General features: G+C 36.3%; 19 protein-coding genes across 21 annotated transcripts; 10 read left to right on the forward strand and 9 right to left on the reverse strand.

Moving 5' to 3' along the window:
* The first annotated feature begins 14417 nt into the window (after positions 1-14417).
* LOC144427304 (uncharacterized) lies at positions 14418-18066 on the forward strand. The gene has a single exon (XM_078116292.1). It carries the CDS (start codon positions 16404-16406, stop codon positions 17265-17267), a length of 864 nt encoding a protein of 287 aa, XP_077972418.1. The 5' UTR covers positions 14418-16403; the 3' UTR covers positions 17268-18066.
* Positions 18067-38942: 20876 nt separating this feature from the next.
* On the reverse strand, positions 38943-44379 carry LOC120339301 (unconventional myosin-VIIa-like). The gene is made up of 4 exons (XM_078116063.1): positions 44376-44379; positions 41573-41691; positions 39921-40066; positions 38943-39121 (listed from the first exon to the last, which is right to left on the reverse strand). Exons 1-3 carry the CDS (start codon positions 44377-44379, stop codon positions 39944-39946), a joined length of 246 nt encoding a protein of 81 aa, XP_077972189.1. The 3' UTR covers positions 38943-39121; positions 39921-39943.
* Positions 44380-62708: 18329 nt separating this feature from the next.
* Positions 62709-78271, forward strand: LOC120339266 (E3 ubiquitin-protein transferase MAEA-like). The gene is made up of 10 exons (XM_078116291.1): positions 62709-62844; positions 63836-64021; positions 68135-68203; positions 68621-68755; positions 70159-70358; positions 70996-71053; positions 72459-72643; positions 73822-73946; positions 75012-75076; positions 76294-78271. The coding sequence occupies exons 1-10, from the start codon at positions 62791-62793 to the stop codon at positions 76387-76389; spliced, it is 1173 nt and encodes a 390-aa protein (XP_077972417.1). The 5' UTR covers positions 62709-62790; the 3' UTR covers positions 76390-78271.
* A 3182-nt stretch (positions 78272-81453) lies between these two features.
* LOC144427213 (uncharacterized) lies at positions 81454-90191 on the reverse strand. Its single transcript, XM_078116064.1, has 6 exons — positions 90038-90191; positions 87535-87608; positions 87218-87233; positions 85805-86143; positions 84843-85054; positions 81454-81663 (listed from the first exon to the last, which is right to left on the reverse strand). Exons 1-6 carry the CDS (start codon positions 90084-90086, stop codon positions 81454-81456), a joined length of 900 nt encoding a protein of 299 aa, XP_077972190.1. The 5' UTR covers positions 90087-90191.
* Positions 90192-91922: 1731 nt separating this feature from the next.
* Positions 91923-105664, reverse strand: LOC120340141 (uncharacterized). 2 transcript variants are annotated; one of them, XM_078116289.1, is made up of 15 exons: positions 105348-105664; positions 104833-104920; positions 104113-104215; positions 103296-103393; positions 102746-102803; positions 101802-101871; positions 99683-99753; positions 98740-98857; positions 97880-97964; positions 97403-97510; positions 95451-95589; positions 94397-94541; positions 93855-93948; positions 93291-93355; positions 91923-92716 (listed from the first exon to the last, which is right to left on the reverse strand). In XM_078116289.1, exons 1-15 carry the CDS (start codon positions 105380-105382, stop codon positions 92701-92703), a joined length of 1293 nt encoding a protein of 430 aa, XP_077972415.1. In that variant the 5' UTR covers positions 105383-105664; the 3' UTR covers positions 91923-92700. The 2 variants fall into 2 exon arrangements, with proteins under 2 accessions (XP_077972415.1, XP_077972416.1); XM_078116290.1 differs by lacking the exons at positions 99683-99753; positions 101802-101871.
* Positions 105665-106027: 363 nt separating this feature from the next.
* On the reverse strand, positions 106028-114971 carry LOC120339471 (uncharacterized). 2 transcript variants are annotated; one of them, XM_039407604.2, is made up of 6 exons: positions 114821-114971; positions 111733-111878; positions 110892-110922; positions 110021-110167; positions 109173-109263; positions 106028-107544 (listed from the first exon to the last, which is right to left on the reverse strand). In XM_039407604.2, the coding sequence occupies exons 1-6, from the start codon at positions 114894-114896 to the stop codon at positions 107472-107474; spliced, it is 564 nt and encodes a 187-aa protein (XP_039263538.2). In that variant the 5' UTR covers positions 114897-114971; the 3' UTR covers positions 106028-107471. The 2 variants fall into 2 exon arrangements, with proteins under 2 accessions (XP_039263538.2, XP_039263539.2); XM_039407605.2 differs by having other exon boundaries at positions 106028-107662.
* A 9306-nt stretch (positions 114972-124277) lies between these two features.
* LOC120338706 (uncharacterized) lies at positions 124278-127974 on the forward strand. The gene has a single exon (XM_039406617.2). The coding sequence runs from the start codon at positions 124648-124650 to the stop codon at positions 126928-126930; it is 2283 nt and encodes a 760-aa protein (XP_039262551.2). The 5' UTR covers positions 124278-124647; the 3' UTR covers positions 126931-127974.
* Positions 127975-128007: 33 nt separating this feature from the next.
* LOC120338707 (kelch domain-containing protein 1-like) lies at positions 128008-131112 on the forward strand. The gene has a single exon (XM_039406618.2). It carries the CDS (start codon positions 128076-128078, stop codon positions 129318-129320), a length of 1245 nt encoding a protein of 414 aa, XP_039262552.2. The 5' UTR covers positions 128008-128075; the 3' UTR covers positions 129321-131112.
* A 7030-nt stretch (positions 131113-138142) lies between these two features.
* Positions 138143-143729, forward strand: LOC120338900 (uncharacterized). Its single transcript, XM_039406888.2, has one exon. It carries the CDS (start codon positions 139711-139713, stop codon positions 141796-141798), a length of 2088 nt encoding a protein of 695 aa, XP_039262822.2. The 5' UTR covers positions 138143-139710; the 3' UTR covers positions 141799-143729.
* A 135-nt stretch (positions 143730-143864) lies between these two features.
* Positions 143865-148496, forward strand: LOC120338902 (uncharacterized). Its single transcript, XM_039406889.2, has one exon. The coding sequence runs from the start codon at positions 144048-144050 to the stop codon at positions 146085-146087; it is 2040 nt and encodes a 679-aa protein (XP_039262823.2). The 5' UTR covers positions 143865-144047; the 3' UTR covers positions 146088-148496.
* On the forward strand, positions 148496-151376 carry LOC120338899 (uncharacterized). The gene has a single exon (XM_039406887.2). The coding sequence runs from the start codon at positions 148498-148500 to the stop codon at positions 150535-150537; it is 2040 nt and encodes a 679-aa protein (XP_039262821.2). The 5' UTR covers positions 148496-148497; the 3' UTR covers positions 150538-151376.
* A 144-nt stretch (positions 151377-151520) lies between these two features.
* Positions 151521-155437, forward strand: LOC120339491 (uncharacterized). Its single transcript, XM_039407628.2, has one exon. The coding sequence runs from the start codon at positions 152946-152948 to the stop codon at positions 154983-154985; it is 2040 nt and encodes a 679-aa protein (XP_039263562.2). The 5' UTR covers positions 151521-152945; the 3' UTR covers positions 154986-155437.
* A 2527-nt stretch (positions 155438-157964) lies between these two features.
* LOC120339045 (centriolar satellite-associated tubulin polyglutamylase complex regulator 1-like) lies at positions 157965-161222 on the reverse strand. Its single transcript, XM_039407090.2, has 2 exons — positions 161195-161222; positions 157965-159097 (listed from the first exon to the last, which is right to left on the reverse strand). The coding sequence occupies exon 2, from the start codon at positions 159073-159075 to the stop codon at positions 158290-158292; it is 786 nt and encodes a 261-aa protein (XP_039263024.2). The 5' UTR covers positions 159076-159097; positions 161195-161222; the 3' UTR covers positions 157965-158289.
* A 1916-nt stretch (positions 161223-163138) lies between these two features.
* LOC120339547 (uncharacterized) lies at positions 163139-198905 on the reverse strand. Its single transcript, XM_039407695.2, has 20 exons — positions 198847-198905; positions 198177-198215; positions 196335-196376; positions 195329-195373; positions 192763-192796; positions 191832-192006; positions 190490-190692; positions 181228-181291; positions 180567-180710; positions 180345-180453; positions 179912-179997; positions 179271-179466; positions 177691-177797; positions 177098-177142; positions 176007-176165; positions 173076-173129; positions 172151-172264; positions 171125-171213; positions 169995-170102; positions 163139-169122 (listed from the first exon to the last, which is right to left on the reverse strand). The coding sequence occupies exons 2-20, from the start codon at positions 198209-198211 to the stop codon at positions 168985-168987; spliced, it is 1947 nt and encodes a 648-aa protein (XP_039263629.2). The 5' UTR covers positions 198212-198215; positions 198847-198905; the 3' UTR covers positions 163139-168984.
* Positions 198906-208858: 9953 nt separating this feature from the next.
* On the forward strand, positions 208859-210396 carry LOC120338784 (ropporin-1-like protein). Its single transcript, XM_039406733.2, has one exon. The coding sequence runs from the start codon at positions 208955-208957 to the stop codon at positions 209597-209599; it is 645 nt and encodes a 214-aa protein (XP_039262667.1). The 5' UTR covers positions 208859-208954; the 3' UTR covers positions 209600-210396.
* LOC120338783 (uncharacterized) lies at positions 210391-232071 on the forward strand. Its single transcript, XM_039406732.2, has 7 exons — positions 210391-210574; positions 210990-211090; positions 213112-213337; positions 223299-223378; positions 228536-228629; positions 229709-229904; positions 230510-232071. The coding sequence occupies exons 1-7, from the start codon at positions 210433-210435 to the stop codon at positions 230715-230717; spliced, it is 1047 nt and encodes a 348-aa protein (XP_039262666.2). The 5' UTR covers positions 210391-210432; the 3' UTR covers positions 230718-232071.
* Positions 232072-240700: 8629 nt separating this feature from the next.
* LOC120339450 (uncharacterized) lies at positions 240701-245309 on the reverse strand. The gene is made up of 6 exons (XM_078116480.1): positions 245107-245309; positions 243834-243907; positions 243743-243758; positions 242449-242790; positions 241864-242072; positions 240701-241547 (listed from the first exon to the last, which is right to left on the reverse strand). The coding sequence occupies exons 1-6, from the start codon at positions 245153-245155 to the stop codon at positions 241344-241346; spliced, it is 894 nt and encodes a 297-aa protein (XP_077972606.1). The 5' UTR covers positions 245156-245309; the 3' UTR covers positions 240701-241343.
* Positions 245310-250988: 5679 nt separating this feature from the next.
* LOC120339449 (RNA-splicing ligase RtcB homolog) lies at positions 250989-259810 on the reverse strand. The gene is made up of 11 exons (XM_039407577.2): positions 259319-259810; positions 258679-258822; positions 257918-258026; positions 257050-257197; positions 256297-256453; positions 255289-255448; positions 254304-254479; positions 252907-253095; positions 252182-252292; positions 251781-251900; positions 250989-251096 (listed from the first exon to the last, which is right to left on the reverse strand). The coding sequence occupies exons 1-11, from the start codon at positions 259409-259411 to the stop codon at positions 250989-250991; spliced, it is 1515 nt and encodes a 504-aa protein (XP_039263511.2). The 5' UTR covers positions 259412-259810.
* Positions 259811-266693: 6883 nt separating this feature from the next.
* LOC120339447 (bromodomain and WD repeat-containing protein 3-like) lies at positions 266694-274357 on the reverse strand. The gene has a single exon (XM_039407576.2). The coding sequence runs from the start codon at positions 274289-274291 to the stop codon at positions 268574-268576; it is 5718 nt and encodes a 1905-aa protein (XP_039263510.2). The 5' UTR covers positions 274292-274357; the 3' UTR covers positions 266694-268573.
* Between the last annotated feature and the right edge of the window lie 1105 nt (positions 274358-275462).

Below are 275462 nucleotides of genomic sequence, written 5' to 3' on the forward strand. Positions count from 1 at the left end.
GCAAATCAATTACTTTCTTTCACCTCAACAACAAACTGAAATGGTGAAATGAATATCTTTTGGACTGGCGTGATCTGTAAGAAAAATCCCATTATAACCAAGTATGCTAAAAATTAATCTTCAATAAACATATCATATTTTCTCAGTATGAATATTCACAAAGAGAATGGATTCATACTATCAAAAGTTCAAAATATAAGACGGTTTATATTGCGGATTTGTAATAACAGCAGAATGCGAACTGACGATATCCCATTCTAGATGACGGAGATTTAAACATGAAGATACCCAGTACCGGTAGTGGAATTCAGCCGGTTCGTACCGGTTCCATAGAACAGTCTGACGGAATTTTATGAGATCAGCGAACCGGTTAGCATTACTGAAAAAACATGACTTTTTGTAACAGAACCGGCTGAAAAATATGATTTTTGAATCCCACCACTGAAGATGGAGCAAAACGACCAAACCCCGCTTTACCATATTCTGTGAAGTTTACAACTACCGGTACTTCGGTACCGTATGGCATTAACCTTAATAGACTCACTTATACAATTTGCTATAGTGTTTTGCTCGCAGCGTACCGGTACCATACGGTGTTATAACAACGTGGATGTGATTTCAACTGACACTGCACAGAACAATACCGGTACCGGTACTCATTAACGTTGAAGTGGGTAGCCAAGTACTCTATGAATTTTGAATCTAACTTCTACTGTGAACTGTTTATGACTCTCGTATGTTTGTTTATGACTATGTTTATTTTCTGTATTTTTATATATTTTCTGTATTTTTTATGTACTGATATCACAGATTTAAGTTTGTGCTTGCGTAAGTCTAATTGGCCATCAATTTGATCTGTAATTATGCTATATATTTCTCTTTAATATTTCCCCATATAGTACCATATGTCTAGTAACGCTTGATCCAACCCCTACTCCAACCCCTCTTTCACTCAAACCAAACAAGCTTCCCACCGAAGCCTTTTCATCGCAGTTTAATCACCACTGTGAATCCAGCGGAATTTCAGCGGAAAATTATTCTGCAGTTTTCAACCAGTTCCCATGCGGAAAATAATCTCTTATTACAATATTTATAAGGGATAAATATATCCTATTTGAAATAATATGTTCCGAAGGGAACAACTCAGACTAAAATATAAGTTTAAGCACATTTAGCTGGTAGTGGTAATTACAACATACATAACTGTATATCACATAAAACAGAAAAACTAAAACGTATTAGAATATAATTGCAGAATGAAAAAAAATACAAAATAAAAATAGGCTACATTTGATGGGAACACAAAAATATCGGAAAATATTTTTTTCAATTTTACATGCAAACTCTACGGTTCGAGACCAAATGCAAATATGATCCGCAAAGTGCCGACAATTTTTAACAGTAATTTTGAATAGTACCAATAATGATAAGTATTATATATAAAAGTTGAATGGAACAAAGCGGGACTTTATGATTATTGGGGCTTCAAATACAGGCCAAAAACAAGATTTTTTGAAATTTGATCCGTACTCGACATATCGATGCCGAATTCGAATATGATCCGCAAAGTGCCGACAATTTTTAACAGTAATTTTGAATAGTACTAATAGTGATAAGTAATATATATAAAAGTTGAAGGGAACAAAGCGGGACTTTATGATTTATGGGGCTCCAAATACGGGCCAAAAACAAGAATTTCCGAAATTTGAGGCGTACTCGATATATCGAGGCCGAATTCAAATATGTTGCTTTATTTGCCGTCAACTTTTGACAACGATTTCAATGACATGTACAAGACAAGTGTCTAACACCAAAGTATGATCAACAGCGGAACAAAACTTAACAAAATATGGCCCTTCAAAAATTGACGAAAAATTAGATTTTGCTGATTTTCATGCGATCTCAATGATTCGATGCCGAATTCGAATATGATCCGCAAAGTGCCGACAACTTTTAACAGTTATTTTGAATAGTAATAATAGTGAAGAGTATTATATATAAAAGTTGAAGGGAACAAAGCGGGACTTTATGATTTATGGGGCTCCAAATACAGGCCAAAAACGAGATTTTCCGAAATTTAAGGCGTACTCGATATATCGAGGCCGAATTCGAATAGGTTGCTCAATATGCCGACAACTTTTGACAACAATTTCGATCACATGTATAAATTAAGTGTCTAACACCAAAGTATGATCAACAGCGGAACAAAACCTAACAAAATATCGCCCTTCAAAAATAGACTAAAAATTAGATTTTGCTGATTTTCGTGCGAACTCAATGATTCGATGCCGAATTCGAATATGATCCGCAAAATGCCGACAACTTTTTACAGTAATTTTGAATAGTACCAATAGTGAAAAGTATTATATATAAAAGTTAAAGGGAACAAAGCGGGACTTTATGATTTATGGGGCTCCAAATACAGGCCCAAAACGGGTTTTCTGAAATTTTATGCCTACTCGATATATCGAGGCCGAATTCGAATATGTTGCTTTATATGCCGACAACTTTTGACAACGATTTCGATCACATCTATAAGTTAAGAGTCTAACACCAAAGTATGATCAACAGCGGAACCAAACTTAACAAAATATGGCCCTTCAAATATTGACGGAAAATCAAATTTTGCTGTATTTCGTGCGAACTCAATGATTCGATGCCGAATTCGAATATGATCCGCAAAGTGCCGACAACTTTTAACAGTAATTTTGAATAGTAATGATAGTGAAAAGTATTACATACAAAAGTTGAAGGGAACAAAGCGGGACTTTATGATTTATGGGGCTCCAAATACAGGCCAAAAACGAGATTTTCCGAAATTTAAGGCGTACTCGATACATCGAGGTCGAATTCGAATAGGTTGCTCAATATGCCGACAACTTTTGGCAACAATTTCGTTCACATGTATAAATCAAGTGTCTAACACCAAAGTATGATCAACAGCGGAACAAAACTTAACAAAATATCGCCCTTCAAAAATAGACGAAATATTAGATTTTGCTGATTTTCGTGCGAACTCAATGATTCGATGCCGAATTCGAATATGATCCGCAAAGTGCCGACAACTTTTTACAGTAATTTTGAATAGTACCAATGGTGAAAAGTAATATATATAAAAGTTAAAGGGAACAAAGCGGGACTTTATGATTTATGGAGCTCCAAATACAGGCCAAAAACGAGAATTTCTGAAATTTTATGCGTACTCGATATATCGAGGCCGAATTCGAATATGTTGCTTTAAATGCCGATAATTTTTGACAACGATTTCGATCACATCTATAAGTCAAGTTTCTAACACCAAAGTATGATCAACAGCGGAACAAAACTTAACAAAATATGGCCCTTCAAAAATTGACGAAAAATCAAATTTTGCTTCATTTCGTGCGAACTCAATGATTCGATGCTGAATTCGAATATGATCCGCAAAGTGCCGACAACTTTTAACAGTAATTTTGAATAGTAATAATAGTGAAGAATATTACATACAAAAGTTGAAGGGAACAAAGCGGGACTTTAGGATTTATGGGGCTCCAAATACAGGCCAAAAACGAGATTTTCCGAAATTTGAGGCGTACTCGATATATCGAGGCCGAATTCGAATATGTTACTTAATATGCCGACAAGTTTTGACAACGATTTCGATCACACGTATAAGTCAAGTGTCTAACGCCAAAGTATGATCAACAGCGGAACAAAACTTAACAAAATATGGCCCTTCAAAAATTGAAAAAAAATAAGATTTTGCTGTATTTCGTGCGAACTCAACGATTCGATGCCGAATTCGAATATGATCCGCAAAGTGCCGACAACTTTTAACAGTAATTTTGAATAGTACCAATAGTGAAAAGTATTATATATAAAAGTTGAAGGGAACAAAGCGGGTCTTTAGGATTTATTGGGCTTCAAATACAGGCCAAAAACGTGATTTTCCGAAATTTGAGGCGTACTCGATATATCGAGGCCGAATTCGAATATGTTGCTTAATATGCCGACAACTTTTGACAACGATTTCGATCACACGTATAAGTCAAGTGTCTAACGCCAAAGTATGATCAACAGCGGAACAAAACTTAACAAAATATGGCCCTTCAAAAATTGAAAAAAAAAAAAAGATTTTGCTGTATTTCGTGCGAACTCAACGATTCGATGCCGAATTCGAATATGATCCGCAAAGTGCCGACAACTTTTAACAGTAATTTTGAATAGTACCAATAGTGAAAAGTATTATATATAGAAGTTGAAGGGAACAAAGCGGGTCTTTAGGATTTATGGGGCTTCAAATACAGGCCCAAAACAAGATTTTCTGAAATTTGATGCGTACTCGATATATCGATGCCGAATTCGAATATGTTGCTTTATATGCCGACAACTTTTGACAACGATTTCGATCACACGTATAAGTCAAGTGTCTAACGCCAAAGTATGATCAACAGCAGAACAAAACTTTAACAAAATATGGCCCTTCAAAAATTGAAAAAAAAAAGATTTTGCTGTATTTCGTGCGAACTCAACGATTCGATGCCGAATTCGAATATAATCCGCAAAGTGCCGACAACTTTTAACAGTAATTTTGAATAGTACCAATAGTGAAAAGTATTATATATAAAAGTTGAAGGGAACAAAGCGGGTCTTTAGGATTTATGGGGCTTCAAATACAGGCCAAAAACGTGATTTTCCGAAATTTGAGGCGTACTCGATATATCGAGGCCGAATTCGAATATGTTGCTCAATATGCCGACAACTTTTGACAACGATTACGATCACATGCATAAGTCAAGTGTCTAACACCAAAGTATGATCAACAGCGGAACAAAACTTAACAAATTATGGCCCTTCAAAAATTGACGAAAAATCCGATTTTCCTGTATTTTGTGCGAACTCAATGATTCGATTCATACAGCGACTTTGAATTTTTATGTTGTTTTACTTGTCATGAACCTTCTAATACAAATGCGGAACAGAATTAGCAGAACAAATAGCGACATAGTATGCTTTTAAAATCCGCTTGAAAACTACAAATGTTCTTTCTTTCTACCTAATATACTAATATAATATAAAAATATATATTTCTAAGAAGTTACTCATTCATATTTAAATAATTCAGATTCTGCTTCCGTGTAATTATCAATTATAAATCAATCCCAGGCGAACATCACCGAGCCCACAGTTGGCTGATATTTTGAAATAACGGCTTAATCCGTTAACACTCTAGAATTATATATGCATGCTATACGTTTATCAAGTCAATTTAAAAAATTTTCCGCTGGTGATCACACTCTGGTGCGACCACTTGAGCCATACATGTAAACGAAATCATTATCAAGAGTTTTCGGAAACTAGAATAACATATTCGAATTTAGCGTCGAAGAATCGATATCGCACCAAATTTGACAAAATTTGATTTTCAAACAACTTTTGAAGGCCCATATTTTTTTGGATTTTCATTCCGCTGGTGTTCATACTTTGTTGGTGGACACTTTAGTTATACATGTTTACGAAATCGTTGTCAAAAGTTGTCGGAAAATAGAATAACATATTCGAATTTGGTGTCGAATAATTGATATAGCACAAAATATGGCGAAACCTGATTTTTACCCATTTTTGAAGTCCCGTATTTTTTTAATTTGCATTCCGCTGGTGATCATAATTTGTTTGTGAACACTTTAGTTATACATGTCTACGAAATCGTTGTCAAAAGTTGTCGGAACAAAGAATGACATATTCGAATTCGGGGTCGAATAATCGTTATCGCACTGAATATGACAAAATCAGATTTTTATCAATTTTTGAAGGCCCATAATTATTCAATTTTAATTCCGCTGGTCATCATACTTTGTTGTTGGAGACTTGAGGTATACATATAAACGAAATCATAGTCAAAAATTGTCGGAAAATAAAATAACATATTCGAATTCGGGGTCGAATAGTTGATATCGAAATAAATATGACAAAATCTGATTTTTATCAATTTTGAAAGGCATTATTTTTTCAATTTTCATTCCGCTGGTGATCATACTTTGTTGTTGGATACTTAGGTTATACGTGTAAACGAAATCTTGTCAAAAGTTGTCGGGAAATAAGATAACATATTCGAATTCGGCATCTAATCATTGAGTTCGCACAAAATACAGCAAAATCTGATTTTTCGTTAAATTTTGGAAGCCCATATTTTGTTAAGTTTAGTTCTGCTGATGATCATACTTTGGTGTTAGACACTTGACTTGTACATGTCATTGAAATCGTTGTCAAAAGTTGTCGGCATATAAAGCAACATATTCGAATTCGGCCTCGATATATCGAGTACGCATCAAATTTCAGAAAATCTTGTTTTTGGCTTGTATTTGAAGCCCCATAAACCATAAAGTACCGCTTTGTTCCCTTTAACTTTTATATATAATACTTTTCACTATTGGTACTATTCAAAATTACTATTAAAATTTGTCGGCACTTTGCGGATCATATTCGAATTCGGCATCGAATCATTGAGTTTGCTCGAAATACAGCAAAATCTGATTTTTCGTCAATTTTTGAAGGGCCATATTTTGTTAAGTTTTGTTCCGCTGTTGATCATACTTTGGTGTTAGACACTTGACTTGTACATGTGATCGAAATCTTTGTCAAAAGTTGTCGGCAAATAAAGCAACATGTTCGAATTTGGCCTCGATGTATCGAGTTCGCATCAATTTCAGAAAATCTTGTTTTTGGCCGGTATTTGAAGCCCCATGAATCATAAATTCCCGCTTTGTTCCCTTCAACTTTTATATATAATACTTTTCACTATGGATACTATTCAAAATTACTGTTGAAAGTTGTCGGCATATTGCGGATCATATTCGAATTTGGCATCGAATTATTAGGTTCGCACGAAATACAGCAAATTCTGATTTTTTTGTTAATTTTTGAAGGTACATATTTTTTTAAGTTTTGTTCCGCTGTTGATCATACTTTGGTGTTAGACACTTGACTTAAACATGTGATCGAAATCGTTGTCAAAAGTTGTCGGCATATAAAGCAACATATTCGAATTCGGCCTCGATATATCGAGTACGCATCAAATTTCGGAAAATCACGTTTTTGGCCTGTATTTGGAGCCCCATAAATCATAAAGTCCCGCTTTGTTCCCTTCAACTTTTATATATAATACTTTTCACTATTGGTACTATTCAAAATTACTGTTAAAAATTGTCGGCACTTTGCGGATCATATTCGAATTCGGCATCGAATCATTGAGTTCGCACGAAAATCAGCAAAATCTAATTTTTCGTCTATTTTTGAAGGGCGATATTTTGTTAAGTTTTGTTCCGCTGTTGATCATACTTTGGTGTTAGACACTTGATTTATACATGTGATCGAAATTGTTGTCAAAAGTTGTCGACATATTGAGCAACCTATTCGAATTCGGCCTCGATATATCGAGTACGCCCTAAATTTCTGAAAATCTCGTTTTTGGCCTGTATTTGGAGCCCCATAAATCATAAAGTCCCGCTTTGTTCCCTTCAACTTTTATATATAATACTTTTCACTATTATTACTATTCAAAATTACTGTTAAAAGTTGTCGGCACTTTGCGGATCATATTCGAATTCGGCATCGAATCATTGAGTTCGCACGAAATACAGCAAAATTTGATTTTTCGTCAATTTTTGAAGGGCCATATTTTGTTAATTTTTGTTCCGCTGTTGATCATACTTTGGTGTTAGACACTTGACTTATACATGTGATCGAAATCGTTGTCAAAAGTTGTCGGCATATAAAGCAACATCTTCGAATTCGGCCTCGATATATCGAGTACGCATCAAATTTCGGAAAATCACGTTTTTGGCCTGTATTTGGAGCCCTATAAATCATAAAGTCCCGCTTTGTTCCCTTCAACTTTTATATATAATACTTTTCACTATTGGTACTATTCAAAATTACTGTTAAAAATTGTCGGCACTTTGCGGATCATATTCGAATTCGGCATCGAATCATTGAGTTCGCACGAAAATCAGCAAAATCTAATTTTTCGTCTATTTTTGAAGGGCGATATTTTGTTAAGTTTTGTTCCGCTGTTGATCATACTTTGGTGTTAGACACTTGATTTATACATGTGATCGAAATTGTTGTCAAAAGTTGTCGACATATTGAGCAACCTATCCGAATTCGGCCTCGATATATCGAGTACGCCCTAAATTTCTGAAAATCTCGTTTTTGGCCTGTATTTGGAGCCCCATAAATCATAAAGTCCCGCTTTGTTCCCTTCAACTTTTATATATAATACTTTTCACTATTATTACTATTCAAAATTACTGTTAAAAGTTGTCGGCACTTTGCGGATCATATTCGAATTCGGCATCGAATCATTGAGTTCGCACGAAATACAGCAAAATTTGATTTTTCGTCAATTTTTGAAGGGCCATATTTTGTTAAGTTTTGTTCCGCTGTTGATCATACTTTGGTGTTAGACACTTGACTTATACATGTGATCGAAATCGTTGTCAAAAGTTGTCGGCATATAAAGCAACATATTCGAATTCGGCCTCGATATATCGAGTACGCATAAAATTTCTGAAAATCTCGTTTTTGGCCTGTATTTAGAGCCCCATAAATCATAAAGTCCCGCTTTGTTCCCTTCAAATTTTATATATAATACTTTTCACTATTATTACTATTCAAAATAACTGTTAAAAGTTGTCGGCACTTTGCGGATCATATTCGAATTCGGCATCGAATCATTGAGTTCGCACGAAATACAGCAAAATTTGATTTTTCGTCAATTTTTGAAGGGCCATATTTTGTTAAGTTTTGTTCCGCTGTTGATCATACTTTGGTGTTAGACACTTGACTTATACATGTGATTGAAATCGTTGTCAAAAGTTGTCGGCATATTAAGCAACCTATTCGAATTCGGCCTCGATATATCGAGTACGCCTTAAATTTCGGAAAATCTCGTTTTTGGCCTGTATTTGGAGCCCCATAAATCATAAAGTCCCGCTTTGTTCCCTTCAACTTTTATATATAATACTTATCACTATTAGTACTATTCAAAATTACTGTTAAAAATTGTCGGCACTTTGCGGATCATATTCGACTTCGGCATTGATATGTCGAGTACACATCAAATTTCAGAAAATCTTGTTTTTGGCCTGTATTTGAAGCCCCAATAATCATAAAGTCCCGCTTTGTTCCCTTCAACTTTTATATATAATACTTATCACTATTGGTACTATTCAAAATTACTGTTAAAAATTGTCGGCACTTTGCGGATCATATTCGCATTTGGTCTCGAACCCTAAAGTTTGCATGTAAAATTGAAAAAAATATTGTCCGATATTTTTGTGTTCCCATCGAATGTAGCCTATTTTTATTTTGTATTTTTTTTCATTCTGCAATTATATTCTAATACGTTTTAGTTTTTCTGTTTTATGTGATATACAGTTATGTATGTTGTTATTACCACTACCAGCTAAATGTGCTTAAACTTATATTTTAGTCTGAATTGTTCCCTTCGGAACATATTATTTCAAATAGGATCCATTTATCCCTGATAAATATTGTAATAAGAGATTATTTTCCGCATGGGAACTGGTTGAAAACTGCAGAATATTTTTCCGCTGAAATTCCGCTGGATTCACAGTGGTGTTTAATCAATTCGGGCAGCTCAGTCGGGGAATACCCTGTAGGCTTCAAAGCAGGCCTAGTGTTGATTTAATGTGATTTTGCTGTGCGGTTTGTCCCGCTCGACAATAAGGTTGGATTATCCGGATAACCGAGAGTTCTTTTGCTATCTGATATCCGGATATTATTGTGACGGTTAACCGAATAATATAGCAGTATAAATAATGCATATGCGCATTAGTTATTTTTATGTTAAATAGTGACTGACATCTCACAGAGCAAATAATAACAACTTTTGTTCACACGTAAAATGCTGGACGAACTTCACTGTTGCATCGCAAAACACGCATGACAAATGTGATTATTGCGTAATTGCGTTATTCGCTTTATAAAGTAAAATTGGTACTGTGCCACAACTGGAGGTGCAGTATAAGCAGAACTTGAGTAACCTAACGAATTCAATTGAAAAGCATTGAATGTGTGAGTGTGGGTTTGTTGCTTTTTGGTCGGGTTTGGCTTTTAGTTGTTGCGTGTATTGAAGGAACGCATTTCATGGTGGAATAAACCATTTTGAATTTCACAATACTTTGGATTCCTTGTAATCTTGACAGAACGCATGTTTTTAAATTTTTCTATTGCGCAAAATATCCAAATTTGTGGCAGATTCGAGAAATTTAAAAGATCTTTCTATAATAACTATAGGGATATTCTTGTTATTTTAGTTTTAGATTTACTGTTGTTTTTAAAATTAATAATGTTAAAAGAAGTAAAACTAGTTCATTAAGACTTGTCAGAATTATAAAACTTGTTTTCACTGGACGCATCGGAGTACACCGAGGCAAGATTTGCCTGATATTTGGGAGGTAAACTTTCCAGAGGAGAAGGGTTACATACCTAAGAGCTATGAAATGAAAAACTTCGTAGAATAATCGTAATAAATTGCAAAAAAAATGAAACTATATGGAGGGGAAAACCAGCTATGCGGTAAAGGCAACTTCACCCATTATTAAATACCAATCATGTCTTAACAAGAAAGTTACAATTGATTACAAAGTTTTAAGAAAGAATGGGCCAGCTAGTGTTTGGGACATGCCCTCTTGCATATGGAATTTGCTTACTGGATGATCGGGGTTGCACCTAGATAGTATTTGGATGCATTTTCAGCATGGTAGACCAGGGGTGTCGAACTCGCGGCCCTCGAACGCTTAAGAATAACTGCAATATTTTGTAATATATGAATGTAATACATTTTTCAAGTGAAAAGTGTCATATTCATACAGAGAGCGACAATTTACAGAAAGTTGATTTGTATAGATTGCAATATTAGTGAAATACAAGAAATTAATATGTAAATGCCATTTGAAATTGAGAAAATTACAGAACTTTAGGTGGCTGTTTAATTACATCACAATATATGTCACAAACTACACCTATTTTCATCATAGCTCGGATCAGAAGCCTATTGAAATTGGATGGATTATGTCGTATAATTAGCGAGTTCTTAATTAATTAGTGATGGGACACACGGCGTAAGACCACTGTTTTAATCCCCTAACCTTCAACGATTTTCAACCGAATTCTAGTTATAATTGTTAGGACTCAGGAGTGCATGTCACACATCTGTGTCTTAGGCCAGTAAGGTCTTGAACATGTGTCCCGTATCTGTTTTACTGTTTAATTATTATGCAGATATTGTTACATTTTTGAGGCAAATAAACATACGTACATTCAAATGCTCCCATATATGATAACTAGACGTGGATCCTAGAATGCATCTGAAAAATCCTATTGAATAAATCATTATTCATTATAACCTTCATGGCTACCTAGCTCTGACCAAAGAAAAAGTGACTTTGCTGCATATTGAGAGCAATTCATGTATGCAAATCCCTTTTTCTCGAACTTGATTCTATATGATTGCTTCCTTTGTGTACAAATCATTCATATTATATTTATTCCGGTGTAAACGACGGAAAACTAAAATGATTTCCAGAACTTTCCTGAGTTTTTGTTTTATTTTAATCGCGTCGTATTGTACTGATAAAAAATTACCAGATCTGGAAAGTAGGGTCCGACCGATACTGCCTTTTTGGACCGATAGTTTTTTAAAACTAGGCCGATACCGATGTTTCCTCACATAAAAAGATGGTTTACATTACAAGGAGGCATTAAAACACTTAAATCAGCATAAAATAGAGAACAGAGGAAAATACGTCCGACACCTAAACCAGCCGAAGGAAAAGAGCGTGAAATTCTTTTCTCACAACTCGAGAGTGATTGGAGTCTCATAGCAACCGGATGAAGTATATCCAAATTAAGGGTCCTCGAAAAAGCATATAGGTAAATATAAAAATACAAACTAAACTAAAACACACGGATAATAAAATCCGTGACAGAATTCCCCCCCCCCCCCCCTATTTAAGATGAAATTCCACAAGTTTCATTCTCAAAATTAAATTAAAAAAAAACAAAACAACCAATTTTTTTAAAGATGTATGTACCCTTCCCCTCTTCAAAATATCTCTTTCATAGCCAAATGGTTTAAACAGGATGACACAATAAATAAATAAAAAATAGTCATGAACGAAATCGATCTTCAAATCCTATTCAATATAGATTCCGTTTAACAGGCTGTGCAGATCTAGTTACTATTCGATGTTTCACTATTGATGTCCTTCCCATGGGTTTGCCAGGCTTGGCAAAGACGTCTTGGTAATTGATTACCAATGACCTAAACTGGTTTTTCTCATCTTCATTCAAATGTTTCACTTCTGACGACAACGGCTCGAGGTGCTCAAGCAAATTTTCCCCCACTTCAGGATCAGAGTTAGACATTTCAGCAATTTGATAAACTTCCCCCTTGGGCAAACTATTCCCACTAAAGTACCCGCCTCGACATGCACCGGTTTCTGGCTCACGTTGACCACAAAGATTGGGATTACAACGGCCCAGGAATCCATCACTGCAGGCAACACACCAATCCCGAAGTCCAAAACCGGTAAAAAAAATCACAGCCAGCTCCAACCACCGCACACATGCCGGGACCTCCATCGTTACACCAAGGCTCACTCAGCCCACCAAAAATGTATATTTTGCCTGAGACACCGTTCCCGAAGTTGCCGAGTTAATAATGTTGGGTCTAGTATACTTTACTACCACAAGTACTTCCAGTGGGCGTAGCATAACGATTTTTGCAATGTTATTCCTAACCCTCACCTGACTATGCCATCCAAAAATTACGTCACTACGACGTCACCAACACGTCATAGGGATTGCCGAAGTATAATTACAATCGCCCGAAATGGCATCTGCGCTGCCGATAAGAACTTGCTAAAGCCGGCGATCTCTCTCCTATCGTGATCGTTGCGACGAGCAAACGAGAGAAATAGCTTGATCGATTTCGGGTTATCGTCTGCGCGTTTTGGACGACCATCCGCATACTTCGGTGGGCCTTATTACGCCACTGTGACGTCGGAATGACGTAATTTTTCGGTGATGTAGTCAGATGGGGGTTAGGATTGACATATGCAAAAATTGTTGAGGCAGGCCAACTAGAAGTGAATGTGGTACTAAACTATACCAGACCCATAATGTTTCCGGTAAACTTTTCGTCCATGCTGGAATTTGTTTCATTTTCCTGATCGTCCGAACCTTCGAAGCTGCCGTCAGTTATTCCGCCAAATCCGCCGCAGTGCTCGCCATTGTCACGGTTAAAAGAGATGTTCATATCCTGCAAATCCTGGCGTGCTCGCCATTGTCACGGTCGAAAGATGTTGCTACCGTGTGTATCGGCTTTCCTCTCCCCCGGAATAAATATGTAAATCCTATTGAATCAGAAGACTCAGATTCCGGATTTGTGGTTTATTATGAGGCAACTTCACAGTTTAAACACTTAAATCAGCATATATATGCATGTAGATTTCTATGCTATATAGGAATCTCAGACCCGAAATATACAGAATTCGAGATCAGCTTTATTTATATATATTTACTGCAAGGCTAATCATGGCGATTTCTCAGCTACCATAATCGTATACGAACATTTGAAACATCTATCAGAGACGGAGGAGGTCGTTGGGATTCTATTACATTTAATTTTATCTACCTGAATTTTGCTGTCTTATTTCAAGCGCAACACTTATTTTACTCCAAGTAAATTATCCACTGATTCAAGCAATTATTTGGCTTTTATCATTTTAAATTGAGTTATAAGCACTGCCCGATTTTGAATCGTGTCCATATTTTTTGTATAATCGTATTATTTTTATTTTATTTTTTGGTGGGTGGGCACGTACTTGTACGTTTCTTAACTTTATTTTAAGTTATGCTCGCCTTCCAGGTATCTCTGTATTTGTTGTCTGTTTACTTTTTTGTATTGTTTACTTTTTTGTATTGTTCCGTTTTAGTCAGAGAGCCGAAATAAAATGATTGATTGATTGAACAGAGAACAGAGGAAAATACGTCCGACATCTAAACCAGCCGACGAGCGTGAAACTCTTTTTCTCACAACTCGAGGGTGATTGGAGTCTCACAGTAACCGGACCCGGATGAAGTATATTCAAATTAAGGGTCCTCGAAAAAGCATATATGCAAATATAAAGAGACCAACTAAACTAAAACACACGGATAATAAAATCCGTGACAAAAGCAACACTCTGTGCTTTTCATGCAAAAGAAATGAAATCTATAACAAAATGTTAAACTTATGCAATGATGACAAAAAATTGCTTAAAAAGTACAATTTTCTTTACTTGTGCTTGTGCATCACTGAGCTTAGCAATTTTTAATGCATTAAATTAGAAATTAACAGTGTAAAGCCACAGTGCCACAGAAAATTGTGTGCATGGCAAGAAAGAACACTCATTGTAATCTTTCGTATATTATTTGACGCAAATAAGTCGTTCACGTGTTTTTCTCGCTTCAATTTGCAAGCCACCACGCTCGAAAACTCGCTTGCAAAATGTAAAGTCCCGGTTGCCACATGTCCGCCTTCGATAAGAGAGAAATAGTCTAAAGCCGCTCTTTGATGAGAGAGAAGTAGAAATAGCAAAAAAAGAGTATTGGGCACAACCGTTTTTGATGGACGCGCGATAAAACTGCTTTCCTGGAGCAACTTTGGCAGGTACGTGATTGGCCGATATATATCGGTATAATTAGCCAATACCGATAGTTCAAAACTTGTGGAAAACAAGCGGATATATCGGCCGGGCCCTACTTGAAAGGCTCAAGAACTATGAATGGACATTACTTTGCAGCTATTACTTATCACTTCCTTCATCACCTTTTGTTCATAGGTTACCGGTATCGCAAGCTGACATAGGTTGACTCTCCCGATTATGCGATGTCGATTGTTGAATATAAGGAAAAGGACATGGCGTGTTGACACTCTCTTTATCGCGATATCGCCTATCGGTCAACAAATATTAGGAAAATAGACATGGACTACAAGCAATTTGTGGTCAATCAAAACATTTTCCTAACCGCTAAATTGACAAATGCACTGCCTAGCTTCAGGGGCGTTCCAAACTGGTCTGCTGCCCCTTTATGTAACTTCTAAAATAATTTGGGTTATAAACAGATTATAGATGTCGTTATACACGGAATAAATCAAATAAAGGCCAAGTAAGAAAGAAACGTTTGTTTTATTAAATTAAGCATAAAAAATGTTGGGATTGTAAGATATGGGAAATTTTTTCTGGGGTCAAGGGTCGGGGAAACAACTCTTGTCGAATAATGACTGCATTCATACAGGTAGTGAAAAACCAACCAGTATCGCTTCAAGGTTGACAAGAATAGACTGCTAGCTACCGCAGCTAATTTGCGGACAACTGGCCTATCTTTAATGAGTGGCTGCACATCGAATTTGCCGCCATGGTTTTGCGTTTATTTGTATATTAAACCACTTATCACCTTTTCCGCAATGCCCAATCAGTGTAGTTTTTATGGCTTGGTTTTTCATGGCTTCCAAGTATTATTTCAAGTATTACTATCGTCGCAAATATATTACATTCCGTTCCCCACATCACACCATCTTTGCAGGAGATTGTAGGTATTGGTCATTATCAACATAATTGTTAAAAGTACAACAGCCCGAAAGTTTAATACTATCGTGTATTTTGTTTGTTAAGTTTGGCCCGAGCCTCATTTAATTGGGCTTGTGTTTTTGTGTGCGTTTTGGTGGGCAGGCACATGAGATACTTTTCATGTTTTAAACTTTTTTATAGGTTTTGCTTGCCCTCCAGAATTCTCCCATTTGTAATTTATGTTTGTTATCGAGTTTTCGAAATAAACTATCTATCTATGTTGCTATCTCATGGTAAATATCTTCTATTACATCTATTCTAACTCTACCCCGAACTGTCTAAAAATCAAAATATTGGACTACAAACACATTTATTTCATTAATCATAACAAAATAACTGTGTTTGGTCAAAATACCTGTACGTGCTTATCTTTGCATTGTGCAGTGGGATATTTTTGTAGATCCAATGTACTTCACATCATCCATTCTAACTCTTAATTCTGTGTGAGAAAAACTTTTTTCATGTATTATTGTATGGTGTGGATACAGATTTTATTCACCTAGTTCTAATGTCCATATATTTTTGATGTATGAAATAAGAATAATATATATTCCCACTTTATGATTCTTCGCTAAGGAATTCATCCATTCATAATTAGGACATGCGACATGCAGGATATTCCTTTTCTGTTTGTTGTTTATTCTATATATAAATATTCAAATGATTTGAATTGTCCGTTGAAATTCTCTTCTTTTCAAAATTGAATATCAAAAACACATACTTATGGAAAGGTACGATACTGGAGAAGTTTGCACAAAAACCAACAAATGGACAGAGCGTACGCCAGTTCATGACCTAGAAAAGAAGTATTCATGTAAAATATGCGGAAAACGCTTTACAACTTCAAAGTATTTGGATGCACATATGAAACTTCATACTGATGAAAAACCACATTCTTGTGAAGTATGTGGCAAACGTTTTAAGCTCACCAGTTATTTGAAAAAGCATGTTATGATTCATACTGAAGAAAAGCCGTATTCTTGTGAATCATGTGGCAAATCTTTTGCCCGTTCTTGTATATTGAAGGAGCATATCAGAATCCACACAGGAGAGAAGCCTTATTCTTGCAAAATTTGTGGAAAGTGCTTTACAGCGGCAGGTAATTTGAAACACCATTATCAAATACACACTGGGGAAAAGAAATATTCCTGCCAAATATGTGAAAAACGTTTTGTTCGATCTGTATATCAGAAAAAACATATGCGAATACATACAGGAGAAAAGCCATATTCATGCAAAATATGTGGAAAATGCTTTGCAGAAACAGGTAATTTGAGAGAGCATACTCGAATTCATAATGGGGAAAAGCCATATTCTTGCAAAATTTGTGGAAAGTGCTTTGCAGCAGCAAATAATCTGAAAAAACATACGCAAACTCATACTGGAAAGAAGCCATATTCTTGCAAAATATGTGGTAAATGCTTTACAATTCAGAACACTTTGAATGTGCATCAGCGAATCCATACAGGGGAGAAGCCATACTTTTGTACGACATGTGGCAAATGTTTTTCACATTCTTCTTCGTTGAAGGTCCATATAAGAATTCATACTGGACACAATATTACAAAACATGCAGAGAAAGCTTAGAAGAACAGCAATTAAAAAGTTCATGTGTGACTAATACCCACTGGCAAATAAGCATCGTAGAGGAAATTAGGGATCTGTATTGCAGGCTCTAGTACCTGGTTGTAAAAGCTTACATTGGAGGCGAACAAATCATATTCTTGTATGACTAAAAAGGCATTTGTAACAAATGACTGACATAATAAATATCAGAAATTTTAAAACCAGAATCTCATTTTTGTATTTAGCTTGTTTTTCTGGATGATTCGAAATATGAAAGCTTATATTGCTCATATAACCCTTGTCAGAGAAATGTTTTTCCCACTCTGCATGCCCGTATTGAAGAGCTTTAAGAGCAAGTTTTCTGAGTTACTCACTCATATGTAAATAAGTCAATATTCTGCCAAATAGGTGGGAAATGCCTCAAGTTATTTAAATACACATAATCAGATTGGTGCAGAAAACTGCCAACATTTTGTGAAATGCGCGGAATAGGTCTCGCAGTCCTCAATTGAGGAAAATGACAATCATTTCCTTGCACTTTCATTCGATCATATGAAAACTAACTCTATTGAGTTAGTGAGATAATTATGTGCATGTATCACTGTATTTTTTTTATTTTTTATTCCGCATTTTCAACATTATTCTGGCTTTTATATATATCGTAGTGCTTACCATTAATCAGTCTACTCTATTGAGACATTGCACAAGTACCGTAATATAATGAATCTTCTTTTGAAATCCAATACTTTAACTGCAAGAATGAAATTCACATTGCATCTTTGTGTGACTGAAAATAAAAATACATATTACAGTTGCAAAATTTTAATGTCATTCGTGGGTGAAGACTGAAGATCACGGAAATTTCCGGTAAAATCGCTGTAAATCACTCGTGAGTTTCACACAGTGCTACTAGTAATCTTTACGTTATTTTTCGCATTTATCAAGTGAACTTATATTCAAAGCCCGGTAAAATTCACCGTTAATATCCGCGCACATGACCTGTAATAGGAAACTGAGTTTAGTGGCTATACCGATCGTTTTGGTATTTTTGTTGTTCTTGTTGGGCACGTAGTGGACTTAGCGGTCGTTTCAATATTATGTTGTTGTTCTTATTGATCTTGTTGTTTGACACTTTTGAACACCTAGTGCAGGGTGGTCCAAGATTGTCGGTTCCGCGGGCCACAGAATTATTTTTGCATTGTTTGCGGGCCACAGAAATGCCAAGAATGGGTAAACAGTGCAATACAAAACAAACAGTTTTACTGTGCAAACACATAGTTATCAAACATAGCCACCCCAGGCTAATAGGATCTGCATTCGATTTTTAGTTTTCTATTATGCCTATATTGTTAGCATATATTCCCGACCAAAAAGACAGAAAGCCAGATAAAATTCAGACTAATGCTAAGCACATCATTCAACTTCGATAGTTGACTCAGCTAGCCATAACACTAGTCAATTCAGTGACATTAGTGATGTAACAATATGTCAAAAGATTTTTCTGAATAATTTTATTACGGGACAACACGAAATCGTTTTTTTTATTACACTCCGAATGTGACGCGGGCCACAGATAATGAAGCGGCGGGCCACAAGTGACCCGCGGGCCTGGGTTTGGACCACCCTGACCTAGTGGAAAATCTAAAAAGTCGCTTTTCTCTTTCATTTGTGGACCAATTGCTTTGAAATTTTTACTGGTTGAAGATAAAATTTTTCTCCAGAAGGCCATTACTTTTATTTATTTCAAATATTTCTGTTTGCTCTGAGATTTGTTTTTGTTTGCTATGACGTCACCGAACGTTCTGCGGACATCGGACGCCATTTTTTTCCGACTGTATGCTTCGCGGACGCCATTTTGTGTTCTACATGTCCATATATTTGAGCGTAGCTCTCTTGTTCTTATTTGAATTCTTCTTGGTATCGTTATCAAAAAAATCGCTTTTCTCGTTGATTACTTGACCAATTGTGAAGATTATATTTTTCTCCAGAAGGCTATCACTTTCATTTTTTCTTAAATTTTATATGAGATATGATATTTCATACAAAATTTCGCGATATTCATTTTTACTCATGGGAACACTGTCTTAGACTTATTTTAAGCGGTTTCGCGATCGATTGTCTTGGTCAGTACTGGTTAGTTTCCCCTACCGCAGTGAAATTGACTTATTCCTTCCGCGGTATTACTAATGCTGCATTGCAAGTTTTGTAGCCTATCGTATGCGGAACGGAATGCCAGGCCTACAGGTTCGGTATTTGTAACTCAGTAAGTAAGTACGATATTGGTACTGGTAAGTTGCGGTTTACCGCAATGAAATTAACTTATTCTTTGACGGCCTTACCAGTCAGCCAGTGCAGTAATGCAAGTGATTTAGACTATCGTATTTGTTTATTTTGATGAGAGTAAACGTATTGAGTTTTTAATATGCTAAGGAAGAACCGTTCTTTGATCGAATACCTTTATCCGGCATACTGGTATGATGCTGGCAGACTGCTAACTAAGTAAGTTAAGTAGGTATCATACCAGTACCGCAGTGAATTCATCTCTCATCTCTTTGCTTTTTGTTACAGTTTTACTAAAAACGACATAGAAATTGCAAATGAAGAACTGTTCTGTGATCGATTATCTGGCCTGCAGTGTACAGGTAAGATGCTGGACGACTGTCTGACTATGGAGTCAGTAACTTAAGTAGGTACCCCACCGTACCCGTATGGTCCCGTACCTCAGTGAATTTCGCACTCATCTTTTTGTTACAGTTCTACTGAAAACAACATAATAATGCCAAGAGGATGCATCACAACCTTTCCAACAATGTTCGACATGTTCTGAATACTAACGCAAAAAATATTTGCTGGGTTAACAGCGTGTTGCAATTATTGTTGCGTCTTCCACTTCATGTACAACATGATTATCGTCCGTGTTCAATAACACAGATCTGTAATTTTGGTCTTACTACTAACACACCATTTGAGCTTTGAGTAATTCGATTTAAAGGCAACGATATTGAAATGTTTGGAAAACATCGCTTGCTTCCGATCTTTCATCGAATTCGTTGCTGAGCTAGGCATCGGAGTCGTTTAAATACAGGGACCGATGTCTAAACGTTAGTGTCCATATATTTGAGCTCTGCTCTCTTGTTTACAAATGAAATGAAGATGGGATACTTGAAATCTGTAAGATTGAAATGGTATAAGAGTGCTAAACCCTAAAGAATGAAATTTTATAACAGTGATATACCCTAAAGAATGAAACGGTATAACAGTGAGAAACCCTAAAGAATGAAATTGTATAATAGTGATAAACCCTAAAAATAGGAAAAGTCTCATTTTTATTTGCAATATAATACAACAGTGAGGAATAGAAAGAGTAAAAAACCTCAAATTTAATCTGCAATATAATAAAAACAGCCAGAAACCTTAAAATGAAAAAATTCCAAAATTTATCTGTAATATGATTGAAATAGGTTAAATCAAATATTGAAACATCAAATAAATGCCGGTTTTTCTTGTTACCTCAAATAAGTTTTTTTTAAATTAAACTGACAAAAAAAAAGAAAGTGGATTTGTACAATCCGTAACAAAAAAGTATATAATTGTGATTGATACCTGTAAATTTCGATCCATTATTTTCCATGCTATGCGCAAGATATGATCGGAATCGCCCCATTCCCTGTAGCCTCGCATAATGCTTTTATATATAAAGTTTTTTTAACAAGCATGGTCACTCCAACTGTGAGTCAGTTATCACCATAAAACAATTGATCGAGCTTAAAATTAACCAATCTTGGTTTTTTACCATATCATCAGTGGATGTTGTCGACATTTTCGGGTCTTCCTCCGCTTACGTGGTGTTTCGTACCCCAACCTTCTTCTACTCACTCCTAAAATACTCGAAGCGATTTATAGCCAGATTCGAGAACTTTCCCACCGAATTTATCTTGAAGTGCATCCGAATACGCCCAACTAATATTATATTTCGAAGCAGGGGTTACAGGTTTCAAGAAGTTCTGGAGGGAACATTCCCATGGTATTTTAAACTGGAACAATGATTTTGGTGTTGGAAGAATTTATGCCCATGCTAGTCGAAGGTTGGGGTGTGTAACACATCATCGAGCAACCCCCTCAGAATTTTCCGATTCTGCAAACACAAAAATATTTGTCAGGTATGATTAGAATGAAAACCTTTGTTACTTATCGATCTTAACATCGGTATGTATGTTGATAGGTATTTGTCTGTCTGTCTGTTAGATGAACGAGATATCTCACGAACGCGAGGTTGAATCTGCTCCAAATATTGATGCTCGGCCCAGAATCCTATTGATTTTTTTTTTTGTTTTTTTTATAATTAGCAAGTTATTAATTAATTTTTTTTTTGCGGTCGATCGATAAGTCTTCAGCCTAATTTGTCTTAAAATACTGATGTCTTATCCACAACATTAAAATTTAATACAATCAACAAATCATAGTGCAAATGTATCATCAAAATAAAAACTATTATTTTACTCATTGGAATAATGCAGAAAAAGATCGGTCTATTATCGCAATAAAGTAATAAAAAAAAGGTGAACAATGGCCGAATACAAAAATAAGCTCGCCAAGTTTTCAAGCATTTAGCAACAGACAAATTTTCGCAGGCTTCGAAACTCCTTTAGGGTCATCCTCGGTCACCACACATAGCTCACGCACTTGCTCAACTCCAACATCGTCACTCAATACTTTTGCCGCAGGCTCCACTGTCTAATTGATAATGAAGATAAAACCTTCAAATTTTATTTCCGAGCGTATCTATTTAATTGTACGTTTGTCAGATTCAGATTTTATTTTCGTCATGCAAAACCAATGTACGATATATACGAAAAATAAAAAAAGTCATATAACAAATTACGAAGACGGATATCGGCTTGTTGCAATAGACGATGGATCGCGAAAGAGTCATCCAGTCAGCGACACCTTGTAGCTGCATTGAAGCAGCAAATATAGCAACCGAACAACTCAATATTAAATAGTCACTAAATTCGACACAATCATATATACAAAAGGGACAAAAAAAAGAATGCCACAATGACCACGAAAATTTATCTAAACATTCACTTAATTAGACTCAATCACAAAAAGGAACAACAAAGTTTGAAAAATAAAATACAGGATGTCATAATAACTATGGAGTATTAGATATTTACCTAATTAAATTCAATCATACAGAGTAAGAACAAAATAAAATCGAAACTAGAGCTGCGTGCAGCTTTAACAGGCTTCCCGCGTAAAAAAAACTGAAGACGCGTTTTGCTCACTGGAGTGTTCACTGGACTTATTATCTGCATGTGATGTAAATTTCAAGTCTCTAAGTAGTGTCGTTCTCGAGAAGAAGATGAAAATCCTATATTGCTCACTGGAGCGTATCGCCGAGTTCACTCATGCGTATCCTTGACATATCGTATCCGAAACATGTCCATTAATCATTGTTATGAATTTCAACCCAATAGCATGTATCAATTTTGAGAAATCGCAGAAAAACTGAAAACGCGTTTTGCTCACTGGAGCGTGAAAGCGTGGTCAGTCATGCATAAAATTTGCAATTTATGATGGGGGACCTATTATCTGCATGTGATGTAAATTTCAAGTCTCTGAGTAGTGTCGTTCTCGAGAAGAAGATGAAAATGTAAAATCCTATATTGCTCACTGGAGCGTATCGCCGAGGTCACTCATGCGTATCCTTGACATATCGTATCCGGAACATGTCCATTGATCATTGTTATGAATTTCAATCCAATAGCATGTATCAATTTTGAGAAATCGCAAAAAAAACTGAAGACGCGTTTTGCTCACTGGAGCGTGAAAGCGTGGTCAGTCATGCATAAAATTTGCATTTTATTGCTAGCTGAGAACTTCTGCACATTTGAGGTGAATTTCAAGTTTGTAGGACCAATTTGAAAAAATAATAATAAAAATAAACAAGAGAGCTATGCTCAAATATATGGACACGTAGAGTCACATAATTTTGATGACGTCATAGCGAAAAAAAAAAGTAATAGCCCTCTGGAAAAAATTTCTATCTTTAACCACTGAAAATTTCAAAGCAATTGGTCCAGTATTCGAAGAGAAAATGGACCTTTTAAAAACGTGTCAAAGAACAACAACATAATATTGAAACGATCGTTATGTCCACTACGTGTCCAACAAAGAGATGAGAGCTGAATTCACGGCGGTACCGGTACCTAACGTAGGTGCGGTACTGAGTTAGCAGTCAGCCAGCATCTTACCTGTACACTGTAGGCCATATACGGTAATTGATCACAGAACAGTTGTTCCCTTGCAATTTTAAAGTTGTTTACACTTTAGGACAGATAATTGATCACAGAACAATTCTTCCCTTTCAAAGTTTATGTTGTTTCCAGTAGACTCTCATCAAAATAAACAAATATAGTAGGCTACAAGTGCTACAACGCTTGCATTACTGCACTGGTAGGACCGTGAAAGAATAAGTTACGGTAATTTCATTGTGGTAAGACACCGGTACCGGCACCAGTACCAGTATCGTACTTACGTACGTACCGGTTAGCAGTCAGCCAGCATCTTACCTGTACAATGTAGGCCATATACGGTAATTGATCACAGAACAGTTGTTTCCTTGCAAATTTTATGTTGTTTACACTTTAGGACAGATAATTGATCACAGAACAATTCTTCTCTTTCAAATTTTATGTTGTTTCCAGTAGACTCTCATCAAAATAAACAAATATAGTAGGCTACAACTTACAAGTGCTACAACGCTTGCATTACTGCACTGGTAGGACCGTGAAAGAATAAGTTACGGTAATTTCATTGTGGTAAGACACCGGTACCGGCACGGCGGCACCAGTACCAGTATCGTACTTACGTACTGAGCTACCAGTACCGGTACCGAACCTGTAGGTCTGATATTCCGTTCCGCATACGATAGGCTATAAAACTTGCATTGCAGCATTAGTAATACCGCGGAAGGAATAAGTCAATTTCACTGCGTTACGGTACCGGTATGGCAACTTACCAGTACCGACCTACAGTAGCTGTAGTACTGAGCAAGACAATCGATCGCGAAACCGCTTGAAATAAGTGTAAAACAGTGTTCCCATGAGTAAAAATAAATACCGCGAAATTTTGTATGAAATATCATATCTCATAGGATTCATATAAAATTTAAGAATAAATAAAAGTAATAGCCTTCTGGGGAAAAATATAATTTTTACTCACTGAAAATTTCAAAGCAATTGGTCCAGTAATCAACGAGAAAAGCGATTTTTTCATAACGATACCAAGAAGAAGACAAATAAGAACAAGAGAGCTATGCTCAAATATATGGACACGTAGAGTCACATAATTCTAATGACGTCATAGCAAAAAAAAAAGTAATAGCCTTCTGGAGAAAATTTTTATCTTTAACCACTGAAAATTTCAAAGCAATAGGTCCAGCATTCGAAGAGAAAAGCGACTTTTTAAAAACGTGTCAAAGAACAAGAACAACAACAACAACATAATATTGAAACGATCGTTATGTCCACTACGTGTCCAATAACATGCGTCAACTTAACACCAGCCGAATCGGGGTACAATTTTTTGTACAGTGACTGTCATAGCCGTTTAGGGCTGATGGACAATTCGACTACACGGACAACTCACCAGGCCTAGGGTGGTGTAGCCAGTCTGCGGACAATTTCATTCAAACCGCTATAAAACAAAAACCAATATATCTAACCCGTTAATTTTTTCACCGTGGGTGCATTGGCGGCATTTATTCTACACGCTAAACCTCGTATTAACTTTCTACGACAAAGGGTTGAAGCTATACAAATCCCCAAAGTACGGCACTCGAAAGACGTATTTGCGACCGAACGACCAGTGTGCGATTTCAAGCCTTGATCATCGTTTATGCTGCGTCGAGACTATCGCATACGCAGCCATACAGCAATCAAACAGACAAAACACGGTGGTCGCAAATTGGTTGACAATTGTTGGTCTTGTGACAGCGTGAAAACATTGGGCTTCTAATTGCATTTCTGACCGTCATATATTTCAAGAACACGGTTATTTCGAACAAAACTCGTTAAATTATAAACAAAGCACCACATCACAGCAATCAAACAGACGAAAACACGGTGGCCGCAAATTGGTTGACAAAGATATTATCGACGTATCGGAAATGCACACCCCCTATTCTCCCTCCTTCAAATGTAGAAACGCGAAACTTTCAAATATAGTTAAAAGAAACACAACTCTACCCACCTGCCAAGTTTCATCTTTTTATTTCTCATATTTGTATGGATTTTCAAGCTTTTGACAGCTACGAGTTAGTTCAGTGTCACCGCGCTGTGTTACGGTACCAGAACTTCTCTATCTTTAGAAGGTCCTGTCTTGTGACAGCGTGAATTGAAATTGCAAGATGGTCCGTTGGACACAAAATGGCGTCCGATATCCGCAGAACGTTTAGTGACGTCATAGCAAACAAAAACAAATTTTACAGAGCTAACAGAAATATTTGAAATAAATAAAAGTAATAGCCTTCTGGAGAAAAATTTCATCTTCAACCACTGAAAATTTCAAAGCAATTAGTCCAGTAATCAAAGAGAAAAGCGACTTTTTAAAAACGTGTCAAAGAACAACAACAACATAATATTGAAACGATCGTTATGTCCACTTCGTGTCCAATAAATAATAATAATAAAACACAGGAATACAATAGGTTCCCGCTGCATGCCCAATAAACACCGAGATACTACAATGACTACATCGTATTATATGACTCAACAGCGACATCTGTAAGAAGGATATGCCTCAATGACAACAAAGAATTGCGAAATAATGCTGAATAAGCATACACAGTAAATCAATATGGCGTGCCCAGCAACGGGCTTTTGGCTGCGAGAATCGATACCGTATTTAACGGATTTTTATGTTGAAAGCGATTGTTAGTGGCTATTAGAGTAGTGCAGAATAATTATGGGTTCTGCAGTATTCGTGGCATATAGGTTGGGCGGAAAATATTAAAACAAGAACAGTACACAGCGAGCACACAACTTGACGAACATGGATGGGAAAAGCAGCACCACAAGGATAGGTACGGTACATACCGGTATACAAATATAATATTTCCAGACTAATTGCAACTAGGCTTATAAGCATCTAGGTATAGGCTCTTCAGTGCATGTTTATACAAGTTATAAGTACTGGTCCTAATGCTAGTGGGGAGATTATTCCACAATTTAACACCAACAAACTTGATTGAGTTTTGGGTGAGTTTGGTGCTAAAACGATTTACATAATAAGAACTGCTAATAGAGGACCGTGTTCCATATGAGTGAACATTGCTTTGTTTTGAAAAATAGTTTGTGAACGCAGGAGGGAGTTTTTTGCAGTGGTGTTGGTGCATCAATTTCAAAACTTCTATGTTGTAAATGTCTGCCAATTTAATAATTTGAAGGTTATAATAAATAGGACTGAGTCGTGAAAAATAACTAGCGGCAGATATTGCACGGATTGCTCGGTTCTGCATAATCTCAATGTGATGTAATAATGTTTTAACAGCTGAACCCCAAGCAATTATGCCGTATTGGATATGGCTCTGGAATAAGGAGTAGTACACCATCCTTAGTGTTGTTGGTGATGTAAATCGTCTAAGCTTGTAAAGTATTCCAACCGATTTAGATAATTTAACGGATAATTTGGATAAGTGAACATCCCAATTCATTTTACTATCTAAATATATGCCAAGATATTTATAAGAATGGACATTTTCAAGTTTTTTGTCATCAATTTGTATTACTGTTTCATTTTTAGATTTGCACTGGTGTGGAGATATTAACATAGTTTTTGATTTGTCAATGTTCAGTGTTAGTTTATTAGACCGCATCCAATTTGATACTTTCGCAATTTCAGAATTTACTCTCAACTGAAGAACTGCACAAGATTTGTCGCTGTCGAGAAGATTGGTATCATCAGCAAACAATTTGGTAAAGAGAGAGGAACAACAAGTTATGTCATTTACATAGACTAGAAATAGAAGAGGACCCAAGCAACTACCTTGAGGAACTCCGTGAGTCACTGGTAAGGGAGAGGAACGACACGACCCAACTTGAACATATTGTGATCTATTACTTAAATAACTAGAAATGAGTTTGTTTGCTGTACCCCTGATACCGAAATGTCTCAACTTGTAAATCAGGATGTTATGATTTACGGTATCGAAGGCCTTCCTTAGATCTAGGAATGTTGCACTGACAAACTCCTTCCTCTCTAATTTATCGTAGATATATGATATTGTGTCTAAGATAGCATGTGATGTAGATAGATTATTTTGGAAGCCAAACTGTGATTTATTTATTACATCATGTTTCGTAAAAAAAGCATTGAGTCGCTTATAAAGCATAATATTCTATCTATGTGGAAAAAGATTGGCACCATTGAACAACCTGAATCGACATCTAGGCAAAGCATAAAAATCCGCTAAACATACTCCTAATTAGGGAACATATTGAGCACTCATAACCTCAACTACTAAACTAACTTCATTCTCTACATAGACAGTGGCCTTGATTTGTCCGAGTGAGAAAGAATCGTTAATTTTGATTCCAATTATTTGTAGTGCTTCAGTTACTCTATCAGAAAATTGCATTTTACTGTGGCAAACTTTTGCATGTATGGAATTGAAAAATAATCCTCTTCCATAGCACAGGCCTGCATTACCTGATGATAAGACCAACTTCTCTGAATAGTACAATAGCGGCAAAAATATTGAGAAGTACCAAAAATTATAACAAAACCCCAAATTATATCCAGCATAACAAAATTCGGACCTCCTGAGCAATGCGCAACAAGATGGTGCACAACCTGAAACTAGTGTGTGTGTTTTGTACCGGTTAGGATTTAGGCTGTGCGACATCTTGGTGCGCATACTTCTGGAGCACTCAAATTCAAGACCAACATCATCAGTTTTGAGAATTTTCAAATCATCAATCGAGGGCTTGAAATATCTTCAACACTTTCAAGATATTTTTCTTTCATCAGCAATAGCCGAATAGAGTTTATTCTGGATCTACAATAGTGGTGAATAACAAGCCAAGTCGAAATCATATTGATATAGTATTATTTTAAGTCGAGGTAGAAAAAATGTATTATTCATATATAGCATCTCCATCTTTGACATCTACTTGATGTCTATCATTACAAAGTGAATTTAGAAACTGTTGTCCAACAAATTTGAACAAAGCTTTTATAGACTGTAATATTGGGACAAATTCATAGGATGCCGACTCCATATAACCCCAACTAGTAGAACGCCCTATATTGAAGATATTGGTTCAACAAATGGGAATTCTCGTTTGTAAAATTGTTCACGAGAATATTTCGTTCGGAGAGTGCCATCACTTATTGGATTTGACATTAGTACATTAAAGCAGAACTCTGCCGCTCTTCAATTAGGGCCCATTCACATCTGTTCACACCACTTTGTTATTCTTTAATTGTTTAAGTAAACGCGCGTTGTTGCGTTAACGCATAATTTTGACGCACTGCGTCAACGCAACGAATTCTCGTGGAAACATTCTTTGCGTTGCACGCTGCGTTATCTGAGATTTGAGTTGGGTTCAGGTGTTTTGTTCCGTGGTTTGGCGATGACTTTAAGCAACCCCGTGTAACTCAGGAAATTCCTCCCGATGTTGAATTCGCCGACACGCTTGACTTGGTGCTAACAGATAATTATTGCTTCAAAAATCATCGTGCGACTTCCTGCGTTTTTCTGTGTTCTGACGGTGCTGTCATGCGTCAAGATTAAGCGAGTGACTTATAAATAAGTAAGAGATAAATAAGTAAGAGAATTACAGGATATCAAGTTGACTTTAGAAGGCAAATGTATATTAGTAAAATTAAAGGTGTTGCCGCAGTTTCTATGTTTATCAAAAGTATTTCCGATGCCGAATACACTAAGAAAAAGGGTGAATGACATGATGGAAAAATTTGATAAAAAAAAACAAAATAGTTGGGGGGTTATGATATTATTAACATACCCATTTTTACAATGTACATCATTCAGTAATTAGTGTCTTGGATTATTATAAAGCTAGAGGATGTGATTATAATGAGGACTACAATCATATTTGTATGTCCTTCGTTGAAAACAATATCGGACAACAACTTGTACATTTTGGGGGATTAGCACTAAAAATACATGTTTACATAGATTTTGTCCTCAAAGTGAGTATAGATTAATATTTTAATATTTTGAGAAAACATAACATAAGTAGTACAGATCTAAAAGAAGGTATGCATAAAACTATTTAAAAAAAAATTGTTATTTTTATTACTGGGGGTAGATCAATTTTTCTACGCAATTGTAATTTAAATATTGCATGTGAGAATATTCATAATAATATTATGGCAAACTATATGAAAACCTTTAATTTCAAGTTAATGTGGGATATTTTACCAGTAAAAACAAAACCTGGAATAGGAAATATTGCAGGGAATGATATGTGTGTGTTATGTGGAAAAGAACCAGAATTTGTTAGCCATCTATTCATGAGTTGTGAATATTTTGATTATGTTTTTGATTTTATGGAAAATACTGTAAGGAGATTAAATAATGCCAGACTTTTGGGAGATTATGAATCTTGTGTTTTATTGAATTTAAGCTATTTGTTACAATTCTAACATTACAAGACGAGATTTGGATATTATTGTTTATTTAATTTCAATCACTTGATATAAAATATGGATACATAGAAATTCTGTTATATTTGAAGGTAGTCCCCCTAATCAGCAGTTAGTTATCAAACAAATAAAAACTGCAATCACTTACAGACTCAACATTGAAAAAAATAGAAAATCACCAAATTTTGTCAGAGAATTTGAAATACTAAGAAATTGTATTTGAACTATAAATCAAGTGTGTATAAATTTATTATGTATAAAATGAACATGTCTAATATATTTAATTTTTTACTTTTATTGTACATAATATAATTCAATATACTAAAAATTGATGAATTGTATGTCGATGCGATCAACACCTCGTCCTCAAACACTGATGGAATGGACATATGAAAAATGAATATTGGATTATTTATCTTATGATTGCTCGAATGGTTATAAACTTTTGGTTATATTTTATTATATTATCCCATTAAAAAAAATATATATATATTCAAGTTAGTTGTGCACATGGATTATTACACGATATACTTGACTATAGAACTGATAGAATGCAGATTACAAAACAAAATGAAGGAACAATCAATTGAGTGGGAAGGCCCTAGGACCGTTTCAGCACTCGAACGCACATTGACAGTCAGATTTTAAATTCACTTTAAAGCTCCCATGAGTAGATGTAGTCTAGTAGAGAGCCGCTTTGTGCTACGATTGTTCAGCATAAAAAAGAGTAATTTGTAAATATTCTCATAGGTACCCAATACAGTAATGATTTGTCAAGGAATGTAAATTTTGATAAGAGATATGTGTATTTTCTGATCATAAAAAAGTTGCAGTGTGAGGATTTATGCTGTGTGATCAAAGCAGTAAGCAAGAATATAAATTGACTGATGGGTGATTGAAATTGTGATGTCTGTATGAAAAAAATAAATTAAACACACATATTTTAACTTCAATAAATTAGTGTTTTATGATGGAGTTCTACTGATCTTGATAATTTTTTCCCAAACTCATTCTGTCATTGTATGCGAAGTAACCAGCTGCATATTACAACATAAGAGGTGTTTTGCGTTTGCCATGATAATCCATTTTGCTTAAATTCAGGCTGATACTAAAAACTTTTTCACATAAATTGGATACCTATTATTGCCATTATCTAAACATGGCTTCAACATATATATATATTTATAATTTTAGATGTGACAAAAAGTTTTGAATTATTTTGTCGAGTGTTTTTAAATTATTGATTTGTGTTGTGATCAATAGCAATAACTTTTTTGCTACTGCAAAATCCACCACATTTATTGAATGCAATAATATTTCTCCTGGAACCGTTACATTTTATTAATTCCAATTTGTTTTGTGGGGTATTTACATTTTTGTTTCAAATAATAGTTTGTCGAAGTGGCTGTTATACTTATATATAAACACATACATGCTTAGATGGTAGACAAGGTTCAATCGTTGTGGCTGTGGGCAATTTATTTCAAAATATCGTAACTAAAATATAGATTTTTGCAGACGTCTCGAAACTCACTTTTGAAGAATGATTTGCTGTCCAGATGGGGTTTTGGCATGGAAACACATCTAGAGGGAATTTATGAAGATATGTCTAAAAAAACATTTGAAACAGCCATGTAAACTAACAGACCAACATGTTTAACTCAATAGCTTGATAAAAATGTCTGTATATTAAGCACAGGTATAGCACAAAGAATAGTTTTGGGTATTAATCCATTTGTATTTTCCTATTTGATCTATCTTCTATTGAGCATTTAAATACTTGGATCATGATTATTATTTCTAAAATTACCAGCAGTATTACGCATCACATACCTCTTAATCTTCGTTCTAACTGCTGTGTTTCTTCAATTGGTTTCGTATTCCATGAGTCCTATTGTCCATCTTGTTGTTATTATTTTGGCTGCAGTACTTTGCGTATACATTTGCTCAAATTTTTTGAATACTTTCTCAAGTAGTGTTGTTACATCTTGACATTCAGTTACATTGTTTAATAGGTATTCGCTCATGAATGATTTGAAAATATTTTTCTTTTATATCAAGTGTCGGATGTTCAATGATGTGAAGATGGAAATAAATTTCAGCTGCTAGCATGTGTTGAGATAGCCTTCGTATAATCATTGACTCTTAAAAAAGTAATTTATAGATTGGTTTGATTAATTTCTTGAGCAGAGCATTGTGTTTCTGGGTTGCATTATTAACAGAAATTGCTGTTCTGCCTATGCATTCCAGATTGTTGTCACATTCACAAAAGCTGCAGTGCGCAAATCACTGGCCCTTCGTTTCGTTCGACGCCGTTGAATTCTTTCTCATAATCATCACAGCAAATTTTTTACGTTTACTCATTTTATCTCCTATGAAGTTCCAGATCTAAACTAAATTCCCAGTTTAATTTAATGGTATATTCATTTATAAGGTTAAAAATAGGGACACACGTCAAAATAAAGATGTTTCTCATCTAAAAATAAGGACGTTGTGGCAGTCCAAGGGGAGAAAAAACTTCTGTGAAAGCTACAATACTTGAGATGGAGTGATACCAAACTGCTGTGCTACTAAGCGTTTTTTTTTTTTATATAAAGTGCAAAGTAATCATTTTCGTCACCACTTACCTACATCTGACTGACATTTTTTGCAATGCATCGCATTTTTGATGCCTTGCTTTCTTTCGACATTTCGAAGTTGTCACATCATCCTGGTCACTTGCAAGGCAGACTGTGTCTTCATTTTCACAATTATTTGTTCATTTTTATCGAATTTCTTCGTCCTTCAGGCGCTTCAGCAAATATTTCGATCAGTCATCAATGAACAGGGCTAGTTTTCGAACTGTGATGCAGGAGTGTCGCCGTCGTTAAGCATCTAGTCTGAACAAAACCAACCGTGAAGCCCGCCACTTGGAGGTGCAACATCGCCTTTGTTTGTTTATTATACGGCGAGCGGAGTTGGACATCTAGTAGTAGTATATATTTACGGTCTGATGAGGTTCTCGATATTAGGCACCGTCTTTGATATAGCCAGACAAATGTCACTGTCAACCTTGATACGGTTTTGATACTGACAAGGTCAGAAAAATCAGATTCGCACAAATAGGTTGTGACAAATTGAAACCGATGTTAACGTCTTTCATTTGCGTATGATTTTTGTCACTTCACTTTTGGAGTTTTGTTGGACGTAATGATTCACTGCTCATTACATACAAGTAATGCAGGCTTTGAACACATTCTCTGTCATCTCGAATTACTTTGATAAAGCCAGCGTAATTGTCGTTCCATTTTTGGGATTTTGCTTCTATAATGCGATAGCGAAGGTTATCATGCAGTGTAGTGAAACCGTCTGCAGGTTAAAGTTAGACGACCTACCAGCGAAGTTCGCTGAGCGAACTATTTTGATTGGTGGATTTCAAATTTTATTATGATCAAACAATTCACGCACAATACACTCAATGATCGCAAATAACCTAGTTAGATAATGAAACTGAGGTGAGCGCCGAACGGGAAATTTTGTTTTAGAATTTTATTCTTATTTTTTCGTGACATTATTGATATCAAAACATCGAAATCGCCTTTCCATCAGTGAACGGGGCGATTTGAAATTGTGTTTGAAGAAAATGCCACCAAAAAAAATCGCTGAGAACCACCAAGCTTATCCATCTCATTAAAACACTTCGAACTATGATTTATTACTTATCGATCTTAAGATCGGTAAGTATGTTGATTGGTATTTGTCTGTTAGATGAACGCGACATCTCACGAAGGCGAGTTTGAATCTACTCCAAATTTTGCATGTGCCTTCATCATATCTCAGACCAGAAGCCTATTGACTTCGGATGAATTATGTCCTATAATTAGAGTGCGAGAGTTTGGATCGTTGTTACACCTATAAATGAATACGGCCATTTACAAACTTGAACTGGTGTGTTTTCGGAGAGGATTTTGCGGAAGCACTCGGATTTGCGGTCGCATGAATCGCTCAGAAGTGGTAGCAATCATCACAAGGATCAGAACTTCAATATGTCATCCTTACATTGGAGCTTTCAATGCCCTTGACAGTTAGGCAGTCAAGTTTTTTTCCAACATGTATTAAAAAATCGATCGAACACAAATCATTAGAAAATGATAATTATACAGTTTTGCTCGAGAAGAGAAAACTGCGGCAAACCAACGCTGGTTATCAATTAGGAAATCCAAGGTTATGCCACATTTTAAGTAAAAAAATTAGTAATTATCCAGTTTGGAATAAAGTTAGGTATGATTTAAAAATTTTAATATCCAGCGCAATCTGAATTCCTAAACCTAATCCTAACCCCAACTGGATATTAATTTTAATTAATTTAATTAATTAATTTATTTCAAAATATCGTAACTAAAATATAGATTTTTGCAGACGTCTCGAAACTCACTTTTGAAGAATGATTTGCTGTCCAGATGGGGTTTTGGCATGGAAACACATCTAGAGGGAATTTATGAAGATATGTCTAAAAAAACATTTGAAACAGCCATGTAAACTAACAGACCAACATGTTTAACTCAATAGCTTGATAAAAATGTCTGTATATTAAGCACAGGTATAGCACAAAGAATTGTTTTGGGTATTAATCCATTTGTATTTTCCTATTTGATCTATCTTCTATTGAGCATTTAAATACTTGGATCATGATTATTATTTCTAAAATTACCAGCAGTATTACGCATCACATACCTCTTAATCTTCGTTCTAACTGCTGTGTTTCTTCAATTGGTTTCGTATTCCATGAGTCCTATTGTCCATCTTGTTGTTATTATTTTGGCTGCAGTACTTTGCGTATACATTTGCTCAAATTTTTTGAATACTTTCTCAAGTAGTGTTGTTACATCTTGACATTCAGTTACATTGTTTAATAGGTATTCGCTCATGAATGATTTGAAAATATTTTTCTTTTATATCAAGTGTCGGATGTTCAATGATGTGAAGATGGAAATAAATTTCAGCTGCTAGCATGTGTTGAGATAGCCTTCGTATAATCATTGACTCTTAAAAAAGTAATTTATAGATTGGTTTGATTAATTTCTTGAGCAGAGCATTGTGTTTCTGGGTTGCATTATTAACAGAAATTGCTGTTCTGCCTATGCATTCCAGATTGTTGTCACATTCACAAAAGCTGCAGTGCGCAAATCACTGGCCCTTCGTTTCGTTCGACGCCGTTGAATTCTTTCTCATAATCATCACAGCAAATTTTTTACGTTTACTCATTTTATCTCCTATGAAGTTCCAGATCTAAACTAAATTCCCAGTTTAATTTAATGGTATATTCATTTATAAGGTTAAAAATAGGGACACACGGCAAAATAAAGATGTTTCTCATCTAAAAATAAGGACGTTGTGGCAGTCCAAGGGGAGAAAAAACTTCTGTGAAAGCTACAATACTTGAGATGGAGTGATACCAAACTGCTGTGCTACTAAGCGTTTTTTTTTTATATAAAGTGCAAAGTAATCATTTTCGTCACCACTTACCTACATCTGACTGACATTTTTTGCAATGCATCGCATTTTTGATGCCTTGCTTTCTTTCGACATTTCGAAGTTGTCACATCATCCTGGTCACTTGCAAGGCAGACTGTGTCTTCATTTTCACAATTATTTGTTCATTTTTATCGAATTTCTTCGTCCTTCAGGCGCTTCAGCAAATATTTCGATCAGTCATCAATGAACAGGGCTAGTTTTCGAACTGTGATGCAGGAGTGTCGCCGTCGTTAAGCATCTAGTCTGAACAAAACCAACCGTGAAGCCCGCCACTTGGAGGTGCAACATCGCCTTTGTTTGTTTATTATACGGCGAGCGGAGTTGGACATCTAGTAGTAGTATATATTTACGGTCTGATGAGGTTCTCGATATTAGGCACCGTCTTTGATATAGCCAGACAAATGTCACTGTCAACCTTGATACGGTTTTGATACTGACAAGGTCAGAAAAATCAGATTCGCACAAATAGGTTGTGACAAATTGAAACCGATGTTAACGTCTTTCATTTGCGTATGATTTTTGTCACTTCACTTTTGGAGTTTAGTTGGACGTAATGATTCACTGCTCATTACATACAAGTAATGCAGGCTTTGAACACATTCTCTGTCATCTCGAATTACTTTGATAAAGCCAGCGTAATTGTCGTTCCATTTTTGGGATTTTGCGTCTATAATGCGATAGCGAAGGTTATCATGCAGTGTAGTGAAACCGTCTGCAGGTTAAAGTTAGACGACCTACCAGCGAAGTTCGCTGAGCGAACTATTTTGATTGGTGGATTTCAAATTTTATTATGATCAAACAATTCACGCACAATACACTCAATGATCGCAAATAACCTAGTTAGATAATGAAACTGAGGTGAGCGCCGAACGGGAAATTTTGTTTTAGAATTTTATTTTTATTTTTTCGTGACATTATTGATATCAAAACATCGAAATCGCCTTTCCATCAGTGAACGGGGCGATTTGAAATTGTGTTTGAAGAAAATGCCACCAAAAAAAATCGCTGAGAACCACCAAGCTTATCCATCTCATTAAAACACTTCGAACTATGATTTATTACTTATCGATCTTAAGATCGGTAAGTATGTTGATTGGTATTTGTCTGTTAGATGAACGCGACATCTCACGAAGGCGAGTTTGAATCTACTCCAAATTTTGCATGTGCCTTCATCATATCTCAGACCAGAAGCCTATTAACTTCGGATGAATTATGTCCTATAATTAGAGTGCGAGAGTTTGGATCGTTGTTACACCTATAAATGAATACGGCCATTTACAAACTTGAACTGGTGTGTTTTCGGAGAGGATTTTGCGGAAGCACTCGGATTTGCGGTCGCATGAATCGCTCAGAAGTGGTAGCAATCATCACAAGGATCAGAACTTCAATATGTCATCCTTACATTGGAGCTTTCAATGCTCTTGACAGTTAGGCAGTCAAGTTTTTTTCCAACATGTATTAAAAAATCGATCGAACACAAAGTTTTGCTCGAGAAGAGAAAACTGCGGCAAACCAACGCTGGTTATCAATTAGGAAATCCAAGGTTATGCCACATTTTAAATAAAAAAATTAGTAATTATCCAGTTTGGAATAAAGTTAGGTATGATTTAAAAATTTTATTATCCAGCGCAATCTGAATTCCTAAACCTAATCCTAACCCCAACTGGATATTAATTTTTTTTATATTAAGATGTGGCGGAGGTGTTTTTTTGTTGTTGGGAACTTCGTATAAAGATCTGACCCTCGCAATATGCACAAACACATCCACAAGTGCAAAACCATAGAAAGAGGAAAGGCTGATACCATATCATTAGCAAATTTGTTAAAATTGACCCTGATTATAATAAATTATGTTTGACCCCTAATTGTATTTATAGAGAATGATGATTTATATCACAAAGTCCTTAAGTGTTGGGTAAACAAGCTGAGTTCTTCGAATACTTAGAATAAAAGTAGCTAAGCAAAGTCTGTGTCAGGTATCTCTATTAAAAGGGTATGATAAGATGCATACCAATGATGAGGGGAGAGTTACATTTGTTAATCATTTACAAATTACTAAGAAATGTTTGGGCGTATTAAATAATACGTGGGTGTCTCACTGATAAGGTAATTTGAACAGATGTTATGTTATTTTCACTTTTTGTTGAGGGCTCATTACCCTATTTCAATAAACTTATATAAAATACCTGTAATCTATTTTTATACAGCGCCCATTTACGCCTTTCCCTCCAAACCAGTAGCCACTGATATCTAATAATATGTAAAAGCTGTTGAAAGGACTGGGATTTTTCTAATTATACCTTTGGTGAAATGTGCAGGCATGGGATTTAAAGTCAAGGTAAGCTTCAATCAATAGACCAAGGGTTTTTAAACCTTTTCGTGGAGCAAAACCTCAATAAAACATCTGAGATGCTTGAATAAAAGCCTGCACAATAGCCTAATTGTATTAATTGTATAGACTATAAATATATCTAAATGCAGACCTAATTCCGCTTAAAGCAAATAATCTTCAAAATGTAGCAAGTTTATTAATAGTGGCATGTATTTCGTAATTTTTAAAGAATTTACTTATATCAATATAGACTCTTGGATTTGAATGGAAACTTGCTGAACCATTTATTTCTATGTATTGCAATCGACCCAACACTTTGATTTGAGCAAACATGTTAAAATAACATATACAGTAATTATTAGTATGCCAGTGAGTTTGTCAACAACGCCAAAAATGGTCAATTATTGCCCCACAATAATTCACAGCACACAAAAGTGTTATTTTTCATTCACAGAAGAATGATAAACCTTCTGTCTTAAATGTACGATTTCGAAATACAAAATTGTGATGCTATGAAACCCAGAAACGCTGGTGAACCTAACTTTTAGTATGCCCATGCTCGCCATATCACCCAGAGTGTATTGAATTTGTAGGCAATTCTGAAGACGAAAGACTGCAATTAGTCACAGTTCTTCATATGTCAGTGTCTACTTGTACAGGCCTTGTTCGGAAATAAGGTATTGTGAATGCCGCATAAAGAAAATTGAAACTAAATTCGCAAATTTGGCGTTCATGTTTTGATATTAAAATTCAAGTCCAAAGAATAGAATTTGGAGAAAAGAATTTTGAACTGCCGTTTCGAATTGTATTTATTCATTTGGATATTCAACTCACAACCATGAAATTGTCTCTTTGAAAAAGCCCTCGTATAAGCTTTCCTCTCTCATTATATAATTATGAAAATTCTATCCTATTATAAGCCATGTGCTCAGTCCTCATTGCCGAAATTCCTGTTGCATGAGAGACTGCTTGCTCAGAGCCTTGTTTTTGAAGAACAAAAACTAGATGGAAATGAGTCTTGTTCTGGCTCTGATTATAACCAAAAATAACTTAATTAAGGGTGTGATATACCAGACATATAGAGTTCTGCCCTTCCAAAAATAGTAGCCTGACATATAAGGGACTGCTGGTTCAGAGCTTCGTTACAAGTATAAACAAAAAAACCTTACCTTACAATCACACATTGGTCTTTCTGGGTCTTCTGCATGTTGAAGTAAGCATTGTCTGCAATTGCAAATATATGTGGTGGCAATTCTCCGATTTGTTTGTTTGTGTACATCCGGATCTGGTCTGCCTCATACAAGGGAAGGATTTGATAAGGATTGACAGCCACAAGGATTGAACCAGTGTAAGTCTGAAACACAGAAATTTTGTGAACTTATATTGCTAATTAGAAGATTTTTCACACTATTTGAACCAGAGTTCTGAACTGGGGAACTTAATCAGCTTCAAAAGTGTCATTTTCAACTGTTTGTATCAGGGCGGTGGAGTAAAGCCTGCCGTAACAAATTGGTTAAGTGCCTGACAGCTAGCGACTGGCATTATATTTAGAATTTCGATAAGTATGTAAGATTTATGTGGCTCGTGTCATGTTAGAGTAACTTACATACTCTTGCATAAATCAGTGAATATGATGTTTAAGTTGTTCATATCATATAATCTTATGTCACATTCGACAACGTTTGCGAGTAAGAGAATCTGTTGTTGGCAAGTTTGAAACAAAAAGAAGCCTGATTTTCAAGACTTGTTGTAAATAAAAGTGTTATCACATTACCCATTAAAACACAAGGGAGAACCAATAACCGAAGGAAATACCATTTTTTAGACATGGTCAATCGAATATATTACCCTTAATTAAACCGCAGAAATATAAATTGTGAGGCTGACTTTGTACAAACAGCGACTGCTATGTAAACAGCTATTTTATATTGAATGGACTAGAATCTTATGGTTTGCAACTGCATAACCAATCATTACACCTGGGTCTCTAGTAGAATCGACTATGTTGTCATCACTGGTTAAAGATAACGGGTTGAAATTTCATGTTCAACTCACAAAACTTGGTTCAGAGTCAAAGATAAGATAAAATATTCTATATAAAATAAAATTCTATCTGCCTTATTATTTTCTTTGGTATAACTTACAACACTTACATAAATTTCGTTTTCATTATATCTCATAGGTAAATTCCTGAGAATTCCCCTTCATTCATATCGCCAAGTCTGATCATGTCCTCAACTCCATCTACAGATGTTGAATGCATCAGTTTGATTGATGAATCCACATCTAACCATCTTTCCTAAATTTGTATCAAACATATTTTGCTTCAATATACAAAAAAATGCAATCAACAGGATCCTGAGACTATTTCTAGAATATATTTTAAAATATAAATTCATAGAAGCGCAATTGATTTTTGGTAAAATTTCAAGCACGTTTTCTGGTTATGCATACATAGCTATGCCCGACTGAACCATCGGGAACAAACCAAAGTCTATGGGAGTTTGAAGAAAAAGGGATCCATTAGAGGGCTAAGGGATCCAAAGGGTGGCATGATGAGCATAAAGTACCAAAATGAAAGGATCCTCCATTGTAGCATAGCTTGCAAAAATGTCAAGTTAAGGGCAACTCTATATGCTATGAAACTGAGTAACAAAAATCAGATTTGTATGAACGAATTTTCTTGGAGAATTCTGCCTTTTGAGATTGTTTGTCTCTGAGTAACAGGTAAATCATGGCCACCACCTCCCCAAAACCAGGTATACCATGCTTCCACCACCTCAGAACCAGATGAAACATGCCCCCACCACCTCCCCAAAACCAGGTATACCATGCTTCCACCACCTCAGAACCAGATGAAACATGCCCCCACCACCTCTTGACTTCACAGTCATGTAAACCATGCCCGTCACAACCTCCAAAACCAGGTGAACCATGCCCACCATCACCCAAAACCAAGTATACCATACTCCCATCACCCCAGAACCTGATAAAACATGCCCCCACCACCTCCTGACTTTGAAACCAGGTAAACCATGCCCACCACCTCCCCAAAACCAGATGTAACATGCCCACACCACATCCTGACATCAGAAACAAGTAAACCATACCCACCCCCTCCACAAAATCAAATATAACATGCCCACCATCTCCAAAAGACCAGATAATCCATGCCCACCACCGCTCCAAAATGAGGTGAATCATGCCCACCACCTCCCCAAAACCAGATAAACCATGCCAACCACCTCCCCAAAATCAGGTGAATCATGCCCACCACCTCCCCAAAACCAGGTAAACCATAGCCACCACCGCTTCAAAACCAGTTTAACCATGCCCACCACCTTCCCTCAAACCAGATAAACCATGCCAACCACCTCCCCAAAATCAGATAAACCATGCCAACCATCTCCCAAAAATCAGGTAAACCATGCCAACCACTTCCCCCAAACCAGCTAAATCATACCCACCACCGCTTCAAAACCAGTTTAACCATGCCCACCACCTCCCCAACCCAGATGAACCATGCCCAACACCTCCCCAAAACCAGGTAAACCATGCCCATCGTTTCTCCAAAACTGGATAAACCATGCCCAACAACTCCCCAAAATCAGGTAAACCATGCCCATCGTCTCTCCAAAACTTGATAAACCATGCCCAACACCTCCTCAAAACCAAATAAACCATGTCCACCACCTCCCCAAAACCAAATAATCCATGTCCACCACCTCCTCAAAACCAGGTGAATCATGACAATCAAATAGAGATAATTAGTAGAGGCTATATTGAAGAGTCAAGACACACAAACCTCTTTCTCGTTGTCTACTAATACTTGGATTTTATCACCTTCTCTTTCTTTGACCACTGCACCCAACGGTACCGAACAGTTAGACTGAGGGTTTTTATCCGGTAACCAACATGGACGTCCTAAAAGTGTAAAGTAAGCAAAGTAATAGACGCCCTAAAGTGCGAGTGAGTCCAGGAGTGTTTACATTCAATTCAAAGAGTCATTGTCAGCGTTCCTCAAACTTTTTACACCCGGAACGCCTTTGCTTTTTATCTCACGCCGCGGAAAATCAAGAAATTAGTAAGAAAAATTGATAATAAAAAAATTTGGTTATAGCCATGGCGACCAATTTAGTCGCAATTTTGAGCATTGTTTTGTAGAACACTCCGGAAGAGCTCGCGGAACAGCAGTGTTCTGCGTAACACAATTTGAGAAACGCTGATCTATATTATTACTTATCCATTTTAATCGGTAAGTATGTTGATAGGTATTTGTCTGTCTGTCTGTTTGTTGCTTATCGATCTTAAGATCGGTAAGTATATTGATAGGTATTTGTCTGTATGTCTGTGTGTCTGTTAGATGGACGCGATATCTCGCGAATGCGAGGTTGAATCTGCTCCAAATTTTGCATGTGCATTCATCTTATCTCGGACCAGAAACCTATTGATTTTGGGCGAATTATGTCGTATAATTAGCGAGTTATCAATCAATTATTGATATAGTGATCTAGATTTTTGTAAAGCGAGAGAATTTTGAGACCCGCCGAGTGTGTGTGTGCGATGCGCAGTGCGCAAGTTACAAGAGCGGATGAATCGAAACTGCAGTTTATGTTTTGGGGGATCCCCTAACTATCGATCGATAAGTCTTCGGTTTCCAACCGATATTCTCGTTTGTCTGTTAGATGCACGCGATATCTCACGAAAGCGAAATTGAATCTGCTCCAGATTTTGCATGTGCATTCATCATATGTCGTATCAGAAGCCTATTGATTTTGGATGAATTATGTAGTATAATTAGCGAGTTATTAATTAATTAGTGATGGGACACAAGGTGTCACTATGGAGTAAGAGCGCTGTTTTGGGGATCCCCTAACTTTCGGTCGATAAGTCTCCGGTCTCTGACTGATATTCTCGTATTTGTATATTGTAAATATCATCAAATACTACAAATTAGATTTGCCATTATACGTAGGCTTACCATACGTCCCGGTTTAGCCGGGACAGTCCCGGTTTTAGCAAGTTTTTTCGCCGTCCCGGCCGCAGACCTAAATGTCCCGGTTTTTCAGTATGGCAGTCATAAATAATTTTTCTATTTGTTTTTTTTTTCACTGATTTGCCTCTCACTTCACTAGTTCAGATGGAGAAAACAATTGGTATGTCATAGTTATGAACCATGCGTTAATTCAACAAACAATTGTACTGTCGTGGACTCATCAAAATACCGAAAGAAAGTGTTCTAATGCAGTGGTTCCCAACCGCCGGTCCGCGGACCGGTGCCGGTCCGCGAAGCTTTTTTGCCGGTCCGCGAGAAATTTCGTTGTTTTTATGCTGTATAAATCTCTTTACCGAAGACGAGGTTGCGTTGGTTTATTACGCAATTTCTCTTCCGCCGTCATATTGCGACGTATTTCGCGACATCTTGGCGCCGAGTAATCACACTTTTCGCTTTTTTGGCTCCGATTCATCGCGAATGCACTCCATGAAATCTGGCAAAATTCAGAAATCTAAAAATCGACACGCGTGCTTTTTCTGTTCTGCGTCATATTCCTGATTATTATGACCATCTATATAAAACGTTATGCATATTTCCTTTGTTTAAACCAGAAAACAGTCAAGAGCAGTATAATAATATAAGAGTAGCAGGCGCGGCGGTGTGGCTCAACGGGCTAAGCGTTAGGAATACGCTCGCCACCGCACCTCTAACTACTCTGCGTGGGTTCGCAGGTTCGAATCCCATGCAGGGATGGTTATGTGCGAGAGGATTGCTGGACTCCTCGCCGTCGTTGGGTGGTTCACGTAACCGCTGGTCGGTTACGGTTTCCTCCACCACCAAGTCCATGATTCCGAAAACAAACAATACAGTAAATCTAATCCCATACCCGACTTGGAATGGTAACCGGACGAGAGGCCGCGGTTCGCCATATAGATAAGCCGTCTTATTGGCTTTCCTCTCTCCCGGGATAAATATGTAAATCCTATCCTATCCTAATATTCCAGTAAAATATGAACTTGTTCCAATATTTCGAGCAGACATAGTAGGATTTTGATCCTGGTGCTAACTTGCCAAGTCACCGACGACTTTGTCATTGCAATGTACATTCATTTCGTTTGAGGCGTCGATCAACTGCAGAGGGTCTAATATAAATGAACCCGATGAAAAAGAAAAATCTTGAATAAAATTGTAAATCTACTTTACAGTCTAGATTTAAGAAAGAATCACTGTCACAATTTTGGATATCTCTCGATGGCGAATACCCATCGCTAAGGAATCAAGCAATCAAACTGTTGTCCGCATTTTCAATCAGTTACTGCGTTATGCGAATAAACATTTCCATCACTAGCTTCAATTAAAACGAAGCAAAGAAATCGGCTGCACGCCTCTGCAGAGCTACGTGTTGCAGAAACTTCATTGAGGCCTCGTTTGCAATCCAATATTGGAAACGAAACAGCAGCAAAATTCTCACTAGAGTTAATTGTGTTTATACATTATTCGGCATGTACATGTTTTTCTATGTGAGATGTTTTATGCGTGCTTTTCTTACGCATAATGGGTACCCAGTACTGCATTTTATTACGAAAATAGATGGTAGTACATTATGTTTTACCCATTTTAATTTTTGGCTGGCACATTATTTGATAGTTTTTCTTCGTGTGAAATGTTTTTAAGTGTGGCTTTTTTGTCTAGAAGCGTATTGAGTGCCCGACATTGCATTATATTATCTGTTCCGGTCATTTCAATTTTTTGCCGGTCCGCGAGTACATTTAATTTAATTTTACCGGTCCGCCAGGATAGAAAGGTTGGGAACCACTGTTCTAATGAGTTGAACGATTTCCATTATTTGAAGCAAAGACCAATAGAGGATATTTTTTAATAGGATAAGCCTCTGTCGAAATCGAGATTGGCTTGTCCAATCCACACTGTCCCGGTTTTTTGTATCAAAAATATGGTAAGCCTAATTATACGTATATTTCAACCTTTTAAAGATCATTTAGTTTTGCCAGTATTGGGCCTGTTGCACGGTGGTTTTCCGATCTTCCGAAATGTTTCGTTGGTTTGGGTTCTGTCCCACCAGAAAAGGTTCAGAGCCACTAATGTAGATTATAGACAACGTAGGACGCAATAGCCTGGTTGTTAGAGCCCTGAATTAGCTGATTTCAAGTTTGAAATCATGGGTTCGAACCGTATGCTCATCGGAAGTCAAAATGGATATAAAGCAGTGGTGGCATTGTTTTTGGACCGCAGGCCAAAAATTTCGCCTACCCAAACTGGCGGGCCATGCGAATGTGACGCAAAAAGTTACATTTTATGAACAATACTTACAGTGTTAGGAAATTGAAAAAGCAAAAATCTGTAAGCATCATGCCAAAACTAAATTTAATCACAATCTCAACAAATTACTGGAGTTATCTAAGGATTCTAAGACATCAAAATTTGATTTTAGTTTAGTTGGGACAGCAACGGGCAGGCCAGATTGAATTACCCAACGGACCCGCGCGCCGTAATTTTCCCACCACTGATATCTCATAGATCTAGCCGAAGTATAATAACTTTCTAAATGACGCACAACCTGTACCGGGTGATCTTTTGTGGTATTTATATCACCATTTACCAAAAATTTTCTTTTAAATTACGATGGCCTAGCGGTTAAAGTGTTAGATCTTAGATCAGGAACCCACGGCTCGCGAGCCATATATGGCTTTTTTAGTGACGGCATACGGCTCCCAAAAAAATCTGATATTCCGAGGCTAAACATACTATTGTTACCAGATTTCAAACAATATAGTTATAGCCAAATTTGGCAGAACATTTGCCAATACATTTGAGAACATGAACTTAGCGCCTGAGTGCTCCGCACACTGTAACCTCTGTAATTGTGACATTAACCTGGAGGCCATAGGAAAGCCAGCTATTTCTGCTCACAATGCAGCAACTTTTCCAGTCGTCCTTATTTTGGGTTCCAGATCGATGGGATCCCTGGCTATAATACTTATGAACTTCTTTAGAACTGTACAAGTTGTTGAGCGGGGTGCGCATTAGGCGAGGATTCATTAAAATTATACAAATAAAGTAGTTTTATGCATAGGAAGGAAAGAATGGAAGTTCCAAAATAGGCAAAGGCAGGAACCAAAAAAGGTTGGGATTCACTGTGTTAGATTAAGCTGTGTCAGCATCGCAGATTGCACATGTGGGGCTTAAATCTCATGCTCACCGCCTCACCCAGGGGTCGGCAACCTACGGCCCGCGGAAAAAAAAAATCTAGTCCACGACGCGTTGTAGTAACAAAACAGCTTGACGATTATATTCTTTACGTAACAGAATTTATTGTGAGACACGTGTATATTGAATTATATTATAACCTAACGAGTATATAATTCACAATTACTCGATCAATGAGCCTATAATTTAAATATAATTAGACAAATGGCAACAAAACGCAGAAAAGTTGAAGCCAAGTGCCAAGGGTTCAATGGTGCCAAAAATATTCAAATGAAACTTTTGAGATACAATGCAATGAGGGAATATATTTATATTTTATTCGAGAGATATATCACTGCTTGATTTTTATTACAAAAAGTATCATCCGTTCGGTTTTAATTTTCTAAAAATATATGCGGCTCGTCAATGGCTTGCAAGTAAGAAAAACTTACCTTTTGTAGCAGTGCCATCGTGGCCTCTAGTTATCCGTAGCCAGGGCGGTCCTAGCTATTGTAGGTCTTTATGAGCAATAAAATACGCGGCGCCCAGTCTGGGTAGAGATGAAAATAATACCTGGATTGTTATTGATTTAATGACATATGTTTTATGCCTTTTAACTGAAAAAAAGATCAAAGTAACTTAACAAGTAAACACGTATGCATGCTTACAACTGTTAATTTTATTATTTTACACGTAGAATTAGCGTGAGACCTATGCGAGTGCAGTGCACACTGCGCCACATCGGCTAAAGGCGGCCTTGTTGTTTTAGTTTCTCAAAAAATTATGTATAGCTCCGACTGTAAGAAAATCTAAAATCGTTTAGTAACGACTTTCGCGACGCTAAAATTGCCCGAGTTCTTATTAGAAATTAACTTATAGCTAAGACGTTTCTTCTCTCAAATTGGTCCGAATCTCATGTATAGGCCGATTTTGAGTGGCGACCTTTACTCTTAGAAAAAGGTATGAAAATTTTTACAACCACATACGATATTTAGACTCATTTTTATACTTTATTCAAACTTTCTACACTATGAATGGTTTAAATCAGGTCTGCGTAGTAATTTGATAGGCCCGCCTAACTCAATGAGATGGTTTACTCTTTAGTTGGTACTCCCGAAGTATGTGAACCAAGATGACGGACACTGGAAGGTAGTATGTGTACCAGGTCATGGTTAACCATAATTTTATACCAATTTTCCTTATTTTATTCCTATTATTAGTTCGGAGACTAGCCCAGTGACTCCCGTAGTATTTGTACCTGAAATTATTGTCCAGCCCTAATCTGGTACACATACTACGTTCCGGTGTCTACCATCTTGGTTCACAAACTACGGGAGTACCCGTTAGTTTACCGATACTACCTATTGTTATGTCATTATCACAGTTTGAGCACTTGTATATTCGTTAATATATTATACCGGCATCCTAATTATATGTGACGTCGTAATGACGTAATTTTTAGATGACGCAGTCAGGTGAGGGTTAGGATCAACATAGGCATAAATTGTTATGCTACGCCCACTGGAAGTACTTTAGGTTCGAAACTACACTGGACCCGTAATTTAGTCATTTCCCGCCACGCGAATATCCTCCCGCTTCTAATTTCGGCCCCCGGTCAACTTTGGGAATCACGGGTTTAAATAATACAGTAGGCCTACACATGTTTTTATCTCCGTTTCAACAATGTCATCCGCTATTAAATTGGACAAAGTGATATATCGACATGAAAAAAGTAAGTACTTTTTTGATTCGACCCTTCCCAAATTGTCCACTCTTGGACCGAAATAAACACGTAATTGGTTAACTTTATAGAAATATATCATACGTGATTCAAACTAACAGGCTCTCCTGTACCGAACTCACTAACAACAGGCTCATAAAATGTATTTATGACTCTACGTTAGCTACCTTAACATAATTTACATAAATCCAATACGTAACTTTGAAATGCCAAATACAGCGCCAGTAGTATTTGAACACATATACAGGGTGTCCATAAAGTCCTTTACAATTTCAACTTTGTTATGAAGTAAGTTCTCAATATATCTTTACCAGATTTGTTGTTTTTCAATCAATACTTGTTTAAGTATTTTTACTACATTTAATGCATATGTGAGGGTCAAAACCATATATGGTATCGATACATTCCCTTTGCAATTTTACAAAATGTTAAGACTTTTTTATGGACACCCTGTATATCACTGCATATTCTTAACATTAATGCAATTTCAAAATTTGGAATCACACTTAGTTTATTTTATAACGGGGCCATGTAATGCAATAGAATATTCGCTATTTGTATTGTTGCGCAAATCTTAAGAGTGCTTATGATTAAATAATAGCTGTTCTTGCTCCTGACAGTGTGATGTCAACAAAGTAAAGTTCATTGTACGATACAAACAACTTTCGTCACGACCGCGGAACGTGCGATGCGCGAGATTGACGCCTACAAGGTTCCCTGAGTAATATTAAATGCCAAAACTAAAACAAAGAAACCCACTATAAATAAATATTGCGGTTAATTACGCATTAGCAAAAAAGCTATTTATGTCAGACCTGAAGCCGTTCGATAGGCCTACTATCTGTGTTTATTTGTATAGTTAATATTTATAGTTAATTTCATGTCTGTTGTCCTTGTATAACTCAGCAGTCCTAAACTACTGTTATACTTGTTAGGGGTACATGTCGCACGCACATCTATGTCTTAGGCCAGTAAGGTCTTGAATGTATCCCGTCTCTGTTTTACTGTTTTATTAGTATGCAGATACTGTTACATTTTTGAGGCAAATGAACATACATACATAAATTTCAAATATATGCAGTATATAAAAAACATGGTTTTATAGAAATTCACTTCAGGCACTTTCGGGCACGATTCACGTGAGATAGGTCCCGCGAATTTCCTAGGAAATTAAATGAATTTTTCACCTCGCCTTCGTTTCGGAAGTGAGCGAAAATTGATCTACGTTAGGTTTACATAACCTATGACAGGGGTGGGCAACCCCTGGCACGCGAGTTTATTTATTCAGCACACGAGAGAGGCCTCAGAAACGAGATAATTCTTCTTCAGATAAAAAGTTTCATGACTGAAATATCTGATGAATTATTTATTGTTTGTTAACAATCCGTTATTTATTTAATCTCTTTTTGTCCTTCCAAGACATTTGGCTACAAAATAATATATTATGACTTATCAAATGAGTGAGCTCTCGAGAAATTTTGTCCAGAAGAGCGCAGTATAAGTAATATAGTTCGTCCGTGCCACCCTTTTTCTCCAGTTCTGCTTGATTTATGAAGTTGTACAGCTCATGTTGGTTAGATTTACTTGCTAACTTACTGTTATACATCGACTTCGAAATAAATATAAGCGATTTAGGAAGGGAATACAAGAGCGAAGTGCAGAAAACGAACTATTGCGTGATTGGGATGCCATTCCCGAAACATTTTTGTGTCTTAAAAACTTTTCAACTGCATTACTCTCCTTGTTTTCCTCTACATATGCTTGTGAATCTTTGTTCTCAGTTATGAACCTTATTAAGTCTTGTAACAGGTGTAGCCTAAAAGATAAAACCAGTAGTTCGTGTACTTCTTTGAAAGTTACAAAATATAAACCCAATGTAAAACCTCTATCAACGGTAGTACAGCAGCGGAAGTCTCACTGATATAGAATAAGAAAGTAATCAAATCTATTTGCAGGGCAGATATTTTTACGGATAGTGAATCTGTCTGTACATGTTTAAAAGGTTCATTATTGTATATTTTTGCTTTGAAAGTATCAGAGCCATGTTTTCTAATTTTTGTCGGCACGCGGATGAATTTAGTCGTTAAATTTAGCCGATTTTGGCACGCGAGCCGAAAAAGGTTGCCCAACCCTGACCTATGACATAGCGTTAAATCTTGGTATTTTCACGGAATTTAAAAATCCGAATTTTAGGAATTACCTAAATCTCGTAGGACATCTTGCGACCACTCTTATATATTTTATACATTTTTAACGCCCTCTTCAGAATGATGGTATTTTGACGAGGATCGCGTCAGTAGGAGCGACGCTCTGTGGCGTTGATAGGAAAAACCATTACCGTATGCAACATTAAAAAGTTGAGAATAGATAACGGCACTTTTAAGCCAAAATATGGCTGTTTAAATTTTTTGTCCGAAGTTAGGTAATTTGACGGTACCGTACCTCAGTTTTCTACGTCAATTGATACCGGTACCGGTACCAAAACAGCAAGAGGTGGTGGTCGCTTTTTCCAAGGCTGCATACTCGTTGCAAATTACATACCGTACGCCACGGTATAGCTGCATAGAGGCTCGAAAATAAAATATAAAAAAAATTGATAGGATGGGATTTACATAATTACGGTACCCCGTCAGCACGTAGGAGAGATGCGGTAAGACAGCTTAATCATATGGCGGACCACGGCCTCTCGTCCGGTTACCAGTCCATGTCGGGTACGGTATGGGATTAGTTAGACCAAGGTTGTCCAACCTTTTGGGCCGAAGGGCCACATTTAGTTTACGAATGATTGCACGGGCCACTTGACATGGTTGTTATGTTCTCGTTTTGATTACACCGACTATAGATTAATGAAAAAACAAATAAAACCCTCACACCAAAATTATAAGAACAATGAAAATACGAAGATACAGTAAAGTCAAAAGTTCTTATCGTACAGCCGTACGTAAATATTTCAATATCAAGCATGACATCGCTTTTATCCAATAAGTTTTTCAATATTCGATGCGATGGACGATGTAGCAATGCAGATTACAGAGCGAATTTTTCATAAGACTGTTAGAAATTAGTGATCTCACGGGGGATTTGACATGGTTCATCTGTGAAAAAACTTGCTTGTACAAGTAAGTGCTGTCAAATATTCAGGTCATGAAAACTGCCTCTTCTAGCTTCACAGAAAAGATACAGGAAAGCAGATTGAAATACATGGCAGACGATGAAAATAAATTCAAACATCTCTCTCGAGCAATAACGTTCACAAAAGGACATAAAAAAGCTTTCGAAAGTTGGATGGTGCTTCTCGCGCGTTTGAACGACGAGGATAATTTTTTCATTAGAGGTTACAATCATGGCTGGCAAGTTGGAGCCATGGAGCTGTGACATTTTGATGGAGTCGGAGTTGAAGCTGAGCTGGCCATGATAGATGGAGCTGGAGCCGGAGCCACCAGAAACTTCCGTGGCTCCAGCTCCTGACAATGAAATTACTTTTTTATACTTTTTTGATCTTTTAATAATTCTTAGGGTTGAGGAATAATTATGCTCACTAGTTACGACGCCGATTTTAATTCTATAATTTTTGGCATCTCCAAACACTTAACAGAACTAAATAGTTGGCTGACATCCAGGAATGGCCAATACCAAATCATTCACCATTTATAATACATTCTAAATTTAATTGGTTTTCCTACTGCACACATTATGCCGTGTTGGAAAATTTGAAAATATATTTAATAGTCATGGAATTTGAACAGTCAATTGTGCTGGCTTATTTATTCCCATATTATCGTTGGGTCGCCCCAGCCATTTTCCCGGATCATTGTGGATATAAGCTAACCAATGATAAGCATATTCAATCAAGTTATTAGTGTTTTGAAATATATAGTATTGAATTATATCACGGATCTTGGTATTTTAAAACGGCGATAACGATTTCGAAAAATACGAATCAAAATTAAATATAATCATAACTACAAGCAGTCACGAGTATTTACTGGCGAGTGTTAAAAATTCTTTTGTAGATAAAAACCAGACGTCTCAAATGTTTTGACTATCTGGGAATCCCTAAATATTATGTTATGTAATATTTCCTAATTTAGATCTGAAGTGAGTCTCTCCATGTCGTACATGAGCGGACCAGGGACCCCATTCGCCAAACTTCGTAAAAATCCGCGTTTACGAGCACAGAAAACAGAAACAGAAAAAGTTGAATGTCGGTCTTATTCCATCTGTAAAGTTACCAAAAACTCCACAAAGAATGAACAATGTGTATTATCGATGGAATGAAAAGTGACATATAAAAAATACAGAAGCTGTAGAAAATATTTTGCATTACAGAAAAATTAGTTCACATATTAAATATTTTACATTACAAAAAAATGGTGCTCCAGAAGTATGTGTACCAATACGAAGGTAACTAATTTTGTTCGCCTACTTTATATCAAGTTGTGTAAATGGACTAAATTCTATCGGTTCACTTCTATTCACTTGTGTAACACAGACAATTCCCGAACTTTTAATAGAACAAAAATAAGGAGAATCGTAACCTAACCTGGTACACATACTACGAGTACCGAAAAAACAGCCCACATAGTAAAAGCAGTTATGGAAATACTTTACATTACAGAAAAATTAATTCACATAGTAAATAGCAGACGAAGGAAATATTTTGCATTGCAGAAAAAATAGCTCACATAGTTAATAGCAGTCATGAAATATTTCTCACTATTGATTACAAAAGTATAATTGCATCCAAATCAACAGTATCTATATGACTATATAAAGGATCGTTGAAATTAAATAATATGCAAGAATCATATTGATAACAAAATGTATTCTGATCAATTTTATTATATCTAAAACAAAATCTTCATAAATATTTTTTGTAATTTTACAATACACGAAACTATGTGAAACAAACTCAGGTTCTCCATTACATAATACACACATTTCATTCCCTGCTTTTGTTCCAATTTCTGGCTTTTGTTTTCAATGGCAAGATATCCCAGAGTAATTTATAGTTAAAATCAGTATTTTTAATAAGTAAACGAATAGCTCGCAGAGCCATGTGATTCATATGGAGCACAGAGCTATGATTGAGAGAGGCCGTGGTTCGCCATATATTTAGGCCTTCTTTTCGGCTTTCTTCTCCCCTTGGATAAATATGTATATCCCATGTTATATCAATTAATAAATACATAAATAACCGCACTCCTCTCGGCGACTGGTTCATATTCTGTTCTGTAGATACGTTTTCTGTCTAATAGATATGCATTCCCGATAAGCATATATATGCTCATAGTTGTATGCTTTCAGCGTACCATACTTCGAAACCCAAAACCAAATATGTATTGAAGAAGTAAAGACCTCAATACGGCCAATTTCGCACCCGACTCGACTGAAGCAAGGGATTTTGGCAGCGAGCAATGCTTTTCTTAATATGCAACAAACCATTTAGCTGGACGACGTAAAAAATACAGGGAACAATGCCACAATGAGCAAATCTTTGCAAGTTTCCACTCATTGTATATATGCTCATTGAGTGAATACAGGAATAGAGTTGGCTACTCTACAGGTACTAGACTACAGTCACTTTTACCAAGTCAAGTTACCATTTAGGGATTTTTGATACTGTGCCGATTTTTCATAAAGTGTGCAAACACCACAGCATGACTATTTTAACTTGGATCCATGCTAAGAACATGCCGAACTACTGCTAACGAGGATAATTCAGCCCTCGTTATGAATAAACACTTCTCAAGTATCGGTCGCAAGCTTGCATTTAAAATTGGGCCATCTCCAAACAAATTTGACGCATTTCTAGGTCCTTCATTGGAAAACTCATTCTTTCTTCAGGAAACTACACCTTGCGAAGTTGAAAGTCTAATTAATAAATTAGATACCAACAAGGTAGTAGGGCCGAATAGCATACCGATCAGGCTTATCAAGATGGCAAAATCAATTTTAGCTTCAACACTCACAAAAATTATCAACCAAAGTTTTAGGAAAGGTATTTATCCTTAAATATTAAAATTAGCAAAAGTAGTACCGATTCATAAAAAGGCACAAAATCTGACCCTAATAATTACCGATAATCTCTCTTCTTTCTCAGTTTGCCAAAATTTATGAAAACATTTTGTGTAATCGCCTTGCAGTCTACTTTGACAAAACAAAAGTGCTGAATGAATCCCAATTTGGTTTCCGAAATGACTACTCGACCGAACTCGCAGTGACAAAATTGAAAAAAAAAATATTTGAAAACTTGTCAAAAGGCAGAGTTACCTGTACTGTATTTTTAGACTTGGTTAAAGCCTTAGACACTGTGAATCATGAAATTTTGCTTTGTAAAATGTCTCATTATGAAATCCGAAGTTTACCCCTCAAATTATTACACTCATATCTAATTGAGAGACAACAGTACATTGAATGTATCGATGGCATCTCTTCGCATGAACATATAGCCACCACATACTGTGGTGTCCCACAGGGGAGTACTCTTGGACCGCTTCTATTTCTAATATATATCAATGATTTACCAGCAACAACTAGCTTACCCTCGACTCTTTTTGCGGACGATACCGCGCTCATTGATTCTGCTGCATGCTGTGAAGAACTGCAGATTTCGATCAATAAAAAAATCGAGATGGACAACTTATGGCTAAAAAGTAATAAAATATCATTAAACCTCTCAAAAACTAAATTCATGGTTTTTGGTTCCAGGCAAACTACTTGGAAGTTCCATCTCCGAATTGACAATAAAAAGATAGAAAGATCAAAATGTATTAAGTATTTGGGTATAATCCTAGATGAAAACTTGTCATGGAAACCTCATATTAATCACTTATGTAAAAATGTTTCACAATCACTCGGAATATTGTATAGGTTACGTAGAATCCTCGGTATCGATGCAATAAAAATTGTATACTATAGTCTTATATACTCTCATCTGAAATATGGCATTATAAGTTGGGGAGGAACTAATAAAACTACGCTAAAACCACTAGTAATTCGGCATAACTATCTGCAGAATCACAGCACGTTCATAACTCACTCTTATACAAGCAGTGTGGAGTATTGCAACTGAAAGATATCTATCTTTCTGGAATTGCCAAATCTATGTATCACTTCGAAAATCATATGCTACCCCCTATATTTTATAACTTTTTTACAAAAATTTCAACCATCCATAGCCATGCCACAAGGAGTGTTACAAAAAGGACTTATTTCATGCCTCGATGTTCATTTTCATTAACAAAAAAAGTTAATCAGTCATGGCTAGGTCACCTAAAATATAAGCTATATTGAAGCGTAGAACAGGAAAAAGTGCAATAATAGATCGAGCCACTAGGTGGGGTAGCACATACTTAATGATTCAGCGTCTCTTAGAAATAAAAAAACAGTTTAATTGGCATGGCCAATCTAGACATAACCTTGACTGATTTGCAATGACGACAGACACATCAATTAGAAGAATTACTTCGGAAGCCCTATTTAGTCGCCAAAAGGTTACAAGTACAAGATTTTACACCAGGGTCTTTTTATAAAAGGGAAAAACCTCATTTATAAACTTTCACAATCTAGTAGCATCATTGCAGATGATATAAAAGCATCTATGCTGCACAGAGAAAAATGTCTCCTCGATAATTATTAGCAGCTATTTATGTTGATCCTATGTACAGGGTTACCCTAAGTGAAGAACAGCTCAATAGAGGAAAGGCAGCGCTATGTGATATAGCTGTTCGAATGCAACGTGGATCAAGAGCTACACAATTTGAAAACCAATCGCCCTGTGCTAGCGGGCATCCATGAAACTCCTCTGATTCTGGTTCCGAATGCGAAACAGATTTTGAAAAACATCTTGACATTGAAGCCAAACGTCGTCGAACAGAGAAGGGAAGTGGGAACTCAAACTCAGATCTATCACCGCTTTCCAAATTTAAAAGAGACTTCTTTTATGCTTTGAATGATGTAGAAAAAATAGATTGCTCATATAAGTTGGATATTCTAAAAGCCATCTCAGAATATCTGGAAATAGTTCAAAATGTGGCATACATGATGACAGCATTGCCTCCAACCCAAGTTGGTGTGGAAAGATTGTTTTCGGCCCTGCGCATACCAAATGAAAGAAGATTTAGTAGAAGCGATACTGTTCCTAAGAACAAATTCAATTTAAATGCTCGTATTAATCATGTGATGGCCATTCATTGTTCAATTACCGGTAGTTTTTATTTAGTTCAATTTCAATAACATTTAGTAATATACTGTTTTTCCCGGCAAATAAGACGATGTTTATTTTTATAGCTATCCAAGAAGACGGACAGAAAAATCGCTTTTCTGTTGGTCAGTTATGCTCTAATATGCGGTAATAATTTTATATGGTTAGAACCAGATCATGTTTGTTTGGTAGAATCATACTTACGAAATTAACTATTCTAACAATAAAGCGGTAATTTTAAGTTAAAAGGGTAGCGGAAATAATTTTGAATGTTTGTAAGGAATATGACAATTAACAGCTGGCAATACAAAGTCAATTAAACCATATGAAAAGAAGACCCTCTGGTGTCATCGAATACATAATTAAAACTACTTTTAATAGGCAAGTGGTTATTTTTGAGTGTTCTAAAATTCCATGAACAATGATTATTGCATTTCACGTTTTCTGTCAGGCATCAACTGTAATTTATAGAATAGTGCTCCGAGTGCACTTCCACTGTTCAAAAGCCATTTACTATGTGAAATTTGTGTTACATACTTATTCACAAATGTGATTGAATTTATGTATGGCCGTGGTTCGCCTTATGTTTAAGCTGTCTTATCAGTTCCTCTTCACAAAATTAAATTGTAAATCTTATCCGCACATAATAAAATATATCAACCCAAATGTAAAGTTAACACAAATCATGTTTGAGAAGACATCTGCGAAAAATACGCTGATCAGTTGGCCACAGCAAAATAAAGAAAGCATAGCCGCCAAATAAGACGCCTCGGGCCGAAAAAATGGGGTCTAGAACAGCAACTTATTAGCTCGGAAATACAGAAATATAAGAAATCCATTGAAACTCATGATATTTAGTGTTAACTTGATTTTGTATCTTTCCCTTACCAAGTTTGTGAAAAATCATGTAACAAACAAGAGAGCTATGCTCAAATATATGGACACGTAGCGCCACCCAATGGTAATAATTTTGATGACGTCATAGCGATAAAAAAAGTAATAGCCTTCTGGAGAAAAATTTTATCTTTAACCACTGAAAATTTCAAAGCAATTGGTTCAGTATTCAAAGAGAAAAGCGATTTTTCAAAAATGATGGAGACAAATAACAATAACAACATAATATTAAAACACTCGTTATGTCCACTAAACGTGTCCAATAACAGTGAGGACCCGACTTTTTGTGGATAAGCTTAGCGGTACTATCAAATACATTATAGTGTGCGGAGCTGAAGCCAGCTCCGAGCTGAAAAAAAATGAAGCTCTGGACTCTGGAGCAATAGCTTGAATATACTGTGGCTCTGGAGTTGGAGCTCGAGCCATACTAATTTTACGCTCCCCAGCCCTGGTTTCAATAATAGCTCAGATTTGTGAAAGACGTTGGGATTCGAATAATACCGCGCAGATCACTCGAAAACCTTCGACGGGCCACAGTTTACTTCATTTTGTTTTATAAATTTTTTTATGGTCTATTATGTTGATTTATGGAGTTGAAATAAAGAACAACATGAAAAAGATGACTCAATGACTGTTTTTTAGTTTGAATTTTTGCAGAAATTTTGTTTTTTTCATGTTTTAATCTATGTAAGAGTCACTAAGATATGATAAATATCTGGCCATGATAAACATGCTGGAAATTGGATGGGGTCAATGGGAAAGTGGTATTTAACTTGGCAGCCATGAATCTGGCGATGATTACTAGAGCTGGGCATTTCGAATCGAATAGTAAATTATTCGAATCGATGCCATTTTTTTTTCTCGCCAATGGTCGAGATGAATTTCTCAATTTTTTTTTCATTGAAGCCATATTTTTTCAACGCAGATCTGACATAGGACTCTTTTCTGTAGTGAGTTATTGATGAAAACGTGTTTTATATTGTGTGTGAACGCTCAGCAATCTGCCTGAGTGATGTTTTCTATGTTTCATTTATGCCATGCGTATGGAGGACATGTTACATACAATTCACAATTTTATATCTCCCAAGTATTCGAGATTCGATTCGAGAAAAATATTTGATTTGATTCTGAAATCATCGGGTATTGGAAAATCCCCAGCCCTAATGACTACACATGTGTGATATGTAATAGGTGGAAATTAGATGGGGTCAAGGAGAATATAGTATTTAAACATGGCAGCTATGAAACTGGTGATGATTACACATGTAATAGGAGTTTAAGTCACCTTATGGCAATCCACATGAAGGTTAATAATACAATTACTGGACATCTATCCTTGTTCTTGTTGTTAATTCAAAAGTTATGCACAGCTGTGAGATTCCCAGTTACAGAAAAAATATTGTTGAAGAAGACTAATTAATTTTGTCTGCATGTGTAAATTAAATTCATTGGGTAAAAATTCTGTCACTGTTATAACATCAGAATTGAATCAGATTCTGAATATTTGGGAGTTGAATGCAAGTTTTTTCAGGCTCTATACCAGAGGTGGGTAAGGTTTTTGAACTAGGGGCCAAATATTTTGCCCGCCTATACTGGCGGGCCATGCAAGTGTGACGTAAAAACATTGTATGAAAACTATTTAGTGTTACAATAGCAAAACTGGAAAACAATAAGCCTCGTGCCAAAACTAAATTTAATCGCAATTTTGATAAATTCCTTGAGCTATTTTTTTAGCTAAAACATCAAATTTTAGTTTGGTTGAGGAAGCATCAAGCGGGCCAGATTGAATTACCCAACTGGCCGTAGTTTGCCCATGTCAGCTCTATACTATAGCTATGGTTATAAAGCGCGATGGCCAACAGGTTGAGGCGTTGGACTTACCGTAATCAACTTTGTATCGTAGGTTGCATTTCTCAGCTTCAACGAATGCCTTGCTTGGACATCGCGTAAGGCAGCAGTTCCCAAACTATTTATTCGTACTGTGCCATATTATCTGGGGGAAAAGCTTACGGCACACTTATACGAAAAAAATGCTGCTTTTAAATAAAACTTGATCGTGTTATGTGTACTTTTACGTTGGTCTCTCAAATCCGGAAAAAGAGAGAAGAGTCGTTTATGTTGGCACGCACCGGAGCTGCTAACTCGCAACAACGAAACAGCTGATTAACACCCTTCTATCGGCGCCGCAAATTGCTCTTATGTTATTATGTTGACTAAGGTCTATCTTTGTCGAGGTACCGGCACCGGTGTATCACTCAGCATCAGTACCGGTACCGGTACCGGTACGATCGTTATGACATTATAGCATTATGAGTAAAAAAACAAATTTGTCTATTAACCGCCGATCAGAAATTTACGTTTGTATTGATACATATACGGTAGGATAGGATTTAGGATAGGATTTACATATTTATCCCGGGGGAGAGGAAAGCCGATAAGACGGCTTATTCATATGGCGAACCACGGCCTCTCGTCCGGTTACCATTCCAAGTCGGGTATGGGATTAGATTTACTGTATTGTTTGTTTTCGGAAGCATGGACTTGGTGGTGGAGGAAGCCGTAACCGACCAGCGGTTACCGTACGTGAACCACCCAACGACGGCGAGGAGTCCAGCAATCCTCTCGCACATAACCATCCCTGCATGGGATTCGAACCTGCGAACCCACGCAGAGTAGTTAGAGGTGCGGTGGCGAGCGTATTCCTAACGCTTAGCCCGTTGAGCCACACCGCCGCGCCGTAGTGTTTTAGTTGGAAAGAGAGGTTCCGGGAGTGGAGAGAAGAATTTGAGACTGGGATTCAAATCGGGATCGAAGCTACGTCTTAGGGCCGTTACGGTACCGGTATCTAGTCTACTTATCTGGGAATGTGATATCTTCCAGTCTTTAGAAGAAGCTCGTGATAATCATTAAGAAACAAAAGTTGTCTGATGGTCAGACATGATTTTCACAGCTGGATTTTCAAGCGTTCGACAAAAAGAAACGGAATGTTAGTTTAGGATATCAGTCGACATGTCTGCATACTAAAAATTTTGGCTTTGTAAAACTGGTTGAAAAAAGTTGATTTTATGGCCTACCATCATCGGCAAATGCTCAAGAATATAAATTAATAAATGAAAACTTTCTGAATTCTAACCATTTCTGCATTTCCTTAAACAAAAAGCAACGCCCTAAACTAGTTATCGAGTTTCTACATTTGTTTGTTTACTTTTTTGCTTTGTTTATTTACTAAGAATATGAAAAACAGCAGCTAATCCTAATCACTTAGATTTCATTATTAGGATTCGCAACTCGGCACATGCATCGTCACAGGCGGTAACTCTCATTCTACAGTTCTACTTATTTCGCAATACCACTTTTACCCATTAAATTTATATACAACTGTAAAATTAAGCTTAGCCCGTGAATATCACTTTCTCGTGTTCATGAATTTTTTTAAGTTAGATTGTCGTGATGTGTTTTTCCACTTGCAGACTTGTGTGAGTGAATAGGCACAGACGCTGGTTACAACGTTTGCTATAATCCTTCTAGTTTTTGCCCATTTTCCCGGTCTTTCTGTCGCCATTCTCTGTGTATTGTTTTTTTGTGTGCGTTCTGTATTGTAGACGAAAGATCGAAATAAAATTGTATTGTATTGAGTTCCTGTACCGGTACAGCGGTACGGTACCATACAGCCATACTGCTGTACTGGCAGCAGTTTGTCAGTTTATTTTAATATGATCAGGAAAACGGCTTCGAGGTACCCGGTATTGATTCCATTCGTTACATATTGAAATTTAACGAAGCATAATCCAATGTCTTTAAAATTACCGGTAACAAAGTGCAGTCACATGCTGACATGGCTCAGTGCTGCAGTGGTGTGGTGCATTGTGCTGAGCTTTAAGAATACCTGAATACCCTCAGCACCACACCTCTGATTACCCTGTGTGGGTTTGAATCTTTTGTGGGATAAATTATGTGCAAGAGGATTGCTGGACTCCTCGCCGCAGCAGGATGGTTATTAGGATATTTACCTTAATTAGTCATCAATATTTCTAATAGCAAAAAAACTTTCGGTAGTCGAATACCAATTTAGAACGAATTATGTTTGACTGCGGAGGAATCTCTATATATATAAATCAGGGGTACCCAAGCTTTTTTCAGGACGACCCCAAAGACAACTTTCAAGTGTCCAGTGCGACCCCAGGTCAATATATATATTTTTCATGGAACTTTAGAGCTTTTTTCACTGGACTTTTGAGATGTGATGTGATGGTAATAAGTAAAAGAAGCTAAAACCAAACAGTGATGTCACAATAATCACCTACATTTTCTATAGCATAAGCATAGAGCAATGCCTATGGACCTGTTTTACAGTAAGCCATGGTAAAAACTGCTAAATTTAACATGGTTTGTTGTATCTTAGATGTTATGTACATCCATCCTCTACCATAACTCAGCGACCCCACACACCCCATGACCTGTTTGCGACTCTACCTACTTATCACTCCGACCCAATTTGGAGTTGCGACCCCTGGTTTGGGAATCCCTGATATAGATCCACAAATATTCAAGAAAATTTATTCATCACGGCCGGGCAGTATCGATATATATACAAGTATAGATCATAATCATAATTTTAGTCTGATTTTCCTTATTTTAGTTCTATATTGAGTTCGGGGAATTTCTGTGTTAGTCAAATGAATAACCCCACTAGGTTCCAGATGCTTTACACAACTTGATGTGAAGTAGGCGATCAAAATTAGATATCTTCATATTGGTACGTACACTTCTGGAGCACCTAAATGTCTTGTATGTATTTGTATGTTATTTTTTTTAAACAACTCAAGTCAAATGTAAGCGAAATCATAACTCAAAACTTTTTGTGTGGGTTTAAAAGTTTGTATACCATTGAAAAACGCAATGTATTCCCACTTCCCAGACAACACTTCGCCAAGTGATCCAAGGAATAAGAAAAATAAATGACTCACTTTGTAAGTGATTGAATAGTCTTGTTGCACACTGACACAAATTATTTCTGTGATGTTTCGTCTGACCAAGGTCTTGCACATTTAACAATTGTTTTAAAAAAAATATGGTGGTTACATAACGTGAAGTTTTGTCATATTTTATCGCAAACTTATTACTTATATTAGTCAGTAAAATCAATAACAATGTAATAAGTATTGAACTGAATATTCAGAAGCTATATATTGTTTCAGTTTCGAGTTTTGAAAATTATTTGACAGTTTCTAATTGGTCACACATTGTGATAAAAAATTCAATTTGTCATGCTTCCGTTTTTTAAAGTCTCCTTACTTTGTTATGATTTGGTCGCATACTAACTTAGAAATAAAACACACCGTCTCTTTTGTGCTATTGTGTTAGGATTCCCTTTTACTCAACAGAAATGCTTCAATTATTATTTGGCTTGGCGGTAGAGTGCATTGTGCTAATCGTCACGCTTGCTGTCGCATTTTCATTTCAATAACAGTTTCAAATACATTAAAAAAGGAATCCTCATAGATATACAAAATAAAAACTGAAGATGTGACAGAATTCAGAATACTTAACTATTCAGCAGACATCCATTTTGGTTGGGGTAATGCTACAAACTTATATATTCGAAGAAAGATTTCATTTGTTTTTCATGTTTATTCTAAAAAAGATATGAAAGCTCAATCCAGTCACTGTGAATAGCTAGCTAGGTAATAATTTCAGATGTACTGACTTGGATGGTGGAGGAAGTCTTTCAATGTTTTTTTAAAGGCCGTCATTATTTCAGATTATCATAGGCTACTGGCTACCATTTCGTTTTATGAGGCTTGCAAATTGCCTGAGTCACCAGCTATGACCTATTTAATATTGATTAGTCATGGTTGTAACTGGTAAGAGGTGGTCCCATAATCCATTATTAATTCTTAAAAATGATTCATTACAGGCTTACAGCTAGTTTATCTACTATCACTAATTTAACCTATATTATTGCAAATTTATGAAAAAGGAATGACCTCATCCATCGGAATGGACGTTAAAGTACAGGAATATGTCACACTGAAGGTGGGATTGTGTTTTTGTTGCAGTGCTTCCTTCTATGACTCTCTTCTGTTTGTTTATACAGGTTGTTCAGGAAGTCTTGAAAAAAAATTTAAATTTTGAAAGGAATTTATTGAATTTATGTGTAGTTTTTTGGCCCCTATGAGTGTATTAAATTGAGTGAAAGAATTGAATGAACACTGATCAAAATATATAAAAAAAAAACTTGTTAAGATATATTGTAAACCGACCAAATAACAAAATTGTAATTATCTGAATGAGCACCTGGAATGTTTGGATACTAAGTCACTAAGTGCACATATGTGAATCGCTTTGCTAGATTCTTGTCGCTTTGATCCTAATTGAGGAATTCAATTTCAAATTTACAGTACTTGAAGCGGCTCCATACTTTATCTTTTTTTTAATTCTTTTTTTGCTACTTTTGTATGGAACTCTATATTTTATCCTAAATTTTTCGATTTTATTTTAATTAATGTGGAATAGTATTTTTATTCTGTCTGGCTTGGCCACCATCACATCTTATCGTGTTGGTACAGTTGTGGATTAATTAAAGCAAAAAATCTAACATAAACACTGATTAAAATAAACAAACCAGCATGAGACATGTTGTGAACCAACTTCATAACATCTTAAAAGATTAGGTCTGCCTTAGTAATCTTCTCTGAGATGGCTGGCCGCAAGAATCTAATCCTAACGGGCAAGTCTTCCTAATAGCGCATTCATATTAGAATTGATGACCTAGCTTCATATCATAGATTACCCAATTTACCACAATCTTCTTGTTCAAATTTAATGAGCATATAGTTTGATTCCAGGATCAATTATTTGCATCCAGGGATGCGAGTCTGGGATAGTTTACTATCAAACATGAGGCTTGGACCCGGCCCTGCGATAGAAATTTCGACTACTACGGTACTTTGCAATGCCAAAGTTGTCTGACAATTTGCCTTTGGCCCACTTGCTTGATAATTCTAATAAAACTTATATTTTTAAGGTTCCTTATGAAATTCTTAACAAGCGTTTCCGCTCTGCTCAGAAGACGATAGATAGAGAATTCCATGGCGTAGCGGGGGCTCTTACAGATTTAGAAAGATGCATTGAAACAGGGAATGCGACTGCTGGCAATGTTGTTTCGTTACTTGACGGCGTAGTTGAAAAGATTAACAGCATGAAAAGAAAGGTGGGTTGTCATTACAACTACTTTTCAAATATATGAGATTTAATTCAATTTAAAAATATTGACGATTCGATTCTGAAATCATCACATATTTTGAAATGCCCAGCTGTGCCCACAAATGCAAACAATAAGCTCACCTCACTGTAAGAATCCTTTGGTTTTAATGGCACGCCTTACGCTCGAACGTGCCACGCGAACGGTTTTGTAAAAAAAAATATTTATGATATACATTAAAATATCACGTTTATATCAAAATCAGCAGTTTTTTTTAGGACAATATTAAATTGTTTCGATAAATAGATATTCGTTATTATGTATTGTTATTGCATTTTCTTTGTTTTACTGGAGTTAATTTACAATACCGCAATTGTGCGTGGCACGCGACAAGATTATTTTGAAAAATTTGGCACATATCCTCATTTGAGATGTGCACCCCTGGACTATACCATCTGCAGTAGTACAACTATCATTTGATTCAAGAGTCTTGCTACAGAATAACATTTATTTCTTCAGACAAGCATTTCTTAACTATCATGCTTGTCTGAATAAATCTGACTCCAGTCAGACGAAAGGTTACAGAAATACATCTGTGTTAGTGTGCAGCAAGACTTGAATAAAATAATATTAATAATATAATCGCTTTCCACTAAATAGCAAGTATATTTATGAGTTTTCATTAGATCATAGTGTAACTTCTTCAGACAAAACAAGATATACCGAATTACCGAAATTTGTAAAGATAAGAATTGTTGAGCCAAGTTACTATAATGGGAATAATTCGAAAAATGTAGGGTTGGAAGGATTTGTCTCTCTCATCTTGGTTTTATTCCAAAATGGTACTAAATTGACGGAAGTACTTTTTTATTTTCTGTGCTTCAAAACAGGGTTAACAAAACGTGCAGTTTAGACAAGTTTTAAAACATGCTTTTTATATTATTAAAAATTTGAAGCGTGTTATGTGAAGAATATGCTGTTTATATAGAAATAAAGACATCCAAGATAGTGAGCTGTTTTCTCAAAAATTGAAATTTGTGCAATTTGAAAAAGTTTTTTTTTTTTAATCATGAATTAGTGTTTGTGTGTAACTTTGTCATTTTTGTATTTTCTGAATCTTGATTTATAATGGCACATCAGTTTATTAATTTTGTTAATTTGCTGTCAAAAACATTTTAATTGAAATGTGTGCCAACTGGCAATTCACATCTGTGCCCTATCAAATATCATGTCTGTTTGAACAGCTGTTCCTGACTGATGTTTATCATTAGGAATGTGTTCTTCCTGTTGTATGTCAAACAGTTTATGTAAATAAAATGTAAAAGTTTTCGTGATCTCAAAAAAATAATAAATGTATGATTCAAATTAGCATTTCGTGATATTTTAAAATGCAGTTTGTGTTATGGCCATGGGTGTTCAAAAGGAATCTTAGTACTGAAACGCATTCAAAATTACCGTAGTCAAAAAGGTGTCCGAAATATTTCGCCCGATTTCATAGTAATAACAATTGTAATTTTTTTATAAATTTTATGGTATGATCAATGAAAACTACAAGCACAATAAAAACTATTAATAAACAGAGACAAAGAAATTTTTAATTGTCATTATAAAATTGGGTGAAATATTTGGGCACTCCCTTTAATAATATTCTATATCTCTATTTCTCCGAATCAGCAAGCAAATTTCACACAGAGTACATACATCATTAATTATCTATAAATCTCTATTAAAGTAATTTAAGTATTAAATTTTAATCCATTTCTAGACGCATAGCTGTATTTTTTATCATGAGTATTGATTTCTTTGAATGAGGGTGAAATATTTGAACTATTGGTTTTGTGCCCACTTTAACGCTTTTGTCGTGTACAAGGCACCTTGCTTAGTAGCCACCTATCAAACATAAAGCTCACTTATAATAAAAGGACCAGATTTCGTTTCCCATGGTCATACATTGGTGTGGTAAGCTTGGAACGAACATTTTCCAAGTTGAAGTTTCAATTCAACAATGTGATGCATCACTAGCAATTATTTGTAATTCTGCTTGCTAATTTCAAACTTATTTATAGTTTTGTTACTTATCGCTCTCGATCAGTACCACAGTTTCTGTTTTGGGGATCCCCTAACTTTCGTCGCTGTGAACGATTGTGTGCGTAACATTGACCTTCTGCGATGTGGAGCGTTTAGAATGTGGCCAACCAATAAAACACAATTTGCGAGAATAACTTATGTGAAATCATACTCCGTCAAAATTGTCGAATAAAATATTGAACATGCGGAAGATCGATAAGTCGGTTGGTCACTGATCGCTATCTAGTTTGTTCTCTCAGAGATCGGAAGTTCAGTGATTTTAAGCATAGCCTTTAGCGCAGGGGTCGGGAACCTTTTTGGTCAAGAGAGCCATAAAAGGCACATATTTTTAATTGCATTTCCGCGCGAGCCATATATAATTTCTTCACCTAATCAGGCCTGAAATTTTTACTCAAAACTCAACACATACAATGTCAATATACAGTACATTTATTGTGACTTCTGGTGTTGCATGTTGTGGCTGAGGGCCTTGAACATGCAACACAAGTTGAAATCTACGATACTCATCAGTGTCATCACCCTTCTTATGTATAGACATCTCCACAGTATTTTAAAAACTAGCTCCGCTAGTCCGATATAAATATGACAAATAAAGCTTCGCAAAGCTTCTCTCTATTGCTCCGCGACTCTATCGCTTTTTGATGTCACAATATGTTCCAGAATCCCCTAGGTTTGTCACAATGCCTGTCTGGCAATTCTCTCCACGTAACATAGACATGCGCTGGGCGCGCGTTCTCAAACTTCTTGGCAAATTTGGCTATGAAAGAGTTTGAAATCTCGTAACAATAGTAAGCTTAGCCTTATAATATTAGATTTTTCTGGGAGCCATATGTCGTCACCAAAGGAGCCATATATGGCTCGCGAGCCACGGGTTCCCGACCCCTGCTTTAGCGGATGCTTTAGAACAAAATTGACAGTGATAATCTCGTCTGAGAAGGATCCGGTTATTTTAGTTTACTTACTTAATTTATCTGAGTTAATGCTCGTATAACTTGATGAAGTGGAAAAACAACCCTAGGAAATAAATAGGAAAAACATAATCTCTTTCCATGAAATAACAAAGTATATTTGTTAGTTTGTCATTAGATCGTCGTCTAAATTCTTCAGACAAAACAAATACATTTGCTATTTTTCGGAAATGCATAATTATGGATATTCCTATTTATCAATTTAATACCATCTCACTCGAGCATACTTGTGGCAACAACTACATATGTATTTAAAGTAGACAAGGAGAAAGGACTTGCAGCTTGATACACAATATCCACTTATAGAATAGATATTGTTTTATTCAAAAACATGTTGAAAATACATTGATGGAATTGCAATCTCTAAACAATTAAGAAATGTAAATATCCAAAATAAGGCGGGCAATAACAAATATTTTTATGTTTAATTAGCTTCGCACTCCTTCAAAGATTGTTTCCTCCCCTTATGGGGGCACCCCACTGTTCTAAAGGATTAGTATAGGCAAACAGTGGGTTCTCAAAATCTATAACCTTGTGATGCTCATCATTAGTCTGTTTTGCAGCAAAAGACTTTCTTGAAAATGTCAAATACCTTGTTCATAATATATTCAGCCTAATATAAGAACAGTTCCAAAAAAATCAATATGTCTCGCATTTTATTGAAAATGGAAGTATCGAGGAATAAATATAGAATAAACCACCAAATTGCATATTAAAATGGAAAGATCATAAAACTTGATTACTATTAACAAAGATAGGATTTACATATTTATTCAGGGGAGGGGAAAACCAATAAGACGGCTTAATCATATGGCGAACCACGGCCTCTCGTTTGGTTACCAGTTTGTATCAGGAATGTAATTAGTTAGCCAGTTATTTGTTTCTCTAACGCTTAGCACGATGCGCTACTCAGCCGAGCCAAGTTGTACAGGTGCAAACGAAGCCTCCTTGAACATCACTAATAGGTGTTTCCATAATCAGTAAAAACAAAGAAATTTTCAAACTTTATGTGTCTCCGATTACAAATATTTTGACCAAGTTATCAACAGGATATTTCAACTTTCAGGCTGCTGATGCAATTGAACTTGAGGAAGCAAGCGCTAAATTATGTAAAAGAAGAGTCGAACATCTAAAAGTAAGTTTGTTCAAATTTTGTTTGAAAAGCATTTGATAATTTACAAGTTTTGTCCGCCAGAATCCAACACAATTGCAGGTTCTCACTCCAATGACTTGCTCTTAGCCGCCATTATTAATAGTCGTTGCAATTCAACGCATTTTTTTTATAATGCTTACTCTCATATTTTGCATATAAGCTGACCCTACAGATTATAACACACAGCAAATGGTCGCAGAAGAAAATTAATGAAATTGATAACCATAATTATATTATTCATATTATGTGCGTATAAGCCGACCCCTTAGTTCGGCAACTTTTTTTATTTCTAAACTTGGCTTATATGCGAAGATATACGGTATTCTAATTTAACTTACAACTGAACCAACGCTTTTATGCCTCCACTTCTTTTGATTAAAGTTTCGAATAATTTTTTAGGAACATGCCAGTTCTTCTCCCCATGTAGTTGCCCAATGGAAGAAGACAAGATTTGATCGAATGGTTGTTGACCATCTACTACGATCCGGATTTTACAACAGTGCTTTAAAGCTTGCGAGGGATTCTAACATTGAGGTGGGTTATTGTTTAAATTTGGGCGCTCCAGAAGTGTTTGTACCAATATGGATGTATCTAATTTTGTATGCCTACTTTAATAAAGTTGTGTAAAGGAACTGAAACTTTTGGGTAGGGGGTATATTCACTTGGCTAACACAGACATTCCTAGAACACGTAATAGAACTGAAGAAAAATCGAAATAAAATTATGGCCTAACCCTAACCTGGTACACATACTACGGGGGTACCTTGATTTGTGGGTGGGGCTGAGCATTTTGGAATCAAATCGAATATTGTTTTCGAATCAAATCTCGAATAGTTGGGCAATATATAGTTGTATCGACTGTTTTATTGTAATGGGTTCTTTTGCTGCATAATTGAGTAAAAACAAGGTAAACTTTCACTCAGAGTCAGAGAGTGTATCTCAGTTTCTCTGGTGCAATCCGCATGCCACCACCTCTCCCGGGATATAAAATTTGTTAGGCGATGCCGAACTGGAAAATTTCTGGTCCATCCAAAAAATAATAGCTTTTTAGATATTAGTGGACTTTGTGCAGAGCAAATGCAGGAATAAACGTTGCATAAAAAACAAATTATTGTGTCCATTGATTTTGTAGAAAAGAAATTTTCAATCTAATTCTAATTTTTCAGCCTCTATTAACCCTTTTCGTGCGGTGGGCACGTATACGTACCCACGACAAAACTCGCTAGATTGCGGCAGGTACGTTGATGTACTCCACTGTTTTATTTAGCAATCGGTCGCAAACTGTTGGTCTAGTTTTTCCGGGTTTTAGTTTATTGATAAGAAGTCTTCTTCGAGATTAACATAAGCGACGGTAAATCTCGCTTTCGTTTACCATGGGAATTTTATTTGCGGCGGAACGAGGGTGTGTTTTTGAAATTTATGCAAATTTCGGTGTTTTTTGGGTGGTAATAGAAGACATATTATCCCTTCCATCAACCAAAGTATTTTGAGTTAGATAACGAAATTGCTACAGCAATATTATGCTATTGTTTGCCAACCAAGAAGCGGTAACAGTAAAGGATTTAGCGAATATTTCTATTTTTTATCACGGTTTGAGGTTTCAACACCCAAGAAAAAAAATTGCCTTTTTTCTATCCGGTTTGTGACTCAGCCCTTTTAAAAAAATTTTTTTTTAATCGCCAATTGCAAACTCTTTAAATAAGCTTTAATAAGCCAACGAGCCGTCAGTGGGCAGCAGAGGATCATTACTTTTTCGTTAGTCGATTGATTAGTTGTGGGGGTACAAATGCATAAAGTCAGCGTAGCAAATACGATTATTCAATAAAAAATAAAAACCGCATGGAAAGGGTTAAACCAACTTCTTTGTCCAGTGTTACCTTTGAACTGTGTTGAAATTTCCAAACTCTATTTATAACTGTATTTACCTATGTTTTTAGGACCTCGTCAACATTGATGTATTTGTAACAGCATGGGAAGTTGAAAAAGCATTAGAAAAATACGATAGTTCACGTTGTTTAGCCTGGTGCCACGACAACCGATCCAGGCTTCGAAAATTGAAAAGTAATCTTGAATTTAGCCTTCGGATTCAAGAATTTGTTGAACTGGTTCGAATGAACGAAAGAGTGGAAGCTATTAAGTGAGTTTTTTTATTTACGACTTTTGTTAATGGCTTCGAATCAGGCCTTGTACAAGCAGCCATGCTATCTAACGATATGTAAGGGGTTAATATCATATTTTAGATGGACAGGAATCCATTCAGCTTTGTCCCAGGAAAAATTCATTCTATACTTCACTATTGCAATATCTTTTACACCTATTTTGAGAGCGATTTTGATAACCTAATTTATAACACCCTGCGTGAGGTAGGGGCATAGAATTAGAACCCGAGATTTGAAATTTGTGATTCCAACACAGTTGAGTAAAACGCTTGAACAGCTAGGTCACCGTTTCGCCCAGTTTTAAAGCAATTTTCTTAGAGAAAGGTCATGAACACTCACAAAGAAGTGGAGGAGACTAATCTATGAGTAAATTTACGTCATAAAGGCGTACGCACATAAACAACTCATGTGACTTTATTTTAGTTTTAAACTCTGCTTATATGCGAGGATATATGGTAATAATTTTTAATATTTTATCTTTGTACCTCTAAACAAAAGTTATATTGATAATTATTTGATAAGATAGAAAAGCCAATGGAGAGATATTTTTTTAAACCTACTAATAGTCTCATTTAAACCAAATTCCAGCTTCAAATATTTTAATTGTTTTTCCAGGCATGCAAGAAAGTTTTTTGGAGCTGCTGAAGGTTCTCAATTAGAAGAAGTAAAACAGGTATATGTGGGCAACAAGCAAGCCCAGTTAATTTTCACTGGAAATAGTATAGCTACGCTTTTTCTTGTCTCAAATGCTAATTTCATTTACAATCAAACTCAGTTTATTAAAAACAACAGCAGAACAACTTGTAAATACAACGTTAACAGAGGCTATAAAACATCTGCAAGTTAACACGGCCATGTTACAACTGCTATGCTACATGATTGACGAATTATGCAGCAACAAATGAGAGTTACTCATTGTATGAATAATTACATTATGTCGCATATTCTTATTTATATGAAATTACATTTAATGTCCGACCCAATAGATATACCGTATATCATGGTACATCATATCTTCTCATTGGAGAGATTGTTTATATCTAAATACTTTGCTATTGTAGAACCCTTCTTTTTGATTAATTTTGTTGCCAAAATGGAATATTTTCTCAAACTTTATCCATCATATTTGATATAAACCATAATGGCCACAAAAATGCCAAACATCCAGAGGAAACAGGTGAATAATTTTGTTGCCAGATTTTGGCATTTAAATCTAAACGAAACATTCCCTCAAATTTCGGCTTCCTTCATCAAGTCCATGCTTCCGAAAAAAATAACTTGCTGATCCCATTTCCGACATGGACTGGTGGTCGAGGGGACGTGACTTGCCATATGATTAAGCTGTCTTTATCTCTTCCGAGATAAGTATGTAAATGCTATCCTACTTGGTGAATAATTTGTTATATTTTGCCATATTTTGGCATCCTAATCAAAACAGAATATTTTCTCAAATAATATCCATCATATTTGGTATAAACCATAATCACCACAAAAATGTCAAACATTCCAAAAAAACAGTTCATTTGTGTTTTCTAGATTTATAAAACCTAATTCCTCAAATAGCAACAAGATTGAATCTTATTTAATCTAAACTCCTTGTACATTCCAACTAACTAAAATATAAATAAACTAAATTCTTCGTGCATTCCAACTAGAATATAAATAAACTGAAATCTTTGGGCATTTCAACTAAATTCCTGTTTCGAAGTTCAAGATGTGTATATCACTTAAATATTTGATATCTTCAGTCAAGGCTGTTCCTATCTTGAATTCAGTTATCTCAAGTTGTCATATTTCTAAAATTGTGCAAAATATAAATTTCATTTGAAAACCTTTCAGGTGTAGGGCATTGATCATAAGCAGGAAAAAACATTGCCCATATTTGCAAAAGAATGGACTTTTCTTTCTAGTTATAGTGAAAAATATTTATATTGTTAACAATGAAACACAGAACCAGTGATATGAGTGATTGATGTAAACTAAGCAACAAAGTTTACAGTATCCTATGGAATTCTCTGCTATGTTTTTTTGGTATTTTATTTTGTTCATTATGTCAAAATGATTTTTTTTTAAAATAGGTAATGGGCCTTCTTGCATTCCCTGTCGACACTCACGTATCCCCGTACAAAGATCTACTCTCACACACTCGATGGCAGCAGCTGAAAGAACAATTTCGATACGAGAATTATCGGCTCCATCAACTAAGCGATGTATCAGTATTCAAAGTAACCCTACAATCTGGATTATCTGGACTTAAAACGCAGTATCCTTTGAGAAATGCCCATTTATTGTTGTCAAGGGTTTTCAGTGTTTTAATCTATGACGTTTTGTCTGATCTGAGCCATACTTTTTCAAATTTTTCAGACAACAGTGATGAGAAAAAAAATATATTCATGGTTTTAATTCGGATCACTAACATAGTTCAAGAGTTGGTTTGATGTTTTGATATGGTTAAAATTTTCCTTGTAATCCGTACATTACATGCACCTTTTACTATCTCGTTGTAAATTGCTTGTCTGATATGGCCTGACTATAAAGAGTACAAGCCAAAAATTTTCACTGAAGTAAAATCCCTTTCCAATTTTTTGTTTGAATCCAGAGTTTAGAACCAGATTTATGGTTCAGGACCGACTATTTTCAAACTTCATGATCCCGGTTTTGTAATGGATTAAAGTGTTTTTATGGTTTTTCATTTTGGCTTCTGCTTTTACGCAATCCCAACCTTCTGTTCTTTTTACATCATAGGTTGTATACCAATTTATTCTTCTTTTTTTACATTTTGACCTATGATCTATGTTCCTACATCAGGGTTGGGTAAATTACGGCCTGCTGGCCAGATCCGTCCCATCGAGGTGTGACATCCTGCCCACTTGTGCTTGCTGAAATTACAACTACATACTTTTTATGGATATAAATTTACTTTGATAATATTGAATAGCGGCATAACGAGAATATCGGTCAGAGACCGAAGACTTATCAAAAGAGCGCTCTTACTCCATAGTGACACCTTGTGTCCCATCACTAATTAATTAATAACTCGCTAATTATACGACATAATTCATCCAAAATCAATAGGCTTCTGGTACGACATATGATGAATGCACATGCAAAATCTGGAGCAGATTCAATCTCGCTTTCGTGAGATATCGCGTGCATCTAACAGACAAACAGACATACATACAGACAAATACCTATCAACATACTTACCGATTAAAATCGATAGGTAATGACCCCAATTGTTACATTGTGTCTATTATTATGACATCAGATGTTAGCCAAGCCTTTGTATACGAACTGCTCTATTCATAGTTTTTCATATCACGTTTTGAGCCTCTGGCCCAGTAACCAAGTCTATAATCTGTAACTGGCCCACACAGAAAAGTAATTGTCCACCCCTGTCCTACATGCTTGTTGTGTTTTTCCTTAACTTTTTAACTTCAGTCAATGTTATCGAGAAGAAACAAAAAATCCAGATTGTCCAGTTTGCAATCCAACGTTTAATAAACTTGCAGAATCACTTCCATATGCTCACTGTGCTCAGTCAAGACTTATTTGCGGAATAACAGGTTTGTTTGCGTTATTCACAGTTAAAAATATATAGTGCATATTTTTCATATAGGGCGGCCCCCAAAAAAACAGAATCCGGGGCATTTGCAACATATTCTAAAGCAATGGTTCCCAAACGTTTTAAGCCTGTTCATAAATTGTGAAGTCTCGCCGCCACGTCAAAAATAACCAGCTGACCATAACCTACAAGTAACAGATAGTAAAGCGAAAGTATGTTTGTATTCCAAAACACGTTGAAAATACATGGATAGACTGTAAATAATTAAGTACGTAAACGTTTTGAAATGTAAATATCCAAAATAAGGCAGGCAAGATCAAAACTTACCCTTGTGGGGCGGGCCACACCGTTTGAGAACGACTGTTCTAGAGGGAACATAACTTTTGTGCAAAGCGTCTCGAATTACTGAAACCTTTGGGTGAAATCATACACAAAAAGAAGTTCAAGTGTTGAATAAATTTTCTTGATTTCTGTAAAGTAATTATGAAATTTAAGGGTTCTTGGTTTTTTGCGTGGTACTTTTTTAGATGCCTTAGTTTAAAACAAGGCAATGTACAGGGAACCTTTGGAATAACTGAAATCTTCCCTACTTGACATTGCTTACCTTGTTTTATTGGTGTGGTGGGTAATTCAAAATACCACTAGGTATTTCACAATCAAGACTTATTTGTGGTATAACAGGCTCGTTTGCGTTATTCACCGTTGAAATAAAAATGATTTTATACACATCTTTACAAGTATCCACTGAAATGTAAAGCACAACTTTATTTTGGAATGATAGGAATCTTTTTAGCTGAAATCTCCCCTGTTCGGCATTGCCTACCTATTTTGAATCTTTTTGAATCCTATCTCGAATGATAGGAATCTTTTTGGTTCCGCATTGACCACAGTATTTGTTATGTCCCGAGGCATGAAATTGGGACCAATGCAAACACAGCCAATGCCTTACCCACCACTCTAGGAATAAGGTGTATTTATTTTCTTCATACTAGCCTGGCTCTAAACTCCAGACACAGTCTTCTAATGTGGCTTCTGCAGTTTTTATCAAACTTTTTTTGATTTTTAGGTCAAGTAATGAACGAGAACAATCCACCCATGATGCTTTCAAATGGTCATATATATGGAGACACGGTAAGTGTGTAGGAGCAAATTTTCCATCAATTTAGTTCAGCTAAACTGAGGGCACGAAACTTTGTTTTGGTCAAATTTGTGTCAGAAAGATACAATTTCATATGGAAGAGCCATAGTGGTTCAGATATCAAATTCATCAGTTAATATAGGGCAGGGGTCGGGAACCCATGGCTCGCGATCCATACATGGCTCTTTTGGTGACGGCATATGGCTCCCAGAAGAATCTAATATTCTAAGACTAAGCTTACTATTGTTACGAGATCCCAAACTCTTTTATAGCCGAATTTGGCAGGAAATTCACAATACGTTTCAAAACACGCGTCCAGCACATGTCTATGTTATGTAAGATAATTACTAGACAGGCATTGTGACAAACAAGGGGATTCTGGAACATATATTGGGACATCACAAAGCGATATAGTTTTTAAAACACTACGGAGATGTCTAAACGAAAAAGGGTGATGAGTATCGTAGATTTCAACTTGGGCTGCATGTGAGCAACCGTTCAAGGCCCGCAGCGCCTACATGCAGCATCAGAAATCACATTAAATGTATATTGACATTGTATGTGTTGACTTTCGAGTAAACATTTCAGGTCTGATTAATTGAAGAAATGTTATGTGGCTCGCACGGAAATGCAATTGAAAATATGTATATTTTATGGCTCTCTTGACCAAAAAGGTTCCCGACCCCTGATATAGGGTGTCCATAAAGTCTTTGAATTTGTTTAAAATTGCAAGGGGAAATTATCGATACCATACCGGTATATTGTTTCGGTCCTCACATGTTGTAATAAATGAAATAAAAATACTTGGAAAATTACTGATTAAAAAAACAACAAACCTGGTTAAGATATATTGAGAACTGACTTCATAACAAAATTGAAATTGTAAAGGGACTTTTTGGACACTGTGTATATTTCAATGTAATTGATTAAGCCTTTTAACCAGATGGAAGCAGATTTATCCACTTTGTTGTTTATACTTTTTTACCGGGTCATTTTTCAAAGCCTCTATAAGTGATTAGTTTGTCGGTTATCAGCTATTGAGTGCACAATAGCTCAGTGTTTTTAATTTGGTATCAAGATTCTCAGTTTTGCCACCAGTCCTGTACAAGGGATGTCAAAAACAAAATGAATTTTTTAATATTTAATTAGTTTTTTATAGTTTTTAGCCATTCCTTTCCCAGCACAATAATTTAAACTCATTCCTCCACAGGGTCTCTCGCTTTTGGCAAAAGATGGAAAAGTTCGTTGCCCTCGTACAAAAGAAGAACATTCGCATATATCTGCTGAAAAAGTGTTTGTCATGTGATTACTAGAATCCTAAGTCGGTCAAGAGGACTTTGCACGAATAATATACATGGGTAACACTGCTAAATATACAAGGGGAACACTGAGATACGGTGCTAAAGATGGGACGTGTGGAAAATCATATTGAAACTGAAAATTATTTTTATTCATGAAATCGTGCTTTCAAGTATCCTTCCTGTTAAATTTAATGTTTTAACTTCTATGCCAGTGGTTCTCGAACTTTTGGTGTTATGGAAACTGTAAAGTGATTGACTTGTAACCTCTAGTCCGGTTACTGGTTCATGTCGGGTATGTGAATAGCCAGGTATTTGCTTTGTTCGAATGGACATGTAGGTGGAGGAAGCTGTTACATGAACGAGTTTACGGCGGCAAGGAGTCCCGCAATCCTCTCGCACATAATCATCCCCGAGTGATTTGAATCTTCAAACCCACACATGGTAACCAGAGGTGTAGTGGCGGGCGTTGCTTGATGCGCCACACCATCGAAGTTGTTTCAAATTAATCAATCCCAAATTTAGCAAGTGTTCTGCTCTGGCAATTACTATTTTATCTAAATTAGATTGGTGGTTATAAAATGTCTTCTCGATATTTTTTCGGGCATTATGACGATAAGTGTTTGTTTCTCTCTATATTGAGTTTTTGTGTCTCCCTTATTTCTCATTTTGGAAACAGGTATTATAATGAATAAATCAAATTAATATATACAAGTTATTCAATCAATCTTAACTATGATATTTTTTCTGATATAGTAACAAAAGTAATTGTCTTGTATTCTGACACTCATTAATTGCTCATCTTGGAATCCATTTTCACTAGAGGTCAGCATGGTGCCAATTAACTGCTTTGCCACTGTTTTCTGTGAATCTTTATGTATTCTAGCGATGACGAAATAGGCCAGGCATTTCAATTCTTGTTTGAATATATTAAACAGCTGTTCTTAACCTCCATTGTGGCCCATTTGCGATGATACAAGAATCTTAGTCCCACAAAACCTTTAAAAAAAATTTGAGTTTATAAAAATGTTTCTGTGTCTATGACCAAATTAACCCATGTGTCTATTTATCAGCTTGTTAAGTTGAACTTCCAAACCTTGTTTCAATTTCAGCTATACATTTTTATCGGGACTTACTGTAGGCCCAATGAAAACTCCACGCTCATTTCAAAAAATTTTGAGAAACACTGATTTAAAATAATATTGTGAATTTACTCCTGGAACAAGAATTTTTACTTGACTTGACTGGAGTCTGTAGACTGAATTCACTCAAATCCTTAGTCATTGAGAATGGTTCATCACACTCTGGAGTGAACGAAAGTCTTTGTAAACTTACAGTGTGAGGTATCAGGCTGCAGCAGGGGTGTGCGAACTATGCGAGCGGCATGACAGAGACAGAGAGTCCTTTGTCTTGAAGAAAGTTGTGAAAATTTCTTACAACTAAAAAAGAAGTTTAGATTTATTTTTAAACTTTGACGAGGTCATCTGATATCATTTTTTGAAAAATCCTTTAATTCAGAATGTTATTATATTATATAGGATATTAAATTTATGTAACTATATTGTATGGTCTTTTAAAAACGTAATTACTTTCCTCAATTGGCATTCGCAAAAAAAACTTTATCCACTCCGGTGATGTGGACATTTCACTAAGCTGTGCTATTATCTTTCAGTGGCTTCAGGTTATGTCGTCAGCCTTAGAGTTCATAAATTATGCTCATAACAGTTATTGGTTTGTGATATTTTGATGTTTTTAAGCAGTCCTTGTAACTCTTGCTTCCATGTATGCCTTTTCAAAACTTTATCCCAAAGATGTGCTTTTGATTATTTCTTGTGCTCCTGTAAGAACTTCAAAATATTATTCAAAATATAACAACGTAAAAATTGTAAAGTGGAGGTGTTTGAATTCGAATCTAGTTGGAATGCGGGAGTCAGCATGTTAGGGTACGCTTTTAAACTGACTCTATGAACACCTCGAGCTTGGCGTTGATTTCTTTGCGTTTTGATTTTTTTAGATACCAGTAGATAGATTTATTATCCCTTGGAAGAATAAAGCCGTTAAGACGGCTTAATCATATGGCGAACCACGGCCTCTCGTCCGGTTACCAGTCCATGTCGGGTATGGTAATGGTTAGCCAGTTATTTGTTGTCGTAAACATGGACTTCGTGCTCCAATTAGGACAGATTCCAGACATTAAAATGTGATGCACATTTCAGCCGTAAAAATAACTAGAAAAATTGGCGGCACGCGAAAAGTCCAATTCATCACCTGTTTCTTCCTGCTCATTATGAGTCATCTTTATATTGCTAAAACTCAAACAATAGAGAAACCCAGATAACCTAATAAAATTTTTATTTTCATACGTGTCTATTCAAGGCGTTTACATGAAGATCAAACTGACCAATATCATTACATGCGGTACCGTATGTCGTGTCGCAAGTTGAATATTTTCTGTTCAAATGTAAGTGTCAGTCGTACGCGGATGACTGCGATTTCTGATTAGTGATTGTCAATGCAGTAGAAGTCAAATATAACCAGTGATTGACACAATTTTGGGCGCTCCGGAAGTATTCGTACCAAGATGACGCACAACCTAAACAACCCTAGCCTGGTACGCACACTATATTCAGGTTTGCGCCATCTTGGTACGAATACTTCGGGAGCACCCAATTTTGCAATACCTTCCCCATTACCACAGTTGAAATCGGTAAACTGAGTGTATTTAGGACGAGGCTATAATGTTAGAGAAATCGTAGGAAGTTTTGTACTAAGCCCACGCCAGAAAACCTCCCCGACAACACTCAAAATAATAAAATTGGTAATCATCTAGTTAGGTTTAGGAATGCAGCTCGAGCTGGACATTCAAATCATTCCTAATCCCAACTGGGTAATTACTAATGTAATTTGTTATTTTAAAACGTAATTTGTTATCTCAAATTTCACACTATTGCATCAGTGGCGCGATCTTTGTACAAATGATCCAAAATTAACACTCCACGCTAATTATGTTCAATATCGCGCAACATCAAAAGTAACCAGCTAACAATAAGCTACAAATAACAGATAACAAGGCGAAAGTATGTTTTATTCAAAAAACATAGATGCGGATGGAACGTAAATATCAAAGATAAAGAAATGTAAATATCCAAAATAAAGAAAAGTGAATATCCAAAAATAAGGCGGGCAACGGAAAATCTAACAAATATTTTCATTTTTAATTAGCTTCACGCCCGCCTGAAAAATTGACTACGCCTCTCTTGTGGGGCGCGCTCCCCTGTTTAAGAACCACTGATATACATAGAATATGTATACCTATAGTTCCGCGGATCAAGGCTGAAAACCACTGGTTTAAAAAAAATATATCAGTATTAGTAATTTCTAAGTATTGAAAATTTTCATGTTTTAAAATTATCTTAAAATAAAAAGCCTTCAGATATTTGTCACTGAACCATACTATAGGGATAATTTAGTTATTTTGGTAAGATCTTACTGAAACTTAGCACAATATAGTTGTGTTTTTCAAATTAATAATAAATATTCAAGTCAAACCAGTTTTAATTTAATCTCCCACAGATAAACCGCCATAACTTGTTTTGTTCACTTAATATTATTGAGTGAATTAGGCAGTTTTGATATAATTTATCTCAGTTTCACGCCTGACTAGAAAATTTTCATGCGTTGGTTATTTAGTACATGGCCTGTTCATTATTCACCTAATTATCGATTTGTACCGTGATGGTATGTTGGAGTTGATAATAAAACATTGTCTCGTTAAAGTGTTTCATTTATATTGTCTCGTTTAACAAAGACTTGGGGGTTCGGGCAGTCGAAGCGCTACTGGAAATCTTGTCCCCTACGAAACGGTACTCCCGAAGTATGCGTACACCGAAACGTAGTATGTGTACCAGGTCAGGGTTAGGCCATAATTTTAGGTACAAATACTGCGGAAGTCACTTGGCTAGTACCCGAACACATAATAGAACTAAAATGAGGAAAATTGGAATAAAATTGTGGCTTCACCCTAGCCTGGTACACATACTACGTTTCAGTGTCCGTCATCTTGGTACGCATACTCCAGGAGATGGCTACCCACAAAACAACATATCAAATATACGTTCTTTACCTATCAAATTGGGACCCGACAGTCGGATTGCGCCTTCTGGAGAATCAGATTTGCAATAGGTGAACACAAAGCAACCAGGTATAAGCAGCCACTGATATCTTAAAGAAGCGTTTTCCACAGACTTACCCTGCTGTCGAAGTTATACAAGCGCAACATTTTATATTTCTCGACTGGTTCGTTTGGAGCAGGAATTAATTAATTAATTAAAGTTTTTTTTAGCTATTTACCACTTAAAAAGTAATTTATTCCGACAACGAATTTACATAAACACATACATCAAATAAAATACCAGAGCAAATATAAAGAAGAAATCATATATCCCACACAAGAAAAATGAAATGCAAAAGGAATGAAATTTTCTTGTCACGTATTGGCAGCCCGGAGCTAATACAGAGCTATGAATCAATTCAAATATTTGAAATTGTGTTAACTTCGGCGCTCCAGAAGTGTGTGTACCAATATGGAGGTGACTAATTTTGTTCGCCTACTTTACATCAAGTTATGTAAAGGGACAGAAGCCTATGGGCAGAGGGAATATTCACTTGGCTAACACAGACAGTCCCCGAACTCGTAATAGAACTAAAACAAAGAGAATCGGAATAAAATTATGGCCTAACCCTAACTTGGTACACATATAAACTACTGGAGTATTTAAACTTCTTGAAAAACTCTAATTCCCAATTTTTTTCTCCAGGAACAAAACTTTCATTCAAATCGAGAAATATGTCAAAAATACAAAAATCAGATACATTTCAGGAGGATTAATTGTGAGTAGAAATCTGTACTGCATATACTGGTTCAGCTGTGGACTGTAGCTTGATAAACAAAATAGTGTAAAATTACTTGAATTTGGACCGTAAACTCGAATTTACACTGTAAATTAAGCAACATACGTGATTTAAATTCGAGTTATTTTACATCTTTTTTGTTTATCATTCAATGGACGGAGTTATCTTTCATTTTCACAGATGGCTCCATCAGATAAAGAGGAAGGTGAAACATTAAGAATCACCCTTTGATCTGCGTCTTCCGGGTTTTTGTGGACAAGAACAGTAACAGTTGTCCCGGTTGGATCACCAGACGGATACTGAGGAAGCCAGTACCAAACTTCATTCAGCCAAGACAAAATATGATCATTCGTGGAATAAACATGACCGATCTGTTGAAATAAAATAAAGTATATATTTTTAATGTAACAATAATGAATGTGCAATTTGAAAATATATTTTTTAATTTATATGAAAGAGACTAGTAACCATGAGGATCTGACAGAGCAAAATAATGTTACTTGGTTTTCAATATGAAACTCAATGTAGCGTGACAATATCGTGTGATAAGTATGCTGAATGAAGTCATTGTACACGAAAATGAAGTTGGAGTAAGGAGTTTGATATGTTTTCTGGTATCGGAGGTGGGGCCGAAATAAATTTGTTCAATTCCGGAGCGAAGTCGAATAACGGCCTGACGCCAAGGTCGTATTCAGTGTTCAGGGTGTGCAATCTTTGATAAAAGGAGGGAAGCCAGATAAGGGTTGGATTGTCCGGATAGCGGAGAGGGATTTTGCTATCTGATAACCGGATATTATTGTGACGGTTAACCGGATAATAGAGCAGTATAAATAATGTATATGCGCATTAGTGATTTTTATATTTTTTTTTGAGTGGCGACTGACATCTCCCAGAGCATATAATACCAACTTATATCCACACTACTCTGCCTATATTTTAGCCATCCATGGAATGCTGAAGTAAACTTCACTATTACATTACAAAACACGCTGAACAAATATGATTATTGCGTATTTATTGCGTAAAAATAAAAGCACTTCTACTCTAGATATGAAAATACGTGGTAAGCTGCACGAATAAATCCAGTTTCGTATTTTTGCGATCTTGCGAATTTATCAAATTTAAGCTATTATTGCAATTCCAATGAGTATAATTTATTTAGTACAATGAATGCAAATATTAATTAGCTTATATATCAACATATTCGGGAGAAAAGTCTGGTGCGGTCTCGTCGGTATATAACGCCGATAATTATTTTATTTCGCCCGGAACTGAAATCGCCGTTATCTATCGTCTATCGTCGTATTTATCTATTGTTAAGAGAGTAGAACTGAAACACACATTTTTGACTGAAAATAAGCAAGTAACTGCTAACGAAAATACCACGACTCTTGATTTATGAGCCAGTGATAGATAAAACAAAACGCTATCCTAGGCGCTGTTGAATCGTCAAAATTTCGTAATAATCGCATTTACTGAATTTGCAACAAGCTTAACTTTTCGCGGAATGTAACTTCTAATTAAATTAAAACTGGCATAATGCCGATGTTAATTCCCCAAATAATCACGCGACGCGGAAGAAAACGATCGGCGATGATAACAAAATTAGCCTGTAAAATTCGACCGGCTTTATTAGTGACGTTTTCGAACATTTTAATAAGAGGGGGAAGGGCTGTTATTACATTTATGGTTTTCATGGAACTTCACCAAAATAACTTGCAAGCTGGTCTATAATTTTTCAGCAAAGTTTAATTTGACAGTCTTTGTATGGTGTCATGTTTTTCATTTGCTCACCTAGGGTGATAGTTGTTCAAAAAATGGTGCAGCATTGTTTTGGCTCTGCTAATTTAGTTTAAAAGGTATTCGAATGGAAATAGATTTGAAGTTGTGGCCTAATTAGTACAAACGTGAGAATATTTACAGTGGAATTTTAAATAAGTGAAGTTTTCAAATTAGAAGAAATTTCTGACTAGTTCGGTTTTTTCAAAATCATCAATTTTCTTTGTTATTAAAAATTTTGTTCAAATTACTAATATTTCCTATACACTTTCACGGACTTTGTCCCTCCTGTATTCTATTTTTTTGGATACTTTTCTCACCGAAATAAAATGTTCGAAATGCATGATTTTTTGTGTTCATAATTTCATTTATATGTATGCTCTTACGGTATATGTGTACAAAGTTTATTTCGTCGTGCAATAAATCACAAAATAATATAGAACACAAAATACTATACATGACAATAATAAATTTCATTGCAATTGATAGGAAGTTGCGAAGGATCAGAAATGGTCATCGTGAGTCTGCGATACTAAAATTTAGTACGAGTCAAAATTTAAAGAAAAGAGGCTCTAGACACAAAAAGAAACTTCCAAAAAATTTAACAATGAAGTAAGAAATAATATAAATCTTTACATATGATTTGAATAGGAGAAAATAACTTAGCAGTCGGGAAAAGACAATTAGGACACAGTATTTCTTTTAAAAGGTTTCATTTTATTATTCCGCTGAACATCGGTACGATTACAGGGCTTAAATTTTTATTTATAGAAACATGCAACATCAAAATGCGCAATCATTATTATACGAGACTAAGCGGTGGTTTTTGATCAATTCACCGCAAAAATCTTGTGAAATCGGTTCTCTAAAATTAGCAGTAACTATCCGGGTGACCGGATATTTAAAACACGGAATACCCGGATATATCCGTTATCCGGATAGTAAAAATTATAGGTATTCGAACTAATCCTAAGCCAGATACAAACAACTGGCAATAATCGCGGGCCGCACCTTTATTTAACATAGGCGTTCTAGTGGTTGTAGGCACAATAATTTTGGTTTTTGATCTTATGACATGCGTTGTTCGGTTTGCAGAAGCTAGCTGTTAGGACATTGCAACGTCATAGATGATGATTTTGACTCGGTATACGCTATGGGATTGAAATTACTCGCACGTACCAGATTGAACTAAATTCAAAACTCGTTTCGCGGGCCGCACAATTTTTCCCCAATGGCCGCGTTCGGCCCGCGGGCCGCAGGTTGCACACCCTTGTTATAAAGTATGCTCAATTTCAGGGGTTCCCAAGCTTTTTTTATAACGACCCCAATAACAACGTTCAAGTGTCCAGTGCGACCCCAAGTCAATATATATATTTTTCATGACACTTTGGAGCTTCTTTCACTGGACTTTTGAGTTTGGTCATGTGGTGATATTAAGTGAAATAAGCTAAAACCAAACTGTGATGTCGCAATAAGCACCTACATTTTCTATAGCATAAGCATAGAGCGACGCCTATGGGCCTGTTTTACAGTAAGCCATGGTATAAGCTGCTAAATTTAACATGATTTATCAAATCTTAGATGTTTTATACATTCATCCTCCACCATACCCCACCGACCCCATGACCTGTTTGCAACCCCACCTACTTATCACTCCGACCCAATTTGGGGTCGCGACCCCTGGTTTAGGAACCTCTGCTCAATTTGAATGTAATTTTTACATATGAGTACACGTGATGCAACATAATCAAAGCCATTCAGGCCAATTCACCTCGTTAATCATTCCCGTATGAACTTCGATCACTGGCCATTCATTAGGTATCATTGTTCGTAAATAATCTTGCAACAAGTTGAAGTGTTTGACGTCATAGATATTGGCCAGCTTGTTTTCGCAAAGAGATTTAGCAACGCTTAATGTGACGTTTTTCGTGTCATAAACGATTGCCCAGAAGCACTTCGACTTGTAAATGAGACCGCAGTTTTCTGAAAACAAAAATTACATTCTGCAGGATTCGAAGAAATACATTCAGAACACAAATACTTAGGTTTACAAGACTGTGTACGAGCTCCCACTGCTCGGTAAGGAGCCAGTATTTTAGAGAGTGGTAAATATTTTGCTATTAGCGATAAAACTATTTGTTTAAAATTTTAGGGGAGTGTAAGGAGCTACTATATTTGCAAGGATCGAAATCTTCCCGCTTCGGTATTACATCCGAATATATGACACAGTGGGTGAGGTGATGGACATAGGAGTTGAACTTGAAATGTGTAAACAGCACAAATACCAATTCATTAAAACATATTGACTGAGTATCTCATGCTTGACATGTAATAGGGACGTCATTATCTCGGCCAAACAATCTACAAATCTTCCCTCTTATTCGGAATAATTACAAAAATCTTAGTCCTACCCAGACATGGGCAAAGTACGGCCCGCGGGCCAAATCCGGCTGGTTGGGTAAGTCAAGCTGGCCCGCCTGATGCTGCCACAACCGAACTAAAACTGAATTTCGACGTTTTAGCTGAAAAATAGTTCAAAGAATGTGTTAAGATTGGAATTAAATTTAGTTTTGGCAGGAAACTTTTTGTTTTCCACTTTTGCTTTTGTAACACTGTAAATATTGTTCATAAAATGTTACTTTTTACTTCACACCTACATGGCCCGCCAATATCGGTGGGCAAAAAAAAACAATTTGGGCCGCTTTTCCGAAAACCTTGCCCACCCCTGCTAACCTGTAGTCGCAGTCGACTCTTGGAACGATCTAGTGGAGGCAATGGAAGTGATTGACCGAGTTGTGAACACGTTTTCAAGCACAATTGTTGTTGTGACGTCATGATCTTCTTTGGTGCTTCTTGTTGTAGAGGACGTAACGGCTTTACTGTTGTCGTTACCTTTAGTGGTGGTAACGAAAGTTGTGTCATCCAGCACATATGGAGTTCTTGCGTCGAACTTGGTGACTTGGGTTGAATAAACTTTGTTGCCATGGTAAACTTCGGTTGTTATGACGACTTCATCAATCTGTTTATCCAGCAACGCGTTTTCCAGGGTTTTAGTCAATTTTTCTCTCAATTCTGCACAAAACAAAAATTATAAGCGGTATTCTCAATTTCTACTTTTCTGTTTGGTATGTCAGGCTCGACACACAACCACTCATTCATAACAATTCATTAATTAACTACAACTTCATAATTAAAATTTGAGTTTTCAAACACGAAAATCTCAACCCTCCACCTCTTAGATTGAGGGTGACAAGGAAACATTATGCGGCCCGTGGAGAAGTGCCAATTTTGAATGGTGTGCGGACCACGAAACGAGTTTTTAATTTAGTTCAATCTGGTATGTGCGAGTAATTCCAATCCCTTCGGGTTGTAAAGCCTGAGTCAAATTTATCATCTATGCCTATGACGTTACTTATAATGCCCCAACAGCTAGCTTGTGCGAAGCAAACAACGCATGTCATAAGGTCAATAACCAACATATTTGTACCTCCAACTAGACTAGAAAGCCTATGTTAAATAAAGGTGCGACCGGTGGTTTCACCCAGGTATTTGTATCTGGCCCTCCTGTATTAAAGGTTGCATATCCCTGTCTTAGACGATAAAAATCAGAAGACAGAAGTTTTCCGCTCACATGACGTCATGTTGCGTTTTATTTGAAAAATTCGACTCTAGTATAAAAAGGGTTTCGAACTCCACATCCCATATATGTGTCACAATGTTGCCCTTATCTCTAAAGGGCCTCAGAGTGATTGTATTCTGAATATCTGACTTCAAACTCTGTAGACCAGTGTTTCTCGAACGGGGAGACGCGCCCCACAAGGCGCGCGTAGACAATTTTTTAAGGAGGCGTGAAGCTCATTAAAATAAAAATATATATAATTTTAGATTTGATCTTGCCCGCTTTATTTTGGATATTTACCTTCCATCCACGTATTTTCAAGCATGTTTTTTGAATAAAACTACTATCTGTTATTTGTAACTTATTGTTAGCTGGTTCTTTTTGAGGTGGGGCGCAAGACTTGGCAAATTCCAAAAAGGGGCGCGGCTTGAAAAGTTTGAGAACCATTGCTGTAGACTGTACTTTGTTTTCTGAAAATTACGGTGTCATGTCACGAGAATAACGTAATAATTCAACCCATAACTCACCTTCCTCATTCTCTGCCTAAAAATGAAACAATAAAATTGAGTCAGCTTCAAAAGGGTTAATAGTAGGACTGGGGATGGTTAACCGGTTAATCGTAAGAATATTTTTGAATAATTTTGAGCGATACCGGGATAACATCATGCGAAATTGCTCTGTAACTATTGTGACGTAACAATCTAAAACTATAAATTATTACGTCAAACGTCACGCTGCGGTTAACCGATTAATTTTACCCGGTTGACGATTAAAGTGTTTTCTCTGAAATTCTCAGCCCTAGTTAATAGATATCAAAATAAGCATTGTATGCACAATTACTCACCGTGATCGTTTTCTCCTTCCGGTATGACGTCATCACTGCACTGCCTTTGAATTGAACTCTCACAGAAATGTTGACTGGGAAGTAGAAGGAATTATGGTTAGCAATTTGCTGATCAAGGATAACAAACTAAAATTTTTACATTGTATATTAGGCGGTATTGCGTCATACATGATGCACAACTTTTACCACCGAAAAGAAATTGTTGCGAAACTTTTATTAACCGTATTGTTGGATTGAAAAAAAAAATCGACTTTGGTCTCTGAATCTAGAATAAATCACTCCGACTCTAGGAATTGGAAAATAGGAATATATGGACCTTTCCCCGAGCATCGACTTCCTTGTTTACATCGTGACATTGGCCAATCAGCAAGATGCAAAAAGTGACGTAATAAAGTTCCCTTTTCGCATCCGCTCAGACACTGTTTTCACTCAGACAAATTTTCAAGCGTGTTCGTAAACATTACCTCGTTTTCGCGTTTTGGAATTCTATTCGTTAGTTTTCAGTTGTGTTTCGGAAACTTAAATATAAATCAGATAATTCAATGATCTTTCTGTCTTCTTAGGAGTTTTAATTTAATTGCAGTAACAAAAAAATAGTGAAGAAATAGCTGTGATAGACTAGGCTAAAATTCTTCACCGGTACTTTTAAAAAACAGATTGTTGTATGCGATGAATCATAATGATGGTTTGAAACACATACCCCATTTCACAGGCGCTAACTCGCAAAAGCACTCGTAAAATAGCCCCGAAAATTTTGCAATGGTAAAGTATAGGAAGAATTTTTCGGGGGTCAAAGGTCGGGGAAAGGTCCATAGAATAAGACCTCACCTACTGGGACTTTGAAGATAAGAATCCGATACCGTGATTTATAAAACAATTTACAAATATATAGACACGAAAGCCAAAACGATGTTGTACGGGCAAAAGCGCACCCAGATGTGTTCCAATCGCACCTCTTAGAATTTTTTATATAATCGTAAAAGTCGCTAATAACGCATGCGGTTGCATATGCTAATCTTGTTCCGCGGGGAGGACGATAATTATTATTTTTTTTTTGGTTCTCGCACGGAATTGTTATTTGTTGTGAAAAACGAGGTATTTTATCGTTTATCGGAAAATACGAATCGAAAAAAGATATAATCGGACACATTGCCACACATTTTCATGGCCGCGGCATTCTATAGTAGTAATGCTTTTATAATTTTAGTCGAAACAACAGCAGGTTACATTGAACCCAATTAAATTAACAAAGCAAGACATTTTAAATATGCCCGTATCGGTCATGAATTGAATACTTTGCATAATTGCGAATTGTACTCTTCGGAATTTTAACTCAGATCTTGGGATTTTTCCAACGGCGATATCTTAAAAATAAGCTTAAGCGGCAGTCAGTGCTAAAAGAATCGCTCAAAATTGACAAATCCCAAGGTCTCAAAATTTATTAAAGTATTTATAATCGGGTAGTTTTCGCGTATTTCATGTTCGCAGATTGCCGTAGTATTATAGAGCAGTAATGTTTTATTCTACGGTAAGTCAACGCAACGGCGAGTTTCGACGGACCAAATTTCATTAATATGGTAAGACATTTTAAAGACTCGAATTGGCTATGGATTGAATATTTTACGCCACAAAAAATTCGTTATCCACTGCAGAAGTCGGCTGCACGAAACGGGCGACAACAACCACATAATACCAAAGCGATATATAGGCCTTGTTCGTGTCCAATAACGCTCCTACTAAGTACCTTAGAATGAGGCTAAAATTCTACAAAATACCAGCTAAACGCAACCGGCAAATGATGATTAGGGCTGGGCATTTCAACTCGAAAATAAGTTGTTCGATTCAGTTCACACGGAAATTTCAAATCGCCGCCATCTTGTTTATTTTGTCCGCCAAAGGTCGAATTGACTGTCAAATGTAAATTGACTGTTTTGTATAGTAGCCATGTAATTTTGCGGCCATAAAATGACTACCATTCAGTATGCGAGTATATCATTGCGTCGCGAGATTTTACAAAATTCATTTTGTAATAAATTTGACTCGCTTGAAGAGAAGCTTGGGAGCCACTGTACTGGAGGACCTATTACCATAAAAATTTCATATACAATTACATATCTTCCAAGTATTCAAGATTTGATTCGAAAAATATTCGGTTCGATCTTGAAATCATCGGTTATTCGAAAAAAGTTTCACCTACTTTACATCAAGTTATGTAAAGGGACGGAAGCCTATTGGCAGGGGGTATATTTACTTGGCTAATACAGACAGTCCCCGACTTGTAATAAAATAAAATAGATAGAATCGGAATAAAATTATGCCCTAGCCAGGTACTCACACTACGGGAATACCCAATATTGTATACAATTACATATCATATTAGGTATTCGATTCGAAAAAATATTCGGTTCGATTCTGAAACCATCGGGTATTCGAAAATGCCCATCTCTGATGGTCATATCCCTGGGGCATTGTGGCAAGCAAAAAAAACATTAAAATAAATTACCTGTCGTGGCGAATCCAATGAACATGAACAACAGCTTGAATGCTTCCATTGCTGCACGTCTTCAGTGGATGTGAGTATCTGTTCTACCAATAATTTTCCACTCTTAGTTGAGAGCTTTATTTGAACAAACTCGTTTAAAGAATTTAAATCCAAACTATATTCACGATATTGTGGCCTGAATGGAATTTTGAGCGAAAATTAAAAAAAAAATATGACGACGCTTCCTAATTTCACACTGTTAAAAAATTTATGAAAATTAATGTCATTTCCATGTAATTCTTTGACAAAGACTGTTACCAACATTCTCTTTTCTCGGCGATCCCGAAGTGTGTGTACCAATATGGAGGTAACTAATTTTGTTCGCCAACTTTAGATCAAGTTGTGTAAAGGGACAGAAGTATATGGGCAAGGGGTATATTCACTTGGCTAACACAGACAGTCCCCGAACTCATATTAGGACAAAAATAAGGAAAATCGGAATAAAATTATGGCCTAACCCTAACCTGGTACAAATACTACGATAGTGCCCTTTTATCAATGGTTTATATATGGCCAAAAATAATTTGGAATAATTATATCGAGTCATCGAACGTGATGTGTGTGACAGTATGACATCACAGACAATTAAAAACGCTTCCGCATGTGAATTGCAACTTTCGAAAACACAATGATGCGTATACAAACGATAGGATACATTTTTATTGTATAATGACGTCCGCGACAGACTGTTGCTGTTGGAGTCATCAAGGAAACAACCAAAAAGTGCGGGAATGTGAACGAAACCAAGGCAGCAGCGAATGCCAAGAAAAAACCGGCGGAAAGGGGTGACTGGAAGAATCTAGCGCCCATCAACAGCCTAAACCTTGAAAATTTCTTGCCTTTTGCGCCGAACAAGGCTAGATAAAGTAGCCACTGATATTCAACAATATATTGAAGATACACTCTCCCCAAACACCCCCTTTCCCTAAATGGGCTATGCCTATACATGCAACATCTAGTATACGTACATCTGTACAGCCAATAGGAAACGTGGTAGGCGTGATTGACATGTTATTAGAACCTTCGTATTTTGGCGTGACTACACCCATAGGCCCCATATTTACAACATTTTTTTTTTCAAATGCAATTTTGCGGCTTTTGTAGTAAGACATAAATTCTAACGCCTTTTCCAACACCATTCTTAACGATTTACTGAAAACCGACTATTCCAGGCTTGTTATGTTATCAATAATCCTTACACCAAATGAACTAACCGAGATAGATGAAAATGCGCGTTCGTATACTTTGGATAATTTCGACCGCGGAGAAAGTTTGTTATGAAAATCTATTAGATACCAGGTCATTGTTAGATACCAGGCCGCTTTTATCTAGACTTGTTCAGAGCAAAAGCCACGAGTAAGCGTCGTATTACGTCATTGTATAACAACAAAAACTTGTCTCCACCAAAATTGGGCTGGCTAAGCTCTTGAATACACCCGATTGCTTGCTTCAGTTGTTTGGTTAATAAACAATCTTGAACAGGTGCTCCCGAAGTATTCGTACCAAGCAGGCGCACAGCCTGAACATAATACGTGTACCAGGTTAGGGTTGTTCAGGTTGTGCGTCATCTTGGTACAAATACTTCCGAAGCGCCCTTTGAACATAATATAATCTATAATAAAAAATGTTAAGAACCCCAAACCTAAATATTTAATCCACTCAAATCGACAATACAAGCAGTCTTTGGTACATATATGACTTGCAATGTTGTTTTTTGTTGTTTGGTACATATATGACTTGCAATGTTGTTTTAAATCGGAATTGAGGAGCCGGAATTACCACCGTATGAAGCCGACAGACATCCTAGCCGCTCTGGCATGACCAAAACACATGCAAATTTGCAAAAACCTGAATATATTTTATTTGAACGAACAAAAAACATTTGATCGAAAATAACAGACAGTATATTCACAAATGAGCTATTTGAAAAGCATAGTCTCAATTATGTATTGTATGTAATTCAAGGGTTTAATTGCAGACTAGCACAATATGCAAGGTGCCCACAAAGTCCCTTCACATTTCAATTTTGTAATGGAGTCAGTTCTCAATATATCTCAACCAGGTTTGATGTTTTTCATTCGGTAATTGTTCCAGTATTTTCACTTCATTTAATACATCTGTGAGGGCCAAACAATATATGGTATCGATAAATCTCCTTTGCAATTTCAAAAAATTTCAAGATTTTATGCACACCCTGTATTTCTATAACATTTTGTCAAAACAATGAGTGTGCACTCATGAATCACACAGAATAGCAATCTTCACTATTGCTACAGTAATATTCACATAAAGTGAAAAAAGCTATTTGTTATATTTGTCGTCCATTCTTGTGAAACTCTGATTACACATTATACTAATTTAAGACTTTAAAATTAATTTCCGAATTGGTACAGAAATATATCTGTATTATTAGTGTGACTCTTGAATTACTTGGAATAGTAATCTTCACTCTTGCTACAGCATCCTTGCATTATACACATACTGATCCATTAACACAAGATAATAGAAGATAAGAAAATAGTCCAGCAGAAACCCAATTGCTAGCATATGTATTATATTCCGCACTTTCCTAATTTTTGAGAGTGTTTTAACTTTCCACTTCTCCACCACACTTGTCCAACGGATCAACTACAGTCAAACCTGTTGAAAGATTAGAATTAATACATTATTGAAAATATGAAGTCCAAATAAATTTATACTCGTAACACTTTTATCGGTAACTTCACAAAGTTACACTGAACATAGCTTCGCTTAATCTACGGGGGGTTTTTGAGGGTCGGAACCCCCCTTTTGAAATGTAAAAAAGCATTATTCTATATCCTATATAGCAATTTTTCGTGGCTTGAAACACGTTTTTAGACCCCCGAGACCAGGGGGGGGCACGGTTTTCAGATCAGGAGCCAAAATTTTTGCACACCTAGACTGGCGGGCCGTGTAAGTGACAACAATGTTTACAGTGTTACAAAAGCAACAGTGGAAAACAATAAGCCTCGTGCCAAAACTAAATTTAACCGCAATTTCAACAGATTTCTTGAGCTATTTTTAACTAAAACATCAAAATTTGGTTTCAGTTTGGTTGTGGGAGCATCAGGCGGGACAGATTGAATAACCTAGCAGGCCGTACTTTGCCCTGCTCGAGAATCTTAAAAACTTCAAATCGGAAAATGCAAGGGCCCTTCTGAGCATCATGAAAAGATAAAATTTGAACTCTGACCTTTTTCCTGTGAGGAAAAGCCTCGGACTGAATCCAAGAAGATGTTCTGGAGATGACAATTCATTCTGTGAGAAAAAAGATAGGAAATAAGTTATGCTTTTAAAAAGCAGAAAATTCGCTCGATAGCCTAGGGGTAGAGCTAACATCTGAAGCCCGAGCCCAACCTGAAATTAGGGCCGGGTCGGGCCTGAAATGTCAATCATTACGTTCGAGTCGAGTCGGGCTTCTCTAGCGCTGACTTTTTTTAAATAAATATACTGTACTGTACTAAACTCAGCGACAATTCAAAGAAATATGAAATTTCGGGTTTGCTTCGGCCTCAGGCCCAGTTTATAAACCCCTGATCAAGTATGGTATTTATCATTACCATATATTGTTTTGGCCCTCACAGATGTATTAAATGAGGTAAAAATACTTGAATAATTACTGAATGAAATACAACAAACCTGGTTCGGATATATTGAGAACTGACTCCATAACGAAATTGTAAAGAAATTTTATGGTCACCCTGTATATATATATATATAAAAACATACCCCTTTCATTCAATCACCACAAACTTACCGACACATTTTGAGCTCTGCATTGCCGCGTCAGGTTTGGAGAAGTCACGGTTGATGCTTTAGTGGAGCTGATTGTAGTAGATGAAGTGGGATAGCTAAAGAAAAATCATAGAAGCTAATTTATTACTAAAAATTTCACCTTTAAAAAAATGGACCTCCTGAAGTATGCACACCAAGATGGCGCACAACCTGAACTCAGGTTGCGTACCAGGTTAGGGTTCAGGTTATGCGACATCTTGGTGCGCATACTTCTGGAGTACCAAAAAACGGTGCTCCCGACGTATGCGAACCAAGATGGCGGACATCGGAACGTAACATGGGTAACAGGTTAGGGTTAGGCGATAATTTTTTTCCAATTTTCCTTATTTTAGTCCTATTATCAGTTCGAAGACTAGCCAAGAGCCTCCCGTAGTATTTATACCTAAAATTATGGCCTAACCCTAACCTAGTACACATATTACATTCCGATGTCCGCCATCTTGGTTCGCATACTTCGTGAGCCCCAAAAAAACTTTGTTAGGAATATCTTCACAAGAAACAAACCTGGGTTGGCACAATAGAGCATCCCTCACTCCGGGTCTCTGTCTCTGGATCAAATCCTTGATTTGAAAATTGTCGAGAGGTAGACTCTCATCATCTGTTGAGTCCAAGAAACTTTCTAACGCAAAAGAACTGGATAGGAAATGATCTGAAATCAAAGAAAAAAGTTTTTTAATGGAAATAAATTAAAGTTAGTGGATGTTAATCACCATTAGGTAATTAAGATATATTGAGAACTGACTTCATAACAAAATTGAAGTTGTAAAGGGACTTTGTGGACACTCTGTAAATTGGAATAGTAGTTTGTTCGTTTTGGTCATGATTGTAATTGTAATTATATTTGATCTACAGACAGCTTATTAACCAGGTTTGTTGTTTTTCAATCAGTAATTGTATTTTCACTTCATTTGATACATTTGTGAGGACCAAAACAATGTATGCAATTTTGAAAAATTTCAAGACTTTATGGACTTTATTTTAAAATATGGAATACCCCCAAAATGAATCATGAGGTGAATGAGGCTCATTTTATAATGCAGTCATGCAGAATAGGGTTCAGCAAATTGCGGCCGACAGCCGAATGTGGCTCGCTATTTTTTCGCATACCTCGAACAACTAGACTCTCAAATTAATTCTAAATTATTATTGTCTCCACACGGGTTTATGTGGTAACAAGTACTGCTGTATAGCGCTTATTTTGTAGTAAGTAGTGTCAGTTTTATGTCGTTGACGTCTAATAGTTAGTTGTAATTATAGGTTAATTTTGTTCTGATTTTTTACATTTGAAAATGTCTGTTAACGTTAAAAACACAGCAATAGGAGGTGCAAGTGCGCCATAATTTGGTTCAAGAAATGTGCGTATATTTGACTCGCAAGTACATAGTTTTACAATTTTGTCGACCAATGATGTAACTGAATGGAAATGTAACTGGAAATTTGCCAAGTACCTTCCGGGAGAGGAGGTTTACAAAGTGCTTAAGCTATCTAATAAGCTTTGCACTCCTCTAGATTAACTGAGAGAATCTGAAAAAACCCTATCCCTTTTAAACTTTCATACCGTCAAGCTCATCTTCAGTGGCTCCAGGTCCATTCTGCTTTTCATACTGTGTTACAATCTCTTCTGCTAAATCTTCTATGCTCTCATAAACAGTGTCTGGTTTTGGCATCCATGGACTACTGCTTCTTCTAACACTGACCTAGTTATTTGTTTCGAAAAATACAGTTGAATAAAAATAAATAGATGTATCCACAGAACAATATGATAAAAAATAGTCGGGAAAATGCTGGCCCTTGGACTCCTATTACCCTACACAAATCTGTTTGTATGTATCCAAAAGAGGAATTTCGAATTCGATTCGTCAGAAGATTGCTTAATCGCTAGTCAGAAATGTGGACTTATATAAAAATGGGTTACGAATGAGTTAGCCTCGGAATTGCTGAATACCATGTGTGGATTCGTAGTTTTGAATATTATGAAGCTCTATTATGTGCAACAGGATTGCGATGCTGCTGACTGCCACATAGTGATTCGCCTACCCGCTGTTCGGATGCAGCTTCTTTCCTCCACCCAAGTCCATATTTAGCTCATTAATTATTTGTATACCGAACCTGATCTAAAAGAACAAGCGGATGAGAGGCTGTGGTTCACAATATGATCAAATCATCTTATCTTCTCTGAGAAATGAGAAAAATAGAAACTCTCACTCAAATGTAATGGCATAAACATAATTCGTATCATTACTTATCGAATTTTAATCGGTAAGTATGTTGATAGGTATTTGTCTGTTTATCTGTTAGATGCACGGGATATCTCACGAAAGTGAGATTGGATCTGCTGCAGATTTTGCATGTGCATTCATCATATTTCGGACCAGTAGCCTATTGATTTTGGGCGAATTATGTCGTATAATTAGCGAGTTATTAATTAATTAGTGATGGGACACAAGGTGTCACTATGGAGTAAGAGCGCTGTTTTGGGGGATCCCCTAACTTTCTATCGATAAGTCTTCGGTCTCTGACCGATATTCTCATTATTTTTTTCTTCAAAAAAAACTACTGGCTTCTTCGCACTGTCCTTCCTAATTTGTAACCCAGCATCATGGTTCACCACAAGATTAGGTTAGCTCAGGGGTTCTCACTCTGGGGTTCACGAACCCCCAGGGGTTACGAGAAGATTTTCAGAAGTACTTGGATGACAGTCAAGTTTTTGTATGTTGCTGTTTTTTAATATCCTTTATTATTATCATGGGAAAATGCGTGCCCATTGAAACTAGATGCCAATTGAAACGCAGATTTTACATGATCTTGCGTTGTTGTGATTATGACGCCAACAATGTGAAATTCAAGGTTTTGTGTACAAACTGTGAAATCTCCAAAGACAGCAAGCTGCGAGCATTGGAGTGATTACGCTTATTGAAACTTGGCAGAGATTTTAAGAATTTATTAGTTAGGCAGACGACAAGGGCAATGCTATCAACAAGACGATTTAATTTAGTTACATATGGTCAATAAATTGGTGTTGCAACAAATTGTTAGTCAATGTATCAGTATATCACAACTTTGTTCGGTGTCTATTATCGGGGGTTCGCGTTGATTGTTTCGTGACTTGGGGGGTACTTGACAGAAAAAAGGTTGACAAACCCCTGGGTTAGCTCATCGACTTTCCTCTCCCAGCGATACGTGCAGGAAACCACATCCTCAATTGAACAAAACATAGCTAGAACCCCCTAATTCTATAGTGAGCAACTTGCAAGTTGAGGGCCTTGGATGGGTCGTGGCAAATTTTTGCACAGCCCGCGAAATCCCCAATAAAAAAAAAAGTTACAACTGCAATGACTTTCGATAGTTTCCTATCAATTAGAAATAAAATAAGAGATATTACTTACAAGAATAATTTGTGATACCTTTAACAAATTTAAAAGGCAAAATGCACTAAAGTGAGGAACTCAGCCAAAACAATTGCCTAACCCTGTTACTGGATATGCAAATACAATATATGATTTCACTTACATCTGCCCAGTTATGTGACACAGACTGTGGTGAATCCTCAATGATCGTCCTCTTGTAACTACTGGGGGGTGTGATAATATCACATACTGCCCCTGGTGGTGATGTAATCTGAAAAACACAGAAAATTGTTATTAGAGGACAATTAGGAAAATGTGGAAAGTTGAGTGTCTTGTCTCACTCTAAAACTCTCTAGAATTGCCAATTTTTATCCCTTGACTTTTATGTCTTACACTATAAATTCCAACTGTAGAACACTCCAGAGAATTAGGGACCCACATTCAGTTACATCTTGAAGCACAAGCTGAAATAGATATAATTAGGAAGTGTTGGATGCAAAATATCTCAGAAAATAATCTCCTGTCTCAGTATTTGTATGCTCCTCTAGGACCTGAATAGCAACTTTTTTCCTCGCAAAGACTTAATCTTTTAACACAATTGGCCATTAAATTAAATCCCAATTATACTAAATTCTGAAACCTTTTTTGTGCTCTCTGTATTCTTTCCTAACTTTTTCTTTTTCTCTGATTCTCGAGGTGTCTTCCAAGATCTGACTATCTTTGCACTAAAAATATAATTCAAGAACTGGCATTATCTCAGATCAGCTTAGCATATTAAATACTAGAGCAATGGTTCTCAACCTTTTTTTAGTAAAAGCCTCCCTTTGCCTATTTTGTAACTCTTTATTCCTCCCTAACTATGCATAAAATGGTGTTACTTTGTTCATTCAATCTTTAATAGATCCTTAGCTAATCTTGTAACTAATCTTAAAGTAACAAGCCTGGATTTTGCATAGTTTAAATAATTTAAGATGTATACAAAAATGTTTTTCAATATTGCTAAAGAACTAAACAATAGGATAGGATTTACATATTTATTCCGGGGTAGAGGAAGGTTAGGGGATCCCCCAAAACAGTGGTCTTACTCCATAGTGACACCGTGTGTCCCATCACTAATTAATTAATACCTCGCCAATTATACGACATAATCCATCCAAAATCAATAGGCTTCTGATCCGAGCTAAGATGAATGAACATGCAAAATTTGGAGCAGATTGAACCTCACTTTCGTGAGATATCGCGTGCATCTAACACACAGACAAACAGACATACAAATACCTATCAACATACTTACCGATCAAGATCGATAAGTAATAACTGAACAATATCAGTAATACTGAACCGAATTCGAAATAACATTCCTGTAATTCCTCTCCTCTTGCTCATTTACAGGCAACACATAAAGGCCAGCGTGGTTCACAAACGATAAACACACATATTTTCATACTGGAGACACAATTGTTACACATTGAACTATATCAAATCCATAAAAAATCTTACCTTGAATTATTCTTAGGAGTTGATAGTTGTTCATCATCACTTGACTTGTCCAAATTATTTTCAATGTTCCGCTTCAATCGCTTCAGAGGTCGAATTGGACTGAATTTCCAAGGACAATCTGAGTTTACAAATAAAAAGTATAAAATCAACTGAGCAATAAATGTTTTTTCTCCACCATCAAGCCCATTCTTCTGAAAACAAATAACTGGTTAACTAGTCCCATACCCGACATGGACTGGCAACGAGCTAGATGTCGTGATTCGCCATATTATGATTAAGCTGTTTCATCAGCTCTCCACCGGGATGACTATGTACCGTAAATTCGATCTGAGTGATGTCGGCAGGGAGCCTTGTACAGAAATTAGACAAAAAATGGAGGATTCAAATTGGTTGAATATTTGATACATCCCTCTTTGCTTTGAACAAGGCCCTGATCCAAGCATTTCTCTATTAGTGGGTGAAAGCGAGAAGTAATGATTTATTTCCAAATCTCATCAAGGTACACATTGCAGTAAAAAGGAAAAACAATCATAAATATAATGGGAACAGGGTTGGCAAGACTGCAAGGTCAACCGACCCCTAAGAAATGGTAGTCCCGTAGTATGTGTACCAGGTTAGGTTTAGGCCATAATTTTATTCCAATTTTCCTTTCTTTAGTTCAATAACGAGTTCAGGGACTGTCTGTGCTAGCCAAGTGAATATACCCCATGTCCATAGGTTTCAGTCCCTTTACACAACTTGATATAAAATAGGCGAACAAAATTAGTTACATCCATATTGGTACACACACTTCTGAAGCCTCAAAAGAAACTACCTTTCCATTGTCAGAATCTCTTTAATTCAGCATGCCTACCCAATTTGTTACAGTTACTTATCAAACTGAAGGCTGAGAACTGAGAAAACCTGATGTCATTAAACCTTCACGACAGCTTAACCATCGTACCTGAAGATTCTGTTTCCAGAATGTAGGAAGAAACATTTGATTCACTTCTAGTCTTAGGCATTTGTGATTTCCTGTAAAATAACGAAGAGTCATGCTGACTAGGGACCATGCTGTGAAGTAAGAGTTTCGACTTTTTATGATTCATTTAAAAAAATACCCAATGAAAATGCCTAAAAAGCAAATCCAAGTATTTTTATAGAAGAAAAAAAAAGGAGGGGTCAAGTAATTAGGGCAGGGCACAACAAACGACCCGCTAGATCAGGGGTGGCCAACCTTTCACATACCATGCGCCCCGTTTTAAACATAATGTTTCAGATGCGCCGTAAATCTCTTGTATTCCCACGCCTAATGTCCGCTTCTTGTTGAAATTATATAAATTTATAATACACACACATATATACACACGTATTTTACGCTTCGCTTTTGTTGACAACGGTCATTTGAAGTTTGGATGAAAAAGGTGGTATTTAGGGGTCATTTTCAGCATGTTGTGGGTTGATTTATAATAAATTAGGCTAATAAATTTTAGGCTTGAGCAATTCAACTGGTTGTTCAATGGTTTTTGGGAGATATTTGGGAAGTCTGGGCAATGGAAAATCCATGTTTCAAGCTGATAAATGACGATTTTCTATTTTTCCAGAAGTTCTGAACTTTTTACTTCAGTAGGGAAAAATAGTAAATTTTACTAATTTTTGCTAAAAGTCTAGAATGAATGTCACAAAGTCCGTCCAAAAGCTAACGTCGATAATCGCCTGTTGTTTCTAATTCCAACAAGCCGTAAGTGGGCGACGTGGAGTAAGGAGAATAGATTTTAGGTACAATCAAAAGTCACCATGTAAATCGCAAAAAAACGGCTTGGCGTTGAGAAGCCAGGTGCAATTAACAATTTTGGCATGAAAAGGGTTAAAGATGCAATGCGCCACTTCTAATCATGCAATGCGCCACGTTTGGCGCATGCGCCATAGGTTGGCCACCCCTGCGCTAGATACTTCTGTACGGCCCGCGGGTGATTTGGAACCACACCACTTCTCGGGTCTAACAATCAAAGGCGGCATTGTTACGCAAGCGCACCGCTACTTTGATCATAATCGAAATCGTGAGATTTATGTTTTGCACTAGTTTCAATAAATATCGAACTTTGTGTGAAATTGGTGTGCCCTTTGCGACCCCTAAAATTCGTCGCTCAACCCCTCGCCCCCCCAATTTGGAAAACCCTGATTTAAGATATCTCAGTATTCGGACTGAATCACGCTTGAAACAATATCGGTATACAATCTCACACCCATTAGTGTATATTAGCAAACTTGTGAACTCATCTTGTGAAATATGTATGTAGCAAAGTTTGCGGCCCGCCGGGCTTTCAGATTTATGCTTGCGGCCCTCGTTGTAATTTGAGTTGTGCAGGCCTGAGTTAGGGTTTCCGAAAAGGAGGCCGCATATCATTGGAAGTAGTGAACCACTACACTATTGCATTGCACCTAAAATCTTTACAGGCATAGTTGTTTTCTTACTTGCTGGTTTATGCTGAGTATTTAGGTAGAATATAGGTCTTACCGACTGGGACTTACTGTTACATTCAAGATCTCCAACTCACGAGGGCTACATGGTCAAGCTTATATGCTAACTAACCACTAAGCCAGGGTGGTCCAAACTCTGGCCCGCATGTGGCCCGCTGCTTCATTATCTGTGGCCCGCGTCACATTCGGAGAGTAATCAAAAAAATGCATTTCGTGTTGTTTTGTAATAAAACTATTCAGAAAAATCTTTTTACATATTGTTACATCACTAATGTCACTGAATTGACTAGTGTTATGGCTAGTTGAGGCAACTAGCGAAGTTGAATGATGTGCTCGGCCGTCTAAATTATTATCTGGCTTTTCTACCTTTTTGGTCGGGAATATATGCTAACAATAGAAAACTAAAAATCTAATGCGAATTCTATTAGCCTTGGATGGCTATGTCTGATAACTATGTGTTTGCACAATAAAAGTGTTTGTTTTGTATTGCACTGGTTTCTTATTCTTGGCACTATTGTGGCCCGCGAGCTATGCAAAAATAACTTTGTTGGCTGCGGAGCTGACAACCTTGGACCACCCTGCACTAAGCTATCATTTCTCACCTCTTTTTGAATAATTTACTTGGAGTTGAACTTCTGTTCTGTAACTGTTGTCCACTTGTCCCTGGAGCAACTGAAAGACAATTGTTAGCATGAAGATGAAATAGACTCAGCGTTGGAGCCAGAGCTGTGAAAATTTACAATTGACTATTCACGGTTTTTTGCTTGAAAATTTTTTGACTCAGATACCAGGTTGTGGAGAGTTTGGGCAAGGTCTCCAGTTCCGAACTCTAAGATAATCAAATTTACGGTTGTATGGTTCTCCTCTTATAGAGGAAAGCTGATACGACGGTCTAATTGGATCGCCGCTCCCAGATAGTAGTTAAGATGGGATTTTCGTTTTATCCCAGAGGAGTGGAAGTCGATAGGAAGACCTAATCATGTGGCGAACCAAAGTTGTCCGGTTACCAGTCCAATATTTGTACCGTGTTACTAAAATTTATATACAAACAGAAACTTCAAAGATGGAGGGATCTTGTACTTAGTTATGCACCCGTTATCCTTGCGACCTATATGAAGTTTCCTGTACTTTATGGTATATCCAAGCGTTCTTTACTAGACTGTTGAAAACAGCTCTTCTTTCCCAGTATATAAACATAAGAGAGCCCCTTCCTGAACTGAATATCCTGGTTTTCAAGCCTATTAGCTCCCAATGCATCAGTGACTACTAGCCTTTTTGGTACTCCGGAAGTGTGTGTACCAATATGGAGGTAACTAATTTGGTTTGCCCACTTTACATCAATTTGTGTGAAGGGACTGAAACCTATGGGCAGGGGGTATATTCAATGGGCTAACACAGACAGGCCTGAACTCGTAATAGAACTAAAATAAGGAAAATCAGAATAAAATAATGGTCTAACCCAAAGCTGGTACACTCTCTACCAAAGTACCGACAAAGCACCTGATAAAAAAATAACATAAAACAACATTCAAAATCTACAACTCACTTCTTCGAAGACCTCCAGATCTTCGAACAGTGGCATCTTGCTCTGGTGGAACGTCAGACTGCAAAAAATATGATTTTATAATGAAGCAGAGCATTTATACTTGCAGTGTATACAGTTTATCTCGACATAAGAGTTTATTACATAAATTAGTTGAGCAAATCATGATCGCTATGATGGTTCCAGCAAAATATCTTGGACACAAACCCTATCCAATGTCATAAAAATGCAATAATTCTGGTAAGCAAACCTGAACTATAGAAATATTCTAATCTTTTGAAAAGCCTTCATATTGACAGCAAATGCTTATACAGAGCTTTGTTCAGAGTGAAAATATGGAAACGCATATATAGAAAAAAAAATGGTGCTCTCGAAGTATGTGCACCAAGATGGCGGATAATCTGGTACACATACTATGTTCAGATTGTGTGCCAACTTGGTGCACATACTTCCGGAGTGCCGAAAAAACATATATGGGCAAGTAGCTTTGCTAAAAAAAGTAACAGGAAATGTAAACCAAAAAAACAACAGATAACTTTTTAAAGATACATACTCGATTTTCCATGCATGTTGGCACAGTCTGCTGTGATCCAAGACCAAGAGAATCCAAACATTTGCAAGGTTTTTCACATGGTGAATCCCAGTGGAGGACTGATAGCAAACCATAGAAAATATTCTGTTACTTAATAAATAATAGTTGGATATTTGATAGACTATAATATCCGCGATGACTTGTCGCAGAGCCAGGGGCCGAAAATTTTGTCCACCTAGACTGGCGGTCCATGTAAGGGAGAGGTAAAAAGCTTTTTTATTCATTTTGAGAACAGAATTTTATTTCCAAGCAAAATTGGAAAAACATAAGTCTCGTGCCAGAACTAAATTTAACTAATTTTAACGCAATCTCAACAAATTCCTTGAGATTTTTCAGCTAAAACATCAAAAAAAAAACATTATAAAAATAATCTAATTTGGGCCATCACTGTATCGGCAACACCCAAGGTTTTAAGCTAAACCAAGGGTGTGTGCCCTGCAGCCCACAAGGAAAAATTGTTCGGCGCGCGGAGAAGTGCCAATTTGAATGGTTTGCAGCTCTCAAAATGAGTTTTTAATTTGATTCAATCTGGTACATAAGCCTGCAAAGCCTATAAGTGAACAACTCATATTATCAATTTTTGTGCCTGCAACTACTAGAAAGTCCAAATAAAGGTGTGGCCTGAGGTTTCACTCAGTTATTTGCATCTGGCCCCTTCCCGTATTTAAGGTTGCACACCCCTGAACTGAAACATTGATTTTGAATTATATTCAAGCTAAATTATTGAATTTCACTAAGCCTGAACTTGAGACACTGCTAATAAATTTTTTGACCTTACCTTCCAGTATCTTACTGTCACAATATCCAGTTTCTTTACCGAGTTGATGAATACAAAGTTGGAGGTAGTGTATGTATTGATTTGCTTCTGAAAGAAGAGTTTGCTGGAAAATAATTTGCAATAGATTAAACAGAAGTTAAAGCAATAAAGACAAAGATAATTCTTAAATGGGGAATATCCCAAAGATAATTTCGTATAAGATATTGGACTTTTTCCAGTACCCTCTAAACTCCCACTTACGGATAAAAGTATTTTGTTTATGAGGCTTTTTCATCTTTATCAATGCATTCACCAGGGGGGGAGGGAGGGAATAACTGGGAATGGTCAAAAAAAATTCACTGACCAAAACGTTTGTGTGTTACTGTAGTGTTACTGTAGCGTGAAATCTACTCATTATAGTGTGAGAACCTCAAGCAAGAACTATAGCCAGAGGTCGCTGCATCACTTTTGAATTTCCTTTGGGCTAACTCTTTTATTTTGTCAAACTACTGAACTACTTGTTTGTTAATGTGAATGGCATGTACTGGAAAACATATTGTAAATCATACACAAAATTTGAAGGATCAAAGTCAAAGACCTGGAGACAATTCGGTCTTGTATATCCTACATTCGGCCCTACAGAATGAGGTCTGCAACTTGTTTGACAAAGTGAATGGCAAATTATTCATGAAAATTTTCGCCAACTCATCATTGACTTGTGTTATATGATTCAAAAAATACCTTCGTTCTTGGTTTATCCTTGTCAGTAGCTGATGGCAAAATTTTCATTAAATCTTCAAGACTAAGAAGCATCAATTTATATTGTTTCCTGCAATAACATATAGAAAGAGGTAAACAAAGGGCATACAATTTTCATATTTTTCCCGCAACAGCACAAACAAAATGCTTCTACTGAAAACTACAAAGCAAGCTATACAACGCCATAGAGGTAAGTGACTTTCCAATGACCAGTAAAACTAGCCAAAGTTACAGTACCAAACTGGTCAAATCAGAAGACATCTATATCAATTTCCTGTTTTTTCAATTAGGATATATAACTTAGGGTACTTGGACCTATATCAATTAAGTTAGCCAAGATGCGACAGACCAAATCATTCAATCTCCACCTCCATATTTTGAATTATTTATAATATTTAACTAAAACTAAGATCTGGAATTATTATGATCTTTACCTTTACACGTTATAGGTCTATCTCGGAGTGTACAAGTGGTTAGATAAAAGTAGAACGGCTTACCTTTGTTTGCACCTGTGCATTTCCTCTGTCGACATTTCTAAATCCTAGCGACACCAGGATACGGTACGGTAACGAGTTCCTAATTTATCTCCACTTGACGGTATTGTACAGGTAGTACGGTACTGGATCGATGCTCGGCGGCGCCAAACAGCTGTTAAACACAACTTGCCTGGTAATACTAATTTGATGTTTCAGTTTTCTATAACATCTCAGTTAGATTGAATTACATTATATAAATATTAACTTCAGTAATCATGGGTTACTGATATGAAACAGAAATCCCAGCAGGTGCTCGATCCCGACTACGAAAGGCTGAAATGCGCAGACAACGTCGCGCCAAAATAAACGTCGATATTGCTGTAAGTGTGGATGTGGTTCCGTGAATCTCGCATTTATCACTAGGTGTCAGAAGAGAGAAAGGAATAGACAGTGTTGGAGACCAGATACATAAAAATATAGTTCTTATTTTCAAACCTCACGATTCAGAGATTTTGGTATTATATTGCCCTATTATACTATCTTGCAAATTTTTACTTAATGCTTTCTTGAACGCTGTCATAAATACACTAGTGTCTTCATTGCTATGCGGTTCACGAGTAGACTGGGTGCCTTTTTACTTATCTACATACTGTACTGGTGTATGTTCTTCAGAACGTGTTAAACCCATATTGAGTGTAATAATTGGATTATAATATTTTATTACCATTATGCAAACATAAAAAAGAAATTATGACAAAATATTTACTAATTTCTCTGCAAGAAGAACTTGACAAAAAGTAATGAAGGAAATTATACAGAAACGAAGAAAAATCATCAAATAAAACATCTCCAATATCAATGGACCTTTCCCCGACCTTTGACCCCCGGAAAATTCTTCCTATACTTTACCATTGCAGAATTTTCAGGGCAATTTTAGGAGTGCTTTTGCGAGTTGGCGCCTGTAAAATGGGGTATGTGTTTCAAACCATCATTAGGATTCATCGCACACAACAATCTGTTTTTTAAAAGTACCGGTAAAGAATTTCAGGCTAGTCTATCACAGCTATTTCTACACTAATTTTTATTACTGCAATTAAATTAAAACTCCTAAGAAGACAGAGTGATCATTGAATTATCTGATTTTTATTCAAGTTTCCGAAACACAACTGAAAACTAACGAATAGAGTTCAAAAATGCGAAAACGAGGTCATGTTTACAACCACGCTTGAAAATCTGTCTGAGTGAGAAAAGTGTCTGAGCGGATGCGAAAAGGGGGCATTGTTACGTCACTTTTTGCATCTTGCTGATTGACCAACGTCACGGAATAAACAAGGAAGTCGACGCTCGGGGAAAGGTCCATAACTTTTATAAATCTCCACATGAAAACATAATAAAAATTGGGAACACTTTATATGTCCGACAAAATATTTCGATGTATTCATCAATGTTCAAACAAATCAAAACCTTAAATTACACCTAATTTAATAAATAGCATTCAAAATTCACAGCTGATTTACGAGAATATTAGCAAATAGTAGCGAAATGATTGATGAACGTAAAATTATAGGTGATTATTACAAAGATACCTTGATTTATCACTAACGTCACATAACGGAAGAATATAACTTGCTCGCACAAAAGTGATGAAATTATCGTCCTTTAAACAGGACTGGGCATTCTGGCATACATTCGAATACCTGATGATCTCAGAATGGAATCGAATTTAATTTTTTCAAATCAAATCGAATATTTTTTAAATCGAATCTTGAATACTGGGAAGATATGTAATTGTATGTGGTATTTTTATTGTAAAGAGTCTCCCAGATAAAATAATAACTCGCAAAAAAACATCACTTACACAGTTCGCTGAGGGTTCGCACACAGTAAGAAATAGGTTGCATAATAGACTAATAGTGTAGAAGAAAAGGGACATATATCAGAATTGCATTTTAAAAACATGGCTCCAATAAAAAAAACATCGAGAGATTCACCTCGACATTCAGCGAACAAAAACAATGCGTTTTTAAACTAAAATTTTGTTTGAACGGATTTGAATATTTCACTATTCGATTAGAAAAGCCAAGCCCTATTTTAAACTGAATCAAGAGAAGTAATTTTGTTACATATTGCAGCGAACAGCACTAGCTAAGTAGTATTATTCATGCTTGAAATTGTGGTGCTGAATGGTTCGGCGGTGGTGCTTCCCATTGGGTCAGAGCTGTAGAAACATTTTGTATCGTTCAAGAAAAGATTACGCTTCTAATGGTCAGAGGTCAATTATTAGACCGGATGAAATATAGATGAATAGGTCACATTTCTTCAAGAATCATGTTTAACTGAAAATATTTAAGTATATTTATAACTATATTTTCAAATGGAATTTGGTGTTTAGTTTTGCGTCTCATGAATTCTATTTTATATGAACACCTTTTGGGTAACACGAACATTTTTTTTATTATAAGAAATACGGAGCACTTTGCAAAATAGCATTTCGTGCTGAACTCCAAAAATATGTCACTCGTATGTGATGGAAAAAAAAACGTCAAACTAGTCTATATCATGCCATTCAAGAGTCCTGCTGCTGCAGTTGAATTGCATACACTAAACCAGGGCTACTCAACTATTTTTACCGAAGATCCGCATACACAACTTTAAAATTATTTGGGTCCGGTCTTTCCGGAAAATATATTTCGGCATCCTCAAACACGCACCACCTCGGCCGGCTAATGAATATTAACCAATCAAGATTGTTTATTGTGGCGTTATTGGACACGTTTAGTGGACATAACGATCGTTTCAATATTATGTTGTTATTGTTATTTGTCTCCATCATTTTTAAAAAATCGCTTTTCTCTTCGAATACTGGACCAATTGCTTTGAAATTTTCAGTGGTTAAAGATAAAATTTTTCTCCAGAAGGCTATTATTATTTTTTGGCTATGACGTCATTAAAATTATTGCCATTGGGTGGCGCTACGTGTCCATATATTTGAGCATAGCTCTCTTGTAGTTCTTTTCATATACATTTAAAACTATAAAAGTGATTTTACAAAAGAGCATTCCAAAAGTGGGACTAATGATCCAAAATAAAGAATTAGGCGCGGTCCGAATCAAATAATCGAAATGCCCGAACGGTCCGCCAGTTGAGAAGCCCTGCACTAAACTACGTTATTTTGCCAATTCTGGATCACAGACGATAGGACAATTTCTAGGATATGAATGCGGATGGATAACAGTATATATTTAGTAAATCTTGAAAGGAACAAGACACCAATACATTGAACCAGTGGTTAAAAGTCATATAAAAGTGGTCCCATACATTTTTAAACAATGCTCACTTAATTTAAAAAATAGCAAATTTCAAGACACCAAACATTTGAAATCGATTAGTTCGTTATATTTCACTGAACAACAACAATTAAGCAAAATGGTTCGCGAAGAGGCGCACCAGTGAACCAATATGGAGGTAAATCATTTTTTTTCGCCTATTTTACATCAAGTTGTGTAAAGGGGGTGAAACCTATGGGCCAGGGGTATATCCAACTCGTAGTAGAACTAAATAGGGAAATCGCAAGTAAATTATGGCCCATCCCTAACCTGGTACACATACTACGGGAGTACCCAAGTAAACATTTCGTGTCCGATATCAGTGCGCTGTTGCCAGAGCGAAAAGCCGAAAATTCACCTGCTATCAAGTCAAGTAAAGTTTATTTTTTTCAACCGGTAAAAAAAAATCATACAAGCACAAATTACGATAAAATGATAAGTTTTACTGGGGAAGGAAGTCGCGGAAAACCAAAACTGGTTATCGAGCAGCAACACCCAAGGTTTGTATTATAAACATTACCCGGTAGAATTGCATGTTTTTGTATTGTTTCGGATCTCCACCAGATTAGCGTTAATTGCATTCATCTTTTCATCAAGCAATGCAGTCATTTCTATAATAAATAAATAAGAAATTGATTTTATTCCCTTGACAGGTTTGAGGTTATGGTGGATGGCAATGTTCTGTGCGTTGCAGAATGCGGGAGTCGGTCAGTCAGTAGTTTATTCTATCACCAACTAAAAGTACCCATTGGAAAAACTTAAGAAAGATAAAAAAAATGCATTTCAGTGTGAAAGGAGACGCGATAAACCAGTGATAGTTATGAAGCAGCGTCGCCTATGAGGGAGTGGGCCTAACATTAAATCATACTGAGAAAGAAGTCAAACATAAAATAACTAGACACGACAGGCCCGGGTAACCAAGGCAACCGCAGATCATTGAGTAACCAACGAAGAGCTATTTCATGACTTTAGGACATGTAGGCGTAGTCAGAGAGGGACTGTAAGGATAAAACAAAATTCAACGTATGTATTTTTGAAAAGCGATTTTGCGGCATTTGCAGTGAGGCACGAACTTGTACGTGTTTTTCAACACTATATTGCAACAATTCACTGATATCACGACGTTTTTTCTCTTTATCAATCCGTTCTTGGAACGAAACAACCGAGATAGGAGAGGAGAGATTATTTAAAGATATCATCAAATACCAGTGGCTATCTTTATCTGACCTTATTAGGAAAGGAAGGTGCGATTAAGCGTCGTTCTACGCCATTCTAAAAAATCCATTCCCGAAAAATTGTTGGGCCCTGGTCCCAAAATCTTCGACAAAAATACTTCGGACAACAGTCAAACAAAAAATAATAGTTCACCTGAGATGAGAGAGACGACGGTGCCATTCAGTTGAGTAAACTGAGTTTGTAGTTCGGTAATGTTTGCAGTAGCCGTGAAGTTCAAGACTGGGTAGGTTATATTGACCTCGGAGTTCCTGGCGACGTATGCACGAGTGGTATTCAATTCTGAAGAAATGAACTTTTTTTAATTTGACGCTTATCCGGAGTTTTCGCTCTAAACATGGCCTTATACAAGCAGTCACCGATATGTAAGAAGCCACTATTATTTGGAAGGACCGCGATATTTCTGATTTGGCAATTTATTGCACCATTGTTGAAGCAATGCCAACTCTTGATAATTTGAAGTGGTGGTAAATTTCGAGAGCAAATACATGATTAAATGTGATCGCATAAAAAATTTCAAGGTTCGCATTGCAATTTAGAAACCTCGGGTCCAAAGCCTATGGTCACCACCACGCCCAGGGTGTATAAAATTGGTTAGGTAATGCCAAACCGGAAAAAATCCAGACTTTCCAGTTTAGAGTAGCTCCTAATCTAGCAGTGACAGTAGATTCGGAAAGTTCATATCTATAATATTGGTCGAATGGATTTATAAATTTCCCGGAATTAGGGTCAAAAGTTCAAAGTTCCCACTCTCAACATCTGGGACCAGCGTAGACAATTTTAACCGAAACCATAAAAGGCATACAAAAAAGTTTGTAAAATTTTGCAAAATAAGTATATGCATGGGTCGAATCTAGATGTCATTGTTCTGTGACTCGACAGTCGAAGTACATACAGTAGCTGCTTCTAGGCCAAGAAAGCAAATAAAAATAGTCAGACCAAATGTAACTGCTTCGATGCTAAAAACAAAAGAAAAAAGAATAGCATGCTGTCTTGTTTTACTCACCCACTGCTAGTTCGTCGAGATTGTTTTGCATCTGGATAAAGAAAAAAAGTACCCTCAATTAAATTACAATTAAAAGCAATGGCCATCTGAACAAAGACAAGCTATTATTTACATGGGCGTAACCAGGTTACAAAAGGCGGAAGGGATTCTGAAATTTGTGATTGCCAAGATGGGCTGGATAGCAGGAAAGGAATTCTTACACAGGGAGGAATTTTGTTGTTATGGTTAGAAATACTGAACTATTATTTTGTATTTGACGCGGTTTCATTTCGAGTTGCGCGTGTCAGTATAGCTACTGACCTTTTAAAAATGATCAAATAACGGAAACAGAGTCTCAATCAGTCAGTAGTTTATTTATCACCAAAATGAAAATACGCTAGGGTGGGGGGGTTGGTCATGGAAATCGCATTTCATGGTGAAGGGTGACGCGAAAAAAACAGTGATGGTTATAGAGCAGCGTCAGCAATAAGTCTTAATCATTGCTTTTCCTACACCCCCCTATAAGAGGTGAACTCCCCCCCCCCCCCCCCCTTAGGTGTAACACCATACTTTAATGCTTGACCTAAATAAAATGGACCTCCTGAAGTATGCGCACCAAGATGGCGCACAACCTGAACTCGGGTCGTGTACCAGGTTATGGTTCAGGTTGTGCGACATCTTGGTGCGCATACTTCAGGAGTACCAATAAAGTTGTATATGAATATGCAGAAAGTGGTTTATATGCCACCTGGGGAACATACGGGTCTTAATAATAGTAAAGGAGGAATAAAGAGTCGGAACCCATGCGTTTCATTACTTTCAATCCTCTATTCCCCACACAAATTTGAAAATCTTGTCTTACCTGAAACATCATGTATACGCTATAACCGACTGCAGATGTACAAGCTACAATGAGGAGAATTATGGAGACGAGCAGGCAATACGAAAGTTTGTCGGTTTTAGCTTTCACTTCAACGTCTGAGATGAAACTGTCCATTCGCGCCGGGGCTGAAAAACATAGTTTTTTGGGTGAAAAATAGTAGCAAGTATGAGGATTTTGATATCGACCGTGTTTCCCTGAAAATAAGAAATAAGGGTATTATTTAAATTTTCTTTTGAAAAATCTCGTAAATCTCGCACTAGGGCTTATTTTCGAGGGATGTCTTTATTTTCATTTATCAAGAACAAAATTAAAATGTAGAGAAATACGAGATTTTCAAATATACACAATATGAAAACTATTCATTTATGAACAATACGTTTTTATTTAAAACAATTTTTTTTAAAACTGCTAAACATTGACCATTCAAAAATTCAAGCTAGGTCTTATTTTCGGGGAAACACGGAAAAGGGGAGCCGATATGAACGCCTAATCATACTGCGTACCACGGCCACTCTGATTCAAACAATGAAACAAAGACCAGCATTTCTATAGCGAGAGCGGGAAGTACGTCATCAGTTTCTTCGCATAAAACATTGCATTAAAATATCATAAAAGAATTCGGCAACGACCTTGTTTCAGGAATAACATGCGCTATTGTCAATAAGTGGCTAAATGTATTGAAATCCACAGTAACTATCGTTATGTACTCGCTATGGTTTTTCGCAAGCAAAATATAAAAATCGAATATTGTGAGGCATATTTAACTTACTGAAAATAACTTGAGACCAAAAAGGGGGAAAAATTACAGCCCTCTTCGGCCCACCAAAGTGTTTTATCCGGCCCATTTGTGCCTGCTGTAATAAGGACCATAAATTCTATGGATATGAATTTCTGTTAAAAATATCAATGAAACTAAAGAATCGCCGGCTAAAAAATATACCGTAATTCTCCACGTTTTAAATATTATGTGCAAAACGAGCCACATATACTTCATACTCACTCATCGGAATAAATATTCCGGAGTATTAATCATTGTGCCACTTGACTACAGTACAGTACACCAGCTGTTTGTTGTACATTATCTGTTAGGCTAGTTATTTGTTAATAAACTGTTGTTTTCTGTTCATTGTTTCATATTATTCTTCGGCCCAGTAACCAAGTATATCTGTGGCAGGCCCACTCGGAAAAGTAATTGCCCACCGCTGTGCTATATCTTTACCGGGATTATTGGACACTACAGCTAAACCCATAAAACGTTTTGCTACATTCTTTCTGTTGTTCTTTGAAAAATCGTTCCTCATCAAATAACCGATCAATTATATATTTGCAGTAAAAAGGTCGCTTGATGGGTATTACTTTTATTTATTTTCATGGTTTTATTTTTCAAATTTCCCCTAGTCTTTGAGACCCAATACTTTGGTTCAACGCTTTGTTTTAATTTCATTTTCCTTTTTTTATTTATATTTGTTCGCCATGTTGCTCGACCGCTTACGTAGCGCTTTCCGCCAATCTTTGAGAAATAGTTAATATTATGATTACGTAACAATTATGAAACAATGCAACAATTAAAATTATTCGTCGTTAGCTGACTTGATCTGATGATATCCAATATGCAAGATCAAGTTTTGCATTAATGGTAAATTTCACGGGGATGCATTGTTTCTTTTCTCAATCTCATTGTTGGTCGCACAGAAAAAATTGCAATAAAAAGTGTGTCGCAAACTGAAAAAGGTTGAGAGGCAATGCACACCTGTTTCCAACCAAATTCGGTGCGCTCGAGACTCACCGTACCGGCGTTCCTCAACCTTCGCGACCATATATTTGAGCATCGCTCGTTTGTTATTTTATAATAGTTTAAAATAATATATATATATATAAATTGCATATTATAATAATGTTTTGATAAACGTCATGCCACGAAATTTTTCACAAATAGATCACTGTATCAATATTCGCGAAATTTGAGATTCAGATTATTCCAAAAATGACGCTCCATAAGTTTATGTACCAGTATGGAGATAACTAATTTTGTTCGCCTATTTTACATCAAGTTGTGTAAAGGAAGTGAAAGCTATGGGAAGGGGGTATATTCAGTCCTCGAACTCGTAATAGAACTAAAACAAGGACAATCGGAATAAAATTATGGCCTAACCCTAACCCGGTACACACACTACGGGAGTACCCAAAAAATAGCAGCCAGCTCACGGTTGTTTTGAATTTTTTGTTCTAGACTCGCATCTCAAAGTCCCCGAGTGCTTTGTCTCGATGGAACTAGATGACTCACAGCTAGTAGATATTACCGACCTCAAGCACGCAACGCGCACTAGTATCAGTGGTCCCCTGTACAAGACCATCTTCGGAGAGAAAGACATAAGTAAACGTCGTAACTTTATGATTATTTTCAAGTTTTTTGTTTCAGACTGAGCACTAGGGTTAATTTTTCTCATAATCCTTAGTACTTTGAAACGCGCACACGCATTGAAAATATATAGTATTGATATCAGTAGATATTTATGTTAATAAATAGGTTGACACAGAGAAGTTGGAGGAAGGCCATGTGGTTTCCACATGTTTATTACTCGTGTTCCCTCCCGATGGATATATGTGAATTTATAGCCTTAGAAGATAAGTTTAAATTATGGTATTAGAACTTGTGTTTGTTTTTATTTCGTCGTTATAAGCCAGTGGCCTTTTAACATGTTTTCTTTCGTGGTCAACTTTCGCTGCACAAAGAATTCCGTACGACTTTCACTTGGCAAGAAAACCCCTCATTATTCCTAGTTTCATTGCTTGGTAAGGTTTTCACTTTGCTGAGTATGAATTGTTTGTACATGATAGGATTCGTGATCTACCACTCAAAATAACATTATAAATATCATTGGGATGATAAACAGGGAGCTCATGAGTGCTAAAGCCATCGGGAGGGAACACGAGTAATAAACATGTGGAAACCACTGCCCTAAAGCTTCATTTCCTAATCAGATAAATCTTGTTGAGTCAGTTTTGTGGGGTTGGCCGACTTCAAACATGCTACGGACACTCAATAAATACATTAAAATATTCTCACCTCTCCTATGGGATTCCTCGGTGGCAACCCTCTGTTCCATTTCAATAGTTGGAGGGAGATCATATAGGCTGTCCATCTTGGTTGTTCACTTCAACGATGCGGAATACTTTTCTAATTACCAAGTATAGTAGACTTATTAGATATAAATTTTTACTCTGGGTTTTGAATATAAAAGTAAGAAAAAAAGATCGTTAGAAAATTGTGCCCGCGATAGTTGAACTTCCACGCTCTGTGGCCCTTTCAAAGACTCTCATCAATCCGGGGATTTTTGATCTTCAATAAATAAAAAATATAGTTTTGTTTTTAACCGGTTTCCGTCAGTTTCTTCATTCGTCATCTTTAATAATAAAACAACAGCATAGGATGGGATAAATGCATTACGGACAAGGAAATAAAAAATTGCAGTTATTTCAATTTATCTTTATCGAAGGGTATGTAGGCCAAGGCTATGTACCAGGTTAGGGTTAGGACATCATTGAATTCAAATTTCCCTTATTTTAGTTCTATTACAAGTTCGAGGACTAGCCGAATGATTCTCATGGTATTTGTATCTGAAATCATGGCCTAACCCTAACCTGGTACACATACTACGTTCCGGTGTCCGCCATCTTGGTTTACATACTACATGAGTATACCGCCCGACGACAAGTAATGTTGCGCACCCCTGCACTAACGCTTGCAATAATCTGCACTAAAGACAGACCTAACGATTCCACTGTCTCAATTCAAAGATACATACGCGTCAATAAAATGCGTACGTGTTCCAATATGTCATCTTTGCAGGGTCAGTGCCGGAAGAGCAGGGTTTCGTTCCCATTGATCTTCCAACAATTTTTGTTCTATTGTATTTATTCATTTTTATTACTATAGAACGTGAATAAACTTCGCACGAAAAAAGCCTGACGCAAATGCGATCTCGTAATGTGCTGTCTGCATTAGTACCTATATTCTGATCTATCTAGACGTCAATGAAAGTTCCCGGACTTCAGTATTTTACATACACAATGAATGATACATATTACCTTGTTCTAAAAATAAAGGTTCAAAGTTTCCATATAGTTACGTACAGGCCGATCGCGTCATAATATGACGTTAGTATTGGTCCTCAAAGTCATAGTCAAGTTTATTTTGAGCGATCCAGAAGTGTGTGTATTAATATGGAGGTAACGGACTTTTGTTGAAGTTGTGTAAAGGGGCTGAAACCTATGGGCAGGGGATATATTCACTTGGCGGTGCTCCCGAAGTATGCGAACCAAGATGGCGGACATCGGAACGTAACATGGGTAACAGGTTAGGGTTAGGCGATAATTTTTTTCAAATTTTCCTTATTTTAGTCATATTATCAGTTCGAAGACTAGCCAAGAGCCTCCCGTAGTATTTATACCTAACATTATGGCCTAACCCTAACCTAGTACACATATTACATTCCGATGTCCGCCATCTTGGTTCGCATACTTCGGGAGCCCCCACTTGGCTAACACAAACAGTCCCCGAATAGAACTAAAATAAGGAAATTTGGAATGAAATTATGGCCTAACTCGGTCACACAATACGGGAGTACTTTATTTTTTATATAATTGAGATGAATAAAAATTGAACTCGCGATTTCACCGGGGAAAGGGAAACCGCGTAAAACCAAAGCTGGCTATCGAACTTCGACACCCAAGGTTCTAATATCCAATTAAAATTTATGAAGTAAGTATTTTTTGTTTTCGAGTACTGTTATTGTTAGGGAGTATAGATTTTTCATTCGCGTAAATTATCAAGTTACTGTTGGAAGGTAACAGCTAATGCAAATTGAGAATGGTCTGAACCTGACATGGGAAAAGTACGGCCCGCGGGATTAACACGTTGGATTATTCAATTTGCCCCGCCTGATGCTGCCATAACCGAACTAAAACCATATTTTGGTGTTTCAGCTAAAGATAGCTCAAATAATTTGTTAAGATTGCAGGTTGAGAATAAGGATTATTGTTTTCCATCTTTGTTTTTGTAATACTTTAACCATTTCATACAATGTAACATTTTACTTCGCACTCACATGGCCCGCCAGTCTATGTGGGCAAAATCTTTGACCCCTGGTAAAAAAAAAACCTTCAACTATTAACCTCGAATGATATACGTCATTATTTTCTCGGATGGGTTTTGATAGGATTCCTACATTGAATTAGATCTGTGAGTCATTTATTTTGCACAGCCATATTGTATCCATTGTGTTTGTCTATTACAATTGATTAGTGCATGTTAACCTTCCCGCGACTCAACGCAAGGATGGCGAATTTCGCTATGCACATGGCGCTGCACAACAGCGAATGCTAAGGAGCCTAACAAACATATTACATCAGGGGTCGGCAACCTTTTGTCTCTCGCGGGCCAAATTTAGGGGTTGTAAGTCATTGGCGGGCTGCACATGTTTTTAGAAAGTTGAAAAACCGAACGGATGATACTTTTTATAATAAAAATCAAGTAGTGATACATCTCTCGAAGAGAATATAGATTTATTTTCTCATTGCATTGCATCCTAAAATATTCCATTTCAATATTCGGGGCCATTGAACCCTTTGCAGTTAGCATCAACTTTTCCGCGTTTTGTAGCCATTCGTCTAATTATATTTAAAAATTATATTCTCATTAAGCGAGTAATTGTGAATTTTATACTTGTTAGATTATAATATATTTTAGCCTACACGTGACTCGCGCAATAAATTCTGTTACGTTAAGAATATAATCGTCAAAACAGCTGTTTTGTTACTATAATTCAGTAAAGCGTCGCGGGCCGGATCCGGCCCGCGGGCCGTAGGTTGCCGACCCCTGTATTACACCATAGGCGGGTCATAGCCGGAAATTTTCAAAGAGGGAAGGGGGTGCGAAAGTTTTTATAGCCGACCGGAAAGCGTGGAGAGTCTTGAGGGTCTAAAAAGCGTTCCAAGCTACGAGTACGACCCATATTGTCTATTTCAATTGTGACCACGCGGTGGTGGTTGTCCATTAAGTTTCCCATATAAGGCTAAAACTACAAGAAAAACAAAAATTACTTCCTGCAAAAACAGAAAATTTCACTTTAATAATAAGAATGGAAATTGCTACCCTTTAGCAAAAAAAATAACTCAACCTAGCTTACCAAACATATTACATCCTGGGTGAGGCGGTAGGATTGAATTTATATCTGAGATTTTGAACTGCGTGTCCATTTTCGCTGATTCGTTCATTTCTATTGAGAGAACACGGTAGTTCCTAAACTGGTGTCCGTGGACCCCTGGGCCTGGCGGTTCGTGTTGACTGCACAGGGGGCCCGCAACATTATGAGTCTAAAACATTTACAAAAATATCATAATCTTATCGAAGTGCCGTTAGCCAGTATTTACCGTTAGTATGTTTCGATTCAGACTTTTGTGAGTTATATTTTGTCAAAGGAAACATTATACTTCTTCGTTGGTTAGGCACAGAAATTGATACGACATAGGATGGGGGTTCGTCAAAAATATAATTCACAAACAGGGGTTCGCGGCTCAAAAAGTTTAGAAAACCCGGTGCCAGAGAATGTCATCGGATATGTATATCCTACTTTCTACTACATAATGCCAGAATCACACACGCAGAATACTAAGTCTGATGATCCATCAACGTAATATCTACATAGGATAAATCTTAGCTATTTGACTTGTACAGTGAATAAAATCCCAAGTTTCGGTTTCCATTTATATATGACGTAATTGTACGCCTAAACAACGTAGCCATTACTAACCAGGGAACTATTATTTTTAAAAGGCGTCCGGCATAGTCTACAGAATTTATTACGCCCAATGAGGCGGAGGGCATAGAATTTGTATCCGAGATTTTAACTTGCATTTTTATTGTATTTGTCTGTTTCTCTTGAGGAAACGCGGAAGTGAATGTCATCGGAAATATAGGGTGTCCATGAAGTCTTGGAAATTTTTAAATTTACGAAGAGAATTTATCGAAACTACAAATCGTTTTGTCCTGCAGATATATTAGATGAAATAAAAATATTTAGATATATTGAGAACTGACTTCATAACAAAATTGAAATTGTGGACGGACTTCATGGACACCCTATATAACCTTTCTACGACTCAGTGCTTGAACGACGCATAAAAGTCTGATGTTCTATCGATGCACTATTTCCATTAGATTAATGTTAGGTTTTGACTGGCGTAGCCAAGAATAATTCTAAGTTTCGACACAGTAACATAACGGTGATCTCGTTGGCGGGGAGTCATAATGAGACGTAATCAATGGATTGGATTTTTTACGTTCATTCTCGCGCCTACTAAGGTTTTCCGATTTTGTGTTATGGCACCATATTGTTTTATTTACACTACAATGCCTGCTTTCTAAGATCTTAATTCAGTGGTTTTCATAATGTAACACGGAAACAATTGCATTTATTCTGGGTAAAACATAGTATTAGAATTAGACATACAGGGTGCTTCTCTCCCCTGGGATAAATATGTAAATTCTATCCTATCCATATAGTCCTTTTACAATTTCGTCATGAAGTCAGTTATCAATATATATTAACCGGATTTGTTATTTTTAATCAGTAATTGTTTACGTGATTTCTACTTCATTTAATACATCTTTAAGGCCCAAGACAATATATGGTATCGATAAATTTCATTTGCAATTTTGACAAATCTTACGACCTTATGGACACCCTATATTCTGAATTTTCGATAATTGTTTTTTCTTCTTCTATATTAAGTTTTATTCTAGGAATTTTGAATTTGTGATTAAATGATCTGTTACAATAATATCAAAATGATAATGGCATTTGTATATAAACGGTTCTTCGAATATGGAACTTGTGGTCCGTCATAATCTAAAAAAAAAAATGAAAGAGGAATATTCGCCATAATTGCCGACAAAATGCGTGTATGGTTGTCAACGGTGGGACCTCGTTTCAATTTTATTCACTTTCAATCGTAATAACTTTGTTTTGAATTGATTGGCCCTGCGATTTCTTAGTTTGTAACGAGATGAGAAAGTTTGAGAACCAATGCCATGTGAGAACCTTGGGTGTCGCTGCTAATAATCAGCTTTGGTTCCCCGTGGTGTCCATTCCACAGTAAAACTGTGCGCTTACTTTATTCCTCCAAATTTGTGCACGATTGATTTTTTGAGTCTAGCGAAGTAAACGCCGTAACTCGTTGAATAACGCTAAACAAAAGTGTAATCTGTCTGGCGTGAAATGAAATTCGCAAATTCGCGCTCGACAGGCTGTCTATTTCAAGTCAAACCCACCCAATCTATGATTAAGCCGGTTTGTCCCATGTCATATAGGGTATAGCGTGATTTGAAGAAATAAAATTCGGGCGATATTTTTGAATCACATTTTTCTATGGCGTTGTTAGCAGTTACAGCATTTACATTAACATAACATTTTTGTCTGGCGTTATTTGAGCACTTACGGCGTGTGGGTTTCAGACACGATTTTTCAGGGGTAGGAAAAATAAACTTGTCCTAACTACACAATTGCCTGTCTCAAAATACTGATAGACTTTTTCTTATAAACATATTCTCGCTATGTCTATTCTATGTCTTGCGAAACCTCAACTGATAGTTACACGAATTATTGTCTCAGTAAAGCTCGACTCTACTGTTCTGAATGATGAAACCTTTAATTTATGTTAATTGTCCAAATAAACGTCCATCAACCACGCTATTCTACACAAAAACATGTAATACCAATATGGGAAATATGTCGTCATTGCGTGGGACAGTCAGGAAATATGAAGGAGTGGAAAAATCCGTATAAATGACTTAGGAGGCATCAAAACAATGAGAATGTCCGAGGTCATGTATGATTACAGATATGTTTATCTACGGCTAAGCTAAATATTAAACACGACTTAGGTAATACTATAATTATGCATGAGCATTCAGGGTAGGCCTTACCTAGGCTGTGTGCTCGCCAGCTTTTACATTTACGCGGAGAGAGGTGTTTCCTAACTCAGGGGTTGGTACAATTTTGGGTACTCATGTAGTATGTGTACCAGGTTAGGTCATAATTTTCCTTATTTGAGTTTCATTACGAGTTCGGGGACTGTCTGTGTTAGCTAAGTGAATATATCCCCTGCCCATAGATTCCAGTCCCGTTACACAACTTGACGTAAAGTGACGATTAGTGACTTGAGAAATTGTGTTTTGTATTTGGCTTACCATCTGTACTGGAAGGAATATACGCCACTTCCTGAATATTCAAATACAAATGTATTTATATCCTCGAACTGTATTTACATATTGTTTGCATTAATTGTCTAGTCGATAGCGAAAAATCTCGCCTACACGTTTTAAATGATTAATAATCTATGTTTTGCAATTATCTTGAATAAAAACGTGTTATTTATAAGTAAATGGATATCGGTTCTCATATTTTGTATTTCAAAATCTCGCCATTCTCTTTTTTGTAAGTTTGTTTTCGGTAAATGAAAATAGAAGACATCCTCCGAAAATAAGCCCTAGTGTTATTTTTCGGATAAAAATTGAAATAAGACCCAGTCTTATTTTCGGGGAAACACGATATTTATACGAAGATAATTATGTTTAGGATAAATCTGAATGTGTGTTTGCTATGAATAACCGACACATTTTTTTTACACACGTATTGCTGTATTGGGCCATCGAGTAAATGAGTGCGGGTTGGCTTAATTGAACTTGCTGGTGTAATTCACGTAAACGCTGGTCGACTACGGATTCTAAAAACAAATACCTGGTCAACTATTCCATACCCGACATAGACTTGTAAACGTGGCCGTGGTTCATCATATGATTAAGCCGTCGGCTTTCATCTTCTCAACAGCCTTTTCTCCATTTTTAGTTCTATTGCGAGTTCGTGGACTGTCTGCGTTAGCCAAGTGAATATACCCCGTGCCCATAGGCTTCCGTCCCTTTACACAACTTGATGTTTATTAAGGCGAAAAAAAATAGTTACCTCCATATTGGTACACATACGTCTGGAGCGCCCAAAAATAATGTATGAAACACGTCATAACAGAATTTTTCACTCTCGAATTTGAGCCTCTCATATTTACCGAAAACATAAGTGATGTTTTCTTGACCTTCCAGAAATTTTTTTTTATAACAATTGCAAATTTTTCACTTGCTGTCAATCATCAGTTTCTATTTATTTTCCTTGTTTAATTAAACTCTTTCATCAACATAGAACGCGGGGGCTAAAGGTCACCTTTTTATTTACTAATGTGATGACGACAATGCCAAGAAGTCATGAATTGGTGACACTATTGTGTTTCTGAAATTTCCCGTGTTTGGAGTCGGACGAAGTCTGGTATCTGCTGAAGAGAATATATATCAATGTCCAAATTAAAAAATCAATGTTCAATACATTCATTTTGCGTTTCTCAAGTTCCTCTATGAAGATATATATCTCAGCAAGAAAAATATCTAAATCGGCGCCGTCGGATGGTCCTTCATTTCACGCTCTCGCTCTCTACGGCTTTCTTTCCATCATTCCCTATTGGTGTTGTTCGCTACGTCTCTTTGTTCATTTGCTGAACTTTGCCTCTATGCCGTCATCAAGCCTGAATTCAAATTCTGATGATTCAACTACCAAGCCTCGCTTATCAATGATAACAGTTCTCCAACAATTAAGTTGCTAAAACTTGGCTAATGTTTATTTAGATATTTGAACCTTGGGTGTCGCTGCTTGATAACCAGCTTTGGTTCCCCGCGGCTTTCCTTTCCCAGTGAAATGTGTATTCGATATTATTTATTTGTCTTAATTTTGCATGTATACTTTTTTTACTGAATGGAAAAAATAATCTTGACTATGACTATGACTTATCTGGTTTGCGACACATTGTAGCAGAATTACAGCCGAAAATAAAGCAAAGGAAACATTTACTTATTCGAATGAAAGCCGTTCACGGGCTAATCGTGTGTATTGCTTAATATTTGTTTACTTTAATATTACTCACCATCATGATTCAAGAATTCAAGATTCAATTTATTGTCTCAATGTTACAGCCGACAGGATAGATGCGGCGTGGATAAGACGTGTCAATGTGCATCTGTGAACCACGATTTTAACAAGAAATTGTTTCCCGTACAAAATCGCGTTAGCGCTACAATCTGAAAACAATTCGCTAAGTGGGCAGGCACACGTGCTGAGCAAAGCGCGGTGTCTTCACGCTCAATTCCAGGCTTCGGCATTATTGTACGAGCTTTTCCTTTGCCAGTACACCAGAAATAGTTTCATAAATATGATATATAGTGCTCGTTTACCTGGTAGATATTTTCGTAGATATTTTCGTGTTCAGAGATTAGTATGGAATAGGATTTTTTTTATTCATCCAAAGGACAGAGGGAAGAGGAAAGTCGATAAGTCAGCATAATCATACCGGTACTGTTTACCACGACTTATGGTCCAGTTGCACTACCGGTACCGTACGGTACCGGTATCAGACTATTCGCCAACAGCCGAGATTACTCGATTAGGCTGTCTTCTCTGACTTTTAGGGTATCCTAAATCTATAATGATCCTCTAAATACAGAAATATCTGAATTCGCTTGGCATTGGTGTACCGTACCGGTACTGATAATTAGAGATAAAAGCTCAGCGGTGTGGCGCATTGTCTAGCCAGTAGTCAGATCGTGGTAAGCGTAAAGATAATGCTTGCCACGGCACCTCGACTGTTGATTACCTGAGATGGGATTCCCTCTAGATTGGGAAACGCTGGATTACCATTCTTTGAAATAACTTTTCAGATAGAGAGACATAGTCCCGTTTCAGAGAATCCCATTTTGACGAAGAAAAAACACCCCTCCTTTGGGGGAGATCTTGACATTGTTGTCCCTCAATATCAATAAAATGAAGTTGCACAAAAAACTACAAAGAAGCGCAAGAATAGACCGATTTACTGGAGGAAATAATTTTCTAACATGGCATTCGAGAGTGTTTAGCAAAAAACGGCAATATTGATCATGTGGCAGCCGCAATTAATTTAGATTATTATCGAGGCAAGCATGGCGCGATATGACGCATCTGCCGTCGTGTCAGACGCCCCTCGTGAGACACATGCAGTGTTTGTTTGTTTCATTGAACCAAATGAAGAGATATTCTTGGAATTTGCATAGTGCGTCGTACTGTAGGTGGGGTTTTTTGTATATTTCATTCGCGGAAAAAAGCAATATTATGGCCTTTCAGGTCTAATTTAAAACTAACTAACTGAATGGTTTTACTAAATTTCAGCATTATCCCACGCAGATAATCAGAGGTCCGATGACAAACACATTCTTAACGTTTAGAAAACGGAATGAGAAATCAAAGATTTACATTTTTTCTGTATTTTTGAAACAGTGCTTGTAGTTCCGCCATTTTGGATTAATGACCTTATATATTATGAATAGTGAATTATGAATAGTGCTTTGAGAAATTGCTTTAAACATTTTATTTTTCTATTTCAATTTTCTTATTATGAATTAAATATCATTAGTTATATTGTCATATTCTCGAATGTAACATAAATTGTTACTTGATGTATTAATATTCATGGGAAATCATCCTTCATCAAAATTTTCTCCTGAATTTGAAGAATTGCGAAAAAAGTCTTTTAGAAAAGCAAAACCACGGTTAATAACAGGAACGTCCGTCGGTGATATACTCTTCCTTGTTGTCTTCACGTCAGCGTTTGCTTACACAATTTATACCGAAGGAGCAAGGCGACAAGCGGATCCGAACTCTTCAATTTATACTGTTGATAATCCTCCCCCTACTTTATTTGAAAGAGGTCAAAAAATCTATAAAGAAAAAGGATTTGAGGGATTATTGGGAATAGATAAAAACGATGGGAAGACTAAATAAAGATGAGATAAACCAGAGAGTTAGGGGGCCTGGTAAAAAAGCAAGACGGCAACAAGATTTCGAAATGCCAAAGGTATGGAAAGATGAACAAAAAGAAGGAAAAGGAATGACTAGTAGAGCGAAAAAACGAATGAAAACTCGCGAACAAAAACAGAAAAAAACGAAGACAACGCAACTTGACGAAGTCGGACAAGAAGAGAATGGGATAACGGACAACGATGTTTATATGGAGAACGATAAACTTGGTGTGGATTATTCGAATAACAACGGCGATGGATTAAAACTTTTTTCTGGTGACGATGATTCAGAATTGGAAATGGATGATGATTACGGCGAGCAAATGGACAGCGAGGACGAGGCTAAAGCTGCAATAAAACAAAAAGTTTTAGAAGAAATGCTGAGCGATGAGGAAGGGACAGAAACCGAGGATGAAAATGATACAGGAACACTTCTTGATGTAGAAAAAAAGACGAAAGCTCTACAGAAAAAAAGAATGGAAATTAACATCGCAGTCAAGGACGATCAAATTCAAACGAATATCCAAGAATCTGAAGCGTTTGTTCTACCAAGTGGGCAAGAGATAGAAAAGGATAGCATTCCTGCTGCTGGTTTGGAAGTTATTCAGCAAAGAATAAAAGATATTCTTTCTATATTATCAGATTTTGCCAACAAGAGAGATCCAAATCGAAAAAGGAAAGAGTATTGCACTGTGTTGTGTAAAGATTTATGTACATATTACAGCTATAATGAATTCCTTATGTCCAGGCTCATGGAATTGTTTTCCTTATCTGAACTAGTTGAATTCTTGGAAGCAAACGAAGTACAACGTCCGATCACCATTCGTACAAATACTCTGAAGACAAGAAGAAGAGACCTGGCACAGGCTTTGATTGGCCGCGGAGTGAACTTGGATCCGCTCGGTAACTGGACTAAGGTTGGGTTGGTTGTCTATGATTCTTCTGTTCCTATCGGAGCAACGCCGGAGTACTTAGCTGGTCATTATATACTTCAGGGAGCATCAAGTTTTCTTCCTGTTATTGCATTAGCTCCTCAACCAGGAGAAAGAATTCTTGACATGTGTGCTGCCCCTGGCGGCAAAACGTCTTACGTTGCTCAATTAATGAAAAATACTGGCCTGGTGTTTGCGAATGATGTCAATGCTGCTAGAATACGTGCTGTAGTTGGAAATCTGCACAGACTCGGGGTTAGTAATTCTGTCGTTTCGAATTATGATGGGAGATCGTTTCCTACCATTATGGGTAATTTTTCTCGGGTTTTACTGGATGCTCCATGCAGTGGAACCGGTGTGATATCTAAAGATCCTTCAATAAAAACAAATAAGGACGAAGACGATATAAAACGATGTTCCCATTTACAAAAAGAATTAATTTTGTCGGCTATTGATTCTTGCAATGCTAAATCAGATACAGGTGGATATATTGTTTATTGTACTTGTTCTATTCTGGTTGAGGAAAATGAGGATGTGGTGAATTACGCTTTGAAAAGGAGAAACGTAAAACTTGTTGAAACTGGCCTCGATTTCGGCACAGCTGGATTCGTAAATTACCGTAATTTCCGATTCCATCCTTCGCTGAAATTAACAAAACGAGTGTACCCACATACTCAAAATATGGACGGTTTTTACATTGCAAAATTGAAGAAATTTTCGAACACAATTCCTGTCGTGAAAGACGAAGAAATTGAAGGAGGGGAAGATGTTGAGATTGAAAATGCTGAAAAGACAGAAAAAACAGAATCAGAAACAGAAAAACCACAGGGAAAAAAGAAAATTCAAGATTCAAAAGGAACAAAACGGAAAGTAGATGCAATGAAACAGCTTAAAAAGTATCAAAAGAATAAACATAAACCCGGTGCTTTAATTCGTCCAATCATTGGAGTGAAAGAGAAAAAACGTAGTATTACTAAATACATAGAGGCCAAACAAGGTAAAATAGCACCAAAGAACATAAAGAAAGAAAAGAACGTGCCCCAAGCCAACCCAAAAAAGCAAAAGTCAAAGAAACCTGATCAGAAGTTGAACAAAATAAACAAAAATACAAAACCGAAAATTAACGAAACGAAAAAAGTGGACATTCTACCCGCCGTGAAAAAGGACTCTGAAAAGTCGCCCAAAATTGAAAAACCTGCGACTGAAAAACCTAAAATAGAATCAGGTATTCAGCAAAAAAGTCCCAAAGCTAAAAGTAAGCGTCGTATGAGCATGAAGGAGATTATACGAATGCGACAGAACCTTCTAGACGAGTGAATTTGGCATTACGGCCCTTCTCCCCATGAAACGTCCTCCCCCCACCCTCTTCTCAAAAAAAAAATCAAATAAGTATAATTTTTCCTTTGATGTCATTAAATAAGTCATGGAACATTGTAAAAATATTTGCTGGGAAATTCTGACTGACATCAATAATATTAAATCATAAATCAGAATTCTAAAATATCTAATTTTTCGATAAAAACAGTTCTAGTTTAGCTGCATGCTAATTTCTGTTTAACATTTTGGACATTAATTTTGAATGCTGTTTTCCGCCAGTGATTGTAGAGATATCATATTATTCTGTATTTTTTTGTTTAAACTTATTTCCAATGTTCGCATTGTATTTGCCTTATACTTTGCCTCATTTGAACTTTACAACTTCTGGTGTGGTGCCCTAAATGGTCTCAATTATTTTGATCTTACAGCTCAATGACTCCCACTTTACCCGATGTATTGAATTGGGTAAGCCATAACAACTTCCCCTAAAAAATAGTATTTAAAAAACCTATTGTAAAATGTGTATTTCTTGAATAGAAAAATTTGAAATTTAGTGAATGAAATGGCATAATTATTATGTCCCAAAATGTTTGGCACACTGATGGTCTTGCAGCTTGAAGACTTCACAATGAATACCCACCACTTTGGCCAGGATAAGCCATGCTAAACACACTATTTGTGAAAAATTAATTGCGTTTCCGAACTGAGTATCGAATGGAAAAACTTTGATTTAGTGAAGGCATTTGTAAACTTATTTCCCAAAATATTTGGCACATGTTACATTATTTTCAGGGTACTCCTGTAGTGTGTGTACCAGGTTAGGGTTAGGCCATATTTCATTCCTATCTTCCTTGTTTTAGTTCTATTTCGATTTTGGGGACTGTCTGTGTTAGCCAAGTGAATATACCCCCTGCCCATAGAGTTCCGTCCCTTTACAAAATTTGATGTAAAGTGGGCGAACAAAATTAGTTCCCTCCATATTGGTACACACACTTCTGGACCGCCCTCTTTAGTACCCATGATGACTTTAAATTATTCGCCCTGTTTCAATTTGTTAATCACAATACATTAATGCGACTTTTGTTGTTTAATTGTAGATTATTAGTTAATGTTAACGTTAATATACTTGGTAGCAGTCTACAAAAATGGGAAATGAAGCTTCGCAACCGACTTCAAGTAAAAAGATTGAAAACGACATAAAAATAAATTGGAAGCAGCTCAGTAAATGCCCTTTTCAACCAAGAGAAGGGCAGTGCTGTGCAAGCATCAGAAATAAATTATATATTTTTGGTGGAGTTATTTGCGGCGCTGAACAGCAAACTGCGAATAATAAAGAGTCAAATCAACTTATTAGTTTCGACGTAGAATCGAATAAATGGGAAGAAGTTGAAGTATCGAATGAAATACCAGAACCACGATCAGGAGCGACGCTATCTGCTGTGGGAGATAAGTTATATTTGTTTGGAGGTTTGAGTGAGAACCATGGTTGGCTAAATGACATGTATGTCTTTGAAATAACAAGCGGAAAATGGTCGAAAGTTTCTAAATTTGAGGGTGAACCTCCATGTCCAAGGGATAAATTAACATCTGGTGTGTTTGGGACCGATGTATATTATTTCGGTGGGTTTGGACCGGGTGCTTCTCCCACTGATTTGGAAGATATTCCAGAAGATGACGGCGATGAGAATTATGAAGATGAAGAAGTACAAGAGTTTGAACAAGAACAGCAAGCCGCCATGTTCACCTGGTTTAACGATGTTTACAGATTTGATACTTTAACACAGCGTTGGGATTGGTTGCATAGTGGAACTAATAGACTATCTCCAAGCCCAAGAGCTGCACACACAATGTGTACCATGGACCAATCGTTGATCGTTTTCGGTGGAAGAGACTCTGTCGGACGTAAAAATGATGTTTGGTCGTTTTCAGTTGCTACAAATGAGTGGACCGAGTTGACAACACTAGGTTATGCTCCTGAGCCACGTTCGTTTCATGCTGCCGCCGCTATTAGTGGAAGAATTGTCATTCTTGGTGGTCGTGGAATTGACAATACGCATTTCAAAGACTTTCATGTATATGATCTAGACACAAATCAGTGGTTTCAACCAAATTTTTCTGATGACGCTGCCACGCCTCCAGCTATGGGGTTACATTCACTCTCTGCCGTCAAAAATCATTTATTGCTTTGTTTCGGAACGTCAGATCTTGACCCGGTATTGAACTCTTGCACTACATTTTATACAGATTGTTATGCAGTGCCTGTTGAGAATATTTTGACTGGTGGGGCTTTAAAGAAAGAAGAAACCGAGCAACAACAAGTGAATGAACAACAATCTTCTTTACCTGCATTCCTGAACTTGCAACCAACATCCAATAGTAGTAATAACTAGGAAAATTTGTAGAAATTAGTTTATTATTATTATGTTCATGCCGTAGATGAAATCATGGTTAACGTCGATGATCTCCATAAGCTTCAGTCCATATTTTTGGCATGGCTGTAAGATTAAGATTCTATTCAATTCAAAACTATTTGAAAAACTGGCTCCCACTCCCACCACCAAAATACAGACTTCATTATCCTGACATACAGCCAGGGGAAACCCCCCTTTTTGAAATGTAAAAAAAGGCATTTTTACATACATAGCAACTTTTTGTTGCTTAAAACGCTTTTTAGACCGCCAAGACTTATGAAAACCTATTTCTTTCATCCTCTGGCCAGACCCATGGATCGTATGAACTAACTTGGCAATTAGAAAATTATGGGCTACGCTTAGTGTATCAATTCAACTATATCTTACTAATATGTGCAGGTATCCCATGTCAAATTGAGCATAAACAATGTACCTGAATTTTTAATATGCCTTATTTCCCTTTTTATAAAATTCATCCGCCCACTGCCCTTCATTTATACCTTAAATTGTAAAAATTAAAATTTTTGTAGATTTTTTTAGCCTTTCTTATCATACTGATATATATTTAATGTGTATCTTTTTAACTATATCTCACTAATATGTGATGTTATTGTTATCCAATGTCAAAGTAAGCATGAATTTTGTACTTCAATTTATAATGCAGTTGTTAGATTCAATTTGAAATAAAATTTGTTCTGTTTTTTATTAGAAAGCGAGCTATCTAAGTCTATTTCAGTTTGTTGTTTAAATAATTTATTCCAAATTTGTGACACCAGGTTACGAATTGCTGTGATGATGCCGTAAAGTGGATAAAGCGTTAGAATGGCATTATAAGTTGAACATCTCAGGTTCAAACACCTCTCCCAGAGTGCAAGAAATTGGGTAGGCAGTACTGAGCCGGAAAGATTCTGTTTCCTACTTACATATTCCCATTAGTAGAGGTTACGCGAGACAAACTCTCAATCCTTTTTTAATGTCTTAGTCAGTAGTGGGATTCAGCCGGTTCGCACCGAGTCTATAGAACTGTCTCACAGTATTTTATGAGATCAGGGAACCGGTTGGCATTATTGAAAAAAACTTGACTTTATGTAACAGAATCGGCTGAAAAATATGGCATTTGTTGATGGAACCGGCTGACAAAATATTTGAACCTCACCACTGGTCTTAGTGCTAGTGGATTTGTATAATGCAAGAATAAAAATACGATTTTCTACAATTCAAGACACACCAAAACCAATATATTTCCCTAACATTTCGTTTAAAGTTCGTCAGACAAGCAGTTTACAGGACTCTTGAATTGCATAGTATGGTATTTTTATTGTGGTGACCGTACATTTGAACCCATGTGTATATCCGCGGGTTCAATCTATATGCAGGTGCTAAAACCCATGGGTTAGGGTTAGTATGGGTTCAAATGTCCGCAAAACAAAAAAATTTCTATAGGTGCAATAGTATGCAGGGGTTCCATTACATTTGAACCCATGACAATTGCACCTGTATGCTATTGCATCTATGGAATTTTTTTTGTTTTTCGGATAGTTGAACCCATACTAACCCTAACCCATGGGTTTTAACACCCGCATATAGATTGAACCCGTGGATATGCACATGGGTTCAAATGTACGTGGGTTCAAATGTACGGTCACCGTATGCAGGTGCTATTGTCGTGGGTTGAAATGTACGGGAACCTTTTATTGTTATTACATATTGTTAGATACCAGTGGCTGTTTGTACAGGGCCTTGTTCTGAGCAAAAGGCATGAACTAGTGTTGTTAAAGGAAATTAACATGATTTTCACTTGCCCTGGTATACTTGAATACTTGCTGATGCCAAAGCACGGGCCCAATGGCATGTTCACCCCAGAGTTGTGGAGTCAAAAAATATTCACAAATAACCTCTGACTTTGTAATAAAAAATAATTTTACTGTGACGTCTATGATGTAATCCAGCTTCGTATAATAGACTGTTTTTAGGAACACTTAGTAAAGTTAAAGCTTTTTAGGTTTCTGAAGATAATTTTAATACTCAGCATAAAATTTAGACTCTCTACTTCGGAGAAGAGACTCTTTATAGAGTTTTATTCCAGTGATAAATGCATTTCTCAAATTCTTTATAGTCCTCCCAGTTTACCTCCATCATGAAAATTATTACTTATCGATCTTAAGATCGGTAAGTATATTGATAGGTATTTGTCTGTATGTATGTCTGTCTGTGTGTCTGTTAGATGAACGCGATATCTCGCGAATGCGAGGTTGAATCTGCTCCAAATTTTGCATGTGCATTCATCTTATCTCGGACCAGAAACCTATTGATTTTGGGCGAATTATGTCGTATAATTAGCGAGTTATCAATCAATTATTGATATAGTGAGCTAGATTTTTGTAAAGCGAGAGAATTTTGAGACGAGTGTGTGTGTGCGATGCGCAGTGCGCAAGTTACAAGAGCGGATGAATCGAAACTGCAGTTTCTGTTTTGGGGATCCCCTATCGATCGATAAGTCTTCGGTTTCCAACCGATATTCTCGTTTATATCTTGAAAGCGAGCGGATTACTTGACTACTGTGTGTCACAGGTTGATTCATATAACTATATATAACTGTTTGTGAATTTTATTTTTGACGGATCCTTATTCTATGCCGTATCAATTTCAATGCCTAACCAATGATAAAGGATAATGTTTTCTTTGACGAATTAAAACTCATGGAAGTCTGATTCAATACATACCGTACTATTTGAACACATTGACCTAATTTAATTGTGTATATAACTACAGTGTCACACAGTCTACTAAATTTTGTTCCATGGCCCTTCTTTGCAACAACGGTAACAGGCTCAAATGACCTTAGCAAAGTCGTACAAGTTATCAACTGGTGATAACTCAGTAACCCATACGATCAATTATTACCGACGATGTAGCTCTGTGACGAAGGTCTACCTCACAGACGCTAAAAACAAGAATCCTTCTACAACATCTTTTTCACCCCCATTGTTGAAGTTTCGTAACACTTGCGATTGCGTGAACTTAAGATTTTATCTCGTTCAAGAATGTCTATGTGGCGACATATTTAACTAAATTCCGTTTCATGCCCCTTCCTTGCAGCAACGGTAACAGGCTCAAATGACCTTAGCAAAGTCGTACAAGTTATCGACTGTTGATAACTCAGTAACCCATACGATCAATTATACCGACGATGTAGCCCTTTGACTCTGACGCTAAAAGCAAGAATCGTTCTACAACATCTTTATCACTCCCATTGTTAAAGTTTCGTAACAATACCGATTTGCGATTGCTTGAATTTTTGACTTTATCTCGTTTGAGAATGTCTATTTGACAGTGTTTGTATACGGTAAAATGTATATGTTTCAAACTCTTTTTATATCGTTGCGGACCCCCTGTGCAGTCATTACAGACCCCAGTTTGGCAAACCCTGTTGTAACTGACCGATTACAGTTTCTTCCAATTCCACATATTTGGTTTATCTTCCTCATGAAAATTATCTATGTTGACGTATTGTAGATCTGGGTAACTTTGGATGGTTTCACTATTTCACTATATTTTCAATAATATGTTTTCCATTTGTTGTCCACTTTACGTCAAATTTGGGATATATTACATTATTGTTATTTTTCTTGCCTTATTTTCTGTTATCTGTCACCACGCCACTAAATGTCTAACTTCGGATGGAGAATCCCCGCTCTTTGTCACCGCAACTTAGAGCGGAGAAGGAATTTAGTTGGGATATAAACAATTGGAAAAATAATCCGAAGTTACAGGTTTTACTGTATCTTGGCGTCACAGTGTGGTTTATGTAACTTTTCATGGTTTATTTAAACTTCACATCCCTGGTTTATCTTTTTAAATATTCACATTCTTATATTGAAGTATGTCATGCCAAGTTGTCTGAGTTATTCTAGTTCAGTGGTTCTCACCCTGTGGCCCATAGAGAGGGCCACAATGCTAGACGCAAACTGATTTTTCGTTCCCCTTCACAAGAGCATTCCCCGTTCTTCCTAGTTTCATTGCTTGATAAAGTTATTTCACAGGGTGTTTTCACTTTGTTCAGCATGAATTGTTTGAACATAATGAAATTTGGAATTTACCACCGAAAGGATAAAAGGGGGCCATGAGTGCTAAAAGCCTCTAGAAAAGGGGCCATGAGCCTTAAAAGGTTGAGAAGTACTGTTCTATCCGATCCTATTTCTTACTTTGTATATTCGCCGGCGTTTCAGACTGATTGAACAAAGAATGCCAACTTATTATCATTGTTTTCTTTTTATACTTTTAGAATATGGAAACTGTGCCTAAAGATTTCACTTATGTTGAAATCTGTATAGATGAAGACATAATATATGAAGCAAGTCATTTATCTGGGGGTTTTTCTTTATCGACCAATGACTGTAGAACATCTGATAGAGACAAAATTACAAATATTTCTGGCAACACTACAATCAAAGATAATGGCAATGCTGATATCAATGATAAATATATGCTATGTGAAGACACGGGAGAATTTACGAGCCATAACCAAGATACTGTTAGAGCTAATATAAACAGTACTGTTGTCTATGAAAAAGACAATCATGAATTTGATTCTGTCATGGCGGTACAGGAGCAGAATGAATCTAATGCTGATCTTCTAACTGGTTCCAATTTAGGGTTCTTATCAAATGGTGAGTTATCTGACTATCTTCAAGAGGATTTGCCTAACTGTACAGATAACGCCTATCAAATTGAAAAGGGCCTAATTACTGATGAAGGGCTAACTAATACCACTTGTCTAGGTGATAAGAATGAACCGAAATTGCTCACCAGTATTGATAAGGCTTATCTAACTGATAACAGGCAGAAATCGTCTGATTGTAATGAAGGCACCCATCTGAGTGATAAGGAGTTAACTACTGATAACACTTCTTTAAATGCTACTTCTTTAAGTGATGAATATCTCATTATTAATAAGGATTTCATTACTGATGAAAATTGTTTTGAGATAGCTCGCAGTCTTTTGAATGATATTATTGATTATATCATCAAAAAAGATATTTCTAATAAAACTGAAATTTGTAACATATGTGAGAGGATGTTCGACTCGTCAGATAAATTGGAAAGGCATTTAAAGTTCCACAAAAAAGGTCGAAAAGTACTATATTGCCATGTGTGTGGCAAGGATTTTGATCAAAAATCGCATCTGGAGTATCATATTATGGTGTTTCACACCGGTGTAAAGCCTTATACATGTGAAATATGCGGGAAGACTTTCACTCATAAATCGTCATTAAACATGCACATAAAATCTCACACATCTCAACCAAATGTTCCTTGTGAAATATGCGGAAAAAAGTTTTGGACAAAACACATCTTAAATACGCATAAGAAGAAACGACATATGGGGAAGCCTTTTGTTTGTACCATTTGTGGAAGCTCTTTTAGTCAAAAAAAAAGTTTGGTAAGACATGTGAACCAGCATCCGCCACATATATGTGAAATATGTGGCAAGAAGTTCGACAATTATAAAAGTCTTCGCTGGCATTTTCCTTCTCATAAACCGAGCTGCCCTGAGCATGTCTTTGGGGACGATGCGAACACTTTTTTATGCAAAGTTTGTAAAAGAACATTTCGTCGACGACAAGACCTGACTTTCCATTCGCAAGCTCATGCTCCAAGAGTTCATAAATGTCAAGTTTGCGGGGCTGGTTATGTTCGCGATAGCTTTTTAAAGAAGCATATGATTGCACACTCGAACAGACCATATAAATGTAAATTATGTGGGAAAAGTTTTCATTATGAATGGTCGTTAGAAAATCATCAAAAATATCATACAGGATTTAAGCGCTTGGGTTGCCACATTTGCGGAAGAAGATATTATTTTAAACACCGCTTGGCTATACATCTAAACCATCATAAAAATGTGATAACTGAAAATGCTGTACCTAGTAATGATTCTGAATTCACTCAGCAAACTTCTTCTACATTACAATGTGGAAGAAAGAAGATAGATGAAGCATCTGGAATTGGTAGCACAGCACCAAGTAATGGAGGTAATTGTATTTCCGTAGGACAAAAAGGGAACTCACAAACATCAACATTCACAATAGGGGAAGCTGAGGAATTCAATCTTGGCTCTGTGAAATTAATCGGGCATAAAATAGTATTCTCTCCTGAAGTGAATTCATTGTCTCTCCCTTCTGAACAAACTCAAGCAATTGCAATTTTAGATGCTAAATCGATACTCACATTTGCGATGCATAATTTCTCGAAAAAAACTAACGAATCAGTTAAGGTGCCAAAGATGACTAACATAATGACAATCAGAGAGGGGGAATCTGATCCATATAAGATCAGGACTATAGGTGATGAGCACTCATAATAAGGGGGAGTTGATCGCCGCACCATGCTAAGCTTTAGGAATACTCTTGACAAGGTACCTCTGATTACTCTATGCTGGTTAGAGTCTCATGGGGCGTAACTATTTCCATACCCCACATGGACAGGTATGGTGGCCCATCGTTGTCACTCGTAAAATTGAAAAATAAAAATAAATTAAAAAAATAGTTGTGAAAAAACATTAAAATAAAATGAGAAAAAAATAAAATGCAAAAAAAAAAGTTAAAAATAAAGCGAAAATAAAATAAAAACGAAATAAAAAAAAGCAAATAAATAAACGTGAATAAAAAGGTTGACAACGATTTCATTTTGAGAAAATTTGCTACTGCTTGGGACCAACGTTGTCATGCATAATCCTACGCGCACAAACTGGGTTTCTAACTCACTGATTTTCTTGAGCAATATCCAATAAATTCAAAACGAAAATGTTCTCTAAATTCTCCATGCTACAAGTTTGACTAGAAGTAATATATTTATTATGTTGATAAGAGAATATAGAATTGAGTACGAAAATTCGGGAAATTTGTTTTTACGTGTAGAAGGTAATTAAAGTGCTGCTCAACTGCTCAGTTGTCTAGCTAGACACTCTTGCGATACCGGTACCATCTGACCGCAATTGTACCTATGCAAGACCTCTTTTCAGCCATTGTAATAAGTACCTGTATAGTAATCGTAATTTGTAATAACTGCAAAACTAAAATGTGAATAATTCACAAAGCACAGACTTGAATTATTAGAAAAAAGACTGTGTGCATAAAGTAGCCTAGTTAGACTCGTCCGTCGGCTCTAGCCACTACTGTTCGATCGTACAACCACGAGGCGATTAGGGTTAGACCTGATTTCAATGGAACGTGCATTTCGGCATGTGCATACGGTATGGCATACCGTACAGCCGTAACGTACCGATCCAGACGAATGATAAATCACGCGGGCTCAACCATTTATTTCAATCCTACCGCGATTCACCATATTATTCTACTAGACTATCCGTATTTCCCACTCGTGTCATGCGTGACTATATGCTGGGTACCGGTACGATCAGACAGTATCGGTATCGCACGAGTGTCCGGACAACTGAGCATTTAAGCAGCATTCTCCAATTCAATTACCTTCCACACGTAAAAACAAATTTCTCGAATTTTCGTATTCAATTCTATATTCTCTTATCGATATTTTAATTATATATATTACTTCTAGTTGAACTTGTATCATGGAGAATTTATAGAACATTTGCATATTAAATTTATTGAATATTGCTCAAGAAAATTAGTAATGAGTTAGAAACCCAGGGAACACCGTTTGTGCGCGTAGGATTATGCATGACAACGTTGGTCCCAAGCCGAAGCAAATTTTCTCAAAATAAAAACACGTGACAACGATGGGCCACGAGGCGGCCCATCGTTGTCAACCGTTTATATTTTCTTTTTATTCACTTTTTTTTTTTTTTTTCACCTTTTTTTATTCCGTTTTTATTTTATTTTTGTTTTTATTTTTAATTTTTTTTTTTACATTTTATTTATGTTTTTTCAGAACTATTTTTTTTATTTTAATTTTCAATTTTACGCGTGACAACGATGGGCCACCATAGACGGGTAACCGAACAAGCTAGGCTTTAGTTATTCCCATATCGGGTATGGGCTGGTAACCAGTTGAGGTTTACCATATGATTAAGCCGTCTTACCGACTTTCCTATTCTCTCCCTATTTTTGATGACGTCCAGAGATTAATAAAGTTGCATGCATTCAGGCAACCACAGAAATGCAGAGAGCTATTGAATCTGCTAATTTGAATATGGATGGGAGACTTCAGCATTTCAAGTCATTACTATAAAACGAACATCCAAAAGGTAGAATTTCTACATAACTGGCATTCTTTGAATAAACTATTGGAATTAAAATTTCTTTGTTTAATGAAGGGCATGCTCACAGTAAACGAATGAGAGTTTGTGTCTGAAAACTTTTCTTAATACCATTTTTTTTAAATATGAATTTCATATATTATACGGTAATCAAATTCCTTTTTGTAGAATTTGCTGTTTTTTCTTTCGAAGTATGATCATTATCAATCTGGCTGTGTCTCCAATATTATTCACTTGCTGATAAAACATTTTGTTTGACTATTTGTATTGAAATTGGTCACAAGAAGGGTTTCGTATAAAGGAGGACTGAGATTACTGGTAGCCAATAACACAACGCAAATTTATTTTCATTGGATATCTGAGGTCAGTCAGTCAATACACATATTACATATAAAAGTAATGATTTTTGTGCGAAATTCGCCACATTTTAGAAAGTTACACACTCTCCCATTCCCACCACCTAACGCCATTGATTGTCTACAAAGTTGTCATGTTCAAACTCAACTCTCGTGAATTTTCTTTTGTGTGTTGTCATAATTTTTCTATCTTATGGTTATTAGTTTTTTTTTTTTAAATCACCCTATTAGGCTGATTTTTTAGTTCAGAAATAAATTTATTGTCCAAGAGAGTGTGCCGGTTTTATGTGAATCACACTACAACGGCGAGGAGTCCAGAAATCTTCTTGCACATGACTATTTCTACATGGGAATCGAACCTGCGAACCAACGCAGGGTATAGCATCATGTGCGGTATCGCCGAGCATTAACATGATTTTCACTTGCCTTGGTATACTTTATTATTTGCTGATGCTGAAGAAGGGAGCAATGGAATGTTCACCTCAGGTTTGTGGATTTAAAAAAAATTCACAAATACCTCCAGACTTTGTAATAAGAAAAATATGACTGCGACCTCTTGGTTTTTGGAAAATGTTTTTTTTTTCTATAGGGTGTCCATAAACATAGTCTTAATTTTTTTCAGATTGCGAAGGGAATTTATCGATACAATGTTTTGTTTTGGCCCTTAAATGAAGTAAAAATACTTAACTATTACTGATTAAAAAAACAACAAACTTGGTCAAGATTTATTAGAACTGACTTCATAGTGAAATTGTAAATAGACTTTATGGACACCCTGTATATCTGGATACCATGAGGCAATAGAATTACCAGACTTCTCTGCGCCACACAGTGGTTCATGTAACTGACCGATTACGACTTCTTTCAATTCCATATCTGACACGGCGGTGTGGCTTATCGTGCTAAGCGTTAGGCATATGCTGCCACCGCACCTCTGATTACCCTGCGTGGGTTTGAATCTCATGCAGGGATGGTTACGTGCGAGAGGATTGCTGGACTCCTCACCGCCGATTGCGCGGTTAATGTAAACGCTGGCCGGTTACGGCTTCTTCCACCATCAAGTCCATGCTTCCAAAAACAAATACCTAACTAATCCCATACCTGAGTTGGAATGGAAACTGGACGAGAGGCCATGGTTCGCCATATGGTTAAGCCGTCTTATCGGCTTTCCTCTTCCCCAGGACACATATGTAAATCCTATTCGTGGTTTACCTCCCTCATGAAAATTATCAATGTTGAATCTGAATACCCTGTAGGAGAGGATTGCTGGGATCCTTAGTGTCACATTGTGGTTTATGTAACGTCTTATGGCTTCTTCAAAATTCATATTCACATTTGCTGCTTAATCTCAGTTGCAAAGTGTCTCAGACTAGATGACTCTGTGAGTCTTTTCGCGTCAACTGCAACAAGCCGATATCTGTTTGTCATTTATTTACAATATATTATTTATTCATTCTTCATATCGCGCATTCTTTTTGCATGGCGAAAATATATATCTGAAGTATATCATGCCAGATTTTCTGAGTTATTCTAGCTCAGTGGTTCTCAACCAGGGAATTGTAGTCCATCAAGAGGCCCACAAGGCCCATTCTCTCTACAAGATAACTCTCCTTCCTACTGAGTTTCATTGCTTAATATGGTTATTTCGTGGGGCGTTTTCACTGTTTGAGCATAATGAAATTGATAAACAGGGGGGCCATGAGGCCAAAAGCCATAAAATGTTGAGAACCCACTGCCAACTTATTATCCTTGTTTTTTTTTATAACTTCAGAATATGGGATCTGTACCTAGAGATTTAACTTATGTTGAAATCTGTCTTGATGAAGACATAATATATGAAGCAAGCCTTTTATCTGAGGAGATAAATAGAGAGGAAATTACAAGTATTTCTGGCAACACTACAGTCGAAGATATTTGCAATGTTGATAATAGTGATGAATATACGCCATGTGAAGACACAGGAGAATTTACGAGCCATAAGCAAGAGACTGCTAGAACTGATATAAACAGCACTGTTATCTTTGAAGAAGATAATCATGAATTTGATTCTGAAGAATCCTCCGTCATAACAATGCAGGAGCAGAATGAACCCACTGCTGTTTTTGTAACTGATTCCAACTCGGGGTTCTTATCAAAAGATGAATTATCTGACTATCTTCAACAGGAATTGCCCAGCGGTATTGATAATGCATATCTAAGTGATAATGGCTTAATGACTGATGATGGGCACAATAATAACACCCGTCCACGACTAGGTGATAAGAATGGATCGAAATTGCCCACCAGTATTGATAACGCTCATCCATTCGATAACAGGCGGAAATCGTCTAATTGTAATGTAGGCACCTATCTGAGTGATAAGGAATTAACTACTGATAAAGAAGGAATGTTACCCAACTCCAAAGATAGCACTTCTCTAAGTGATAAAGATCTCATTGTTGATAAGGATTCCCATACTAATGAGAATTATTTTGAGATAGCTCGCAGTTTCTTGAATGACGTTATTGATTATATTATCGAAAAAGAAGTTTCTGATAAAACTGAAAGTTGTAATATATGTGAGAGGAGATTCGGCACATTAGCCAAATTGGAAAGACATTTGAAGTTTCACTATAAAGGCCGAAAAATACTTTATTGCTCTGTGTGTGGCAAAGATTTTGGTCAAAAATCGCATCTGGAGTATCATATGGTGCTGCACACCGGTGTAAAGGCGTATTCATGTGAAATATGCGGAAAGACTTTCACTCAAAAATCGTCGTTAAACATGCATATAAAATCTCACACATCTCAACCAAATGTTCCTTGCGAGATATGCGGAAAAAAGTTTTGGACAAAATACATCTTAAATTTACATACGAGGAAACGACATATGGGGTTGCCCTTTGTTTGTAACATTTGCGGAAGTTCTTTTAGTGGAAAACAAGGTTTGCTACACCATGTGAGCCTACATCCTCCACATATATGTGAAACATGTGGCAAGGAGTTTGACAATTATAAAAGTCTTCGCTTGCATAAAGATTCTCATAAACCAAGTTGGCCTGAGCATGTCTTTGCGGACGGTGTAAAAGGTTTTCGCTGCGAAGTTTGTAGAAGAACATTTCGACGAAGACAAGACTTTACTTTCCATTCTCAAGCTCATGCTCCAAAAGTTCATAAGTGTCAAGTTTGTGGTGCTGGATTTGTTCGTGATAGCTATTTAAAGAAGCATATGATTGCACACTTAGAAAGACCGTATAAATGTGAATCATGCTGGAAAAGTTTCCATCATAAAAAGTCGTTAGAAAATCATCAAATATATCATACAGGAATAAAGCGCTTTGATTGCAACATTTGCGGAAAAGGATATTATTGGAAACATCGCTTGGCTATACATCTAAAACTTCATAAAAATGTAAAAACTGAAAATGCTGTACATAGTAATGATTCTGAATTTGCTCAGCAAACTTCTTCTACATTACAATGTAGAAAAAAGGAGATGGATGGAGCATCTGGAATTGGTAGCACAGCACCAAGTAATGAAGGTGTAATGTTGGGAAATTGTATTTCCGTAGGACAAAAAGGGAATTCACAAACATCTACATTCACAATAGGGGAAGCTGAGGAATTCAATCTCGGCTCTATGAAATTTATCGGGCATAAAATAGTATTCTCTCCTGAAGTGAATCCATTGTCTCTCCCTTCTGAACAAACTCGAACAATCGCAATTTTGGATGCTGAATCGATAGTGAAATTCGCTATGCATAACATGTCGAAAAAAACTAAAGAACCAGTTAAGGTTCCAAAGATGGCGAACATAATGACAATAAAAGAGGGGGATTCTGATCCCTATAATATCAGGACTATGGGTGATGAGCACTCATAAAAAATGGACAGTTGACCGTCGTGTCGTGCTGAGCGTCAGGAATACGTTGCCATCGAACCTATGAACATCCTACGCTTAAAATCTCATGGGCATTATTATCACCATGCCCGACATGAACTGGTAACCAAACGAGCTAAGCATTAGTTATTCCTATACCGGGGCTGTGGTTTGCCATATGATTAAGCCATCTTATCGACTTCCCTTTTCCCTCCGAACAGCCATAAGTTAGTGAGTCTACATAACTGGCATTTTTTGAATAAACTATTGGAATAAAAATTTCTTTGTTTGATAAAGGGCATGCTCAACAGTAAACGAATGAGAGTTTGTGTCTGAAAACTTTTCTTAAAAATATTTTTTAAAATATGAATTTTATATAATTTGCCGTTTTTCCCCTCAAAGTATGATCCTTATCAATCTGGTTGTGTCTCTGCTGTTATTCACTTGCTGATAAAACATTTTGTTGGACTATTTGTATTAAAATTGGGTCACAAGAAGGGTTTCGTATAAAGGAGGACTGACAATACTGATAGCCAATAAGTACACCGCAAATTTGTTATTTATTGAATATCTGAGGTCAGACAGTCTATATACATATTACATAAAAAATTAATGATTTTTGTGAAAACTTCGCCACATTTTAGAAAGTTTCACATCTCCCATTCCCACCACCTGACGCCATTGATTGTCCATAAAGTTTTCCCTTTTGTGTGTTGTCATTTTTTATAGCCTCTTGCACATGACTATTCTCACATGGGAATTGAGCCTGCGAACCAACGCAGGGTATAGCATGATGTGCGACATCGCCGAGTGTTAACATGATTTTCACTTGTCCTGGTATACTTTTATATTTGGTGATGCTGAGGCATGGGCACAATGGCCTGTGCACCCCATGGTTGTGAATTTGAAAAAAAAAACGCAAACAAATTTTCTACATTTCTCAAATTCTTTATAGCCACAGTTTACCTCTGTCAATAAAATAGTTTTTGTTCTATAGGGTGTCCACAAACATGAAGTCTTCAAATTGCGAAGGGAATTTATCGATACCATATATTGTTTTGGCCCTTAAATGAAGTAAAAATATTTGAACTATTACTGATTAAAAAAACAACAAACCTGGTCAAGGTTTATTGAGAACTGACTTCATAGCTAAATAGTATCGTCACCCTGTATATCTGGATACCATGAGGCAATAGAATTACCAGACTCCTCTGCGCCACAGAGTTGTTCATGTAACTGACTGATTACGGCTTCTCGCTCAATTCCATATCTGACGCGGCGGTGTGGCTCATCGTTCTAAGCTTTAAGAATACGCTTCCACCCCACCTCTGATTACCCTGCGTGGGTTTGAATCTCATGCAGGGATGGTTACGTGTGAGAGGATTGCTGGACTCCTCACCGCCGATTGCGTGGTTAATTTAACCAATGGTCGGTTACGGCTTCCTCCACCATCAAGTCCATGCTTCCAAAAACAAATAACTATCTAATCCCATACCCGACTTGGAACGGTAACCAGACGAGAGGCCATGGTTCACCATATGGTTAAGCCGTCTTATCGGCTTTCCTCTCCCCCAGGACTCATGTAAATCCTATCCGTGTTTTACCTCCCTCATGAAAATTATCACGGTTGAATCCGAATACCCTGTATGAGAGAATTGCTGGAATACTTGGTGTCACATTGTGGTTTATGTAACATCTTATGGCTTCTTCAAACTCCATATCCACATTTGTTACTTCAACTCAGCTGCAAGCTGTCGCTGACTAGATGACTCTGTGAGTCTTTTCGCGTCAACTGCAACAAGCCGATATCTGTTTGTCATTTTGTTACATTATATTATTTATTCATTTTTCATATCGCGCATTGTTTTTGCATGATGAAAAAAATAAATATCTGAAGCTATCCCTGGTTACCTTATTAAATACTCATTTGCTTATATTGAACTATGTTGTGCCAGATTGTCTGAGTTATTTTAGCTCAGTGGTTCTCAACCAGTGATCTGTGGTCCATCAAGAGGCCCCTGATTTTTCTATTGTCTCTACAAGACAACTCCCCCTTCTTCTTAGTTTCATTGCTTGATAAGGTTATTTCGTGGGGTGTTTTCACTGTTTGAGCATAATGAAATTTGGAATTGACACAGAAATGATAAACGGGGGCCATGAGTGCCAAAAGCCTTCAGAAGAGGGCCACAAGCCATAAAAAGGTTAAGAACCACTGTCAACTTATTATCTTTGTTTTTTTATAACTTTAGAATATGGAAACTGTGCTTAAAGATTTAACTTATGTTGAAATTTGTCTTGATGAAGACATAATATATGAAGCAAGCCTTTTATCTGAGGAGATAAATAGAGAGAAAATTACAAGTATTTCTGGAAACACTGCAGTCGAAGATATTTGCAATGCTGATAATAGTGATAAATATGTGCCATGTGAAGACACAGGGGAATTTACGAGCCATAACCAAGATACTGCTAGAACTGATATAAACAGCACTGTTATCTTTGAAGAAGACAATAATGAATTTGATTCTGAAGAATCCTCCGTCATAGCAATGCAGGAGCAGAATGAACCCACTGCTGTTTTTGTAACTGATCTCAACTCAGGGTTCTTATCAAAAGATGAATTATCTGTTTATCTTCAACAGGGATCTATTGATAACGCCCATCAAAGTGATAATCGCTTAATTACTGATGAAGAGCAAAATAATAAGTTAATCGGAGGTAATGGACAGAAATTGTCCAACTTTATTGATAACGCTCATGTAACTGATAACAGGCAGAAATCATCTGATTGTAATGAAGACAATCTTCTGAGTGATAAGGTATTAACTACTGATAAAGGAGGAATATTGCAAAGTAATCATGATCTCATTATTGATAAGGATTCCCATACTAATGAGAAACATTTTAAGATAGCTCGCAGTCTCTTGAATGATATTATTGATTATATTATCGAAAAAGAAATTTCTGATAAAACTGAAATTTGTAACATATGTGGGAGAGGATTTGACTCATCAGCTAAGTTGGAAAGGCATTTGGAGTTCCACATAAGAGGTCGAAAAATACATTATTGCTCTGTGTGTGGCAAGGATTACGATCGAAAATCAAATCTGGAGTATCATATGGTACGACACACCGGTGTAAAGCCTCATACATGTGAAATATGCGGGCAGAGTTTCACCCAAAAACCATGGTATAACATACACATAAAATCACATACATCAAAACCAAATGTTCCTTGTGAAATATGCAGAAGAAAGTTTTGGGCAAAACACATCTTGAATAAACATAAGAGGAAACATCATAGTGGGTTGCCTTTTGTCTGTAATATTTGCGGAAGCTCTTTCAGTGGAAAACAAGGTTTGGTACAGCATGTGAACGTACATCCGCCACATATATGCGAAACATGTGGCAAAGAGTTTAATAATTATAAAAGTCTACGCTTGCATTTTCCCTCTCATAAACCAAGTTGGCCTGAGCATGTCTTTGCAGACGGTGTAAAAGGTTTTCGTTGCGAAGTTTGTAAAAGAACATTTCATCGAAGACAAGATCTGACTTTCCATTCGCAATCTCATGCTTCTAAAGTTTATAAATGTCAAGTTTGTGGTCTTGGATTCGTGAGGGATAGCTTTTTAAAGAAGCATATGATTGCACACTCAGAAAGACCGTATAAATGTAAATTATGCGTGAAAAGTTTCCATCATGAAAAGTCTTTAGAAAATCATCAAATATATCATACAGGAATAAAACACTTCGGTTGCCATATTTGTGGTAGAAGGTTCTATTGGAAACATCGCTTGGCTATACATCTAAAACGCCATAAAAATGTAAAGACTGAAAATGCTGTACCTGGTAACGATCCTGAATTCGCTCAGCAGACTTCTACATTACAATGCGAAAAAATGGATATGGATGAAGCATCTGGGATTGGTACTGTAGAACCCAATAATGGAAGTGTAATGTCGGGAAATTGTATTTCCATAGGACAAAAAGGGAACTCACAAACATCAACATTCGCGATAGGCGAAGCTGAGGAATTCAATCTTGGTTCTGTGAAATTTACCGGGCATAAAATAGTATTCTCTCCTGAAGTGAATTCATTGTCTCTCCCTTCTGAACAAACTCGAGCAATAGCAATTTTGGATGCTGAATCGATAGTGAAATTCGCTATGCATAACATGTCGAAAAAAACTAAAGAATCAGTTAAGGTACCAAAGATGGCGAACATAATGACGATAAAAGAGGGGGATTCTGATCCATATAAGATCAGGACTATGGGTGATGAGCACTCATAAAAAATGGACAGTTGACCGCCCTGTCGTGCTCAGCGTCAGGAATACGTTGCAATCGAACCTCTGAATATCCTACGCTTAGAATCTCATGGGCATTATTATCACCATGCCAGACATGAACTGGTAACCGGACGAGCTAAGCCTTAGTTATTCCTATACCGGGGCTGTGGTTTGCCATATGATTAAGCCATCTTATCGACTTTCCTTTTTCCTCCGAACAGCCATAAGTTAGTGAGTCTACACAACTGGCATTTTTTGAATAAACTATTGGAATAAAAATTTCTTTGTTTGATAAAGGGCATGCTCACAGTAAACAAATGAGAGTTTGTGTCTGAAAACTTTTATTAAAAATATTTTTTAAAATATGAATTTCATATAATTTGCCGTTTTTCCCCTCAGAGTATGATCCTTATCAATCTGGTTGTGTCTCTGCTGTTATTCACTTGCTGATAAAACATTTTGTATGACTATTTGTATTGAAATTGGTCACAAGAAGGGTTTCGTATAAAGGAGGACTGACAATACTGATAGCCAATAAGTACACCGCAAATTTGTTATATATTGAATATCTGAGGTCAGACAGACAGTCTATATACATATTTCATGAAAAATCGATGATTTTTGTGAAAACTTCGCTACATTTTAGAAAGTTACACATCTCCCATCCCCACCACCTGACGCCATTTATCGTCTATAAAGTTTTCCCTTTTGTGTGTTGTCATTTTTTATAGCCCAGTTCAAAATAAATTTTCTATCTCATAGTTATTGCGCTTTTAGTTTTTTTCGAAATCACCCTATTTGGCTGATTTACTAGTTCGGAAATAAAATTAATGTTGAAGAGAGTGTGCCGGTTTTATGTGAACCACCCTACGACGGCAAGGAGTCCAGCAATCCTCTTTCACATGACTATTCTCACATGGGAATTGAGCCTGCGAACCAACGCAGGGTATAGCATGATGTGCGACATCGCCGAGTGTTAACATGATTTTCACTTGTCCTGGTATACTTTTATATTTGGTGATGCTGAGGCATGGGCACAATGGCCTGTGCACCCCATGGTTGTGAATTTGAAAAAAAAAACGCAAACAAATTTTCTACTAGAAAACTACATTTCTCAAATTCTTTATAGCCACAGTTTACCTCTGTCAATAAAATAGTTTTTGTTCTATAGGGTGTCCACAAACATGAAGTCTTCAAATTGCGAAGGGAATTTATCGATACCATATATTGTTTTGGCCCTTAAATGAAGTAAAAATACTTGAACTATTACTGATTAAAAAAACAACAAACCTGGTCAAGATTTATTAGAACTGACATTTATAGCTAAATTGTAAATAGACTTCATGGACACCCTGTATATCCTGGATACCATGAGGCAATAGAATTACCAGACTCCTCTGCGCCACAGAATGGTTCATGTAACTGACCCATTACGACTTCTTTCAATTCCATATCTGACGCGGCGGTGTGGCTCATCGTGCTAAGCTTTAGGAATACGCTTCCACCCACCTCTGATTACTCTGCGTGAGTTTGAATCCCATGCAGGGATGGTTACGTGCGAGAGGATTGCTGGACTCCTCACCGCCGATTGTTACGGCTTCCCCCACCATCAAGTCCATGCTTCCAAAAACAAACAAACAACTAATCCCATACCCCACTTGGAACGGTAACCGGACGAGAGGCCATGGTTCACCATACGGTTAAGCCGTCCTATCGGCTTTCCTCTCCCCCAGGACACATATGTAAATCCTATTCCTGGTTTACCTCCCTCATGAAAATTATCACTGTTGAATCCGAATACCCTGTATGAGAGAATTGCTGGGATCCTTAGTGTCACATTGTGGTTTATGTAACATCTTATGGCTTCTTCAAACTCCATATCCACATTTGTTACTTCAACTCAGCTGCAAGCTGTCGCTGACTAGATGACTCTGTGAGTCTTTTCGCGTCAACTGCAACAAGCCGATATCTGTTTGTCATTTTGTTACATTATATTATTTATTCATTTTTCATATCGCGCATTGTTTTTGCATGATGAAAAAAATAAATATCTGAATCTATCCCTGGTTACCTTATTAAATACTCATTTGCTTATATTGAACTATGTTGTGCCAGATTGTCTGAGTTATTTTAGCTCAGTGGTTCTCAACCAGTGATCTGTGGTCCATCAAGAGGCCCCTGATTTTTCTATTGTCTCTACAAGACAACTCCCCCTTCTTCTTAGTTTCATTGCTTGATAAGGTTATTTCGTGGGGTGTTTTCACTGTTTGAGCATAATGAAATTTGGAATTGACCACAGAAATGATAAACGGGGGCCATGAGTGCCAAAAGCCTTCAGAAGAGGGCCACAAGCCATAAAAAGGTTGAGAACCACTGTCAACTTATTATCTTTGTTTTTTTATAACTTTAGAATATGGAAACTGTGCTTAAAGATTTAACTTATGTTGAAATTTGTCTTGATGAAGACATAATATATGAAGCAAGCCTTTTATCTGAGGAGATAAATAGAGAGAAAATTACAAATATTTCTGGAAACACTGCAGTCGAAGATATTTGCAATGCTGATAATAGTGATAAATATGTGCCATGTGAAGACACAGGGGAATTTACGAGCCATAACCAAGATACTGCTAGAACTGATATAAACAGCACTGTTATCTTTGGGGAAGACAATCATGAATTTGATTCTGAAGAATCCTCCGTCATAGCAATGCAGGAGCAGAATGAACCCACTGCTGTCTTTGTAACTGATCTCAACTCAGGGTTCTTATCAAAAGATGAATTATCTGTTTATCTTCAACAGGGATCTATTGATAACGCCCATCAAAGTGATAATCGCTTAATTACTGATGAAGAGCAAAATAATAAGTTAATCGGAGGTAATGGACAGAATTTGTCCAACTTTATTGATAACGCTCATGTAACTGATAACAGGCAGAAATCATCTGATTGTAATGAAGACAATCTTCTGAGTGATAAGGTATTAACTACTGATAAAGGAGGAATATTGCAAAGTAATCATGATCTCATTATTGATAAGGATTCCTATACTAATGAGAATTATTTTAAGATAGCTCGCAGTCTCTTGAATGATATTATTGATTATATTATCGAAAAAGAAATTTCTGATAAAACTGAAATTTGTAACATATGTGGGAGAGGATTTGACTCGTCAGCTAAGTTAGAAAGGCATTTGGAGTTCCACATAAGAGGTCGAAAAATACATTATTGCTCTGTGTGTGGCAAGGATTACGATCGAAAATCAAATCTGGAGTATCATATGGTACGACACACCGGTGTAAAGCCTCATACATGTGAAATATGCGGGCAGAGTTTCACCCAAAAACCATGGTATAACATACACATAAAATCACATACATCAAAACCAAATGTTCCTTGTGAAATATGCGGAAGAAAGTTTTGGGCAAAACACATCTTGAATAAACATAAGAGGAAACATCATAGTGGGTTGCCTTTTGTCTGTAATATTTGCGGAAGCTCTTTCAGTGGAAAACAAGGTTTGGTACAGCATGTGAACGTACATCCGCCACATATATGCGAAACATGTGGCAAAGAGTTTAATAATTATAAAAGTCTACGCTTGCATTTTCCCTCTCATAAACCAAGCTGGCCTGAGCATGTCTTTGCAGACGGTGTAAAAGGTTTTCGTTGCGGAGTTTGTAAAAGAACATTTCATCGAAGACAAGATCTGACTTTCCATTCGCAAGCTCATGCTTCTAAAGTTCATAAATGTCAAGTTTGTGGTGCTGGATTCGTGCGGGATAGCTTTTTAAAGAAGCATATGATTGCACACTCAGAAAGACCGTATAAATGTGAATTATGCGTAAAAAGTTTTCATCATAAAAAGTCTTTAGAAAATCATCAAATATATCATACAGGAATAAAACACTTCGGTTGTCATATTTGTGGTAGAAGGTTCTATTGGAAACATCGCTTGGCTATACATCTAAAACGCCATAAAAATGTAAAGACTGAAAATGCTGTACCTGGTAACGATTCTGAATTCGCTCAGCAGACTTCTACATTACAATGCGAAAAAATGGATATGGATGAAGCATCTGGAATTGGTACTGTAGAACCCAATAATGGAAGTGTAATGTCGGGAAATTGTATTTCCATAGGACAAAAAGGGAACTCACAAACATCAACATTCGCGATAGGCGAAGCTGAGGAATTCAATCTTGGTTCTGTGAAATTAACCGGGCATAAAATAGTATTCTCTCCTGAAGTGAATTCATTGTCTCTCCCTTCTGAACAAACTCGAGCAATAGCAATTTTGGATGCTGAATCGATAGTGAAATTCGCTATGCATAACATGTCGAAAAAAACTAAAGAATCAGTTAAGGTACCAAAGATGGCGAACATAATGACGATAAAAGAGGGAGATTCTGATCCCTATAATATCAGGACTATGGGTGATGAGCACTCATAAAAAATGGACAGTTGACCGCCATGTCGTGCTCAGCGTCAGGAATACGTTGCCATCGAACCTCTGAACATCCTACGCTTAGAATCTCATGGGCATTATTATCACCATGCCCAACATGAACTGGTAACCGGACGAGCTAAGCGTTAGTTATTCCTATACCGGGGCCGTGGTTTGCCATATGATTAAGCCATCTTATCAACTTTCCTTTTCTCTCCGAACAGCCATAAGTTAGTGAGTCTACATAACTGGCATTTTTTGAATAAACTATTGGAATAAAAATTTCTTTGTTTAATAAAGGGCATGCTCACAGTAAACGAATGAGAGTTTGTGTCTGAAAACTTTTCTTAAAAATATTTTTTAAAATATGAATTTCATATAATTTGCCGTTTTTCCCCTCAAAGTATGATCCTTATCAATCTGGTTGTGTCTCTGCTGTTATTCACTTGCTGATAAAACATTTTGTTGGACTATTTGTATTAAAATTGGGTCACAAGAAGGGTTTCGTATAAAGGAGGACTGACAATACTGATAGCCAATAAGTACACCGCAAATTTGTTATATATTGAATATCTGAGGTCAGACAGACAGTCTATATACATATTTCATGAAAAATCGATGATTTTTGTGAAAACTTCGCTACATTTTAGAAAGTTACACATCTCCCATCCCCACCACCTGACGCCATTGATCGTCCATGAAGTTTTCCCTTTTGTGTGTTGTCATTTTTCATAGCCTAGTTCAAAATAAATTTTCTATCTTATAGTTATTGCGTTTTTAGTTTTTTTTCGAAATCACCCTATTTGGCTGATTTTCTAGTTCGGAAATAAATTTAATGTTGAAGAGAGTGTGCTGGTTTTATGTGAACCACCCTACGACAGCGAGGAGTCCAGCAATCCTCTTGCACATGACTATTCTCACATGGGAATTAAGCCTGCGAACCAACGCAGGGTATAGCATGATGTGCGACATTGCCGAGTGTTGACATGATTTTCACTTGTCCTGGTGTACTTTTATATTTGGTGATGCTAAGGCATGGGCACAATGGCATGTTCACCCCATGGTTGTGAATTTGAAAAAAAAATGCAAACAAATTTTCTACTAGAAAACTACATTTCTCAAATTCTTTATAGCCACAGTTTACCTCTGTCAATAAAATAGTTTTTGTTCTATAGGGTGTCCACAAACATGAAGTCTTCAAATTGCGAAGGGAATTTATCGATACCATATATTGTTTTGGCCCTTGAATGAAGTAAAAATACATGAACTATTACTGATTAAAAAAACAAACCTGGGCAAGGTTTATTGAGAACTGACTTCATAGCTAAGTTGTAAATAGTATGGACACCTTGTATATCTGGATACCATGAGGCAATAGAATTACCAGACTTCTCTGCGCCACAGGGTGGTTCATGTAACATACTGATTACGACTTCTTTCAATTCCATATCTGACGCGGCGGTGTGGCTCATCGTGCTAAGCTTTAGGAATACGCTTCCACCCCACCTCTGATTACTCTGCGTGAGTTTGAATCCCATGCAGGGATGGTTATGTGCGAGAGGATTGCTGGACTCCTCACCGCCGATTGCGTGGTTAATGTAACCGATGGTCGGTTACGGCTTCCTCCACCATCAAGTCCATGCTTCCAAAAACAAATAACTAACTAATCCCATACCCGACTTGGAACGGTAACCGGACGAGAGGCCATGGTTCACCATATGGTTAAGCCGTCTTATCGGCTTTCCTCTTCCCCAGGACACATATGTAAATCCTATTCCTGGTTTACCTCCCTCATGAAAATTATTACTGTTTAATCCGAATACCCTGTAGGAGAGAATTGCTGGGATCCTTAGTGTCACATTGTGGTTTATGTAACATCTTATGGCTTCTTCAAACTCCATATCCACATTTGTTACTTCAACTCAGCTGCAAGCTGTCGCTGACTAGATGACTCTGTGAGTCTTTTCGCGTCAACTGCAACAAGCCGATATCTGTTTGTCATTTTGTTACAATATATTATTTATTCATTTTTCATATCGCGCATTGTTTTTGCATGACGAAAAAATAAATATCTGAATCTATCCCTGGTTACCTTATTAAATACTCATTTGCTTATATTGAACTATGTTGTGCCAGATTGTCTGAGTTATTTTAGCTCAGTGGTTCTCAAGAGGCCCCTGATTTTTCTATTGTCTCTACAAGACCACTCCCCTTTCTTCTTAGTTTCATTGCTTGATAAGGTTATTTCGTGGGGTGTTTTTTGACTGTTTGAGCATAATGAAATTGGGAATTGACCACAGAAATGATAAACGGGGGCCATGAGTGCCAAAAGCCTTCAGAAGAGGGCCACAAGCCATAAAAGGTTGAGAACCACTGTCAACTTATTATCTTTGTTTTTTTTATAACTTTAGAATATGGAAACTGTGCTTAAAGATTTAACTTATGTTGAAATTTGTCTTGATGAAGACATAATATATGAAGCAAGCCTTTTATCTGAGGAGATAAATAGAGAGAAAATTACAAGTATTTCTGGAAACACTGCAGTCGAAGATATTTGCAATGCTGATAATAGTGATAAATATGTGCCATGTGAAGACACAGGGGAATTTCCGAGCCATAACCAAGATACTGCTAAAACTGATATAAACAGCACTGTTATCTTTGAAGAAGACAATAATGAATTTGATTCTGAAGAATCCTCCGTCATAGCAATGCAGGAGCAGAATGAACCCACTGCTGTTTTTGTAACTGATCTCAACTCAGGGTTCTTATCAAAAGATAAATTATCTGTTTATCTTCAACAGGGATCTATTGATAACGCCCATCAAAGTGATAATCGCTTAATTACTGATGAAGAGCAAAATAATAAGTTAATCGGAGGTAATGGACAGAAATTGTCCAACTTTATTGATAACGCTCATGTAACTGATAACAGGCAGAAATCATCTGATTGTATTGAAGACAATCTTCTGAGTGATAAGGTATTAACTACTGATAAAGGAGGAATATTGCAAAGTAATCATGATCTTATTATTGATAAGGATTCCTATACTAATGAGAATTATTTTAAGATAGCTCGCAGTCTCTTGAATGATATTATTGATTATATTATCGAAAAAGAAATTTCTGATAAAACTGAAATTTGTAACATATGTGGGAGAGGATTTGACTCATCAGCTAAGTTGGAAAGGCATTTGGAGTTTCACATAAGAGGTCGAAAAATACATTATTGCTCTGTGTGTGGCAAGGATTACGATCAAAAATCACATCTGGAGTATCATATGGTACGACACACCGGTGTAAAGCCTCATACATGTGAAATATGCGGGCAGAGTTTCACCCAAAAACCATGGTATAACATACACGTAAAATCACATACATCAAAACCAAATGTTCCTTGTGAAATATGCGGAAGAAAGTTTTGGGCAAAACACATCTTGAATAAACATAAGAGGAAACATCATAGTGGGTTGCCTTTTGTCTGTAATATTTGCGGAAGCTCTTTCAGTGGAAAACAAGGTTTGGTACAGCATGTGAACGTACATCCGCCACATATATGCGAAACATGTGGCAAAGAGTTTAATAATTATAAAAGTCTACGCTTGCATTTTCCCTCTCATAAACCAAGCTGGCCTGAGCATGTCTTTGCAGACGGTGTAAAAGGTTTTCGTTGCGAAGTTTGTAAAAGAACATTTCATCGAAGACAAGATCTGACTTTCCATTCGCAAGCTCATGCTTCTAAAGTTCATAAATGTCAAGTTTGTGGTGCTGGATTCGTGCGGGATAGCTTTTTAAAGAAGCATATGATTGCACACTCAGAAAGACCGTATAAATGTGAATTATGCGTAAAAAGTTTTCATCATAAAAAGTCTTTAGAAAATCATCAAATATATCATACAGGAATAAAACACTTCGGTTGTCATATTTGTGGTAGAAGGTTCTATTGGAAACATCGCTTGGCTATACATCTAAAACGCCATAAAAATGTAAAGACTGAAAATGCTGTACCTGGTAACGATTCTGAATTCGCTCAGCAGACTTCTACATTACAATGCGAAAAAATGGATATGGATGAAGCATCTGGAATTGGTACTGTAGAACCCAATAATGGAAGTGTAATGTCGGGAAATTGTATTTCCATAGGACAAAAAGGGAACTCACAAACATCAACATTCGCGATAGGCGAAGCTGAGGAATTCAATCTTGGTTCTGTGAAATTTACCGGGCATAAAATAGTATTCTCTCCTGAAGTGAATTCATTGTCTCTCCCTACTGAACAAACTCGAGCTATAGCAATTTTGGATGCTGAATCGATAGTGAAATTCGCTATGCATAACATGTCGAAAAAAACTAAAGAATCAGTTAAGGTACCAAAGATGGCGAACATAATGACGATAAAAGAGGGGGATTCTGATCCCTATAAGATCAGGACTATGGGTGATGAGCAATCATAAAAAATGGACAGTTGACCGTCGTGTCATGCTGAGCATTAGGAATACGTTGCTATCGTACCCCTAAATACCCCACGCTGCTTAGAATCTCATGGAGCATAATTATTCCCATACCGGACATGGACTGGCAACCAGACATGCCGCCGTGTCGCCATATGATTAAGCCATCTTATCGACTTCCCTTCCTATATTTGATGAGAATTAAATAAAGCTACATGCACTCAGAAATAAAAGAGGCAAAATTAGAGAGAACCACTGAAATGCAAACTGCTACTACATCCACAAGTAATTTTTGATTGCTGAGAGACTTCAGCATTTTAAGTCAATACTATCAGGATAACAGCGGTTTCCAACCGGTGGCCTGCTCAAAAGGGCCACAGAGCAGTTGGAGGGGGGCCATGATGCTAGACGAAAAACTGATTTCACCTTTACATTACAATAAACTCCCATTTTTTCCTAGCTTTATAAGGCTATTTCACAGAGTGTTTCTACTTTGTTAAGCAAGAATTGTTTGAACATGATTGGATTTGGAATACAACAATCGAAATAACACTATAAATTTCAATGGAATGATGAACAGAAGCCATGAGTGGTGAAAGCCTTCAGAAGGAGGCCACGATCCCAAAAGGTTGAGAACCACTGAGCTATAAGGTAGTGAGGGCACAAAACCAGTGGTGGGATTCAGCCGGTTCTAAAGAACCATCTCATAGAATATTGAGAAATCAGCGAACTGGTTGGCATTAAGCGGTTTATTTGTTGAAAAAATATGACTTTTTGTAACAGAACCGGATGAAATATATGACTTTTGTGATGGAACCAGCTGACAAAAATTTGAATTCCACCACTGCACATAACTAACGTGTTTGTAAGAAACTATTTCTTTTTTTGAAGTGTACACTGAAAATGACTGAAAAGCATGTATCCTACTATGTTTTTCACTTATGTTCACATACTAACCCAATAAATAGAAAGTATGTCATTTCACTGATAGGGATTGTGATGAAAGTTCTCCATTATTCGCTCTTGTGTATTGTCATTTTTTTGTAAAATTGCTGAGTTGTAAAAAAATCATTATCTCTTTTATATTTTGGACAACCAACCTATTCACGCTATATTGTTAAATTTTAATTTGGAAATAAATTTTATGTTGAAAAGGGGATTTCTATTTGATCTCGTAATAGCTTGTTGCTCATACAGCATCTGCTAACCGTCTATGCCAGTGGTTCCGGAATAGCGGACGCGGCGGTGTGGCTCATCGCGATAAGCAATAGGAATACGCTCGCCACCGCACCTCTAATTACTTCGAATCCCATGCGGGATGGTTATGTGCGAGAGGATTGCTGGACTCCTCGCCGCCATAGGGTGGTTCACGTAACCGCTGGTCGGTTACAGCTTCTTCCACCGTCAAGTCCATGCTTCCGAAAAACAAGTAACTAACTAATCCAATACCCGACATGGATTGGTAATCGGTCGAGAGGCCGTGGTTCACCATATGGATACGCCGTCTTATCGGCTTTCCACTCCCCTGTGATGAATATGTAAATCCTATCTTACCGTGAACCAATTACGACCTGCCAAACTTGGCTGAAATAATTGAAAAATCATGTTTTTTTTAATTTTCTGTGTTTTTAAGACCTCTGATTGTTACTTCATTATCACCATTTGGATGTATGTATACTCGTAACAATCCAATTATACAATCTTAATTATACATACCGATATTGGCCCCCCACGTCTAATTTGGTCCCCAGTCAATCAACTTTTGTTATAAGCATTCAGTTCCCTTGGCTAAAAAGATGCGTGGTTGGTGTGTCATGCGTCAGGAACAACTCTGTCTTTCAGATTTGAATCCTGCCGGGGAAATTTATGTGTGACAGAGTTGCTGGACACTTACGCAACTTATGGGAATGACTGAACACGTCCATAACTCTATATCCGACATGAACTTGAAACCAGACGAGAGTATGTGGTACACCATATTATTATGTCATCTAAATATCTACAAAAATCCCTTATTATCATTTCCTAAATTATAATAGGCTTATAGTTTGAAATTTACAATTAACGCTTTTTCCAATGTGTCAGCAATTATTGGTTAATAAGGCACATTAAGGTCAGTTTTGCTATGAATCCGATCAGAATGTTGGTTTTCAACTGGGCATCCTCTGGTTCCGCAAGCTTCCATTCAAATCAGAGAATCTGTATTATTATATGTAAATTGTTTAAATATACCCAAATACCAATTCGATTTGTAACTTGTTGAACGTGCTACACTTTGAAAAATTTTAATTTATAGTTGATGAAATTCAGACAATAAGACTATTATTACACACGGATTCTCTGAACTCTTGGAAAATTTTATTGGGGTTTGACCAGGGGTGGGCAACATGCGGCCCGCGACGAGATTTTGACCGGCCCGCTTACATTATGATAAATTTAAACTTTACTTCAAACGCGATTTATAATTTTCTTTCTTGCATTAGCGAATAAATATGTGATTTAGATATTGAATACTATTCATGGTATAATCCCGCCCGCTGAGAACTTCATTTTCCCACCCCTGGGTTTGACTTTGCCTAAAAGGATGAAAACCACTGGATTATGGCTCCTAACCCACAAATTAAGGGCAATGAAATTTCATATGCACTCGTTAAATTCTGAGCCGTTAAAAAAGCACATTCAAGCAAGGCTTGAAAATCCTGTTCCAGATGCATGTGGACTTGAAAATGTATTGCATCGGAAAGTATCTTGGGGCAGTATATATAGCACATCGCAAATCGATTATAATGTGACTCGTGCAACACCTGAAGAGGCAAATTAAAAATGTCTTCCCCCGCTATGGACTTGTAATTTTGCACAGATATATAAGTATTGGGTTTTGAACTACTATTGCAATCTTGCCGGTTCAAATTTTTTTATCCTTGGAGGAATCTAATGACTTTTGACCTGCGTGCTGGCCCCAATGATGCACAAATTACAAGGTTGGCTTTCTTTCATTATTTATTTTAAAAAACAATATAGATGACAAAATACTATAATTCAAAAACGGTAGTATACAGTACATAGGTATTTGTCTGTCAGTTAGATACACGCGATATCTCACCTGCTCCAAGTTTTGCATGTGCATTCATCATATCTCGGATTGATTTTGGATGAATTATGCCATATAATTAGCGAGCTATCAATTAATTAGTGATGGGACAAATGTGTTGTTAGAACATAATGAAATTTTCAGAGTGTATCTAAAATGGTAATTTGATTTTGGCTTGAAGAAAAAAATAAATGAACTAGCAACATTAAATTATAATCATGAGTCATCGCTATGATGGACATTCCCTCTGTTTGGAAGAACACCAATTTCAGAATTGATGTCTTCATTCCGACTTAAAGCCATGAGAAGCCCAAAGTATGTTGTTTTTGAAGATTTAGAAAGTTCACTGTGAACATGTTGGGAGTCTGGACTTGGCGCACTTTTTGGTAGCTTTACTTTTAGCTTCTCAATCGCTTCATAAAAAGCTTGACTCTGTACACCTTCAGTGTTCCCCTGTGAAAAATTTCTCTTTTTCTGTTGCCAGGTATCAGATGTGGGAACAACAATGGATGAACCATTAATCAAATGTTCATAAACTTCTTTACATAAAGTTAAATATTCCTCGTAATAAAACTGAATTTGAAATGCATATACAAAGTCTATAAAGGACATTAAACAGTCAAGAGCATCTTCCATTAGCACAATATGTGCAGTTCTCTGAACAATGTCCAATGGAAAATCATAACATAACAAACATAGTAGGGAATGATATTCTTTACCACTCAGCAGTTCGCCGTAGCCTGCAAGTTTATTAAAGCATCTCCAGAAACATGAGATTAAACTTTTTCTGTTTTTTGTTGTGGCAGAAACATATTCAAACTCTCTAAATAAAGTATTTGTTCCTTCATGTGCACTTTTAAAATAATCCGATAAAAATCGAGCGGGAACCATTTTTGGAGTTTCATCTTTTTGTTCTAGTAGTTGATTAATTGCATCTTCCATGTATTTCACAATTTCATGACGCTCCAGATATTCACTCAAAGATTCTCTTGCTTGGGACATTTTGTAAAATAAATTAAATATTCTGAAATATATAAAATATTATTAGTTATAATCAGGGCTTTTTAGTCATACTATGAATCATAGTCTATGATACTTATTAATTTTCAACAACAAATACGAGGAACTGCATCCATACATCTGAGGGTATTTACCGGTAATGATATATTGCAGCATGGTCGATGCATGTTTTGCTTGGTGAAAATTTTTTCTGTCAGTTTTGATCTGTATTGATTGAGTTCGGTTTCGGATGGCGTCATCTCAATCGGCCGTGAGCTCCGCTCGGCTTGTTCGAGTTCCGAATTATGTTCCGAATGCCGCAGCATTTTTGACTTGAATGCGTTTGTCGACTACCGAAGTATCATTGTACACTCAATTTGTATTGTACTACTAAATTGTAGTTTTTGATATCGCAACTGCAAAATCATTACCCGACAACATAACAGAAAAACATTATCCCTTGAAAAAATGGGCTATTTCACAAGTGGCCTGCCTGATTGCGGTGACGGTTTTATGGAAATTTCTGATTTATACTCCCCCTCCTCTTTTTGGTAATTCTGACGGCGCCCTTGAACGTATTTCAACCTCTGTGTTATCGAACCTTCCTTTATGACATTTTGTGTCTGGTTCAAAATTCAAATTCTGCAATCTTTTCTAACCAGAACCTGAATCGCAACTAGATAATTACTAGTTTATTATTTCAGAATGTAGCGCTTTTTTCAAATATCACATTAGTGGTGAGGGCTTTGTACCAAAGATCCGTATTTTGCAAGCCTTTGGATACAGAAATTATAAACGAAACCATACTGTGACCATCAACTGATTTTTAAAACATAGGCATTTATTCAAGATCTTGCATTGTTTTAATCACTGAGCTGAAGTTATAAACCTTTTATTACTTTCAAATATCTCGTGTATCATGCGCCAAAGCATTACATTTCCCAAGGTGAGTTAACCTCTTCTCCATTAATGCATATGCGTTTGCCGATAAAACAGCGTAACAAGGCTAAGACAATCGTTGTTTTGACAAACGAAACAAGATGTACTGCAAATAGCGTTGCCAGTAATATAAGTGATACAGGCGCTCCCGTTTTCTTTCTAGAGTCCCTAAACTGCTAAAGGTTTATGACTTCAAGCCGAACATGCTGATTTCAATAAACAAATGTGTCCAGGCAATGAATAAATAATGTAAACAATGAATAGCTTGACAGTGTGGCGTATCATGCTAAGCGTTAAAAATAGGCTCGCCATCGCACCTCTGATTACTCTGTGTGGGCTTGCAGGTTTGAATCCCTTGGGGGTATAATTAGGCTATGTGCAAGAGGATTTCTCACCGTTTTAGGGTGGTTCAAGTAACTGCTGGCCAGCTACAGCTTACTCTACCGGTCCTAAGTTACTAAGCGTTACTCTAAGTCCATGCAACTGGAATGGTGGTAACAACACAATATGGACTGTTAACCGGATGAAGTGCCATGGTTTTTACAATATCACTAGGCCGTCTTATAGGCTTTCTTCTCTAATAATGTAAATCTTATCTAACGTGGTATGAACAGCAAGAATGTTAGAATTTATTATTCTAATCAAGTCCATTACACACCCAACTAAACTGAACAAAGGGGTACCGACCATTAGGGATCAACCTATTACAGTATTAACAAGCCACTACATTCAGATATTGGTTTCCGATCCCAGCAATTTTTTCCCAAACGCTAATTACCGGTACTCTAGCATTATTGTTGAAATATTTAGCTATTCATCCTTGAATAAAGTTTGCCTGCGTTAGCCATAACAAAACTGCAGCAAGATTGGTGAGAAAACGCGTGGTCTTTCAAGAGCTAGTTGCATGCTTTCAAATTAACTGTTGGGTTAGTTAGTTTCAGTCAGTTATTAAACTCGTTAGTATAGTTTACGAACTGTGTTTGTTACGATCTGAGAGTTGAAAAATCCAGATTTCTCGGTGGTTACAAGAAAACCGTTAGCTGCAACGCATGTCTGAGTGACGTTGCCTTGGCGACATCTCTCATGCGTGATCGGCGCGTTTCGTCAAGAATATTTTCTTTGTTTTTTTATTTGTGTTTCTTAGGTTTGAATATAAATCAAACAATTCAATGTTCATACATACCGGTACGGTACCCTATTCCGCTGTCTCATACTGCTGTACTGCCTTCCATTGGAAGAAAAACGTCTGCATCTCCTCTAGGACAAACAAAAAGAAACCTAGCAGTTTCTGCCAAAGTATCCCAGTGTGTTGATCAATCAGCTCTACTAGCAATATTTCAATCATTACTACTTAGCCATATTCGATATTGTTGTTCAGTCTGCCTTCATGGTAATAAAACACTTGTCTCAAAACTGCAGAGTATTTGTAATAATTTTTTAAGAACAGTTTTTTTAAGTGTAGACTCTTACTTCAAATCACTAAATAAACCTAAGGTTGAATATATGATGAAATTTGAAATATTATCCCTAGCTCACGACTTATGAAACGGTATTGTGACATGCATGAGTATATTTTTTTTTAAATATATAGGTAGCTGACATACCCGAATGATATTTTCTTTAAATAACTTATCACTTCACGTTGTGTTTTTATCTTTTTCTAGCTGTGATGTCCTTATCATACACGCTTGGTCCTATGTTTGAGTGGTGGTATAAGTGCAACTAGGCGAACAGTAGAGCTATGTTGGATTCTCCCCTTCAGATTTTAGTTTGCTGTGGGTCATTGTAATTGGATGTGGTTTTTATATCATTTATGTATGCATGCATGTTATGTTAAGGATTGGTATTGGTGTTTGAGTTGACTTGTTGGCCAAGGTATAGATAGTAAAATTTTGTGTGTTTTTTTGCATGGTGTGATAAATTTTTCCCGGTCCCAAGCAGAATGTCATCATAGATCATCTATCCATCGCTACCGGTATATAATGACAATACATCCCATTTAATCAAACAATTATTTTTTGCCTGTGATAAATAGTTCAGAGCGTTCCCCTTCACCCAATCATTGAAACATCTACTCGCGGTTTTAATTTTTGTTTTTCAGGTTACTTCAAAGTGATTAAATGAAGTAAAACACATAAGGAAAAAATCAAAAAAAGACTCCGATATCCTGTGAAATAACAACCTTATTCCTATATCCTTGTCTGAAATCAATACCCAAGAATGAAAAACCTCACTTACACTCTTTGTAACCAATTTATTTCCACATCCTACTTTACTTAATTATAGTAATTTTACTGTTACCGGTAACTTTAATTACTTATTTCAATCTGGACTACAAATTGGCAATAATAGGATCTAATTTGGGGAATGAAATGGTCTGTCTCGCCCACCTCTTCATGCACCCAATTCTGGCAACTTTGGTTGGGCAACTTGGCATTTGACTCCAACTATAATCAGCTTGGCAATATGTTTTCAATAGAATCTTCCTTTTATATTTTATTTAACGATTAGAAGATCGATCAATTTGGCAATGGCAACCATTACAAAAATATCAATATGGTGTGGCAAATAATTTTTTTCTTTTCTAGTATTTATTTATTTTTTTGTTTACCGTATAGTATACCCTAAATTTATCGCGTTTTATTCTTACCCAAATAACTTCTCAGTGGTTGTGTGTGTGTATTTGCACCTGCCAACCTTCCAGGCAGCCGCAATTATAAGTAACCAAGAACCAAGTTATCTACTCTTCAGTTTCATCTTGGTTTACTACAAATCCGCGCTGTTTCCCAATTGCTCCACACCAAAATATAGAAACATAACTAAAAACTTACTCTTGGGACCAGAACTAATATTATGTTGAATGCTTGCAGGGGCATATGAAAATCTGAGCAGCAAATTAAATTTTGACAATTACTTAACGCCAATTTGTTGTAACACTCAAGAATATTGATGTCTATGGAAAAACAGGTTGTGAGGACACAAAACTTGTCTTTGTGTAAGCAGGTAGCTGCAAAGCTAATTTCATGGTGGCAAATGCTAGCGACAAAATATGAGAATATAACAATAATTTTGGGTCGGTGTCTATCGTTTTCAAGATTCCATTGTGCTACGCAACCAGACAGTCATGCACATGAAAACATATTAGATATCCTGGATATATATTTTCGTGAATAACATACATGCGATTCAATATATACATATACAAGTTTTTCAAAATGCATTGTAACGTAAGAGAACAAATATTTCAACCATTAGTAAACAAACTAAGTTGTATGGTGAAATTACTTTATCTCATGATTCAAAGTAAGTGTTCTATCTCCATCAATTTCAGTTTAACTGCCACATCTTTAGACAAGCAGTTCTTCAAAATAAGCTTTGAAAGGCAGAAATATCCATTTCACCAAATGCAGTGGTGTGTGTAGGCCACCACCACTTCAATAGTTCTCCCATTCCACCTCGCTTGAGAGAGAGAAGTGCTCAGATGACATCCTGGAGATTCACACTTTACAGCATAATAAGCGATGCATTTTGTTACATAAAAATGTTTTAAGAGTCATTAATTAAACTTCAAAGTCTTGTGTGATCTGATCTTGTAATCACTATATTTTGGCACACAGCTTTTAGCTGGCCATTTTTGCTGATAATGCAGTATTCAGCATAAGTAAGTTTTCATATATTCATTCTTTGGAAGGACCGAGGTCCTACCCGTTTTATTACTCACACCCAGTTACATAAAAATGTTTTAAGAGTCATTAAATAAACTTCAAAGTCTTGTGTGATCTGATCTTGTAATCACTATATTTTGGCACACAGCTTTTAGCTGGCCATTTTTGCTGATAATCCAGTATTCAGCATAAGTAAGTTTTCATATATGCATTCTTTGGAAGGACCAAGGTCCTACCCGTTTTATTACTCACACCCCGGGTGAAGGGGTGGGCATGAGATGGTACTCATTCACGCCCTTCACTTCGTACAAAGCCCTGCACAAGCAGCAATAGATCAATACGTAAGGGACTACTATTTTTGTAGGGACGGGAATCTTTTCGGTTCGGCAATGCCTACCCAATTTATTACACCCTGGGTGAGGTGGTGGGCATTGCATGCCAACATAGGTAAATCGAATAATCTAACTACTTGGCCATCGCGCCCAAACATATTTTAGTAAAACACAATTTCAAATTACAAAATAGGCGAAAGATTTGAAACTATCATTACCATTGTTCCTATGATGTAAGACATATTCATGGTGATTTGCGTTGTTACATCACATGAGCCAATTTGAAATTGATAGTTTCAGATATCTTGCTTCACATATTTCATAAATATACAATCAGTCATATTTACAATAGAAATAATAATCTATATACAAAAGATAATGATTGTGTGATTCAATTTGAATTTACATTAAAACTTTCTATATTTATCTTGGGAAAGAGGAAAGCAGATATATCGCTCAAGCCATGGTACTCCTGTAGTATTTGAACGAAGATGGCGGGCCCCCGGAACGTAGTATATGTGCCAGGCTAGGGTTAGGCCATAATTTCAAACACTAAGGGAGTCACTTGGCTAATCGCCGAACTTGTAATAGAATTAAAATAAGAAATAAAATTATGGCCTAACCCTAGGATGGTAGACGTACTACGTTACGTTGTGCGTCATCTTGGTTCATACTTCTGCAGCGCCTTTTTATCTAGTTACCAGTCCATGTCAGGTATGAGAATAATTAAGCACAGTACTGCTTCTGAGATTCTGATATCTGGGTATATGCTGATAGCATACTTCATATTAACCAGGGTGGTCATATAAATTGAAATTGTTAGGCCATAATATGTATGTACGCAAGAATATAGTATCGGTGTGCGCCGTGAGGTAGCTACATAATACCTGGAATGGTTTAGTAATCTTTATATCAGACATGGACTGAAAAATAGAACAGAGTTCATAACTTGATAGTTTGCCATTCCTCCCTCTCTGCCAGGGTAAATATGAGAAACTCCGTCCTATTTATTACAACATCACATTTATCAATCTACTCTAAATTAACTGTAAATTACTACCAGAATATATACATAGAATATGGCAATCCAAAATTCATAACACTTTTAAATTGCTTAGCTACCAAAAAATCATAGCACCCACTAGTGATACTGAAATTGGAAATCATGAGAGTTACTCAGAATGTCATTTTTTCTCTAACACAGAATTTAAATTTGTTAAATACTTCTTACATTTAGCTGGCGATTTAATATACATACCAATTCAAATTAAATATTTTCACCAAATTTGAAAGGGAAAAATATGACAATTTACTATAGTGCCAATCAATACCAAAATAATTTGGTACTCCCGAAGTATGTGAACCAAGATGGCGGACATTGAAACCTATATATGTACCAGGTTAGGGTTAGGCCATGATTTTATTCAAATTTTTCTTATTTTAGTTTTACTAAGAGTTTGGGGACTAGCCAAGTGCCATCTTGATACTTTGGGAGTACCATCAATTGCATACGTCATCCATAACACGCTATCAAAAATTCCAATATTTCAGTTTGTAACAATACTATTCAAGGTTTCTTTTAGATATACAGGTATTCATACAGTTTTATAAAAGTTTCTCGAATTGCCAAGTAGCCACATACAGTTTGGTGCCCCCTAAAAGTGTATTGAATGAAGTAAAAAAAAACTAAATTAAACACTGATGAAAATAGAAAAATAAATCTTGAGTACCGGTTTCATAAGAAAATTGAATTTGTAACAGGACTTTATGAATACCTTGTATATCTAAATCTGATTTGGGTTATACAAACACGCTGACGAAACAGCAAAAAAATAATTTGAGTGGCAAAAATTATAAAAGATATTGACATGATTGTCAAAACATTCGTTATTTAACAAAATATGGATAAAGTATCGAATTCCCAACCTTTCCCGTGGCCCCCTTTCTGGAGTCTTCTAGCATTCATGAATCCGCTGTTTGTCATTAAAGTAGTATTTATAGACATAGTGTTATTTTGATTACTCGTAATAGATTCCAAATCCAATTATGTTCAAACAATTCATCTTCAACAAAGTGTGAATACCCTGTAAAATGACCTTATCAAGCAATGAAACTAGGAAGAACTGTTTTCTTGCAAGGAGGAAAAGTAAAATCAATTTTGCGAACAACTTAAAGACCCCTCGGGGGTCATGGGCCCCAGGTTGGGAGCTGATGTGCTAGTTGGTCTCTATAGACCTTCACCACAAAACTAAGCCCATATTTTGAAGCTGCTCAATCAGAATTATATTCCCAAAAAATTATATAACCGATAATAGATCAATCAGGATTATTAGATTTTCTGTGGTGAAATTTTAGTTTTAAGTTAGGAGTCTGAGTCAAAAACCAAGAGTCAGAAACAAGGATGTATGGAGTCAAATTTTAAAGTCAAAATTTCCAGACAGCTCTGGTCATGACTCTCTTCCCTCATTTTCTGATGGGAAAAAGCTTCCAGGATAACGTTTTTCGAACCTTTCTTTTAATCTCGGCTTTAGAAAATGGTTGGAAAATCTATTTTTGTTCGAAAATAAAATTCCCTGGAAACTACAGATAACAAACGTCTTTAAAAGGCAAAAACATTAAAAATATAAAAAATAAAAAATGAGAAAATGACTCATGTATGACATAAAATATGCTGTCAAAATAATAAGATGAAGATGGGGTTGAACCTGTGACACTTTACCATAGTAGTCCATAGCAAAAGTCAATTACAATCTGTATGCAAAATATAAAAAATAGGCACCGCCTATTTATAATATCTTCACAGAACCAGGTCAAATTAATATATATAATCAAAGCATATATGTATACTTATAACTAAAATAATGGATACTGATGTCATACATGGGTCATTTTCAATGAATTCACAGTGTTAAAATAAAGGTATAAGGCACAGTGTTAGAATAAAGCTATGTACAAGACTTTACAAAGATGCGGTGGAATGAACATGAATGTACACCTTTAATTTGTCATATTCGAAAGAATGATACTGAACTTTCCAAAACTTGAAATTAACAGATTTTTTGCATCTAGCACTTTAAGTTAAAATCGATCAAATTTTAAGAGATTCTTAGGAGTTATAAATATTCTTAGTAAAAACATAGACTTGTCAAAGTTTACTATCATAAGACTTATAGAATTATTCATTTCATGGTATCAAGAAAAAATGGCAGATGTTGAAATTTTGAAGAACAGTTTACTTAAAAATATTACAAAGAAATAGGCGCTCTTGAAGCAGATATCTAATCATAGTTTAAAATAATTTTCAATAAATAGGCCGAGGGTTAAAGCCCATTAAAAGTCACAAGAAAATCAAAAATTTATGTCTTCTTCTATTTCTCAAAACAGCTTTTTTAAGAATTTTTTGTTTCCGCACTTCATAGAGAATTTTTTTCACGTCTCGGATATAAAAGCTTTTGAAAGAACAAGAAACAAAGGTGATAGGTCAATAGCTTTCCACCGCATCTACATTTGGAGGGTGAGCGCTGCACAAACATTACATGATAAAATATTATAATGGAGATATTGAATTCAAATATTGACATACAAATTTATGAAATTTATATGACCAGAATCTTTTAAACGGTAAAATTATAATGTACTATTCTAATATTGCAAGAAAACACTGTATTTCTCCGGGTATAACACTCACTTTCATGTTTAAATTTCACCTCCAGAATAAGAGGGTACGTAAAAATCAGACAGAATGTCTGAAATCCCTGGCAAAAAAAAAACCTGCAAAGAAAGAGATGAAGGAAAACATAATATATGGAAATTGGAACTTTCTGCTAAAATACGCATGTGTATTATTATTATTGGTGCGTGTTATGCAGGGAGAAATACGGTATACCCAGAATCTAGATAAGTAAGGCTAAATGGGAAAAAATTTCAAAAGGACCGAAAAAGTTTCTAATGTTAAATCAAGTGTCACAAACTATTATTCAAATCTAAACCAAGATAGATAAAGACTTCATCAGAAGTTTTAATGAGTTAAAAAATGTATATCATCGCATATAAGCTGACCTGAAAGAGCCCTTAAATGGAGAATTTATAAAAATTCATGACAACCAATCACAGATAGTTATCGCTGTCATAGCATACCAAGCACTGCTTCACGTGTGTGCATGCACACTCTTCAATTAATTTAGTGTAATATCATTTCGTTTTAGTGCAATCAGAGTTATGCACGGCCCATTTAGTTTGGCGGCTTTTTTTTTAGATTTTTAAAATCAGCTTATATGCCAGAGTATACAGTTATTCAAATTTAGAATTTCAAAAAACAGAAAATCAGTAAGCTTATTATCATGTAATATGTTAGCAGCAAAATACAACAAATATTGAGAATTCAATTCTCTTTTCCATAACAGCAACACGTAAACAAAGATGTCCAAATCGAATAATATGAAATTTCTGAAGACATTCGATAATTGTATTTTTGAGCATTGAATATATTTGAAAATATTCTGGAGCACTGGTTCTCAAATTAAGGGGCGCGCCCAACAAGGGTGGTGTAGACAATTTTTTAGATTTGATCCTACCCGCCCTATTTTGGATATTTACATTTCTTTCTTTTGGATATTTAAGTTCCATCCACATGTTTTTAGAATATAACATACTTTTGTCATAGCTATTTTTGAGGTGTGGCACGAGATTTGACAAATTCTTAAAAAGGGGGGTTGCTTGAAAAGTTTGAGAACCACTGTGATAAAATTGAATTAAAAAAAAAAATGGAAAGTTAAAACAAATAATGAACAGATTGGCCATTTCATTTTTACAGTCTTCAGAAATTAAAAAAAGGCCTTTTTGATCATGATGTGAAACATCAATTGCTAGAAATTATGCCTTTTCAAATGAAACTAATCAAAGTCATTCTAAAAATAAAAAATACACTGAATTAATTTTATTCGTTTTGGACATCTCTGCAACACGAAACAATACGGTCACCCTCCATACTCTAAAAGAAACGATAACACAGTGTCATTGCACAAGTTTTTGTCACAGTGATTGAAAATACGAAAAAAAGAATTTACCACTATTGCACCAACATTCTGTACAGATGGACGTAGTACACGCAGAATCTGAAAATAAGTAATTTCTGGAAATTGTTAAGAAAATTATTTTTATTAAAATATTTATGAAGAGTGAAACGGTTTTGTTTTTGTTATGACTGAGAATTGCCAATATTTTGCTTATGCCTCATTTTTTCATCACAATGCTCGTGTCTCTCGCTCTATACAGGGCATTTTAAATGCAACCACTGCAAGATAAGAAGCTATAATAGCTTGGAATGATCTAAATCAGAGCTACCCAAACTTTTAAGTTCCCGACCCTTTTCAATATATAAAAATTTTCTGTGACCCCTGTTAGGTCAGCATTGATATGCAAGCGCCTTGCTCAGTCTTACTATCAAAGTCGGCATTACTATGCAGGCTTTTCTGATTCTATGTATTCTCTCGAAATTGCAAGATTTGTGTTTGGTACTCCCATAGTATGTTTACCAGATTAGGGATTGTTAGGTCATAGTCCTATTCCAATTTTCCTTTTATATCTATTACGAGTTCTGGACTTGCCCATGGGTTTTATTCCCTTTAGACATCTTGATGTAAAATAGACGAATAAAAAACTATACCTTCACATCGGTACACACACATTTGGAGCGCCTTATGTTTTGCGCTAGTTCTAATTATTGTATTTTGAATTAGCTCTAAAAAAAGGGAAATAAATATAGTATATTATAGGAAATGGTGAACTCTTTGCAACCCCGAAAATTCATTGTGTGCCCCTCAGCGAAGTCGCAAATCCCAGTTTGGGTGGCCCTGATCTAGATCTCTCCTGTTCAGCATTGCTCACCCACTTTATTACACCCTGGGTAAGGTAGGGGGCAAAGGATTTGAACCCATGAGTTTTGATTGAACAATTAGTGAACACACAGAAAGAATAAAAAACATACCTCTGAAGAGATACGTGCTTGGCAATGTTCAGGAACTGGGGGTTTCTTGTTTATGATTGACAGCAATAGCAGTGGAGATAATATTATGATTAGTCCTTCCCCCCAAACCTGCCAAATTTTTTAAAGATATTGATTAACGGCTTGCCGTGGTGTGGCGCATTGTTGTGTGGAATATGCTCGCCACCGCACCTCTAATTACTCTGCGTGGGTTCGCAGGTTCAAATCTTATGTGGGGATGGTTATGTGCGAGAGGATTGCTGGACTCCTCGGCGCCATAGGGTAGTTCACGTAACCGCTGGTCAGTTTCGGTAACACAGCTTAATCACATGGCGAACCACATCTTCTCATCCGATGTCGGTATGGGATTAGTTAGCCAAGTATTAGTATTCGAAAACATAGACTTGATGGGAAGGAAGCCGTGACCCACCAGCAGTTTGGTGAACCACCCTAGGACGATGAGGAGTCCAGCAATCTTCCCGTACATTATCGACTTGGAAACCCACGCATGTCAATCAGGTGCGGTGACGAGCAATCCATTATTTTAATTACCGTAGTAACATTTACTTGTGCTGTGTTAAGTTAAAAGGCCTATTTTTAAGATACTTATTTTTGAATCATTACAGGCGACTAAAAAAAACCTGTACACGTGGCCACTGATATTTAATGATATGTTAATAGAAATTATTTTTTGGGAACTAAAGTATGACCATAAAGCCCTATATCTAGGATTACCATATATATGAAAATAAAAACCAGGACAGATTGGATTGGACAAGCCTTGGTTCGATTTTAAGGCTTAGCAATATTCAACTCATATGAATATTCAATATAATAGATAATTTGAATAATCAGTGATAATGGCCTCCATTAACAAATGAAAATTTTGTATTAATATGGATTAGAAAATTTCTATATGATGGACATACCGGGGCAGCTTGTCAGAATTGGGAGTGTCCTGGCTAAACCAGGATGTATTGTAATAGGCCTACCTATATCACATTTTTGAAAACAGATAAAATAGTGAACATATTTCCTATTTTTTTTATTTTTCAATATAAAAATAAAGCTCCCGAAGTATGTGCACCAAGATACTTCGAAAGCGCTAAAAAATATCTCTCACTTAAACTTACCAGAAGTCTTGAAAGTTGATAATTGTTGCCAGGTGCAGACGCCAAAGAGGCAGTTTCTCCAAGTATCATGGAAAAATTACTAGAAGATCCTGTTAAAAACATGAATATCGCTGTGAAAGCTAAGTTCTTGATGAGTGAGATTTCTTGGTGTATTTTGTCAACTGGGTTGGATAAAATACATCAGTTTAAAAATATGCGTAAACGTTGAAATAACATTTCCTCACACTGATGCATAAGAAGCACCAGTTAATTTTAAAAAATTAAACTAACAAAAACAAAATTCAGTTTGATTTTCATAAATATCAGCTAATTTTGAAAATTAAGTTTAGCTTTGAGAAATATGGTAAATACCAAGGTACTCCTGAAGTATGCGTACCAAGATGGTGGACACCAAAACGTAGTATTTGTACCAGGTTAGGGTTAGGCCATAATTTTATTCCAATTTTTCTTATTTCAGTTCTATTACGAGGTCGGGAACTAGCCAAGTGACTCTCGTAGTATTTGTACCTGAAATTATGGCCTAACCATAACCCGATATACATACTACATTCCGGTGTCCGTCCTCTTGTTACGCATACCCCAGGGGTACCAATACCAAAGCATAAAGATAGCAACAGTCTCTTGGAAGGCGTATTTTTCGTTTTACCAAGCATTGTACGAATGAATTGCATTGTAAAAAAAATTCTATCAAATTATATAATGAGTCCTCACATATCAACGACTGGTTTGTGTAGAGCAGTTGTACCCAACCTTTAATGGCTCGGGGCCCTTTCAAACGCTTTTAGCGCTCACGCCCCCCCGTTTGTCATTGCAGTAGAGTATTTTTTTCATTGGTAGATTCCGAATCCCATTAAACAATAAATGCCCAATACCCTGTGTAAAACACCCTGTGAAATAGCCTCTTAATGAAGGTGAAGTTTCTTTGTAGAGAGAAAAGTAAAATCAATTTTGCACCTAGCAGTGTAGCTCTCGGTTGAGAACCGCTTGTATAGACCCTCGTCTGTAATGCAGGAGTGAAAAACTTACCCATTGTCAATGCTCTATCAGATGCTACAGATGAGGCAACATCACTCCCAGAAGCTCTGATAGCAAGTTCAATTTCGGGAAGTTGGAATCGGAATGGATCTGGGTTTTCATAAGCTGAACAACAAAAAGCTTATTTTAAGGGCACTGCCATGAGAGGTCATAACATAAAATTCCATATCTACCTTTGTTTGGTCACTGTTTCGTCCACTATCACTCAACTATTTTTACAAAAACTCTGTATACGAAACTTGAAAATTTGTGGGATCCAGTCTTCCCAGAAAATATACTTCACAGTAAGCCTAAAGCCTAAGCTTATTTAACAGTAAATAAATAGTGTATTTGACTTTTTAGTTGGAGAGGTAACGGAAAAGCAACTCGTGTTAAATTGGATAACCACAAAGTGCAAGAAGAAATCTTCAATAAAGATTGTTGTAGTTCCCCGACTGGGGATTATTTGCCAACCGAGACAGTCTATTATTGCATCACAGTTCTTTTTGTATATAATTTGGTGCAAATATGAGAAAATGATGAAAACAACTCTAAAACTATAAATAAAAGGTATTTGATAAAAGGAAACTTTTACATATCCCAATTTAATGATGACAATGCTCTAAGAAGCATGTGGGGTCTGAATTAAATACTCATAAGGCCTGGATTATCACCTTTCTTCTCTGCTGGCAGAATTAAATTTTATATATAAAAGATACATAATATTTAGGTACGTCACTTTAAACAGCTTGTACTAATATTGAAAACAATCAAACAACATTACAGGGAATTAAATATCAAACAATTTACTTCTAATAACTAGTGAAGGCTCGGGGCCCCCTGAGAAACAATAGGTGGTCGCCTCGGAATCCAAAGGCCCAGGTTCAGGCCCTATATATCTCAGAAGAATACTTGTTGAACGCAACAAAAACATTACCTTTCATGGGAATGGTTACTTCATTGTTGTTTTCATCAAGATAAAGAAGATCACCTTCAAGACAAATATTGCAAATAATTTTTCATTTGATAAAGTGGGAAAAAAACAAAAAGCTGTGGTGTCTACTGCTGTACTGTGTATATCAGGGGTGAGCAAACTACCAATCCAACACACCACCAAAGTGCTTTAGCCCACTTGTGTCCGCTGAAATTACGACTATGCTTGTAGTTTTTATGAAAATGAATTTCCATTGAGAATATCGATGAAAATAAAGCCACAATGACCCTTTCAACAAGTTTGAATTTCGAAAAACATGAAAGTCGCCAAATTTTAAAAGGCATAATATCTCCCTACATATTTTTTTGAAAATTATATTATTAGTTCCTAATACATCAAACGCTGGCTTCAGGGGCGGACACTTTCCATAATTTTGGGGGGGCGAACTTGGATCGCCTACCGAAAAACACCGCGCCGTGTATCGTCACGTAACAATAACCTGTCGATGTCATTCTCTAAGTATTAGCATGTCATTTTGCTACTCATATATAGATTACCTAGGCTGCTTTGCTCGGACACGGAACTTGCGCGTCACTGAACCAATTTCTTGAATTCCGATTTATTAAATCATCATTTGAACTCGAAATAACATTCAGGATTCACGCAATGACTTTGCAGGGTTTTTATTTATAATTTAATACGAAAATAAACAGGCACAAGTTCAGGCGCACAGCCAGGATTTAAAAAAAAAAGCGGGGTCAAAGTCTGAACTTCCCATTGCCGTCTGCAACAAGCACCGTGATTACGCGCTCGTTAAAAGAGCCGCCTATTTGAAGCGTATAATGATTTTTCTGTCGATCCATGACAGCCACGAGATTCTAAAATGTCCTTATATATTAATTTAATTGTGTGCAACGTAACTCGCGGTTGCGACTTCTTACGTCCAAATAAAAATATTACTAAACTAAAGTACCACGGCGATATGTGGACATAAAAATATGAGATAAGCTGCCTGATGTATTTAAATTTGATACGTATTTTTGCAATCTTCCGAACTCGTTATCGCCGTTACAAAAATCTCGATATCTGATATAAAATCCCATATAGTACAATTTTAATTCATACAATGAAAATAATTATAAAGTATACTAGTAAATCAAAAATACAAATTCATCGCCTCAAAATCCACGCGGAACAGTCGCCGCGATTACGCCACTTGTTAAAAGAGCCGACATTATCATTGAAAAATGTGCAAAGTAATCAATCAAAGACCGATACGGGCATATTCAAAATGTCTTGATTTATTAATTTAATTGTCTTCAATTTAAAGTTCAGTTAAATTTAAATTTAAAGTTAAAGTTTATTTAAAGTTAAAGTTAAATTTAAAGTTCAATTTAAAGTGGCGCGGCGGTGTGGCTCAATGGGCTAAGCGTTAGGAATACGCTCGCCACCGCACCTCTAATTACTCTGCGTGGGTTCGCAGGTTCGAATCCCATGCAGGGATGGTTATGTGCGAGAGGATTGCTGGACTCCTCGCCGCCGTTGGGTGGTTCACGTAACCGCTGGTCGGTTACGGCTTCCTCCACCACCAAGTCCATGCTTCCGAAAACAAACAATACAGTAAAACTAATCCCATACCCGACTTGGAATGGTAACCGGACGAGAGGCCGTGGTTCGTCATATGGATAAGCCGTCTTATCGGCTTTCCTCTCCCCCAGGATAAATATGTAAATCCTATCCTTAAACTGCGTTTGAATCGACAAAACAAGAGCCACTCTAAAACACGACGGCAATCCGCGGACATAAAAATGTGTGGTAAACTGCCCGTTTATATATTGTTTTGATCCGTATTTTTGCTCTTTTGCGCATTCGATAAATTTGAGATGTACTTGTCACACTGGCTCTGCTCAATCGCAATGTTGTCACTCCGATTATTTTTAAAGATAAAACCTTTCGAAAAATCCGTAAATTTTCTGTCAATTCTCATGTATTAAAAGTTATTTCAGTACAATAAAAATACATAAATAAATACAAAAAGTGATCGGATATACTTTAGTTATCTTATATATCATCACAAACCGGGGAAAAGTCGCGTTCTCAGCTTTGTTTAATGTTAACACGAAAATTTTCAACGTCAATTTAAAAGTAATGGATAAAAAGGCAAATCCCGCTCACAATTGACAGTGTTTCGATTTTAGTGACGAAATGTTTTTAAAGGTCAAGCAAACATAATTTGTGCCGTAGGCACACGAAATTTTGCGATTTTCGATGCCTAGAAAAGCGTTTTTAGACTGTCCCAGGCCTCAACAAAACTTATATTATTTACAGTTTTATTTTTAGTATTTTATATTGCCGCCTTTCAACTTTTCGACATAGTAAATGCTTTGATCTTTGCCCGCAAATTATGCTGGGCCTTGCACGAAATCCATAACGTGAAAAGATACGTCCATCGGTGAAAATTGTTTATAACAACTTTAGATCTAGTTAATTTTTTAGCGATAATAATTAATTGTTGTAATGAAACACAGTTTGCCTCTTTCACTTCTCTCGCAAGTGCCAACAATAACACAATTGAAAAATTTTGACAATGAGAAAATCATATTAAATTGTACAAAAATGAATTACCGGTAGTTGTGCAAAACCGTGGCGCGTGATCGGCGGTGCGTTTGAAGACGGAGTATTACCTGTGAGGGCGCGCATGTTTTTCAAATGTGAGGTGCTCCGAAGGCGCTCTGGTCCCCATTATTGTAAGGAAACAGTTATAATATCGGCAACTATTAACCGTTTAATTGCGTTTGCGTTAAAACCGTTTCATTTAAATTTTTTTGCGAAATTATTGGGGGGGGGGGGGGATCGCCGGGTGTTCGCCCCTGGCTGGCTTGTACATAGCCTAGTTTGTATTAAGAGTGTGGAAGACCTTCATGAAAGACTTACCTGGTAACAACGCTCTATCACATGCTGAGGCAACATCGTTTCCGGGTACTTCATCAGGTGAACGCCCGTTGAATAGCGGAAAAGTAGAATTGCCAGCTCTGATAGAAACTCCAACATGTTGAGAAAGTGGTAAACAGATCGACCCCCAATTTTTGCAAGCTAAACAATAAAAAGCTTATTTTAAAGGCTATGAGGGAGTAGTTTTTTCTCGTTGATTACAGCTCCCTCCACTACCATAGTCCGTGCATATGGCCAAGCGGTTAAAGTGTTAGATATAACTGTGACACTACAGGTTAAAATCTTAGGCTTCATTCAATGCCAACCACCTAGCCTGGGGTGTAATGAACAGTACTCCCATTATATGTGCACCAGGTTAAGGTTAGGACATAATTTAATTCCGATTTTACTTATTTCAGTTTTATTTCGAGTTCGGGGACTGTCTGGCTTAGCCAAGTGAATATACCCCATGCCCATAGATTTCAGTACCTTTACACAACTTGATGTAAAATAGGCGAACAAAATTCGTTACCTCCATATTGGTACACACACTTCAGCGCTAGTTTAACCTCAGCGAAAAATGGCAGCGGGCTTTACTTGAGCAAAACAAAATATATGTTGCAAAATTTTTACGCTGTGAACTCTCTACATATACAATTACTATTGAGGAACAGTACAATACCAAATATAAAATAAACAATAAAAATAACTAAAAATAAAAGGTCGCAACCCATAAGTTGGAAAACACTGAACTAGGGAACTAAGGATCAGGCATATAATTGGATCAGGATCGGATAAGGATCAGGCATATAATCATAAATAAATTTCATCATTATTCATCTATTATTTAATCTACCAAGAAATGCTCTGATCACCATGTTTTAATAAGAAAAACAAACGAATGAAGAAGAATAACGACATTGCAGTAAAAAAATTAAATAAAGAAAAGTCGATTCACATTAAATAAAGGAAGGCATTGCAAATTGTACCGGGTAAAGGCTTGTGACCCCAAAAATATCGCAGGATAGCACTCCAGAGATTTTACGGCCCAGTTTTGAAAGAAGAATGCAAGTTTGACACAACAGAAACTTTACCTTTCATGGGAGTGGTTTCTTCATTGTTGTTTTCCCCAAGATCACCTTGAAGACAAATGAAATAATAGTTGCATAAAGTAGAACAAACAAAGAACCATGGTGTTTTGTAGCGGTGATGTATATACAAATGAATATATCATCTACTAGCAGTGGCTGCTTGGGCAGAGACTTGTTTTTAAAAAAAGCTCGGTGATGTGGCGCATCGCGCTAAGTGCTTGGAATACGCTCGCCCCTGTACCTCAGGTTGTGTACCAGGTTAGGGTTCAGGTTATGCGACATCTTGGTGCGCATACTTATATTGGAGTACCCAATATACGGTATTGATAAATTCCCTTTACGATTTGAAAAAAGTTCAAAACTTTATGAACACCCTATAAGGTGGAGTCGAGTTTGAATCTGAAAATTGGAGAAAGTCAAATCAAAACACTGATTTGATTGGCATTGATATTTTACAATTCAATTCAAAAATTATGGCGATAATTTTTTATACATAATTATTCTCAAATATATCTAAATTGAAGTCTGCAGATTGTCGAAGTTCGAACGTCCGATTCATTTTGGACATCCTCAATGACAGAATATGAAATTCCTACCTTGAGTTGCATCAGTGTCTTTCTTAATGTTTTTTCCATTATGGAAATTATCAGGGTCATCAGAACCATAGTGAGAGTTTTCGTGAATTGGACGTTTGCACCCAGGCCTGAAGAAATTGATGAGAGTTAATTATATAAATATATAACTATAGAAGAAAATTTTTAGAAATTGTTTTGCCCCTTTCCCCTTTAAAAATAACTAGCTAACAATAAACTACAGGTAACACATAATAAGGCGAAAGTATGTTTAATTCAGAAAACATGTTGAAAACGCGTGACTAGGGCTGTCCAAAATCGAATAATTTTTTGATTCGAATCGAATATTTTCGCCAAATCGAACCGAATATTATTGCGCAATCCTAAATCTGTCTATATTATACAATAAATGCCTGCCCTTCGATGTTGTGGTAACGTATGTGCAGTTACATCTGACTTACTTTCAGTTTTATGGAAGAAGATCACACGCTTGTATGAACTGGTCAAAAAAATTGGAGAACTCCAAAATTTGGGTTTCGAAAACTGTTGAGTGTTATGAGTAAGAATTGCACAATTCAAAAATTGCAATCTCAACTCTAATGGATTCCGTTTCAACAGGACATGTAAAGCCTGTAGAAAGAGAGTAGTCTGAGCTCGAAGCGCCGCCACTTGCTTTAGCGATTCGAAAATTAGCCGAAAAACGATTCGAATAATTTGTGATTCGACTCGATTTCGAATATTTGGTTCGCTTAGACAGCCCTACGCGTGACTGGAAAGTAAATATCCAAAATGAGGAAAAGTAAATATCCAAAATAAGGTGGGCAAGATCATAACAATTCATGCAAATGAAATTGCATTGAAATCGAAATCTTGCACCTAGTATTGTGCCCCACACCGACTGCTCTGTGGCCCACTTGGGCCAGATTAGTAAGACTCTGGTCGTCCTTTATTTATCAGTGACTGTTTATGTGAAGCATTGTTCAGGGTATTTTTTCCTACCCGCTGCTCAATCATGGTTTTCACTGTCAACAAGGCACACTGTGAAGAGCTCCTCATAAATTGTTTGGCAATTATTACAAATTAATCAGAGCCAAGGACGTTAATAATAGTCTATTACGGAATTACTCAGACTCACTCCATCAGAAAACTGATTGGAATTAATGATATTTAGGTTAAATAATGTGACACTATCTATGTGTGTTAGGTACTCCCGAAGTATGTGAACCAAGATGGCGGACACCGGAACGTAGTTTGTGTACTGGGTTAGGGTTAGGCCATAATTTTATTCAAATTTTCCTTCTTTTAGTTCTGTTATGAGTTCAGAGACTAGCCAAGTGACTCCCGTAGTATTTGTACCTGAAATTATGGTCTAACCCTAACCTGGTACACATACTACGTTCCGGTGTCTGCCATTCTGGTTCACATACTTTGGGAGTACCGTGAACTTTATAGGGGTTCAAGACCACCACCCCACTCAGTCTGTGAAAAATTACGTCGGCAATATATCTATGTGTTCAGCAGTGTTCACTCTAAAAAAATCATGAGTGCATGGGTGCCTCGTCTCATTTTAGTGTACACTGGAACTCACTGTAAAAACATCATACCTGTGCCATATCTCCTCTGAAGGGTCTTCATTCGGTCCCCAATGTTCAACAATTCTTCGGCAGTAATAACATTTAACTTGATCGTCGGAACCAGTGTAAACAAAGCCAGCTTTCGCTAAAACATCAGGCAAAATGGGACAATCCGTTGGATAACTCGTAAATGTCTGTCTTCTATTGCTCTGGATGTTGTATGAACCTTTGATACAGTGATAAAGTAATGTGTATTTAAATTAAATTTATATGGGTAGAGAAGAATAAAATAGAATAAGAAAGAATAAAAAGAAGTATAATATTATTATTATGTTCCCAGGTTGCATTACTACTAAGAATTGATTTTTCCAAAATCATTCTACTGTAGTAGTTCCCTTGTTGGAATGAATTAAATCCGTATTTTTATCCATTTTTTTTTATCATTGAAACGTTTTTTTGCAAATTGAAAAATATGATAAACTCTCTGCAAGACTTGGACAGCACAATAATGTATATTCCAAAAAAATGAACTACCATAGTAGCTCCCTTATGTTAGAATAAATTAAATCAGGCCTCATATACAATTGTTTTATCATCGAAACGTTTTTGCAAATCCAAAATTATGATGAGTCAGCAGATTGCCATCCCTGACCTACACAATCAGTTCTTACCAGACAAGAAGCTGTCGTCGGTAAAAGAATCATTTATCCGAGTGATTCTGTTCCGGGTTGTTGTTTGATTTTCTGGTCTACACCCCCTGAAAGACAATTTTAAAATGCAGCAGTTTCACAAAATAATAAGTGCATTTAAATTCAATTATTAGAACATGCTCTATGTCGTGTATCCCATAGTTGGGACTCCTCTTGGATTGAACCCCTATTTTAAATACTCCAGTGCAAACGGTGCAGCTTTCCCATCATTAGTGCAACTTCAATTAATTTCTGGTGAAATACAAGTTGTGATAGGTGTAGAAATGATTGTTTGTTATTGGTAAAATATTTTTGCAAACATAAACATATTCAAAACACATAAAAATGCATTTGCCTGTTCACCAATATTACACATGCAAACATATGAAAACACTGCTATAAAAATTCATAATACCTTTGTCCTTCTTGCAGAAACGGCAGATTCCACTCGGTAGGTTGACCAATGCAATCTCTACTCCACCCTCCACACCCTCTTTTTGCCGTTTGTACATTTTCATTCCCACCTGTGAGAATAAGTAATATAAGTATGAGTAAAATGTTTATTTCGACTCCATAATCAGCATAACAATAAAATGATTGATATATTTTTAAGACGTTGCAAATTGGTAATAACCACCTCCTCTCATCTGATCATCAGATTTCATCCTTTTCCCTCCCCCAGCAAAACTCAATTTATTTTCTTCTTCAAAATCTCCATTTCCCATGAAGTTTGGTTCAGACTGGTTCATTTCACAGGCCTTTCCACGGTCAATAAGCGTACCTGTTAATAGGTTATTAGTTAGTTAGCAACAAAATGAACAGAAATTTGTACTTGAAGTCAAGATTCGAACTTGAGTCCGATAACCGCCATAATAAATATGCATTTTATACCAGTATAATTTGGGTACTCCTGTAGTATGTTTACTAGGTTAGGGTTAGGCCCTAATTTAATTCCTATTTTGCTTATCTTAGAAGCATTACGAATTCGGGGACTGTTTGTGTTAGCCAAGTGAAAATACCCCCTTGCTCTTATGTTCCAGTTCTATTACACAACTTTGAGTATGAGTGCTATGAGTATGAGGTATGAGTGCTAGAAATCTCCGGAAGGGGTCCATGAGACATGAAAGGTTGAGAATCACTGCCCTAAGGGATTAAAAAATAAGCAGCGTAATAAGGAGTGTGATTTCAAGGGTGTGCCATATACTTTGCATCAACAGGTGAGCGTTTACATAACAATTGAGCTTGAAGTCTCGTAAACAAATGAATCAATAATAACGGTTTGTTATTTAACGACATACTTGAAGAACTCATTGATTTGGGAACACATTGATTTGGGAAACTCGACGAAGAAATATCAGAAATCTGAAAAATAATATATTCAATCAGATTAATATTTTAATTATGAAATCAATTATGAATTAAAACAGTAGCTTCAACTGCAAAGCTTTATTATTCCAACTTTAGCTCTGGCTCCATAACCATAACGATTTTTTGGTATGACCACCACCACTATTAGCGCACTTTTTTGCGAAAATTGGGAAGCACTTTCGCAACTTTTTTTAGGGACTGCGAAATAGCACTTTTTTCCGATTTTGAAGAGAAATAGCACTTTTTTCCGATTTTGAATGGAATAAAAATTCAAAGTTGACTAATATTTTTGTATGAGTATTAAATTGCCAAATAAGTAACATACTAGTACTTTTGTAACTCAATTCTGCATATCATAACGATATTTACCGGAATTCTAACCTATGAGATGCAGACATAGGAGATAAAGCTTTTGCATTAACGGCAAAATTCTTGTTTATAATATGATTATTATACAAGCACACCGATTCCGCTTCTCCCGCAAAAACGCTCCCGGCGTCTTTGAAACCAAATGTTGGAATACGACGCAGTGGTCATGTGACTATCAATGATATCGATGAATTCAAAGTCACTATAAAATTGTTAGTAAAGTGTTATAGTCACTTTGGATGAATTGTGACCAATTGTGCACCATTTTCAAATCAGACGAAACTTTTAGCAGCATGTCACAGATTTGCAAAATCACCAAATTCACAAAATACCATTAAGTGCCATTTTATTGTAATCACAATGTTGAAAGCACGTGGCAGTTTCCGGAATTTTGCGATATTTACACAACTATTTCTCATTGATATGCGAGTACGGGTGGGCAAAATTCAATATTTTTTTAAATCGAATTTTTTTAACGAGTACCGAATAACAAATATTTTTGGAACGCCGGTGGAAACATCAAAAAATTGGAAACAAAGCCTTTTTACTGGTTAATTCCGTTGTAATCGCTAATTGTTCTTGCCACCGATCGTTATGGCGGCGATATCCAGGTTTTGGTAATCTATATTCCCGCCCTCTCTTTTTTACAAATATGAATTCTTGCGGGTCGGCGGACATCGAAGTTTTATATTTCGGGTTTACCCGTTCGTTCACATCGGCAACAGCTGTTGAGGACATTGAGGACCCAAATTAACATTCGCGTTGGCTTTAATACTACCTATCAAGATTTGTAAATTTACCGTCCCAATTTTATGCGAATGGTAATATTATTGTAGATACGGTGATGCAGATATTTATTAAGACGATAATTAACTTTCTCATGATTTTCTATGGTGATAAACTTCGCAATCCTGAATGTTGATTTAAAATAGTGATTGAATAATTCGGCAATAAAGGCATTTCTGCGTGGTCATAAGACGAGATGACATTAATGAACAGCACTTCTTTTATAGGAGGATATTTTACGTATGCGACTTAATGCTAAAAAGATTGGGCTCGAGTGCTTTTGTGCCTAATAGAGGTCAGGCGCTAATTATAACTACCGCAATTCCCTCAAGTTTCAACGTTTTTTCAACAAAACAATACCCCAGTGATAATTATAGCTAAAATGTTACCCAGCAATTCACAATTTTATTTATGGAATTTGCAAATTCACCAGTTTCTTGACGATTTTGATAATGTCGCGAAAATGTGTTTTGTTACATTTAAAATAAAACATTTTTGCGATTAATTTATTTCATATTTTACTTTTCACGACACCCGTTTCCGAAAATACAAGGTTATATCGCGAAAATGTGTTTTGTTACATTTAAAATAAAATATTTTTGCGATTAATTTAGATCATATTTTACTTTTCAGGACACCCGTTTTCGAAAATACAAGGTTATATCGCAAAAATGTGTTTTGTTACATTTAAAATAAAACATTTTTGCGATTAATTTAAATCATATTTTATTTTTATTAAGATTTCGCAATAGAAGTGAATTTGTCTCAAGATGGTATTTTACGATTCTTGCCCACAGAAAATAAACACGCTGACAGGCTTGGTTATAATTGATATTCGTTTAATTTATTTTACACTATTAATAAACGCGCCACACCAAGTACGGCCATATAAATTGCAGTTGCATCGGTATGGACTGTATGTTTTTGGCGCTCTCACATTAATAATAATTTTCAACAAAACAATACCACGACAGTTATTATAGCTGAATTCGTTACAGGGTAATTCACTATTTTATTTACGGAATTTGCAATTTCAAGATCTCACTTGACGATTTTGATGATGTCATGCTCTGATTATTACTGCTTAAATGCCTCAAAATACAACAAATGTAATCATTTTCGACGATAACGGGCGCAACAATTCGTAAACGAGCCGTTATAACGAAATTCGCGATTGATTTTACCTCTCTCTTGTTTACAATTTTAACATCCCGCCGGCCATGTATGGTCGAATAAAATGTTCACATATTCGAAACATGACTTGGCCAAGGATGGAAGGGATCACTAAAGAGCTAATAGAAAGTACATACGCAAGGGTATGATATTAATATCGAGAATATTGTGAGCATATCACAGGACGGAAATATTTTGCACCCGGCTGTTTGTTGGCAGAACAACGATACGCTGAAGTTAATTGATCGAATACAGAGAAGTATTTATTTATCATCTCACTTGCGAACATCGAGGTTTTGGCGGAATTGTACGATCATGTTGTCTTTCTTAAATAATAACTTTTTCAATAAATGTTCATTTTACTTTTGCGTCTTTATTATATGTCGGGTTTTCATTTATTTTAAATTCGAAATTGTCCGAAATACTCCAACAGGTGTATAGTACCTACCAAAGTACTTACCAGGGAAGTTTAATACACACGATGTGTTAAGGGTGTCGTAACTCCCGTTTTTTGATTTTAATATTTTACATTCTGCTTAAAAAGCAACGTCGTTTTGCAGTCATCTAATGTAATTCTCGTGACCAAATCTTTTTGTTCTGTATGGCATCGTCTTGGCGCAATTTATTGCCAACTGTATTTTAATTGTGTTTTAGGATAAGTTATTTTCTGTTTGTTGGTTTCTAAACTTTACAAACTTGGGTAGCAATTACTATTAATGTGAGATTAGTGCATATGAACGATTGAATATCGCGGATTTATTTTGCACAGGATTTGTACAAATGATCCACCCTGTAACTAATATGGTTTCCAGCCTGCATGTATCAATCGTTGTCTGTTAGATGGAAGGAGTAACACAAATGTGAAAGCCTTTGCTGTTCACGCGAGTAAGCAACTGACATGGTGATACATTGCATGAAAGTTTTGTCCGCGGCAGGTGTTAGCAGATGTCCTTTCGTTGCCGATGAATTCGCTTGTTTTAATTAAACATGAATTCGCTTAAAAGGAACTCAGTTAACGGAAAGGCTTCTCTTTAATTCATAATATTAACCGGAGGTGTGCTTTTTCGAGTATCTGTTAATGTGTTATCACTTATAAATAACTTTCCAGGGCCATACTTAATTGCACATCACTTTGCAAGTCCAAGCTTGTTTATAACATGTTAAAGAAATAAGTTCTCTCCTATTTAGTAAAAGGAGAGACACTAAGAAAAAGGTTGGCGCCTTGCTAATGATGATGCAATACCAGTCTTGCTCAATTTCTTTGTTTCTTAAAACGTTTTTCTTGCAATGCAGCACTGTATGGGAAAAGGTGTTTTTGGCGAGAGTGGGGAATATAGAATTTCTTGTTGCAACTCGAGGTTGTCAATTATTTGTGTGCCTTAGTTTAGGGCTATTTACATGGTAGCAGAGGATGGTTCCCTGCTTTTAATATTTTGCTGAAGAATATATATTATATAAGATGTCTACTGACAGTCCAAGTGGAAATCCTAGCTCAAGTGTGAGTGTACCTAGTTCAATTCAAAATGTGAGTACAAGACAAAATCCTCCAAAATTCCATGATGGAATATCTTATGCAAATTGGAAGAATAAACTTGAAATGTGGACTCTTGTAACCGGATATGCCAAAAAGGAGCAAGCTATAATTGTGCTTCTGACTGCATTTGAGGGCAATAATAGAGCTGAAAAAGCTGCTTCTGAGTTTAATGCTGATCAGCTACATACAGAAAATGGCATGAAGACTTTGCTTAATAAGTTGGATACGGTTTTTAAGAAAGACCAGGTTGATGATGCTTATGAAGCTTATGCAAGGTTTAACTGTTTTGAAAAATTGTGCGATGTGGGAATGAACGATTTCATTGTTGAATTTGAACATCGATACCACAAAATGAGTGAACATAAGATGGAACTCCCAGATTCAATTTTGGCTTTTAAACTTATCGATGCAGCAAAAATTCAATCTTCAGAAAGACAGCTTGCATTCACTCTTGCGAGCGATATGAAATACGATACAATGAAGTCAGCTCTAAAAAGGATTTTTCCAAGCAAACCTCTTGGAAATGAAAATGATGATGAAAATGCGAAGGCAATCAACATAAAGGCAGAGGCATATTATGCAAACAGAAAGTATTTCGGCCAAAGACAGTTTTTCAAACCTGACATGAAAAATAAACAGTACAATCCAAAGAATAAACTTGGAGAGATATCCAGATGCGCTGTGTGCGACTCAAAAATGCACTGGGCTGACAAATGTCCTCATAACCCCAGGCACAAAAGCGTACATGTAGCCGAAGGAATCGATGATCCTCGCCCTTCAAAATGTCAACCAGATAGTGATGAAGAAGTTGTTGAAAATCCGATGGAGTTTGTGAATGCTATTTTTCTTACCGAATGTCAAGACAATGAAATTTATGTTACAGAAACATCTGGTTGTGCTATTCTCGATACTGCATGCACAAAGACTGTCTGTGGTGAGAGCTGGTTCAGTGACTATGTTGACAAATTGGATGACAACTTCAAGAAGTCTGTCAAGATCCAGAAGGGTGGAACTGGTTTCAAGTTCGGAGATGGGAGAGAAGTAACTTCCACCAAGAGTGTTATGCTTCCAGCTATCATTTCAGGTGCGTTATGCTACATTAAGGCTGACATGGTGAAAGATAAATTGCCTCTGCTGTTAAGTAAGTCAACACTGAAAAAAGCAGGGACAACAATTAATCTTGAAAATGATGAAGCAATTATGCTGGGAAAGCCTGTTGAGCTCCAGTTTACCACAAATGGACATTATTGTATTGATATACATCCTTGTCAGGCTTCAAAGATTCAACAAAGAGACAGAAAAGATGTGTTCACTTCATCAATTTATACAAAGTCCGATAAAGAAATGAGAAAAGAAATTTTGAAATTACACAAACAATTCGGCCATGCTTCTGAAGATAATCTGATTCGACTAATTAAGACTGGAAACAAGAGCTTGAGTTCTGACATAACATCAATCATTCGAGAGGTGACAAATGAATGCGAAATTTGTTTGTTGCATAAAAGAGCACCTCCTAGACCAGTGGTCGGTTTGCCTCGATCTAATGAAGTAAACGAAACTGTGGCTCTTGATTTGCATCAGCTTGGACCAAGCCTTTTGTATTTACATGTCATTGATGAGTTTTCTAGATATAGTAACGCTGCATTGATTCACTCATAATCACCAAAAATAATCATTCAAAAGTTTTTGCAGTTCTGGGTGAGCATTTTTGGTGCACCACGCAGGGTAATTTCCGACAACGGTGGAGAATTTAATAATGAGGAATTTCGTGATATGTGCGAAAACTTCAACATCTCTGTAAAGACAACACCCGCCTATTCACCATGGTCAAATGGTGTGTGTGAGCGTCATAATCAAATACTCACAAATATTCTTATAAAGATCAAGAAAGATGTTCAATGCAACTGGGAGACAGCACTTGCTTGGTCAGTTTGTGCAAAGAATTCACTGGTTAACAACAGTGGATTCAGTCCAACCCAGATTATGTTTGGAAGAAATATAAACCTGCCATCTGTGATGAAAGATGATCTACCTGCCCTGGAAGGAAAAACAATCAGTGAAAAAGTTGGTGAACATATCAACACATTGCATGCCTCAAGAAAAGCATTCATCGAGGCAGAATCGTCACAAAGAATAAGAAGGGCATTGCGAAGCAACACACGACCATATAGTGGCAATTTTGAAATTGGGGAAGATGTCTACTATAAAAGGAATGACAGCAATGAATGGAAGGGACCAGGACGAGTTTTAGGAAAAGATGGTGTGTTGGTATTCTTGCGGCATGGTGGACAACTCATAAGGGCACATACAAGCAGAGTCCAGAAATTGAAGCAGAACAACAACTCGCTCAATCATGTCTCCCGTCAAATTGACGAACAACAGAGCGAGATTTCAAATGATACTGATTATGAAAAAACTGAAATTTCACAAGTTGAGGAAACAGCTTTGCCTGAAACAATGCAAGAAAGGCATCCGGATTCATCTGAAGAACAAGCTCATATTCCTTGCCAGAGTTGTAATGAAGAACCAAGCTATGATCAGGTCCACAACATGGTTCTCAAGAAGAATCAAATGGTTACATTTAAAAATGATGGAATTTTGTGTGAAGCAGAAATCTTAAACAGGGCAGGAAAGGCAACTGGCAAATATCGGAATTGTTTTAATGTTGAATATAAATCACCTTCACATCTTTCTGGTGTGAAGCACTGTGTTGATTTTGATCAGGTTCAAGAACTGCAAGTGATACCACCTCAACAAGAATCCATGGTTCTAAATAATGTCAGAAAAGAAAGTCATGTATTCGTCACGGAAGATATTGATTTTGATGAAGCTAAAGCAAAAGAACTGCAAAGCTGGCAAGAAAATGATGTGTTTGATGAGTGTGCAAATGAAGGCCAAAAATGCATATCTGTGAAGTGGGTGTGTTCCCTAAAGAATACAGACAAAGGAATATTACCAAAAGCAAGACTTGTAGCTCGTGGTTTTGAGGATCCCGACATTGATAATGTGGAGAAAGATTCACCCACTTGCAGCAAAGATGCTTTGCGTACTGTGATTGCCATCACAGCTCAAAAAGGTTGGAGATTGCAGAGCATAGATATAAAAACTGCCTTTCTGCAAGGAGAGAAACTGCAGCGGAATGTATACCTCATTCCTCCTAGAGAAGCTAAATGTATGCCAGGAAAAATTTGGAGACTCAAAAAGTGTGTCTACGGCCTTACAGATGCTTCCCTGCAGTGGTATGGTAGGGTAAAGCGTTTTATGTTGGAAAATAAAGGGAAAATGACAAAGAATGATCCTGCAGTGTTCTGCTGGCATGAAGCAAAATCATTGCAGGGAATAATTGCAGTTCATGTTGACGACTTTCTATGGGCCGGAACAGTAAAATTTCAACAGAGTGTGCTACCCAAGCTGCGCGAGACATTCAAAATTGGGAATGAAGAATCTAAAAGCTTCAAGTATATTGGAATTGAGATTGACCATGACAAAAATGAAGTTTTGCTCAATCAAACCGAATATATTTCAAATTTGACTCCGATAAAGATACATTCTGGGCGAAATAGTGATGATTCAGTTACAATCAAAGAGCGAGATGAATTGAGATCAAAAATTGGACAATTTTTATGGGTCAGTGGCCAAACAAGACCGGACATTGCATATGATGTATGTATTCTGGCAACCAATTTCAAAAATGCGACTGTGAGAGATTTGTTTCTTGCAAACAAAGTCTTGCGCAAATTGAAGTCAAACCCATTCAGCTTGAAATTTCAAAATCTAGGACCGAATGAAAATCTAAATCTTGTCTGTTACACTGATGCATCATTTGCAAGTCTGAATGATGGAGGCAGCCAATCTGGAAGTCTTGTATTTCTGGTAGGAGAAAGTGGATACTGCAATTTACTAAGCTGGGAATCAAAACGCATCCGTCGAGTTGTCAAGAGCTCTTTAGCAGCTGAAACTTTGGCATTATCAAATGGCATTGACACAGCAGCGTTTGTGGCTTCATTGTTTGCTGAAATTTGGAATGGTGACATCAATGATGAAAAGCTACCTATCGAATTGGTGATTGACAATCTTTCTTTATACGAGGCGATTAAATCAAATAAACAGGTTCAAGATAAGAGACTACGAGTGGATATTGCAATTGTGAAAGAAATGATCAAAAACAAGGAGGTTTCAAATGTTTACTGGGTTGAAGGAAAACTACAGCTGGCAGATACCCTAACAAAGAGTGGAGTATCATCATCAAAACTTGTGGACATTTTATGTAGTGGTCAATTTTAATTTAAAAAGAAAAACTGGGGAATATGTTAATGTGTTATCACTTATAAATAACTTTCCAGGGCCATACTTAATTGCACATCACTTTGCAAGTCCAAGCTTGTTTATAACATGTTAAAGAAATAAGTTCTCTCCTATTTAGTAAAAGGAGAGACACTAAGAAAAAGGTTGGCGCCTTGCCAATGATGATGCAATACCAGTCTTGCTCAATTTCTTTGTTTCTTTTATTCTCTTGAGTTAAAACGTTTTTCTTGCAATGCAGCACTGTATGGGAAAAGGTGTTTTTGGCGAGAGTGGGGAATATAGAATTTCTTGTTGCAACTCGAGGTTGTCAATTATTTGTGTGCCTTAGTTTAGGGCTATTTACAGTATCTATGCCGTTTTAAATGGGTTATATGAAAGTCTAGGGCACTTAACTTGTTAAAATTGGCAAAAGCACTTTCGCACTTTTTTTTTCGACTGCGAAGCACTTTCGCACTCATAATTCGCTTAGAGTTAACACTGACCACCACCATGAAACATCAGCCTGAACGCAGTTTCGCAATAATAGGTACTCTTGCAATATGCGAACCAAGATGACACAGGAAGGTAGTATGTGTACCAGGTTAGAGTTGGGCCATAATTTTATTCCAATTTTCCTTATTTTAGTTCTATTACGAGTTCGGGGACTAGCCAAGTGACTCCTGTAATATTTATACCTGAAATTATGGTCTAACCCTAACCTGATACACATACTCCTGATACACACACTTCTGGAGCGCCCCTAACATATTGTGAGATATCAGTGTGAACTTGTAAAATACCTTCTTCAGAGTGAAAGACATGAGTAAGCATTTTAAAAAAATAAATACACAGGAAAAAATAATAGATGGTCAAAAGACACTAAAATTTTTGGTAGCCATGCTCTATTTATTATTATTTATTATGGTAAGCTTGATTACAGCTTCAACAAAATGTCACAGCATCACGGCTCCAAGTTCCCCAGCCCTGGTTAATTCGACCATAACACCCTCAAAATGAGAACTTCGAAAAAATCTAGTACAGCTTACCATAAAATGTGATTGCAGACCAAGAGGACCCGAAAATGTAGGATATTGACATAAAATCTTCATAACAAACTTATGTCCTTTCTCTCTCAGCAAAAATTTGCAAGTGGGAAAATACTTTGCATGTTCAATCCACGGGTCATCACGAGAATTCCAATCCCGCAAGCCTCCTCCGCAACAGAAGCATTCAACATAGTCCTTCCCTCCTGTGTAAATAATTTAATAGAAATAGTAAAGATTTTCACACATACACAAATATTTACTCCTTGTACGAGGTTAAGGTTAGGCCATAATTTTATTCCAATTTTAGGTCTATTACGAGTTCGGAGACTAGCGAAGTGACTCCCATAGTATTTGCACCTGAAATTATGGCCTGACTCTAACCTGGTACACATACTACGTTCCGGTGTCCGCCATCTTGGTTCACACACTTTGGGAGTATCCTTAAGTCTGCCTGTGTTTTGTAGTCAAATGTCTGATGTGGTATTGAATTTTCTAAATCATTCCTGGCATAATGAATTTGCAATACTGAATACATAATTTATTTCAAATTCATCTGAGTATTTGACTTGTCTTAGATATTTTCAAGATAGAGATTTTAACCCTTTTTTTCCGCTGTATACAATCGACTTTATGTACCATTTTATAACAATTACCAGTTAACCAAACGTACAAGGAACACCCCCAATATCTCTTTAAAAAGCTTATTTTCGCGTCTTCCTACTAAAACGCGCCCAAATGACGTAGGCGAAACTGTTCGACCCTACGCGTGTAAAAGAGAGAAATTTCAAAAAATTTTGAGAGAACGTTTCACACTCTTATCGCTTCGATGAACACGTGTTACAAAGAAACGAAATTCCAAGCGCTCTTCTGAAAGAGGGTTACGTCACCTTTGCAGAAAAACCAGACTCAGCTTCGCAAGCGAAGCGAAACGCGAAATAATCAATGATATGTGAGAGCATGTCCACGATAGTTGTCTGGAATCTTTGTTTGTTTATTATGTGCGCGAAATTGTTTCCCGCTCGTTCAAATGACTTATTTTTGAAGTAATGACAAATACTTTCGTGTATCTCTAAGCTTTGAAATGCCTACACAAATAAAATTCACTTAGTAGTAAAATAAAAAATTTACAAAAAAACAAAATGTTGACAGATCAAGCACGGATCATAGTTGGATGCTCAAAATGATTTAGTTAGTGCGGAATACTTCACAAAACATGAACATAAACGTAAAATAGTCCGAAAATAACTATTATGACCAAGGATGGTAATACGAATATATAAGTTATACGGAACAAAAGAGTTAAAAAAGATTCACTATGTCTATTTTATACAAACAATACAACCTCCTCTTTTCCTGACTTCAGAATCCACCGGTCGATAAAAACCAGCTTGCGATAATCTTGACGGCGATGTATTGATAATCGCCCCTTCATAAGAACTTTTTCGAGACTGTAGGTCTGACATATCTGGACAAGCTTGTGATGTGTCAAAATGGCTGGCTGGAAATACTGCTTTCAACTGGAAAGGCATGTTCGTAATCTTTATACTGGCATGCACCAATTAATTGCCAGTTGATTAGTTAATTAAATGTCAAAAAATCTTAAAATGTCAGGCAATTGAAATATATAAACTTTCAAGTAAACACTAGTGCTCTCAGAAAACCTCTCAAAATATTTTTTTCAAGACAAAATGTCATTCTCAAATTTTTAGCTTTGATTGATAAACCGGCTTAAGATAATCCATAACTCAAGGAAGTTACCAGTTTACTTTGGTACAGTGATAACATATCCCAAGCCTCATACTTATGGCCGGAATGAAATTCCTTCCAATAAAGTGAGGAAGGATTGCTGGACTCCTCCACCATCCTCAAGTCCGTGCTTCTGAAAACAAATAACTAACTAATCCCATACCCGATATGGAATGGTAACCGGACAAGAGGCCATGGTTCGCCATATGGTTGAGCGGTCATATCAGCTTTCCTCTCCCTGGGATAAATGAGTAAATCCCATCCTATCCTAAATAGCTCATTGCATACCAATAGCTGCTTGTACAGGTTCTTGTTCTGAGCAAAAGGCGTGAAATAGGGAAAAACTTAATCACTCAGGCCCTGTTGTAAAATCAGTGACATGTAAATAAAATATAAAATCTTGAAATCCCAATAAAACCTAGATTCCTAGTTCAATAAAAAATTATAAATGACAGTGATACCTAAACATCCACAAAAAATACTTAGCCTACTATGCAAGTTATGAGCAACATAAAATAATAACTTACAGAAGAAAAAATATCCCAATCTTCATATACCCTTCTGTAAGAACATTTTTCAATGGAAAAAAAATAAATAATTCATAGATTAGTAATATGTATAACATGCACAGGGTGACCAAGAAAACAGGACACATAAATTTTTTAAATACTTTTACAAAAATGATTTTTTTTTTATAATAATTCAGGTTAGATTACGCATGAACTTCAAGTTTGTGTATAATGCCCATTCCCCACAGAAAGCAATAAATTCGGTATGGATTGACAAATCATATTTATTACATATTTTTTTTAAAAATAGCAATTTAACAGTCGAGTGATAGTCAATTTATGTTTGAGTAGCTGCTTGTACAGGGTGTGAAAATGCCTCCAAAATAAGTGTAACCACAAAGAGTAGAAAATTTCACTAATTTAATGATAGAATTTATTTTTGTTGTTTGAAGCTTGCCTTGTATGAAACAAGAACATGCTCATCATAAAAGGATGCAAAATCTGAAATCATACATAGCAATAAAGAGAACTGTTCTGAAGTAAATATGCTTACTAAAATATAGTTACCAGAAATTTATGTTTCTCTATCAATTGAACATGGCCCAAACACAGTTATGATAAACATATTAAAAAATAAAAACTTTTTATGTTTAATTGGATTCCTATACAGAGCCTTGTATAAGGTGTGAAAACGCCTAATAAGTGTCACAACGGGAAGTAAGCAATGTGTTTAGCGCAGGGAGATCAATATTAATGAAAGAGCCCAATAATGTATTGTAGTTTACTATACACCATCTGAAAAATTGAAACAAAATCCAAATGTTGATCCAATGCTCAAACCCAATTCATAAGCAAAACTGGAAAAATCTTATGTGACTGCTTGTACAGTTTATTGTACAGAATGAAAGTGTATGAATGCCACATGAAAAATGTCACCACCTGAAGTGGGAGAAGTGAAGTTTCAACAGTTTACTGATGAGATATATCATTTATCAATATCAGGGGTTCTCAACCTTTTTTCTGCCAAGTACCACCCGAGTCACGAAACAATCAATGCGAACCCCCGGTAATCAGACGCGGAACAAAGTTGTGATATATTGAATAACGATTTGTTGAAACAACAATTTATTGACCAGGTGTAACTAAATTAAATTTTCGTGTTGATATTATTGCCCTTGTCTTCCGCCTAATTCAGGGGTCTTCAACACGTGGCCCGCGGGCCGCAAGGGGGCCCGCAAAGCATTTTTGCGGCCCGTGTCGTAGTTGAAATTTTTCCAGAAAAAACTAAAATAGTATGATGTCAACTATGAGTTTTATTGTGTTATTTAACATCAAGAGTCTGGTACAACAAACTATTAAAAGTAAAACAAAAATTCCCCCCGTTATTCCACTTTACCACATTGATATTTTATGCTACAGTAATAATTAAATTGTAAATTCAATCATTTCATTTCGCATTTTCATTATGAAGATATAAACAAGTTTTGGTCAGATCATGGAAGTGTGCAGTTGGGAATCATTAGTTGATTATGAGTCATAATATGTGCAGTTAACGCAAAACTAGATTATTATAAACTTATGGATCATTACACAGGGGTAAATACCATGTTTATACTGAAACAATTCATCACGAAAAGGTATCGCAAATAATATTTTCACTGATGAAACAGAGAAATTTTTCTCAGACATTAACAAAACTTGTGAAGATTCGATGAAAGCAAGCTTTGCCATAAGAGAGATCGTCGCATTCTTTCGTTGAGGGAAGCTTTATTGAAGAGTGTATGTTGATGGCTTGTGAAATAATTTTTTAACAATGAGAGTTAACGAATCAGCCTTTCGCACACGACCAACGGACAAGAGTTTGTATGCTTTCTAAAGACCAGCAAACCAAAGCAAAATAAGGCCAAACATCGAGTCTCTCACTGCTACAAAACGCTGACAAATAACCAACACATGTAAACGAATATGTTTCATGTCTCGCTTGGTGTAAGATTCAAGGGTAATTTCAACAAATATATTCAGATTTACTTTAATTTTTTATAACAATTTTGTATATAATTTGTTAGTTTGCGGCACGCGTCGTCAATAAATTTCAAAAAGTGGCCCGCGACATATTTGAGTTGGAGACCCCTGGCCTAACTAATGAATTCTTAAAATCTCTCCAAAGTTTTAATAAGCATAATCACTTTCTCCAATGCTCGCAGCACTTTTGAGATTTCACAGTTTGCCTGCAGAGCCGTGAATTTTACATTGTTGCGTCACAATCACAAAACGCAACATCAGGGAAAACTACGTTTCAAATGGCATCTAGTTTCAATCAACACGCATTTTCCTCTGGTAGTAATAAAAGATATTAAAAAACAGCAACACACAAAAACTCGACTGCCGTCAAAGTACCCCTAGAAATAGCCCGAACCCCAGGTTGAGAACCCCTGTTCTATATCAACAAACAAAACAGATAATGGTTTGTAGTTAACTATACACTATCTAAAAATTGACTTGAAAATCACTAAATTGATCCTCCGGCCAAACAAATAAAATTTTAAAAATAATTCTTAAAGCAAAATGTTGGGAAAAACCTTACAAAATTATGCGTTCAAAATCTTTCTTTATTATCTCTTTTTCTGTTCTGCAAGGAAAGAGGTGTAAAAATTATACAAATAATAAAAAATAACTCTAAAATGAAATACTCAAAAATAGTACTTTTTTTGTATTTCTGTGGCTGCCTGTACAGATTATTATACGTAATGAAAGTATAAAATGGGTTTGTTGTTCAGATTTGAGTTTAAAAGTTAAGGTTAAGTTAATCTTATTTTGACCACAAGATTCCATATTCTGCCCTCAACATTCAAACAACATGAAATTCTAGATGAGACATAAACAGCGATGGGAAGACAGAGAAAAAATCAGTTCAGACAATTATGGTAATTGCAATGTTGCTGAAATACATATACATAATCTATTACTAGAAATGGTTTATAAATATATTGGGTACTCCCAAAGTATGTGAACCAAGATGGCAGACACCAGAACATAGTATGTGTACCAGGCTAACGTTAGGCCATAATTTTATTCCCATTCTCCTTATTTTTTCAACACAAAGTGTAACCACAAAGAGTAGAAAATTTCACTAATTTAATGATAGAATTTATTTTTGTTGTTTGAAGCTTGCCTTGTATGAAACAAGAACATGCTCATCATAAAAGGATGCAAAATCTGAAATCATACATAGCAATAAAGAGAACTGTTCTGAAGTAAATATGCTTACTAAAATATAGTTACCAGAAATTTATGTTTCTCTATCAATTGAACATGGCCCAAACACAGTTATGATAAACATATTAAAAAATAAAAACTTTTTATGTTTAATTGGATTCTTATACAGAGCCTTGTATAAGGTGTGAAAACGTCTAATAAGTGTCACAACGGTAAGTAAGCAATGTGTTTAGCGCAGGGAGATCAATATTAATGAAAGGGCCCAATAATGTATTGTAGTTTACTATACACCATCTGAAAAATTGACACAAAATCTATATGTTGATCCAATGCCCAAACCCAATTCATAAGCAAAACTGGAAAAATCTTATAACCTTGGGCTTTCAAGCTCTTCCCATTCTAGCTCTTCATGGAATCTGCAAGGATAAAATATGTAATAAGTTTTAAAATATTAAAAACATCTCAGCATGGAATACTAAAATATAATACTTTTTTTTGTTTCAGTGACTGCTTGTACAGTTTATTGTACAGAATGAAAGTGTATGGATGCCACATGAAAAATGTCACCACCTGAAGTGGGAAATTGAAGTTTCAACAGTTTACTGATGAGATATATCATTTATCAATATCAGGGGTTCTCAACCTTTTTTCTGCCAAGTACCACCCGAGTCACGAAACAATCAATGCGAACCCCCGGTAATCATACGCGGAACAAAGTTGTGATATATTGAATAACGATTTGTTGAAAAAACAATTTATTGACCAGGTGTAACTAAATTAAATTTTCGTGTTGATATTATTGCCCTTGTCTTCCGCCTAATTCAGGGGTCTTCAACACGTGGCCCGCGGGCCGCAAAGCATTTTTGCGGCCCGTGTCGTGGTTGAAATTTTTCCAGAAAAAACTAAAATAGTATGATGTCAACTATGAGTTTTATTGTGTTATTTAACATCAAGAGTCTGGTACAACAAACTATTAAAAGTAAAACAAAAATTCCCCCCGTTATTCCACTTTACCACATTGATATTTTATGCTACAGTAATAATTAAATTGTAAATTCAATCATTTCATTTCGCATTTTCATTATGAAGATATAAACAAGTTTTGGTCAGATCATGGAAGTGTGCAGTTGTGGATCATTAGTTGATTATGAATCATATGTGCAGTTAACGCAAAACTAGATTTTTATAAACTTATGGATCATTACACAGGGAAAAATACCATGTTTATACTGAAACAATTCGTCACGAAAAGGTATCGCAAATAATATTTTCACTGATGAAACAGAGAAATTTTTCTCAGACATAAACAAAACTTGTGAAGATTCGATGAAAGCAAGCTTTGCCATAAGAGAGATGATTGCGAAATCGTCGCGTCCTTTCGTTGAGGAAAGCTTTATTGAAGAGTGTATGATGAAGGCTTGTGAAATGATTTTTTAACAATGAGAGTTAACGAATCAGCCTTTCGCACACGACCAACGGACAAGAGTTTGTATGCTGTCTAAAGACCAGCAAACCAACGCAAAATAAGGCCAAACATCGAGTCTCTCACCTCTACAAAACGCTGCCAAATAACCAACACATGTAAACGAATATGTTTCATGTCTCGCTTGGTGTAAGATTCAAGGGTAATTTCAACAAATATATTCAGATTTACTTTGTTAATTTTTTATAACAATTTTGTATATAATTTGTTAGTTTGCGGCACGCGTCGTCAATAAATTTCAAAAAGTGGCCCGCGACATATTTGAGTTGGAGACCCCTGGCCTAACTAATGAATTCTTAAAATCTCTCCAAAGTTTTAATAAGCATAATCACTTTCTCCAATGCTCGCAGCACTTTTGAGATTTCACAGTTTGCCTGCAGAGCCGTGAATTTCACATTGTTGCGTCACAATCACAAAACGCAACATCAGGGAAAACTACGTTTCAATTGGCATCTAGTTTCAATCAACACGCATTTTCCTCTGGTAGTAATAAAAGATATTAAAAAACAGCAACACACAAAAACTCGACTGCCGTCCAAGTACCCCTAGAAATAACCCGAACCCCAGGTTGAGAACCCCTGTTCTATATTAACAAACAAAACAGATAATGGTTTGTAGTTAACTATACACCATCTAAAAATTGACTTGAAAATCACTAAGTTGATCCTCCGGCCAAACAAATTGAACTTTAAAAAAAATTCTTAAAGCAAAATGTTGGGAAAAACCTTACAACCTCATTTGTTCAAATTCCATTGTTAGCTCATCCATTGTTCTGCAAGGAAAAAGGTGTAAAAATTATTAAAATAATAAAAAATAACTCTAAAATGAAATACTCAAAAATAGTACTTTTTTTGTATTTCTGTGGCAGCCTATACAGATTATTGTACAGAATGAAAATATGAAATGGATTTATTGTTCAGATTTAAGTTTAGAAGTTAAGGTTAAGTTAATCCTATTTTGACCACAAGATTCCATATTCTGCCCTCAACATTCAAACAACATGAAATTCTAGATGAGACATAAACAGCGATGTGAAGACAGAGAAAAAATCAGTTCAGACAATTATGGTAATTGCAATGTTGCTGAAATACATATACATAATCTATTACTAGAAATGGTTTATAAATATATTGGGTACTCCCGAAGTATGTGAACCAAGATGGCAGACACCAGAACGTAGTATGTGTACCAGGCTAACGTTAGGCCATAATTTTATTCCCATTATCCTTATTTTAGTTCTATTACGAGTCTGGGGACTAGCCAAGTGACTCCCGTAGTATTTGTACCTTAAATTATGGCCTAACCTTGTACACATACTACGTTCCGGTGTCCGCCATCTTGGTTCACATACTTCGGGGAGTACCAAATATTGTAATAAGCAATAAAAGTCAATCTATACTTACGGATGGAATGCGATCACTGCATCAAAAGGTGTAATCTTCTGAAAATTATATTATTTCTACCTATATCTACTTTAAAAAGAATTTCATATGAGAATAGTTGTCATATTTATTCTAAGTAAAGGAGAAAATAAGAAGGGAAGGACATTGTTGTCATTTCACATCTTACGCCAGGGTCGCGAAAAAACTGATGTATATACAGTAGATCAAAGGTGGGTGGGGTTTTTGAAACTGTGGCCAAAAATTTTGCTCATTTTGACTGACGGGCCATGTGAGTGTGATGTAAAAGTTACATTTTATAAACAATATTTACAGTGTTACAAAGCAAAAGTGGAAAACAGTAAACTTCGTGCCAAAACTAAATTTAATCGCAATATCAACAAATTTCTTGATCTATTTCTGGCTAAAACATCAAAATTAGTTTTAGTTTAGTTGTGGCAATGAAGGGCGGGCCAGATTAAATTGCCCAATGGGTCGAATTAGGCCTGCGAGTTGTAGTTTACTCATGTCAGCGGTAGATACTACTAATACAAGCCTAATACAATTCAAAAATTCTGTCCCCTTTTAGATGATAGTGCGACCTTGATTCGAGCATAATTGCATGAAAATCTCATTTTGCAAAACTAGCAGAAGAATTGCCCTTGTCAGCTTGTAGAACTGTCAGTTCTGCAGTTTATCGTTTATTTGCTGTCACTAATAAAAAAAATATGTGTACTATACTGATCTACGCTGAAAACCTTACTTGAGGTTTTGTTTGCCCTCCCAGTCCCAGTCTGCCAGTTTTATCCATTTTTTATCAATTATTTTATCGTTTATTATGCTAATTATGGAGTCGAAATAAACTTGTACTTATGTGCTGTTCCCACTTCCCAGTTTATTGCCCTCAATCTATGTTCGCTATTTTTTTTCTTTTCATTGCGGACCCTATATAGATAACGTTATAATATTTTGTTCGTAACCTTCATTAGACTCCAATGAGTATATGAGTCTCCAAATTGAATTTGCCTTTTCTATAATTTTGTGTGTTTTTGTTCTTTCCTCGCATTCTTATTAGTAATTATTCCGAGATAGTTACATATTCCAAGTTTACTCTGTGTCACACAAATAACACAATTAGTACTGTCTATTCTTTCATTGCATCAGTTTTACTTGAACGTGTTTTGTGATGACAAATAAACGATTGATTTCACTCGTCTATTCGATCTGCTCCGCAAACGGAAATAGGCCATAGGGCATAAACTATAGTAACAACATGGGTTTTCTGCGTGGATACCGCCCGAGGGAGATCCCCCGGGTTATTATCAATTTTGATCCCCTGGTTTTCTGGTCCAAACACTGATAAGACGTCAATATCGGGCGCGGGATGAGTATTGAGTAAGGGAGTGTTGTTTCTGTCTGTTTCAGATGCACAGACTTGATAGATCAATACCTCACCATTTAAAATCTGTACGTTTCAAACCTTACTTGAGGTTTTGTTTGCTTTATCAATGCTATAATCAGTTTTATTTGTTTTGTTTTTGTCAATTACTTTATATCGTCTATTATGCTGATTATTGTGTCGAAATAAACTTATACTTTCACTTATCCGATTTTGGCTTTCTCAACATTTCAAAACAAAACAGAAATTTAACATGAATTTTCTGAATGTTGAAAAAGTCATTTACGGCCATTACAATTCTGATGAATAGCATAAAAATTTGTGACATTACCCTGACATCGTGCTTTCACGAAGGCTCTGCTAATTGGTCGTAAATTATCAATAACGTAGTTCAAATATTCAAAATATTGACACCATGTATATTGATATGGATGATAAATAAAGCACAATCGGTGTTAGCAAAACCTTTGCCGACGTTTCGGATTTCTCATGGCAAGCACAATATTGGACGCTCCAGAAGTATGTGCACCAGGATGGTACACAACCTGATACCCTAACCTGGTACACATACTATGTTCAGGTTGTGCGCCATCTTGGTGCACATGCTTCGGAAGCACTCAATATTGAATATATATGAAGAGAAAAGATAGAAAATGAAAAATTTTATCACGACATGAAATCTAAACAAAACTGAAAACCGCACAAATATGATAATAAACCTGTGTGAATCAGCGCAAGTTCAAACAAACATGGCGGCTATCTAAACAATGACTTATACACAAGCGGGAACAATTTTTTTAAGTGCAATTGTATTTATGTGTTATCGTGTGTATAAAAAGTGATGTTTTTATTTATATGTATAAAAAAAAGGTAGCTTCTTTATCGTTCATAGAGTTCTTTACTTTGTTAATGTGATGAGTTTCGAGAAAGAGTTTAGATTTCATATATATGTATCGATTCAAAATATGTATTGTTACGTTCGTTCGACCAATGACATTAAAACACCGACGTAGTCACCTCAATACATCTACCATCTGTTACTATTTGTCAGGGGCCAACCCAAATTAGATTTGGTTGAAAACGCAACAGGTTTCACAATTTAATCTTGTTGGTAACATATTCATACGTCGTCTACTGCCATACATCTGAAACGTCTTTTTACTTAGCTTTAACCATACATAACTTAGGGTTAGATACCGTATCATTTGGCTCGACGGTGTGGCACATCGTGGAAAGTGTTAGAAATACGCTCGCCACCGCACCTATGATTATCCTACGTGGTTTTGCAGGTTTCAATTTCATGCAGGGAGGGGATAGCTATGTGCGAGAGGATTGCTGGACTCCTCGCCGCCGTAGGGTGGTTCACATATCCGCTGGTCGGTTAGGCTTCCTCCACCCTCAAGTCCATGCTTCCGTAAACAACTAACTGGCTAATTAATCCCATACCCGACATGGACTGGTAACCGGACGAGAGGCCGCCTTATCGGCTTTCCCCTACCCCGGGATAGATATGTAAATCCTATTAATTTTTTCTCTCTTGCGGGCTAACTATGAAGATTCTACCATTTATATTTTTGAGAGATTTTGAATTTAATTTGTATGAAAATTTGGGATAATGCAGCTAATTATACAACAACGCAATGTCTATTGCTTTATCTCAAGAATTTGAAAGCCTTAGTTATACGAGATATGCTTTTAGGTTCCAAAATTGTGATGTTGTGGCGTGTTCTCACAACGATTTCTCGGTGTTCCCGTAGTATTCGTACCAAGATGGCGCACAACCTGAAAATAGTATGTGTACTAGGTTAGGGTTAGCAGGTTGTGCGCCATCTTGGTACAAATACTACGGGAGCTCCGGTTTCTCCATACAAATCTGTGTCGGATTCACCATTACAAAGGTAGGCTGGAACCTAGGAGACTCGAAATAAATTAAATTTAAGAGGCTTGTTCCAGAAATGAAATCGTTTCAAAATTTTATAAAACTGATACTTGTTTATTTTTTTATTCAGAATTTAGCAATTTTGTTTCAGAATATCTGGCGGACAAAGCCCCAATATTCAACACTAGGTCTATTTCCCAAATATGTAGATATTCGGACAACCTTTTTTTAACAAGCTCTAACTCTCATTTTGGCAGTTTCCAGTTGGTCGTTGGCGTGATTGTGGCAGTTTTGTATTGCCAACTCATTTTATTACACCGTGAGTAAGGTTGTGTATACGTGAATTTAAACCAAAATTCTTAAACAGCGATTATTTCATTCTTGGTTGTATTTACATGGCATTTACTGTGAGCAAAAAAAATCATCACTAAGGCTGAATTTTTGGCGCTCCAGAAGTATGTGTAGCAATATGGAGGTAACTAATTTTGTTCGCCTATTTTACATCATGTTGTATAAAGGGAGGGAAGGCTGTGGACAGGGGTATATTTACTTGGCTAACACACTCGTAACTGTCCCCAAACTCGTATTAGAACTACAATAAGGAAAATCGTAATAAAATTATGGCCTAACCCTAACCAGGTACACAAGGGAGTATCGGTTTTTTTTGTTTCGAACCTTTAGTTCTTCGTCATCCTGATGATGTGGGTCGATGGCAGGTAACGGCGTCTTCCGCCTCCAAGTCCATGCATCCGAAACAAACAACGGGTCAAAAATTCCCATACTTGAACATGAGCAAGTAACCTAAACCTAACGAGAGGTCGTGATGCGCCATATAATTAAGCTTCTGCTTCCCCAGACATGCGTATGCAATTCTCGTGAAACCCAAATCACAGCGTAACAACTATACTGAAACTTCCGTGATTTGATGGCTTGACACATGTTCAAATTGATTCCAATTCATTTATTTTGCAGCGTCTCCACTGACAAATGTAATTATATAGATTAGTAACCCGAACTCTCGCAATCTACGCTTCCGTCCACAGAATACTGCAACAGATTTTACATTAGTTCCTTGTATGACGCGGTTAACGCGGTTACGTTTATATCGAAGATTGCAGGGATTAGAGCATGTAATAAATTGGATAGGCAATACCGAACCGGGAATAAATTCATGTTCTACCAAATAAAAGTCGCTCCGTAGTTATAGTGAGTTATCAGTGGCTGCTTGTACGGGGACTTTTTCGAAGCGGAAGGCGCGAATAAGTGTCATCTACAAAAATCCAACTTCATATCTGCTTACTTGTACAAGGTCGCTGGTCGATTGTGGCTTCCCCCTTCCAGGCATAAATATGAAATTCCTGTTCTATACTGATTACAGCGTATGAACTATACTCACACTTCCGTGATTGATGGTTTGACTAATGTTCAAATGGATTCCAATTCCATTTTGTTTTTGCAGTGTTTCCACTGACAAATGTAATTATACAGATCAGTAACCCGATATGTCACGATGTTCGCTCCCGTCCAAAAGAATTTACAGCAGTTCCTGGTTTGATGCTCATCTCAATAACAAAAATCAAAACAATGTATTACGCGATTTATTCCAGCATGAACTCGATCATTTGTCGATGGATCCTCTGTTACCGGTAGTTATTTGGTGCTCCCGAAGTATGTGCACCAAGATGGTATGTGCACACAACCTGAACATATGTGTACCAGGTTAGGGTTATCAGGTTGTGCGACAATACTTCTTGGAGCACCAGTTATTTTAGGCCAAAGACGGATATCCCATGATTCCAGAATGAAATCGGTAATTTTTAAATCAACAGAGTATTTGATGGAGTTCCTTAAAGTTTAGTTAAAATAACGAAAGATTGGCCTTTTATTGTAGATGATGGCCGGTAGCCCAGTGGGTAAATCATTGGAATAAACTTCTTTGGCATAGCGGCTTGTACACTTATTGGGTTTAAATTCCACGTCCGACACCTCGTCTAGGGTGTAATAAGTTGGGTAGACCAGGGGTATGCAACCTTCAATTCAGGAGGGCCAGATACAAATATAACAATATAAATTTTGATGTTTCAGCTAAAAAATAGCTCAAGGTATTTGTTGAGATTTTTAGTAATAACAAGGCAACCGTGATGTCAGAATATATTAATAATTTAAATTTGCTAATTTCCAATATCTACATGAGTTCTGTGATTGTCGTACTGGTGTTTTATATCACGGTCTGTCAAATCGTGGTCTTCGTGAGGAAAGGCATTTATAAAACATGGAGTGGAAGCTTGAAAGAGGTTTTCAAACCAGCAAATCTGCGCTTTAGTATGAATGCAACTCTTATCATCGCTGGGGTATTTGGAGTTGCCGCGGCTGTCTGTTCTTGTGCCTTGATTGCCTACAAGCTGGCCGTTGCGCCCGATAACATGGAAATTAGCGTGGTCGGATGTAGTTTTATTACTGATCCTATTGTGGAGTCTAACTGCAAAACATTCACGATAGTTGCAACGATGCTCGACATGGTATTATGGCTTCGACAAACATTGTTTTACAAGGAACCCACGGTGAAACGCCTCTCATCCAAGCATTTAAGAAGGTTCAGATATTTTCAAGGATGTTTTATAGTTGTATTCCGCATTGGTACAACCGTATTAGCAATATCCCTCCGACTTCTATTCTCTGCTGAAGTCATGCTGTCGGCTTTTTCAGTGATACTGGGAGCTCAACTTGAAATACAAATAGCATTGCTTGTTTTATTTTTAATCCCGTTAATTAGACATAAACGTAGATTAAGATATCTTCGACAAAATGAAAGATTCTCCGATGATCTCAGACACCTTATGAAAAGAGCAATCGCAGCGACGATTGTATCCTTGCTATCAGATATACTTGTAGTTGTCATTGTAATCGGAGCGAATCTATCATTTCATTCTTTTGGTGCATTGGTAAACATATCATGCATTCTATTTTGTTTTGCCGACTGGAGAGAAAGATTTCTTCCGTGCCTGCCGCTTTGTAAAAACAATAACCAAGAAGCCGAACAGGCTACTCCTGATGGCGACATAGCCGAAGAAGCTGTATGAAATATACTGGGATCTTATGTAATTCAAGTGCAACAAACAGTGCCAGTGGTTTTCAACCTTTTTATCGGAATCCCAAAGAAACACCCGTTAGACTCGAAGAACCGTTGCAATATTCAAATTTATTTTTACTTCCCGAATTAAACATAAATATTTATTTAAACAAATCTAGGCTGACAAAACAAAATTATCTTTAATCTGAAAGCTTTGGCAAGCCAAACAGGTATGTGGGTACTCCTGAAGTATGCGCACCAAGATGTCGCATAACCTGAACCCCAACCTGCACCATCTTGGTGCACATTCTTTAGGAGGTCCGGTATTTGATTAGGATATATTTGAACAATATAAAATGATAATACAGACGCTAGGATTTGGATGTAATTTGAGGGACCTCTGCACTGCGCTGACGGAACCATATGGTGCCGCGGAAACGCTGGCGATATTAATTTCTACTGTTATAGGAACTGTACGGGGGTGTTGAGGCGGAGTAAACTCGTTTGACTCTGGATGGACTATTGGGATTTTCATACCAGTCGTGAGGAATGTGGTTCAAGAATTAGAAAATCTGAACTACGAAAACATTGTTGTAACTGATCAAACATTTTTTGTATAGACATTAAAGTTCTTCCTATTTTTCCTTTTTTTATATGTCTTTTACAATTGCTTATGCACTATGCAGATTACTTTTTAGTCATTATTGGTGTTGTCTACCTTTTAAATATATCTTTGTTTACGTCATATACGACGAGGCATTATTATAGTTAGGATTCATCCTTTCAGAGGTGTCATTTCGAGATGATTTGTTTTTTCGCTGTTTCATTTACCCTGAAATTCCATTGCCATTCCATTGTGATTTAAAAAAAACTATGCTCGGGGATCGTTGCCATTTCATTTCGATTTTAAAAAAAAAACTATGCATACTGATTAACTCGGTGTCTTTGCAGTTAACGGTAGGGTGACCATACATCCTCCTTTTAGAGGATTTGTCCTACTTTTTCGTTAAAAAATTTATGTCCTCCGAGGACGCTCTGAAACGTCAAAATGTCCTCCTTTTTCAAGGGATTAAATATCTAAAATTCTGTTATGATATAATCTACCGTTTTCGATGTGTTAAGAAAATTTTAAACCAAGTAGAGACTTGTAATTATCATTAGACATATGACAAGCAATAAATTGCGTTGTGATAGCATATCATACGGGGTTACTCTACTAGGAGTCTAGATTAAATGCATACGCTAATTGTTATACATACTCGTTTATGACGTAAAAAGTGGATTGTTCTGCAATTATGTTTTACGTCATTTCACCTTATATTTGGCAATGGTAAAATTTCGATTTCGCCAATAAATTACATCAGTAACTTCAGTAAATTTTGCAAAACAGAAAAGCCTTTTTTTACCCAGGAACCAAAGCAAGAGTATCCATGATTTAGAAAAGGTCGAACTGATAGCGAAATGGGGTGCATTACTTGCGGCTACGCTACGGTACTTGCTACTGGCGAATGAAGACAAGCTCAGCTTACAGTTGCACGTTGATCATTTGCAGTCGTTTCTTGCTGTGTTTAATGAACAAATAAGGGATAGTGATTATTCAGGGGCTTTCATTATTAAAATCAAAGCTTGTCTTAATGCTGTTAAATTTACGATTGAAGAAAGAAACAAATATTCATACAATCCCAAATCTGAATTGCGTAGACTTCAAGCCATTTTTACGATATTGCAAAAAATTACGCGGCAGTGTTGACAAAGATTAAAGGAAAAGCCAAATACTCATGATCCAAGGACAAATAAATTGATTCTTCTATAGATGTTTTTTCAATAAAGGCAAAAATGCATTATTTCATTTTCGTCACCTCTATATTTAGTCCTAGAGAATTTAGTAGATGTATAATCTCAGGCACATGTGAAATAAGGTTCTACTAATGTTAAGATATCGATGGTTCTACCAAACGATGTGTCCTCCTTTTAGGATTTGGAAATATGGTCACCCTAGTTAACGGGGATTGTTGCCATGGAATGGGTCATTCCATTTCGATTTAAAAAAACTATGCATACTGATTAACTCGGTGCTTTTGCAGTTCGCGGGGATCTTTAGGAGCAATTCCGTTTGCCGGTGGTATTAACGAACGCTACTGATAGCGAATCAAGGACATCGCCGCAGAAATTGTTACCAGACGCAAGCTTTTTCTTGGATTATTTCTCGTGCGGATATTAAAATGGTGGAACACGAGCCTGTGTGCGACTGAATATCACGAATTTGCGCGATTTCTCGTTAAGTACAAAGCTATTTCAACCCCGATGCTTGCCTATGTATATTGATTGCTAAAGAAGAGCTAATATAATATTTCGAACGTTCTCCAGAGCGCTTAAATGCAACAGGTATGTAGTATTAATAACAGGCATTTCAGACTACTTTTAAGTTGGTTGTGAGCCTAATAGATAGGATTTTAAATTCAAGTACTTCATTAAAAAATATGTTTAATTCTGATTTTAAAATGGTATGTCGGTCAGTAGCGTTCTGTGAGAATATCTCAAGCGCAAACCTCATTTGAAGTTTTAACAACATTCCCAATTTCGCTACGTGTGTCTGTTTTGTTATACTGTGTAATTATTGTGCAGATACTCTTACAAATTTGAGGCAAATAAACATACATTGTATGTCGTTGTTGTTTTGTACCGCTGCGTTCAAAAAGAAAAAAATTACCTATCGATCTGTCAGCCAACGACGTTGTATTTTAAACACATAGTTACTCAGTACCTGCTCAGTACTGAGCCATGAGCCATCGACGGCGTTTATTTAGTCATTCCAGACGAGCGACGAAAATAGAAACAAGTGCACTTGTGTGTAAATGAGGTCAAAGTCCGTTTAAAACCGCCGTACACGGCAAACGTGTCTCGATAAGCATAGCTGTAGCGTGTAGAAAGAATTTCATTAGTCTCTCGAAAGACAGGTTTGGTGTGCGCATCCGCGTTAAGTCGTCAATGCCGGAAGCGATTGTATTTTACATATAATGTCATTCAGAAGATATCCGTTCAAATAAAATGAACGTCCAGAAACTGTGCAATAGATTCGATACGAGTGTTCCCAAATTATATCGTTTTTATTCGACCCGCAGACACCAATTCAACGGTTGTCATGGTCACCCTGATAACTCGCGGGACTTGCCTGTGCGCGAAGCTCGTCGTTTCTCGACGGTAGGGTCGGACTTTTTCGTTTAGCTTGTTTAGCTTTACATATTATTATAATATGACCTTGTCTAAATTCAGAAATATTAGCGCAGTAAGGAATTATTGAATTATTCTTTTATGGTTACTCGGCCTCGTAACCAAGGCCGATTTCTCGTAACCGTCACCCTGTTTTAAAACGCTGACATAACGATCAGCCTCACAACCCTCATAAAATATTTACATTGTGGTAGTCTGGGGTTAATGTTTCAACCGGAACTTTAGTATATAACGCTTGTCAGATAATGTAGTAGTTCTCTGGCATTTAGAATTCAGTACAGCATGAGTAATGTTTAAACATGGTTGCCCTGTCTTCCGTTTACTAGAAGTTGGCTAGGTATTTACAGATTAGGATTGTGAATGCAGTGAGATAATGCCAATATAGTCTTAATTTAGACCCGTAGGTGCCAGTTTTAAATTGCTCAAGGTAGTAAAAATTGAAATTTAGAGTCTGGTGTTTCGCAAATTACAGAATTAAGAATTTGGTTTCTAAACTTCACAGCTGAAAACTTGTATATAAGTAAAATATATTGTATTGTGAATTAGAATTAAGATGCCTCCTCCAGAAAATATGTATTGTGCTGAGCAAATTAATGTTCCACCTGAGCTACCGGATATTTTAAAGCAATTTACTAAAGCCGCAATCAGAACCCAACCTCCCGACGTACTTTCATGGTCGGCAGCATACTTTTCTGCTCTTTCTAGAGGAGAAGCACTCCCTGTGAAACGACGTTTGGAGCCAGGCGCGACTGGATTAACAATTGGCCTACTCGACATATTATATCAACAACTCCACGAAAAGGACATGATCGGGTCTGAACTCCTGGAACAAAAGTGGAAAGAACTTGGCCTTCCTAAAGAACAACTACAAGAGATAATGAGTGCTGGAAATTTCGTTGAAGAGATGGAATTCTTGAAATTCTTCGCAGTTGCATGCAGCCATCTTGGAGGAAAAAGCGTAACCCAAGCTATGAGAATCGTATGCCAAATCTTGACAGATGATCCTGATGGTGGCGCCTGCAGAATTTCATTCGATAGTTTCACCACTCTCTTTAAGTACCTTGCAAGTCTCAGCCGCGAAATTTCGCAAGCTCAAATAGATTCTGTTCTTGCTCATCTCAAAGATGACGTCGAAAAGCAAGCAGGAATGGTGATGCCAAGAAATTTCTTGAGCCCAGAATGCCCAAGTCTTGGATAATTATTTATACATTATTGATGTTGTATTATAATAAATAATTGTACAATTTTAATTTTTTTATGTTGAAGGGGTTTATTTTGTACTGTATGCTGCAAAACGGATAGAACTACATTCTTATAATTTCAAAAAGTTCCATACAATTGACTGTTTCATATTCTTGTACATTCAAATAACACACTGTTTTTATTTTTCTGCATTGATAACAAATTGTAGATAGGACCCGCAATGTCTATGTGTCCATAATATCTCAAATTCCGTAATTTTTATTGAAGTCATTTCATTACTTTAGCACATCTGCTTTTAAAAATTCGTCCTCTCCACTGTTTTATTTTTTCGCTTCACAGTTTTCTATAATTTCCAATGACAAACTTCTGAAACTGTTCTATTATGTCAAATTTGTTTTAAATTCATCTATTTGATGTATAAGCATATTTTCTTTGGAATATTTGAAAGTGTACAAATGACCCATTTTAGCTTGGAAGGCTTTTAGTACGGCGAATGTTGAACTTTGGAAACTATTGGAAATATTTAAAAAAATATGTGCTATATTTAAGATGATATCTATTCATAATTTGAAACAGTGTACACCGTTTGCCATTTTTTGTCGTTTTGGGTTGAAAATTTTTATAATAAATTATCCAATTTTAAGTCAATAATCTTATCGAAGAGTTCTATAAATTGGCGGTGTCCCACTCACTTATAATTTTATGTTCTAGCATTTATGATTTATATTTTCAACACTGTTCTGATTCGTGTATATTTTAGTTGACCACATTTGTGTATTTTTTTAGAACAAATTATCCCAGTTAAAATAGAATTATTCTCTATTAACAATGGATGCCAGTCCACCTATTATTCGTAAATTACCTCCTATGCCACAAGTCAGGCTTAAGAATGGATTAGTTATTTCAAGACTCATTAATGGAATGTGGCAAGTTTCCGGTGCACATGGAGACATTGATCCAAATAAGGCTGGTAAGTTTTTTCTGTTATTTTAGATTATTTTTTCTTCTGCTTTTTGAGAGTTTTATGCATTCAATAGTAAGTCTATTTCGTCAGACCAAAATCACAGAATAACATTTGTGAAAGTGTGATTGAATTTTGGAGCTATAGTTATCGGAATAATATATTTTTTCATATTTTCAATGTGTATTTAAATTAAACATACTTGCGCCTTACTGTCTGTTATTCGTATTTTGTTGTTAGCTAGTTGTTTCTGACTTGAGGCACGAGAAGAATTCCACAAAGGGGAAACACAGCTTAAAAGTTTTAGTTTTTTTTGTCACCTTATCACGCATTTAAATATGATTAAGAAGTCATAAATTATATATTTAGCTCAGAGATTTTGTATACCAAGATTCATTGTCTGGTACTCTCATTTTTTTTTCAGTGAACGCAATGCATAAATACTGTGAAGCGGGATATACCACTTTTGACATGGCTGATATCTACGGACCTGCAGAAATTATTTTTGGCAATTTTATTAAAAATGTGAGTGTATAGAAATTGACTGACTTTTGATAAAGGCCTATAAATTTTTTCTGTTTCTATAGAATGGTCTTTTACATTATTTGTTACCTTTATTGCTTGTCTTATTTGTGGATAGTAGACATAATATTATTCACCGGAAAATTTTTCAAATAGGAAGCTGAAGTATGCACATTTGTCAGCATTTTTTATTATTAAATCCGACTGCATTACACAAAAGAACCCTCTATTAATTAAGAGCCCATTTCACGCCTTCACTCACTCGGTACAAGGCTTTAGACGATTTATACGGTATACTGGTATAGAAGAAGCTAATATTAAGAAATGGCAAATATATATTTTACAATAGGGAGTCATGTGCTTATACTCTTTAGGGTTTTTATGTTAGTTTAATAAAGCATTTTTCACTTTTCTTCAATAGCCATACAAATTGGGCTTATTTTTGAAACATGAGAAAGACTAGCTAGATAAAACACTTCTGTCTATATTACTGGTGTATGTGGCAATGTCCCACACAGTATGGCACATTATTAAAAAAGGTTAATATATACTCTGTACATGTACGGTACTTATATATTTATACTTATATAAGCCTCCCTTGATAAGACAGATGGGAGTGGAAAGTACTATACTTCCCTTATTTGCCATTCAAATTAGAATAGGACTTATTTTTAAAAGTTGAATTTCAACTAGATAAAAATACCTTTGTCTGTATGTTTAACTAATCACATTACTGGTTTATGTGGCAACGTTAAAATATATTTTCGTCTGAAAAATGTCACAGTCTGACTGTATCCGGGGAATTAGTCTTCGGTTGTTGGAAATTTAAGTTCAGAAAAATAGTTTTTATCAACAAAGATTTGAAACCATTTTTTTAGTGCAGCTTTATATGTAATAACAATAGACCGTTGAATCACTTCGAATAAAAATCTGATAATATTCTAAATCAATTGAGATGAATTATTAATTGCAGTACCTAGTTAAGTAATAGGTAAAATACAACAAAAGGATAACGAAATGGTGAAATCAGACGATAAGATATAATGCAATATCCAGATAAGATGCATTTTTTTATGGTTTTTCTCAATTAAAGCTCCCATTAAATGCCTGCAGAGTTTCAAAGTACTTTATTTAAGTATAACTGTTAATCTGCTGATAACTACACTACCAGCATTTTTAAGTTTCATTATCGATACTGACTAGTTTTCGAGAACCCTATAATTACTAAGGAATTAGTTGAAGTTGTCTATACGGCTGTAGAAACCGTATTATTTCAATTACTGTATCATCATCATAATTACCCTACATCTTATGCAATATGATTTTGATAAATAACATGGAAATTTGAAACAGGTTTGGCAGAAACAGGAAAAAGGAATAGGATGAAGTTGTATATACGACTATTGATTATATACGTTTTTATATACTCAGTAGGGCCTATAATATGGAAAGCAAAACTTTTGTGCATATCTGCTTTGTAAAAAAACAATTGCTTTTGACTATGCTGTACTTATTCTCGTTGATTATTGTGTGAATCTGGGAATCTTGCTGACTTCCACGACCCTTGGTCGTACCGTCATATGCCGGTCATTACCAAAACCAATACCAAAATGAATGCATTGTAAATCTATTATTTCAATATATAAATCGGCCCGGCGGTGTGGCATATCGTGCTACACCTTTGATTACACTACTAGGGCTCGCAGGTTCCTCGCTGCCGTAGGGTGGTTCATGTAACTGCTGGTCAGCTATGGCTTCCTACACCATTAAGTACATGCTTCTGAAAACAAATAACTGGCTAACTAATATCAAACCCGACATGGACAGGTCACTGGACGAGAGATCGTGGTTCCCATCCCATATGATTCAGGTCGTCTTATCAGCTTCACAACCCCCTTTTTTAGTTCTGGATCAAATTTCAAAAACCGAATTGTTGTCTATTTAATTATAGGACTTATAATTCTAGAAAATCATTTTTTTATCAAAAGACATTTTGACTAAAACTTTTCCGACTCTATTTTCAGCGTCATTCGTTTCATCCAAAGAATTCTGTGCAAGCGTTTACGAAAATGGTTCCGAGTGCAGGTCCAATGACTCGGAATGTGGTCGAGTCAGCGATAACGAAGTCAATGTTACGTATGCAAGTCAAGCAATTAGACGGCCTACAGTTTCATTGGTGGGATTATAAAGACAAAAGATATCTGGACGCTTTGCAACATTTGTCTGATTTACAAAGGATTGGGAAAATTCGTGAGTCCTTTTCATAATCATAATTTTTTTTTTTTATATTCCTAGAAGTACTTTATTGTGTACTTATATGGAATAACCACGGTAAGCCTCTTAGTTAGGTCATTAATAATATATTTTGTAATACATGGGCATGGTGGCCAAGTAGCTTAAGCGTTTGATTTTAAGTTATGATGACTTTTGATGGCATTGCAGGTTCTAATCTTTGGTTCGAGTTCCCAACACTAGGGTGTTATATATCGGGTAGGGAATGGCGATCCTTTCCTGTTATGATAACTAGCATTGGCTATTTGTACAGAGCCTGTTCTGAATGAAATGCATATAAATTTGTCTTATAAAAAAAATTTGGGGCTCTCGTAGTATGTGGACCAAGATGGCGGACACCAGAACTTAGTATGTGTACCAGGTTAGGGTTAGGCTATAATTTTATTCCAATTTTCTCCATTTCAGTTCCATTACTAGTTCGGGGACTAGCCAAGTGACTCCCGTAGCATTTGTATCTGAAATTATGGCCTGACCCCAACCTAGTACACATACTACGTTCCGGTGTTCGCCATCTTGGTTTACATACTTCTGAAGTACCGACAAATTCATTCAATGCTATCACAGAATGCTCTTGTTGAATGCTCTACTCTCACTCTGTGTTTCATAAATCTATGGTTTTGCCAGCAGTGCCAGAATGTCTGGTCAAAATAAGAATATTATTACAAAGTATGTCAAAGTGGAGTTCCTTTTGTCTAGCGTTTTATTGGGCACTTGACTTCCGCATACATTTCTTTATATTATGCTCATAAATTTAGAACACTTCAAAGTACTTTGAGTGGATCAATGGCTGCTAGTGATTGAGAAACATTCATAGTAATTTTGTTTTGAAGAATTAAAGAGGCAAAATTATATAATTTTAATAGGATTGTGAATCTGCTCTGTGCAAAATGTTAAATTTTCAAATTTGATTGATTTTTATGCAAGTTTGTTCAAAAAAATTGTCTCGATGCCTAAATTGAAAATGGGATGAGTAAATGGGTATAACTAATTTGATTATTTTTACTATTTGATTCGTTGACATAAAGCAGGATTTCTTATTCTAATTGATTTAAAAAATTCCTTTCAACTGTTGGTTATTGTCGGTCTACATTCCTGTTGTCATAATGACCATTGTGTTTTAACAATGGGAGGTTCTCAAGTATCGCAATGAATCTCGGTACTTATCAATTTTTTTTTGTTTTCTGTGAACTTTGATATCCACAGTTATCTTCAAATACTGTTGTTAGCTATTTTTTGTGGTAAAGAGCTTTTATTTGATTTTGGTTTGTATTAGAGTTTTCCAATCAGTCCAGAACCAAATGAAATATTCGAATCAATTCCATATATATTCAACATAATTGTGTGACGGGAGACACAATGTGACAAATACTAAGAATAATCAGAATCTAATTTATCAGAATTCACATTGCAGTAATCAGTTAACATATTCACATTTATCATAATTGTTTTGTATCTTACAATTTATCAGTGCAAGATTTCAAATTGTTTGCATTTTTCGTTACTTTATATTGACTCTAATGATGATTAATTACATATTGGTACGATAAGGTTTTGGTAGTTTTCGATAAGTACCGTAGTCTGCAGAATATGTTGCTGCAGCAGAACACAATTAGTTTATGTCATATTTTAGGATTTCGGGGAAATCAGGTTTCACTAACATTCAAGCCAAAAAATGGCTCAAGGTCCATAATGACAGAAGATGAAAGAAGTCCCATTTTTGAAAATGGGACTTAGGCATAAGGTTTTAAGCAATTTAACATTTATTATTATTCACTGTTCGATTATGTTATATCTTGCTTTGTCTGAGAATCTAGACTTGGGGATGGCTCATTTTAGCCATATGATAGAAGAATTGTACTATGTATCTATTTTGGCCACATATTTTTAATTTCTTATATTGCCTTTTGATAAATAATTATTTGGTATCCTCCCTTGATGTATACATATATAATTTGGTGATTACCTCATTACTATTTCTTACAATAATACAATGAAGCTCACATTGCTCTTTACTGAGAATAGAAAGCAAAGCAATAATACTTCATAGTAAAATATACGACAAAGCAAAAATTACCCAATAAAGTGCTTGAGGCTGTTTTTATTATTTTGTTACATATTTTCTTCTTTGATATGGTGGATTGAGAATTGTTTTTTTGTGAGAATTATTGTTATCATTGATATTCTTAGTAAATGACTGAGTTATAACTGATGTGGTCAATTTCTCAAAACCCAGGTCATTTGGAACATATAATAATAGAGAAAACATAAATTTTTGCAAAACGTTATATGTTTACAGAACGATATACCCAGTGGTGGGATTCAAATTTTTTGTCAGCCGGTTCCATCATACAAATATCACATTTTCAGGTGGTTCTGTTACAAAAAGTCATGTAATGCTAACCGGTTCACTTATCTCATAAAATTCTGTGAGACGCTTCTATAGAACCGGTGCGAACCGGCTGAATCCCACCACTGGATATATCAAAAAAAAAACAGATCCCAAGTCATTGGAACATAGAATCTAATGAGAACAAAACTTTTGTGCAAAGCATTCTAGATTACTGAAATTTTGGGAACAGTTATACATAGACAAAAGTTCTATTTTGAGATAAGTTTTTTTCAATTTTGTAAGAGTAATTAAGAAATTTATTCAGGCCTTGAATGGTAAATGTAACCGTATTAAATTGAAAGCGTCTTGGTCAAGCCCTGTGTCCATCAATGTATCATAAATTTTGAAGTCATATCAAATTGGAAATGTTGAAATTGGTTCCATTACATTTGAACCCACGTACATTTGAACCCATGACAATTGCACCTGTATGCTATTGCACCTATGGAATTTTTTTTGTTTTTCGCATAGTTGAACCCATACTAACCCTAACCCATGAGTTTTAGCACCCGCATATAGATTAAACCCGTGGATATACACATGGGTTCAAATGTACGTGGGTTCAAATGTACGGTCACCGTTGAAATTACCTTCTTGGCATTGACTGGTAACCGAATAAGAGGTTCGCCATATGATTAGGTCATCTTATCATCTTTCCTTTTGCATAAATATAAAACTCGTATCCTATGTTGTGATAATAAACAAATAAAATACCAAACTATCCAAATATAACCTCTCTTGTTTGGTTCATATTGTTTCGGGAAATACTGGGGAAATTACTGGAACTTCTCTGACCTTTAGTTCCGGTTATTTGATGGTATGCAGTGAATAAATAGTTCACAGAATTGAAGTTATGACGTCAATTGGCTGTCATTATGCTACAAAAGTTTTTTAAAACTCAGATGATTCAATTACTATGACCATGTGACAATATTGTTAAGTAAAGCTGTGTTATCTTAAGCAAATAAGCCTTGACAAATTGGTTTTCGGATATTTGTGTATTTACTGGTAATTTACAACAATGCTTGCATTGTGGGTTGACGGGTGAAGATTTACAAATTAAACCATTTCCCAACCGCGAAGAAATCCCTCCCTAAGGAGGAAAATTACTGTTTATAGGGAGGCGTTTTGCTCTGTATCCCACTACCGGTAACGGTAACATTGTTTATTTCTTATCATTACAATAAAACTTAATCATGAACTCATAATAACTACTTTAACTGTACAAAAACAAGACTGGGCGCTAAGGATCCATTGAAGATTAACAATAAATAAGTTTTTATGCATAAAAAGAAAATGATTCCAGTTACAAAAAATATATGTATATATACTAATGATAAAAAAAAAATCAAATGTATTTCATAATATTTGATCATTTTGGTATGTACCTAATATTGCTGAATAATGTCCCTAAAAGATTTTCAAATATTTTTCTCATAGTTTTATATCAAAGTATACTTTATGATTCTGAACAATTCCATGTAATGAATCATTTCTGCCAGATATTACATTATGACAGTGTTTGTGTTTTGGAAATGTAACTGACAAATTTACAATAATTGAGTCATGTTAATAAAGCTATTCAAGCTGGCACGTGAAAAATGCATGTTCGATAGTACAGTGCAAAGTCCAGTATCGTTTTGTATAAAGATCAATCTATATTTGTACGCATGACATAGTACACGCCTATCACACACCTCTGTCTGTGTCCTTACGAACCATATTTGTGAATGAGGATTATTTGGAGCGGCATGTACTTTAGATACTTGAATTTTCTAAAATGTATCAAATATTTAAACACATTTAAAGTTACAAATTCTCAGTTTATTTGAGATTCCACCATTTTATGTGATTATGATTATGATCATTTTATGTCGTTTGAATACTTAATACCATAATTTTACACAAACATAAAATATTTAATGTTATCTGATATTATTTAATATTATTTGGCCATGCCTTTTATGTTAGGTATAAATGCAATTTTGGCCTTATCCCTGGGATGTCTAAAATGTATCAAATATTTAAATACATTTAAAATTAGGTAAATGCAGTATATTAGTAAACGCTTCATTTTATAAGCTAAAAACCTTTGGAATTGGAAAATAATAAATGTATTACGACTTGATTCCTTGACTGCCTAAAATTAGGCCTTGTGATTGTTGTTAAGTTTATTTTTAAATTTTACCATGAGTCAGTTCTCAATATATCTCAAGTTCTTGACTAATTTTCATTTTAATCTGTGCTTATAAAATTTTATTCACTTCTTTCAATACACCTGTAGGCTGTAGGGACCAACAATCTATATATGGTATTGACTTTTGCAATTCAAATAATTTTAAGACTCTTTTCATTCATGTGTGAACGTCCCATAACAATGCGGAGGAATTTTGAGAAGGAATGCAATGGATCAATTATTTCACGGTTAAGCCACCCATAGTCCTACATTTGCTCATTTTTCTGCTTTGTAGACAAAATATCATTTCCAGTCATGCATAAACAACCCATTTTTCTTGATTTATTAATGAAGATGTTATCTCTTTTTTAAAAAAAGAAATGTTTTTATCTGGAATGTTAACTCTGTGATATACAGGGTGTCCATAAAGTCCCTTTACAATTCCAATCAAGTCAGTTCTCAATATATCTTAACCAGGTTTGTTGTTTTTTAATCAGGGATTGTTCATGTATTTTTACTTTATTTAATACATCTGTGAGGGCCAAAACAATATATGGTATAGATAAATTCCCTTTGCAATTTCAACAAGTATTTAGACTTTATGAACACCTTATTTTATGTTCAATAGCCTACAAAAAAATCTTCTAAAATATAAAAAGGGGAAATCGAATTATTAATTTCTCAATATCAACATTGTCCTTGTTCGCATCTTGTCTTTTAACAATTTAGTAGAATCTGGGTGTTTTACTGGCTAAGTGAAATGTAAGCTTCTAGCATTACCACAGACAACCAAGGTTACGAAATGACCCTGAAATAGTTCAAATCTCATGGGATAATTATTGTCTGTCTACATCTTGCCTCGCCAGCCACAGGAATGACAAAAATCTGATTACATAAATAAAATAAAAATTCTTTAAAAAACACTTCAGAAGAAATACTAAGAATCGAATAATTCCATGGTCCTTGGGTTATTCACACACAGTCATGAAATTGCTTTTTTCGCTCCTCTGTAGACAAAATACTTTTGTCAGTTATGCGTGAACATCCCATAACAATTTCAAGTAGAAATGCTAAAAATCAAAATAATGCCATGAAGAGTCTTCACAATGTATTTTTGTTTCCAAAAATACAGTTGTCTTTTATATGAAATGTTGGGGCTCCCGTAGTATGTGAACCAAGATGGCGGACACTGGAACGTAGTATGTGTACCAGGTTAGGGTTAGGCCATAATTTTATTCTAATTTTCCTTATTTTAGTTCTATGACGAGTTCAGGGACTAGCCAAGTGCCTACCGGAGTATTTGTACCTGAAATTATGACCTAACCGACAACCGTAACCTGGTGCGCATACTATGTTCCAGTGTCCTCCATCTTGGTTCACATACTACGGGAGTACCAAAATGTTTACTGTATTTCCTACGTTCAACAGATATGATCTCTTTATTATGAATAGATGTTTCAAATTTGGTTCGGAATTACTCAAATGCTGGTTTTATTAGGTGATGAATCTCTCTACCAATATATTTTATATCCAACAATTTTTAAATTGATACAATATCTTGAAAAACAGATTCGAATTTTTGAATTTTTCAATAGCATCCTCGTTTTGTTCTCATGTTAGTTTTTTGGTATTTACTTCAGGTATTTTGTCTGCCGCCTGAAAAATGAATAAAAGCCACAGGCAGCCCAGACTGCCAAGGTTATAAAATAACCTTGAAATATTTTAAATCTCACGGGATAATTATTGTCTGTCTACATCTTGTCTCACCGACCACAAGAATGAGAAAAATCTTTTAAACATATTATATAAATATTTCTAAAGTACACTCAAAGCTTATAGAAATGCTGATATGTGCCCTGGGGGATTATTCATTCTTATTATTAGCAAGTACTTGGCAGGGCTTGATTCACTTTGGTTTAAGACTTATAGTGTGGTTTATAATCCTAGCTGGCCGGTTTCGATTTCCAATGTACTTTACATTTTCAGACAATTTAGTCACACACTTGAATATAGATTATATACATTACTGTTTGTGCTTTAAAAAGCTTACGGCGGTCATTAACGAAAGTGCTGTTCAACTTCAAATAGTGAAAATGGTTATTTAAAACTGGAACTGGGCTTTCTTCGTCAGGGAATATTTATCCTGTAGCCATCCTATTCATTCCCTGGCAGTGTTTGAATTACTTTGGTTTAAGACTTCTAGTTGTGGTTTATAATCTCAGCTGTATGGTTTCGATTTCCAGTGTATTTGGCATTCTTAGACTATAAGCTCACATGATTAGAAAAAGATTATATACATTACTGCTCGCGGTTTGAAAAGCTTGAGATGCTCTTTGATTTTAAATGTTGAAGATGGTGGTATTTGAAATCGAAATTAATCAAAGTTAAGATTGTGAATCAAAGAAGACTGAATATTTGGATATGGTTACAGAGATCCCTAATATATCAACGAGTTTGACTTATATGTGAAATTAATGTAAATTTGAAAATGTGTATTGTAATCAAGTGGCTACAAATCAAAATTGCACTTAGATATAGATCATATAAATTACTGCTCGTAGTCGAAAAAACTTTATGTGACCGCAAAAAAGCGAGTGTAATTTTGAATAGTGGTATTTTAATCGAAATTAAATTTATGGATCTTGGATGAATATCTAGTTAACTATACCTTGCATGGACTGAGAACAGGACAAGAGGTTCACCATATGAATATGATTTATAATCATCTCTTCTCTCTCCCATGATAAATATCAAAACACTACCCTATTCATTCCCCAGGAGAGAGAAGCTGATAAAACGACCTGATAATATTAGAAACAGCACTTTGCCCGGTCACCAGTTTTTTCTCACATTTTTGCATTAGTGGGCTTTGTACAAAAGATCCTAATGCCGAACCGGAAAGGTAATAAAAAAAATAAATGCAATGAATAATCAATGAGATATATATTATGATATTAGGAATGGAATTTACGATACACAACAAGGATTGATGAGATTTCATATATAAGTTCTATAAGTTGAGAATGTTTAAGGCTTCCACCACCATCAAATCATGCATCTGGAACAAATAACTTGCTAACTATTCCCATACTCGACATGGACTGGTAACGGCACGAAAAGCCGCTTTTCATCGTATGGGAATAGTTAACCAGTTATTTGCTTTGGATACATGGACTTCATGATGTAGATCAGGGGTGGGCAAGGTATTTTTGGACCAGGGTCTAAAAATTTTGCCCCCCTAGACTGGCGGGCCATGTAAGTGTGACGTATAAAGTTACATTTTATGAACAATATTTACAGTGTTACAAAAGCAAAAGTAGAAAAACAATGAGCCTCGTTTCAAAATCAAATATAATCGCAATCTCGACAAATTCCTATTACTAATCGTCATGGTAGCAGACTACTTTCTCCATATTCAGATTACGTTGTGCAAGAAACATTGTTAAATTAAACAAAAAAGTGAACACTTTGAAAAATAGACAAAAATCACATAAAATATAAAGTGAAGCGGTATGCGTTATGCTTTGGCTCAGATTCTAGTTTTGAAGAATTAAAAATATTGCGCCAATGCGATGCCGATCAAGCTTTGTCAGGAGTAGTACGAATTGTACGTTTACGGAACAAACACAGACAGATAATATGAAACTACTGCACGATGAATGATCAAAGTCCACATTATAATTCTGTCATGTTTCAATATTTCCGCTTTGTAGCAGCATTGCACTTCCTACACGACCGATTAAAGACATTGTTATATTGATTAATGGTATGTATTACCGAAAAAAAGTTTACAACCGCTGTACTTGCACATTCGTTTACTTTCCATGTATACTCCCGAAGACAAATTTTTTTTTAAAATCATTTCCAAGAACTTACTGTAGTTTACGTTGAATTGACAGTCTTAGCATTATGAATTGATTCAAGTACATGTTCAAGTGTCATTATTTATTTAAAAACGTTTTCAGTCAACGTACATGATTGGCAGTGAGCCCACATCCGTTTACTTTCCATGTATCTTCTTGAAGACAAGGAAATTTTTTTGAAAAAATCATTTCCAATAACTTAGTTTACATTGAATTCACAGCCTCATAGCATTTCGAATTGTTTCAAGTTCATGTTCAAGTATCATTAGTTATCCAAAAAGCCTTCAGCCGCAGTACTTGGCTGTGAGCCCTTTCCTTTACAGTTTCAACGTATCCTCAAACTAGGACAACGAAATTTTTATGAAAAAATTATTCCCAAGAACTTCGATTACGTTGAATCCACATCCTCAAAAGTTTTTGGCTGCTGTACATGACTGGCTGTTAGCCCACGTTTGTTTATTTTCGGTGTATCCTCTTACACAAAGACATTTAAATGCCAAAGTTGTTTGTCCAAGAACCTGGGTTGAGTTGAATTCACTATGTTGGTTTTGAACTGCTTCAAATATCACACCAATTGATATATATTTACAGGTGCAATTGGCACGATAAACACTTTTTTACTTCGTTATGTATGTGAAAATATTATGTATGGTGAACATCAATTTTTTTATGATTGTGATACTCCAGCTTTAACTTTAATATCAATAAAAACATACCAAACTCCTCAGCATCAGTGGGAATTGCATTTAATGCTTAATCCCTTTTAGTAAATAATCCCCAATGTCATTATAGCAGCAATCCATTTGAGAGTATTGATTGCCAACTTAAAAGGTTTGCCTTAATTTATGTCCTTTCAAATCCCTGATCACTAATAACCATCACAAATAATCCATACTTATAGAATAATCGGTAATCAGGGAATAAATTGGTTTAATAGGCAGCACTATATACGTTCCATGCGCAGCCCAAGAGCCCTGCGCTTGGGTGTCGCAGAGAGTATAACAATTTCACACATAGTACTGCAGGTATATCTATTGTACTTTTTAGACTTTTGAGTCTAACTAGTGCAAAACACAAATCTCACGATTTTTAACTGTTTGGCATTTTAAACGTGAACAGGAGTAGCGGAAAATTTTCATAGAGAGAAGGGCGGCGCAAGCTTAACAGTTGGGGGAAGCCCTGTAATAGACTATAGGATCGTTTTATAATGAATGAATTAGTTGTTTCAATTCTGTAACTGAAAAAAGTTGTATTGCACCTGAAACTTGTGCAGACGTTCGTCAGAATATCTAATTGATAGTTTTTGCTTAATTTCTTGTGTAAATATTCATTTTTTTTTTGTTAGTTTTTCATTTTATATAAATAGGAATTGAAAGAACTTATAAACCTGAAACTTTTGAGTAGTTGCTTGCACGAAGCCCTGACTGTAGTTATAATATATTATGTTTTGTTCAAATTTTCATAGAATAATTGTTTTTTTATTTTTTTCAGGTGAATTATCGCTGACAAACTTCGACACAGCAAGGTTAGAAGAAATAACTTCTAAAGGAATCGAAATCTCAACCAATCAGGTTTGTTATGTCATAATGAATATTTTCATTCTAATTGTTATCAGGTTTGTTATGTCATAATGAATATTTTCATTCTAATTGTTATGTAACAGTGATAAATCATGCTGTGGTAAGTGATTATGTTAGGCCAACACATTCCAACTATTTCTCAACTCAAACTCATTCAACAGACATACGGTCAGCTTCCAGATCTTCTTTAGTAGCGGTGTGCAACAGTCAGCCAGCAGGGCATTTATTATTACCCTCGTTAACACTAACACCTTAATGTGACAATTTGAAAAGACGTTTACATGGATGAAAAAACATAATGTGTTTTTGTTCCTGTCGCTTCCTCAGTTTCGCATGGTGCAATTATTATTGTAAGGTTCCTTCCTATAGGTGAGTCGCATTTTTGTCTCTTGCCTTTCCCGCTAAATTTTTTGTGTGGCCCGGCAAGATGTCATCTGAAGTTGGTTATATGGCCCACCGACAAAAATATGTTGCACACCCCTGTTCTATAGCAAAGATATATTTGGGTAATCAAAATTTAATCAGGGTTGTCCAAAACGAATCGAATATTCGAATGTATTTGAATATCAAAGTATTCGAATACCTTTTCGGCTGATTTTCGAATAATAGCGACTTTTCGTCAGCGAGGTGTTTCGTTTTAAAGAGAAATCTTCAAACGATTTTACGCGCTTTGTCGCGTAATGCAATGACCGTGAAATAGTATCGGCATTCCGCCATACAATAAGATAAGCTTGAATTTATTACCGAAGTATTCGAAATTTCATAGTCGAAAATAATAATTTAAAATGTATTCTAAATAGTGAATTTTTCGGTATTGGCCATCCCTAATCAATAATAATTTCAAGTAAACAAACTAAAAAATTACACGTGATTTTCAACCTATCATTCTTATTACCCTTTGAATTATTCATTATCAAATATAAGGGGTGTATAATGGGTGTGTCAGGTCTATTGCACCATAATAAGGAAGTGAATTCCAAATACGTTTATTACTTTTTTTGCCAAATATTATAACAAAAGGTGCTGTAACGAAAAATCCCTCGGAATTTTTCTAAAAATATCAGTCTGTAATGGTTGACAATCAAACAGCCACATAAGTTTATTAGTCACATAAGTTTTTTTTACCTAATATGTGGAAATATAAAATTGGATTACCAAAAAATGTCCCTAAAATTTTTTTTTTGGCATTATTATTATGTTTTCACAAATAGAAGAATGTTTGATGATAAAATGATGGGGATATTTTAAATTTCATGTATTCAATATGATAGTTTAAATCAAATGTATAAACTAAACTACGTCACACTTACCTATACGACCCGCCAGCCTAGGTAGGCCAGCCCTGGTCCGTAACCAAACCATGCCCACCCCTGATTAAGAGCATCTCTGCTCCAGATTTATTTAAGATTATTACACTACGGCCAACCCGAATAACAGCCAAGTAATAAAAATTTATTGACTGTTATTTGGTGATTCACAACACTCTGGTGCAATAGTTTATGGGGTGTGTTAGAGGCGTGTCCTATTACAGCAACAAGGAAGTTTAAATTTTTAGAACAGAAACTAACAATGGAATTTAACAATTTAAGAAATAAAATTCCCCAAAATGCTTTTGTTTCTGCTGTGCCACATGAAAATATTGAAAAATATGACAAAACTAGATATTTGTTTTCCAATCTTATTGACATATTGTGATATGGCTCTCGTTGTTTCATGCATGAGTGACCTTGGTTTCTGTCTTGCTCTCTTTTTGTTGAGTGTATTTTCTGTAATACATTTTGATTTTCTGCAAAGATCGTCCATTTTCCGAGTTCACGACACAATGAACAACACATATTCCTCCTCTTGCCTATTTCAGAGCTGTGTAATCATTCGTTACTTGGCATAAAGACTTTGTTTTAGTCATTTGTTCAACTTTTAATGCAGTGGTTCCCAATAGGAGACCCCCAGTGGGGCCACAGAGCAGTTTTGAGGGGACCTAATGCTCGGCACAATACTGATTTCACTTTTCACAACAAGAAAACCCCCTTTTCTTCTTAGTTCCACTGCTTGATAAGGTTATTTCACATGATGTTTTCTCTTTATTGAGCATGGATTGTTTGAACATAATGGGATTTGGAATCTACCAATCAAAATAACACTAATAATATCACTAGAATGATAAACAGGATCCACGAGTGCTAAAATTCTCCGGGATGGGGCCACAAGCCATACTAGCTTGGAAATCATTGCTTTATTAATAGATCTTCAGCTAGTGCGATAGGCTCTCTTGCTTATATACAGTCTGAATAGCATGTAATGCAGGGGTGGGCAACATACGGCCCGCAGGCCACGACGAGATTTTGACCGGCCCGCTCACTGTACATTCGTACATTATGATATTACATTATTACACTTTTATGATAAATTCATTATTGGTTTTTTGGTCTCTATTTTTCTGTAGTTTAAACTTTACTTTGGACGCGATTTATATTTTTTATTTTTGCATTAGCGAATAAATATGTGATTAAGATATTGAATACAATTCATGTTATAATTCGGCCCGTCGAGAACTACTTCATTTTCCCACATCTGGCCCGCCGACTAGAGAAGTTGCCCACCCCTGATGTAATGTGTGTATAAATAGGTATCACAATGATACTGATAGTTAAAGAATATTAGCAATACTACCGTACATGTAAATACAAAGCTAAGTTTACACAACTGATACAACAAAATATTTACCTGGGGAGTAATTCATCTCCAGTCGGGAAACACTGACCTAGTGCGTAATGTGCCCAGTGTAAATATGTGCTATTAGCCACCATCTCTTCCTTGGAATGAGCAATAGCTAATATAATTTGTACAGTTTGAGTAGCATATTAAGTATCGCAAGGATGACTGATAAGTGGAAAACTTGATCAAATACGACATACAAACCTAAAGCTAGGTTTTCTCCCACTTGCAGTGTTCAGGCTACTATAAGCAACTGTCACTCCCTCAGAATGAGCAGTAGCAAAAATAATTAAAATAAGGACATAAAACCACCGCGAGTGGTGGTACCAAAATTCTCTAAGAAATTATGGCGTGCTATATCCTTACATGTCTATATCAGAAGCATCTAAGCTACTATTTATGGTGGGTCAGAATATACTGTGCAGCCATGCATAAATTAACCTGTATTTCTAGTGATTATAGTTAATTTGTCCACACTGTTGGATAAATAATACTTAGCGGTCATTAGGGAATTATCACAAAACAAACCATAGAAGTATCTTATAATTTGAGTGTTTCAAAACATCAGGGCAAATGTTAAAATATTGAAAAAATACAGGGTGTCCATGAAGTCCCTTTACGATTTCAATTCTGTTATGAAGTCAGTTTCCAAAACAGGTTTGTTGTTCTTTATTCAATAATTGTTAAAGTGTTTTTACTTTATTCAATACATCTGTGAGGACAAAACAATATATGGTATCGATAAATTCCCTTTGCAATTTTAAAATATTCTAAGACTTTATGGACACCCTAATGCTTTTCTAGCTGTTTATCTGATTAAACCTTGAGGTGATATTCATCAAAGTATTCCAATAAAGAAGTTGTATAAGTTTAAAAATAAAAATAAAATTTCTTTTTTTATTCATTTTTCGACCTTATTTTATGACTACAGATGCCGGTTTTGGAGTATTATAATCCATTGGTGTTTACTTGGCTGATAAATATCTCCATCATATTAGCACTTTTTCCCTATATGTCTTTGCCAGGTAGTAAATTTTATTTCTCTGGGCGGTCCACTCATGGTTGTGAAAATTGAAAATGACTGGTCTAAACTTCAAATTTATCCCATTGATCTATTTACAGAAATACTAACCTATTATCCAACCTACTGAGCCAGGGGTCGGCAACCTACGGCCCGGTCGTGAAGTAATATAATCCGGCCCACATCGCTTCGTTGAATTATAGTAACAAAATAGCTGTTATGACAATTATATTCTTTACGCAACAGAATTTATTGTGAGACATGTGTAAACTAAATTATATTATAATCTAACAAGTATATAATTCACAAATACTCAGTTAATGAGCCCAAATTTAATTATAATCAGACAAATGGCAACAAAACGTAGAAAAGTTGATGCTATATGCAAAGGGTTCAATGGTGCCGAAAATATTCAAAATTCTATTCCAGAGACGTATCAGCCTCAACTTTATAAAAATATATACAGCCACCAATGACTTGCAACCCTAATATTGGCCCACGAGCGTCCTGAGGTTGCCGACTCCCGTTTTAAGCCATCTTGCTAACCGTCGACAATCCTGCTCGTCCCATTCCTACAACATGCTAATACAAGGATAAGAATATGAAATAAAACCACCACGACTGGTGGTGCCAAATTTAATCTGAATAAATATCCAGAGCAGAATCTTATTAATGCCTTTTCTTCTTGATTGATATAGAAAAGTCAGGTTATGCTACTATTTATGGTGGTTTAGGATATACTGGATCAGCTATATTCATAGCTTGTTAATTGCTGTGTGAATGACTATACATTGTAGTATACAGAATTAATATATTGATGTTCCCTTAATTGGGATTTTGTTCTGCTTTCTGTAGTGGGTGGGGGTGTGGCACATTCGTGCTAAGTGTGGAGAATACTCTTGCCATTGCACTTCTGATTACCCCAGGTGGGTTCGCAGGCTTAAATTCTGTGGCGACTGCTGGACTCTTTGACACCATAGGGCGTTGGCGTAACTGCAGGTTCAGTATGGCTTCTCCCAACATCAAGTTCATGTATCTGAAACAAAAAATATGCTCTCGAAGTATGTGCACCAAGATGACGCACAACCTGAACCTCAACCTGATATACATACTATGTTCAGGTTGTGCGTCATCTTGGCTCGCAGGCTTATATTCTGTGGCGACTGCTGGACTCTTTGACACCATAGGGCGTTTTGCGTAACTGCAGGTTCAGTATGATCAAGTTCATGTATCTAAAACAAAAAAGATGCTCTCGAAGTATGTGCACCAAGATGACGCACAACCTGAACCTCAACCTGATATACATACTATGTTCAGGTTGTGCGCCATCTTGGTGTACATATTTTGGGAGCTCTAAAAAAATGGCTAACTAAATGATTTATGATTCTCATTTCCGTTTTATTATTTTTCAGGTGCAATATTCAATCATTGATCAACGCCCATCACAAAGAATGAGCAAATTTTGCCGAATGAATGGAATCAAACTTCTAACTTATGGAACTTTGTGTGAGTTGGGAATTTTGTTTAGTGGGAAAAAAAAAAGTTTAAAAACTAGGATTGGATTTTCATGTTTATCTCAGCTGGGGAGAACGTCAATATGATGACTTAATCTAGGTGTGTGCAACCTTTAATACAGGAGGTCGCACCTTTTTTCAATATAGGTATACTAGTAGTTAATGCATGAAGAATTTTTCTATTGATATTTTGACTTGCTTTGTTCGCTTCGCACAAGCTCAGATACAGTAAATGGAATTACTCACTCATACTAAATTAGATTGAGGGAAAACCTCGTTTTGCGGGCCGCGCATTCAAATTGGCACTTCTCCACGGGTCGCACAATACTTTCTTGCGGGCTGCATTTTGCATGTTGCACACCTATTAATCATATGGGGTAAGGATGGCCTCTCACCTCGTTTCGGTCCCAGTACAGCAGGGGTCGGCAATCTTTTGTCGCTTGCGGGCCAAAATTAAGGGTTGCAAGTCATTGGCGGGCCACACATATTTTTAGAAAGACGAAAGCCGAACTGATGATACCTTTTTTATAGTAAAAATCAAGCAGTGATAGATTCCTATAAATAGAATCTAGATTTATTTTCTCATTGCATTGCAACTCAAAAAATTTTATTTGAATATTTTCGGCACCATTGAACCCATTGCACTTGGCATCAACTTTTCTGCATTTAGTTGCCATTCGTCAAATTATATTTAAATTATAGGCTCATTAAACGAGTAATTGTGAATTTTATACTTGTTGGGTTGTAATATAAATTAGTCTACACGTGTCTCACAATAAATTCTTTTACGTAAAGAATATAATCGTCAAAACAGCTGTTTTTTTACTATAATTCAGGGAAGCGTCGCGGGCCGGATTATGTTACACCGCGGGCCATAGGTTGCTGACCCCTGCAGTACAGTCTGTATGGGATTAGTATTTGTTTCAGAAGTATGTAGATCGTACGTAGGAAGATAAATAAATCGTTAGGTAAGGATCCAGTATGTTTGGAAGAACCGTAACCTTCCACAACTTTTCTAAGATGTGAACAGCTCTATTTTTTCGATAAAACTTATTCTTAATTTTTTTTAAGGTGGAGGATTATTAACAGATGATTATCTTGGTCAACCGGAACCAAGAGGGCGAAAAGATTTATACACAGCGTCGCTATGGAAATATAAACAAATGATCGATGCGTGGGGGGGTTGGAAATTATTCCAAGAATTATTATCGACTCTGCGAGATATTGCTGATCAACATAACGTGACTATCGCAAATGTAGCAACAAGGTAAAGTTTCTTTTAGTAATCTGTGATTTGTTTTTCAACCAATGCTGAAAATGTGTAACATACATATACGGTGTAGAATAAAATAGGAATAGCATTTCGAGGGGGGAGGGAAACTCCAAAAAAATACTGGTTATTGAGCAGCGACACAGTATGCGGGGTGAAAAACATGAAATAAAATAAAAATAGGAAGCTTAAATTAATTATTACTATAGAAACAAAACATTCACGCTAATATATTTATTTATATATTAGGAAAGTTTAAATATCCGGAAGATGTCAGGGGAATCCAGAGACACTCATTAATGTAAAAGAGATTTATATTTAGTTTCTAAGCTTTCAAGCCCACGGCACGTGCACTTCTGTAAATTTGAAGGAGAATACGACTTTAGTGATCAGATTTAAGATTATGACAAATAAGATTTATAATAATGCAATGCACAAGTTTGGTTTTATGACATAAACCAGTGGTTCCCAAACTTTGGCCCACGAGCCAAGTACGACAGGCGTAACGATTCAATATGGCCCGTGAGTAATGCTGATTTTGGGGAAATTTAAAACAATACAGCTTGTCTAAAACCTTCATTACAGATAAAATCTTTTTTTAGGTGGGTGCTCGATGACCCTGTTGTTGGTGGGGTCATAATCGGCTGCCGATTTGGAGTTTTGGGAGCCAATCATGCGGTAGAGAACTTGCAAAGCGTTGATTATGATTGGTGCTTAACGGAGCAGAACAGGTCCATGATTGGTAAAATAACGTCACGATCGAACGATTTATTAAAAAGCATCGGAGATTGCGGAGATGAATACAGATGAATGAACAATGACAAAAATTCATTGATGTCTAAAGAGCAAAATACGTAAAACTGTTGGGGTCAAAGGTCGCCATGACGTGTTGGCATGAAAGATAGATGTATGGGCTCTGATTCAAACCACATGGTCTGTGGCTTCAAATCCTGGGGGCAATAATGGAAAATTTTAAGAATTTCGGCCTTTCCTAAAAATGAGAACTCAGTAGCTTCCTTTAAAAGTCTTTGTGTGGAAAAGCGTCACCACAAATATTCTAAATTCATCCATTCATTTAGATGTAAATTTCTAACCTCATTAGAGCATATAATGTCTATACCAGTTCCCATCTAGCTATTTCCATGACTGGTTTGACTTGACTTGGTTCGATATTGTTGCAAGTCAATTGCCATATACTAATATCACTGTTTCAAAAATACACCTCTTAGTTAACAGTAATGGCTGTTTGCAAGTTTTCTATCAGTTGCGAGTGAGAAACCTCATTTGGAGCAAATTTGCAAGAATACTATTTGGCTTTTTCTCTATCAGTACTCTTTCTTGTTTTATTTAAGCGTTTTAAGAGTTTACTTTGAGCAAGCTTGTATATACGGTAGGCCTCCTTTATTAGTGAATTTTTGTTTCATATTATTTCTGTTTTGTGACTTTAATTTTGTGATATTCCTAATTTCAGAATTAAATTCTATTGTAAATTTATTGCCTTGCCAGCATAGCAATATCAATGCAAATCTGTACATTACTGCCCTTTCCTACCAAATAACACTTAAGGATTCATCCAAGCAGATGAATAAGCCACAGGTATGGGTTCAAAAGTGTGATATTCAGATCGTGGGACTTCAACTTTAGAACCCAAAACCCATGGTGTGATCATGCCTGGAGGTACGGGCTTTACTATGCCTTTTCAAATTTAGGCCTAAAGTCGGGAAATCTTTTATTACTCGACGACTCTAGAAAGCTTTTGGCTTAGCAGGAAACAACAAAAAATGCCAAATTCATGACTCCATACCCTTTGAACATAAGGGAAAACACTACTATATGAGAATGTTTTTGTATATGTCAGAATCTTCCGCATTTGTATTTAATTTTTCTCCCAAATTTGAGAAGTCTTTTGATACTAGACTCTGAAAAGTCTGAAATATGACTGCCAGGCACCAACTCAAATTGCCTTTAGCTTTAGAAACAAACACAAATTAATTTCTGTTAGGCTATTTTACTGCTTAAATACCCTGGCCAACCAGCTTTGGTTCCCTGTGGCGTCGCTTCCCTTGTGTCCACTTTTCTGCCAATTTGAATATGCTTGTCCATACTTGGTATATGCTTGGTATATTTCAATTCAATTTCGTTTATTACTCCAGACCGCTGCGGTCCATATAAAAACAACAAAACATAAGCAAAAACAACACAATGAATACATAAAGTACCTGATACGACAATCAGATTCACAGTATAAACTACGATATATTTGATGACCAACCTTGAATCCTTGTGACTTTCCTTCCCAGTAAAACTGTGTGTTTACTTTTCTCCCAACTTAGTCTGCTATTGTTTTTACTGGATGGTGACCCCATAAAACAGAGCCCAAGCGTTTGCAACATATTCAGAAAGAATATACTTTTTGTGCAAAACGTCCTAGATTAAAGAAACTTTTGGGTACATACACAAACAGTAGTTCGAGTGTCAAATAAATTTCCTTTATACTCTTAGAAATAATTAAGATATTTATGTTTTCTGTTTTTTTGGGTCACTCTGGATTCTTGTTTTACAAAACAAGTTTTTGTTTGTATATTTAATGTTTAATTGAGTGTTCCTTTTGATTTTCCTATTCCTTGTTTAATTTTAATTTCTGTTAAATCAATTTTCTTCTTTTATTCCTCTGTCCTATTTCTGCCACGTTTGAGATGAAAAATAATAACTATGATCAAATTTGGCCCGTTTTAGAAAAACATACATCAAGAATATTGAAACTTTCATCTTTTGAAGGGGGTGATATGAAAACCTCTGGATATATTCATAGAAAGAATAAATGGGGAAGAAATGGTTCTTTCCTTCTGAAATATGATAGCATCAAAATTGGCTTGTTTTTTTATGCTTCAACATGCAAGAAAATTTAATTGGTCATCAGTTTCAATACTCTTTTACTACTTCAATACATTAGTTATAATTATTAAACTAATTGCGCAACTTCTGGAATATTGAATTGGTCAGCTTATTCAAAACTCTCCAATAATCCAATACATCAGCTACAATTATGAAACAGTTTGTGCCTCTTTAATCACTCAGAAGTCCTTTGTGTAGATTCATAGAAAAAGCAAGAAATTGTTTTCTGAAAAATGATGGTTATGAAAAATGATTGAAATTGGCACCATTTGTACTGATGGAACATGCATCAGGAATATTGAATTGGCACTTTCTATACTTTACTGGTAATTGCTGTATATCCTGATAGTAATAATCTAGATAGATATCCTGATAGTAATAATCTAAATAAGGATACTCTGCCGCTTTCAAATCCATTTTGCATTTCCTAACCATATGTTTCAATACTCCAATGATAAAGCAATCAACACAAGATTGCTATTAGTTTGTTCCTATTTAGCTAAAATACAAGGTGTTTACCAATTTTTGTCATCACACCATTGCCAGTCAGTCATTTTTAATGGAAAATCATAATCATTATTAAATATTCACCAACCATGCAGACATGCGCAAATTACATCAAGGGCAATTCTTTCCAGATTTTTCTCCGGTTGCAATATATTTTAAGATAGTGAATTATGTTCTGCGAGAACCTGTGAAAAATGTCTAGTTTTTTAAAAATCCATGCCAAATTCAAGTCAGATTTTGGACATTACCCGAATAAAATGGGTACTCCAGAAGTATGTGCACCAGGTTAGAGTTAGGCCATAATTTCAGGTACAAATACTACGGGATTCATCCGACTAGTCCCTAAACTAAAATTGAAATGAAATTATGGCCCAACCTGGTACACATACCATATTCCAGTGTCCGCCATCTTGGTGCACATACTTCTAGAGCGCCATAAAATGACCTCCAAATTGCAAGTAAATGACGAACGTTTTATCCATTTCATACATGTGCAAGTTAATTTCATTGAATTTCAAATTCCATTTGATACAATAATCTGATTTACAATTAAAGGTTTTATAGAATATTATTTTTCAGATTAAATTTATGACCGTAAGCGTGGAAAAACTCTTCTTACATGGTCTTAGTATAATATTATTCAATAGACTTAAATTTAATACTTCTAGGTACTGAGATATTTGTAAATTTTTTGTTCGAATCATGGTAGATTGGTGTAGCTGGCAATATAAAGATATTTTTATTCTTTTGCTTGTTGCTGTTCAACAACGACTTGACCAATTCTGATTTCTTTTGATGTAATATTAGTAAATTAAGTTGACCTATTTTCCTGCAACAATTATTGATAAATTCTTTGATTTTATAATTGATATTTAAAAAATGTATTTTTCTACTTCATACCATTTCATAGAACATGGACTGGTAACGAGAAGTTGTGTTTCACCATATACCTAATTAAGCAGTCTTATGGCCTTTCATCTCCCCAGGATATATATGAAAGTCATGACTTGAATTTACTGTTTGCCTAGCCTGGCCATTGAGATAAAGTTCTCAGATACCTTAAAAAATCCTGTGGTTTGCCATATGATTAAGCCGTATTATTCGCTTTCCTCTTAAATCCTTTCCTATCTTAAAATAAACCGGGCCTGATTATGACTGCAAAAGCTTGCCATTTGAGATCTTTTACTCATGACTACTTATTTCTGAAATTAGACTCTCAAATCCATGACTCTTATCTACTGGGAATTGGAAAATAACTTTGGTTTCAATACCAGCAATGAAGCTAAACTATGACAAACAATGTTGCTCGATAACCAACTTTGGTTCCCAGCGGCTTTACCCCGATGAAATTTGTATTCAACATTATCTCTTTTACCTTTTTTTTTTTTCACTGGCTAAAAAAACACTTCCAAAATGTAATTACTACTACTAGGGCTGGGCATAATTTGAATCGGTTCAGAAGAAAATTTCGAAACGCCGCCATCTTGTTTTTTTTCTTTTCCGCCAATGGTCGAGGTAAATTTCTCAATTTTTTTTATTGAAGTCAGATTATTTCAACGCAACGTATGACTCTTTTCTGTCGTGAATTATTGATGAAAACGTGTTTCTTATTGTGTGTGAACGCTCAGCAATCTGCCTGAGTGATGTATTCTATGTTTTCAGTAATTCATGTGTCTGGAGGACCTAATACAATAAGAAAGTTACATACGAATATATATCTCCCAAGTATTCAAGATTCGATTCGATTCTGAAATCATCGAGTATTCGAAAATGTCCAGCCCGAATTATGACTCAATTATGGGAATTAAAACAGGATTCCGATTATGAATTCAATATATACGAAAAAAACTAAACTTTGTTGGAATGTATAAACTATCATGTCATTCTTCTTTTTCTCTTCAAAGTTTATTTGTGTTGTTCTTATAGTTGAAAATGCCAATAAAATGTTTGTTTCATTCATTTACTTTTCGTTAGGTGTAAAGGGGTTTATAGCAGTGAGTGGCTACCATGAAGGTGTAGAACAGTCAAATGGATGTGCAATGTAATTCGTTAGTTTTCCAGAAGCCAGTCAATTACATAAGAATAAAAGTTTTTTGCCTCAATAATCAGCATAAAAGACTATGAAGAAAGAACTTGATAAAAAATAAAACTAACTGAATCAGGAGAGAAGCTGTGAGGAGGGAACTACCTCGATTCATGATTATTGTTTTTCGAGGCCGTAAATGATCTATAAATATTCGAGTTTATACTGTTTTTTATTGGACACGAATTGGATAGATCGATATGCTAATATGTTGTTGTTAGGATTCTTGTATCTCTTATTACGAAAAAATCGCTTTTCTTATCAACTACTGGACCAATTGCTTTGAAATTTTCGCTATAGGGCTGTTTTATTCATATCAAAAATTTCTGTGGGCCCTAAGGGATTCGTTTTTGTGGGCGATGGCTTCATCAAAATTATTTATTTATACTGAAATTAGTGAATTGCGACTTTTATGAATGTGATATAGATTACCTCAATTATCAAACAGTGTCGCGCAGAATTCTCCAAACCGCAAGTCATAGGTCAGTCGATTTGCGCAGCAAAACATTTATCTAATACACGGTCAGGAAAAACAATTAATTAAATTAGTAGAGTAAACGGTAATTAAATTAATTAAAACAGTGTGTCGGGACAATGAAACGAACACATAATTAATTGTCAACAACAAAAAATGTAATTACAAAATTTTGTTTTGGGCATCATTTCCTCTTTACTTAGCAAAGTTTCATCAATCAATCATATATATGTTATTTCGATTGCTCTGGCCTGAATCAACGAATGGACAAACAAAATGCAGAGTTACCTAGAAGGCGAGCATCATGTTTCCAATAATTGACTACTCGTTTAATTAATACTACAAACGAATAAACCTACATGCAACTTGAAAAGTTTAAAACGGACAAGTACTCGTCGGAGACCGAAGACTTATCGATCAAAAGTTACTTACTTACACTTACTCCATAGCGACACCGCGTGTCACATCGCTAATTATACGACATAATTCATCCAAAATCAATAGGCATCTGCTCCGAGATACGATGAATGCACCTGCAAAATTTGGAGGTGATTTAACCTCGCTTTCGTGAAATATCGCGACAAACAAACATACAGACAAACAAACAAATAAATACCTATCAACATACTTACCGATCAAGATCGATAAGTAACAAAATAGAAACAGGGCAATTATACTACGTAGTTCAAAAATTTTGCATCGCACTTTCACTCTTTAAAGTTTCACCTGACCGATGTTAGCAGAGCACTGATGCAAAAGCGGAGAAATGAGTAGTAATTAGGAACACGTGGCCCTAATCATTGCACCGTTCGCATTGCACAAGTCAATTAGGGGGTTCAAAAGTTTTACATCGCACTTTTACTCGTGATGGTTTGTTTGACCAACGTTGGACTCCCCCAACCAACTAATACGGGGCGTATAAATGAACAGTAATTAGTAACACGCAACCCTAATTAGTCATAAAGTTTTTATATACCCCTCAGTCCAGGACCTCACTGGTTCTAATGTTTATGATATTTCACGGGAAACAATGATAAACCTAACCATACACCTAGTAAGACGTGAGTCAACAATCTCATAGCTGCGTTTGGATTCAAATGAAAAATGTGCCAACATCATCGCTTCATACTTGGCTATGGCGTATCTTGCTAAGCGTTAAGAATACGCTCCCGGCTTGATTGATCAAGAATGTGAGCAAATAATCCTCAGTAAGCTTTCTTTTTTTTATTCTGTTTACAGTTGGCCTTTTTTGAAGGCAGAAACATTCGCCCCTAGCTAAAAAAGTGATACATGCCTCGCCGAAACAATTAATTGAACAGTCAAAACTCTCCTAATTAATATGTCAGTTATTTCATCTGCGAGAAATGTTCCCGTGCAAATATATAGACCTAGCAATTGATTCAATACATAATACATAAGGGAGACATGAAACATTTACACTATGGGCTTTTGTACTCATGTAAAAATGCTTTGATAACAATTTATATATTCCAGCCAAAAGTAACGTAGAGCAGCTCTATAAACGATTATTACCGACACAGATATTACTAAAAGTGCTTTGAATGAAGTGAAAGGTATAACATCTGTTCTTTGTGGCCCGGACGACACCGACTGCACACTAGGATTTGTTAACAGTCCAATAACCTTGTCTTTTAGGCCCAAATTAGGGTGCCCCCGAAGTATTCGTACCAAGATGGCGCCCAACCTGAACATAGTATTGTACCAGGTTAGGGTTGTTCAGGTTGTGCGTCATCTTGGTACGAATTCTTCCGGAGCGCCCAAATCTGTATCCTCAAATCCAGGAAATCACACAACTTGAAGTATACAGTTGACACGGTTATCTTGATACAAATGTACAAATGTAAAACAAATCAGCGCAAAATACGGCGCTCTGGAAGTATTCGTACTAAGATGGCGCACAACCTGAACAACCGCAACCTGGTACACATACTATATTCGGGTTGTGCGCCAAATTTGATAAAAATACTCCGGGAGCACTCAAAATACTTGCAATAAATGATTAATTCAGCCTTACAGAAGCCTACTCAAATCTATGAACGCTAGAGATTTACACTACATATCGTGTTATCCCGAAAATAAGACTGGGTCCTATTTCAATTTTTTTTTTCCGAAAAAAAACTAGGGCTTATTTTCGGGGGATGTCTTATATTTTCATTTATCAAAAACAAAATTACAAAGTAGAGAATTACAAGATTTTAAAAATATACAAAATATAATACAGATATCCCTTTACTTATAAATAACACATTTTTATTCAAAATAACTGCAAAACAGATATTATCAATCATTTAAAATGTGTAGGAGAGATTTCTTGCTATCGACTAAATGATGAAAAAAAATTCGCGTTATTGACTAGGTCCTATTTTTGAGGAAATACGGTAGTAATTCACATGAATATATACTTTTGCATCCAAACACGAAATATAAAATTTATACAATAGTCTGACACAATTATCAAATGTAGTTAATTATCGGGTCGAACCAAATTATTATTAAATAACTTGCAGTCTTCAAATCAAAAAGAGTTCCAAATTGAAACATACCGAATTTGTCTGATATTCGTCAATGAAAACAAATAATAATAAACTATAACTGTAAATACAATCACACGGCAAAAATAATGCTCATAGAAATATCATTAAACCAGGCCATATGGAGAAACCCTAATAAACATTAATCGGTGCTCCCGTAGTATTCGTACTAAGATGGCGCACAACCTGAACATAGTATGTGTAACAGGTTAGGGTTAGCAGGTTGTGCGCCATCTTGGTACAAATACTACGGGAACGCCCATCATTCTATCGCGCGCAATAATCCTAATGTCGAAAAATTTAACTCATTTACAAAGAAACGAGCACCCCTTTCTGCAAGTGCAAAGCGCTACCTAATGGCAGAGTGCCGAAACTATCCATGACATGTCTGCACACATTGATTTCCCTACATCCCTCCTAATAAGGGGGTGAAAAACCCCTAATTTTCAGGTGTGACACCATACTTTATTTCTCAACGTAAATAAAAATGTGCTTGGATATATATTTGGAAAGTAGCTCATATGCCGTTGAAGATACATAAGTCATATAAGATACATAGTCAGTCAAATACATAACACATTTTTATAAGTGATAAATAGTTTTATCACTAATAACAAAATATCTCCCCCCCTAACATAAAAAGCTGGGGAACACACTGCTAGAACAGGCAACCGCATTCGAATACTCTCTCAATTGTTCGCAATAAAGTGTACAGAGTGTCATTTGAGTACTCACACACTATCAATCAAGGGAAATTACGGCGTCAAAAATAACAAATAAACAAGTTAAACTGTCACAAAGTTTACGTCCTTACAAAAATCAAGTAATTGTGAGTCTCGATATAACTGAAGATCCTGATTGGGAAAAGGGTTAAAAAGAGATGAAATAAATACAGAGAAATAATAAAGTAATATTATAAACAGTTGGGGTAACGTCAAGCTAACTACCTTTCCTTGCTCTATGCCTTTGCGCAGGTAGATCCGCATGCGTATAACGCAAGGATGCTATGAAAATGACTATTCTATTTAATTCAAGTCTTGCTGCACACTTACACAAATGTATTTCTGTAACGTTTCGTCTGACCAAGGTCAGACTTCTTCAGACAAGCATTTTACAACTATGACAAGAAACGCAAATAAGTGTAAATGTGCAGCAAGACTCTTGAATTAAATATAAAATAAATCACTGGCAAAAATGTTTACATCGAATTAGTTCTGTGTTGTAATTTTGATTTCGAGTTTTCTGGAGTAATCTAATCTGCATAGAACGATTCTTCGTATGATGACATACTTTACTAAATACAGGACAAATACTCTCTCAATTGTTTGCAATAAAGTGTACAGATTGTTATTTGCGTACTCACACACTATCAATCAAGGTAAATTACGGCGTCAAAAATAACAAATAAACAAGTTAAACTGTCACAAAGTTTACGTCCCTGCAAAAATCAAGTAAATGTGAGTCTCGATATAACTGAAGATTCTGATTGGGAAAAGGATTAAAAAGAGATGAAATAAATACAGAGAAATAATAAAGTAATATTATAAATAAACTAACAGTTGGGGTGACGTGAAACTAACTACCTTTCCTTGCTCTATGCCTTTGCGCATGTAGATCCGCATGCGCATTGCGCAAGAATGCTATAGCAAGAGTGAAAATGACTATTCTATTCAAGAGTCTTGCTGCACACTTAGACGTAACGTTTCGTCTGACCAAGGTCAGACTTCTTCAGACAAGCATTTTACAACTATGACAAGAAACGCAAGTAAGTGTAAATGTGCAGCAAGACTCTTGAATTAAATATAAAATAAATCACTGGCAAAAATGTTTACATCGAATTAGTTCTGCGTTGTAATTTTGATTTCGAGTTTTCTGGAGTAATCTAATCTGAATAGAACGATTCTTCGTATGATGACATACTTTACTAAATACAGGGCAGTGAAGACAAAAGTTCAGCAAATTTCTAATAGAGCGAGAGTCTGAATTTTTCAAAATCGCAAACTTTCGGTGGTTATATGATTAGTCATAACTTATTTATTAGTTCCAAAAGTATTCATTTTATTAGGCTTTTGAAACATTGATTCAAAAAGACTTGAAGGTACTCCCGAAGTATGTGAACCAAGATGGCGACATCGGTACGTAGTATGTGTACCAGGTTAGGGTTAGGCCATAATTTTATTATGAGTTCGGGGACTAGTCAAGTGACTCCCGTAATATATTCGTACCTAAAATCATGGCCTAGCCCTAACCTGGTACACATACTACGTTCCGATGTCCGCCATCTTGGCTCGCATACTTCGGGAGTATCGCCTTAAAAACGTCAACGTTTTCGTTATCAAAATTTGAAAGGAAATTTTCTTTTTCGGAGCTGAAGTCAGAAATTGTACCAGGTGTGTACCAGATTAGGGTTAGGTCATAATTTCAGTTAAAAATACTCTGGGAGTCACTTGGCTAGTCTCCGAACTCGTGATAGAACTAAATTAAGGAAAATGGGAATAAATGTGTAGCATAACTCTAGCCTGGTACACATACTACGTTTCAGTATTTGCCATCTTGGATCACATACTTCGGGAGTACAGAATAAACAATATCGTGCACAATTCCATTACCCTTAAAAACAAATCAGGTAGAATAATAAATTCAAACATTTCTCGAACACATCTGAAAAATATTCTATGCGGTAGAAATCTTACATGCAAAATGCGATTTTTTAAAAATGCCCACGCAAGAAACACCTCATTTGAATACGCATCACATAGCCCTCAAATTTGAGATTAGTGGACAAGATTGTGCTGTGTTAGAGCTTGTCTCTCTCTCTATATATATATAAATTTTGCATCTCATTCAAAATATAATGCGGACATGCAACCTACTAATTACCCCAATGCTACAGTTTTAGTTTATCAATCATTCGATGAATAGAGTTATAATTCATTTTCACAAATGCCTCCGTTAAATTCTATGGAAGGAGTCGCATTATAAATCCCTTGATATGCGTCTTCCGGGTTTCGACTGACACGAACAACAACAGTTGTGTATGATGCATCAGAAGATGGATAATAATTAGGAAACCAAACCTCAGTTGGCAGAGATATAGCTTGGCCCGTCGTTGAATACAGCTGACCGTTCTGTTGAGATAAAAAATGTGTGTTTCAGAAATCTACCAATAACAAATGTGATAACTGCTGCAATGTGGATTTACGAATAAGTGTGCTCGCCATCTGTAAAATATGACTTCACTGATTATGCTCAGTCATCTATAAATGATGACGTCATTGATCATGCTTGGCAATCTTTAAATGATAACGTCACTGATCATGTTCAGATATCCATTTTCATCCACCATACTAAGCAATTTGGGAAAATACCAGTTGCCAGAAATACAATAAAATATAAATAATTCATGTAAGGTCACATAAGCAACATGGCCCTGACTTCACCCACCTTGTAAATCATTCCTGTACGAACCCAAGCGTATAACCATCCATCAGGAATCATTGGTCGTAAATAATCTTGAAGTAGGTTAAAGTGTGTGATGTCATAAATGTTAGCAAGTTTGTTTCCGCAGATAGAAGCAGCAACGCTTAATGAGGCGTTCATGTTGTCATAAACGATCGCTCGAAAACATTTTGAATTGTGAACAACGTCACAGCCTGAACAAAAATTGAGTCAGTTACTTATACCTATTTTTTATTCATTTTATTCGCTCCTGCACCAAACAAATTTTTCCAACCAGCAAAATATTTGCAGTTTTACTGGGAAAAGAAGGCCACAGGGAACCAACACTGATTATTGAGTAGCGACACCCAAGGTCCTGATATCTGATTCAAGAGATAAGGTGCTGATATATTTAAGTTCGGAATCTCCTTGGTTTGACATTACGTAGGTGAGGTGGTGGACATAAGAACAAGAAATGTGTAAACAACACACACCCATACTTAACATAGACCGCCTAACTAGTAGTGCCGCTAAACAATCTACTAAGCTTTCCTCTCATTCAGCGTGAACCAAAAAAAAAAAAAATGTAACCTGTGGCCGCAGTCGACTCTTGGAACGACCTAGTGGAAGCAATGGAAGTGATCAATCGAGTTGTGAAACCGTTTTCGACCACAGTCGTTGTTGTGACGTCACGAACTTTCTCTGAACGGTAGCTAGATGACGTAGCGGCTTTTGTGATATCATCACCTTTAGTAGAAGTATCGAAAGTCGTGTCATCCAGATCCAGTTCATTACGAGTTGTTACGTCAAACTTGGTGATTTGGGTTGAATGAACCTCGTTGCCACGGGAAACTTCGGTTGTTATAGTAACTTCATCAATCTGTTTGTCCAGAAATGCGTTTTCCAGCTTTTCAGCCAATTTCTCTCTTAATTCTGAGCAAAACAGAAATTACGTATTTTCAACTTCTACTTTACTGTTGAGTACCGTATTTCACGGTCCATAAGGCGCACCCTCAATATGTTGCGTGGATTTTGGTTTCACCATCACACTAGGCGCATCTGAATATAAGACTCGACGGTTTTCGATGAGTATCGGTTTACCGTACAAAGCTCATTAAATAAAAAAAAACGTAAAATGCGGTTCGTTGACAAAACAATGGTACAGTTACTGGTTTTAAATGTAGGCAATAAAGCATTACCGGATCATACAAGAGGCAGACAGGCATATAAGGCGCATTTTTGAAAAAGAAAAAAGATTTAATGTGCGCCCTATGCAGTATATTCGGATGCAAATATCTGCTATTTGTTGACAACTCTCGAATTTGATCATAGTTTCAAAACACGGGTTTTTGAATTCACAGATATTTTTTGGACACGTCAGTGGACATAACGATTATTCCAATATTATGCTGTTGTTGTTGTTTTTCGTCATCATTATCATTAAAAAATCGATTTTCTCTTCGAATACTGGACCAATTGCTTTGAAATTTCAGTGGTTAAAGATTGATTTTTTTCGTCAGAAGGCTATTACTTTTATTATTTCCTAAATTTACTATGAATCTTATGAGATCTAATATTTCATCCAAAATTGCGCTGTATTACTTTTTATTTATGGGAACACGGTTTTTCTCCGCCAAGCGTGACGGCTGACTGTGAAAATTGTTGCGACTGAAAACTCGGAAGTTTTTTGAGGGTACGGTACCGGTAACGTCAAAGGTAAGGACTGCTTCGCTCTGGTCCACGTGTCCATGTATTTGAGCGTTGCTCTCTTGTTTTTGTTTCATTTGCCAAATTAGACTTTAAATTCTCCAAATCACATGGCTATCCCAGTCCCTAAATTTACTTTATAAAAGAGCATAACGCAGTATGTTAACCCGCAACTCACCTCTCTCGTTCTTTGCCTGTAAAATAAAACAGTAAAGTTGAGTCAGCTATAAAAAGGTTAATGATCCCCAAAATAGATCATAATTGCTCACCGTGATCGTTTCCTCATATCGGAGTGACGTCATCCTTGCACTGCCCCTGAATTGCACTTTCACGGAAATATCGACTAGAAATGTGAAAATAAAATAATGTTAGCTGATTGTATATAAGGCAAGGGTTGGCAACCTACAGACCGCGGGCCGGATCCAGAATTTTTTGAGATGCAATGCTATAAATCTATATTATATTCGAGAGATGTATCACTGCTTTGATTTTTCTTATAAAAAGTATTAATCGTTCGGTTTTCAACTTTCTAAATATACGAGCGACCCGCCAATGACTAGCAACCCTTAATTTTGACCCGCGGGGGACAAAAGGATGCCGAATCCAAGGATAGAGAAATAAATTTTAGCATTGTACGTATCATACTAAGAACTTGTCTATGACCAGAAAATTATATATATTTATTGAGTTTTCCATGAGCCATATTAATGGATTGTTAAAAACTACGAACATCTCGACTCCGATGAATTCAAAAATATAACTCCAAACTTCAAGCAATTAAAAAACAAGACTCCGCTCAGGGATATTTGAATACAAGACTTCACTTTCAGGGAACTTTTTAAAATCTCCGACTTCGATAAAAATAAAATTCCGGATGATTTGAAAATGTGGGTCCGACACTGTATACGAAGACAACATTTTTTTTCTCCTGCTCTTTACCTAAATGTCCTTTCGCTTTTGACATAAATATTTAGAAAATCACCCGGTTTCTTTTAAATTTCAGTTTTGTTGTAATGGAGAGGGGATTATCCCAAAATCGCTCTTGGTGTGATATAAAACAGCGTAAAAACTTTAAAAAGCAGCCGACGCTGAGCCACATTCCGGCAACAAATTATCTATAGAATAATTGTTTGTCCCTATATGTATATTCGATTCCCGTGTTATTGAATTGACACACGTTATGGAATGTAACCTCAATCTCGATTGCTTCAGAGATCAATAAAGCACACAACAATGTATTGGATGCCAATTGTTGTTATATTGAAAGATGCACAATGCAATCCGAATACAGATAAATTGAAAACACTCAACTCTTAATGCAGTAAAATCAGAATAATCACAAGCACAATATATAGATTTCAGCACTAGGCGCAACCGGAAACATGCGTCATCCAATGGGTTCCTTACAAATGGGGAACCAAAGCTTTATCGCTGTCGCGTTGGAATTGACCCATTTTGCAGAATGCAACATACTATTAATTTGAAGAGGTTTAATAACGTTACAATCCACGTTCGCTACATATCAATAATAAAACAATTCACCTGTCGTAGCGAATCCAATGCACATGAACAACAGCTTGAAAGCTTTCATTGCAGACTGATTTTGTTTCAAACGCAAAATTTGCAAATAGGAGCCTAAAGTAAATCTTCTCTTCCCCAGAGGTTGCGTGTAATTCCTCTTCCAATACTTTTTCCACTGTGAGCAACATTCGAGCTAACATAGCTAATCTAACTTCGTAATACTACGGCCTACATGTGAACCCGGGCAAAAACAAAATACCAATTCCTGTTGTAACTATTTAATTTCACTCTGTCAAAAAGTCTGTAATTTCAGTATCATTTTCATGTAATGTGCAAATTTATCAATGAATCGTACATAACCAATGAAAAATTGTATCCAAGTTAGAGTAAACATACTATTTTGTCATAGACGGTAATGTGTGTATGATAGTATGACATCATAGGTTATTATTTAAATGCTTCCGCGTATAGATTGCAACTGACAAAGAACGCGCGATAAAATTGTGCTAAGTATTCGAACCAGCACGCCCTTTTTTGCTGATTCCCCGGTTTGCGTTAGCAGGTTCAATTATAATAGGCGCTCCGAAGTATTCGTACCAAGATCGCGCCATCTTGGTACGAATACTTCGGGAGCACCCAACTATATGCGGGCGGATTGCTGGACTCTTCGCCGTCTGAGAGTGGTTCCCAGTGCTTGAATTCCAATAGAACCAAAATAAACATCGGGACTTGGCCCATTCATAGGAGCTTCGTCAACCCAACTGTCAATATTTTTGGAGCTTTCTACATTTGATTTTGAGTTTGTTATCACAGCGCCACGGATGGTCAAACAGACTTCCAATTGTAATAGCCGGAATCGAAATTTACAGAGAAACTAAGTCGACGATATCAGTGGTTCACAAACTTTTTTTTTCGCGACCCGAATTTACATACAATCAAAGCCTGCAGATAACTCGCGACCCCACAACTAGAAACGTTCAGCAACTTCAAAAATCAGTATAAATATCATTTTAATTATCTCAACGGGAACAATGTTCCTGTATATCAGCTCAGTATGTTCCCCAGCTTTTCCATTTAGGGGGGGTGTTTCGAAATTTAGGGGGTGGTAAATAATTTGCTATTTAAGATAAAACTAGGCTATTTGTTTTCTTAAAAAAATGGTATGTATTTAAGAAACAATGTACAAGAGGGGCCCCCCAAGTTGATTGACGGCGAGCCAAAATCCACAGCAGAATAAAATTGTAGGGCCAGAAAAGGGCAGCGAGGAAAAGTGCGGGACGGCACCGCTGGGGTTCAGGGCGCGCTTAAGCGCCCTGAGAAAATTTTGAGAAATAGGCACCAAAATAGGCTCTAAGCTTGATTTTAGATACACCTAGCATCGCAGTTTGTTATGTAATGAAATCAATAATTATAATATTTAGCTGATAGAACTCCCGGGAAATAGATAACAAGCACGACTTTCAACCGTAAATATATACTACTGGTAATTTGCAACTGATAGTGACTAATGAAGTTACTAGCTCATCTGGCATTGTATAAATGGCTACTTATGACTTGTTTTGTTACACATTTCACATTTTTTTGAACATGTTTGTTTGACTTTTGTATGAATTATGCAATGAATTAAATTTTGAAATACGCGCGTCAACTGATCATAATGTCGCATAATGTTGTATTCCTCTGAACTGAAATATTTTGTTGGTAAGAAGACAAATCGCTGGAATTTGTGATTCTTTTCAATAGAGAAATAAAAACGCTGTCATTCATCTAAAAAACGTCTGTTTTCGGTGCCTAGTTTTCGTTTTGTAACATTATTAAGCTTTCTTAATATACGGCTGACATCAAAAATACTGCAGTGTGTAATCCTAATACCAATACGTATACATAAAATACCGGTATAATTCAATTGTTACGAAATAAACGTGCTTAAACTGTGATAATGATGTAACAATAGACGGTATCTAAAACTCAAAAGGTACCAAATGAAGGGTTAAACTATTTCACTCAAGTTCGGCGGGCCATTTTAAATCGTCACGCGAGCCGTAATTGGCCCGCAGACTGCGGTTTGGAACCCCTCATCTACACTGATGAATATGCCATAGGCGTTATATTTGAATACAATTATACTTGAGTTAAGAATTACAGTGTGGAATCGCACCTCAAAATTAGGGGGGGTGTTTGAAATTTTAGGGGGGGATGTTCACCCCCTATAGGGGGGGTGTAGGGAAATCACTGTATCAGCTTCACATGGACGGTGAACTTTGGCTCAAAAATATATATGAACGAGTTCGGCAATGCGCGTGTAAAAATCTCTGAGATCAGAATTACAACGGTTCTTTGGCGAAACATAGGCATGCTTGATAAAACGTGGTAGATTGTAAGAAAGCGTGTGATACTTCGGACACCACCCGGGGTCGCGACCCACAGTTTGGGAACCACTGGATTGAATGTTGCTAACAGTTTATTGTAGAAGGCTTGCATATCCAGAGTTTTATTATCAAAATTTCCTAGGGAGCTTAGTACAGAAGTCAAATTTCCAGCTGGAGTCGGCGTCAAAATTTTCATCAAATCGGGGACATGAGTCGACAGTGTTGGTGAATTCTTTTTTTCAACCCAGCACCGATATTAAATTTTATTCGACTTTACAAGTCTAGCTGTATGCAAACTTTGGGCCGTGGCCAAATCGTGGGGCGTCGAGCATTTTCTAGTGGAATTACAAAAATTTCAATTATGGCAGTGATACACACAGTAATTTACTCAGGAACATTAATCAGTTAAGTAACATGTGTTTTATTTCCATAAATTCATTGCAGGACTCCGTAAATAATAGTCAACCTTTTCATGGACTCCGTAACACCGAAAGTGTGAGAACCCCTGCCCCTTTCAATTATGGCAGTGATACACACAAGTTCTATTTTCATTTGAACAAATTAAATGCCCCTTTAACTAGTAAGTTCATTACGTAGTTAAATTTAAAATTTTCAACGTAATTCTAAGATGATACGATAGCATCTGTATCCAGTTATAGGAAACTCAATAATAGACTAAATTTATAGGATCTTTCATATTTTCAGTTATATCTTGTATTGTTTGAAGAAGTTAGACCATGATCTAACGAAAGCTCACAAATATACTTACTATTTCGTTGAAAGAGATCATGTTATTTTTACTAATTGTTGGGCGTTGAAACCTTTTCCATTTTACTTTTAGGACCTCACCTAAAACACTTTGCCGACCGCTGCCCTGCTGACGCGTCTAATATACACCTTATTATGGCTCACATCACTAAGCTCACATTAATGAGCAATACTTAGACGACACAACCAAGAAACATTGCTCAAATAAATTCATTGCAGTGGAAGAAAATAAACTTTGATGGTGACAGTAATATGAACTTCAAAGTAATATTGTAGAAATAAATGAAAATTGAGAGTTATCAGAAAAACGATAAATACGATTGAAGGTATCATACTGGACTTAGTTGGGCTTTGCTAGTCTATAATTGCTGTAATTTAGACTGATACAAGTAATTGATTATACATTCAAGAAAACTGTACTATACAAGAAAAATGTTGTATATTTAAATTAGCCAAGGGTAATGTGGACATTCAAGAGTCTCGTCTTGATGGTCTAAAAACGTAATATCATTGAAGGTACACGGTTGTAACAAGGTAACAGATCGATGAATTTATCATTTATTTCAGTGATCTAGAAAACTTTACACAAAAGTCTTGATCTTTTTACAAAAGTTGAAACAATGTATCAGAAAAATAGGAAATATCTTTGAATTAACAATATTCAGATAACTTAGCTGAGGGCTTACCAGTGAACTGCTGTAATTTAGACTTAAACACGTCCATCGTTGTGTTCTACAAGAAAAATGGCTACTCCCGTAGTGTGTGTTAGGGTCATGCCATAATTTTATTCAGATTTTCCTTATTTTAGTTCTATTACGAGACTGTCTGTGTTAGTCAAGTGAATATATCCAGTGGTGGGATTCAGCCGGTTCGCACTGGTTCTATAGAACCGACTCATGGAATTTTATGAGATCAGCGAACCGGTTAGCATTACATGACTTTTTGTAACAGAACCGGCTGAAAATATGACATTTGTATGATGGAACCGGCTGACAAACAATTTGAATCCCACCACTGAATATACCCTCTGCCCATAGGTTTCATTCCCTTTACACAATTTGATGTAAAGTAGGCAAACAAACTTCGTTATCTCCATATTGGTACACACACTACTGAAGCGCCGAAAATAGTTGTATATGTCAATTACTCAAATAATTGCTTGTCCCAAAGCAGCGTTTAGAGTAGAGCATAGGAAAAATAAAAAATTAAAATAAAATTTGAGAATCAAAAAAAGTCTGTCGACACAAAGATCATCAGCATAAAAGGTGTAGTCAGATCTCTAGAAATGGTTGCTTCTATCACAGAAGTTGAAATAAACTATTACGAATTATTTACTTCATTGAGGTTTCGTCAGTCATAAATGTTGTGACCTTGTAGTTATTGAATCAAACCAAGACCGATTCTAATTTTATCTCAACTGTTGCAAAACAAAACGAACAAACAAACAAACAAAAAAGTTGTTTTAACAATCATCAAGGTGATTGCTTGTATACAGCCTAGTTTGAAGTGAAACACTGGAGAAGTAAAAATTCAAACTAAAAAACTAAGAATCAAAAAGTAGTTTTGAATATGAATAAGAGTGTTTTTAAAATCACACATCAATTGATCGAGAGTAGTGTTAAAATTACTATTCTTTGGTGTTTACTTTTGATTATTTAAGCTGTATAAATTTGTATTGAACTTCAAAGAATTATTTCAAACAGAACATTATTACTATCTGTGCTATCAAACTAAGAGTCTAAGACCGATTCTAATTTTATTTAACTGTAGCATCTTACAAGAAAAAAGCGTACAAAGCCTTGTTTAGATTGAAATGTTGGAAAAATAAATTTTCAAACTAAAAAACTAAGAATCAAAGCTGTAAGACGCTCAAACCTGGGTCATGGGCTCAAGTCAAGTCGGTGCTCCCGAAGTATGTGCACCAAGATGGCGCACAACCAGATTTAGGGTTCAGGTTGCGTGCCATCTTGGTGCACATACTTCCGGAGCGTTGTCAAGTCATCTGAGTCCCAGGTCAAGACTATCCAAGGGGAGATAAGGTGATTGAAACCACAGAATTCAGTTTGTCTGAGTCACTCTTCCGAATTCAATGATCGTTCAAATCTATAACAGAAACATATTTATGTGCGCCCAAGCTAGAATTAGCTGCGCCCCAGCCACATGGAACATGGTTTACACTGGGTTTTACAGCTTCCTCCACCATCGAGTCCATGCTTCTGAAAACAAATGACTAACCAATTCTATATCCGACATGGAATGGTAACAAGACGAGAGGCCGTGGTTTGCCATATAGTTAAGCCGTCTTATCATATTTCCTCTCCCCCGCTATAAATATGTAAAACCTATCCTATCATACACGCAGTTGTAAGTGCCAGGCTCTTGAAATTCACTGACTAATTTTCATTCTAATCTACTACAGAACAATAGTAAAGCAGCAACTGATACTAGAGAATCAAAAATATTGCGCCAAGCTAAAATTAGCCGTGCCCCAAGTAAAACATGGTGTAGATTGTTGATGATTTTAAGAGTTGAGAGTGCCATGCTCCTAAAATTCACTGATTAATTCTAATCTACAAGTGAACAATAATGAAGCATCAACTGATACTAAAGAATCAAAAGTATTCCACCAAAATATACATTTCACCATTGAAGGAAATGAAAGAACTCCCAAAGCGAACAGTGCTTGCTTCAGAATCAGAACTATCAGATCATGTCGTTGAAGACCAGCATACTTTCGAACAGTGTTGACTCTTTCCCCTCCTAGTCCTATCCCTTAATGACAGCGATAGGTCGTAATTTTATTGCTTTTTTACTGATTCCAACAGCATGGCATGTGTTTACGACGTCTGTTACATTTTTGTATGATTCTGGAGCCTGGGAAAAGAGTAATTGATAAGATGAAGGTGGTAATTTGTGTCTTAAAAATCTAGCAATGCTTCAAACAGCCTTGACATCCGCTGACGTATACTGTTCGTCCTTTAATAATGTGGTGTTTTGATTTAAAAGTCATTCTTTGATTTGTTGTGCTGCTTTAAGTTGACGTTTGAGCAAATAAAAGCACAAGCTTGTTTATTTCTGTGTTAGGTTCATCACAATGACTAAAAAACGAGAATATCGGTCGGAGACCGAAGACTTATCGATCTTAGATCGGTAATTAGTTAATAACTCGCTAAATATACGACATAATCAACCCAAAATCAATAGGCTTCTGGTCCGAGATATGATGTATGCACATGCAAAATTTGGAGCAGATTCAATCTCGCATTCGCGAGATATCGCGTTCATCTAACAGACACACAGACAGACATACATACAGACAAATACCTATCAATATACTTACCGATCTTAAGATCGATAAGTAATAATTTCTTCTATACTAGATTATTACACGACTTTTATATTATCCCAGATGAGGGGATAGTCAAGACATCAAGAAGACAAATTAATTATACTATGGCATATGATGTAATATACCAGGACGAAAAGTCAAAAATAGGATTAGCTGCTTGTACAGGGCATTATTTAGAGTAGAGAGATCAAAATAACTCCCAAAATTACCTCTTCCATAACAAGTTTAGGTGATGCCACACGAATAGAAATTCCGAGGTCAGCGAGTTTGTTCAAGACGTCTTGATATCCGATGTTTCTTCGTGATTTCGCACGAGAGAGTGCACGGCCCTGTGAAAACAGGTTAAATGACTTAAGAATAACAGACAATGATGGACAATTAAATAATTGCGCAGGGATTCATCAAGCCTCTGGAATGTTCCATGGCATCCCGCTGCACCAACGAGGGTGGTCTAATGCGTCGGCATGCCAAACTGGTCCTTGCCATTGATAATAACACCTTATATATTGTGAGACAACAGGGGCTGCTTCTTGTACAACACTTTGTTCAGAGCGAAATACTTGAAGTCATACTAAGGAAGTTGGAGCTATTATTTTATTAAGAAACTTACCGCTCCATGGCAAGTTGTGCCAAAAGTCTCTTCCATTCCTTGCGCAGTACCAGTTAATACATAACTACAGGTTCCCATGGTTCCTCCTATCAGGACTGGCTGGCCTGTTAACTGAAAAACAAATAAGATATAATTTTAAAAACACCCGTTGTATAGCAAGAATATGCTGCAGAGGAGTCGACAATACATACATGCATTTAGTTACTGTGTATAAAACTGACTAATCATAAGCTTACAGGAAATCAAAATAATATAATTCTTTGCACTCTTTTATCAAGCTGTGATTGATCATTTCGTCTCTCAAATGACTTTGATGATTTTGTTTGAGGATTTGCTCAAAGAATGTATGCGCTTTCATGCAGAAATAAAGCAGACTCATCACTGGGCAAAGTTACAGGCACTCACTCAGAAATAAAGGAGACTTATCTGTGAGTAAAGTTAGATGCATTCACTCAGAAATAAAACAGACTCACTCAGAAATAAAGAAGACTCATCTCTAGGCAAAGTTACAGGCATTCACTCAGAAATAAAAGAGACTCATATCTGAGCAAAGTTACAGGCACTCACTCAGAGATAGGAAACTCATCTTTAGCAAAGTTATGCATATTAATGGTTATACCAAAGATGGCAATTTGCGTTCCTCTTGTGAATATGCCCCAATATGCCACCTCAATAGTCCAAATACTCTGTGACCAAAAATCAGTGAACCTAACAAATGCACACACCTGATAATCAACAGGAATAAGAGGATGGTGTGGTGGAAAAGCTCGTGTTGAGCCCTTCCTATGCACAAGTAAAGTTTTCTGTTTCCCATCAACAAAATGTTCCTCGACTTTTGCAATATTATGTGAAACATCATAAATCAAATGCATGTCTAAATCATCCGCTGCACATTTGAATACTTTTCCAAAAGCCTGTGAAAACGAGATGATAATAACAAAGGAATTGTTAGAAACAGACTTCTGGCATCATATTACGTTTAGAGAAATCCTGTTAATTTGTCTATATCCATTTTTTATTCTTGACTGAATCTGTTGCACTACAAATTGCTTTCTCAAGGCAAGTTTTTCTCTCAACCTCATATTATATACAGGGTGGCCCAAAAGTAGGTGTATACAGTTATCAAACTATTTTATATGCTTTGAAGCTACTTGCAGTTCACTTTATGTTACTTGTTAAGTACAACGAATTGCTTATTTTTTTAGATAATAAATCTAGTGTGAATTTTACATTAGTTCTCTAGCTGCTTGGAAGGTAATAAAAAATAAATAAAATAACTGTGTACCTACTTTTGGGCCACCCTGTATATCATAACAAAACAAGAGAGCTATGCTCAAATATATGGACACGTAGCGCCACCCAATGGCAATAATTTTGATGACGTCATAGCTATAAAAAAAGTAATAGCCTTCTGGAGAAAAATTTTATCTTCAACCACTGAAAATTTCAAAGCAATTGGTCCAGTATTCGAAGAGAAAAATGATTTTTTAATGATAATGACGAAAGAAAATACCAATAGCAACAAAATTTTGAAACGCTCGTTATGGCCACTAAACGTGTCCAATTAGACCAGGGGTGTAACCAGAAAATTTATAGGAGAAGTTTTAAAATTCCCAATTGCCAAGTTAGACTGTAACGCCAGCGGGTCCAGGAAACGTGAATCTTGAGGGTCTAAAGAGCGTTTCAAACTTCAAAAATTGCTATGTGTGAAACCGGTACATAAACTCCTTTTTTGTTACAATTCAAATATGCCTGTCATGGCAGAAAACCTATTTACCTTGTTGTAGTATTCAAATGCTAGTTCAGAAACGTAAAACCAAACTTAGCTATCTGTACTTATAAATAGTTGGTTGGTGGGATATTTAAAAAGTTATGAGCGCAAAAAAAAGAGCTAACTCGCAACTTTTTCAAAATAAGCATAAAATATTTTGCAATGGTAAAGTGCAGGGGGCCAAGGATTGTGACATATCAATAGAGCAAAAAATTCACAGTTCAAATATAAAATATAATACGATAGTATGAAGTAGTATGCAAAAAAATTCACAGAAACATATTTGTGTTAATGTGGAGCAAGACTCTTGAATCACGCAAAACATAAAGTATCAAAAGTTATAGAAACTACCTGTCGTGTCAGAAAAGTCATTGAGCTCCTATTAACCCAAGCATAGTTGCCAGCAGCACACATTCCTTTCAGATAATCCTGTCCTTCCTGTGATGCGATTTTAGCACACGCCAGTTGTCTGTCGTTTACTACAATATTGTCTCGCTTCATTGCTTTCTCCATTGATAAGAGAGCGTCTGTAGTTATTTAGAATGTAAAATAAGTAATAACCTTTAAGAAACTATTAACATATCATGGTAAGCGTCAAAGTACACTTGCATTTGCACAGAATATGCTATCAAACTCAGGAGATTGTTCTATGCCAGGATAATACCAGCCAGGATATAATACCGTCACAGCCTTTTCTACCATATAAGACCAAGCGTTTCGAGAAATTAAGGTACCTATAGATGACCTGGATTGGTAACTGGATAAATGGGGATGATCAGAAACATGATTTAAGCTATGTGTTACCCTCTCTTCTCAGATGGGTATGTGAAAATTGATATCTCAATGCAATCTAAATAAATTGAGAATATTCACATTTTATAGATTAGCAGGTTAAAATGATCTTGTGAGAAATACAAAAACTGGGCTCCTACTGTCACACATTATTCATACAGGGAGGTACAGTTGAAAAATATGTCAACTAACCAGTAGCAACTTGATGTCTAAGTCAAGCTACCAAAGTCAAGTAAGTTGAATCTGGTTGGGAATGATTACTGGAGATATTATTGAACCCCTTACTGGAGTGTTATTGAACCCCTAACTATCACAGGGAACCACGCCATCCATATATCCCCCTAACTTATTTTGTTCGCCTATTTCACATCAAGTTGTGTAAAGGGACTGGAAACTATGGGCAGAGGGTATATACACTTGGGTAACACAGACAGTCCCCGAACTCGCAATAGAACTAAAATAAGGAAAATCGGAATAAAATTAAGGCCTAACTCTAACCTGGTACACACACTACGAGAGTACCGAAAATTCTTTATCAACGAACCAGTGGCAACTTGGTGTCCAAGTCCTCGGCTTCCACTGTGTATCATCACACAGACTTGTCCTTTATGATCAATTCCCATCTTCTTGGCTGCATGATTGTTGAATATTTCATCAACTACTTGGATTTCTGCGTAGTGATTCCCAGCACCTAGGGTTCCTAGCTAAGTATAAATGGTAAAATGAGTAATGTGCAACTGTCAGGGGCGAACCCAAGGGCGGATTGTGATTTACCCCCCATTTTGAAATAGAAAAAAAATGTTCTGTATCATACATAGATATTTTTTGTAGCTTGAAGTATTGAACGCTTTTCAGACTGGCAAGACTGATCACATTTTCTGGCTCTGCTAGCTGTTATGGTTTAACTTGGCAATTAGAAATATTAGAATCATCCCTTTCCTGTATATGCCCCTCGCTCTAAACAAGGCTTCATAACAGCAGCAACAGATACGAAAATAGATAAATTTTGAACCTCCAGGAGTATGTGCACCAAGATGGCGCACAACCTGAACATAGTATGTGAACCAGTTTAGAGTTCAGGTTGTGCGCCATCTTGGTGCACATACTTCGGGAGCGCCTAAATTTTTAAGTAAAAATCGTAATCATTCTGCTCGACATTGCATTAACCCGATTCACTCCAAATGATAAGTATGTGATTTTGACCTGGAATATTTCCCCAGACACTCCAAAACAGCAGGGCCCAAAGTTCAGACCTCAACACTATACTAGCCAGAAGTGGTTCTTGAATGGCTTAATTAAGAGTTTGAAATCTAAGCCAGTATAGAGCATCACAACTTAAGATTATGACTGCTTTAAGAAACAAACCATGACATAAAATATATATTACATCATATTCTAATGGTAGGTCTAATTCTAAAGCTTATTTTAAATGCTCAAATGAGTCGCATACAATTTAGGATTAACCGATCTGAAGCTGCACAATTCACAACGCAACCATGACACGATGCCTTTCCTTACAATCCAAATCATGATATTAAGTAAAAAAACCAACCTGCGGTAATCCTCTCTTTTTAGCGCGAGCAGATACTTTAGATTGGTCGGCTTGAAGCATTCTTCCATATTCCTCACAATGTTCTTTATCTTCGGCCCATGCATAACCTTCACGTACTGACCAATCAACCCCCATCTCTAATGCTTCTTCCAAATCTCTGAATATAAACACAATATTACTTAAATACACAAGGTGAGATCCCAGCATGGTTGCCAGTTTTTAAATTAAGCAAAAATGAAAGAACTCCTGTGAAGCCCAGATAGATATCAACTAAAAACAACTGTAACACCCCTTAAGAGACTTTAATCTGTAAATAAATGTGAAAGCAAGTTTGGACAATGGTTAGGCACTTGGCAATGTTCGTTGACATCCTTGTAGGAGAATGCTTAGCGGTAATTAAGGATTTTTATAAACACCAGTAGATGATTTTACATGCACTTTTCGGACATTTATGAGATTTACAATTATGTATAAGACGATTTTAGTGTTTTAGGAACAATGTGTTTGAAATTCAACATTCCAAATATAATTTAATATTATTAAACCAAACAAGGTATTGTCATAACTCATAATCTACAGTCAAGTTTTTTCTGTGTGTAACCAACGAGGAAGGATAATGTTTCATTCACAACACAAACGGCATTAATGTAATGGATGAAGTTACTCTTCACTGCACGATTTATCGAATATAATTGGTGACAAGCAAACTCGTAGGCCACCGTGCCTACATTACACAATAAAACCAAGTTTTACTTTGCATTCATAGGGATGACACCTTTAGATCCGACACCCACAGGAATGTGATCAAACAATGCTTGAGCCAGTTGTTCTTTCACTGGTTGAACGTCTGATTCAGAAAGATTTGTTCGTAGAAGACGTACTCCACAGTTTATGTCGAAACCTATGAAAAAGCAGTTAGTGGAGGTTAGGGCTTACCGAATAGGCTCTGAACAACGTCTGGCAGCAAAGTCACGCAAGCAAGAATTTAATTAACGATTAGTGATACATAGTTTTTAGGTCTTTGAGTGCTTCTTACTTTTATTCTTCTGCACTGGTCGATGCGTGAATGCCAGAATGCTATTGCAGAAGCAAAGACGACTGAGTGATCCGAGGGTGTTGCTATACGCCTAAATGACTATACTGCAAGGGTGATGAAGCGCGGATAGTAAAGAAGGTTGTTTTAAATAATTCAAGAGTCTTACTGCCCACCAGCACAAATATATGTTTGTAATGTTTCATCTGATCAAAGTCAGACTTCCTCATACAAACAGAATTCAACTTTGTCAAAGAAGTAGTATCATGTGTGCATGTGTACACAATAAGCATCACCCTAAGTTATGCATGCTAAAGCTTAAAAAATTCAATGAATACTGAATTTAAAAGTTTAAGATAAAAGTTTGACAACCAAATTTGTGATCATTCACATCAGATATAAGGATAGCAGGGCACGAAGATTGATTCATCAAGTCAATGAATATGAAATAAATATCTGGAGAAATATTCTCATGCCCATCATGGACTGGTAACCGGACATAATTGATTAAGTTATTTGATTGTCTTTCTCCCATCAAAATAGATACGAAATCCCTTTTCTTAAAATTAGGGTAAAATGCTTGCTCACCTACTCCACCCGGTGATACAATAGCTTCAGGATCTGACATATCGAAAGCTGCCATGTTACCGATCGCAAATCCATACCCTGAATGAATATCCGGTAGGCCAATTGAATTCTAAATAGTATAAGCAAGTATAAATAGTAATATTCTTCGCCCATCATCACTTAGGAATACAGAAAGAATTAAAATTGAAGTATAATGAGTTGTAAAATGCTTTTTCATATCAAATATTTTCAACCAGTCTAACCAACGTGATGGCAAGGGTCATGCAAAATGCAATTACAAGTGAACCAAAATTGAGAGAGCAAAGGGGATTTGTTAAAAAAAACAGTACTTCGAATTAGAGCAGCCCTAATAAAAATAAGTTTGGAGAAATCATTCTGAACAAATTTAAAACCAAGCTTTCCATAATATGACACAGTATAACCTTGCATATAAGCTGACCACCTAAAAACGGCCCTAAAACAGTGATTTTATAAAAATTTGTTTACAAGCCGACCCTACAAATCATAACTCGTCGTATGCACCTATCACAGCAAATGGCTGCAGAAGAGAAATAATGAAAATGATAACCATTGTTATTGTTGTTTTACGTTTATTATTGACAGTAAGAAGTGTCTTAAACTCCTTCAAATTCATCCTCATTATCCCTGTCAAACCTTTTAGTGCGATCAGAGTTATACGCGCAAAGCCAAGCACTTCAGTTTAGCACTTTTTCTTTGGGAGTTTCAAACTCAATTTATATGCGAGGATAAATGGTAAATACCTTAACAATTCCAGGTAGAGCCGCAACATTTGCGATTTGTTTGACACCCGGTAGGAATCCTCCCACCCCTCCTCGACATGAGTTCTGCAGTTCATCAAACATCAGTTTTTCAAGATGATCATTCACATAGAACATTCCTTCGACCTAAAATAAGTTGAAATTATATTATTGGTGTTATGAAATTGAATTAGCGCCACCCAATGAGCGATCTGAAGATATTAATATTCGTGTGGGAAAGCGAGGGTTTCAGTTGGTTAGCGTTTGCTACATCTTGTAAAATGTTCTTTATCTTGTTTAAGTATAGCAGTAAGTTTGAGTAATAAAAGCCTAAAAAACGGTCTAAATGAGTTTTCCTCGAATTGTTTCACTACAATTGATTTCATGGTATTTGTGATAGTATACATAGTGTGGTGGTGGCTTCATTAATGGTGATGTATCTTACGAAACATTAGATGCATGGATTCTATTCTAACATCGCCATAAGTTGAATTCTAGGGAAAAAAATTGTGACAAAGGAAAAAAATCTGAGAGAGCATAGTGCTTATATGTTTTGATAGTACGGTACTACCAAATGAAATGCCGGCATTTCATTTCTGATTCTAGTTCAAAATATATAAATATAATAGTATTCTATTCTTACCTTCATATTAGGAACAAATCCCTTCTTAATTTTCCAACAATTTGGACTCACTTTTTCCAGAAATTCACATTCTTCTTGGTATGATCGACCCATCTTTGATATTAAATAACAGATAACAAAGCCAATCAGATAATTCTGCTATGCTTGTAAAAAAATACATGCTCACTTTAACTCAGATTATGGCGCTCTAGAAGTGTGTATACCAATATACAACTAACTTTGTTCGCCTATTTCACATGAAGTTGTGTAAAGGGACTGAAACCTATGGGCAGGGGTATATTTACTTGGCTAACACAGACAGTCTCCGAACTCGTAATAGAACTAAAATAAGGAAAATCGGAATAAAATTAAACCCTAACCTGGTACACATACTACGAGAGTACCGGAATTTCTTACAACTACATATAAGTTTAGATTCATTTTCATTTAAACTTTATTTAAAATATCTAAACTATGAATTGTCATTAAACGAGTAATAATGTTATTTTTTTCATTCCAAGTTCAACAATGTCAACCACAATTGAATTCTACACTATCATAGCATATTAAAATAGCAACTGTGACATCACAGTCAATCAAGTACTGGTTTGGTGTGATATCATAAAGTTCAGTGCCATCAATGGTCAAAAATAAATCAATAATATTTGAATAATATTAAATTCTTGATTTTAGGGAATAATTAGTACTATTTTCATTTGAAAATTTGACTTTCTAAGCATTTGACGATTGATGGCCTGACAAAAAAATGAACTCTTTCAACTTCTAGCATTTTGAAAATCAATAAGTCTCTTATCAATATTTCGTCACACTCACACCTAAACATGAGTTCATCTCGCCAGAATATATTCCCACATTTACATAGAAACAGAAATAGGCTATACCTGAATTGTGCTGTCTAGTTATAGTTCGGTAAAATATTATACCTTAATTAATTAAAGATAGCTCTCTAATAGAATAAACTTTCATTATTTCACCAATGTTACTAGTTATATCAGAATACATAGGAGACAATAACATTCAGTGTTGCAAAAAGTCCTTCAAGTTTCTCGCCAGGATATATTTTCACATTTACATAGAAACAGACATAAGCTATACCTGAATTGTGCTGTCTAGTTATGGTTCAGTAATATTATATCTCAAGCAAAGAACAATCTCTGATAGATTAAACTTTCATTATTTCACCATTGTCATAATACTTAACAGACATAAACATTCAATGTTTCATCAGATATTTTAAGTTGATATGGCACCACACTTTCATGTTATGTCAATTACGCAGAGGGACTTAAATTAATATGCACACAAATTATTGGATGCTTGTAAATATCTTTGAAAGTGAAGAAGTTATAAAAATGGCTGTGCCGAGAAATTACGGGCCTGGATATGTAGTCGTGGAAACATGATAAACAACATAGACTGATGTTGGGCCAACTAAGTTTGCTCAGTTTTACCCTTTACGGCAGGGGTCGGCAACTTTTTGTTGCTTGCGGGCCAGATTCGGCAGACAAAGGAAAAATTGTGCGGCTTGCAGATGAGTGCCAATTTTGTATGGTTTGCAGTTCGCGAAACGAGTTTTAAAATTAGTTCAATCTGGTATGTGCTAGTAATTCCAATCCCTTTGTGTTTCAAAGCCTATACTTGAATCCATCCACATATACCTATGAAGTTAGTGCCTGAAAATTACACATTCTTGCTTTACAACAAACTTTTCCCTATTTCATTTCTAGACAGAACGATGTTTAATCAAGCGAATACCTTCTTCAAAAGCATTGCTACTGTTTATGGCTGAAAAATCTTTATAGATATGGAACGGAATATCAACTGACATAGACCTACACATGGCGGGCGGCCCAGGAAGTTATGTAGGCGTATTTATCATACTGAGCAAATATTATCCAATAAAAAATTTATTTAAATTAAGTACTCCACAAAATATTTAAGTTCAAAAGAATTGCTTCCTATGCTAAAAAAACAACTACCATATTTCTCCTCACCTAATACGCACCAATAAATAATACGCACGTATATTTTAGCACCTGCATCTTCAGAAATTCCCAATCTCCATTAGGGCTGGGCAAAATATTCGAATAACGAATAGCAAATGTTAAATTATTCGAATGGCATTTTACTATTCGAATATCGGGTACCACGTGATCTGCGCGCTTCACTTGGACACAGAACGTCTCTGAACCGATCGTGAATTGCGTGAGAATTCACCTACAACGCTCGCTAACAGACAAAAGTGACAAATTTGAAAAATCGTCTCTGCGTTGTGGTGTTATTTGTTTTCCTTGCGTTTCAATCGTTCATTTCAATTCTCCATTTTGCAAAACAAGGTACCGACACCGTTCCCTAAATTGAAAAAACGTCAAATCAGATGAGGTATTTAAAATAAATATCCCTGATTTTAAACTCTGTATGATTGGCGGCACGTGATTAGCCGTTTAAACAAATTTATGTTTGGTTCATGCATTTTAACGAAAATTAAAAGTTGAAATAACTTTCGCATGAAACCATAAATAGTATAACACGAACAAGCTATGACCAGAAAAAAATAGCAGGACATAATTCCTTTACTGTACTTTCAAATAATTCTTTAGTGATCCCTACCATATTTCTCCTCACATAATACGCAGGTATCAGAAATTTCCAATCTCCATACATAATACGCATGGCGAAGTTTCGATATATATCGAGTGTTTTTTTTTTCATCAGAGCGTTTCAGAGATTCTGTCTGAAACTTGTCACCGTCAAAGCGTGTTTTCAGAGGTTGCACTTCATAGAGAAACTGCTGGTCACTAATTGTCATTTGTGAAATGAAATTAAAATTCGTATCGTTAAGCATAAAATATGAATTAATATTTTTTGATATCTTCTATATCAATGCATAGTAGTCACCCCCTCATTCTGAAGGCGAAATTGAAACTTGAAAGTGCGTATTTCATTACTAAGTTAGTCGCTTGAACTTTTCTCCAAACGCCGATACATAATCCAAGGTTGGTGTAATTCGTATCCATCATAAACCAGGTTTTACTTATCAATGTATATTTCTAACTAAAATCTAAGAAAAAAAGAAAGCAAATGAAAACGACAAAATATTTGAATGGCATCTTGCAATAGTATCATAAAAAGAATATAAAAAGTAAACAAAATGACAAATTTCAAAAAAATTCTGTTGCGACAAAAAAAAGCAGACAAACGAATCTTTAAAAAAATAACATAGTCAATATAAGCATTTTCAGACAATAATTTTGCTTGTTGTAGCAGATTATCAGGACATAGAAGCCCAGGGATGTCTGGAATATATCTAGTACATTTGATATAACAGAAATTCGATTTCGTAGATACTCTGAATTTTCCAAATTGTTAAGAACCAAGCACAGTATGAAAAAGAGACTAATGCAGTGGTTTCCGAAGTATGACCGGGAGGGTTCAAAATTGGAAGCGCAAGGAGGGGCTGACACTGGTCCGCATAATTAAGATACCGGTATAATCAAATTGTTTCGAATATACGCGTGCTTAAACTGTGATAATGACGTAATAATCTAGAACGCAAAAAGGGAAATTAGTGTTAAATTAATATAAGCATTTTCAGACAATAATTTTCCCTGTTGTAGCGGATTATCAGGACATAGGAGCTTAGAGATGTCTGAAACATATCTAGTACATTTGAAATAATAGAAATTCAATTCCGTAGATACTCTAAATTTGTCAAATTGTTGAGAACCAAACACAATATGAAAAAGAGACTAAAAAGAGCAGTGGTTCCTAAAGTTTTACCGGGGGGCCAAAATTGAAAGCGCAAAGATATCGCGGGCCGGGAGAGCCAAGAGGGGTTGATGCTGGTACGCCTAATTAAGATATCAGTGAAATTGAATTGTTATGAATATACACATGCTCGAACTTTGATAATGACATAACAATCTAAACAAAAAAAAGTAAATTAGTGTTAAATTAGCCCACGGGTCGTAGTTTAGAAACCACTGGTCTAAGATATTGTGAAATGATATTAGAACACCGACCGTAAAGCTTAGAATTCGCTTCCAACGTTGAATGAGTTGTATGTAAGTTTGAATAGGCAATTTGAGAAGACGAATTTTGCAACAACTGATTTTATATTTTAAACTTTAGTTGAACTCTTCGTGTATTGGTTGAATACGACTTGCCCTTGTTTTAATGGGCATTTACAGATAATAATTCGACATTATGCAGCAGATTATCAGAACTTGGGGTCTCAGGGTTGTCCAATATGTTTTATTTGGGAAAAAAGTCATGAACTTTTGAATCCAGGACTAGATTAAGAGAAGAGAATTAATCTGAGGCAAATTTCATCAAATCAAGTCAAAAACCATACACAATTTGCAATCAAGGCCAGAGTCTCATAAAAGGATATTGTATTATATGGTGTTTCAATACATAAGGCCTGGATAATGGTCAGATATAGAAGGCAAAACACATTTTCATATTAGTTAAAAAAGGCAAAGAACCAGCAAAATTAAAAAGAAAGTACATATGCTCATAATTGAATAAGTGAGATTAAAGATAACACACTGCGGCATTTCTGGGGTTTTATCGCTTGAAATTTTCCAGATCATAACAGTAAACAAAAACATCCTAACTTCTGATGATCTTGCTACCCAAACCAATAGTAACTTGACCCTGAATACGAGTAAATATAGGGTGTTCATAAAGTCATAAAATGCAAAGGAATTTATCGATACCATATATTGTTTTGGCCCTCACAGATGTATTGAACGAAGTAAAAATATCTAACAAATTACTGATTAAAACAAATCTGGTCAAGATATATTGAGAACTGACTTCATAACAAAATTGAAATTGTAAAGGGACTTTATGGACACCCTATATATATGCAGCCTTTAGTTTGTCAGTGCTTAGAACTCTTATGGGAAGATGAATATCTTATTTATGCCAGGAAAAAGAAAATTGGACTTAATTGCACGACTTAACAAAACCTGTCCAATTACAAGTTTTGAAAAAAATGAATTATTATCCCGATTTAGCATAATTAGAAAAATCTTGCATGAAAAATAAATAATTCTGACTGATACTTCAAAAATACTTCTGTATTAAACAAATAGTCAGCTTCTCAGAGCTATGATGTTGGCACATCAGGCGTTGACGATGACTATCATTGATTGTGATGCTTGGCTTTGCATCTAATGCGAGTATAATCATGAGCAAGAGTATCAGTGAACTTCTCCAGCTGCAGGGCCGTTCATGTAACTGCAGATCAGTTACTGCTTCCAAGTCCATGCATCTGGAACAAGGGTACTCCCGTAGTGTGTGTACCAGGTTAGGGTCAGGCCATAATTTTATTCTAATTTTCCTTATTTTAGTTCTATTACGCGTTCGGGGAAGTGAATATATCCCCTGCCCATAGGTTTCAGTTTCAGTCCCTTTACACAACTTTATGTAAAGTAGAACAAAAATAGTTACCTTCATATTGGTAAACACACTTCTGGAGCATCGGAACAAGTACAGGTATTTGGCAACCTATTGTCATATCTGACCAGGATAGAGAATCAGAAAACAGTAGTCAATCCAGTGATTGTCAGTTTCCCTTTACGGAAGATGAATATAAAAATATTTTATCCTTCCCTGAGTAATTCTCATGAAATGAAAAACACCAATATTATGTTGGACCATGATACCCTCAGCGCTCCAGAAGTATGTGCACCAAGATGTTGTATATGTACAAGGTTAGGGTCAGGCCATAATTTTAGTTCAATTTTCCTTATTTCAGTTCTATCACGTCACGAGTTCGGTGACTAGCCAAGTGACTCCCAAAGTATTTGTACCTAAAAATGCTAAAATTATTGCCTAACCCTAACCTGGTACACCTACAACGTTTCGGTGTCTGCCATCTTGGTTCACATACTACTGGAGTACCGTAAAACGGGGTGACTTTGACCTCACGGGTTGACTTTGGCCCCATTTTGAGAATTTGTTTAAAACCCACCCAAATCTACTTTTATTTGATATTTCCCATTTTATTTTGTTTTGATACTGTAGTTAATAACAGCAGCAATAATTATACAACAAAAAATCTTGTCACTTTATGAAAAATATTTGGGAAAAAAAACTTTTTCATTTGGAGGGTCAGAAATAAAAAAATTGAAAAAAAAATCGCAACTCAGTACTTTTATTGAGAAGTCCAAAAAAGAAACATTCAATTGTCCTTATTCTTTACAGGTTGGAAGAGATATTCTCTGTGAAGGTTTTTATGGTGTTTGGAACAAGTTTAAACTAGTTGGGGGCGTATGAGGGAGGTTTTTTGCCCACAATGCAAAATTCCATGTAATATGGTACTGACTTTGGCCCACCTTATTACCCTATACAAACCTACTTTTTTGTTTTATTTTTCAGAAATAAAACGAATTTATTTTCTCATTCTAGTCATCCAGTTAATCTATAAATGTAAACAGTTTATTTCAAATCATGGTGAGAAAATTCAGTCGTGTTTTGGGCAGTAGAAGATACCATGATTATAGTGAGAAAAAACTTCAGCGAGCTCTGGAAGCAATTAAAAGGGGAGAATCGCAAAGAAACGTTGCAGCACAGTTCAATATACCTAGGAGTACTTTGAAGAATAAGTTGAAACTGAGGCACATGAAAAAATTTGGTGGGCAAACAGTTTTATCTGCAGAAACTGAGAAAATTCTAGTGGAGCACTGCATAGCCGTAAGCAGTTTTGGTTTTCCGATAGCACAGGAAGATTTGAGAAGCATAGTTAAAGCTTATCTTGATGCAAAAGGAGTGACTGTCAGTAAATTTCACAGCAATTATCCTGGAGTTGAATGGGTGAAAGCATTCTTAAAAAGGCACTCAGAACTAACGGTGCGATTCGCAACGAATATAAAAAAGAAAAGGGCAGGGGTATCGAGTGAGACTATTGAAAAATATTTTGAAAACATCGAAGAAGAGTTGGATGATGTGCCCCCGGAAAATATTGAGGGTGAATTATACCCTGGAATTGTCAAAACCCGCACAACTGACGGGTGCGAGGTGAGTGTCATGGAGAAGTCTGGATGTAACTGGAGATGGCCATTTCGGAAAGATCAGATTTTTTACGACTGGAGCAGCATAAAACGTTGTATCAGTCCCCCAGATCTCATAAATGCGCGAGGCATCTATAAAGTGTCTGAATTGAACTGAACTGACCTTTTTGCCATGATATCAACTGCTATGAATGAATACAGACATGTTTAATTTTGATTTTTGCAGTGCCATTATAAAATGGCCGATTTCGTTGAGTGTTCTAATTTTTTTGGGGTTTCTGTTTTTTTAAAAAGTCTCTGTGGGCCAAAGCCCACTGTAATAAATGTTTTCTTTGTCTCAGTATGGGTACAGCTTAATTTATGGGGAGAAATAGGCACTGGGCCAAAGTGGTACCGAAATTGCTGGTGACTTTGGCCCACCGTAAATTAAAAAAAATAATATAGAAAAAACAAATATTTTGGTTCAATGATTATGCACGACGTATACCCCCTCTAAAATGCATAGTTTGGACCCGGAATAGCAATTCATAGATTTTTAATATTCGAGATATTTTGACTGAAAGACCAAAAATGGGTCATAGTCACCCCGCTTTACGGTACTGCACCAGCAGTCTTAAAAAATAGAAACAGTACATAACACACATGATTACAAATAGCAGCATTTTATCCAATTTCAAATCATTTAAAAATAGTCCGGAAATAGGTCTATGGCTCTGGGGTTTAAATGTTGCAGTATTTGAATAAAGTCCCAAACAGAAAGCAGTAGTTAAACAAGACTGTATGTACGCAGGAAAACCAATTAAAAAGGAACAAAACGAAGATAAACATTTAAAATAAATGAAAAACTGAGTTAAAAAAAAGCGTTAACAGTACAGGGTGATCCAGAAAACAGAAGCAAAAAATTTCATAATTACTTCCGCGAAAATAAAGATAGCACTTGAACTTTTGTTTGTGTATGATTGTACCAAAAGTTTCACAAGCTCTAGGATGCACAAAAGTTATGTTTCCTTAAAGATATGCTCTAAATTAACTGTGTTCAGTTTTTCAGGTCAACCTGTCGAAACATCAACATTCGGTGATGTGTTTGTTATTCACCATAAACATATTTAGTTTCAACAGCTTTTCGAATTACAGTTGTTGCCTGTAGACTTGCACAGAAATGTATATCCTTCACTTCCTAGTGAGTACATGTGATATATTTTGAACAAATACTACTCCCAAGGATGGTGATTAGGGATAAAAGTCGAAGCAGATAGAGGGGGAGGGGGATTAGGAATGAGTTATTGCCACTTGAGCAGATCTTTCACTTAACCCAAACCGACATTTTACACCTTTGAAAGGTATTGACAAAAAGAGATACAAGAAGCCACAGACAAATTAAGATTCAATAACTTAGAACTGAGTACGACTGAATTCTGTGTATGAGAATAAATAAAAATGATTTGGTCCCAAGCTGAGATATCGCCAGAGATACAAACATACTATAACAATTATAATATCGATAAAAAAATTATTCCTCAAATGTCCAAATAAATTATAATGTTAAGAGTTACTTGGGTTGGCGTATCACACATTTTCCATTGCACCGTCGATTACCCTATGTCAGTTCGCAGGCTCGAAGCGATTGGGAGATAAATGTGGGAGAGACGAATTTTTTAACCATCAAATTCTTGATGAAACCAATAACTGATTACCGTAATTATTTCCATAAGAGACATGGACTGGTAACCAGACTAGTAGCTGCAGTTGTTTGCCATAAATTAAAGTCCCCTTGTCAACTTTCCTCTCACACAAATTAATATGAAAACACTAAACTTTCATGCGATTGCAAATTTGAAACAATAACAAACTTATTCAACCTTGAAAACCAGAAAAAATAAAAAACTGAAATAATCATTAATATTTTCAATCTCTTTGAATATTTAAGTACGTTGAACGAGTTTCGATTCTCAATGTTCCATATAATTTGGGAATTGAGTTTTAGTTGTTGTCCCTGGTTCCTAAACAACATAGATTGTTCATATTTTGGAAATTCAGTTCTAGCTTTCTCTGGTTTTTAAACACATGGGCGCAGCCAGAGAGGGGTTAGGTTGGGGGACACCCCCCCCCCAAAAAAAAGCAATTTTTCGTAGCTTGGAACACATTTTTTTCCACTAGCGGTTACGATACAACTTAGCAATCAGAAATTTCACAACCCTCATTTTAAAATCCCTGGCTATGTATGCCCTGTTCATTATTCTGATTCCCCCGTTTCCAAAACATCCACATCATCATTCTCGCTATCTTCCTCGGAACTTTCGTCATTTTCATAATTCAACTTTGATCTCGTTCGGGTCGATCTTATTCTAGGCTCATTGTCGAGTTCTGAAGAAGTATTTTGATGATTCAGCGTTTCTGTTTCACTTTCCGATAAGTCTGAGTAATCGTTGTAACGAGTGGGTTTTTGTCTCTTTGGTCGTAGACTATGCTTGTTTGAGCTACTTTGTTCTTGTTTGCTGACGTGTCCGTTTGTTTTTGAATGTTTTTTATTCTTCTGTACTCTCTGATTAATTGTGAAATCACAATCGCTGTCATTGCCTTTTTCGCTTTCGCTCGTAGACTCATGGTTGGTTGACTTCATCTTTTTTTGTCGTTTCATTTGGCGAATCGATAACGCTGCGTCTCCTTGACCTATTTCGTCTCGATCTGAATGTTTTCTTTTTTTTGCTCGAGTACTGCACTCTTGTTTATCGTGATTGTTTTGCTCATTGTTAATTTCTGTTGATTCATCGGTATGGTTGCTATTAGCAACAGATGATTCAGCATTTTCTCCCTCATATTCATTATTACCGGCTTCGTCAGAATCTACCGTTTGTAACCTCCGACCCCTTAATTTACGATGATTCTGCCTTGAATTTATTGATTGCACCTCCTCTTCACCATTTTCTGTGACGGTGTTGATTTTTTTCGCGCGTCTTCGCAACATTTGGCGTGTCGGATAAGCACCAACCGCTGAATTTGGATTTTTTCTGGCCCTCGGCTCCGCAAAAGAATCTGAGTCTTGGGACACAGATTTAGAATTTGGCGACCATAAGTCAGACGAAAGACGTCTAATACGCCTTTTCGATCTTCGTACTCCTACCCCATTATAGCCATTGCATGCTTTCGACTGATTCTTTTTCCAATCTTTAATTATAGTGTTAATCCTTGACGACATTAGAGGTGACAATCGCGCCATCATTGACCTCCCTTCCCTGCTTTGATTCGACTTTTTAAACTCCGAAAACATTAGTGTAACATCATCGAAAAATTCTTTCGGTTCAGTGTATCCTGAAGTCAACAATTTGTTTTGTATCGTAACTAAATCTAATGTTTCAGTGTCATCTTCATGTTGTGCTACACGGCTTCGAAAAGGTCTCGAATCCCGAGCGTCGAGAACATCATCTAATAACTTTTTAGCGTCTTCTATCCATGACAAATTTGAATTATCTTCTTCGGCTGTTGTCGCATATTCACTCGCACCTTGAGATTGATTTATTGATTCGACTTCATCTTCGGTTCCGGACTGTATGACGGAAGGAATACTGCTTACAGAAGAATCACTATCTTCTGAAACATCAGCTTCTGAGTCTGTGGTTTCATGATCAACGTCCTCCATTTCGTGTTGCAATTCTATAATATCATGATATGATTTTCCCTGCACAAATCTCATTAACAAACTGCATAAAAATTCCGCTCTTTTCACAATTTCAGAATCAGGTTCGTTGAAGGCATTTGCGTTTTTTTCCAAATATGAAACCTCCCATAGGAATGCAGCAGAACGTCTATAAAACCTATTTTGTAGTCTTTGTTGAATAGTCGATAAATCTGTTGGAAATGCAACATATATTGTATACAAAGGATAAATAGAAACATTGACCGGGCTAGCGAACGGTGTAAACTCTTTTTCGTCAATGAGCGCTTGAATTGCGGTTGCGATTCTCGAAGACTCTTTAACCATTCTTTTTTCAACAGATTCACTCTCGCTATCATCTGAATCACTGGCCTCATCACATGACCAGTCAGATCTTTTATACCGGTAGGAAATTACGTTGCGAAGCTCTTTTGGTCCGATGAGTGCATGTGTTGTTAGAGTATCATTACTTGAGCTTACGTGATTTTGAGAGCGTGTTACAATAAGATTAGAAATGTTTTGCGGAATAGGCTCCATGTCCCATGGTGAAAGATAGTCTAACTCTTCTTGATTGTTCTCACTGTCCCACAAGACGGAAAAAGACTGAAAATAGCTGTCAGGATAAGTTGGGTCACGTACGCTATGGTCGACAACCGTTCCATACCACCAAGTATCATCAATAATAGAACGAAACCTATCGTTTATATTCCACTCTCTACTAACACTAGTGTCATATTTGTCTTTGAGAATTAAAAAATCAACAACATTAGGCATATCATGAAATTGGACTTTGAATTTTTTTGACTTTTTTGAAACCTTTTGGTTCAAAGGGAGGAGGCAGATTTCGCAACGGGTCGGTGGGCCGATAATGTATTCGATTTCGATAACTTTACAAGGCTCTGTATGTCCTATATTCATCAGGTTATAGCAGAGTTCGTTTTCCACGACCGGCCATACGTTATCGTTGATCACTTTGCTAATATAAGCTTCATGGCCTTGCCGGAGATAAACAATTTCATCTTCCATTTGAGGCACATATGGAAAATGAGAGGGGGTGACACGTTTTATCCAATCAGGAGCAAGATACATTGGGGGAGGCGGCTGACCTGGAATTATATCAAAAGGAATTTTAGCGATTTCTTTTTTAGGTGGTTTTTTAATTTTATTGTCTGTATTTGAGGTAGTTTGGCTTGTTAATTGCACTTTTTTATTTGATTGACAGTTAGCAGAGGTCGAAGGTCGTTCTTCGTCTTCCGATGTTTCCATATCCTCGTGTCGAGATGAAGCAACAGAGGAGATTCGTTGTGCACGAGCTTTGCGTATTTCTTTTCGTTTGGTGTGCTTCGATTTATTCGAACTTGGTGATAGAAATAACGAACCTGTACTAGCTGTATTTTCAGCAGTCTCGTCATCTGTTTCTGATAAACCACCTTCCGAGGAGTTTACCAGTCTTTTCGGTGCCCTCCGGTGTCTTACACTTCGCCTCAAATTGGATGTGTCGACATCAGAAACAACACCATTTACTTTCTTTTTTCGTTTCGAATTTTTCTTTCTTTTACTGCGACGAATTATTTTCGCTTTTTGACTAAAATCTTCCTCACTGGATAAGAAATCGGAAGTTTCACCAGAAGCACTGGTTGAGTGTTCTTCAATTTCTTCTAAATTATTATCTAACTCTTCGTTAATACTTTCCGCCACTGAAGACATGCGTCGTCTAGGAGCTCTAGAACGTGTACTATAACCATGAGCGTAAGCTCGCATTCTGCGAATCAAACGATGCCTCGATGATGACCTAGGTTGTTCTTGTTCATCTTCTGGGTCTTCTTTATAAAAATTAGACCTCGCCCTGCGCTGTGATGATTTTCGTAAATTTTCTGGTGTTTTTGAGAAGCCTGGTTGATTTGTAGTATCACGTGATTGTCTTCGATTCGATATTGGTCGCCGTTTTCTTCTTTCTTTGCGATGCCAGAGTAATTCAGACGCACCTTTTCGCTGCCGTAAATACTCATGTCTCTCGCTTTCTTCTTGAGAAAATTGCGGGGTTATGACACGTTGTGTTAGGGCCACTATATCTGCCACAGACGCGACTTGACTCCGTGGTGCGTTTCGATGCATCTGTCTCACTCCTGCTAAATCGCCTTCTCTTCTGAGCCCCACAGTAGAGCTGGGTGATGAGAATGGAGCAGGATCTTGCACTGACGGCCCTTCACCATTTTCAACTCTCTGCATTTGTTCTATTATCGTATCTAAAACTGAACGGGCAGCTGGATCATGGTCAGATTCCACCACCGTTGCCACATTTTCAACATCATTCTGTTGCACATAATCCTCACTTGGAGATTGTAGACCATTTTGTTCTGCGAGAAAATCTGGCAACAAGGTTTGTGTATCATTAGCATGTTCTCTCCCAGGAACCAGTCTCTGAAGATCTGTTGGATACGGATTGCCATCGACATCGACTAAAAAAGGTGGAGGCATGAGATGCGGAGCTTGCTGTGTCTGTTCATCTAACACATATCCATGCTGATCACGAATCAGTGGCCGGTAGTCAGTGTGGAAGAACTGCTGTACAGGTGATTTTGTATAAGGCTTACCATCGCCAAATCCAAATAATAATAAATGACCATGCGAATCTGTACAAGCGAAAGAATTTCCATCCCGTGAAAATTTTGCATCAAAAACTGCACCATGACCAAGTCCTTCCAGCATGTTATGAAAATTCATTATCACGCTTCCGTCATCGACATTCCATAAAAAGACATTGCCGTCGTGCCCAGCTGATAGTAAAATCCTCTTATCATTAGGGTGGGGTTCAAGGCAATAGGCTTCATCCTTGTGTCCTTTTAAAATGCTCTGAAGTTTTCTGGTTACCGAATTCCATACTTTAATTGTGTAATCCGTCAAAGAAGTCATCACATTTTCATCATTGCAATCCCATGCTACCATAGTCACATTTATCTTACTTGCGTTGTTATTATTTTGAGTTTTTGAATTAGTTTGACTGTTTGAGTCTATAATACTTGCATCTAGAGGACTATCGAATGTTCTAGAAACATCCAAAACTAATGAGGTCCACGTTGAAAACTCGAAACTCCAGACTCGAGCCGTACCATCTTTTGAGCCGCTTATAAGACGTAAGCCATTATGAGAAAACCAGATGCTATCTACCGTATTATTGTGTTCGTCTTGCTCTGCAATAGTCATAGGTCCTATCATAGTCGCACCGCATTCGAATGGAATTTGATAAATATGGACAAGATTGTCAGATCCTCCAACTGCAATAAATCGTCCACCAGCACTGCATGATGAACACAACATAGCAACACCGGGGCGATTTCTTTCCTGAAATTTAATAGGCTGAGTAGCAAATTCTAAAGTTTGTGAATTCCAAATCCAGAAACATACATTCCCATCTCGGCCCGTAGAAATGAGGTATCGTGTTTCACCTTGTACTAAAGCGCTGAATTCAATACTTGTAATCATAGCGCTGTGACTTTGTAAAATTGTGATGGGTTTCCCACTTCTTATGTCCCAGATTCTAATCTCCTTGTCACAACTTGCAGAAGCTAAAATTGTGTTTTCGTAAGATATATCCATGTCACATATTTCTGATTGATGACCACGAAAAGTTGAAAGTAATCTGCCTTTATTTGACGACCAACATTTGATAAGGCAATCATCAGACCCTGTGAATATCCTAGAACCAGTCCGGTCATAAAGAATACAATATACAGAAGATAAATGCCCTAAAACCCTTCTATGTAGTTTCATTTTGCCATATAAAGTCTTCGTGGGCCTTAGTAAATTTTTGAATTTCGTGCCTCCATGTTCCCGACCAAAAATACCAAGGGCCCAATTGTGAGACGGAGAAAAATTATGAGGGGGTACAAGAGGTCTTCCTTCAACGCAAGCTGAAAAAGACCTTGAACTCCATCTAGTGGGAACAACAGTTTTTTCATTGCGTAAAAAAGAATATCTACCTGCCCCACATATAGATGATTTGGCAACACTAGACGGGGGTGATGAGTTATTCAATAAAGGACCTAATCTTTGGCAAACTTGAAAAAGAAAATCGGGAGAAATGTCCCGGAAAGTTGATAATGAATGTTCAAACGTCGGCCTTTTGGTTTCTCCAGTCCATGATATATCTTTGTGTAATAATCCATTTTTTTCTAATTCTAGTATTAAAGTCTTGGCTGCTTCAGTACATGGTCCCTGAGACAAAAATCTCGCGATCAAGAAATATAAATCCAGTTCAATATCTGGTCTGTTCGTTCCTTCATTGATACCTGACGACATTTTGCATTTTTTTGCACTTGGTTCAAAACATCTCGGTATTTGAGCTATTCATTAAATAATATACTGCGAGGAAATAGAGAATGATTTATCATTATATCACAATTTTTGATAGCTTGCTGAACAGCTATAGCAGCGTTTCTCAAACTTCTTTTTGCCGCGGAACACCAAGTACTTAGAAGGTAAAATTGATAATAAAATATGAGGAAAATGGACTCACTTTGTGCATCAACTGGCAGAATCGGCTTATCCCCATATCTTTTGAGGCTTACAGTTTTAAGCCATGGTAAAATTAGAAAGTTTGCTACAATTAAAAATTAGGCTGACGATCAATGTACCCTCTAATTTTTGTGGTATGTTTGCGCAGAAATTTTGGTGTGTGCGCATTTTTTTGGAAATGACTAATATTTGTGCAAAAACCAATGAAGAAATTTTGGTGTTCTAACCGGGTAAAAAGGAGGTTATTAAGAAAATGTTGGTTATTCAATAAGTTTTTCTATAGCGCACACTGTAGACTTAGAATGAATACTGCTGACGATCAACGATATTGGACAGATGACAAAAAGGCCATGCTTTTCTGAGATCGCTGGGGTTAGTGAGTTAGAAAAATACTTTAGCGTAGCATTCTATCTTTTTAGCAAAAAAGTGAGCGACTTTGGTCACATGACAGTAGACGCATGTCACGATTGATTTATATTATTAAATCAACAACCATAGCACGACCTCATTCATTTGCCAGACACTCCGTCAATTGAATATCAAATTGTTTCTGTCATGGATCTAAATATCCGAACATCTTGCGATCGGTGAACTGTGCCCGACTATTAAACCTTACAGAAGCATGTCTGTCGTACCCTAGCGCTCTATCATGGTAGCTTCGTTTCTCCTGATATGGTAACTCAGAGTATAAAATAATTGTAACAGTATGTATAAGCTGTCTGCATTACGGCATACCAATACCAGAATACCATGGCGCTGTATCCTATCCTATCCTGGCAGCTCCAGTTTCCTTTGATATGGTAACTCGGGGTATAGGTAAAATAATTACTAAAATATTAAAAATAAGTCCATTTCGACTCCATAATCAGCATAACAATTGAATGATTGATAAAAACAAATAAATTGAAATTGATTATGAAATCAGGAGATAAAACGAAGCAAAAAATCATTGATT

The sequence above is a fragment of the Styela clava genome, chromosome 9 (assembly GCF_964204865.1).
Source record: "Styela clava chromosome 9, kaStyClav1.hap1.2, whole genome shotgun sequence".
In the NCBI taxonomy this organism is placed as follows: Eukaryota; Metazoa; Chordata; class Ascidiacea; order Stolidobranchia; family Styelidae; genus Styela; species Styela clava.

Excerpts from the sequence above, each read along its gene's own strand:
- LOC144427304 (XM_078116292.1), top strand. The coding sequence starts at position 16,404 with ATGGAAAGGTACGATACTGGAGAAGTTTGCACAAAAACCAACAAATGG.
- LOC120339301 (XM_078116063.1), bottom strand. Across the intron at positions 40,067-41,572 it reads TAGTAGACAACGAGAAAGAG|GAAAGATGGTTAGATGTGGA; the intron begins GTTTGTGTGTCT and ends ATACAAATTTAG.
- LOC120339266 (XM_078116291.1), top strand. The coding sequence starts at position 62,791 with ATGACCTCATCCATCGGAATGGACGTTAAAGTACAGGAATATGTCACA. Across the intron at positions 64,022-68,134 it reads TTAACAGCATGAAAAGAAAG|GCTGCTGATGCAATTGAACT; the intron begins GTGGGTTGTCAT and ends TTCAACTTTCAG. Across the intron at positions 68,204-68,620 it reads GAAGAGTCGAACATCTAAAA|GAACATGCCAGTTCTTCTCC; the intron begins GTAAGTTTGTTC and ends ATAATTTTTTAG.
- LOC144427213 (XM_078116064.1), bottom strand. The coding sequence starts at position 90,086 with ATGGAAGCATTCAAGCTGTTGTTCATGTTCATTGGATTCGCCACGACA. Across the intron at positions 87,609-90,037 it reads CATTGGATTCGCCACGACAG|TCAACATTTCTGTGAGAGTT; the intron begins GTAATTTATTTT and ends TCTACTTCCCAG. Across the intron at positions 81,664-84,842 it reads ATACGGGAATGATTAACGAG|ATCGGTCATGTTTATTCCAC; the intron begins GTGAATTGGCCT and ends TTATTTCAACAG.
- LOC120340141 (XM_078116289.1), bottom strand. The coding sequence starts at position 105,382 with ATGTCGACAGAGGAAATGCACAGGTGCAAACAAAG. Across the intron at positions 95,590-97,402 it reads TGTCACATAACTGGGCAGAT|GTCAGTGTTAGAAGAAGCAG; the intron begins GTAAGTGAAATC and ends ACAAATAACTAG. Across the intron at positions 94,542-95,450 it reads CACTGAAGATGAGCTTGACG|ATCATTTCCTATCCAGTTCT; the intron begins GTATGAAAGTTT and ends CTTTGATTTCAG.
- LOC120339471 (XM_039407604.2), bottom strand. The coding sequence starts at position 114,896 with ATGGACAGCCTATATGATCTCCCTCCAACTATTGAAATGGAACAGAGG. Across the intron at positions 110,923-111,732 it reads GCGTATACATGATGTTTCAG|ATGCAAAACAATCTCGACGA; the intron begins GTAAGACAAGAT and ends TTCTTTATCCAG. Across the intron at positions 110,168-110,891 it reads TCTCGACGAACTAGCAGTGG|AATTGAATACCACTCGTGCA; the intron begins GTGAGTAAAACA and ends TCATTTCTTCAG.
- LOC120338706 (XM_039406617.2), top strand. The coding sequence starts at position 124,648 with ATGGGAAGACTAAATAAAGATGAGATAAACCAGAGAGTTAGGGGGCCT.
- LOC120338707 (XM_039406618.2), top strand. The coding sequence starts at position 128,076 with ATGGGAAATGAAGCTTCGCAACCGACTTCAAGTAAAAAGATTGAAAAC.
- LOC120338900 (XM_039406888.2), top strand. The coding sequence starts at position 139,711 with ATGGGATCTGTACCTAGAGATTTAACTTATGTTGAAATCTGTCTTGAT.
- LOC120338902 (XM_039406889.2), top strand. The coding sequence starts at position 144,048 with ATGGAAACTGTGCTTAAAGATTTAACTTATGTTGAAATTTGTCTTGAT.
- LOC120338899 (XM_039406887.2), top strand. The coding sequence starts at position 148,498 with ATGGAAACTGTGCTTAAAGATTTAACTTATGTTGAAATTTGTCTTGAT.
- LOC120339491 (XM_039407628.2), top strand. The coding sequence starts at position 152,946 with ATGGAAACTGTGCTTAAAGATTTAACTTATGTTGAAATTTGTCTTGAT.
- LOC120339045 (XM_039407090.2), bottom strand. The coding sequence starts at position 159,075 with ATGTCCCAAGCAAGAGAATCTTTGAGTGAATATCTGGAGCGTCATGAA.
- LOC120339547 (XM_039407695.2), bottom strand. The coding sequence starts at position 198,211 with ATGGATGAGCTAACAATGGAATTTGAACAAATGAG. Across the intron at positions 192,007-192,762 it reads ATTGGGATATTTTTTCTTCT|TTGAAAGCAGTATTTCCAGC; the intron begins GTAAGTTATTAT and ends ATGCCTTTCCAG. Across the intron at positions 180,711-181,227 it reads CAAATCAATGAGTTCTTCAA|GTACGCTTATTGACCGTGGA; the intron begins GTATGTCGTTAA and ends ACCTATTAACAG.
- LOC120338784 (XM_039406733.2), top strand. The coding sequence starts at position 208,955 with ATGCCTCCTCCAGAAAATATGTATTGTGCTGAGCAAATTAATGTTCCA.
- LOC120338783 (XM_039406732.2), top strand. The coding sequence starts at position 210,433 with ATGGATGCCAGTCCACCTATTATTCGTAAATTACCTCCTATGCCACAA. Across the intron at positions 228,630-229,708 it reads TCTAACTTATGGAACTTTGT|GTGGAGGATTATTAACAGAT; the intron begins GTGAGTTGGGAA and ends ATTTTTTTTAAG. Across the intron at positions 229,905-230,509 it reads ATCGCAAATGTAGCAACAAG|GTGGGTGCTCGATGACCCTG; the intron begins GTAAAGTTTCTT and ends ATCTTTTTTTAG.
- LOC120339450 (XM_078116480.1), bottom strand. The coding sequence starts at position 245,155 with ATGAAAGCTTTCAAGCTGTTGTTCATGTGCATTGGATTCGCTACGACA. Across the intron at positions 243,908-245,106 it reads CATTGGATTCGCTACGACAG|TCGATATTTCCGTGAAAGTG; the intron begins GTGAATTGTTTT and ends TCACATTTCTAG. Across the intron at positions 241,548-241,863 it reads GTACAGGAATGATTTACAAG|AACGGTCAGCTGTATTCAAC; the intron begins GTGGGTGAAGTC and ends TTATCTCAACAG.
- LOC120339449 (XM_039407577.2), bottom strand. The coding sequence starts at position 259,411 with ATGGGTCGATCATACCAAGAAGAATGTGAATTTCTGGAAAAAGTGAGT. Across the intron at positions 258,823-259,318 it reads GATTTGTTCCTAATATGAAG|GTCGAAGGAATGTTCTATGT; the intron begins GTAAGAATAGAA and ends AACTTATTTTAG. Across the intron at positions 252,293-252,906 it reads TTATTCCTGTTGATTATCAG|TTAACAGGCCAGCCAGTCCT; the intron begins GTGTGTGCATTT and ends TTTGTTTTTCAG.
- LOC120339447 (XM_039407576.2), bottom strand. The coding sequence starts at position 274,291 with ATGTCGTCAGGTATCAATGAAGGAACGAACAGACCAGATATTGAACTG.